Here is a 250,904-nt window from a genome sequence, read left to right on the forward strand (position 1 = left end):
AATCTGACCATGGCTTAGATGGATGTCTTTGGATCAAGGTGTCACACAGCTGCAGGCAAGTTGATGATCAGAACTTAAGTCATTCCAAGGTTTGACTAGGTAAGTAGCTATTTCTGAAAATTTATGTTGCCCTAGGCAGGTCCCAGACCCTCACTGACCGTTGGCCAGGGTTCCTTGCCCATGTGTGTCTCTCCACTGGGTAGCTCCACAACACAGCAGTGGTTTCTTTAGAGAGTGATTGTGTGTGTGACTGTGCGTGCGTGCATGCGTGTGCATGTGTGCATGTGCACGTGCGCACGTGCGTGTGTGTGTACGCGTGTGGGTGCATTCACACGTGCCCAGTTATGTCTGACTCTTTGCGACCCCATGGACTGTACCCTGCCAGGCTTCTCTGCCCATGGAATACTCCAGGCAAGAATCCTGGAATGGGTTTGCCATTTCCTATTTGAGGGCATCTTCCCAACTCAAGGATCAAACCTGAATCTCTTGCATCTCCTGCCCTGGCAGGCAGATTCTTTACCAGTAGTGCCTGGGAAGCCCAAAGAGTGATTAAGAGACAAATTTAAGCTACAAGCTACAATCTTTCATCTCCCAATTTCAGATGACATGCCATTGCTTCTGCTATATTCTGTTTGTTAGAGGCATGGCAGCAAGTCTAGTCCAGAAGGGAGAGGATGACATAATGTTAGAATACCAGGAGGTGAGGATCTTTGGGGGACATGAAGGAGGCTGTCTACTACACAGTCTTTAGGCCCTGATGATTCCCATTCAAAATACACACTCTCCCTTCCTAGGTTCTTGTAAATCAATTATACGCCAATATAAAACTTTAAAAAATTAAAAAGGCACACTAGAGAGGTTCCTTGGTGGCTCAGTGGTAAAGAATCCACCTGCCATTCCTTTACAGCATCAGCTCAAAGTCCAGATTTTTATCATCTAAATTAGGTCCAGGCATGGATGACATTTCTCAGGTATAGTTTCTTAAATATAGCTTTTTGTGCACAGTTTTCCTCAGCATGCAGATCTGTGAAACTAAAGATCCAGGTCATCTGCTCCTCACACACTCAATATATAATGGTGAAATCAATAGGCCTATAAGATAGCCATTATAAACATTCCTAATCAGAAAAAGCAGAAAAAGGGAGCCACAAAGGAGAATCTGGTGAATAGGAATTCTGAAATCTAACTGGGAAAATGTTGGAAATTCCTTGATTAGTTCCAGCAATCATTCTTCATGGCTTTTAACGATGCCCCCTGGCCTTAAATTGGTTGGCTTGGTCTGCATAGCAATACCACAGGCTAGAGTGGCTTAAACACCTGAAATTTATTTTCTCACAGTTCTGGAGGCCAGAAGTCCTGTGTCAATGGGCCAGCAGTGTTGATGTCTGGTGAAGCCTCTCCAGACAGCAGATAGCCACCTTTTTGCCATGTCCTCACATGGCCTTTCCCCTGTGCAGGCGCAATGAGAGAGAGAGAGATCTGAGGTCTCTTCCCTCAAAAAGATGTTGGTCCTATCCAGTTAGGGCTCTACTCTCATGACCTCCTTTAAGCCTCCAGGGCTCCTTGAAGGCCCTATATCCAAGTATAGTCTCATTGAGGGTTAGGGTTTCAACATACAAATTTTGAGAGATTCAATTTAGTTCGTAACAGGTTCTTAATTCAGCCTCCTGACTCATCCTTCCTATTTCATGAAAGATATCACATTTGCCCATGAGTACTTTTCCCAGCCTACTTTCTGATATCTTGCGGGATCTATTTGCCTCTTTGTACTTTTATGCTGTCTCTGTCCTTTTCAACCCAAGGTGGCATGGTACATCTTTAATCTCAAAGAGCCTTTTTTTATGACTGAATAATTCTCTGAGGCCCTACCTTTCATCTTGCTGAGGTCTTAACAAAAGATTTTGCTGTCATAGCCTCAGCTTTATCTCTAGACCAACAGCATAATATTATGTCCCTGGTATTTTTGCCAAAAATGCACAACTGAATTTAATCATGAGGAAACATCAGACAAACCCAAATTAAGAGGCATTCTACAAAATAACTAACCAATATTCTTCAAAAGAGTCAAGGTCATGAAAGATGAAGAAAGCCTAAGGAAACATCTCAGATTAAAGGAGACAAAAGGTATGTGATTAAAAGAGATGAAAGGGTGTGAGAGCTAAATACAGCATGGGGTTCTAGATTGGATTCCAGTACAGAAAGTGGACATTAGGGGAAACTTGGCAAAATCTGAACAAAATATGTAGATTGCTCAATAGTAATTTAAGGAAGCTAGATGAAAGTGTACAGCCATAGTACAATATTATTTTAGAAACATTTTTTTGTAACTGTGATATTCAAAATAATAAGCTCTGTTAAAGCTTTAAATAATTTACCAAGGAGCAGTTATATAGCAAAGATGTGAATTTTAAGAGCATACACTAGGAAGTAGTTGCAGAGGAATTGTCAGAAAAATGAGCCAACAGGCAAAACACATTACTTCGGCATTTCCAACTATTTCAAGTTTGAGGCCTCCATATTAAACTGATTATGGTCAGGAAAATTTGATCTGTGTTGAACATTGAACATCTATGTTGATTTTGCTCATTTTATTTATGTTTTATAGATAGAGATGTAAAGATACAAAATAGAAATCTTTTCCATTCCATCATTTAATATCAATTCAATAAATTACACATTTGTGGATCATTTATCTTCATAGCTATTAAATAACAAACCAATAAGTATATAATAGTACATACTCAAATAAGCAGTGATGGTATAGCAGAAAAAGTCTTATCCCTATAGGTTTGCATGCTGGAATGCTGTTACGTTAGTGGAATGTTAGTATCACAGTCTTACAAGAAATAAGACAAAGTAAAACAAAGAATGTCCATTATCTGGAGCCAGGGCCACAAATCTAACTTAGGACTGGTTCTTCCAGGGCCACTGGAAATGAAAACTTGTGTACCATGTGGGTGGAGACACTGAGGCCTAGTTTAAGTTTGCCTCAAGAATGACACTGAAGCATAGTTTCAGTTTGTGCTGACATTCAGGGATATATTCATCTCCAAACTGGCAAGTTTGCAAAACCAAAGGCCTCACTAGACAGTCCTGATTCAAAACTGAAGTCATATCAAATGGGTTAGAGCAATATAGACTTGTATCCAGCTTAGCCAAGCAAGAAAGAAATGCTATATGATTAAGATAATTCCAAGAGAATAATAGTCAATGAAAAAGGGTAGACATGGATAGCGGAGTATAGAGTAGTCATTAGCACAGTTTTTTATCATCACAGTTTCTGTTGCTGCCCTTTCCCAGTGACATGAGGTTTGGAATGATAATCAGTTCTGATCTTTGGTTTCAGCATCGCACGCCCTACCTCACAGGGGTTACTGTGCACATTAATTAAAGAAATGCACAGATCAAGAACATAATACAGTAAGCATTGATCAATGGCAGCCTTCATTTCTGTCCTGGTGATGTTAAGCCACGTCTAAGCAGACTGATATTCTGGGGAGAAGTGTCCCACAAAGACACTGGATAACAAACCAGATACAATGGAAAAAACTGAAAGAACTTTCATGACCATTTGCTCATATTCCATGAGTTAAGGCCAAAGTGATAGCCTTAAGTGGAAGTTTCAGGGTTCCACTTAGATACTACAGATCTGTGACTTAATCCAGAAAGACTATTTCTGGCCTCTCTGCCCATAGGTGGAAGTGGAACTAATGTGTTCATTTTATTGCTCAGGAAATGAAGATAATTCCGCTATAGCAGCATGTCTTAAAGAAGCACTAATAATATCTTGGATAAGATAATTCTGAACCTGGTCCCCTGAAGAGTGGGTAGGTGGAGAGAATTCAGTAACTGGAAATTAAGGGATCCTGAAAATGAATTTATCAGGCTTGTATTTCATATGCGTGAACTGAAGTTCAAAAATATAATGCTATTTTCTACAATTAAAATATATCTTCTGATGTTGAGCCTTCATTTGGGTTCATGCACACAAGCATAATTTATTTTAGGTAAACTCAACGAAAATATGGTAGTTCCTCAGGCAATCTTAGTTGATAACGCAGAAACATTCTGGATAGAGCTTCCATTTTGGCTTTTATCCCTGGATTTGAATCTAAGAATGAGTGGGTTGATAAAGAAATTTTGCTCCAAATCCATGCAATATTGTTGAGAAAGAAGCCATTTGTTTCTTAGTCCTGTTGTGTTCTGACCCTACACAGATGTCCTTTGAGCTATAACTTGCCTGCTTTAATTTTCAGGCACATCTCATGGCTTACCACCTGCTAAAATGCATAATTTTTAGTCAATGTTCTATTGTTAGACTCTACCCAGGGTTTATCTATTTAAAATTTGTGATGCTGTCACGGTCTCTGGTTCTGACACTGCATTTTCCCTGGCCCAACTTCCAGTATTCTCCTGGTTTCCCTTTCCATGGCCAAATTATTCTCCCCATCTTGAGATTCAGGGCTCAGGGATGCTCAGAGGCTCTCACTCCATCCCTAACACCGTTTCTGACTCATCTCTGCTCTGTTATCTGCACACTCTGTTCTCATTAAGGACACTGGCTTGGTGTCTGTTCCTGAAGTTCAGACTGCACTGGCGAAGTATTCTTTTCTATTGTAATGGTACCAGGAACTCCACCAGGCAGTGAGACTCACTCAGAAAGCAAGAGATGTGTCCTTTTTGTTATCAGAAAACAAAATTTAAGGGACAATTCCATTGTTTTTCCCCTCCATCTTCAGGTGTCAAGTGAGAGATGGGGAGCGGCAGGAGCAGGACACAGAAATGGACAAAATTCTTTAGTCTTGCTTTTTTTGTTTGTTTGTTTGGTTGGTTGGTTCTTGCTTCTCTTCCAAATCTTTTTTCTAGCACAGCTCTAATGGATTCTGGACTTGGGGCAGGGGTAGAAGCTTGGGTGAGCTTTACCAAATTGCTTTTACTTTCAAGACTTTTTGGTCATACATTCAGTTCAGTCGCTCAGTCGTGTCCGACTCTTTGCGACCCCATGAATCCCAGCACGCCAGGCCTCCCTGTCCATCATCAACTCCCAGAGTTCACCCAAACCCATGTGCATTGAGTCGGAGATGCCATCCAGCCATCTCATCCTCTGTCGTCCCCTTCTCCTCCTGCCCCCAATCTCTCTCAGCATCAGGGTCTTTTCCAATGAGTCAACTCTTCACATGAGGTGGCCAAAGTATTGAAATTTCAGCTTCAGCGTCAGTCCTTCCAATGAACACCCAGGACTAATCTCCTTTAGAATGGACTGGTTGGATTTCCTTGCAGTCCAAGGGACTCTCAAGAGTCTTCTCCAACACCACAGTTCAAAAGCATCAATTCTTCAGTGCTCAGCTTTCTTCACAGTCCAACTCTCACATCCACACATGACCACTGGAAAAACCATAGCCTTGACTAGATGGACCTTTATTGGCAAAGTAATGTCTCTGCTTTTCAATATGCTATCTAGGTTGGTCATAACTTTCCTTCCAATGAATAAGTGTCTTTTAATTTCATGGCTGCAATCACCATCTGCAGTGATTTTGGAGCCCCCCAAAATAAAGTCTGACACTGTTTCCACTGTTTCCCCATCTATTTCCCATGAAGTGATAGGACCAGATGCCATGATCTTTGTTTTCTGAATGTTGAGCTTTAAGCCAACTTTTTGACTCTCCTCTTTCACTGGCAACCCACTCCAGTACTCTTGCCTGGAAAATCCCATGGACAGAGGAGCCTGGTAGGCTGCAGCCCATGGGGTCGCTAGGAGTCGGACACGACTGAGCGACTTCACTTTCACACATTGGAGAAGGAAATGGCAACCCATTTCAGTGTTCTTGCCTGGAGAATCCCAGGGATGGCGGAGCCTGATGGGCTGCCGTCTATGGGGTCGCAGAGTCGGACACGACTGAGGCGACAGCAGCAGCAGCTTTCACTTTCATCAAGAGGCTTTTTAGCTCCTCTTCACTTTCTGCCATAAGGGTGGTGTCATCTGCATATCTGAGGTTATTGATGTTTCTCCCAGCAATCTTGATTCCAGCTTGTGCTTCTTCCAGCCCAGCATTTCTCATAATGTACTCTGCATATAAGTTAAATAAGCAGGGTGACAATATACAGCCTTGACGTACTCCTTTTCCTATTTGAAACCAGTCTGTTGTTCCATGTCCAGTTCTAACTGTTGCTTCCTGACCTGCATATAGGTTTCTCAAGAGGCAGGTCAGGTGGTCTGGTATTCCCATCTCTCTCAGAATTTTCCACAGTTTATTGTGATCCACACAGTCAAAGGCTTTGGCATAGTCAATAAAGCAGAAATAGATGTTTTTCTGGAACTCTCATGCTTTTTCGATGATCCAGCTGATGTTGGCACTTTGATCTCTGGTTCCTCTGCCTTTTCTACATCCACATTAATGCTTTTGAAACTAGGAGCCAAGAATCTAGAGTTTTTGCTCCCCAGCCCTATCAGAGAAGAGATTCCAGGTAAATGGCAGCCCCATATCTCAAGACCTATCATGGAATGAGCACAGGAGGAAAAGATGAATTGGTATCAAATGATTACCCTGACAAATAAATATTGTTCAGGTCTAATGTGGCTTCTCATAGAATTCCTTCTATTCATGCCTCTGCTAATAGTAGCTTGTAGAGCACCCTAAAAAAAGCATTCTAGCATCTCATATACTCTTCTGATAGAGCACCACCAATTCTCCATGGAGGGGTATTCTGATCTCATTCATTCCGCAGGCATTCCCCTCTCTGTTATCAGGCTCCCTGTGGTCTCACAGGCTAGTCCAACCTTCCCTTCATTTTCCTGGTTCTTCTCCCTCAGACATAAGGTCAATTTCAACTGTATTAAGACATCTTTCCTAAGCATATATCTTCTTCGATGAGCTAAAACTTAATTCCTTCTGTTTTCATTTGTTTAGGATTTGTTTCATGATTGTTACATTTTCTCCTTCTACAAGAATATGTCACTTGAATGTAATGATCATGCCACATACTCTATTTACACGCTATGAATTGTTTATCATGTTATTAGTACATGGTAGTGCTAAATACTGATTCATTGTTCTACACTGGTTTAAAAAGAAACATGAAATTTTAAGCAATGTTATAAATTGTTTTCTAAGTTTCAGCAACAGTTTGGTTTGTGTTTCCTGGACACATAAAAGGTTTCCGAAAAAGCAAAACTGAATAAACCTAAGTTCCTAAATTTTTACCAAATGATTTATAATTAAATATTGATCATAGATATGAAAGGTTTTTAAATTTTCTGAGGAAACAGTCTGGTTTGCTTCTGTGTATTTGTGATTACTTCTTTTCACCATGTTATGCTGTTTTCTGAGGCAGCTGTCCTTGCCATCTTAAAGGTCTCTTTACAAGGCATGGATAGAAAAATAGGTTAATAAAGCAAAGAAAGACCAGTACACCATGAATATAAATATTAGAGGAATGATTAGATATATTAGTACTATCAACCATAATAATAATTTCTCAGAATGTCTTGTAGATAAAAACAAACTAACTAAAAATTCCAATGAATAGATCAGAACTATGTTCATTTATAAAGTTAACTAAATAATTGTATATTATTCTATTATTTTTGTCTAATAAGATTTGATTTTGTCAGTATTCCATCCATCTATTCATTCATTCAACAAATGATTATTAAGCACTACTTGCTAGGTATTGAGGTTACAGTAGTCTTTACTATCAAATAACTTAAAACTGTAGTTCCTAATTCTATTTACCAATTTAATTTCCTATGTTAGAAAGAATTAGAATTGAAATTAGATTTTTTTCAAGGGGATTTATCTGGTGGTCTAGTGGCTAAAACACTATGTTCCCAGTGCTGGGGCCCAGTTTACTTCCTGGTCAGGGATCTAGATCCCACATGCCACCAACAAAGAGTTTGCATCCCTCAACTAAAGGTCCTTTGCACAGCCAAATATATAAATAATAATTTTTTTAAAAAAAAGAAGGTTTCCCTGGTGAAGGTTTCAATGGTAAAGGATCTGCCTACCAGTGCAGGAGACACATGTTCAATCCCTCGTCTAGGAAGATCTTACATGCAGTAAAGCAATTAAGCCCATGAGCCACAACTACTGAGCCTGTGCGCTAGAGCCCAGAGCGGCAGCTACGGAAGCCCGAATGCTCTAGAGCCTGTGATTTGCAACAAGGGAAGCCTGTGCACCACAGGGAGAATAGCCCCAGCTCGCTGCAACTAGAGAAAAGCCCGCACAGCAACAAAGACCCAGCACGGCCAAAGACGGAGAGCAAACAAATAAAAAGAACTTTTCTCAAGCATCTTCAGTTCCGTTCAGTCGCTCAGTCGTGTCCGACTCTTTGCGACCCCATGAATCACAGCACGCCAGGCCTCCCTGTCCATCACAAAATCCAGGAGTTCACTCAGACTCACGTCCATCGAGTCAGTGATGCCATCCAGCCATCTCATCCTCTGTCGTCCCCTTCTCCTCCTGCCCCCAATCCCTCCCAGCATCAGAGTCTTTTCCAATGAGTCAACTCTTCACATGAGGTGGCCAAAGTACTGGAGTTTCAACTTTAGCATCATTCCCTCCAAAGAAATCCCAGGGCTGGTCTCCTTCAGAATGGACTGGTAGCATCTTATAAACTCCCTAACCAGTATTATTTTTATAAACACTTTTAGAAATTTTTAAAATAATTCATGAATATGTTTAAAAGTTAAAAGAGCAATAAAATTTTCTAAATACATGACTATTCTAAATTTTGATTTAAAATATGTATTTGCTTTTTAACTTCTGGTCAAGAAAATGCTTGTGATTTGTATTGAAAGAGGCAGCACAATGACATACTTTTCAAAGGTAACTGCCTTTATGGGAGACTTTATGAGAGAAGAGCTTTCTTTGTGGCTCAGATGGTAAAGAATCTGCCCACAATACAGGAGACCCAGGTTCAATCTCTGGACCAGGAAGATCCCCTGGAGAAGGGAATGGTAACCCACTCCAGTATTCTTGCCTGGAGAATTCCATGGATAGAGGAACCTGACAGGCTACAATCCATAGGGTTGCAAAGGATCGGACACAACTAAGCAACTAACACTTTCTTCAACAGAAGAAAAGATGCTCAGAAAGTCAGGCTCACTATTGTCTGAATCAAGAGGTTTGTTTTATATTAGCACTTAGAAGATAAACACTAGCAGTGACCAAAGATGGTGGTGTTCACTGGATATTATCTGACTTTTTGTGGGTGGACAGAAAGAAACAAAACTGCTGAGAAGCAGAGCCAAGTAAACATTTGTGCCAGAAATAAACACTCTTACCATCATAACATCACCCCTACTTATCTGTTTTGGAAGATAAATAGCCATTCTATTTATTCTCCCCAGGAATATGACATTTGTAGGATATTATTTTCCTTTAGATAGCTTTCAGTAGGATGTGAAAGAGGGTACAGACAAACATACCAGGTATCGAATAACTCTGGATAATTTAATATAGCCCTACCCAACATTCTTCACGGCCAGAGGCTGTCGCTTGACAAAACTACAATATCATCAGCATCTCTGTTCTTGTCACTATGCTGTCTTCTGCTCATGTCTGTGGTGCTTTGCTGGCCCAGGAGAGTGTGCTGAATATTAGGAATGACTCAATGCTCCATATTCATTTTGACAAATGAAATACAGTCCTGGAGGGAAGAACGGACCATTTTCTGTTCCATCTTCTGGGCCAGCATTGAAAGCATGGTGCACAGAATCCCAATTACATTTCTTTTTCCTTTGCTAGAAATGGCACATAAATTGCCAATCTCCCTTCTAAAATTCAAAAGTAATCCAACAATTAAAATGTATCTCTGTTTAGAAAATATTAGAGCCTAGTTGCTCAGCTTTTTTTACTTCAAAGCTGAACAATGTGTTTTGAAACAGCGTTCTCTTTAGAGGAGATTTTTGTAAGCTTGCTTTGATTCTTTGCCTTTGATTCTTTGAATGCTCAGTTGGTTCCTGGTAGGGTTACTTTAGTTTGTTTAGTAAAGCCCACATTAGGATTTTTTCAGTGTAGGTAAAAAGTTCTAGTTAATTAAATCACATCAATCAATTGCATCCATCTCAATTACTCTTTGAGATGTGATATACTAATAACTGTTCCTTTTAAAAACTACATTAAATGGGCCATGAGTGAAGGCTAAACCACTTGAAACATGACCAAGTGAGGAAATTTTACCACTGGAAGGGGTCTAAAGGATAGAGGGATTTTTCTTCATAAATACCGGTTAGGTTCTCAGGTGGAGAGTATTAAAATATCAAGTTACAGAAGCCTAATTCACATGGGGTGGGGGTGTTCTGAATTTCTCATCTGATCTGAATGGAAACACAGGTAATTTTTATCACCCAGGTCTTCACTTTTGCCAACAGCAAAAGAAAAACCACTTTCTCACATGGGAGAAAACCACAGTGTAAGTCAGAAAAAAGAAAAAAAGTAGCTGAATAATCATTTTCCATTGTGTAAGTTCTTCTGAGATTCTCTGTTTTTATAATAGACACCACATAACATAAAATGAATGGAAGAGAATTTGCCAAGGAGCTCAGAAAATGTAAAATTAAAAAAAAGCCACTTGAAAACTTGCCTAATGTATCTCTCAGGACTGAAAGAACTATAACTATTTTAGGTCTGCCCTTCTGATCCCACTTTCCTTCTAGTGAGTCAACAGAATTCAATAATCAAATGCTTCGAAGGATGGCAAAAGGTCTGACATAATTCACAAGAAAATGATTGGAATTACTGCTAAGGGAAGGCAGAAACTTTACATGCATCTTTGTTGAGTCTAGATTTGATTCAAAACCAGAGGAAAGTCATAAAAGCAACAAGCAAAGAAGACAATTGAATGTTTGTCCTTCCTATAGAGACAGTTCAGTTCAGTTACTCAGTTGAGTCCGACTCTCTGTGACCCCATGGACTGCAGTCCACCAGGCTTCCCTGTCCATCACCAACTCCAAAAGCTTGCTCAATCTCATGTCCATTGAGTCGGTGATGCTATCCAACCATCTCATCCTCTGTCATCCCCTTCTCCTCCCGCCTTCAATCTTTGCCAGCATCAGGATCTTCTCAAATAAGCAGTTCTTCACATCAGGTGGCCAAAGTATCGGAGTTTCAGCTTCAGCATCACTCCTTCCAATGAATATTCAGGACTGATTTCCTTTGGGATGGACTGTTTGGATCTCCTTGCAGTCCAAGGGACTCTCAAGAGTCTTCTCCAACACCACAGTTCAAAAGCATCAATTCTTCGGCACTCAACTTTCTTTATAGTCCAGTTCTCACATCCATACATGACTATTGGAAAAACCACAGCTTTGACTAGACAGACCTTTGTTGGCAGAGTAATGTCTCTGCTTTTTAATATACTGTATAGGTTTGTCATAACTTTTCTTCCAAGGAGCAAGCGTCTTTTAATTTCATGGCTGCAATCACCATCTGCAGTGACTTTGGAGACCAAAAAAATTAAGTTAGCCACTGTTTCCCCATGTATTTGCCATGAAGTGATGGGACCAGATGCCATGATCTTAGTTTTCTGAATGTTGAGTTTAAGCTAACTTTTTCCCTCTCCTCTTTCACTGTCATTAAGAGGCTCTTTAGTTCTTCTTCACTTTCTGCCATAAGGGTGGTATCATCTGTGTATCTGAGGTTATTGATATTTCTCCTGGCAATCTTGATTTCACCTCCTGTTTTATCCAGCCCAGCATTTTGTATGATGCACTCTAAAGTTAAAAAAGCAGGGTGACAGTATACAGCCTTGACGTACTCCTTTCCTGATTTGGAACCAGTCTATTGTTCCATGTCCAGTTCTAACTATTGCTTCCTGACCTGCATACAGATTTCTCAGGAGGCAGGAAAGGGCCTAGTATTTCCATCTCTTTCAGAATTTTCCACAGTTTGTTGTGATCCACACAGTCAAAGGCTTTGGCATAGTCAATAAAGCAGAAATAGATGCTTTTCTAGAACATTCTTGCTTTTTCCATGATCCAACGGATGTTGGCAATTTGATCTTTGGTTCCTCTGCCTTTTCTTAATCTAGCTTGAACATCTGGAAGTTCAGAGTTCATGTACTATTGAAGCCTGGCTTAGAGAATTTTGAGCATTACTTTGCTAGTATGTGAGATGAGTGCAATTGTGTGGTAGTTTGAACATTCTTTGGCATTGCCTTTGTGATTGGAATGAAAACTGACCTTTTTCAGTCCTGTGGCCAATGCTGAGTTTTTCAAATTTGCTGGCGTATTGAGTGCAGCACTTTCACAGCATCATCTTTTAGGATTTGAAATAGCTCAAGTGGAATTCTATCACCTCCACTAGCTTTGTCCACAGCGGTGTTTCCTAATGCCCACTTGACTTCACATTCCAGGATGTCTGGCTCAAGGTGAGTGATCACACCACCGTGGTCTTATGGGTCATGAAGATCTTTTTTGAGTAATTCTTCTGTGCCACATCTTCTTAATATCGTCTGCTTCTGTTAGTTCCATACCATTTCTGTCTTTTTTTGTGCCCATCTTTGCATGAAATGTTGGTATCTCTAATTTTCTTGAAGAGATCTCTAGTCTTTTCCATTTTGTTATTTTCCTCTATTTCTTTGCATTGATCACTGAGGAAGGCTTTCTTATCTCTCCTTGCTATTCTTTGGAATTCTGCATTCAAAAGGGTATATCTTTCCTTTTCTCCTTTGCCTTTAGTTTCTCTTCTTTTCTCAGCTATTTGTAAGGCCTCCTCAGACAACCATTTTTCCTATAGTGACAATGGTAGTTCTATTAGGCTTCCACAAGGTCTCAAATCAAGTTTCTGGATTTTATTTACCATAAATTGCCTTCCTGAGACTCCTAGAGAAACCCACATTCAAGGACAAGGTGCTATGTAAAAAGATTTAATTAGGGACCCAGGAGGTGGCAAAGATTTAGCATTATGCAATCAAATTAAATATTCTTCTGAAGCTTTCTGTTTTCTCAACAACTTAGCAAAGTTACTCAGAATATAATAAATCCAATGGAGAATAAAACCAAGTGATTAATCAATAGTGGCAAATTCTATGACCTTTTCAGAGGGTACTTGGTTTTCCATTTTTGCTTGAATCCATTCCAAGAAGAACTAACTTCAGAAATAACGTGGAAAATCATTTGATCCAGTGTCAAAAATTCAGGATTTGGTTAGAAAGGTTAAAATTGTGCCTTTATGTCTGAGGATTTAGAGAGTACTATTTCAGTGAGTTCTTTACTTTTAAAAGTTTTAAGTGTCCACTGTGGACTAGCTTCCCAGGTGGCTCAGTGCTAGGGAATCTGCCTGCCAAGCAGGAGACATGGGTTCAATCCCTGGTTTGGGAAGATCCCCTGGACTAGGAAATGGCAACCCACTCCAGTATTCTTGCTTGGGAAACCCCATGGACAGAGTAGCCTGATGGGCTACAGTCCCCAGGGTTGCAAAAGAGTCAGCTACGACTTAGTAACTAAATATCAGACATAGTGGACTAACTGGGAAAGTACTGAGATTTCTGGTTCTAGTTTTTTTCATTAATTTGTTTATTCATTTACTCACTTCCATCACTCATTCTTTCCACAAATACATGTTAGAAATTACTATGTACTAGGCATTATGCTAGGCACTGGTGATACTCTCAATCAAACTCAGCCTTTGTCCTTCAAAGCAAGAAGAAAACATGTTACCAAATGATGACTAATAAACTTCTTTAAAGGAACTTGCTATTATGATGGGAGACCTCACCTATTCTGGGCACCAATGAAAGGCCTCCTTGAGGAAGCAAGGTTTAAGCTGAGCTCTGAAGGATGAGTAAGAAGATTTCACTATGTGAAGAAGAGGGAAGAGCATTCCAGGTAGAGGGACTAACATACAAAAGCCTTGGGCAGGAAAGAACATGATGCTCTGGGAAAGTTAAAGAAAGCCTAATGTGATTGGAAGCAGCAGCAACACTAAGGGTTTGATTCTTGGTTTCTAAAGACTCTGTTACAGTAACCGAAACCAGGACTCCCTGGAAAAATGGTCAGTTTCAGGACTGGAGAGGGAAAGAACAAGATGAGCCTCAAATACCTTGCTGTCAGAAAGTAACAAATTGCTCAAAGAATAGAGAGGACTTGTCAAAATAACACTAAAGCAAAGCCAGCTTTAAGAAGCTTAAGTATTGTAATAAATAATGATAGTAGTATATTATAAAACAGTGAATTAAAATAGAAAATTATGAACCCATATTGATATATTTACTATACAGAAATAACTTTAAAGTTTGGTAAGAAATGAGATATTTACATAGTCTCAAATTGCCTCCCTACAAAGTATTTGTTAATTTCAAAGGGAAAAAGAATACTTCACAATGGAGGATCTTGGCAGACACCATGATCAAAATTAACTGAAGGCAGGGAAAGGGGGCGACAGAGGACAGGATGGTTGGAAGGCATCACTGACCCAATAGACATGAATTTGAGCAAGCTCCAGGACATGGTAAAGGACAGGGAAGCCTAACGTGCTGCAGTCCATGGGGTCACAAAGAGTCAGACATGACTCAGCGACTGAACAACAACAACAGTAATCATAGAAATAGAAAAGTGAAAGTGAAAGTCACTCAGCTGTGTCCAACTCTTTGTGATCCCACGGACTATACAGTCCATGGAAATCTCTAGGCCATAATACTGGATTGGGCAGCCTTTCCGTTCTCCAGGGGATCTTCCCAACCAGGGATTGAGCCCAGGTCTCCCGCATTGCAGGCAGATTCTTTACCAGCTGAGCCACAAGGGAAGGCCATAAAAATAGAAATTGTATGTTATTTTATAGTAATCAATGAGAAGGGAAAAAGTATCATTTCTCTGATATGCACAACCATCATGAAGAAAAACCAGAGCAATCCAAATTCAGTGATATTTTCCAAAATAATTGGCCTGTTATTTTCAACTTTCAAGAATATAAAGGCAAGGAAAGGATGAAAAAATGTTCCAGGTTTAAGGAGACTAAAGAGAAGTGGCAGCTAAACACAATATGTAACTCTAAATTGGATATTTGACCTGAAGGATATTATTTGGATACTTCATAAAAATTAAATAGGATTTGAGAGATGAATTTCATGTGAAGATTTTGATGGTTGTATTGTTAAGTATGTAGGTGAATGCTCTGCTTTGAAAGAGTTCATGTGATTAGGTTAGACCACCCAGATAACCTCTATCTTAAGATCAACCAATTAGTAACATTAACAGTATCTTCAAAATGCCTAACACAATCATGGGGCGTAACATCAGGAGCCAAACACTGTGGGGGTCATTTTAGAGTTCTGCCTGTCCCAAGGTGGAAGAGAGAAACGTACAATAATTGAGTCTTCTGCCAAACAATATAGGCAAAGAACTGAAGGAGGTGAAAATCTGCTTCTGATTCATGAGTTGGGGGTTGGGAAATTCAGGATTATGATCTTTGAGACATCAGCAGTGAAATTCTTTGATTTGTCTTTATTAGGCAATAAGAGCAGCCACAGTATGTTTCTGATTTACTTAGCTTAAGGTCTGGCATATAGTAGATGCTCAGTAATGTTGGATATGAAGAATAAATGCTGGGTGAAGGATCAGCTATGGCAACCAAAGATTTTATTTCCTCATCTGAGTAATCAAAATCTTCAGTGCCAGTCTCTCAGTGAGTTATTCTTCCAGAGTAATCAGGTTAAGGAGAAATCTAAGAGTTAATTTCGGTTCCCTTTTGACTGATGATATTTGTGTGTATATAGAATTCCAGAGGTGGTTTTCTTTCGAAAATACAATTTGCCAAGAAGGCTTAGAACATATTCATTTAGCAATAGAAGTAGTAATATATTCAGACTGAAAGGATCTTAAGATGCTATGTTGTTACAGTTAACATGTATTATGATGAAAGTTTAAAACATTATTATATAGGGATATAGGAGGAAATTATATTCAAGAATATTTCGGAAATAATTTTACTACTTTTTGTCATTATACCGTGTAAATATACTCAAAGCAAAAAAAAAAGAAAAATACAGAAGAGTATGAAAAATAAAATAAAGATTACCTGTAATCCCACAATTCAAAGATAACCACTACTAATATTTTGATGGTATCTTTTCAGATTTTTTTCCTCTGCAACTATAGGTAAAACATACCAGCATTTATTTTATATATATATACACACACACACACACACAGTTCTATATAGATAATTCTATATGGAGTTATTTTTAATAGCTGCAATATGTTTTATCATGTGGTCCCAGTAACATATTTTATTTATCCAATCCTTTTTGATGGCTCTTTAACCATCTATAATTTTTCTAGACATGTACATACCACCAAAATAAATATCCTGGTGTATAAATCCTTATACTTTGGCTTAATTATTTCTGTGTAGTAAATACCTAGAACTACTATTGATAATTTGATATGCAAATCTTGATATTACCAGACTGCCACCAGAAATGTTTAACCCCATAAACAGATTGTAAAGTACCTGCTTATCCTTACCCAAAATGGTATTATTAAATATTTAATATTTTCAAAGTTGGCACATGAAAAGCAATATATTGTTTTAATTTGCTTTTTTTGTATAGCTGTTTTACATTTTATTTTTTCTTCTGAGTTTTAAAAAGTATTTTAAGATGAGGTTGTTTGAATGGCTCTTAGGTGTTATTTCCTCTTACTTTTGTGTCCAAAAGTGTATTTCTTACCCCTTGTAAATATAGAAATCCTTATTTAAATAATTTCTAGAAGGCTGTGTTAGTATGACAGGCAGCCTCTAGGCTAGGATGGCCCCCAATGGTCCCAGCCACATGGTATTCATAATGCCCTGAAATCCCCTCCCCCATTGAGTGTGCACCGTCCTTGTGAGTCCCCTTTTTGTATTTCCAAGAGAATATAGTAAAGGAGATGGGATGTCATTTCCAAGATCAGGTTATAAAATTCTGTGACTTCTACTTGTGAGCAGATTCTCCTATTGCTGTCTCAACTGCATACTTTGAAGAAATAAAATAAGCTGCCATGCTGGAGAGCCCATCTGACAAGGAACCTTGACAAGGCTCTGGCCAAGATCCAGCAAGGAACTGATCCTCAGTCCATAAGCCCATGAGGAGGTGGATGCTACCAACAGCCATGCAGGCTTGAGTGCGTCTTTCCCCAACTGCATCTTCAGATGAGACCCTAGGCCTGCCTGACACCCTGATCACAGCCTTGCTTGTAGCCATTTTAGTGCACTATACTGTCTTGCAATGAAATGCCCTCTATGGCATATTCTATCTCCAAAGTTTACAACAGAGCCTTTCGAATATACAGAATTGTGTCTTTAACGTACTATATTTTATAGTACAGAGATCCAATGTTTATTTTGAGATTCCAGGATAAATGGGTTATCATATACTATATGGCAGTAAGTAGATTTTAGAACAGCCGAAAGGAAATTTGACCTCAGGATTATTCACTGTTGACACACAAAGTTGACAACAGCTCTAGTATTTGTGCTTGTTATTCTTGTTCAAGATCTTATTGGCTACTTACTCAACTTTTTACTCTTCAATTAGTAGTGGCATTCTTAAGGATACTCCTCTGCTTTGACTTCCCAGTAAAGACTGGAAATTCGATGCCAATTTACTTACATGTACTTGTACTTATATAGATTTGAGCACCTGCTTATGTATGTCCAGGCTTGTCTAGATTCTGTGAAAGATAAATAAAATAAATAACTTCCAGTTGACACTGGGATGCATTTTTCCTTAGAAAATGTTTAGTGTGGAGAGCTCGGTATTGTACAAAGGCACATTCATTCTGCTATGGAGATCAGAGGACACCTCTGTTGCCTCTTCTACAATAATGTTTGCTACTTAGCATTTCTGTGTTAATGTGAGTGAAAGTGTTCAAAAACTTAAGAGCATTTTGCTAATGTAAGTCATTGTCTAAGAATGTCTCATTTGGCTCCCTGCTTACGAGGCATGGCCAGAGATCCACAAATTGTCATTTAGGGGAATATGGAAGGCCTCTCTTCCCTTTCTACCTTGCCTCTGCCTCCTTGACTTTGCCTTTATCACTTTAAATCCCACCTCAGGAGAGTCCTCTGATAGAGATGAGGGTAACATGACTTACTTCTACTCATTTAAATGTTTATTATTATGATAATTAGAGGAAAATTTAATAATTCCTTATAGAGATTCTATTTACACATTCACTAAGGAGAGATTTTCACAGAATGAGTAATTCAGCAGTGCACAAAATACGTCTATGTTCTTATCTATCAAGTCTTTCTTTCTCATACAAAGGAAGGTGACGACATCAGAGTTAGATGCAGACTAAATAGGCTGGAGAGAAAGGCCAGAATAGAGGAGTGAAGAAGGGAAGCCTACCACCTCACTTGTAATTTTACCCTGGCCGAGTTATCTTTGAGTGACCACTACACATTCTGTTTTAAACAAAACTGAGTAGTTGCTTCCCCTTCTGCCCAAAGTCAGAGTTTGTTTTCTTATTATCAGCTTTTACTGTCTGAATTTGATCAGTTAAGAGAAGTCAAGAAATCTATGTTAAAAGTTCAGAGAGTTCCCGACCTTGGCAATTCACAAGAAACAAAATTCATGATGCCTCCCATAAAAGAGTTGAGAGGCTGTTTTACTTCCAGACTTCAGTTTACAAGTACAAAGGGAAAGACTGTTGTCAATGGAAAGTTCATATACATCTTAGTAGGAAGATGAGAACTGATCCACTAGGAACAGCTCTAGTACTATTCACAGAGCACTTAAACAATAAGGCAGTAATTCAACATAGGACTTCCCAGGTGGCTCAGTGGTAAAGAATCTGCCTGCCAAGCAGGAGAGGCAGGTTCAATCCCTGGGTTGGGAAGATCCCCTGGAGAAGGAAATGGCAACCGACTCCAGTATCCTTGCCTGGGAAATCCCACGGACAGAGAAGCCTGGCATGCTATAGTCCATGGGGTTGCAAAAGAGTCAGACACCACTTAGCAACTAAAATGAAATTCAACCTAAGAGTAACACCTTACATCATTTTGTCCAAGGAGTGATTAGTATCTCTGGGTGACACTTCCTCAGGGTTCCACCTCTACCTTCTGCTTTTGGTGACTTTCAGAATGACCAGATAAGCCATACAGTGTGACAGAGAGACAAGACAGGATTTGGAATCAGAACATCTGGAGTCCACTCAGTACTTCCAGTTATGTGAGCAAGTCATCACAGTCTTTAAACCTCAGTTTCCTCATCAGCAACAATCTCATCGAGTTGTTCAGAAGTTCATTGAAATAAAAAGTGTGGGCTGTGTTGTTCTACACATTACACTCATGATTTTTATTGCTATAGGTGTGTATAAATTCCAGAACATTCCAAGAGAAGCAGCATGACTTATTTAAACACAGATGTTATGACAGTAACATAATTGCCGCTCCTAAGCAGCATGAAAGATTCAGGTCTTCATTCTGTTCTGTTAGGATCCATCCAACGATATGCCTGGAACAAAGGATCCCTGGGAAGTTCTCTTAGTAGACATAAAAAGATATCTTTGAGGTTCATTTTGTATATTTTTAAAATGAAAATAATTCAACTAAAATAATTTCTTCTAAAAGTATATATATTTTAAATTCTACCACACACACACAAAGTCAGTCTAGCCAGCCATTTATATAAATAACAACCCTTTCTGATGACAAGAGTTTTAAAAGAAACCAGTCCTTAAATTAAGTTGCCATGCCTTTTTGCATTTAATAGAAAGTGGATGCAAAAAAAGTGAAGTTGGAGATTATGCTAACTAATTTTTGTTCTTGAAAAGATGTGAGACACTGAGACGGCAGGGAGGGAAAACTTTTTCAGTTTCCAGAAGTACCTGTAGTTGCTAGGCCTTTGATTAAATATTCAGTGGATGAATCTGAGTACTCTACTTCATGACTTATAAATATCCATGGTAACATTTTTGACCTACCTAGACAGCATATTAAGAAGCAGAGATATTACTTGGCCAACAAAGGTCTGTCAAGTCAAAGCTATGGTTTTTCCACTAGTCACGTATGGATGTGAGAGTTGGACTATAAAGAAAGCTGAGTGCCAAAGAATTGATGCTTTTGAACCGTGGTGTTGGAGAAGACTCTTGAGAGTCCCTTGGACTGCAAAGAAATCCAAACAGTCCAACCTAAAGGAAACCAGTCCTAAATGTTCATTGGAAGGACTGATGCTAAAACTGAAACTCCAATACTTTGGCCACCTCATGCGAAGAACTGAGTCATTTGAAAAGACCCTGATGCTGGGAAAGATTGGAGACAGGCGTAGAAAGGGATGACAGAGGATGAGATGGTTGGATGACATCTCCTACTCAATGGACATGAGTTTGAACAAGCTCCAGGAGTTGGTAACGGACAGGGAGACCTGGCGTGCTGCAGTCCATGGGGTTGCAAAGAGTCAGACATGACTGAGCAACTGAACTGAACTAAAGTGAACATTTTGTGTGGTGGTGGGCTGCAGAAAATACATATAGCGCAGTGATGAAAAGTATGGATCTTAGTTACAAAAAGACATGTATATGAATTTCAGGCTCTCTAATTCATAGCCATGAGATCTTGGGTAAATTATTTAACTTTTCCAAGTCTTACTTTCTTTATATGGGAAACAGCAATAACAACGATCACCACCACAGTGTTAAAATGAATAATGTAAATAGGATATATGTTTTAAGATAAGTTTTAAAAGATATAAAAAGTCTTGAGGCCATACACTGTAACTACTAGTTAGCCTTTAAAATTTCATTTCTGAGTTGTCAATTAAATGGAGAAACGTTAGTTTAAGGAGAGATTGTTAGCCTAAGATAACCTGTAGTATCATCTCATTTGTGCTTTTGATCTCCTTTGCATCTCCAACTTCAACGAAGGGAGTCTGATTGTATATTTTTATTTCATAAGCAAAATTCATGAAACCTCAATGTGAGACTTACGTTTGCTTTTTTAAAAAAATTGCCATTAGGTAAATCAAGAGCCAAAGGAAAGCAGTTCCCGTAGTTGTAACTGAGCAACCACCTCAGCTGGCAGGAGTTTTGTTTGGTTGTTGCTCTGCTGAATCTGCCATGTGTGAAATGACAGGAGGGTCATTCATGAAATTCAATCTACCCACAGAAAGCAGCCAAACATGACAGCTTATTTTGGGAACCATTCTATCATGAGGATACATTTGTTCTTGTCGCAGCCTCAGAAAGCCTGCCTTTTATTAAACTGTGTCTTGATTAAAGGAACAGCTGACGTCTACTACCTAGAGAATGGTGTTCTCTTGACAAAGTTGCCTTATCATCAACACATATTTTATTGTAAATATTTGTTTATTGCCTGATTCCAGCAGCACAGATTGAAAGATGGCTCCTGGAAGGCTGAGCACAGTCATCTCATTAATTACAAATAGAAAATTCTTATAATAGTGCATATGACATTTTAATCTTATAAAATGTATAAAACAATATACTTCTGAAGAAGCAGACATGGGAAAGGAACTGCTAGTTCTCTATTCTTTTTATTTTTAAGTTTCAGACTTGTGGTATAGTTCACCAAAATTTAGTAATTAAAATTTAGAAACCAGTTTGGAAGTTACTATGTTTTTACTAGAGTCTTTAGGTGAAAGCAAATAATTGTTTATTAATTGTAGCTAAAATTAAGAGTGACATTTGTTAAGGCACTTAATTGTGCTTTTTATTCTCTTGAATTATTTTCTTAATCTATATTCTCTACCTGTAATATAATAAATTAACTATAATTTCTATCCAACCTTGGGATTTACAGTTCATGTAACTTCTTTTACTAATGCAACTCCAAATGGCCAAAATAATCCTTTGAATGATGAATAATAAATGCAATACCTTGAAAGTGGGAAGGTAGCTCCATTTTACCAGTTTCTAGGACTTCACACTCTTGTTTAATTTATTTCACATTCAGTAAGCATCTCACAAACTTTTTCATAAAATAATAATAAAGGCTTATCGGGACAAATAATAATTCACTGGTTGAGGAGTATCTGGTAGATTGTGAGTATTTTTTCTCCCTGTGTGGTATAGGTTGAGTGTTCTTAAAATTTAGAACTCTGACAAAATTGCTTGCCTTTTTTAGGTTACCCTATTTAAACTTTTTCCCTTATTTTTGACCTGCCACACATAAACCACTCCAAGATCAAATTTCTTTTCTTTTCCTCAGATTGCAGTTAATAATTAATTTCTTCCCTAAAATTAAAACAATAACTAAAACATTCTCAATGCTTTTTAGTTGTTCAGAGTAACTGATTTTTGAATAATTTCTGTATATTTTCCGTGAAACACAAATACTGTCCTGTGCTGAAAAGGGCAGATTCTAAGAGGAATTGTTTCTCTACCACACTGATAGCTTATGATGATGAATGCTTCTAGAATGGCAAAACATCTCCTGCTTTGAATGAGTACAGATGGTGCCAATTGTCTTTCCTATTTGTCATTTACTTTCAACTCACATTCACATCAAGTTCCAAAGTGTTGTCTTCTTGGGGAAGGATAATGATGAAGATGTGACTTCCAGGTTAAAGAGGTGACTTGTCGGTCATATTCAGATTCTCATAGTTGGAGCTGAGACCTCTTTCCTGCTACTCAGTGGCCCGATGTTAGTCTTTTTGTAACGGAAATGTGTGCACTTCTCTCATATTGCTGTTCTCTCCTGTCTTTATCCCAACTCTGAATCTTCTGATCTCTCCTTCAGGGTTCTAGGCACTTCAGGGAGAGTCTGCTGCTGCTGCTAAGTTGCTTCAGTCGTGTCTGACTCTGTGCGACCCCATGGATGGCAGCCCACCAGGGTCCCCCATCCTTGGGATTCTCTAGGCAAGAACACTGGAGTGGGTTGCCAGTTCCTTCTCCAGTGCATGAAAGTGAGAAGTGAAAGTGAAGTTGCTCAGTCATGTCCGACTCTTCGTGACCCCATGGACTGCAGCCTACCAGGCTCCTCCGTCCGTGGGATTTTCCAGGCAAGAGTACTGGAGTGGGGTGCCATTGCCTTCTCTGACATTGGATGGTTAAAGCTTCCCAAATATATTTCATCCTTCCTCACTATGTAGTAGCCATGGGATTTGAATGGCATTGATACCTCACGCTTAGTCCTAAAGGGTGGGTTCTCCCAGATCCTTTCCCATTGCCACAATAGTTGGTTTTACAGTGGACATATATTTCAGTTTTAAGTTAATCACATTTTCCAAGTCAATGGAATTCAGCTACTTAGGATCATTCAATTAGAACAAAACATATGACTTTTGTCTAATATTAGGGAAAGCAACCCTCTTTCTCTATCTCTAGCTGTGAACAAAGTCACCTGGAATCACATTTACCACTGGCAGCCATTCTGTGCCCATGAGAAAAGTAAGTCATCAAAAGAAGCCAATGCTGGTAATAGAAGAATGGCAAGATGGAAAGATACTGTGTTCTGATACCATCTCTGGTTGACCTTGAAGTACTTTTAATCTCTGAATCTTCTACTCGCATGAGCCAGCAAACTCCCTTATGAGTTAACTGCTATGAGTTGCCTTTCCTGTAACTTGTAACTGAAAGTATCCTTCACAATACAATGTCCATCAAAACATGTTCATTTATTTGGCCGTGAGCTATGAAAAAAATTCTAGGAGAGATGATTTTCCTGAGAAATAACTTCTTAAGATTCTCTACTGTCACTTAGTTTGGTTTTACTTATTTGAGACTAGATTCTTTATTAGAAGTAAAAAAAAATAATTAGAGATGAAAATATAATATTTAAATAAATTATATTTAATTTTACAGCTAACCTACAAGAAATTTTAATAGAGATACAATTAGAGACTCTAAATAGATTCAATAGAACCTAGTGTAGCAAAGTATTTGGAAAAACAGGAAAAATATTTTAAAATATATTAACCCAAAAGAGAAATTTCTTGGAACCATTACTGTTTTTACCTATGTCTAACTCCTATATTCTTACCTATATCTTACACTGTTCTTACCTATATCTTACACTGTGATAGGAACATACATGATAACAAATGTTTTTAAATGAATGAGTGATTTACTCTCAAGAAATAAATAACTATAAAAGAACAGTTTGTCAATCATAGAAGGAACACAAATATGTCCTCAACAAGACAGTGAAACAGTTAAAAGAAAGCAATGAATGTAAGCAAAATCATGAATGAGGACTGGGCTGTAGGTTGAAAAACTGGGTTTTCTGAATAAAAATCAACAGGAATATGAAAAATTGAAGTCCATGAATTAGAGTTGGGTTCGAAGCAACAGAAACCAATCTGGGCTAAGAAAAGAAAAATGGAACTAACTGGCAGTCTATTGGGGCTCATGAAATCAGCAGAGTTTGCGGTTAGAGTTGCTTTAGGAATGGACAGCAACCAAGGCCATTCCAGAGACTAAGAAGCAGGGCTCATAATAGGGAAACTTTAGGTCAGGATGCAGCTATGTAAGGGAGATGACAAAGTGAAGGTTGTTTGTGGCCTGAATGAAAGCCATTCCAGTGGATACTATGAATAGTTGGAGAAGACTGAAGAGAGATGGAAAAATAAGCAACTTTTTGGATGAATTTTTCTGTGAAGGGGAGCACAGAAAGACACAAGGCCAGACAGGTTTTAAAGCGCTACTTAGCGTGTTTCTATGACAATGGGATAGGACTGAACAGCTGCCGGAACACTCTTCCTTGCAGAGGTCCTTAGGCTGCTTCGTTCCCATCCTTTGTGTTTCAGTTCTATGCTGTCTCCTGTTCCTAGTTGTACATTCTTGTTTTATTCTTTCTATAGCACTTGTTTCTATCTGAAATTATCTTCTGTAATTTTTTTATTGATTCCACCAACTAAAGAATGAAATTTATGAGGGTAGCAACTTTGTCTTGCTTTTTATCACTATATCACCAGCATCTAGAAAAATCCCTGTCATGCAGCAGAGCCTCAGTAAGTGTTTGTGGGAAAAAATAAATGAGCATATGGATAACTAGAACTTCAATTGCTTATTTTATTCTTATATCACTTGTTTGAGATTCTAAGTCCCAGGATCCAGTTGCTGAATAGCCAAGTTCAGAGGCTATGCAGTCCGTTGTCTGTATAGTATTTGTCCCTCCTTGGGTTATACAGTGAGTGCCGAGTACATGAATTTTTTGCCTCTCTAAAACTGAACACAAAGGACAGAGACAATTCTTATAGGGGCATTAAGAGACTATTTGGGATTCCTAGTATGACAAATGTTCGTGTAATATAGAATTGTGAGGAAGGAAAAAGAATACTGACTTTCTTCCATTAAAAAAAGCCAGGGATGAAAAGTTGACATTCCTGCTCATCAGCTAACAGCTTTTAATTTTATTCCTGTTTTCTGAGGAAAGACTTTAGGACCAAGGGGTAGGCAAGCCTCTCTGCTCACCCAGATAAACAACCCTCTTCATTAAAGCATGCTGGAAGCCTGGAGATAATTAGACCCACTGTGTCAAGCAATCAGCAACACAGGAAAGAGGTCACAAAAAACAATGACAAGAGAGCTGGCTAGTTCTTGAGAGCAACACAAGGAAAGCTGTTGCAATCAACTGAGAGATGTTTGGGTTGTCAGCAGCTCCTGGACTGAACAGTCCAAGTACTTGTTTGTGAAACGTTACTGTGGTTTCTGTCCCCTTTACCCCTCTTCTTGTCCTCCCCCAGGTCAGACACACCCTGACTCCCAGCCATGGGCACTGTTACCTTATGTCTATTACAATGAATACATGGTTAACCTCCCTAGGTCAACTCTGTGAAAAGCGGTCATCAGTCTCCACAGAGCTGTGCCTCCCCAGGAGGAATATCTATGAGATACTTCTGCTTGTTTTTATTCATTTATTCTTTCTTTTGGTGCTTGGGATCTGTGAAGCCAGGACACCCTTTGGAACATCCAACACTTTCTTCATTTACTCTTTCTCTAATAGAACACTCATGGCCATTAGAATGACCACCTGAGAAAATGATCGGTTCCGAGGGAATGGGGACCAGTATTGATTTTATTTATGCCTCACACCATGCTTAGTGCACAATGGGTCTTCAACATTTGGTGAGCTAGTGAATTGAAAGTGAGTGGACAGATAAAAGCCAAAGGGCTCTTTCCCTAGCAGAAACTCTCGAAACCTCCACTGCAGCTTTGTCTTTGCTCCTCAGCCATTCTAATTCATTGTGATCTACTGTCTGTTCCGTCTTGCTCTCTGCTCATTGTAGGTTTCCTCCTCTACCTTCTTTTCTGGTCTTATTTTTTATCTCATTTCTTCTCTGACCTAAGTTTAACAAGAAATCTTGATAAGTATTAGGATGAGAGCATATAAATTATGTATACTCCTTAGGATTCTTCTTTGTTATATATACATAGATGATTTCGGATTCTAAAATAAGATGTACTCCTGACAGACAAGTAAGTTTTCAGATTATGCAGAGTGGTCTTTAAGAGCCCCTGATGAGCTTATGATTTTTTTTTTTAATGCTGTTAATGGAGAAAGTGCCAATGATGTATATTTATTCCTAGAAAATTTAAAAATCCCCCCTTTTCCTTTAGTCTAGAGGTTTCCCTCTAGAGGTTTATCCTCAAGATTTAGTCCATCTTTAAAAACTTAGTTCATTTCAATGACTTTCATTAATAAGTTTCCTTCAACTTAACCGCAAAAGGATAGAATCATTTATTTCATTATTTTGCCTGTTCAGTCAAAAATTCTGTAGACTAATATGTCTTCAATAAACCTGCTAGTTTCTTCACCACTACCTTCTGAAATCCTTCCCTGTAGCATTCATATAAGGGGGAGTAATAGTGGAAAGGTCACATTGTTTTTCAAGGACTTTTTGAAAGTCTGTTTTTGTACCAGCCATATCTCCTCACCTCTTTTTGATCATGAGATGTAAGATAAGATTAATAAGCATTATAAATAATTAGTGCTTACACTGCCTTTCACCAGCCATTACTGAGATGACCTTCCTTTCAAAAACTGGTAGGAACCAACCACGCAGTGAATATCTGCACATTCCTCTGAAAGGCAGTAAAGTGTAATCTACTCTGTGGGTTTTTTAATAAGATGGGCTAGGGAAACAGAACAGAATGTTAAAGCTGGAAGGGTGACAGAAACAACTCAAGTTGAGTCTTTTATATTAAAAAAAGTTATAAAGAGGTAAGATGATTTTCTGAATTTCATACAGACTGCTAACTAGAGGCAAGGCCAATACCCCAGTTTTTATCTTTCCACATTCACCTAATTAGCATTGATTTTTCTTCCTAGAACACCAACTGCCCATTGGTTCATAACTTTAGTTGTAGCGTTTACTGGTTTTTACCAGGAATCTGGGTGACAAAGTTCTGTTGGAGAAGTAAATGCTTATCATACTCTTTAGTTGATAAGCTACCACTGATTTCACGTTACTTTGCCAACAAAGGTCCATCTCAAAGCTATGGTTTTTCCAGGAGTCATGTATGGATGTGAGAGTTGGACTATAAAGAAAGATGAGCACCAAAGAATTGATGCTTTTGAACTGTGGTGTTGGAGAAGACTCTTGAGAGTTCCTTGGAGAGCAAGGAGATCCAAACAGTCCATCCTAAAGGAAATCAGTTCTGAATATTCACTGGAAGGACTGATGCTGAAGCTGAAACTCTAATACTTTGGCCACCTGATGTGAAGAATTGACTCATTTAAGAAGACCCTGATGCTGGGAAAGATTGAAGGCAGGAGGAGAAGGGGATGACAGAGGATAAGATGGCTGGATGGCATCTCCGACCTGATGGACATGAATTTGAGCAAGCTCTGGGAGTTGGTGAAAGACAGGGATGCTTGGTATGCTGCAGTCCATGGGGTCGCAAAGAGTCAGACATGACTGAGTGATTGAACTGAACTGAACTGATTTCACTACTCTTGTAGTTATCTGGTCTACATGCTCCATCCCTAGAAATAAACTCTGTGATTAGAACAATTTCTCTACAATCTAATTTATTTTGGATGCACTGTGTGATTAGGTTTGTGTGAGCCCAGAACATAAGAGTTCAAAGCCCAGGAGTGATTCTGTCTCTCGACTGAAAAGGTCCTATATGTACTTCCTGCCAGAGCAGGAAGTGGAGTGAATACAAGTTGTCCTGGATCCACAAATGCATCCAGGGAGAGATGTGGCAAATGGCTGGAGAAAGTGGCCATGTTTTTTTGGACAAACAACAAGGAAGGAGGAGCAGTGGCTACAGATGATTTGTGACAGTGAGCAGATCACCAGCTCATCAGCATAATTTATCACTTCTGCAATCCTAAATCAGGATAGAAGCCTTACTTAGGATGTGGCCAGGCACAGTTTTCTGCCTGGGGCCTATGGGTCCCAGGAAAGGCATATTATCACAGGGGGAGGCGGTCTGTGATAAAAACTATTGGCAGCCTGTAAACCAATCCATTTCTGTGACTACATACACTCAGACAAACAGTGTGACTGTTTCCTTAGCATTGGCTCTGAATGTAAACATGTCATGGTTTGAGCACAAAAACCATTGCTTGTGGCCCACTTTGAATGCATTTTCCAGAAATGATGAATACATAGTGATTCTCATCTACCCTCCTGCCTGGATCTGATTTGTGAGATGTTTTTAGAGGTTACTGTGGCTTTCTAATTGAAACTTTTTCTCTGGGAAGCTAACGGTCCTTTCCTCAGCCATTGTGGTTGCCTAGTAACAGGGACAGCAGAGCAGTAACAGGGATTCTAAGTGTCTAAGAAATGGGGATAGTCGATGTCTGACTCACGGACAGGGTACCTCAGGGAGCCCGATTTGAGATGGGAGAATGTTACAGCAGGACGTCTGGGGCCTCAGGGTGTGAAACCCCAGGGAGAAGCAGGTGAGTTCCTAACTACTCCCATTCCAAAAGAATTCATGGGAATTTATAGATAAAGTAGCCTTCACTTGGCGTTTCAAAGAAAACCTTTCCTTCATGTCTGGGGAAAAACATCAGACAGACTTTTTCTCCTTTCCTGGAGAATGATCCCTTTCTTTGAACATGAATGCCTTCTCCGATCACAGGGCAGGGTCTGATATGCAGAAGGTGTTTGGTAAATATTTGTTGAATGAATAAAATGTTCCTCACTCATTCTTCTCAAAATCACATACTCACTCCAAACATTATACTGGTGTGAGAAGGGGAAGCTGAGGTAGCCCTTTTTTAGAATCACGGGAATGAAATGTCATCTTTGCTGCTCCGTTGCCAAGAGATGTACACAAAAGAAGTTAGGTCATTCCAACCATACTCAAACAGAAATCCAAACCAACTCTGGCTATAAATATGGAAGTATGGTTCCCTGCTACAATCAATCTATAGTTAATCATTAGGAAATCTGCATGTTGACACAATGCTCCTTTCCCTTAAAATGTAGATATAGCTTCCACTTAGAAGTTTCTTTTAAACCTTGTATGAGAGATGACCAGAACTTTTCTATAGAAAGAGCTATATCCTAGAAAATGATGTCCTTGTGATACGCACACATGTAACTCTAGTCCTGATTTATTAAGATTTAAAATGTATTTTCATTACATGAAATGTGTGCTTACTTGCTCAGTTGTATCCGAGTCTTTGCAATCCCTTGGACTACAGCCCTCCTGTGGGAATTTTCAGGCAAGAATACTGGAGTGGGTTGCCCTTTCCTTCTTCAACATGAAATGTGTGAGCCTTGCTTTTATTTCCTTTTAACCTATGTTTATGGTCCATAAATGAAATGAGAAATTCACAAATTCTCCTGTTTGTGAGAAACATTTCTATGTGCAGAGGAGTCTGTGACTCTCAAAAGATTAACAATCTTTTGGGGGAAGGAAGTTTTTTTGAAGGTAGCTTCTGTTAAAGAAAATAAAAATCTAGCAAACACTTGTTTTCATTTCTCTGAACACAGCAATTTAGAGATGACATGTCAACGTGCTGACAATTGGAGAGGTCAATGCAATGTTACCAAATGGAGGGAAAAGTGGCCTGTGATAAAAACAACAGCTTTGAAAGGAACAGCCCAGGGTACCATAAGCAGGGAAGGCAAGTGGAAAGCAGGGCTTTGCTCTCACTGTAAATCATCAGTGGTATGTCTGTTCTCTTGATATATGGAACAGAGTCTTCTGTGCAAGCATGGTGCAGGGCTCTGATGAAGGAGACAGTGGACGACCATGAAACTCCACTTCACCTTTCAGTTCAGTTCAGTCGCTCAGTCGTGTCTGACTCTTTGTGATCCCATGAATTGCAGCACACCAGGCCTCCCTGTCCATCACCAACTCCCAGAGTTCACTCAAACTCATGTCCATTGACTTGGTGATGCCATCCAGCCATCTCATCCTTGATCGTCCCCTTCTCCTCCTGCCCCCAATCCCTCCCAGCATCAGAGTCTTTTCCAATGAGTCAACTCTTTGCATGAGGTGACCAAAGTATTGGAATTTCAGCTTCAGCATCAGTCCTTCCAAAGAACACACAGGACTGATCTCCTTTAGGATGGACTGGTTGGATCTCCTTGCAGTCCAAGGGACTCTCAAGAGTCTTCTCCAACACCACAGTTCAAAAGCATCAATTGTTCGGTGCTCAGCTTTCTTCACAGTCCAACTCTCACATCCATACATGACTACTGGAAAATCCATAGCCTTGACTAGATGGATCTTGGTTGGCAAAGTAATGTCTCTGCTTTTCAATATGCTATCTAGGTTGGTCATAATTTTCCTTTCAAAGAGTAAGTGTCTTTTAATTTCATGGCTGCAATCACCATCTGCAGTGATTTTGGAGCCCAAGAAAATAAAGTCTGTCACTGTTTCCACTGTTTCCCCATTTATTTGCCATGAAGTGATGGGACCAGAGGCCATGATCTTAGTTTTCTGAATGTTGAGCTTTAAGCCAACTTTTTGACTGTCCTCTTTCACTTTCATCAAGAGGCTTTTTGGTTCTTCTTCACTTTCTGCCATAAGGGTGGTGTCATCTGTATATCTGAGGTTATTGATATTTCTTCACCTTTAGAACAGTGCAATTCAGCTCTTTCACTTCTAAGCAGGAACAAACTGGCCCCATATATCTGCTTGCCTTAATTTCTCTCCCCTCCTCTTCCCAGGCCCTTGAGACAGACCTACTCCACAGTGTATATAGTTTAAACCAAATGGGAACTTGCACCTATGTTGTCTAAGCCAGGGAGGGTTAGGCGCTGGATGCAATTAACCTCGGGAATGAAACAAAGCTCTTTATCCTCTCCTAGAAGAGATGAGGTGGTCAATAGGTGTATTTCCGAATGAATTTAATTAAAATATTTATCCACTTGGACCAATTGGTGAAAAAAAGGAGGTAAAAAGTTGGGAGAACAGATATAAAGATCTTTTTCACTGAAAGGAATGAAATATTTATGTCCTTATAGGTACTGGAAAAGGCAACTATAAGGTCTATATGTCATATTATTACTTCCTGCCAAAAGAAACTTGAAGATATTTTTTCAGCTCTTCTATGAACCCTGAAGTAAGAAAACACTGCAATAAAAACAAGCTTCATAAATATATTTGTTAATTCTAATTTGTTTTCTCTCCAGGCTAATAGGCTTTCTAAAGCTTTTGTTCCCTTAATTATGGTACAATATGACGTGTCCTGTGTATGCTGAGTTACTATGGTTACCCTGAGGCCGTGACTCATGACCTTTAAATATTATTGTCAGGCAGCCAAAGTTGCCTTTTAAACCAGTAGTTTTGTTTCAGGCATTACTAAAAGAAGTGATCTTCAAACAGTACTTTTTCTTGTATATCTGTGTCACATCTGAATATGCACATGTATTGGACTCAATTTTTTTTTTGGGCGGGGGGGGTTGGCTTCATTCAGTGACCAAATGTTAATTTCTTGATTAAGCACAGTCCTTGTCTTCTGGGAAGTGTCATTGAGAAATGCAAAAATACAGGTAGACAAATAGCTGGACAACATCATGAAATGAAATCAAAATTATAAAAGACAGACATCCAAAATCTCCTTGTGGACACAGAGGCAAGAAATGGTTCTGACCAGTAGAACTGAAGAGGCTTGGCGGGGGGTGGAGGTGGGCAGGGAGCAGCATTTGAGTTGTATAAGGAATGAGAATGGCAACCTACTCCAATATTCTTGCCTAGTGAATCCTATGGACAGAGAAGCCTGGAGGGCTACCATCTCTGGGGTCGCAAAGAGTCAGACACGACTGAGCAACTAGCACTTTTACTTTTCACTGTCATGAAGAATAGGTACGATTTTAACAAACAGAGATGAGAGCATGAGGAGACAATCTAAGAAAAAGACAAACACGTGCCCTGGAACTACAGAGTACTAAAAATCAAGTTTGGCGAAAATACCAGTTTTTGTGAGATAGATTGATAGAAAGTAAAATTAGTTAAAAGGCAAGAGGGGCCAGCTTATTAAGGTCCTTCAAATGGTTTGCTGTTTTGCCCAGCAACTGTGATGATCAAAAGTGTGTTTTCCATTTCATGATAAAGAGGTACTGTCAAGTAGAAAGCTGATTTAGGTATGATGCAAGAAAAACAATTATATCTCTCAGAACCCCGGTGTGTCCTTCACTAAGTGGGAATTTAATTAATTTTGTTCAATAGTCACTGATTACTCTGTGAACATTTTAAATGGTTTGACTTTTTAAAGTAAGAGATATGCACAGAAATATGGGAATAAAATAACACACTCATTAGGGAGATAGTAGGATAGAAAATAATAAAAGTGCCCCAGTATTGTAAAATAAGGCTTGCTGGCTGGTAACAACAGAATGACTTATTAAGATTGGAGGTTTATTAACTCAACTATTCATTCATTTATTTGTTCAACAAGTATTTACTGACCGTCCTATGTTAGGGATAGAATAACAAAATAACAGCACAAAAAATTCCCTATCTTTAAGGAATTCATATGTTCAGCTGGGAGGAAACACAATGGATATAATAAACATGCAAGTAGGTAAAGAGTTAGAAGGTGGTAAACACTGCAGAGAAAAATCAATCACAGTAATTCGGATGGACAGAGGAGTGAGGAGCTTAATTCTAAGTGAAGTAGATGTGGTAGGCTTGCCTGAGAAAGGGATATTTGAGCCAAGGAAAGAAGGAATTAGTAAAAAGCCCGGTGGATAAGTATAGATGAAAACTTCCTGGCGTAAGTGATGGACGAACAATAAGAAAGCCAGTGTAACTCAAAAGGGAGGAGTTGAGAAGAGGAATATGTGATGAATTCAGACAGGTAAAGGGGGGGTGTGTTCGGGAGGAGAAGAAGGGAATGGATTGGAATCCTACAGTAGGTGGAAAGGTTGAATGGCAGAGACATTTTTAGGAGCTTGTAGGTCATTACATGGCCTTTGGCTTTTATTCTAAGTGAAACAGAATCATTTATTGGAGATTTTTGTTTGTTTTTATCAGAGGAGTGAAATAATATTTTTACAGTTGATGTGTATTGAAAACTGAAGGTAGGGGGCAAAAGTGAAACCAGAGAGAGCCGTTTAGGAGGTTAATGCAACAGCCCAGGTAAGATCTCATGTAGCTTGAGGTTTAAACCAGGTTGTTAGCAATTAAGATGGTAAAAACTGGCCAGGTACCGGATATATTATGGTGGTGGATCCCAAAATTTCCTGTTGGGTTGGACTGGTTTCCATGACAAAAAGAAAAGTCAAAGTTTGGGCCTGAGCAACTGGAAAGATAATGTCATCATCAACTGAGATGGAGAAGCCTGCAAGTAGAGCAGATTTGGGAGTAGGAATTAGGAGTTAGGTTTTAGAAATGTTGAAAGTGAGATGTCTATTAGACATCCTGGTGGAGATGTCAAGAAGGCAATCGAATGAATGAATCTGGATTGCAAGGGAGAAGTCTGCACTGGAAATATGTATTGGGGAGTGGTCAGCAAGTTGTGTTAGTTGCTCAGTCATGTCCAACTTTTTGCGACCCCATGGGCTGTAGTCTGCCAGGCTCCTCTGTCCATGGAATTCTCCAGGCAAGAATACTGGAGAGGGTTGCCATTCCCTTCTCCAGGGGATCTTCCTGACCCAGGGGCTGAATCCAGGTCTCCTTCATTGCAAGCAGATTCTTTTACTGTCTGAGCCACCAGGGAAGCCCCAGCATATTAATAATATTTAAATCCCTGAAGCTGGAGCAGCTCACCAAGGGAGTGCATGTGAGTAGAGAAGAGAACAGGCCAATGTTGAGAGTTGAGAGAAAGAAGAAACAACCATCAAAGGAGCCTGAAAAGCAGCAGTAGATGGAATGGGAAGAAAGTCTAGGATCTTAGGATGTCCTGGGAGCCAAGTGAAGAATGCATTTCAAGAAGGGAGTCTTGAATCATGTCAAAAGTTGTTAAGATGAACTGTGATACAAGACCACTGGTTACAGTAATGTGGACTCATTAGTGAATTCAGTACATGCAATTTCTGTGGAATGATGGTTCCGAGAGTCTGAATGGAGTGGCTTTAATAGGAAGAAAGGAATTAGAGACAGTGACAATATAGTTTTGCTCTAATGGGGATCAGAGTAATCAAGCAGAAACTAAAGGGTTAACAGGGCTCAGGATGCAATGAATAACAGCATGTTTGTAAACTATTGGAAATAATCCAGCAGACAAAGAGAAATTGATTGAGAAGCAGTGTAGGAGACAAAGAATTCTCCAAGTCTGCTGTTTCATAGGATATGGTTTTCCTCTTGTTTTTTTTTTTAGTTGAAATAAGATATTTTGCAGGTTTTCAGAACAGATTGTACTGTTCAGACTGCTTATTCTCAAGAGGACCTTTAAAGGCTATTTTATCTTCTTCAAGTAAAGTTTACATTCCCTAGTTTTGACTTCCTTTAAAAATGTTCAGAAAATGACATTGGGAGGAAATATTTTAAAAGATACATCTTCAATGTTACAGCATAAAGATCTATTAGATGTGGGGTGTGTATGTGTGTGTATGAGTATGTGCATGTCTGAGAGAAAATTTTGCAATTCTGAACTCTTACTTTATTTCAGCACCATGTCTGGAAATTCAGCGTCAAATACACAACAAAGAAACACAAAACCGGTAAGAAAAGAGGTTTTCATGAGTTTCTCTTTTTAAAGCATTGCAGTTCATGAAACTGTAACTTCTTTAATTAATGTCGAGATTTTTCTAACATAGTTTCCCTTTGATATTGTACTAGTAAACACTTAAAAAAATAAAACATGTACTTTTTCAAGTAGAATGTGTTAAAGTGGACAGGGTACCTATGAAAGGATGCTGCTGGGCAGGAGGGAAGTTGGTATGCAGTGGCTGTGAGCACACTTTTCCTTGTGATCTCACACTGCTTTCTGGGGTCCTGCACAAGCATAGACATCCTGGGTTACTTCAAAGTATTTGCTTGTATATGAGGAAACTCTGGAATTTAGACATGAAACAGATTGGGTAACTCATCTTACTTGGTTTGTTTGGGTTTGGGTTTAAATCACAGTCTCTTCCCGATATTCTCAGTTCATTCCCTTTCAAGTCATTCTGGGGCAGCTGGGTCCTTTCTCCCTAGTCCCCCTAGAGGCCTCAGGTGACAATTGGGTAGGTTGGTGTTATAGCTGTGATAAGTTCATGGAGCCTCATTATACTAGCTTTCTATTTTTATGCAAGTTTGAGGATTTCCCTTAAAAAAGAAAAAGAATGAGCTATCTGTTCACCTTGGTATAGCTGTTAGGAATAGATTCATTTCAAACAGACTACTCTGTGCACCATGGGACCTTGCCCTTTGGTTTCTCTATTTCTTTCTGGATTCAGCATTCTTCTTTTCTACTCATGACCCACCCCGGCATCATCAGCTAAGAACATTTGATCTAGTGAGGTACATATTCAGAACCTTACTTCCACACAATTATTTTTGTTCAGTGTTAACATCTCTTTTCTAAGAATTCATTGATTCTGGCCCCAGACAGACTGGACATATGTCTCAAACCCACAGAAATTTTCAGGAGGTGGGTTTTTGTTGAAGAACTAGAAGTCAAAGGGAAACTAACTTAGATTAGTAGAATATGATTTTAATGCAGAATTTTTCTACCTCTAGTTATCATTGAATATTCTATTATGACTTTTCAGTGAGTTTTTAACTTCTGTAGTAGAGCTATTTACGGTTTTGTTGTCCAAAGGAAGAGTGTCCCTCACTGGCACTATATGAAAACATTTTTTCTCTGGTTAGTTGTAACCCTTGAGCTAGTAGTTTAATTGGAGTTTTGGAAATGGGAGACTTCAGCCTACCAATCTCTGTTGACTGCCTTTTCTCTAACAATGCTAATCGGTTAACACCCTAGAGGTAACCCTCTCACTGGCTGCCTAAGACGCTGAAAAGGACAAGGTGCCAATTACTACATTTAGGATTTCTGCCTAGGGCTCCCAATTATCTTCCCGGAGTTCAGAATCTATCTTCTTTCAATTTACATTTCACATAGTTGAGAGCCCTGGGGGCTTGAAGTAACTGCTTCTGCTTTAGTTACTGAATTTTTCCATTCCTAAAAGAATACATTTAGCTTGAGGTAGAGGTTAGGATTAGAGACTTGAAAGCCATTGGATGGCCACGATCAGTGCCGCCTCCTCAATGCACAGCCCCCTTCAAATCTTGGAACTCAAAGGATGATTATTTAGCAGACCAGATTCTGCTCTGTACCACAAGGAACCAAACTGTAGGTGGATCTCAGATGCCTCTTTTGAATAGTTGTGATTAGCTGTGGTAGAGAACACATGGATGAAGGATAAAAATGTCTTTAATTCTGTAAAGGTATCTTAAGCACCAAAGCAGAATGAAACACACTCTACCTTTGTGGCACCTGGCCTCTGAACAGTACTTTAACATCTTGACTTTCCTGGAAAACTGTGCATTCTTAGAGTCTTTATTCATCTCTGCAACTAAGTGGCTTCAGTCATATCTGACTCTGTGCGACCCTATGGACCGTAGCCCACCAGGCTCCTCTGTGCGAGGATTCTCCAGGCAAGAATCCTGGAGTGGGTTGCCATGCCCTCCTTCAGGGGATCTTCCCAAGCTAGGGATCAAACCCTTGTCTCTTATGTTTCCTGCGGTTTCTTTACCACTAGCACCACCTGGGAAGACCCATGCATCTCTGTGTCCCTGAAAGAAAGTTTGTGATACCAAACGGCATTCACTCAATACCATCTGAAACAGAATGACTGGACTGAGTTCCAGGCAAAGCACTAGGTCACTGACAGATGGCTGTCTCTCTGAATTGTTACGGCAGCAGATGGGGGTGGTTTTTTTTAGAATCATCACTATTGTACTTTTCTTCTCCTCCTCTTCCATGAATATTGTTATTATCCCCTTAGAAATTAAGAAATTTAGAGTCAAGGAGATTGAGGGAGAGTCCAGCTGTTGAGTGACTGATGAGTCATATGTTAACTGCAGAGCAAGAACATTATGGTATAATCCAGTGAGAATTTATGTAGATCCACTTTTCAGGTGCCAGGTTACCCCTGTTTATCTGGACCATATTAGAATGTTATTTGGAATTGTTGCCTTTGCTCCATTTTAACATCCTCTGACAAAGAACAGCTAGTGCTTATAAATCATCTCATTTGAAATTGTTTAGGAAATAAAAGTTCTACTGCAAGGAGGCGTGACCTGAACCAGATACCTGACTCAGGGTTTCTCCCCGTGAACTATTCCTGAAAACTGTGACACATAGAAACGAACAATGTAAAAACATCACGTGACCTTTGGTTATATAGAGTGGTACATCCAAAAATGAGAGTGTGGCTATGAATTCATTAATGCTAGAATATGTATGAACTATTTCACTCACTTTACAAAACTAGGCTTATTATAAAACCTCATAAGCCATTTAGGGTTCAAATTGTAATTCAGTGATGACTTCATTAAAGAATTATTAAGAGCCAAAAATATTAAAGCACTTAAATTTTTTTAATTCATAAGGTCAAGTTCATAGCACACTATATAGGAAGTCAATTTTATAAAACAAGCTTAAATTAGCTTTTAAAATACTACATTTGACAAACCAGGAAAGACAAGAATGCCTTAAATTGTGTCAAATTGCGTAACTTCTATTCTTCTAGTATTAGGTCTAACATAGCATTATTTTTGCAGGAAGCATATATTTGGTCACATTTCTGATATTTCTACATTTTAGCATTCTGAAATTGCTTTCAAAAGATTCTTCCCTTTGATAAGCAAACTTTCAAATCACTAATGAATTACAGTTGTTAAATATTGCTTGTATTTTAAATGAACATTTCAAATGATTTAAAGGAGACATTCTTACTTATCTTGAAATGAGATCAATATAGAATTGCATTTCTATGTATATTTAAATATAAAGATTTGTGGTATTATAAGAAATAGGTTATTTTACCACTCCAATATGTAAGAAATGATATCTCAGAACTGTTGTAGATTTTTTTCCTTTCTTTTCCTTTTATTTTTTCCTTTCTTCTTTCTTCCTCTTTTTTCCTTAAGCAAACTTGACAAATATAATGTGTACAACTTGATGAGTTTTAACATATGTATATACACATGAAACCATCACAGTCAAGATAATGATCTTTCCATCACTCCCAGAACTTTCTCATGCTCCTTTGTAATCCCTCTTACTCATTCCTTCCCACCTTATTTCCAAGAAAGTGCATTTCATGTCATTATGTATTGTTTTGCATTTCCTTGAGCTTTATATAAATAAAGTCATACAATATGCAACTTTTTACTGACTTCTTTCACTCAGCAAAATTGTCTTGAACTTCATCCACATTTTAGTGTGCATTAATAATTAATTTTTATTGCTAAATAGTATTCCACTGCACTGAATGCACCTGTTTGCTCATGCCTTCACCCACTGACTGGCATTTAGATTATTTCCAGCTTTTGACTTTTTACAAATAAAGCTGCTATAAATGTTCATGTACAAATCTTTGTATGGACATATGCTTTCTTTCTTCTTGGGTAAATCCCTAAGAGTGAAATGGTTGAATCACATGGTAAGCTGTATTTTTAACTTCCTTAACAACTCTCAAAACTATTTTTCAAATTTGTAGTATCATGTAACATTCCCACTAGCAGTATATGAAAGTTTTAGTTTATTCATATTCTCTCTGATTCTAGTAAGGTTATTAAGTTTAGCCATTCTAACAGGTGAGGTGGTATCTCATTGTGGTTTTAATATTCATTTCCTTAGTAACTAATGGTGTATGAACACCTTTTCATCTATTTGCCATCCTTCTATCTCATTTGGTGACATAACTATTGAAATGTTTTGTCCAACACAAATTTTTAAGTTGTGTTGTTTGTTTATCATTGGGTTTTGAAAGTTCTTTATACATTCTGCTGCTGCTGCTGCTGCTAAGTTGCTTCAGTCGTGTCTGACTCTGTGCGACCCCGTAGACGGCAGCCCACCAGGCTCCCCTGTCCCTGGGAGTCTAGATACATGTAATTTTTCTGATGTGTGTTTTGCAGGTATTTTCTTCAGTCTATGGTTGGTCTTTTCTTTCCCTTAGCAATGTCCTTAGAAGAGCAGAAGTTATTAATTTTGATGAAGTCTAATCTATCAATTTGTACTGTCATGGATCATGCTTTTGCTATCTGATTTAAGAAATCTTTGCCCAAGGTCACAAATATTTTCTTTTTTCTACCAGAAGGTTTATAGTTTTAGGTTTCACATTTGGAACTGTAATTTACTTTGAGTTAATTTTGCCTGAGATGACCAGCAGCTGAGTCTATCACCAGGAATTTTACTTGGATGAAGGCACTCCAGTGCTCTAAAGTCATCCCCATTCATGGGTCAACCTGCGTCCAGTGACTGGTTGATGCAGGGCTGCAAGACCTGGGTCCCTTTTTTTGAGGGCAATCCTGAAGGGCTGGGCCAACTCGCTAATGGAATCAGCTCAGGCCATTGTTGCATTTCTGCTTCTTTTCTTCCGTTATACGTTTTGCTTATAAGAGCCATCTCCAATAAGCCCTCTGTAGCCAAATCTCTGAGAGTCTGTAACCCTGGAACTCTAACCCCATAGAATAACACAACCAGAATAAGTCTAACTGAATGAATGAGGTTTTGTGAATGGAAATTCACAAGAAATGCAAAGCAGCTTTTGTGCTGTAACTGAGGGCAAGACAAAAGATATGAATAGAAACTCTCTAACTTTCATAGTCCTTCAGACAAATCTTTCTTGACATGAGAGATTTAATGAAAATCTGCAAACTTTAAGGAAGTAAAACATTTCATTTAATAAAGCATGGTAGAGCTTCTCTGGTGGCTTAGTGGTAAAGGATCCACCTGTCAATACAGGACACATGGGTTTGATCCCTAATCAGGGAAGATCTCACATGCCTCGGAGCAACTAAAGCTGGTGTGCCACAACTACTGAGCCCGTGCTCTAGAACCCAGGAGCCACAGCTACTGAGCCCACGTGCCCTAGAGTCTGTACTCCACAAGAGAAGCCACTGCAATGAGAAGCCCGTGCACTGCAACTAGAGAGTAGCCCCCCATTGCCGCAACAAAGACAGCAACGAAGACCCAACCACAGCCAAAAGTAAATAAACTTTTAAAAGCATGGTAATTTCCATGGCTTCAAACTAACAATTGGCTTTTTCCCTCCATAATGTACAGTATAGAAATCAAAACTTTACTTCTAGGGACATCTGCCAGTTTATCTAGATAGTATCTAATATTACCAACATTACTATATCTGGACGGGTAATGTTAGCTCCTCAGATGCTGGAACACAAGGTGTTGGTCTGAGTTTCTACTGTTCAGCCTCTCATGCCTCACTTTTATATTGATATCATGCAAGAAATGAGGCACTGATCCAGGTCAGGCTTTCCTGCTCCTATCCCACTGCTGTCCCTATATAATCATCTCAAAGTTCAGCTAGTTTAATAACCTAAATTCTACAGGCAACAACTTCAACAGAGAGTTTAGGTCGAACAGTACATAGAGAGGTGGTAGTGATGGCATCATTGGTGAGAAATATATTTCTTTTTCCTTTGACTACTATCGAGAAATATCAAAACCTCATTAAAGTTTTGGAAGGATATTAGCTGCAATTGGCTAATGGCTTATCTTCATATTATATTTATCTGAATGATTCATTTCTTCTTCACAATAGCCATCCACACTGGGAGGCAGAGGGACACTGTTGATTGTTGTTACTGAGGGGCCTCTGGATGGGAGCCTTGCCTGGGAGCGCCCTTCTGCGATCCAGGCAGGCGGCGTTGGGAGGAGAGTGTGCAGCGAGTGCTCAGCCTGAAGTGCAGACACACCATGTCTCCTCCTACTTCATTAGCCAGAGAAGTTACATGGCCAAAAACAACTCCAAGGACTGGGCAAGTGAAATCATGTCGTGTGCTAGAAGAATTTTCAGAAATATTTTGGTGGACAAAAATTAGAGCAATACTGGGGACTTCTCTGGTGGTCCAGCAGTTAAGAATCCACCTTCCAATGCAAGAGACATGAGTTCAGTCCCAGGTAGGGGAACTAAGGTCTCACATTCTGAGGGGCAACTAAGCCCAGGAGCCAAACTACTGAACCCTCATGCCTAGAGAAGCCCATGCACCAAAAAGAAGAGCCCGTGTGCCATAACTAAGAACTGATGCAGCCCAAAACACATAAACAAAATCACAGCAATATAAAGCTAGACATAAATAATTAAACCTAAGAAAGGAAATGCTATAGTTAGATACAAAATAAAACATTACCTCCAGAACTTTTCATTTTAATAATAAGTTCTATCCAACTTAAGAGTTAGTAGAGAGAGTTAAAAAAGAGTAGTTTAAAATAAGATTGGCCAAAGAACTAGGAAGTGTCCTTTACAAAACGCTCTTTCATAAGCAGTTAGGCTAGATGACCTGTTTTGTTTTTAATTTTTCTAACAGAGTAAATGTATAAGAAACAAAAGGTCCTGTTTTTGCATGGAAATGTGTTCCTTTTAAAAAATGTCAACAGGCAAAGAAATTTAGCAAACACGTGGCACTGAAACAGATTGTTTACAGATAGACTGTTTTCCAGAATGTCCCCAAGAAGCATCAGTGGCGCAAAGAACCTCTGTAAACTAAAGTATTTGAGTGTCTGCAAATTTGTTTCATCAGATGCCCATGACATTTTTTTCTCTATTTGGCTTCTTCAAATGGCAAAAAGTTCCAAACAACAGGCATTATTTTGGGAGAAAACATGGTAATTTGTGCTGATTTTTTTTTTTTTCTGTGAGAGTGGAAATGTTAAGAAGTATGTGTATACACACAACAGGAAGTTTTGAAATGTAGAAAGGGGACAGAAGTTAAATATATATATATATATGACTATATAAAGGTTAAATATATTAGTTGAATTTAAGGGTTACTCTGAATAAATATTCTGGATAAACTCAAGTTTCACGTATGTGTCCTCAGTCATGTTTGACTCTTTGTGACCCCATGGACTGTAGCCCGCCAGGCTCCTCAGTCAATGGAATTTTCCAGGCAAGAATACTGGAGTGGGTTGGAATTTCTTCCTCTAGGGTATCTTCCTCACCCAGGGATAGAACCCATGTCTCTTGTGTATCCTGCAGGCAGATTGTTTACCACTGTGCCACCTAGAAAGCCCAAGTTTCATGTAAAATTTGCTCATTTTCTGAAAGCTGAATGTTCAGATCAGAGGAAGACAGGGCAAGGGGAAATTGTGCTTTGGGGACCGTGGAATCAGTCAGTCTGACTATGAGAGCACACTTCAACTGCTGTCATCTGAATAAAAATACTTCCCCAAATTTCTAGATTTCCTTGAGAGAGACTATCCCCTGAAGGGTTCAAGTCAGTTATTCAATCTAGGAATCAGTCTCCCTTTGGGAGGCTGACTTTGGATGCTTGGAGAGAAGTTGGCAGGGAGTGGGGTGACCTGGGGATGAGAAGCACAAGGATGCAGGCTCTCAGCGATAAAGTCTGGCCTCTGGCTGCCCTCAGTCTCATCAGGAAAGTTGGATAACATCAGCTTAATTTGTTTTGATGGTTTTGTAAACTGAAATTTGCTGCTGGGAATAATAGCTCCAGGTCATCATGTCAATAGCTGAGCTGTTTAAGTAAGGTATCAGAGTGAATCAGTTTTTTCAAAATATGTCTAATAATTTGAATCAAAGTGATATATTATCTGTACTTAATGAAGTTCAGAGAAATGGAATGTTTCTCAAAGTTTTGATTAGATTTTGCTTCTGCAAAAACTTCACTCTCCTCTCAAAGTTATGCATTAATGCACAAAGATGAAAAGATAATTGAGTCTCCAGAAATTCTATATCTCATAAGAAAGTATACCACTATTCTAACCCACATAAGAAGTATTTATAAATATTCAAAATAAGTATTAGTACATATTTGTAGCATCTATTACAATATAATATCCTTCATATATTAAGGTCTCATATAAATCAATGAGGAAAAGATTAGCCCTTAAATTGAAAATCGACAAAGGACAAAATTTCTAATTTATAAAGAAGACATACAAATACCCAATAAGATATCCAAATGGAGACAAAGAAGTAAAAACATCTGAATTTAGATATCATCTTTACCTGTAAGTTTGACAGACATAGAAAGTATTGAAAATATCATATTGTCAAGGGTGTAAGAAAAGGCTGATTCTCATGTCACGGGTGGGAGGATGAAATTGGAGGATGTAATCTTAAATATGTGTCAAGTATATAATCTTTAAAATCCAGTAACCACTTTTTCTCTTTATACTATTAGAAAAACAAGGTCACAAAGATACACATATATGCTTATTACAGGTTTGACGAATAGTGGGAAAACTGCCCGTGCACATAGTAAAATTTATTGTGAATGTTCAAAGTTATGATAGCTTTTAAAGTTAAAATTTGAGGGAAATGACATTATTATTCAAATATAGATACCTATGAAATTCTATTAACTTAAAATGATAGGAATTTAACCACATGTAACCATGTATAGTATGAATGTTTTATGTGTTATTCGTCTTCGGGTACACACACACAAGCCTAGAATATTATACACCAAACACGGTGTCTAAGGAGAAGGCAATGGCACCCCACTCCAGGACTCTTGCCTGGAAAATCCCATGGATGGAGGAGCCTGGTAGGCTGCAGTCCATAGGGTCGCTAAGAGTCCGACATGACTGAGCAACTTCACTTTCACTTTCATGCATTGGAGAAGGAAATGGCAACCTACTCCAGTGTTCTTGCCTGGAGAATCCCAGGGACAGGGGAGCCTGGTGGGCTGCCGTCTATGGGGTCGCACAGAGTCGGACACGACTGAAGCGACAGCAGCAGTAGCAGTGTCTAAGTCTGCTTAGGCTGCCATAACAAAACACCACAGACTGGGTGGCTTCAAACACCGACACTGATTTCTCACAATCCTAGAGGCTGGAAAGTCAGAGATGAAGGTACTAGTCTGGTTGGGTTCAGTTCAGGCCTTCTTCAGCGATCAATGCAAAGAAATAGAGGAAAACAACAGAATGGGAAAGACTAGAGATCTCTTCAAGAAAATCAGAGATACCAAGGGAACATTTCATGCAAAGATGGGCTCGATAAAGGACAGAAATGGTATGGACCTAACAGAAGCAGAAGATATTAAGAAGAAGTGGCAAGAACACACAGAAGAACTGTACAAAAAAGATCTTTATGACCCAGATAATCATGATGGTGTGATCACTCATCTAGAGCTAGATATTCTGGAATGTGAAGTCAAGTGGGCCTTAGAAAGCATCACTACGAACAAAGCTAGTGGAGGTGATGGAATTCCAGTTGAGCTATTTCAAATCCTGAAAGATGATGCTGTGAAAGTGCTGCACTCAATATGCCAGCAAGTTTGGAAAACTCAGCAGTGGCCACAGGACTGGAAAAGGTCAGTTTTCATTCCAATCCCAAAGAAAGGCAATGCCAAAGAATGCTCAAACTACAGCACAATTGTACTCATCTCACATGCTAGTAAAGTAATGCTCAAAATTCTCCAAGCCAGGCTTCAGCAATACATGAACCGTGAACTTCCTGATGTTCAGGCTGGTTTTAGAAAAGGCAGAGGACCCAGAGATCAAATTGCCAACATCCTCAGGATCATGGAAAAAGCAAGAGAGTTCCAGAAAAACATCTATTTCTGCTTTATTGACTGTGCCAAAGCCTTTGACTGTGTGGATCACAATAAACTGTGGAAAATTCTGAAAGAGATGGGCATACCAGACCACCTGACCTGCCTCTTGAGAAATCTGTATGCAGGTCAGGAAGCAACAGTTAGAACTGGACATGGAACAACAGACTGGTTCCAAACAGGAAAAGGAGTACGTCAAGGCTGTATATTGTCACGCTGCTTATTTAACTTCTATGCAGAGTACATCATGAGAAACGCTGGACTGGAAGAAACACAAGCTGGAATCAAGATTGCTGGGAGAAATATCAATAACCTCAGATATGCAGATGACACCACCCTTATGGCAGAAAGTGAAGAGGAACTAAAAAGCCTCTTGATGAAAGTTAAAGAGGAGAGTGAAAAAGTTGGCTTAAAGCTCAACATTCAGAAAACGAAGATCATGGCATCTAGTCCCATCACTTCATGGGAAATAGATGGGGAAAGAGTGGAAACAGTGTCAGACTTTATTTTGGGGGGCTCCAGATGGTAATTGCAGATGGGGCTTGCAGCCATGAAATTAAAAGACGCTTACTCCTTGGAAGAAAAGTTATGACCAACCTAGATAGCATATTCAAAAGCATGGTTGGGTACTAGCTTGCAAATAGTTTCCTTGTTGCTATATCCTCACATGGGTGAAAGAGGGAAGGAAGGGAGAGAAGGTAACAGAAAGAAGGAGTTCTCTGATTTCATCTTACAAGGGCACTAATCCCATCATAAGGACACCACTCTTATGACTTCATTGAAATCTAATGACCTCCCAGAGGCCCCATGTCCTAATACTGTTACACTGGGTGTTCGAGCTTCAACATACGAATTTGAGGGAGCCTGGAACACACACCTTCAGCTCATAAAAAAATGTGGCAACCTCTGGGTGGTAAAATTCTGGATGATTTTCACTTTCATTTTTATATCTTTTATATTATCTAAATTTGGGGGATATAGTATATTGAAAATTCATGGCCCAGTGATGTCACTCAATACCTGTCTTTTTCCTTTCTCCTCTCTCATCTCTGTAATATTGGAGTCCACTTATCTGAGTATCTGTCCTCCCTTTCTTAACTTTTTTCACATTATGAGCTCCTGGAAGGTAGAAAATTTGATGAATTCAGCTTTATCTCTAGGCTTTTGCTCTGGACCTTACCTATCAATGGCAGTCAATCAAACATGAATGATTCTCATGTGTTTGTTATTGAATAGCTGGTCACATTTTTCAGTTAGGGAAGAAAATGTTCTTGAATCATATATTTAATGCAAAGGAAAATTAAATTGTAAGATATTTTAAAATTAGATGTAGTTCAGAAACATTCTTTGGAAAAAAGTAAGCCCTGTTTTGCCTGCCTCAAATGCCTAAGGAAAATGCTATAAATTCTAGAACAGTCTGCTTTCCCTAGGGTCTATTTCTACTTGGAATCTTTCTTAAAATAGAAATATCTATGTCCGTGGTGGTAACTATATTCTGAATCTTATTAATTTTTCTAATTCTGAGTAAAGCCACATTTGGCCTTTTGCCTTCAAATGTGTTCTTACATTCTTTTCTGACAATTATGTTCTGAAAATCTTTAAAAAGTCTACCATAATAACTTTCTTTGTGACCGCTTAACATGTAATGCTGAGATCTGAATGGTCCAATTTCAGAACTGCTTTGTGGTAAAAACAAGCAAACAGTCTAGTACCCATAAGATAACTTTCAAATTACTCAAGTTCTTAACCCTCAGTATACTAGGAAAATAATCATCATTACTGACCATCTGGATTATATAAACTCATCTAAATTTTTTTTCATTTTTAAAATTATTTTCAAATAATTGACAGAAGAATAAAGGCATAGGTTTAAAAAAATGAACCTCATTAGAAATTTTAATCAGAATTTAAACATAGCAAATCTACCTATTACCAAGTAAAACTTTTGGCACATCACTGTTATAAAATATGGCAGAATACTGTCACACATTTCCTTAACAAAGTAGGAAAGTCCAAGTTCTGTAGCAAAATTCTGTGTGATATAGCCTGTCCTGTATGAGACTCTCCTTTTTTGTCTTTAGAGGTGTGTGTTTCATTTACTGATTGATGACTGAGGACATTCACCTACATCTGTCGGAAATCATGATCTAAAGATGCTTAGTCTGTTTCACATACATGATTGATTCCACCACTTAGAGATTCATTGTCTTACAGAAATATATAATTTAAAAGTCAAATATCTAATTTAAAATTTTCTAGTAGCCACATTAAAGTTTTTAAATAAAAAGGTAAATTAAACTGTAATACGATATCTTCTCTAGGGCTTCCCCAGAGGCTTAGTGGTAAAGAATCTGCCTACAATGCAAGAGATGTGGGAGATGAAGTTTCAATCTCTGGGTCGGGAAGATCCCTGGAGAAGGAAATGGCAATGGAATGGCTTGAAGTGGGTTGAAATAAAATGGAAATGGCAACCCACAACCCAGGTCTCCTGCATTGCAGGCAGTCTCCTGTGTTGTAGGTAGATTCTTCACTGGCTGAGCCACCAGGGAAGAGGCAGGTACATGGTGCCAGTTCAGTTCAGTCGCTCAGTCGTGTCCGACTCTTTGCGACCCCTTGAATCGCAGCATGCCAGGCCTCCCTGCCCATCACCAACTCCCGCAGTTCACTCAGACTCACGTCCATCGAGTCCATGATGCCATCCAGCCACATCATCCTCTGTCGTCCCCCTTTTCTCTTGCCCCCAATCCCTCCCAGCATCAGAGTCTTTTCCAATGAGTCAACTCTTCGCATGAGGTGGCCAAAGTACTGGAGTTTCAGCTTTAGCATCATTCCTTCCAAAGAAATCCCAGGGTTGATCTCCTTCAGAATGGACTGGTTGGATCTCCTTGCAGTCCAAGGCACTCTCAAGAGTCTTCTCCAACACCACAGTTCAAAAGCATCAGTTCTTCAGTGCTCACAAATACTAAGAATTTCTGATCCTTGTGGTCAAGAGCTCAGGCTCTTTCCTTAGATGTAAGTTCCCAGGAGCTACACCACAGAAACATAAAATCTAGAGCTTAAAAAGATGATTTAAAAAATAAATAAATAAACAAAGCAACTTCCCTCTATGGGTCAAGCATTATGCTAAGCATTTTTCCACATGACCACATTTAATCACCACGGCAGCCCTCAGTGAATTAGCATTTCCTCCATTTTTTACAGAGGAGGAAGTGGAGGCTCAGGATAATTAAATTACTTACTTAAAGTCAAACAAACAAGTAATCAGTCAGATTCACACTTGAAACCAACAGAACCCATTCCAGTTAGTATTCAGGAGAAAATGGATTTCAGAGGATGCCTAGAAGAGTGGAGACCCAGCCAGTCCATTCTGAAGGAGATCAGCCCTGGGATTTCTTTGGAAGGAATGATGCTAAAGCTGAAACTCCAGTACTTTGGCCACCTCATGCGAAGAGTTGACTCATTGGAAAAGACTCTGATGCTGGGAGGGATTGGGGGCAGGAGGAGAAGGGGACGACAGAGGATGAGATGGCTGGATGGCATCACTGACTCGATGGACGTGAGTCTGAGTGAACTGCGGGAGTTGGTGATGGGCAGGGAGGCCTGGCATGCTGTGATTCGTGGGGTCGCAAAGAGTCGGACACGACTGAGCGACTGAACTGAAATGAACAGAGGAGAGTCAGAGAATTGGTCTCGGAGACTGCACCCAAATTCCCTGTCAGATTCTGGTAGAGAATCTATTACTGCTGCCACCGGGCAAAGGCCCCACAGCCCCTCCTACTTCCTTTAAGATGTTACTTCTTTTTTTTTTTTTAAGTTTTTTTTGATGTGCACCACTTTTAAATGTCTTTATTGAATTTGTTACAATATTGTTTCTGTTTTGTTTTGGCTTTTTGGCTGTGAGGCATGTGGGATGTTAGCTCCCCTACCTGGAATCAAATCTGCACTTCCTGAATTGGAAAGTGAAGTTCTTAACCACTAGACTGCTAGGGAAGTCCCTGAGATGTTGCTCCTAAGTCTCCTGTCACTGCAGCCTCCAAAAACAGAATGACCCTGCTCACCCAGCCAGATTCCATTCTGTTTGGTACCTTTCACATCACTCTCGTTTATGCTGAATCCTCAAGCTGCTGTGTCAGATTTGGGGAGCCTAAGTCACATGCCTACAAATGGGGCATGGAGGGGCAAAGGAGGCTGGAGAGGGAGCTCTTGGCTTATTCTTTGGGGAGATGGGGTTCATGACGTGGGAAATACTCCAAACAGGGAAAGACATGGCATGTCAAATGGCCACTGCAGAGTGCAAGGTGAATTAGATGTAATGATCTCGTCATTTCACAAGCAGCTGAGTCCCACTGAGCAAGCTCTGCCATCTTCTCTGATATCTGGCCATGCCTCTTAGTAGTATTTTGACTGGGAGACCTTAAAAGAAGTGGAAATTTACAGCAAAAGAGAGCTCTCTCATCTGTCCTCTTCTTACCTTATCACAATGGAATGTACTATGGAAATTGTGGCTACACTTTTATCTGATCCAAAAGGATGCATAACACATTTCTCCTTCAGATCTTGGTAAAGAGGGGAGTCTGAGCAAATGCCAGGCTGGGTTGAAGGAGGGGGAGACTGGTCATGGAAAAGGTTTCTCATGGAACATCAAGTTCAACTAAGGATTTCTTTGCTAGGTTTTGGAAACAGCATCATTAGAGTCTTCAAGTTTTTAATCACTGAAAGTTAACTTTTAAAAATTTTTTCTAAAAGTTTACTTATTTGGAGTCTAAAATTCACTGGTAGACAAAAGATTACATTCACTTTGAACAATGTCAATCATAAATCATTTGTGGTTGACTATATACAGAATAGCAAAAATTTATTCACAAAACTAAATTTGAAAAACTTCAATTTGGGCAATAAAATTCTATCACCTTCCATATAAGCTGAGCTGAAAATCCTTCTTACAGGCATATACATTTACTGAAACACTGGGAGGATGAAAACATTGTTGGTCAACATACCTAAATATTCAAAATCCAGTTGGAAATGATGTCTGAGAAAATAAATAATCCTGTCACTAAAAACTAAGTTGTACAAAGCATTATCCTTACAAACAAGGGAAGTATTTGCATTATTAAATGTCCCACTAAATCAAAATTTAAGACAAATAATATTTGGTAAATGTTTTAAACTAAAGGAATCAAATCTTTTCCTTCATGAGAGCATTTTACTATGCTTTTTCCTTTTCTTAAATTTCACAGTTTTTATTATGTGCAATCTTTTTTGCAGTTCTTTTTCACAACAATATTAATCACAATTAGTACTAATTCCTTCATGCCATAACTTATCTGCTCTATATATTTGTTTTATGTTATTTAAAATTTTATCTGTGATAAATACATATATAGCATAAAATTGGCCATTTTAAGCATCATTAATTTACAGTTAAGTACTGTAAGGCATGCTCATGTTTTTGTGCAACTGATATGCAGAACTTTTAATTTTGCAAATCCAAAACTCTATACCTATCTATTAAATAGCAATTCCTCATTTCATCCTCTCCTTTATTTTTTAAAAAATTAAAAATATTTTTTGGAACCTAATCAAACTTAAAAACTTTTTCACAGCAAAGGAAAACACAAACAAAATGAAAACACAGCCCACAGAGTGGGAGAAAATATTTATAAATGAAGCAATCAATAAGGGATTAATCTCCAAAATGTACAAACAGCTTATGCAGCTTAATATCAAAGAAACAAACAATTCAATCAAAAAAATGGGCAGACGATCTAAATAGACATGTCTCCAAAGAAGACATACAGGTAGCCCAAAAGCACATGAAAAGATGCTCAGCATCACTAATTACTAGAGAAATGCAAATCAAAACTACAATGAAGTATCACCTCACACCAGTCAGAATGGCCCTTATCAAAAACACAAGTTACAAATGCTGGATATAGTGTGGAGAAAAGGGAAATCTCCCTTGGTGGGAATGTAAATTGGTACAGCCACTACAGAGAACAATATGGAGGTTCCTTAAAAAAGATAAAAGAAGAGCTACCATATGATCCAGCCATCCCACTCCTGGGCATATATCCAGAGAAAACCGTAATTAGAAAAGGTAACATATACCCCGATGTTCATTGCAACACTACGTACAATAACCAGGACATGGAACCAACCTTCAAGTTCATCAACATAGGAATGGATAGAGAAGATGTGCTACATATATACAATGGAATACTCCTCAGCCATAAAAAAGAAAAAAAAATACCCATTTGCAGCAACATGATAGACTTCAAGACTGTCATATTGAGTAAAGAGAGCCAGAGAAAGAAAACTATCATATGATATCAGTTCTACGTGGAATCTGAAAAAGGGTATAAGTGAACTTATCTGCAAAGCAGAAACAGACTCACAGACATAGAAGACAAATTTATGGTTACCAAGAAGGGAAGTTAGGGGTGGGATGAATTGGGAGACTGGTACTGACGTGTATACACTACTATATATAAAACAGACAACTAAGAAGGAGCTACTCTATAGCACAGGGAACTCTTCTCAATACTCTGTAATGACCTACATGGGAAAAGAACTTAAAAAAGAGTGGATGTATGTAAAACCGATTCATTTTACTGTACACCCAAAACTTACACAATACTGTGAATAAACTATACTCTGCTGCTGCTGCTAAGTCGTTTCAGTTGTTTCCGACCCTGTGTGACCCCAGAGATGGCAGCCCACCAGGCTCCGCCATCCCTGGGATTCTCTAGGCAAGAACACTAGCGTGGGTTGCCATTTCCTTCTCCAGTGCAGGAAAGTGAAAAGTGAAAGAAGTCGCTCAGCCGTGTCTGACTCTTTGCAACTCCATGGACTGCAGCCTACCAGGCTCTTCCGTCCATGGGTTTTTTCCAGGCAAGAGTACTGGAGTGGGGTGCCATTGCCTTCTCCAAAACTATACTCTAGTAAAAATTAATTAGTAAAAAAAGATATCATCAAATGTTATAAACATTGAAGCAATTTGAAAAATGGGTCAGGGTATCCATAGACAGAGGGGGAAATTATGTTTTAAAGTCTCTGAAAACATTCTACTAATATTTTGGTAGAATTCCAGTTGAGCTGTTTCAAATCCTGAAAGAGGATGCTGTGAAAGTGCTGCACTCAATATGCCAGCAAATTTGGAAAACTCAACCACCAGTAGCCACAGGACTGGAAAAGGTCAGTTTTCATTCCAATCCCAAAGAAAGGCAATGCCAAAGAATGCTCAAACTACAGCACAATTGCACTCATCTCACATGCTAGTAAAGTAATGCTCAAAATTCTCCAAGCCAGGCTTCAGCAATATGTGAACTGTGAACTCCCTGATGTTCAAGCTGGTTTTAGAAAATACAGAGGAACCAGAGATCAAATTGCCAACACCTGCTGGATCATCGAAAAAGCAAGAGAGTTCCAGAAAAACATCTATTTCTGCTTTATTGACTGTGCCAAAGCCTTTGACTGTGTGGATTACAATAAACTGTGGAAAATTCTTCAAGAGATGGGAATACCAGACCATCTATCTTTCCTCTTGAGAAATCTGTATTCAGGTCAGGAAGCAACAGTTAGAACTGGACATGATGTGAGAGTTGGGCTGTGAAGAAGGCTGAGCACCGAAGAATTGATGCTTTTGAAATGTGGTGTTGGAGAAGACTCTTGAGAGTCCCTTGGACTGCAAGGAGATCCAACCAGTCCATTCTGAAGGAGATCAACCCTGGGATTTCTTTGGAAGGAATGATGCTGAAGCTGAAACTCCAGTACTTTGGCCACCTCATGCGAAGAGTTGACTCATTGGAAAAGACTCTGATGCTGGGAGGGATTGGGGGCAGGAGGAGAAGGGGACGACCAAGGATGAGATGGCTGGATGGCATCATGGACTCGATGGACGTGGGTCTGAGTGAATTCCGGGAGTTGGTGATGGACAGGGAGGCCTGGAATGTGGCGATTCATGGGGTCGCAAAGAGTTGGACACGACTGAGTGACTGAACTGAACTGAATGTTTTGGTAGATGCCTATAGCATGGATAAAACTCAAGACAAATTGTTCATAAAACTACACAATACATAATGTTTTAATACCTACAAACATCAGAAATACATTCAATCCTTCTCATTAGCAAGTGCTAATGAATGAGGAATAATCAAAGGTAACAGTTCTCAAGATATTTCCTATGTACCTTGATTATTAACCAAGATTCACAGAAAATACCCAGTGCTCCTTGTTTTGCTTTCAGCAACATCTTACACTAATTCAGAATTACTCTCCCTGCTCCCAGTGATTTCAGAACAAACCCAGTCTAAATTGATTTATTGGGGAAGATCAATCAGCAGATGTTTGGCAAGCAGAAGGTACAATGTGCACTGGCCCACCTTGCTCGTGCAAAAAAGACAAAATAAGACAATGTACACAAAGCTGTTGACTTTAGTCCTAGGGTTTCAAAGATATTATCTCATCTGAAGACATGAACTCATTACTAATGCTTAACAGCTGGTTTCATCTCTGATGTTGAAAAAATGCTTTTTCCCTCTGACAGTAAAATAACTGGAAAGAAAAGGCATTATAAATATAAGATAAATCACATGAAAGCTCTATGAAAACTTACTTATTCCCAGAGTAAAGAAATTCACATCAATGGCAAAAAAACTGAAAAAGTTTATCAGTTATGTTTGCTGTTCGTGGCAGACCCTATTAGCTGCCTACCCAACCTCTCTTATCACCTCTTCCTTGCTGATAAAATATTTATTTGGTTGTTTATAATGAACTTGAATCCAAGAAATAATCATGATTTATACAGAAAAAAAAAATCACTTAACAGCAAATCACCTTGCTACATCCTTTCTCTTTTTCTATTATGAAAGAAATATATTCTCATTATTAAAATCTTTACTGCACAGTCAGCATGACTGGTATACTAGTGTGGCTCAGTTACAAGAACCAGGCTTCCCTGGGAGTGTATGTTACTTGCTCTACTGTCCAAAGAGAAGAGCCATTCCGATTTTTTTGAGTCTGGGGTATGTCTCTAGAACAGCAGATTATTCACTTGTTCATCTGCCTGATTTACAATAGAGGCAACAATAACATATTCATACCCTCGTTCATTAACATTTGGTATTTTATTTTAGAATATAAAGTAAAGGTGCTGGAATACACTATTCCCTCTAAACAAAGAATTTATAATTTGGGTTACACAAGTAGCATTGAGAAAAACATTTAAGCAACTTGAAAGTAAATGCGAAATTGTGTGCTTATCATGTGTGTGTATGTGTGTGTGTGTACAAGCATGTACAAAGGCTTTTTTTTTTTTTTTCTGGTAAGGAAATTGATAGGTATCATTTGTTAGTCGAAGAGGTCTGTGATACCCAAAGTTTTAAGAAATCCACCCATGAAAATCAAAATGCCAGAGGGCTATTTTAGGTCACAGAACACATTCTGTAATATAACCCGAACCCAAATTCAGGTCCCCTGTAACCCAGAACCTGTTTTACTGCTAACTTTAATTTAAATGACAAAAGATACAGACTATTTACTAGCTCCCTTTTGTCCTCTAATACTATCTGTTCACAGTCTGTGAGAACTTATCAAGCAGTGTTGTCTGAGATAGACCTGGAGTATTTGAAGATAGGTTAGAACTTCTGTTACCTCCTTCTAACATCTACTAGAATCCTCATCAAGGAGAAAAGAACAGGCCCCAAAGCACAGAGTAATGTACTGTGAGTGAGCATAAAAATGTTCAATTAACCACAATTTTGACATTCATTTTCACATAAAACTAAATCCAGGACTTTTGTATTGGAGAGAAATTCTGAACTGAGTATCTGGTGAGGGTGTTAATCCTGAATGTCTAGTTACAACCTATTTTTCCCCACTGCTTAGCAAGTGCCTGGCAAATGGTGAGCCCTCAGTAAATATTTTTTGAACTTAAATGAATTGAATCACTTTCAGTTGAACTAAAATTAGCTGGCCTATTAAGAGTTTTAGGTAAGCCATTATTTAAAGTTATATTTATGAAGCTATCATATGTTATACAGCCATTTCTCTTTAACTTTTGTGCCAACAATCTTTTTACAAATTAAAACCTGAATCAACGATTCCTTTCAAATACCTTTTTCTTCTGCTCTATCTGTGATGCTATGGAAATGGAAAAGGAGTTAACCTTTCACAGGTTGTAAAGGTCGATCTTGTAAAAGGTCGACCTTTACAAGTGTGGGGTTTTGTCCAGAATAACAGTATCTTGGAACTGTGCTAAAGTGACTTGATATTGAATTCAAGTCCATCTTGGACTTAGTCCAGGGGAATTCAGGGAACATAGTTCTGGAATAGCCACCTGACAAAACATTCAATGTATAATTTATCAGAGGTCACTTAGATAGAAGGTCTCTATGCTTTTAGATTTTATAAACCAGTAAGAATTTCCATCAAAAAATAATTGGTTAGTTCTTGTAGGACTGCCAATTTTTCAGTTTTTTTCAAGACAAAAAAAAAACCAGTAAAACACAGTAATTCCCATGTACTATCATTGCCATTTGTTAAAGATACATCTTCTTAACACAAACATATATGAACGATCATAATCTCAGAATAAAGGACAGTCCTCTAAATAGAATAAACCTGGCTTCATGAAAAATTCACAATGTCCTTTTCAAAAGTTTGCTTTCATCCTTTTCTTGCTGACTGGTAAAAATGTTGTCACAAATCAACACTGATGTATGGGCTGGCATTGGGGAACCACTAACAGAATTAGACCCTTTCGGCCTGAGAGTTCTTTGTTGCTCGCTCCATATCCACTCTCCACCCTTCCCCCACTTGCTCTTTCCAGGGAGTTGGTCTCTCTGGCCTTGCTGTTGAGGTTTTCTTGCCCTCTGGTTTCTCATTGGGTTCAGCCCAAGGAACATCTAGACAGAAGTACAGCAAGTGAGAGGAGAGGAGGGTCAGGCTCTTTCCTCCACTGGTCCACCCACCACCACTGCCTGGACACAGGTTGGCAGCAGCTGTATTTCTCTGCCCAAGACCTCAGTGTATAGGATGGCCCTCCCTGCAAGCTCTCTTTCTGATCCTGTGACAACACTCCTACATTACCTCTTCCCCTATTCTTCAGGTAAGATAAAGAGTCTCTTCGCATCTGGGTAAGGGCGGTGGGGGGGGGGGGGGGGGTGGAGGGGCTGTCTTTCCATCCTTGGTTGACACCCTTACCTGTGCTCTCATCATTCCTTTCATCAAACTGCCCTCGATCTCTTTAACTATGTTTCCTTCTGAAACCCGACCAATGCACTTAAAGATAAAAAAACTAAAGCCTCAAGAATGGGCTTCTCTGGTGGAGACCCTGAGTTGGGAAGATGCCCTGGAGAAGGAAATGGCAACCCATGCCAGTATTCTTGCCTGGAAATCCCATGGAGAGAGGAACCTGGTGGTCTACAGTCCATGGCATCGCAAAAAGTTGGACATGACTTAGCAACTACGGAAGTGAAGCCCCAGAGTCATATAGCCTGGGTCACACAGTGAATCAGGTTAGGTCTGCAACTCCAGTGTGACCTTCCAGATTCCAAGCAGAGTTCCCCTTAGTCAGTGCTCATCCATCATCCTCCTTTGACCATCTCCTCTTAGGTCATGGAGATGAGCACTTTCTAGAAACTCTTTCCACCAGGCTTGGACAATAGATGTAGCTGGTTCATGTTTCAAATATAAATATTTTATTTAGTGATTATGACACAACCTCAACCACAGAGAAATACTGTTTTCACTTTATAGTTGGAATCAGGAAAACTGAACTGTTAAATGGTTGCCTAAATAGAAACTGGCAATTTAGCCTAAGAAGCTATCGCAAAAGCTAAGCACAGAAGGGCATGAGAGGGACCAGCTTTCCACTGTAAAATGAATTCTGATGACTTGAGATTGAGGGAGGAGTGGGAAAAATCTGCCTGGAGGTAAAAGGCTGAGTTGGGGGGCTGAGGGAAGACTTTAATATACATGAGAAATATAAGCAGGTCCTAGAAGGGTAAGGCAGTTTAGGGAGCTTGTTGCTTGTCAAGCTGGGGAAAGAGGAGTAGGGCCACAGTAATAAATACACAAGACATCAAGCAGGAAGCTTGACTGTTGCAGAATGTGTTGATAGCATGTTTTATCTGGCAGGAAGTTACTGACCACTAGGCAGGGGCTGCTGCTGGAGCCCTGGACGTTGGTTGCTCCAGATTGCTAGAAACATTTAATTGTCTTAAACTGACTCACTGCAAACTGCTCTTCTGTAAAGGCAGAAACCCATAACCACATCTTTATTTAGCAACCCTGCTTTTAAAGAAATGCACCCACATATTTAATATATTAACTTTGTTCTAATTGCATACTTGACTGAATTTCCCACTGCTGTGGTTTAATCATTTGCAGTTACAGAAGTGTCTTAATGGGAACTTTCTTTTACTAGGGTTTAAAAATTAGTTAGAAAGTTTTTAACATCAAATGATTCTCTCTAGAGGAATTAGGAGAATACAATAAGAATATTAATTGAGTACTTCATCTGTCCAAGCAGTTACCTGATTTATGTCATTTAATCCTCACATCGACCCTGCCATCATCACCCAACCCACACCCACTGCCTCACCCTCTGCTGCGCCGTCTGGCCCCGACCTTGGCAGGAAGACTTGATCTGGGGCTCTCATCCTAGTCAGTGTTCTAAGCTGGATACTTGGAAAGTATTGCTCAAAGGAGTCACCGTTACAGCCTCTCAGCATGAAGGACTGCTCCATCTGGTGTGGTCACCTCTGACTGCTGAGCCTTCAGTCAATCAACAACTCTTTATTGAGCTCCTAGTAAATGCTCAGGGCAGTGCTATCTGGCTGCTGCAGGTGGGTGTCTTTCTAAGTGCTGCGCATGGATTCAGAGGCAGGTGAAAGATTTCAGTGAATCAGAGGTTTTGAACCAGTGCTGAAGGGTGAAAGGGGTCTCTATGGCTGAGGAAGAGCAAGGTCATTGTAAGACAGAAACATAATGACTCAAATAGGGAAGGGAACAATGAAAAGGTACTGAGTTGGGTTAGAAAAATCAAGAAAAATTAAATTAAAACAAAGAATAGATTTTCCTCCAAATTCTTAAATGAGGAACATTTGTAGCTAAAAAGGAAATCTACTCTTAGAGTGTTGCAGAAGGTTCGTCATCCAGTACACTGTCCACTTTAACACAAGAGTGTAATAATCAAGTGTCTTGACTATAACCAAAAGCTCACGGAATTTTTAGTATTCTGTAATATTTGGGCTCCAAAATCGCTGCAGATGGTGATTGCAGCCATGAAATTAAAAGACGCTTACTCCTTGGAAGGAAAGTTATGACCAACCTAGACAGCATATTGAAAAGCAGAGATATTACTTTGCCAACAAAGGTCCATCTAGTCAAGGCTATGGTTTTTCCAGTGGTTATGTATGGATGTGAGAGTTGGACTGTGAAGAAAGCTGAGCACCGAAGAACTGATGCTTTTGAAGTGTGGTGTTGGAGAAGACTCTTAAGAGTCCCTTGGACTGCAAGGAGATCCAACCAGTCCATCCTAAAGGAGATCAGCCCTGGGATTTCTTTGGAAGGAATGATGCCGAAGCTGAAACTCCAGTACTTTGGCCACTTCATGCGAAGAGTTGACTCATTGGAAAAGACTCTGATGCTGGGAGGGATTGGGGGCAGGAGGAGAAGGGGACGACCAAGGATGAGATGGCTGGATGGCATCACTGACTTGATGAACTCGAGTCTGAGTGAACTCCAGGAGATGGTGATGGACAGGGAGGCCTGGCGTGCTGCGGTTCATGGGGTCGTAAAGAGTCGGACATGACTGAGCGACTGACCTGAACTGAATATTCTTTTACTTTGACCATCCTGATTATTTTAGGTACATGCACTTATATTACTGTTCGATATTTAGGTAGAAATTTTTAGGACAAAGAGTAGAAACCCATTGAAATGCTGGCGTTTACCATTTGAAAGTCTACAGACATAGACTCAATCCCCAATCACCTACATATATCATACATTTTTACTTTTGATTAAAGTAGTTGATGAGGAAATCATATTAATCACCAAGACAGTTTTGTGTTCATAAGAAACATAAATTGCTTTATATACAGTGTCCACATGTACCTGAGGAGAATAAATTTAATGATGTAAATCCCACCTTTCTGCTCTTATATCACTGCATCCTGCAAAATAGGGACAATGACCAACTATACCTGTTTACACTCCCTGAAAATAGACCCCAACCTCCAAAACTTCCAACCCCAGGTATTTACTTATTTCTGAGATACCCTGTGTGCATGCTCAGTCCTGTCCGACTCTTTGCAATTTCATGGACTATAGCTTGCCAGGCTCTTCTGTCCATGGGATTCTCCAGGCAAGAATATTGGAGTGGGTTGCCGTGTCCTCTTCCATGGGATCTTCCTGACCCAGGGATCAAACCATGTCTCCTGCTTTGGCAGGTGGATTCTTTACCACTGAGCCACCTGGAAAGCCCTATTTCTGAGATTGTTCTTGATTTAATCTGTAGTCTTTTGTTTGGTTAATGGAGGTTGTTTCCTATTAAAATGTGCTTGACTTTGTGTAAGACATTTTTACTCCAAAGTAGATACATTCATGGCTCTTTCCCTTAAAGGAGAGGGGGCAGGAAGGCAAGTCAGGGAATGGGGAGTGACGACTGGGATAAAGGTACAGAAGACACACTTTGCACTCCTCACAGTTCGCTCAGGACGCTCCCTGTTCTATAACATACGATGCTCTCTTAAATATACCTGTACAAAAAGCCCTGTGATATTTAATAACAGTCCCCAGTCAAGCCTGTTTCATTTGGCTTTGACTTGTAATTCTTTTGTTTTACTGGAAATGGTTGTCCTTTCTGGCAGGGAAAATTAGGGATGTTTGGAGAAAAAGACCTAGAAAAGCAGATTAGATGATCTTGCTGGGTTTACTCACAAGGATTTTTAAAACTTCCTCTTGAGGTCAAATACTAGACAAGAAGATTCTCCTTAGAAATAGTGACCTAGATCAGGGACCCTTAGTTGTTGTATTTTTTTTTTTAATAGTCTGGACTCCCAACAATTTCCCCATTAGACATAAAATGTTTTGCTAGATAACCTACCTAAAAATATAAATACACAACAATTTTGTTTTGCAGCTCATGTTTTGAGATGTTTTAGACTGACTCTTGAAATTATTAGAATCATGTATGGGAGGCTGAAAGTTATTGGTTCATCCCTGAATAGATAATATCACTGTTCATCTATTAGAATATCACTGTTCTCACCCAAAATGTTCACCCACCAAAGGCTGACCTGGAGGAAAAGTATACAGTCTTGTGCGACTTAGGAGCCATGCTCTTTTTGAGACAGAACATTTTTTTGCCTGTCATCCCATGTAGGTTCAGTTTTATCAGAGGTCCATGGCAAGGCTTTAAGGTTTGGAGAATGGTATGAACAATTATAGGAACTGAATGAATGCCTTATTTTTATGGCTGGTTCCATTTACCACCAGATGGCTCTATTGTATCGTCAGGAAATGCACATATGTGTAAAACTGGTGGGCTCCTAGACCAAAGGGAAAATAAATCAGCATTTTTTTTTTTAATGTAGGAACACAATTCTTTCTTTCCTCTGGAGTTAATTGGAAGCAGCTGCAGCAGCCTGCACATTCACAAGAAAACAGGACATACCCAAGGATATAGGAACATCAGAATCCTAACACCAATGGGGTTTTCCTTTGACATTTCCGCATTGCTATGTATTTATTAATTAATTGTCTCAATGGCCAAAGAGTAGTCAGGAAGTGCCCTAGCCTTAGTAGTGCTGCTGCTGCTGCTAAGTTGCTTCACTCGTGTCCGACTCTGTGCAATCCTATAGACGACAGTCCACCAGGCTCCCCCGTCCCTGGGATTCTCCAGGCAAGAACACTGGAGTGGGTTGCCATTTCCTTCTCCAATGTGTGAAAATGAAAAGTGAAAGTGCTAGTAAGTGATAATTCCATACCAATTTTGCATACTCTTTGCTTGTACATGAAAAACAGCAACTTCAGAACAATTTTGAAAGGCAAAGTCTACACATCTGGTGATTTGAGTCATATTAGCAATGTTCTGGGGACGTATAATCTGATTCTAAACCATGTGATATCTTTGCTTTAATGGAACTTGTGATAAGGTGACAATCAAAGGAAACAAAAGTTTCCCTGAGTTGAAATGACTAAGATAGTTGAATGTTTAAAAAAAAATGTAGGCATAGTAGGTGACATCTCTTACTGGGAATGTGAAATTTGGTTCTAACCTCTTGAAAAATATTTATATCAGAAATAAAAGTTGCACATTAACCAAATTTCAACATGGATATTTTATTCTACCTTTGTAAAGTTGTTCATTGTTCATTAATATGCACTTTTAAACTCTGCCTTTAGACTCTAAACTGTTAAATAAAACTATTGTCTTTGTAACATTTCACTATTTTATTGCTATGTTGAAGAAGAAAAGGAGATGATATATGTGAGTTTATTAAGCCTGTCCTTAGTCCACAGAGTTGTTTGAGATGCATGCAGGAAACTACCCATGTCAAAAAGTAATGCTTGGTTATTGTTTTAAAGAAAGAGTCCCTGGAAACCGAACAGATGGCGTTTACTTTGGCACGACTCGAGACCTTGGAGATTTGCCTGAAGGAAGCAGAAGAAAAGGCTAAAGTCTTATCTGAACAGGTAATACTTGTCACTGGGACTGGAAATATATGTTCCTCAGTGTGCAATAGAGCGAGGAAAATCTAAATATGTGTTTCAATCTCTGTACCTACTGATACACACACATACACACAGCATTTCATTCAGTTCAGTTATTACAATAATCACTTCAATCTGTATGGACCTTTTGAGCCTTTAAAACTTCTCCCACATTTGTGTATTTTGTTTTCATTCACCACAGCCCATGAGCTAGGAAAGCCATCTTTAAGCAAGTAGACTTCTGAACTAAGTGAAACATATTTGTATTATAAACAGATAAAACCTATAGGAAACCCACAGGAGCAACTTTTTCCAATTATGTGAAGAAAGAGGTTTTCAAATATTGGCATCTCTCTTGGGTTTTGAAACTCACAGAGGCAAAACAGATAACAGGTGAAGCATAGCTTCGTCTGGGCAGTCAGGTAGGTCATCAGCACATACACCAGGTCTATTTCAGAGACACTGAGCATGACTGTCAGTAAAGCTCAGCCCATTTCCTGACACCGTTACGCTTTGCAAACAGTATAGTGTATATGGCACAAATCCTACTGTTACTGTAGCCCTTCCCCTGGGGAGAGGGCACTTGGCCAAGAGTCTGGGTCCTCCTACAGGCTCTGGTGTTCACTGTTGGTGGCAGTCAGTAGAATAAAAAGGACAGAGACCTTGAAATGTTACATTGATTTATCATGGATTGAGCCATTTTGCTAGTAAATTTTTAGAAACTTTCAAAAAAATAATAAAGTAAAAATAAAAATTAAAAAAAATTTTGAGTTTTTAATAACAAGGTCTATACAGCAAAAGTTGAGTACAATAGAATTTTACAAGAATTTTTGCAGAGACTAGGGGAGAAAGGTGCTAAATACAATTAACATGTAATGTAGAAAGTGAAGTGGAATGCTAGTGGCTAAGTCATGTCCAACTCTTTTGTGACCCCATAAACTGCAGCCTGTCAGGCTTCTGTCCACAGGATTTTCCAGGCAAGAATACTGGAGTGTGTAGTCATTCTCTTCTGCAGGGGATATTCCACCCAGGGATCGAACCTGGGTCTCTCGCATTGCAGACAGATTCTTTACCTTCTGAGCTGCCAGGGAACATAGGTAATATAGGGATACGTGCATAAATAGCCTCCATTTTTTTCTACATACCCAAAATGTACTCTCTTACTTTGGAATGTTTTTACTGCTGGCTGCATAAATGTGATATATGCAACGGGTCACAGGAGCCATCCATCAGTTAATGAAACAGTGGTATCCCTAGGCCCAAGTCCCACTGGGGAGATTCCATCTCACTCACATGCCTTAACCTGGCTTGCCAACTGGTCTTCTTTTTTAAACCACCCATAAAAATCAATGGAGAATGAAACAGCAACCCACTTCAGTATTCTTGCCTGGAGAATCTCTTGGACAGAGGGGCCTGGCGGGCTACAGTCCATGGGGTCAGAAGAGTCGGACACAACTTAGCTACTAAACCATAAAAAGCAAGCTTCAAATTGTGGCAAAATCTGAATTACAAAGATTTTTTTATAGTGCTAAACATGAGGTACGATTGCAAAGCTTAAAAACCAAGGATTTCAGAGCATGCAAACCTGGAAGAAACTGGTAATGGCGAACTGAGGGCACCCTTGCTGGTATTAGGTTTCACTAAGAAGATGTATTTTTACTTTGTAATTGAATGTCTTTTAATGCTTTCAATAATTTAAATCAGTAAAATCCAACTCACCCATGAAAGTCCTCATCCCTTTTGTTCTTTATAAAATATCTTTATCCAATACAACTAGTCCTTAATATTTAAGATTCTTAACTAGATGATCTCTTTATGTAACATATAACACTCAGATACTTCTGTTCAGTGTTTAGCAGATTAATTGTATAAAATGGAAACTGGATTTCACCATTTCTTTGTAACTACCATGAGTAAGATACCAGTTAGCTGTTTGAGGAAAGAAAGAGATGCAAAGCTTTTCTACCCAAGTAGGTCACAACCAAAAGAATCACAGTAAGGGCTGGAGAGTGAAAATAGGTGTCTGTCTGGCTCCCACATAGACTGCAAAACAGCATTAATATGCAAGATCTGTATGTGTTATTTTCCTGAAGTATTGCCCCTGGAGTTGCCAAATTTGTATACAACCAAGGGAATTTAATTGGAAGTTGGCAGTGGTGTGAGGCAAAGGAGAACATTACATGTGAAAAAAAGCCCATTACAGGCATTTTTAATATTACATTTTTAATTAAGTTGAGTATTTTATTAGATCTGGCTGTCCCCACTGTTACTGTTGAAACAGGTTAATCAAGTGCAGACACTAGTCTCAGAGGATTTACTCCTGAAAGTTTTGCTTTCTTCAGTGTTTCAGTTTACTCTTATTCTTGATGAGTTAAAACTGTAACAACATTTGCTCCCCCCCATTTTTAAATTCAGTAGATGTTTTAAAAATGGGATGACAGAAGGACAGGGAAAGGTAAGAGCACCTTAAAGCTGAGAGAGATTTCTGAATGGGACACCTGTCTCAAACAATCAAACGTTTGTCCACTGGGTGCCACTGTCTTCCTTACCAGGCTAGGCCATTTTGTGGTTGCAAAAAGAAACTGTCTTTAGTGGTCCAGACAGTGGTGTGTGTGTGTGTGTGTGTGTGTGTGTGTGTGTGTGGAGTATATTTTTCCTGTTTGCATGTATACATGTTACGTCTTCTTTTAAATACCATTACTTTAGGATATGGAACAACAGACTGGTTCCAAATAGGAAAAGGAGTATGTCAAGGCTGTATATTGTCACCCTGCTTATTTAACTTATATGCATCATGAGAAACTCTGGGCTGGAAGAAGCACAAGCTGGAATCAAGATTGCTGGAAGAAATATCAATAACCTCAGATATGCAGATGACACCACCCTTATGGCAGAAAGTGAAGAGGAACTAAAGAGCCTCTTGATGAAAGTGAAAGAGGAGAGTGAAAAAGTGGCTTAAAGCTCAACATTCAGAAAACGAAGATCATGGCATCTGGTCCCATCACTTCATGGCAAATAGATGGGGAAACAGTGTCAGACTGTATTTTTTTGGGCTCCAAAATTACTGCAGATGGTGACTGAAGCCATGAAATTAAAAGACACTTACTCCTTGGAAGGAAAGTTATGACCAATCTAGATAGCATACTGAAAAGCAGAGACATTACTTTTTCAACAAAGATCCATCTAGTCAAGGCTATGGTTTTTCCAGTGGTCATGTATGGGTGTGAGTGTTGGACTGTGAAGAAAGCTGAGTGCTGAAGAACTGATGCTTTTGAAGTGTGGTGTTGGAGAAGACTCTTGAGAGTCCCTTGGACTGCAAGGAGATCCAACCAGTCCATTTTAAAGGAGATCAGTCCTGGGTGTTCTTTGGAAAGAATGATGCTAAAGCTGAAACTCCAGTACTTTGGCCACCTCATGCAAAGAGTTGACTCACTGGAAAAGACTCTGATGCTGGGAGGGATTGGGGGCAGGAGGAGAAGGGGACGACAGAGGATGAGATGGCTAGATGGCATCACTGACTCAATGGACATGAGTCTGAGTGAACTCCAGGAGATGGTGATGGACAGGGAGGCCTGGCATGCTGTGATTCATGGGGTCACAAAGAGAAGGACATGACTGAGCGACTGAACTGAACTGAATTTATGATTTGTCACAAGGAAGGTGGGAATGCTAGCTAGCTTTCATTGGTAATCCAGATCATTTTGTCAGCCCTGTGGTTGGACACTGGCCAGATGGGCTGGCCTGATGGGCTAGAAACAAGTGGGGAGAGGAGAGGAAATGTTGAGAACAAAGATTTGTGCTGAAACTAAGGAGTAGAAGCTTGTGGTACTGTCAACCACTGGGTCCTGCCTCTGAGAAAAGGGTAAATGTTGATGTTATTATAGTTTAATGCTCTTAGTGATGCACATAGAACCAACCCAGACAGATGCCTTGAAATTCATCTACACTAAGCATTTGTAGGTCCTGGGTCTCAGGTTACTTAAACTTAACCTTCCTGGGGTCTCTTCCGGTAAGACCTCTGCTGGTTCACTATACATAAGGAGAAACTTCGAAATAGTAAGGAAGAAAGGAGTTTGTGGCACTTCTTCTGTGAGGTCACACAGTAAACAGACTTCTTTGTTGGTTTCCCTTAGCTAACAATTATTCTTTATTTCTCTGTAGTCATGTCACTAGTGTCAAAAGAAATATGAGATCAGGATAATTTACAATTAGACTTTTAATCTGGGCTGTTCACAGCTCTCAGAAATAAGTTTGCAGCAAGTCAGCAGGCCAGAGGTAGAAAGGGACATAAGATTCCATCTCTTGTCCTGGGTAATAATGGTAAGTAATTCAAAACATTACTAAGTTTTGCTAAAGAAAACACTTAAATTTCCTGTACGTTATGATCAGCGAGAGGAAAGTTCTGGAAATTAGGTAGTAGATAAAAGACTAGAAGGAGGAATGGGAATGAAGGAAAAGAGTTAAGGTGGAGAAAAGAAGAGTATAAAGTTTTCAGGGAAAACTCATAAAAGAGCAGGTTTTGCCTGTGTCCTGATTTCTATCAGCAATGTGCAAGGGAGGAGGGACAAAGGAAAGGGCTCATGGGCTGCAATTTACAACCACACAGGAGGAAAGAAAGCCCACAGCTTCTAGGCTAAGTAATGGTCAGGAGAAGCCACAGTTTCACAATGGAGCACAGATCCAGAGATCCCAGGGATGCCACCGGTCAGTTCCTGAGCTGCTTCCTCTGGAGACAGCGCTGGTCCTGAGTCTCTCATCCATCCTCAGTCTCTGGTTCCCGGCTCCCAGCAGCAGACCCAGGAGAGTTCGGGGTTTGCTTCTGCTCCACTACGTGCTAGCTTTATAACCTTGGGCAGTTCACTTAGTCTCTCTGAGTCCAAGCTATCTTCTATAGAAGAGGGTAAGCACACTGGTTTCATAGGGCTGTTGTGAGCTTCGAGTAGGTTCTCAGTAAGTGTGAATTATCTCTACTCCTCATAGTGGTCATAACCGAACTGTGTGAACCTCTGAGTCATGGGTCATGGGCTAATGCGTGTGTGTGGGTAAGTTTGCTTTTTTACTGGTGTCTCTCAAAATGTTTGAAAGATACACAAATCACAACACATTGGTTGCTTAAGAATGTCAGAGTCTTTCAACCAGGAAAGACCCCATCCCCACCCCAGCTCCTTTGTCCTAGTTGGCTTTTTTCACTGCCTCGCTTTCTTTTCCCCTCTTCCTCAGCTCCTTATTTGGTAAAGGGACTTCTTTATTACTTTAACCTTTTCTTCTGCTTCATTCTGTCCATTCTCTATATGATTTATGATTTCTTCTATTAATATATGATTTTGTCCAGATGGGGAGCTGAATGGCCAGTGCTGGTACCTGGACTTTCTAGGGTTTCAGGGACAGAAAACTCAGGAGTGCAGAAAATTTGTGATCATTTTCTTACCAAGGAGGTGAATCCAGTAATAATTATGTAGTCAGAATTAGCTTTAGGCATCTTTTGGATACCATACTTAGCAAAATATTAGTTACATGTGGTGTGTGGCATAAAAACCAACTGGGAAAGAAATGTCATGCTTTGAAGCAAGAGCTTGGAGGTGGGAGGCTTGATGGAGAATGGACCTTTTTTCCTATTGTTTTTTCCAGGTAGGAAAAGGATATACACAAGACACAGGAAGTGGCCCTTAATGATCTTTTGGAGCATAAAAATAATTTTGCCCCTTTTGTTTTCATAAAGAGAGATTTATTGGTAATACTCAAAATGCAGAGGAATTTCAAAGGAGAAGAATATGGTAGTTTCATTTCTCAACTTTTGAAATAAAGCACATGGGATCCTTTTTCGTACTTAGTCATAGCTAACATGCCAGTTAATTTTTCCCTTACCCAATGAGAGAGACATTTATGAAAGCTCAAAATGAAATTAATAATAGCAACTTGCTGTGTTCTCACTCTTTACTGTACTTGGCCAATCATGTTATGTTCAAAGGCAGTTTCTTCACTTTTTTCACCTGGGATCTCGCTGCCTGAGGTTATCCTCAATCTTAAAGAACATCAGAAGCAACAATGGAGGCAACGCTTGAAAGAGGGTGCAGTTAGGGGGTGGTGTCTGGTTCTTATCCTACAGGGGTGCAGGCTTGGTCCCAGACCTCTGCCAAGTATTACCAATGGTAGGCAGAGAGTGGAGGAACTAACATTTACTAAGCACCTATAGTGTTTCAAGTACTGTGCTTAGACTGATAGACATTTCATCTGCCCCACATAAGAACCTTAGGAGGGGCACTATTATAATCCCTGTGAAGAAAATTGAGACTCAAAAGCATGTCATTTTCTCAACACTATGCAGTTAATAAGCAGTGAGGCTGATATTAGAACATGAATATTTTTAAAATCCAAAGACTCTGTTCTTAAGAACATGTGATCATAGATCAAAGCCATTTAAAGAAGTTTCTTACTCAAGCAGCACTGAACGGAAAGAACTCACCTTGGTTCCCAAACTAGAACCTAGAAAGCTTGTTAGACAGATTGTGGGGTCCCAACCCCAGAGTATCTGATACGTTCACCTGGTATGGGGGTCAAGAATGTGCATTTCTAACAAGTTCCCACTCTACACTGAAGCTTCAGCCCTAAACCCAAACCAAAGGCTGAAGGGAAGCTGTCACTCCTGTTCTGTGTCCCCCAGCTGCACAGTAACTAAGTGAATCAGTTAGGATTAGTCTGGGATGCATGAAACAAACAACCCAAATAAGAGTGGCCGAAACAAGTAACAGAGTAAGTCTGGACACACACAGCCCAGAACAGGCTCAGTAGCTCCGCAGCCCTCAGAGGCCTGAGCTTGGTCTCCATGCATTCAAACATGGCTTCCATCCTCAGGGTCCAAGAGGCACCTGCAGACATTCATAGAGTCAAGCAGCATGAAGATGGAAAGACCAAGTGCAAACCAGAGATGGACAACTGAGCAGCCTCTTTGAAGAGCTTTTCTCTAATACTTCCCTAATGAATTCTTACTTATGCTTGACCACAGTTATTACCATGGGGGCTAGGAAATATGGATTTTTAGGTGGGTACATTGTCACCCCAAGAGTATGAAGACAGTTTTACTAAGAAGGGGAGAATGGATATTAGGCTGCCAAATATGTCCTTTGCTTATCCAACCCCTTGACAATTCTGTTGCTTTGTCCTGATAACTTCAATGTTCTCTTCCATGTGAAGATCTGGTTTCCCCATTTGTTGAAGAGACAATGTTTCCCCACTGAATGGTCTTGACAGCCTTGTCAAAAATCAACCATTCATAAATGCAGGACTCTGTGGACTCTCAATTCAATTCAAATGCTCGGTAACAGTGTGACTTTCAGCAGGTACTTCTGGTTGTAAATCCCAGGTAAATTTTTGAGCTGGAGTTAGATTCAGTCTTCTCGGTCCTTTACGAATACTCTCTTTTAGTGTAAGGACTATTGTAAACCCCTCTGACTTATGCACTAGTTTCTGGGGATTGAGTGAGACATCTAACTGATCTTTTTACCTTTAACACTGAGCAAAGTAAGCAAACCAATAGAAAGACAAAGACTCTAATAACTAAAATTTATTCATCACTGTATATCTCAGGCTGTAAGGTAAACTCCATTGTTTGCTTCTTAGTATTCAATCTGTTTACTTTACATTTAGCAATAGAAAGAACATAGATCTCCAGCAAATTTTTAGATGCCGATTATGTGTATGACTAGCTAAAAGTGATTTGATGCATACTGAGATTGTCTCAAAAATGTTCTGGTTCTTTTTTCATTGTTTAAATGCAACAGTGGATCCCTTGATGTCAAGTTTATTTGAAATAAGTAATGTGCCCTTGGTAGGAGTATTCATTTCTGCAAATGCTCAGAAATTATGCTTGATATGCCAAGCCGAAATCATGAGTTTTTGTGAATGAGTTTTTGTTTTCCAGTCTGTTTGGAAGTCTACTTTAATGCCACAAAATCACAAACAGCTTGTTTAACTTGGAAAGTCTTTCCTAATCACCATGAAACCTAGTAATTGAGAATTTTGTTAAACAATTTGGTTCTAGTTTATTTTATTACAGAAGATTTCCCCCTTAACAGACACCTACACACACACACACCCTTGTATCTAAGCAATCGTTAATTTTAACCCCCTTACTGAATTGTTGCGCATTGACTGGGAACCTCAGAGAATGTAAGAAAAGACTACAAGCTGGTGAAGAGATGTGCCTTTTTTGAGTAGAATCAAGCGTAATGACAAATGGGCTTCTGTTGTCATTGTTATAGGAGGGACGCATGGATTTCTGGCCTATTACACAACTAAAGACTTCCTTTTGCTTGTAAATGTCAAGATCAAACTGAGGTCAGTTTTAAATAGCTGACCGAGTACTAATAAATGTGACTTTCTTGTCTAAAAAAAAAACCACAAAATCCTCTCTCCCTTATAAGTCTTGGCTCTGCTGATAAGTGCAGGTATCTTTTTTGCATGGACATAATCTTCATTTTCTTAAGACTGTCTCAGTGATGGCAAGCTAACTTTCACTTTGTTAATCTCTACAAGTAAATTAGGTGTATAATTTTGTTTAATTATTCGTTTACTCATTCAATAAAATATTTGTTGAACTCTTAACTGTGAGCTAAGCACTCTGCAAGGTACTCCTATATATGTTGCTGCTGCTGCTAAGTCGCTTCAGTCGTGTCCGACTTTGTGCGACCCCATAGATAGCAGCCCACCAGGCTCCCTCGTCCCTGGGATTCTCCAGGCAAGAATACTGGAGTGGATTGCCATTTCCTTCTCCAATGCATGAGAGTGAAAAGTGAAAGTGAAGTCGCTCAGTCATGTCCGACTCCTAGCGACCCCATGGACTGCAGCCTACCAGGATCTTCCATCCACGGGATTTTCCAGGCAAAAGTACTGGAGTGGGTTACCATTGCCTTCTCCCCTATATATGTGAGCCTCCTGTATTTCTCTCACTGGCCCTGGAAATGTGTATTCCCATTTTGCAAATGGTGAGAACCCTTTTGTGGGATTGCAGTCTGCTTGTATGCTTTTTCTAGACATTCTCCCTTGATGACTTGCCTTCAGAGCACACAACCTATCAAAAAGAACCAAGTCTTCCTCCTGATCCCATGTCTGAACTTCTAACTGCCTACTGATAGGTCCACCAAAGCTCTAAGAGGCAACTCAAGCTCTACCTGTCTGTTAACTTCCTGTCCCAAATCTGTTCCTGCTCTCACATCCCTTAAACCAAGGATAGCTGCCAACAGTTCTCTTGTGGCTATATCAGAAATTTGTGCTGCTTTGATTCTCTCCTCTCCTCATCCCACACATCCCAATGCTAAGTACTACAAATGATGCCTCTCAAAGAGTTCTTCGGTTCATCTTCTTTTCTCTATCTCTATCACCACTGCCCTTGTCCAAGCCACCAACTCCAGAAACTTCTCCCTACTTTACTTTCATTGTGGTGCGTATTGATAGCTCCACACTACAGCCAGAGGGAAGATTCTGCAACACAGACCTCATATTTTTCCTTACTTAGATCCTAAATTAGCCCCAATTTACTCTCAGGATCAAACATATACTTCTTAACAAATTTTACAATCATTTGTGGTCTAATCCCCTGTCTGTTTCTTCAGTTTTATGTTACACCACTCCCAGAATATTACTATTATAGCACTTTCAATTTCTTAAAAAGTAGTGTATTCTCTATTACCTGTCTCATCTATTAAAAAAAAAAAAGGCTTTGTTCCTTGTGCACATTCGTGTTTTCCTCCTTTGTGACCCTATGAACTGTAGTTCACCAGCTCCCCTATCTATGGGATTCTCCAGGCACCAATACTGGAGTGGGTAACCAGTTCCTACTTCAGGGGATTTTCCCAACCTAGAGATTGAACTAGTGTCCCCTGGGAAGCCCCTTGTTCCTTACAGTCAAGTTTTAATTAATTTACCCCTTTCCTTTTGCTTCTGCAGAGAATTGCTCTGCTCTGTTCCCATCACATCCTTTCATTCCTTTTTCTGTTATCCAACAAAATTCAACAAATTTCTCCTTTTGGGTCTTCAATTAGATGGTCACTTACTCCAAAATATTTTTCTTCCTCTTTCAAGTTTGAGTTAGATGTCCTTCCTAGGTGCTCTCATAATCCTTCTCCCATTTTACCACGCCCACCTCTGTCAGTTGTAACTATTTGTCTGTATCTTCCACCACACCACATGAAATAGAAGTACAGACAGTGAGTGACTTCCCTAAGGTCTCAAATCAAGTTAGAATCTATCCATTTGTCTCTCTGATGTCAAAGCTCATGCTCTTTCCATCAAAACATTCAGAGTTGACCTATAGGCAAAAGGGAGACATTAAAGGGTTTGAAGTGTATTCAGATTTGCCCTCAGAGAGAAAACTCAGAGTCTACTGAGAAGAACAGATTTATTAGAAGACCAGAGTCAGATATTTCAGTGTATGCTGCTGCTACTGCTAAGTCGCTTCAGTCGTGTCCGACTCTGTGCGATCCCATAGACGGCAGCCCACCAGGCTCCCCCATCCCTGGGATTCTCCAGGCAAGAACACTGGAGTGGGTTGCCATTTCCTTCTCCAATGCAAGAAAGTGAAAAGTGAAAGTGAAGTCGCTCAGTCGTGTCTGACTCTTCGCGACCCCATGGACTGCAGCCTACCAGGCTCCCCTGTCCATGAGATTTTCCAGGCAAGAGTACTGGAGTGGGGTGCCATTGCCTTCTCCATATCAGTGTATAGGCTCTTGCAAAAATCCACTTAAGAGATAATAAGTACCTATTAGTAGTGAAGAGAAGAAATAGACAAGAAATATTTATCAGATGGTTTGGTGATTAACTAAATGGAAAAGTAGTATTAAAGACTGATCCCAACCATTACATCAAAAAAAAAAAAAAAACCTAAGGAGCTAATAGACCTGTACTCTGAAAACTATGACACTGATTGAAAAAAAAAAAAAAACAGATGGAAAGATTTAACATATTGGATTAGAAGAATCAATATTATTAAAATGATACTATCAAAGATAATCTACAGATTCAGTGTTCAGTCAGGTCAGTCACTCAGTTGTGTCTGACTCTGAGACCCCATGGACTGCAGCATGCCAGGCCTCCCTGTCCACCATCAACTCCTGGAGTTTACTCAAACTCATGTCCGTTGAGTTGGTGATGCCATCCAACCATCTTATCCTCTGTCATCCCCTTCTCCTCCCACCTTCAATCTTTCCCAGCATTGGGGTCTTTTCAAATGAGTCAGTTATTCGCATCAGGTGGCCAAAGTATTGGAGTTTCTGCTTCAGCATCAGTGCTTCCAATGAATATTCAGGACTGATCTCCTTTAGGATGGACTGGATCTCCTTGCAGTCCAAGGGACTCTCAAAAGTCTTCTCCAACACCACAGTTCAAAAGCATCAATTCTTTGGTGCTCAGCTTTCTTTATAGTCCAACTCTCACATCCATACATTTCTGGAAAAACCATAGCTTTGACTAGACTGATTCAATGCAATCCCTATCAAATTACCCATGGCATTTATCACAGAACTAGAAAAAAATTTTAATTTGTATGGAAACACAAAAGGTCCCCAATAGGCAAAAGAATCTTAAGAAAGAAAAACGGAGCTAAAGGATTCATGCTTCCCTCACTTCAGACTATACTTAAAAGCTACAGTAATCAAAACACAAAAACAGACATACAGATCAGTGGAACAGGATAGAAAGCTTAGAAATAAACCCGTGCACTTATGGTCAAATAATCTATAACAAAGGAAGCAAGAATATACAATGGAAAAAGATAGTCTCTTCAAGTAGTGGTGCTGGGAAAACTGGACAGCTACATGTAAAAGATTAAAATTAAAGCATTCTCTAATACCATATATGAAATTAAATGCAAAATAGATTAAAGATCTAAATGTAAGACGAGATTAATTTCCAAAATATACAAAAGGTCACAGAGCTCAATATCAAAAAACCAAATAATCCAATTTAGAAAAAAAAATGAATGAAAGACCTAAGAAGATATTTCTCCAAGGAAGATATACAGCTGGGCAACAGGTACATGAAAAGATGGTCAACAGTGTTAATGATTAGAGAAATACAAGTCAAAAATACAATGAGGTATCACACCAGTCAGAATGGGCATTATCAAAAAGTCTGCAAATAATAAATGCTGGCGAGGAGAGGATGTAGAGAAAAGAGAACGCTCTCAAACTGTTGGTGGGAATGCAAATTGGTACAACCACTATGGAGAACAGAATGAAGGTTCCTTAAAAAACTAAAAACAAAGTTGCCATATGATCCAATAATCTTATTCCTGGGCATGTATCTGGGAAAAACAAAACCTTTAGTTTGACGATGTACATGCACTTCCATGTTCATAGCAGCAATATTTCCAATAGCCAATACATGGAAGCAACCTAAATGCCCACTGACAGATGAATGGATAAAGAAGATGTGATAAACACACATACACACACACACATGCACAGGAACATTACTCAGCCATAGAGCAGAATGAAATAATGCCATCTGCAGCAACATGAATGGACCTAGAGATTGTCCTGCTAAGTTAAATAAGTTGGGCAGAGAAAAAAATAGCATGTGATATCACTTATACTTAGAATATTTTAAAAAAATGATGCAAATAAACTTATTTTAAAAACAGAGATAAACTCATAGACCTTGAAAAGTTATATATTTATATGACCCAGAGGACATATTTGGAGATTACATGGATCTTAGGAATCTCTGCCTGGATCCCTAACTTTATATTTTAACTATCAATTGACTTTTTGGTGAATATTTGTATTTTCATTCAGAGTTTAAATAAATGTTTCTTCACTCCTCAGAGTTCCCTGCTTTGCCCTACCCCAACTTGGTGGTATTACGGTTAAATTTGGTCCCTTCCAATTTCAAATGTTGAAGGTCTAACTCCTAGTATCTCAGAACACAAATTTATTTGGCAATATGGTTTTTGCAGATGTAGGTAGTTAAAATGAGGACATGTTGGAGCAGGATAGGCTCCTAATCCAATAAGGCTGCATCCTTATAAAAGTGGAAATTTGGACACAAACATACAGGGAGAAGTCATGCAAAGATGAAGCTGTAGACACCAAAGTCATGCTTCTAGAAGCCAAGGAATACCAAAGATTGCCAGAAGCCAGAAGAGAGTCATTGAGGAGATGCCTTATCAGAGCCCTTAGAAAGAACTAACCCTACTGACACTTGATTTTGAACTTTCGGCCTCCAAGGCAGTGGGATAATAAATGTATATTTAAGCCACTCAGTCTGTGGTTCTCTAACAGCAGCCCAGCAAACTAAAACAGGGGGTAACCATGCTTCTAAATTATAGACTTGGGAAGTCTATTTTAAGATGTACATAAACCTAGGAATGGCTAGAAATAACTTGTTAAAAGCAAAAATGTTAATAAATATAAAAGTCTGTTTTTTCTAAGATGGGGGTAGGATGAGGAATTTGTTGTTTTTAGCTGTAAAACTGAAAAGAGACCAAACCAGTTCTGTGACCTGAAAGTATCTTCAGACACAGGGGTTCTTGCCCATTCCACAGGTAGGATAGGTAATTTTTACGGTGCTTGCCTCAGTTATTTATTGCCAAGGAATTTAGTAGCTTGTAGTACTAGTCCAACTCAGCTTGCAAAACTTTTAGCACAAGGGAAGCCTGTGTTTTTAAACAGTCACTCCTTTCTGTAGCGTGAGTTCTGCAAGGGTTGCCAAGACTCAATTTGTTTTTGAGTGGTTTTTGAGTGACACTGGAAACCTCTTCTACAATATTAATTGCTGTGTATGTGGGTGTGGATTGTGGAGGAGATGATCTAAGAGAACCAACAAGAGGAGATAAACATAACAATTCACATTACTATGAGGTGGTTTTAATAATTGTCCTCTATGAAGGATTGGGTAGATGGTGAAAGAAAGAGTTTTAAATGTACTTGTGGCTTAAACATATGGATGACTGGTTCCATTTATTAATAAGAGGGAAGTCCTGGGAAGCTATAGAATATGAGGAGTTAATTTTGAATATATTCATCCTTTCTTAAAATTTATTTTCTTGAAGTATAGTTGATTTACAATGTTGTGTTAATTTCTGCTATACAATATGATTCAGATATATATGTATATTCTTTCCATATTCCTTTCCATTATAGTATTCCAGGATATTGAACATAGTCCCCTATGCAATACAGAAGGACCTTATTGTTTGTCCATTCTATATATAACACTTTGCATCTGCTAACCCCAAACTCCCAACCCATCCTTCCTTCAGCCCTTCTCCCCTTTGGCAGCCACCGGTCTGTCTCTATGTCTGTGAGTCTGTTTCTGTCATAGTTTAGATTCCACATATAAGTGATGTTACATGGTATCTGTCTTTCTGACTTGGTATAATAATCTCTAGATGCATCCATGTTGCTGCAAATGGCATTATTTCATTCTTTTTTGATGAAGGCATTAATTGTTGGTTGCCTAGTAAGTATTCAAGTGACAATATTAAGTAGGTTGTTGGATATATAAGCTAAGTGGTATATGTAGAAAAATTGGGAGCTGTAAACAGGTGTATGACTAGTGTTTCAACCATGGCACCTAATGAGATCTGCTAGGACTGTCAGATTTTGATATTTAGAGGAGTGGAAGAAGATGAAAATCTAGCCAAGGGAGCTAAGAATCAGGAAGAAATCCAGAGACTCGTATTCTAGAAGCAGTAAGAAGAGTGTTTCATGAGGCATGGCATCCTCAAATGTGTAATAATTTACCGGGCAATTGAAAAAGATGGCCCAAAATGTGTCCATTGCATTTGGAAAAATGAGACTCATAGGCAACCTAGGCACAATCAGTTTTAGTAGAGTAGTGGGGGCAAGGGGCAGAGGCGAAGAACAGAGACTAGGAGAGGGAAATAATTCAGGGTAGCTCTCTTCACAGCCACGGGGAATTTTTTCCCTGTAGCATAAAAGGGAGAGAGGTTCCCTGTAGCATAAAAGGGAGAGAGGTTAGGAGAGAGAGAGGGAGGGAGGAAGGGAATTCTGAGAATCTAATTTAAGACTCGGAATTTAAGGGTGCCTCTACTTTTCAGTTAAATGAACCAATTAATTATCTTTTTAATGGAAACCAATTTGCATTAGTTTTCTGTAATGTAACTGAAATGGTCTTGACAAGTAGAGGAGTTAGTGATACACCCAAAACTAAAACATAGTACACCCCCTACCAAAGGCATGCCTTCTAGCCTTTTTCTTGATGGTGACCATGGAATAAAAGGACAAAGAAGGCTCCCAGAGGTTAGAAACAGAATCAAACAGACCAGAAACCTCCACCTCCACTGAGTGCATTACCAGGATAGGCCTTATTACTGCTGACTGAGAGAACGTGATGCTTGCAATGGCCTATGACAACTGTAAATTGTTTCCCTTCCCCCCTCCTTTAAAGGAGAATAATACTGTGATTATCCTGTTTTCCCTGTATTTTAGACATATTAGGGAGGGTACATTAAAAATTGTCTCATGTCTGTATCATGATGAGGCTTATCTGGATTTGATTCAGAGAGATATACACAAAATGTGAAGCCAGATGTAGGAACTTGACATTTCTGTAGGTTGTCTCCTTTCAAGAGGGAAAGTGCATTTTGGATTAATGTCGAATAGACACATGGTATTAGGCAGGAACACTTGGGGGAAAGCACATCCTTATGAGCACGAGGATGTAATTGTGCTGAACACAGAGGGTGAACTTTAATTGGCTTCTGTTTTATGTTTACCTTTTCTGGAGAATAGTTCCTTCGGGCTCCAATCTTTTAATAATCCTGGGACCATCAACCACAATATTCCTTACTAGAAGGAATGGGATTGAAGCTCATGACCTAGGTCCAATCCATTATGATATCCCATTTTCCTAACCATAAAGATCAACCCAGGAGTGGCCCTATGAACACAGGTGGGGCAAATACAGTTCTTTTCCAACTTGTTATTGGAGGACACACTGTTTTACTATTGAGGATCTGAACCTGGAAGGTGACAGGTAGCATCTTCCCCAGTGCGTGAAGAAGGCTTGTCTGCACTGGGAAATCATGAAGCCAACACATAGGAATAGTATCAAGGTGCAGAGGTAAAAGGAGAATACTATGATTTCTTTGGAGTCTGTGGAATCTAGTTGTGAGTGAAACAGAAACCTACTTCTGATTCCCCAGTTATATAAGCCAATATTTTTTTTTCCTTCAGAAAATAAAAAAAGAGTGAGAAGACTGTAAGAAAGTGACAATGGTGTGGGTAGACAATCATTTTAAGAAGTTTGAGTGGGAAAAGCAGCATAGAAATGGGATGATGATTAGAGGAGGGGGTGGGGGAGAGTTCAACAGACAGCTTTTGTTTATCACAATTACTATGACATGTTTATATGCTGAGCAGAATCATCCAGAAAGGGTAAGAGAGAGAAAGAGAATGCAGAAATGGAAGGGGACTGGGGGGCTGTGGAAATTACAGGAGCAAAGGCTTTTGACAGATTAGAGAAGATAACATTCAAAGTCGAGTGAAAAGGCTGGCCTTTGATAGAAGCAAGCTTCTCCATTTGTTAAGTAAGGGTGCTTTTTCCTTCAACAGAAACCCAATTAAAGTAATATGTTAAGGCCAGCTATCATCACACATAAGAGTAAGTCCAGAGATGGAGCAGTTCCGGCATTTGCTAATTCAACAGCTCAAGAATGTCAACAAAAACACAGGTGTTACCCATCCTTTGCTCTCCCATCCTCAGTGTTGACTGTCTTACACAGTAACTGCAACAATTTCAAGCATTATATGCAGTCAGAACATCCTGCAAAAAAAGAGATGTTCTTCCTCCTGTATATCTTTTAAAAAAAAATCTGGTAAAGAGCCTTCTCCTCAAGGCTCCAGGGGCCTCTACTGGATTGCAGGCTCATGCCTAAAATAATCTTTTATACCTGGGAATGGAGCCCAACAGGGCTGGCTGAGCAACAGTGATTCATTTGCTGGAAATGGACAAGACCAAGCTTCCCTAAACACATGGCTGCTGGCTGATCCAAATTGGGTGTCTGGTAGAAAGGGATAAATGGGGAAACGGTCATTGGGAAAGAGATTAGTAGAGTCTGCTGCAGGAAGGTTTATATATTGGCTGATGAGAAAGTGAAGGAATAGCCATCTGGCAGCCTCTATTTTTTTCAGTAAATTACTGATGAGGTGATCATTTGGGATAAAGGTGGAATTTTGATGAGAAAGAAAGTATGGAATGATATTTGAGGAAAGAGCAGAGAATAATAAATAGTTTTCTCAGAGAGGAAGAATGCATATTTCCCAATAGGAAAATATAGTATTTTGATGTCAGAGGAGTATTGAGTACCTACGTGAACTTTGAGTTCATTTATCTAAAATTAAACCAATCCAATTTTGTTGGGTTTTTTTTCCTAATAACATTCAGTGAAATGGAAATAATGATGACAATTTTCTTAACCATTGAGAGCTAATTAGAAAGTCATTTTCTTTTAAAGGAGGTGAAATTCACATAAATACAATTAACCATTTTTAAATGGATACAGCGGCATTTAGTGTGTTCACAATGTTGTATAATCACAAACTGTCTTGAGTTTCAACATTTTTCTCCATCCCAGAAGAAGAATTACTTCCTACCCATTAAGTAATGATTCCCCATAATCCCTTCTACCCATCCCCTGACAACCAACCACTAATCTGCTTCGGTCTCTATGGGTTTATCTATTCTGGGTATTTCCGACAAAAGGAATCATACAACATGTGATCTTTTGTGTCTGGTTTCCTCCTGTTAGCAAAATCTTTTCAATATTCATTCAAGTTGTAGCAAGTATCAATAATGCATTCCTTTTTATGACTGAATAATATTTTTCATTGTAGGTACACAACACAATTTGTTTATTCATTTGTTAACAGATATTTGGTTTCTACCTTTTAGCTTGGAGAAGGAAATGGCGACCCACTCCAGTATTCTTGCCTAGAAAATCCCATGGATGGAGGAGCCTGGTGGGCTACAGTCCATGGGGTCACAATACCTTTCAGCTATTAAAAATAATGCTGCTATGAACATCTATATACAAGTTTCTGTGTGGATATATGCTTTCATTTCTCTTTGGTACATACATACCCTAGGAGTGAAATTGTTGGACCATACAATCTGTATAGTAGTAATTCTATTTTTAGCTCTTTGTTGAATCACAAAACTGTTTCCCACAACATCTACACCATCATACAAGGATTCTTATTTCTCTACATCTTTACCAGTACTTTCTATTTTTTAAATCACAGACCTATATGCATGCTATATTTGAAACAGATAAGCAACAAGGAACTTCCATACAGAGAACTCTGCCCAATATCCTATAATAACCTAAATGGGAAAAGAACTTGAAAAAGAATAGATACATGTATATGTATAACTGAATCACTTTGCTGTACACCTGAAACTAACACAACATTGTTGATCAAATACTCCAATATAAATTTTAAAAAAATAGCCATAATAGTGGCTGTGAAGTGAAATCTCATTGTGGTTTTTATCTGTAATTAATGATTGATTATGTTGAGTTTTTTTAAATTAGGAAGTGCCCTATTTTATTCACACAATCATTAATCACAACTGCAAAAGCAGATTTATAGTGCTACGTATCAATAATAAAATGGGAAGGAAATGAAATATTAGAGACATCTTGTAAAACTGCAAAGAAATACACACTAAGCTAAACATCTTTAGTTAAACCATGGTTTCACAACAGGTTGTTTCATTTTTTCATTTTCACAATAAGTTATTCCTTATAGTTATTTTTTTCTCTTTTTGAACTAATTCAGATATGGTTTTGTGTACAAGAATTTTTTTCTTGGTCTTTGGTTTAACTCTGTTGAAAACTACCTTGCTCTGGTGAATACCCATAAACAGTAGTGTCATTTGCCTTCTCACGCTGCATCTGATCAATGTAGAACCTACTTTTTTTTTCCTGAACCCCTGGACTACTTTGGTGATTTGCTGACCTTTGTAGTGTCCTCAGACCAACTGGACATTGTTGTCCTCGTGGATGGGCTAGAGCAGATGCACTCTGCTACAGTTCCTTGGAGAGATGCTATGATTTTCCTGTGCACATGGTACTAGGTATACTTTTAAACATCTTTTCTTGTGTCTATTGGCCATTTGTGTATCATCATTGGAGAAATGTCTGTTGAAGTCCTTTGCCCCTTTTTAATTGGGTCATTTGTATTTGTTTTTGTTGGGTTGTAAGAGTTCTTTATATTGTACATTCTTCATATTAAATCTGTATCAGACATATGATTTGTAAATTTTTTTTTCTCATGCTTTAGGTTATTTTTTCACTTTCTTAATAATGTTCTTTCCTGCACAAAAATGTTTAAGTCTGATGAAGTCCAATTTAACTATTTTGTATTTTGTCGCTCCTGCTTTATCAAATAATCCATTTTCAAATCCAAGATCTTGAAGATTTTCTCCTGATTTCTTCTGAAAGTTTTATAGTTTTCTTCTTATATTTAGATCCATGTTTAGTCAATTTTTGTTTATGGAGTGAGGAAGGGGTGGAGTTTCATCTTTTTTGCATGTGTCTATACAGTTGTCCCAGCACTATTTGTGAAGAAACTCTTCTTTACCTATGATATGGTCTTTCCACTCCTGTTGAAAACCAACCGGCTGTAGATATTTGGGTTTATTTCTGAATTCTCAGTTCTATTCCATTGTTCTATTTATGTATCTTTATACCAACATTGGCACTGTTTTTAATTACTACAGCTTTGTAGTACATTTTGAAATTGGGAAGTGTGAGTCCTCCAATTTGTTTTTTATTATTAATTGATTGTTTTGGCTATTCTGGGTCCTTGAGATTACATATGAATTTGAGAACTGGCTTTTCCATTTTTGCAAAGAAAGCTAATAAGTTTTAGTAGTGATTGCATTGAATCTGTAGTTAGTTTTGGGGAGTTTTATCATCTTAACAATATTAGATTTTGCAACATGCAAACATAAGATATTTTCATTTAGGTTTTCTTTAATTTCTTTCAGCAATGTTGTGTAATTTTCAGTGTATCACTCTTTCACCTCCTTAATAAAAAATTTATTTCTTGGTAGCTTATTCCTCTGGATACCACTGTGAATGGAACTGTTGTATTTCTTTTTTGGATTGCTCATTACTGGTTGTATTAATCATGCCTTTAAAAAAAATTCAGATGATTTGATATCCAGGGCCTTGCTGACCCTGGAGGGACTGCCCCTACCCTCACAATGCTTGCTAATCAATTCCTAGAAATAGTGAAGGACTTCTCTGTAAATGTGCCTTTCATATACAACTGATCAATCCAAACACAAAGCCACTGTTCCTCTGCTCTAAGCACCCCAGGTACAGGTACCATACAAGTAGGGGCCACCTCGATGTTCCGGAGCCCACTGAAATTATCCGAACTAGCTAATCCTAACCCTGATTATCTTTACTCACGTGTTCCTTCCTATGGAAGCTACAATAAATGTTCCTGCCCACATTTTCCCCTTGCTTCCTCTACTCCTGACTGACCCTTTAGTTCATATATGTCCCCTCCATATCGTTACCCTCCTCATGGTGTGTCATGCCCCTCCTCTTGGGGACTGTAACAGACTGTCTTTCCAATGATGATCAACTCCAGATCTGTTAACCTCACTACACCTGAATAATAACTAGTCTACATTTTAAAACATAGGTGTGTAACAACCCAAATTAATGTTTATGTGTTTATCTTATACCCTGAAACTCTACTAGATTCATTTATTAGCTCCTTGGAAGAAAAGTTATGACCAACCTAGATAGCATATTCAAAAGCAGAGACATTACTTTGCCGACTAAGGTCCGTCTAGTCAAGGCTATGGTTTTTCCTGTGGTCATGTATGGATGTGTGAGTTGGACTGTGAAGAAGGCTGAGCGCTGAAGAATTGATGCTTTTGAACTGTGGTGTTGGAGAAGACTCTTGAGAGTCCCTTGGACTGCAAGGAGATCCAACCAGTCCATTCTGAAGGAGATCAGCCCTGGGTGTTCTTTGGAAGGAATGATGCTGAAGCTGAAACTCCAGTACTTTGGCCACCTCATGTGAAGAGTTGACTCATTGGAAAAGACTGTGATGCTGGGAGGGATTGGGGACAGGAGGGAAGAGGACAACAGAGGATGAGATGGCTGGATGGCATCATGGACTCGATGGACGTGAGTCTGAGTGAACTCCAGGAGTTGGTGATGGACAGGGAGGCCTGGTGTGCTGTGATTCATGGGGTTGCAAAGAGTTGGACACGACTGAGCAACTGAACTGAACTGAACTGAATTGAGTAGTTTTTCTTGAGGATTGTTTGAAATTTTCTATATATAGAATCATGTCATCTTCATATGGAAATAGTTTTATTTCTCATTTCCAGTTTAGATATTTTTTTCTTTTTCTAGCTTATTTGGTCTGAGTAGAACTCTCAATACAAAGTTGAATAAGCAGTGGAGAAAGCAGACATTCTTCTCTTGTTCTTGATCTTAAGGGGAAAGCTTTCCATTTTTCAACACTGAATATGATGTTAGTTGTGGGGTTTTTCATAAACACTCTTTATCATATTGAGAAGGCTTTCTTTTATTCCTAGTTTGCTGAGTGCTTCTACCATATAATGAATTCTGTCAAATAATTTTCTGCATCTATTGAGATGAACATATTGTATTTTTCCTTTATTCTATTAATGTATTATGTTGTAGTAATTGTGGGTTTTTTAATGTTGGTCTGCCCTAGCATCCTTGTGATAAATTCCACTTATTCTTGATGCATACTCTTTGTAATGAATGTCCTTTTGGATCCAGTTTGCTATTATTTTGCTGAGGAGTTTTGCATCTATTTTCTTAGGTAATATGGGTTTATACTTTTTTTTAACAGTATCTTTGTGTGACTTTGATATTAGGGTAATGTATTAGGAAGTAGTCTCCTTTTCTGTTTTTAAATGAGTTTGTGTGAAATTAGTGTTTACTGTCCTTAAAATGTTTGATGAATCCACAGTGAAGCCATCTGATCTTGGACTTGGTTGAAAGATGTTGATTAAAGATTCAATCTCTTTACTTGCTACAGGTCTATTGAGATTTTCAAATTTTCTTGAATCAGTTTTGGCAATTTATGTCTTCCTAGGAATTTGTCCATTTCATCTAGATAATATAGTTGGTTTGCATCCAATTATTCACAGTATTCATTCATAATCTTTCAAATTTCTTTAAGGCTGGTAGTAATTTCCCTAGTTTTCCTTATTTTTAGTTATTTTTTTCTTTTCTTTATTTTTTGTTAATATAATTAAAGATTTGTCAACTTTGTTGATCCCTTCCAAGAACCAACTTTTTGGTTTCATTGATACTTTTGTATTCTGTTTTATCTCTGACTTAATATTTATTATTTCCTCCTATTGACTCTGGGTTTAGTGTTCTCTCTTTCTTCAAGTTCTAACTGCAAGGTATGATGTTAGGTTGCTGATTTGACATAGTTCTCCTTTTTTAATGTACATGTTCCATCTATAGGTTTCCCTCTGGCCCTGTCTTCACTGCATCCTCTGTCTCAGTATGTTGTTCTGTTTTTCTTTTTATCTCCAGTTACTTAATTTCCCTTGTGATTTTTTTTTTCCTTTGACCCATTGATTCTGTAAGAATGTGCTATTTCCATTTATTTTCAAATTTCTCAGTTTTCCTTTTGTCTTTAATTTCTAGATTTACTCCATTGTGATTGGAGAAGGTACTTTGTATAATTTCAATCCTTTTAAACTTATTTAGAATTATTTTGTGGCCTAATATATATGGTCTATCCTGGAGAATGTGCCCTGAGCACTTGGGAAGACTGTGTATTCTATTGTTGGATGGATTATCCTGAATATGTCTGTTAGATCTACCTCGTTTGTAGTGTTGATGAATTCTATTTGCTCTTGATCTTTTGCGTACATTTTCTATCCATTATTAAAAGTAGGATATTGAAGTCTCTATGACTATTTATTACTATTTATTTCTCCCTTAAATTCTGTTAATGGTTTCATATATGGGGGAGGGTCTGTTGTTTGATATATATTTATAATTTTGATAAACTAACCCTTTTATCAATATATTATATTCCTGTATTCTGTAAAAATTTGACTTGGCATCTATTTGATGTTCTCTGATATTAGTATAGCCATGCCAGCTCTCTTTTGGCTACTATGTGCATGGAATATCTTTTTTTCCTTTCACTATTTGTTTCTTAGAGGTGGAAGTTACTCTATTATAAGTGGTGTCTACTTGGATCACATTTCTTAATTCATTTTTCTAGTCACTGTCTTTTATTTGCTGGGTCTAATCCAGTTACTTTTAAAATACTACTGATAATAAAGGACATAATTCTGCCATTTTGCTATTTGTTTTCTCTGTATTTTACATCTATTTGTTACTCTCTTCCTCCGTGCTGCTTTCTTGTGTGCTTGATTTTTGTGTACCATTTTAATTCCCTTTTCCTTTTCTGCATCTTCTTTAGTTATTTGCTCCTATAATGTGTATGTCGGTATACTTGGTAGCTTTCCATAGTGTCCATAAATCTCTTAGGCTCTGATCACTTCTCTGTATACCTTTTTCTTCCTCCTCCTTACATCAGGTAATTTCAGTTGTCCTGTCTTCAAGTTTTTTTGATTCTGTCATCTTCTAGCTTATATCTGCTATTGAACCATTTCAGTAATTTTTTCAACTATTTTGTTTCCTAACTTCAGAATTTCTACTTAGTTTCTTTTTATAATTTTTATCCATTTATATATTTTCTATCTGTATATGTATCATTCTTATTTCCTTTACTTCTTTGTCCATGGTTTCTTTCAGCTCTTTGAGGATATTTTAAAGTATTCATTTATTAAGTCCAAAAGTTCAATGCCTATGCTTCTTCATGGATAGTTTTTATCAATTAATTTTTTTCCAATAAATGAGTTATACTTTGCTTTGTGATCTTTGTACTTGTTTGTTGAGAACTAGACATTTTGAATATTATAATACAGTAACTCTGGAAATCAGATTCTTTCTACCTCCCCAAGACCATATACAATTCTTCCCTCCTCTACAGTTTGTATTTTTGGTTACTTTTCCAAACTAATTTTGCAGAGACCATAATTTTTGTCTTGTGTGGTTACTAAAGTCTCCTATTCCATTGCCTCTGTAGTTAGCCAATGACCTTACAGAGATTTCCTTGAATGCCAGCATCTTTGTTCATCATGTACTTTCCTGGATACTGAAAGTATTCCACTAGAATCCAGAGGTAATAAATGGTTGGTTCTGACAGTTCTTGCCAGCTCAAAAATTATTTAAGTGGGAGAACCAATTCCTAGAGCTTCTTAATCTGCCATCATTTTGAAGTGCAAGTCATTTTTTTTTACTTTCATCTTGAATATTAATATGAAATGTATCAATATACTTTCTTGACTGCATCAACAAGCTGTGCAATGAATACAGTTTATCTTCCTTTGACTTTTAATGATATTGCATTACATTTATGATGATCTTCTATTGAATACCGAGGTATATTTAAAGTTGAATATTTTAGTGGATTTATATAGCCTCAAATGTATAAAATGAAAGTTGTTCCTTTGTTTTACATAATTCTTATGACAAATGTTGTTCATGCTTTTAAAATCATCTCCTCCCCCTAAATTTGTTAGAATGGCAGAGGGGAAGGGGCCAACTCTTCAAAAATCAAAGGGAGAATATTAGCCTCCCAACATCATGTGAACCATATGTTCCAGCACAGATAGCTGGTTAGGAAATATAGAAACGGATTACTTAAAGAATAATGCATTTCTACTCTCTCTTTATAAGGAGATGTCTGATACTAAGTTGGACTGAACTTTTATCTTTATTCTCTTTCAAACGAGTAACTGTAAAACTAAGCAGTTCCTATGAAAAACAACAACAAAAAAGCAATAAAAAGGAAGTGGTGCCCAAGGCCCCTAGAGCTTTTAAATTCAACTGGTATATCTTGCAGCTACTAACTTAGGTTTCCTCTTACTTTCTTTGATACCTTGTTTTCTATCCTATAATTTGAATTTGAATTTAAGCAGCATTCCTAAGAGCTTCCTGAATTGAAAATTAAATTTTGAAAAGTTCTAAAACTCCAGTCAAAACAATGGAGTGAATTCAAAATGGTAGCTATTATCTTGCAACTCAGCAATACAGTATATTCTTTTATTCAGTACTTTAAAAATACTTAGATATATAATTATGTTATTTCATTTTATTTTCTTTCATTTTTTCTGTTCTTTCCTTTTGGATTATCAGTCTTATCTGATAGGTCATTTTCAAAAGGGCTGGGGCAATATCAGTAGTCTTATGCTAATAAACAGTTTCATCATTATATAATGCAATCCAACATTAGTTCTTGCTTCAATGTATCCACATGAGGCAGAGATAATAAAATCCCTTTATCCTGCTTTTGTGAGATTTTGAAACATATGACGATGAAAATATCATTTAAAAAGTGAATAAATGAAATGTTTTTAGCAAATATTATTTCTGGCCAATCTGACTGAATTTTGTTAAAAGTTTTGACAGAATTCTCCCTATCCATCCTTCTGGGCAATTTACAACCTAGTTAGAATACACATGACTGGAGAGCTGCCCTGTAAAAACATAGCAAAGCGACAGAGTAAGATTTTATTATGGGCTCATAGGTCATAACATCAGAGGGTTGTGGGGTCAGGCCTAAAATACAGATATTGTGATTCCATGTCAAGATTTCTTAGAGATAAGCTGAATCTGAGCTAAATATATTTGAGCCAAAGGGATATTCAGACAGAAATTTATTATAAGAGGAGAGCAAAGAGATGGGGTTGGTGTGTATATAAAAAGGGACTGAGATGGCAGGACAGACTTTTCTCAAGTCTCAGAAAAAAGGAAAATAAATTTTCTTCAAGTAAATAAGTCAACACACAGAGAAAAAGTGCCGAAAGCCACATGATCAGGGGAAATCATAGATCTTATTTTTGTAGGCAGTCTCAGAGTTAGGCTTTGGATATACTATAGAACCCAAAATGAGAAACAGACCAATGTAGATCCTAATCTAATCTGTCCTTATTAGCTCTGGGAAAGCCCCTAAAAGCCCCTAACTTCTAATCTTTAAAAGGGTCACAACAACAACAAAATAAAATGTGTGGTATGCTGTAGCTACCAAACAAATGTTAGTTGCTATTTTTCCATAGATCTTACTCACTCATGGTCATGATTATGCAATTTTGGAATCAGACAATTTATCAGCAGAATGCTTACAGCAGCAAATAAGAGAAAACTCAATGTCTAATCAATAAGGAAACTTATAAACTCACTAAAGGTAAGTCCCAAGGTAGGAGATGCTTCAAAATTACTTGGAAAAACATTTCAGTAGTGTCAACAAGACCCAGGTTTGTTCTGTTGTCCACACTTCCATCCAGAGTGGCTTTGTCATAGAACGGGTTTCCTGGATGTTTGTAGGATGGCTATGGTAGCATTCATGTCTGTGGATAAGAGAAAGTGCTTCTCCAAATCATCAGAGTTCCTCCTGGCCAGCATGGGTGGTGCAAACTAGGTCATATTTCCTACACATTAACTGTTGCCAGAGAAGATCCAGGATCTGATTGGTTTAGGCCTTTATTCCTAAACCAATGGGAGGAAAATGGATGGAAGGAAAGAGAATGGGATTGTCATGATTATCAGGGCCCCATTTCTGGGGTCAGACTTGGGCTTTGGGAGTCACACCTAATGCCCACTACTGAAAACTTGGGTTCCAGTATTTCCTATCTATGTCTTTAGACAAGTTACGCAACCTTATTGAATTTCCTTATCTGTAAAATGAATATGAAGCTAAACTGAAATAAATATGAAAACAAAAGGTTCTCAGAATATCTGATATGTACTAAGTACCCGGTAAGCATTAAGCAGCACTAATATTATTATTCATCTATACACTTTCACATTATGGAATAGTTTTTAAATCGTCTACTTTTCTGAGTAAATTGTGAAAATACAAACAATATTACCTTTATTTTTTACCTCCAAAGCTTACATATAATAAAGGTCCAACATATTTCTTTAGCAATGAGTGAATACATGAATATCTGCTGAGTAAATGAATAAAGGCCTAAAAACAATAGGAGATAGATTTAAAAGAAAGATAACCAAATGGTGACTGGATCAATCATTCAGGATATGGGAACAAAATGGGACAGACTGAGAAATAATATATTTGAGACTAAAAAAATACATCAGACTTAGAGAGGACTTTTCCCTGAAGACTAGAGTGGTTACAGGAAGTGAGCAAACCAAATATAAATTGAGTTTAGGGTAACCAGCTTGTAGAGGCTGTGACATCTTCAGACACTTTATTTTATAATTTGATAAATAATGAATATTTGGATAAAACCTATGTGAATGCTTACTGCAGTCGAGAGGATGTAGATGAAATAATAATAGGAACTACTGAGTGTTTCATGTATTCCAGGCATTGTTCTAAGTGTTTCTCTTGTGTAGACTCATGTATAAACCTCAAAACAAATGCATGAGATAAGTACCATTCTTTTTATCCTCATTCCTATTTACAGGTGGGAAAGTCAAGCCCAGAGAGTCTCAGCAATTTGTCCAAATCACAAAGATAGCAAGTAGCAAACTGAGACTTTTACCCAAAGTCTCAGAGTCTGTGTCTTCAGCCATTACACTCTACTATGATGAAATGGAAGGGTGCTCGGAGAAATCAGATTACATTTCCAAACCATCATGCACCCAAGAGTTAGATGTATTAGTATTCATGCAGAGTACCTCAGGCTTCCCAGGTCACTGAGAGCTGAAAGGCAAAGACAACAGTTCATGGCACATGTGCTCCCTCTGACCCTCCCTTGTGGGCTTCCCTTGTGACTCAGCTGGTAGAGAATCTGCCTGAAATGTGGGAGACCTGGGTTCAATCCCTGGGTTGGGAAGATCCCCTGGAGAAGGGAAAGGCTACCCACTCCATTATTCTGGCCTGGAGAATTCCATGGACTGTATAGTCCATGGGGTCGCAAAGAGTTGGACACGACTGAGTGACTTTCGCTTTCACTTTCTGACCCTCCTGTTGTGCTTTCATCATTCCCTGCATACAACACAATGGCTGCATAGAGAGCCAACTAGACAAATACTTGTTGAGTACATGGATGTGTGCATGGGTGGATGGATGGATACCAGCAGACGTGATGTACCCAACTCATTTCCATGGCAGACTAACCTCTCAATGCCTCTCGATTTGGTAAATGTCTCTAAATATTTGTTGCCCTTTTCAAGATGAGATGGTATGCTTTGCAATAATTCTTGGAATAATATGAAAAAGATACTTAGAGATAAGTCATGCCTCAGAGCCTGAGATCTGGAATGGATACAAGGTTGTATGTCCCTTTCCAGAGACTCTTTCAGAATTGTTGCTGAGCTAGAAAGAAAAATCACAAGGGACACTCTAAGAAGGCTAAGGGACTAGGGATTATCCAAGTACCACTCCCCTCAGGAGAAATCTACAAACAGGAAAACACTCATCTTGAGACATTTTATGGTTATGGTTAGCACAGATCTCTCCTGGAGAAGGAAATGCAACTCACTCCAAGATTCTTGCCTGGGAAATCCTATGGATAAGGAAGCCTAGTGGGCTACAGTCCATAGGGTCACAAAGCTTGGGACAGGATTTAGTGACTAAATGACAATAACCAAAGCCCTTGATCATCTGATTTTAACTAGAAATTCCTGCATTTCCCTTCAGCTCCTTCTATCCTGCTGCTGCTGCTAAGTGGCTTCATTTGTGTCCGACTGTTTGTGATCCCATGGACTATAGCTTACCAGGCTCCTCTGTCCCTGGGATTCTCCAGGCAAGAATACTGCTGAGGGTTGCCAGGCCCTCCTCCAGGAGATGTTCCCAACCCAGGTATCGAACCTGCATCTCCTACTGCTTGTGCACTGCAGGCAGATTCTTTACAGCTGCACTAAAAATTCAAGGGAGGGAGTCAGAATTCCTCCTCTTTCTAGAGAGCTGTGGCCTCCTGTGGGGTCACAAAGGGTCGGTCATGACTGAGTGAGTGAGCATGCGTGCATAACTAGCTAGTATTTTGGGGGTTTCCCAGGCTCAGAGGTAAAGAGTCCACCTGCCAGTGCAGGAGATGTGGGTTCTATCCCTGGATCAGGACGATCCCCTGGAGTAGGAAATGGAAACCCACTTCATATTCTTACCTGGAAAATCCCATGGACAGAGGAGCCTGGTGGGAAGGCTACAGTCCATGGGGTCACAAAGGGTTGGACATGACTGAGTGACTGAGCAGGTAGCCTCCAAAGAGGTAAGTTTCAAGAACCCTATCTAAACCACAACACAGATTTCAGATTCAGCTGTACAAATAAAATACAGTGTTGAAACATAATAAAAACGAGTGTTGAGACTGTTGTACTAGACATCTCTCTGCCTGCTGTAACTATGTGGTCTCATCTCTTGCCCAGAAAGATCTTTATTATTAAAAATAAATAAAATAAAAATTATTTCCTTATCTCTCTTTACTAATCATTTGTCATCTATGAGAATGTTTCAAAAGCCATTTTCATATTTAAGAGATATTGATGGAAGGCAATTCATTCGTAAATTGGACTTTAATAAAATAAGCTTTAAAAAAGTCATTGTACTTCCATACCCTTACAAGCACATTTCTTCAGCTTGCAGTCTCAGAAGGAACAAAATCGAAGCTGCTTGAGCAAGTTTCCTGGCTGGAGAAAAAGCTAGAAACTCTGGACTGTAGGGAAGACAGTGGAGAACCATACAAAAAAATGGTTCTTGCAAAAGACCAGGTATGTCATAGAAGAAGAATAATCTTTATTTTAAAAGTTACCTAAACATATGAGCTGAAAATCCTGTAGTTATTTCTGGCTGGGCTGGAAGTTCATATTTAAGTTCAAGATGGTGAATCACAGTTTTTGTATTTGCTCAATGTAACTGTATTTCCTGATAGAATATTCACATAAAAAACAAACTTTCTTGGTGATATTTTTAAGTTTGATATGTATTCTTTTGAATCATATTAAGTGAATATTCTATTTATTTTATAAGTGATATTGACTATACAAATATTTCTTAGTTTTCAATTGAACTTAATCAAGCAATAGCTTCTTTCTGGGTAGTGAAAGAAGTTGATCAAAACATTTTTCATAGACTTTTAATAAATTACTTTATAAGAAGTCACCAATCTCTGAATCTTAGGACATTTATATATGTGTCATTATGTAAATTTATCTCTTGTTCAACCCACGTTGTTTTGTATCTGCTTTTGTGATAGAGGAATGGATAGACAGATAATCTGTATCTATATATAGGTGTATATATATCTTCATTAAAACATATTCATATATTCCAAAGGCAGATACCAATTCATTTGGTCCCACATGTATGTATAAATGATGTGATATAAGATAGGTTAACTTTATCTGCAGTACATCAAGCAAACATTATTTTTTCTCAATCATGGCCTAGTTTTTACTATATTGATATACTTTGTTGATGGGTTCTTCCATGGAGTGGAAGAAAGAAAGAGATGGGAGCGATGATTGATTTAATGATGATATTCAAAACATCTAGCTGAGATAATGCTGCCATTTGTAAAATATGAAAACCAGTACATATTTACATATGGAACACTTTGAATATGTAAAAGGAAGAGTTAAACACACTTTGTTTCTAAACTCTACCCCTTTTCAGTGCATTGAGAAATTACAAGCTGAAGTAAAATCTTCCCAGGAGCAACTTGCAGCCCATGTAAGTGTCTTCTGCCTTTTTTCACCCTTTATTTTATATCATTGTTATTCTGTGAATGAACAGAAACATTTCAAAAGTTGCAACTATAGTCTCTCCATTGCAAACCAATCACAGGGCTAAGAACCAGTATTTTTACTGCCTCTATAGAGTTGTTTTCCATAAATAGAATTCTGATTTACACTGATGATAAAAATTGCAAGACTGAGTTCTTGTATATAACCAGATGACCTAATCAGATATGATCAGGATAAGAGAACTGGAAACTAAGGGTAGAAAAACAAGCAAGCTGGGCTAGTTGTGAGTGAACAGAAGTGGAAACTTTAGACACCTCTCCTATAGGCCTAGGACAGTTCTTCTTAAACTTTTGTATACGGAGAAGTATCTGGAAAACGTTTCGGAACAGTTTTCTGTACGCCTAGGATAGGACCTGAGAATATGTGCTTCTAGGGAATGCTGGATTCAGATGCTGCTGCTGCCCATCTTTAGACCATATTTTGAGCAGCATTATTTTATATATATTTATTTTGCCCCAGTCTTCTGGTTTTTAGGCTAATGACCATATGAACAAATCAGATAATGAACTGCCCATTTTCTGCTACAAGTCTTCCCCGAGAGAGAGAAAGAGAGACCCTCTGAAGTTCCAGGGGAAATTTCGTTTATACTTTACCCTGTCTTCACTTAGAGAACAGCTTAATGAGCGTCTCCTGCCACAACAGCCTTGTGGATCCATGTGCATAGACCAGTGGCTGTGGTCCTGCCACTGCCCCTTCTCAAGGATCTGAGAATGCCGGGAGTGTTTCCTCAAAGAGTCACTCGCCATCCTCTCAGTTATCTCCTCCAACCACATCCCATGTACTAGGGAATGGCTTATTGATTAACAAGAGTGGCCAGTCACCTTACACGGCCAGTCTGAACAACAAGAAACTCAGACTAATCTGAGAGACTGCAGCCCAGAAGTCCTAAAGAAAAGACCACAGAAGAATATATTCTGGTCACCAACCCTTTGAGGTTTGCAGTGATCTGATCTGGATAAAAACCACAATAGTTGCCCCATTTTTTGTCCTGGGGTAGAGAGAAGCTAAGATTAGCTTCAGTGGCAGTTAGTAGAGTTTTAGACTAAATCTAGATTCTTTTCTGGCCTTGTGTGCTCAACTGACCGAGACTGAACATGACTCAGGCCTGCACTGCTGACACTGTGACTGACTCAGACAGAAACTCTCTCGTAGCCGAGCGTTCTCTCCCCGATGCCTCTCCTCTGGCCTGCCTTTCAGGGTACTGGGTAAGGACTATTATCAGAGGATGTCACCTCATGCCAGCTGGATCCCTACAGCCATTCACCCAGGGAGTTTGTAGGTCAGAATGGTTTAAGGAGAGAGATTTGCTAAGGTTCAGTTATTAGCTTCCAGCATCTCTTCATGAAAAACTGATGAAAAATCATGGTAATGGGAGCCTTTGGGAAATTCCTGCAGTGTCTTCTTTCACTGTTTAGCTTCTGCAGTCAATTCCTGTTCCATGCTGTTCCTGTCCCAGGTGTGTCTGAACTGGGAGTGCTCCCTTGTATTAGGGTATTGATACCAACCAACGAGCTTTCTCCTGTGTAATTGTCAATGTTCAGCTTATAATATAGCAGGTTAATCATTAAAGTTTTGCTTACTCATCAAGAATATTTAAATGAAAATAATGTGAATAATAATGTTTACTCAAGTGGACTATGTGTTTCCTAGGTGATAGGTGCTTTATGTATTACCTATTTTACTTCTCAGTACAACTCAAAAAGATGAGCATTATTTTTCAGATATGAAAACTAAGTTTTAGTAATTAGATCATTTGTCACACACATGTTGATTGTGAAATCCATGCTTTTGCTCTCGCAACATGCTACCTCTCTCAATTGTATTTCCCACACACCACTGGAAGTGTCAGACATGTTGATAAAGCTTCTATCTCTAGTCTCTTTTCTCTGTCTACTCTGAGTGATTAATCAGTTCATAATTCTTCAACTCTTCCTTCCATGCAAGTAAGCATACCCTCCTCCTCTACCAAGTTCTATCTTAATAATCTGATCACAGCTCCTGTAATGAGCATTTCTTAAAACACTGTTCCTGGGAAAAAATTTTAAATTATGTTAATAGGTATTCTGAAAAAAAATATGAGCGGGGCATTGGAAATAAAGTTAAATTAAATATGTTCATTTACTGCAGGATTTATCAGTGTATAATCAATCTCCAAAAAAAGGGCCAGAGTATGTAATTTCCCAGCGGTGTTTGTCCTCGAATGACATTTTAAGCATGCAGCCTTGAAGATTGCTGGTATACTGCATTGCATTAAAACTCTAGGTTTGCTAAATATGACCTGAATATCTCGTGGCTGTCCTAGGTTCAGCACATATGAAGTCAAATTTATCATTTTTTATTCTTATCTCTTCAATGTGTTCGTTTGTGTTCCCCAGGCATGGTGAATAATATCACAATGTTATTACATACTGTAGATCCAAACTTAAAACAGTATTAAAATCCCACCTGTTTCTGCTTGTATCTCATATTTTGCTAATTGTTGTCTCTGAGTATACTTTTACTAGTTATCTCATGTCCATGTCTTTGATTCCATTGCCCTGCCAATCCCTAGCTCTTTTTGACCAACATAGATCTCAATTATTGCTACTAGCCCCAAATTATCAACATATTCAAGTTCGGAGCCCCCACTACCCCTGCCTACCGCCTCACCCAATCACAGTGTAGCCCACTTGCTCTCACACCATCAAGCCTTGTTTGCAGAAGAGAGAAAGGATGGAAAACTGTGTGTAAGATTTGCTGTGGGGTCAGAAAACCAAACAGAGCTGGAGGTTAACACTCATGGGAGAATGAAATGTCCTGGAGGATCAGAGGAGAGAAGGGGGATGAATGGACCAAGGTGTGGGAATGGAGCCCTGAGGATGCGGTGAGGAGACAGGACATCAGAAGGCTCCTGGGAGTGCTGGAACATTCAAGGTTAGGAAGCAACTGAGAGTATTAGTGAGTTTTTCGAGCAGTTTGGACTTACACCACCTACAGTATGTGAGAGTCATGTGTAGAGTCTAGAATTTCTGTCTGGCTGTGCCTCCCCAGTGTAACCCTGCTGCAGGATGTGACCTCCGCCAGGCTCTCCCGGCTTCCCTGCCACTCTGGAAAGTTTTCCACAGGACTGTCCCATCCCTGGCCTTCATTTCCCTGTTCTCACTCACCCCTCTCTCTGCCTCAGTCCAGTAGGCTAGTAAAATAGAGCTGTCATCTTTCTCTACACAGCCAGAGTCTGTCGGTGCCCTGGGACTTTGCTCTCTGCGCTCTCATGGTCCAGGCTATCCTTCTCTCTCCTCCTTTTTCCAAATAAATGTCACTCTGTCTGCAAGACTTGTATCAAGGACTAACCTTTCCCTTAGCCCCCAGAGTACCTTCTCTGGGCTCCCTAACCTCCTGTACATCATCTATTTTAGCTTGAAACACTGCATTTTATCTATTTATTTTTATTGGGGTATAGTTGCTCTATGGCTTCCTTCATAGCTCAGTTGGTAAAGAATCCACCTGCAATGCAGGAGACAGGGGTTCAATTTCTGGGTCGGGAAGATCCACTGGAGAAGGGATAGGCTACCCACTCCAGTATTCTTGGACTTCCCTTGTGGCTCAGCTGGTAATGAATCCGCCCACAAAGTGGGAGACCTGGGTTCAATCCCTGGGTTGGGAAGGTCTCCTGGAGAAGAGAAAGGCTACCCACTTCAGTATTCTGGCCTGGAGAATTCCACGGACTATAGTCCAAGGGGTCGCAAAGGGTCGAAGACGATTGAGTGACTTTCACTTTCACAGTTGCTCTATAGTTTTGTTACTTTCTGCTCACATTTGACTGATGCTCTCTGTTTACACCTCTGTCCAGCACTGGACATGAAGAACATTGAGGGTGGCACCAAGACTGTGTGGGCTCACTGCAAACCCCTCAATATATGTTGCTTAACTGAATTTTACCCTGATCATGTCATTTCCCCTGTTCAATGCCGAGAGCTATCACAGTTGCCCATTTTCCCAGAATAAAGTCCAACCTCCTGACTATGGCTTTTATCACCCTGAAAATGAGGGGCCAATCCCTTCTCCTGTCTCTTCTCCATCACACATCTGTGATCCCTGAGTATGGCCATGAATTCCTGCCCTGGGACCTTCGCTCATTTGCAACTGGAATATGTCCCCATCATTGTGTTCACCAGGTTTTCCCCATGCTTTATCAAGATTGTTCCTTCCAGACAGTTTTGTCTGACCATCAAACTGGAAGTGATCTCTCCTTCCTTGGTACTTTCACAGCCCTCCTCTGCACCTCTCTTCTGTCCTTTGTCACACTATTACCCACGAGAGAATTATTTGATGGGCCAGCTCTTCCCCAAGACTGTGAGCACTTCAAGGATAGAGAGCAACTTTGTTTTTCTTTATGCCTCTCATAGTGTCTGGTTCAATGCTTTGTACATATTTCATTGAAATGAATTGCTAAAATGGATAAATTTAATATCAGGTTATTTTGGAATTTATAATAGCCTACTTTAAATCTCTGGGAAAGTTATTTTATGAAATGTTATTCCTTAGAAATGCCAGTTACATAAGGCATTACTTTAATCTGAAATTGATACTTTCAAGGTATAACATGGAAGGCACAAAAAGGTAATGATTCCTTAGAGTGAAAATAAAAGGAAAAAATAGCTGAGAAAGAAAAAGTTGTAAGAAACTTCAATTTCAGAAGAAGTAAGAAGAGCAGCTGAAGGACACTATAGTCTTAAGATGAAAATTAACAATCCAAGGTCTTAGTTTCTTTTTACTCAGGATTCACTCTCCTAGAAACCAATAGTCAAATTATATTATTATATAATTAAATTGATAGCTATAAAATGTGGAAAAGGTACAGGCCTCAACATTTCAGAGTAAAACTGTCACTGCTAATATTTTGAAGATTAAAATCTCATCCCATGAACTTTAGGAAGTCTTGTCACAGCTTACACTTTTAAAAGATTGCCAAGAACTGCCCCTCTCAGCACACACGTGGACACCCACTTGAGCCACCCACAGGACTAACTTGCCCTGGGCATTTTCATTACGCCAGTCTGCATGAGTTTATCTCCTTAAGAGACCTATATGGGATTAAACCAATGTTTCAACTGAGTGCTTATAGCAACTTAAATATTATTGCCTATATTAGGGCAATTTAAATCAGGACTATGAGTCTTAAAGGAGGAGGGAAAAAAAAACCTTTTAAAATGAATGCCTTCCAAATTGTTGAGTTCATTGCTTGCCTACTTGTAGTATTTGGGAAATATAATTACTCATCCTTGTTCATTCACTCTGCATCGACAATGTGATTCTCTGCAGTAGTCCAGAGGTTTGCCTCCCCTCACCCCTCACCCCCATCCCAATGGCTAGTTCATCTCTTGGTTGAGCTACCACCAAGATTGACCAGAGCCCAAAGGTCTATAATATTCCATAGAATTATTCCAAAAGAGAAGTCTAAGCAACTGGATGATAGATGCTTGAGTGTAACGCTGTTCTTTATTCTGTCTTATATGCTTGAAATAATTCATAATAAACAGTTACAAATATCCAGAAGAAGAAACCCTTGAAATGAATTATACAGGGTGCTTCAAGCTGTAGTTTAGATACGTGTGTCTTTGAAATCAGAAGCTCCTGACCTTTCTAAAGTTTCTAAAGACCTGGAAGCAACAGTCCTGATACTCAGAGTCAGGAGCAGAGGGCATGGAAGGACCACCATGAGTACCATGACAGAATTTTCCCAAAGAATTGGTTTAATTGCTTCCCTTCCTTCTCTAAAGAAGCTACCAATTCCCATTTTACTTTCCAAAGTAAGGATCTGCAAGGGTCACCAATTTAGATCAGTGCAGACTCCTCTCCCCTGGAATTCCAGGCCCTCTACTAATTAGTCTTTTCCTACTATGATAGAGAACATGGGCGATTTTTGCTGTTGCTGTGTTTTGGCTGCCTAAGCATTCATTAACACTCCCTCCTCAGCAGTACCTCGATATCCCTTCCAAATATGTCTCTCTCATTGTGCAGTCTTGGAAGGCCTATAACTCAAAGTACCCTGGCAGCTACTAGCTGGGAATGGGCATGTGCCCAACTGGACTCTGAATATTAAATCAGGGGAAGCAAGAGAGCAAAAACACATGGACCTGATATACCCTACCAGTGACACCCAGGCATCACGGCACCGGAGCGTGAGCCGCTCTATCTCCTGTCCGTTTCTGAATCTGACTCCTGTCCATTTTAGGAACCACCAAATAACCCTCACTAGCTTGAAGAAAATTCCCTTTTTCTGTATACTCATCAGAATCAGATTTGATGGTTTGGTTACAGCTGAGATGCTGTAATTCTTATACCATCCAGATTGTTCTCAAAGTGTGGCCCTGGGACTTGAAAGGCAAGTTTTGAGGTCTCATCGCACACCTTCTGAATCAGAAGCTCTGGGAGTGGGGTCCAGCAATACGCTTTCCAAGTCCTCCAGTGATTCTCATGATGGCTTGTGTCTGAGACGCACTGCGCCGTCCAGCACAATCCTCATCTCTTTCAGCCTAGACTCTCCGCTCTCCCCAGTACCACTGTCCCTGACCAGCATCTCGCTGTCACCCTCATAACTCCTGCCTCTGGGAAGCATCTCCAGGCCTTGCTCTTAGTACAGCAAGCCGGGACCATGGCACATGGGACACGTTTGTCCAACTGACAAACCAAAGAAGAAGGTCTTCCCGCTCCTTGCCCTCTAAAGCTCACACTTCTATGTACTCTAGAAATATTACCTTGTTCCTGCAGCTTGTCATGACTAATTTTAGGATAATGTGACAGTAATTAATACCTTAGAGTCATACAACAACCTACACTTTTCTAAATGCTCCCATCCACATTATGTCATCTGTTTTTCACAACAGTCCTGTGAGGCAGGGATTACTCCACCTTTATCAGATGAGGAAAGTGAATCAAAGAAGCCTGCTTACAGAAAACAGCTTACATGGAACAAAGACCTGAGTGTAGATATTCGGACTCCAGGGCCCCTGTTTCATAAGCATGATTTCACTTTCATTTGAAAATTTTTGCTAAATATATATGCCAACACACATGCTGGTTGTATCAGTAAATTAATTTTTAGATCTTTTAACTTTAATATCATCTGCAGACCTCATGTCAGAGTGAATCAGCCTGGGAGACCTTGTTAACAGGATCTGATAGAGTCCTACCTGGGGCCAATGAGGAATGGGGAAATTCCTCCCCTGTGGGTCTTTCTTTTTGAGCCAGACATGTTAATCCAAATGGAAAATTCCTCAGTGATTGTTTATGAACAGAACCCATTGGTACTAAATGGCTGCATGTGGGATAAATCTCAGAAATATTTTTATTGTATTAGTTGATTATAGTTAACCCTCTCTACATCCTACCTTCGTAGTTAGGTTATCTGGGCTTAATACTATTCTGAACCTTCATTTTAACCCTTTATGTGGTTATCCCATGGCGCATCTCCTATGTGCTTGCACTGGAGAGGTGACAAATCGCTGAAGGATGGCAGAGGCTTTCCAATCCCATTGGTGAGTGTTGCTGCCAAACCTCTCAGGGAGCTTGGAAGAAGAGAGTCTGAGCTCTCACTTCACATCAGCAGGTTGCTCATAATCTCTGAAGGCAGTACCTTCTGAATTATGAGCCATTACATGGCAATGGATGAGGCAATATTCAGTATAAAACTTTGGAGTGCCACCAGGACCTTATCTACTTAAAATTACCGTTTCTCTCTCTTTTTTTTTTTTTTTTGGCCTCGGAAAGCTAAGGCACAATATGTTGCAGTGAGAGCCACTAATATAAGCTGTAGGATCCTCTACGAGTGAAGGCAGATTGAGAATGCAGGGGCCTGAGGCCTGAGCTGGGTCACTCAGAACAAGCAAGCCTGGATTCTGGCTGATAGCCAGGAGGCTCATTTCCCCTTCTCTAACTGGATATGGGGCCTGTTTGCTCACTCTCCGTAGATGAGGAATAAGTTCGAGAGGAACAAGCCCCCAAGGATAATCCTTGTCCGTCCAGCGACTTTAGAATCATGGCCTGTGTCTGATCTTTGTTAGCCACCTGCTTGGACACATAATCGAATCCACTTATTCTGTGAATACCTATTAGCTGACTATGCATTTCTTCAAATATATATTTCATTTACTTGATAAGCTTGGACTTACACCGACATCCTCTCAAAAGAATATACAGAGTTTAGAGGCCCAAGCATTTCAATCTATTCATAGATTTTTGGTATACTCTCTAATTGCTTGTCTAAAAAACCAGGTGGGGACAACACAAGATTGTTCCCAGCACTTTCCTCTTTGCTCCTGAGCTACATTAATCTGTATAAACTACCAGCCATTAATGCTCACACAGAACTCACTCTATACTATTATTAGCAGCAGCTACTAGAAATCATGTTTTATTTGTTCTCTTAATAATTGAAATCACTTTAAGATGAGTGAGAGTCAAACCTTTCCGTTATGAAGAATAGAGAGATAAGCTATAGATAGGAATCATGAGGGTTTTGTAAAGGCCACTGGCCCTGGTATTGGGGCTTCCCTAGTGGCTCAGTTGGTATAGAGTCTCCCCACAGTGCAGGAGACCCAGGTTCAATCACTGGGCTGGGAAGCTCCCTGGGGAAGGAAATGGCAACCCACTCCAATATTCTTGCCTGGGAAAACCTAATTCCTGCCTTTATAAGAGCAGTAATGGAGAGTTAGTTGCTGGGTTAGTGACTTAGCCCTGCTACCCCAGCTGCATGACTGACAAGGGTTACTCAAGTTCTTCTCTTTCCATTTGGGTAAAGAAGCTAATAGCATTCTTTAGCCTCATGGGGTACCATGGAAGATACATAAACTGGCGAAGCGAGGTAATGCCTGTGAAGTAGTTGGCAGAGTGTCTGACCCCTACCAAGGTTCAAAAAAGTTATTAACACTTATTCCAAAATGGACTGTTTCAGTAACAGTTCCACAATTTTATGCGGTTGTCATAAAAAGAATCTGTTGGAATGAAGTACTTCATTTTAGCTGCCAGTTTGTTTATAGAGAGTGCTAGGAAGCTGATTAATCAAAGACTCAAAATTAATTTCTGAGGAGAATCCTGCATCCTTTAGTACTTCTTTAGCTCATTTCTCCCCTTGGAGAATGTCTTCTGAAGCCTTTTGTAGAACTATCTCCTTTTGATTTAATTGTGTGTCTGTCTTTATCTCTGATTAGACTGTAAGTTTCTGATTCATGGTGTCTGCCCAGTAGTAGGTTCTCAACAAATATTTGTTAAAAAAAAAAAAAAATGAATGAATCAGTTAATCAGCGAGTGACTGAGTGAAGGAAGGTGAGCAGCCTTTTAATTTAAAAGAGTTATTTCAGGCTCTACAATTTCTAAAACCAGATGTTAGTTCTAGCCCCAACCCAGCTGACCATTTCTACCAGAGAGTTCTGTGCTTAACTGCACTCCAAGAGTGATATTTGAGCTCAATATTTAGCTTTAAAAAGCTGGGATGAAAGGAAGCATATCACAGAGGAGTGCCTGAAATAAGGTCCACTTTTCCCTTTCAGATAGATACCTTAAAATCCTTCCTGAATTAAGTGAGATTAGCAAAAAGTCACACTTTTAGACTGCGTCAAGTTGTCCTAGAACTGCTTTTATTGAATGAGAGGGAGGTAGTATGGCATGATGCTAATGACTTAGTTTGGGAAGATTTTATTAAAAAAAAACAAATTGCCCTATGGAGTTTTCCAGTATATTCACTGTCAGATTACTGTTAAAGACATTTATTATTTTACTCAAGAATATGTCTTTCTGTAATTTCTGTATGAGGAATATTGGCACTTCCACTGAGCATTGGACTTGCTTTTACTCCATGGATTCTGTGCTTCTGTTAATAGTTATTTTGACTATCAGCAAGGCTGGAGCCAAGTCCTCTATACCTTGGCTCTAGAAAGTGATAATGTAGGATGTCAGGGCACGAGCTGTGTGAACCGACCTTCACACCTGCTTCCCTACCCTTAACTCCTTCTTAATGTACCTTTCAAGTTCTTATTTTAGTGACTTCTAGTTCAATTTATTTACCTTTTGAACCTACCCTAAATTCTTTCTGAAATGCATCAATACCAAATTAAACAACAAATCATCAGAAAAATATTAATAATAAAACTGATTCTATAAAAGTGCCGTGGGCAGCTCTCCCAGAATTGGTTCCACTGACTATGGAATCAATATAGAGAAGAATCAATTTTGTCAAAATTACTATACTACCCAAAGCAATTTATAGGTGGAATGCAATGCCCATCAAATTACCAATGGCATTTTTCATAGAATTAGAACTAACAATTTAACAATTTGTATGGAAACACAAAAGCCCCCAAATAGCCAAAGCAGTATTAAAAATGCAGCTAGAGGAATCAGGCTTCCAGCTATCCTACAAAGCTACAGTAATCAAAACAGTTTGGTACTGGCACACTAACAAATACAGATCAGTGTAACAGGACATAAAGTCCAGAGATAAACCTATGCAACTAAGGCCCTGGGTGTTCACTGGAGGGACTGATGTTGAAGCTGAAACTCCAATACTTTGGCCACCTGATGCAGAGACCTGACTCATTTAAAAAGACCCTGATGCTGGGAAAGATTGAGGGCAGGAGGAGAAGGGGATGACAGAGGATGAGATGGTTGGATGGCATCACTGGTTGGGTAGTCACAATGGACGTGGGTTTGGGTGGACTCTGGGAGTTGGTGATGGACAAGGAGGTTTGGCGTACTGTGGTTCATGGGGTCACAAAGAGTCAGACACGACTGAGTGACTGAACTGAACTGACCTGTGATCAACTGATATATGACAAAGGAGGCAAGAATATACAGTGGAGAAAAGACAGTCTCTTCAGTAAGTGGTGCTAGGAAAACTGGACAGCTACATGTAAATAAATGAAATTAGAGCATTTTCCAACACTATACACAAAAATAAACTCAGTATGAATTAAAGTCTTAAATATAAGGCTGAATACTATAAAATGATGCTTAGAGGAAAATATAGGCAGAATACTCTCTGACATAAATCACAGGAATATCTTTTATCAATCCACTTCTTACAGTAATGAAAACAGAAACAAAAACAAATGGGACCTAATTAAACTTAAAAGCTTTTGCACAGCAAAGAAAACCATAAACAAAGCAAAAGACAACCCATGGAAGAGGAGAAAATATTTGCAAAGAAAGTGACTGACAAGAGATTGTTCTCCAAAATCTACAAACAGCTCGTGCAGTTCTACATCCAAAAAACAAACAAACAAAAATCAAATCCAAAAGTGGGCAGAAGATCTAAATAGACATGACATTTCTCCACAGAAGACATACAAATGGCCAAAAAGCACATGAAAAAATGCTCAACATCACTAACTATGAGAGAAATGCAAATCAAAACCACAATGACTTACCACCCCACACTGGTCAGAATGGTCATCATAAAAAAATCAACAAACAATGGATGCTGAAGAGGATGTGGAGAAAAGGGAACCCTCCTACACTGTTGGTGAGAAAGTAGATTGGTGCAGCCACTCTGGAAAACAGTAGGGAGGTTCCTTAAAAAAGTTAATATAGAACACCATTTCAACCAGCAATCCCATTCCTGGGCATAAATCTCAACATGCAATCTCAAAGTTCACTGCAGCACTATTTACAACACCTGCGACATAGAAGTAACCTAAATGCCCATCAAATGGGCAGAATGGATAAAGAAGACATGGTACATATATACGATGGAATATTTCTCAGCCATTAAAAGGAACACATTTGAATCATTCCTAACAAGGTGGATGAACCTAGAGCCTGTTGTTATACAGAGTGAAGTAAGTCAGAAAGGAAAAAACAAATACACACTAATGCATATATATGGAATCTAGAAAGATGGTACTGATGAAATTATTTGCAGGGCAGCAATGGAAATACAGACATAGAGAACAGACTTATGGACATGTGAGTATGGGGAAGGAGAGGATGGGATGTGTGGAAAGAGTAACATGAAAACTTATGTTCCATATGTAAAATAGATAGCCAATGGGAATTTGCTGTATGCGGTTTGAGCCTTTGCTCAAACCAAGGCCCTGTAACAACATAGAGGGGTGGGATGGGGAGGGAAGAGGGAGGGCGGTTCAAGAGAGAGGGGACATATGTATACCTATGGTTGATTCACGTTGAAGTTTGGCAGAAACCAACACAGGCACGAAGATAAACTTTCTAAAATGTGAAAGAATAAAAAAAGAAGATGTGGTACATATACACAATAGAATATTACTCCGCCATAAAAGAACAAAATAATGCTATTTGCAACAACAAGGATGGAGATAGAGTGAAGTCAGTGAGACAGACAAATATCACATGATATAGCTTATATGTAGAATCTGAAAAAAATACAGTATAAATAAACTTATTTACAAAACAAATATAGTCACAGATGTAGAAAACAAACTCTTGGTTACCAAGGGGGAAAGCAGGGAGGGTTAAATTGGGAGACTGAGAATGACATATACACACTACTGTATATATAAATTATCTATTTATTAGTTATCTACTAATAAGAACCTATGGTACACCACAGGGAACTCTACTCCCTACACTGTAATGACCAATATGGGAAAAGAATCTTAAAAAAAAGTGGTTATATGTATATGTATAACTGATTCACGTTGCTGTACAGCAGAAATTAACACAATATTGTAAATCAACTATACTCCAATAAAATTTTAAAAAGAAGCCTTAAGAGAATTAATAAGATTGATTCCATAAAAGCATCCTGGGCAGTTTTTTCAGAACTGGTTGCATGGACTACAGAATCCGTTACATGAGTTTTACTTAAAACTCTCACAGGCTGCTCATTGACTACAACAGAGTAAGTAACTATCATGGCAAGTAAGGACCTCAGCAGGTCCCTACAATTTTCCCTTTGCCAACTTCATCTCCTGACCTATTCCTCCATCCCCTCCTGCCAGTTGACACTCAAAGACAGTGCTGATTTGAGGGTTTGGAATTCACTGAGTTTATCTACAGGTTCAGGCCTCCATCTCTTCACAAATTAGGCCCTTGCCCCTACTTCAACCTCTACTGGTCTTTCAACAAGTTTTACACATGACCCCGGGTGAGAACCTCTCCTGACTCCTCAGGCAGAAACTCACCTTCCCTCTAGTCTACATTCTACGGATATCTCTTTTAACCTTTATTCTACTCCGTTAGTTGAGTCCTCAAGTTCTAGAGCTTGACTTTATTCACACATAGTTCTTGACACAAATAGCTGTTCAACAGATGCCTTGTGGAGTGATTAGACAAGTAAATGAGAGAAATATCTGTCTGTAGATGATGGCTGCTTTTTAATGTTAATTTTTAAAAATGAAACAACAACAAATCATGTCCCTCTAGTTTACAGCAAACCATCTAGAAATACCAAGAAATTCTTTATATCTTTATCCTATTTTCAAAAGGGAAAAATAATAATCAAATAAAAATTTATATTTTAAATGAATATAGCCTTGCATTTTATGAATATTCAACTTTATCTCTTCTCTTGATATAATTTATACTGTTATTAAACATTAACTATAATGTTTAATTTAACCATACTTATTTATTTATACTCTAATTTCACAAAGAATTTGAGTTGGCCTATAAAAATGCAAGGATGAAATAGTTGAATTTTTAAAAGCATATAAATAACCATAATTGAGAAAATATATATTGAAAAAAATAGCAATAAAAGAAGAAAAAATAGAGTATTCATGTTTAAGTCATGAATTTCCTTACAGTGTAGTTGAAACAGATATACAGCTTTGGTCTTCTGAATGGCCAAAGGCAAAACACAGAAAATAATCAAATAGTTCTTATCACATTAGGGGGAGGAGAGGTTATTACTTATTTTCTAATGAGTTAATTCTGAAATGAGTTTTTGTTGGATTTCATATAGGGGATATGGAGAGATATAGTGAAAGGGAAAAACCCATCAAAAATATCAGATCAGCAAGTACAGTAATAGATTTTATATGACTGTTTCTATAATTTCCATTAAAAGCAGCCAAGGGCATAACATGCAAATAGTTAATCTTTACTCATTGTAACTATAGCTGGTTGGATTGCATATTTGTTTAATCCCCAGCTATTTATAATAACACAAAAAGCAAATTCAACTGCATTCAAAGGCCAAGTAAGTAATGCAAGAGAGGGAAGATGGCCAGGACAAGTCATATGAATCTGGAAAGTGCATTACTTACATAAAAGTGAGAATAAAGCCCAAGTTGGCCAAATTATCCAATTTTTCAGAAGATGAAAATCCAAATTTTTAGTGAAAAATTTTTCATAAATTTAGGCAATTATTTCAAATAAACTAGAACATTCTGCATGGCAAACAAAGCACATTTATAGGGATCCTAAATAAGAACTTGATAGTGAATTTTAAATTTAGACAGCTATTTCATTACATCTATCCTATAATTTTGAAGTGTTTATTACAGAGGACATGACTGTGTGATTACACATGAGGGGAGTTAGCTTGTTTTTACGGTTGCTGTTTCAGTTACTTTGATTTTATTACTTAGGATACAACTAATATTGTAAAAGAGACCCCAGAATTTTGGTGACTTAACACAACAGAAGTTTATTCCCTGCTCATTCTAGTGATAGTCTATTTTGAAAGTTCTTGTTGGTGGGCAGGTTCTGTTCATTCATCATCAGTTCAGCTTAGTTGAGTCGCTCACTCATGTCCAACTCTTTGCAACCCCACGAATTGCAGCATGCCAGGCCTCCCTGTCCATCACCAAATCCCAGAGTTCACTCAAATTCATGTCCGTCGAGTCGGTGATGCCACCCTCTGTCGTCCCCTTTTCCTCCTGCCCCCAATCCCTCCCAGCAGCAGAGTCTTTTCCAATGAGTCAACTCTTCGCATGAAGTGGCCAAAGTACTGGAGTTTCAGCTTTAGCATCATTTCTTCCAAAGAACACCCGGGGCTGATCTTTAGAATGGACTGGTTGGATCTCTCAAGAGTCTTCTCCAACACCACAGTTCAAAAGCATCAACTCTTCCACACTCAGCTTTCTTCACAGTCCAACTCTCAGATCCATACATGACCACAGGAAAAACCATAACTTTGACTAGACGGACCTTTGTTGGCAAAGTAATATCTCTGCTTTTGAATATGCTTTCTAGGTTGATCATAACTTTTCTTCCAAGGAGTAAGCATCTTTAAATTTCATGGCTGCAATCACCATCTGCAGTGATTTTGGAGCCCAAAAGAATAAAGTCTGACACTGTTTCCCTATCTATTTCCCATGATCATTCATTATAACTCAGTGTCATTCAAGACTGAAGGTACCTCTGTCATTTTTGACATGTAGATTTCCAGTTACTTTGGGATCCTCTCTATTTCCATTGACAGAGAATAGATTGTTGATGTATTTGCTTGGAAGGTTTATAACAGGCCATATCTGGAAGTGGAGAACCTAACCTCTACTTGTATTCCGTTGCCTAGAACTGAGTCATGAGGCCACACTAACTGCAGGGAATTCTGGGAAGGTAGTTTAACTGTGCATGCAAGAAGAGGGGAGAGTGGATTTTGATGAAGGGATATTAGATTCTGCTGCACTAGTAATTTAAATCATTCATCTCATCTTATATCTATAGGTATCCAGAACATGATCCCATAGTCAGTGACATTAGAAATTGGTTTATAAAAATCATGATGATGATTATTATCAAACCAAGTAAAACTTGAGATTAAAATTTATGCAATAAATTCCAGAAAATCAAAAGGTAGGAAAGAGAACATAATTATCCCTCCACATATAGTTCCATGACATTCAATGGACAAAAAAAAGATCAAATTGCTTAAAATTAAAATATATATATATCTGCCAAGGCCTCCTTTTGTCATTGTTAGCAGGAAACTTGGTCTCAGGCATTTGGCAGGAAGACTGGTCTTTCCTGCTCAGAGTCTGCATAGGACCCGCAGGGGTTTTACCATCCCAAGACTGGGGACACAATTTTCTACTTAAGTGTGGCTGCTGTTCCCTCTCCTCCACACCCATGACTATTGGCCCTTCAAGGACCAGTGGCCCTTTTCGTTCAGTGCTAAGCCTTACCATAAGATTTGTGGGAGCTTCTGGTCTATATAAAGCAATCAGAATTTAGCCTCTTTTACCATACATTCCTATTTGAGGTCTTACTAACCAAAGAACTTGGGTAGAAATGGAGTATGGTCCCTGCCATCTGAAGAACCCCCAGTACCCCATCCTCTTTATTTTGAATGAGCCAGCTTCCTCCCCTTGAGTTTGTTTACATTCTTTTCCTTCCCAAGACAATGCACGCACCACCCCACTACTTATTTTTAGGTTCTTATGTTAGTGAGGCCAGGACTGTCAACCACAGACAGGCTTTCCAGATGCTCAACACTCCATCAGCAAATGTTAATTTCCTCTCCTTGCATGACAGCGCAAGTGGGTGGTGTCAGTGTTGAAGTAGAGGCAACTGCCCTTCATGATGGTGAAGTTTCCAGTTTGGATTTGTTTGAAATTTAAGGGATTATCTAACAAGTTAGGTAGAAATGTGTGCTTTGATAGTTGAGGAAAAATAGGATATATTTTGAAGTTTATTTTGTTGTTAAATGTGAAGTACTAAAATTATTAAGTAAAATAAAACCTAAGCTGTTAACTTTAGCTGAATTAGCATTGAAATTGATTTTGACCAGTCATATGTTAGATAGCTTCTAATCCCCAATGATCAGTCTATCATCACTACCAGTTTAGTAGGCAGTGACATTCATAAGAGGAAATGTGAGCTCTCACACCAGTGGTCATACGGTATAAGAGTCATTGTCAAGGTCTCAGAGAAGAAACGAGATGGGGGAAAAGACCTCTCTCCCTGCCTCAATCTCTCCTTCACAATACCCACACACCCACACATCCACCCCTGCCCCAGCAAACTGGGCAAGTTGACTAAATGTTTAAGAAATGCTTGAACATCAACTGCTTGTATATGACATTTTTCCCTCTGAACATTCTAGACAGACAGTGGGATGAGAGGCCTGCTCTCCTGGCTCATGAGCTGGGTGACCTTGAGCAGACGGATTTTCTGAGGCTCAAGTTCTACAACTTCAGAATGATGATAATGTGTATCTAGCTCACATGGGTGTCATGAGGATTAAATGAGTTAACACTTACCAAGTTCTTAGATCAGTACATGCACACAGTACATTTATCATCTAACAGAACAAAACAACAACAACAAACCCAGCAAACATCCCTACAGCTTTGTTCACTGCTAACTTTAATAGCGTCCTTGGTAAGAGAATGCTCTGAGAATTCTGCATCATGGTTATCTGTGAAATAGGATAATCCTAGAACCTACCTCAGTAGGGCTATTGTGAGGACCAGTAGGGATGACACAGGTAAAGAAAACAGTGCTTGGGACAAAGCCAACCCTCATTAATCCTGACATTGATTTCACTGTTGCTACCTTATCTTGACCATCATTTGTAATAAATGCTTGGATGTTTTTCTAACAGTGTGAAAGCATCTAGTTTTCAGTATTAGACTGCCTTTTACTGAGTTTGACTCTTAATTACTCTGTCTTCACAATAAATATATGTCCCTGTTGAACCTAAAAAAGTGCTTATTGTTATAAGTACTTATTCTTTTTGCACACGGGGAGAGCATGAAGAACACTGTCTACATCTGCCAAAGGAGACACAGAGGAATAACATGGGTATTTTTGCTCCGAGTCACCTGAGTAAGAATACATGATTGCATTAGGCAGCTGTCAATGCTGCGGGAAATGGAAAACTAGGAGTTTTGTAACTGGAAAAGATCATCTTTGATGCTAAGAGGCAGTTCTGACCACATTCCTGTCCCTCAAAGTTTGCCTTCCTAACCTTTATCTCCTTGACCCCCTTGGAGAAAGTTATCCTACCTGATTCTGATTCTTGCTTCACCCTGTAAACAAACATCCCAACTGGGAGGTCTGATGACGCATATTCCCCCTGCGTAGTGCTAAATGAAATGCAGCTGACTTAGCCAAAGTTTCTTTGAAATTCTTTTTTGGATGCACATTTCTGGAAACATCAGTGTGCCTGTGGTTAGGGAGCCACTGCAGGGTCAGCTGCATACACCTTTCCACGTCCCTATTTTGTTCTTCTGGCGTCCTGCTTCAGCCTCTGCATTCTCAACTACCATTCCCTCTAGAATAGATGCTGCTGCTGCTGCTGCTGCTAAGTCGCTTCAGTCATGTCCGACTCTGTGCGACCCCATAGATGGCCCTCAACTGAATCCACCAGGGAACTTCAGAATGGTCAAGAATTTACTTTTTAAGCAAATATATTCTCATATCTTTTCCTAGAAATCATTGAAGATGTCAATCTCTTTTGCAAAATGGAAAAGGGAAGTTGTTTCTAATTTTAAATGTTAATTTCAGTAACTGCTTAAGTGCAGATATTTATCATTTGTAGTGTTTCAAATATAAATCATCTTACTTTTTTTTACCTAATCTCTTCCTCTTAAGTCCTATTTATTGAGAACTGACATAAAATTTACTGGAAGATTTTAGGGAGACAGAAGGGTTGGGGGAGTTCTCTTAAGCCTTAATAAATGAAAAGGCACTGTCATAGCCTCAGAACCTACAATAATAATCAGCAACCATACAAAGTAAATGGTTTAAACAGACTTGTTTAGACGGGTGTGATTTCTCAAAGGAGGGTAACCAGTCAGAGAATCGACAGATGCTTTAGATATGAGTCACCTTAAAAATGAAGAAAGCCTAAAATAATAACTCCACACCTTTTAAACTTTTTTCATTAAAAATGTATGGCAATATTGTGTGGCTGGGACTAAGGAGAACTTGAGCTTCTCACAGAAAGGATAGAAATCATTCACAAGATTCCAGGAAGAGGCTAAGGAATACAAAACCAAAAGACATCTTTATTAATTGTTCATTCTTCAACTATTTGTGCTGATCCTAACAAGCCAGGCTCTCATCCTCCAGGCTTATTGGGTGCGGGGAGATTTGATTGTGAATTGTTATTGTCTGTCTTCATGGAAGAACTAGCTAGGAGGAAGTGTCAAGAGGAGGAGCAGAAGGAGGAAGCCTGGTGATCAAACAGAGAGGCTGCTGCTGGAGGAGGGGAGACTGCCTGGTGCACCAGGCGGGGGGTGGGCGCAAAAACAATGCAAACAGTCAGACTGCAAGTTCAGAAGAGGGACTAGGCGGAAATGAGAATAAGAGGCATTATGCTGCTTTATGGAATTGCTAATGAGTATACTGCCAGATATTTAAAGTAAGCCTTAAAAACAAGTATGTCCAGCTTGAGCCCATGGGAATGTTTCCCCCTGAACACTCTTCCACTCCTGAAACATACCCATCCCCAGAGACAGAGCTCATGAGGGAGCAAAAGTAATTAAGGAGCTATATCACAGTAACCCTTAAAAGGCTGCAATGTTTAGCTAGTCATTGCTGTAATGGAAAGTTACACTGGTTAGAAACCTAGGATTGAGGTGGAATTCAGCCTAACCACGAGCATGTTAAATGCTCATAAATGTGCAAATTTTTAGTATATTGGAATAGTTCAAGTTTAGTCAGAGAAAGACTCAGTTAAGGATAGTTCCATGACTTCTCCAAAAGTGTGTTGCCTGGGGGTGTTTACTTTGCCTTTCAGCCAACGATCTCAGGATATGAATTTACATTTCAAGATGATTTCCTAGCAAATGGATCTTTTGCTGGTCAGTTTCAAGTGTGATTCCTCTGGGAATTCACACCAATAAAATTATATGCCTCGAGGCTCTCACTGCTCCCCCATTCAGGTCTTATATATCTGCATTGTCTTAAACATTGTTGAGAATATAAATGATTGTGTTCAATAATCTTCTTTAAATATACCAAATTCATTTTCTTAGTATACTCTGTGATTAGTTTTCATGGATGGGTTTTTATTTTTATTTTCAAGATCATATGTTCTGGGAAATTTTTCTATCCTAAAATATAATTCTATATAGCCCTCGTGGACAGACTTTATGTGAGCAAGGTCCCTCTTTTTGTAATGACTATGTGTTGCCTGAAAAATGCACAGTAGTAAGACTCCAGGCTGGTGTTTCTCAATCTGAAATTGTAGGTTCACAGATATATTCATAGGCCTCTACGGTGTATGCATACACTGTGTGCCTTGGGAGCTATTGTAGACATCAACTTCAATATATTTTAGAAAGTATCAACTAATATTTGTGACATTTTCTGTGGATGCCCACATCCTAGAGCAAACCAAACATAGAGTAGATAAAATGTCAAAACATCAACTGAAGCACTGCTTCTAGATTTCATTTCAGAGTGATTTAAGAAACTTAAAACTCGGTCTCTTCATTATGTGCAGTAACTTGTTGAGGATGAAGGGTGTTAGGGAAAGAATCAGATTTAACATAGATGATACATTTAAGAATATTCACAGTTATTGCTTAGAATTTATCTTCAACATCACAGAAACCATCCTCTCATAGGTCTCTCAGATGGCCCACTAGCATCTAAGGAGTCTCTTTATATCAAAAAGTATAAGAAGGAATTTGTTGAAAGCAATGGTTGACTATGTTATTGATTAGATATTAAGTGTACAACATGTACATACAAAGTTCAAAAATCACAAATTCATATTTTTCCTTAAAACTTTCCATTCATCCTTGATGATTAGATAAAGCTATTAGACATTGAACTTTAAAGCTGTTGTTGTATATTAATATGTGTCAAAGAAAGTAGTAGGGCAGGGAGGTTGATTAATAAGACCACCTAAACCATTAGACTGATGGACTTGGCAAAGAGATAATGATTCCAAGGTAGTGTTCTACAGAGAGTACCTTAGAAATCAACATAGTAGTGTCAAATATCACAAAGGGTTCATATTGTATCAGTGAAACTTCTTACACTCTGAGTGGTAGAAAGGATTTGCCCAATTGAACCTAAAAAGGAGGGCTGTTCTGAAAAAGAGATTTGCCAGGGCTCTAAAGCTCACAAGTGAATTTGGGGCAAGCCTCTACTGACATTTCAGTATCAGTGGGGCCTTTAAGGTAGAGTTCTGTGTTAGCAATTGTATTCTTGTTTAACAGAAATACATCCCAACAAATTTAAGCAGAACAGGAATTACATGAAGATTCATGAGTGACTTCCAAACTCTCTAGGAGGGTCAGAGGGCCACACTTGGAAACTTAAGCTGTGAATGATGCTCAAATTACTCAGAACTGTCCCAGAAGAACCATCTGCCACCACCAACACTATTTGTCCCAACTAGTACCTCTGATTCTAGTCCTGAAGATTCCTCTAGAACATCTGCCTGTGTGTAAGGTGTTCCTGCTTTAAGTGGAGTTCACCCCAAAAATGTTTTGATCTGAATTCTGGCATAGATGATTTTGACTGGTGGAGAGCAGGGCTCAAGCATGTGCTTGAGGATGCAAGGGAGGTAGAAGTGAATTTTAGGTGCCTACCTTGAGAAACTAATGACTTGTAGGTAGGGAAATCTCCAAGTTTAGGAAAAGTGCTCAAAATGCTTGGAAGGCAGAAAGAATGGCATATTTCCACCACACTCATCAGACTCAGAATCTGGTTCACAGGGTGAACCTCATCAGGTAACCTCCTTGTTTTCAGAAAAAAATAAATCAAGGCAAATTTAACTGTAGCCTAGGAGAGTACTAAAGTTCATAATGATTGACTTACTCCTAGCCATTTGTTTCTTTACATTTTGTTCTTTACTATATCTAGATTTGATTTGTCGAATGAAGGCAATAATGTGATATTGTTGTTCAGTTGTTCAGTCATGTCAGACTCTTTGTGACCCCAGGGACTGCAGTACTCCAGGCTTCCCGGTCCTTGCCATCTCCCGGATATTGTTATTTATACTAATTTAGTAGTTATCTTTTTATTTATAAATGATCATATATTGTGTGATTCCATTGATATGAAATGTTCAGAGTAGGCAAAATCACAGAGACAGAGAGTAGATTCAGTTCAGTCACTCAGTCGTGTCTGACTTTGTGACCACATGGACTGCAGCGCACCAGGCCTCCCTGTCCATCACCAGCTCCCAGAGCTTGCTCAAACTCATGTCCATTGAGTTGGTGATGCCATCCAACCATCTCATCCTCTGTCATCCCGTTCTCCTCCTGCCTTCAGTCTTTCCCAGCATCAGGGTCTTTTCCAATGAGTCAGTTCTTCACATCAGGTGGCCAAAGTATTGGAGCTTTAGCACCAGTCCTTCCAATGAACATTCAGTACTGATTTCCTTTAGGATTTACTGGTTGGATCTCCTTGCAGTCCCAGGGACTCTCAAAAGTCTTCTCCAACACTACAGTTTGAAAACATCAATTCTTCAGTGCTCAGTTTTCCTTATAGTCCAACTCTCACATCCATACATGACTACTGGAAAAACCATAGCTTCGACTAGATGGACCTTTGTTGGCAAAGTAATGTCTCTATTTTTTAAGATGCTGTCTAGGTTGGTCATAGCATTTCTTCCAAGAAGCAAGTGTCTTTTAATTTCATGACTGCAGTCACCATCTGCAGTGATTTTGGAGCCCAAGAAAGTAGATTACTAGTCGCTGTTGGCCTGAGAGAGTGGTAGGTGGTGGATGGAGAATGGGTACTAATGCGAAGAGGCTTCTTTTTGTGTTGGTGAACATTTTCTGTAATTAGATAGCGATGAGAGTTGTACAATTTTGTGAATATACTAAAAACCACTAATTGAACATTTTAAAAGCATTAATATTACAGTATAGCAACTACATTTCAATGAAGAGAGGAAAGATGCAAGGATATTTCTCAATTTTTTGCCAGATAATATAAATGTAGGTCTGGAATGGAGTCTGGAGATATATTTTTAATTTGGAGGCAGCTGGCCTATGACCCATACTTCAAGAAACTTTATACCTGAGCATATGTTACATGCATAACTCCTAAACGATAACACTGCAGAAGTACTCATAGAATTCACAATTCTTCCAATTATACTCCCCATGGACAACACCATCATGGCCCCTTCCTTTCTTGCATTTGAGGAAAGGCAGCAGTTTCCTAGTACCCTGCATCAGGGACTCACAGTAGAATTCAGCTGTGCCGGGCTTTTCTGGCACAGTTATTAGCTACTCAAGTGGATCTTTGAGTTGTTAGTTTTGTAAAGGGTTTATACATGTTTATTCACATCAACTGCAGAGTGATTTTTTCCCCGGAGTGTTAAAGCCCGTGTCCCAGATAAAGATCTTCTGTCATCCCTCAATTAAGTAGTCACTGAACATCAGGGAGGACACACACTAGACAACTGCTAGGAAAAAAACTAAAAAGGAATTTTCTTATGGAGCAAGAGGTGCCTATTTCTCTCTTATCCCTAATAGAACTCTGGGCGTTGGATGGTTACCACCTACTTATGTCAACAGACCCTGCTTTGGGCTCCTAGCCCTGTACTCTTATTATCTTTAAAGTCTGATTACCAGACAAATACAGGTGGCTCTCTGGTAAACAATCTGTGTGTTATTTCCAGAGGAATATTTGAGGCTGTAGGGTGATGGTCTTTATCTGATGTGGTGGAGTCAGTGATATGATAGTGTATGTTATCGTCTATGGAGTCTGAATGATCATGTCTATAAAGATCTGAAATGAGCTTCCATCTCAGCAAATGTTTAATACCCCAGTGCATGTTAGCACAGGGGCCAGGCCTTCTGATGGTTTTTCTTTTTACATATCTCTACTGCCAAGTTGTACACTGCAGCGTAGCTTCTGAGATCCTCTCACAAAGAAGTTTACTTTCTCCTTGGGAGATTTATAGGGAGATTTAAGAACTGGTTCGAGGTTAGAGTCATTGTGTCTTACTTGGAACAGGTGGAAAGACGCTTAGGCTCCACTTCCTCGGCACAAATGAATAGTCCATTGTCTGCACGGTGTCTGTATTTGTCCAAACAGTCTTGCTCTCCATTTTTCGGGGTGGCTTTATCCTTTTTTGTTTTCACAAACTATTTTAAAGCGCACACAAGCATATACACACCCTCTGTAGTATCTTTCTTTTAACCTCAACATTTCATATACAATCATACACTAACTGATTTGTATTATTTTAATTTTTTCCTATTTTGAGTATCTAATGCTGCAAATGTCGTGTGTGGAACTGAATGAAGATTATTTACCTCAAAAATTTTCACGTATATTTATGACATTTCATTCATGTTACATTTTTAAATAAGCCATTCTTTCAAAATCATTCTGCTTGGTCCTTGCTCTATAACTCCAAAATGTAATTAACAAATACTTGGCCAAAGGTCAATAATACAAAAGTATATGAATTTTAAAATTTCTTTCTTTTTTTCCCTACCTTTTCACTACTTATGTCAATAGCACTTAATTGCTATAGCCCGTAACATAGAAAAACACATGTACACTTGTACACTGTTTAGAGTTGGGATGATTTTGTTTTTACAAAAATATGATCTTTAATATGTATCATTTTCCAATTATATGTACACCTTTCTCCCCTTATCAATAAATCATAGGCATCTTTATATATTTTTTTAATGATACACTCTTAAACTAGTGAATTTTTCAACAAGAAATATTTTATTCTAAATATATTTAACATTAAAATGTCTCATTAGCTTTCATATCATACTTCTTATGCCCTCTGGTCACCATATGGCCAACATTTTTTCAAACATCCTTTTATCCTCTCATCCCTATAATACACGTACGTTACATATGTCTATACACACACAAAGTCCAAGCAGGCAAAGTGCTCACAGTAACATTAAGTGATGACTAAAGGCTAGTGGTGTACTGGTGAATGTTTACCTAACAGCTCTTGGGAGATGGGGAGAACCCCAATTTATAGTGTTTGCCTATTTCAGTGTTTTAAATAAGTACTCCCACCCACCTTGGCCCTTTTATGCTGAAATTTAACAACGTGCTCTCTCAAGCCTGTATGAGCTGGCTCCAGAATGCCACTGTCAAGGCCTCAGTGCTAACAGTAGACGGTGCTGGAACTTCTGTAGGGCAACCTGAGGCTAGTAGAGACACTCCTCTAAGGACCAGCCTCTTAAGAAATCCAAAAATCTTCTTAGCCCCTTTTCTTGATCCAGTTCTATAGGAGGTTAGGGAACTCTTCTTTCTAAGGTTTCCACACACCTCTTCTAAACTCCATAAGGATATTTAATGTGGGATTGGGCAACCAGGTTTTCACGGACTTTATGGGTTTAGTTCCATTTTACCAATGTTGGAGCTAAAATTTTATCCATGTATCCTGTAGGAAGTCATAAAGCCTACTTCAGAACCTACTGTACCTGGCATCTGTAATTCAGAGTGATAGACAAGAAGGGAACTAGAAAGATTAGGTACCTCTTACATAGTCCTTAAGCCCTCTGGTGTTTAAAGAAGCTTTCCTAATGGCTATTTCCTCCATGGCAGCATGAGTATAACTGCCATAAGAGATTTCACATGCAAGATGGTACCCAGAAACCACGGAGCAGGTGGGCTAGCACAAAATTCAGTCAATTATGAATCATACTATAAAACTTAATTTTGAAACAACTATACATATTTCCCAAGCTCTACTGGCTACCTTGGTTTCAAAAATGTAAATCAAGGGGATGGTTAAGGGAAGACTTAAATAAATTGAAATCTAGAGACAAGTCAATCCCTATTGGACTCTGGCATTTTCTAAACCACATTTGGATCACTTGTCCTGATGCTTTTCCCCTAAGGATAAGAAAATTGCCAGTACCACTCCAAGGACAACATTGAAAGCATGGTAGGGCCTCTCACTTATCACCTAATATCACCTAATTAAGAAACACTGCAAACTGCTTATTTCCTCCTCAGAGTGAAAAGTCTTTCACTTTGTTCCTTGGGTACACTGTTTAACTTTTATACCCTGGCCTCATTCAGGTTACATCACCTGCAAAGAAAAAAAAAAAAAGCTTTTCCCATCTGTCATTCCCTTGATGCCCAAATTGCCTATGAGTCTGAGGAAACAGAGAAATCAAGAGTTAAAAGTTCTGCTTAAGACCTCACTCATTTATTTGCCAAGTATTCAGAAGGATGCTTATGGTAAGAAATAGCCGTCAACAAAACAGACTAAATCCCTTCATGGAACTAATATTGTAGTGGAGTGATAAAGGCAAAAAAAAAAAACACACCAGTAAATGTTTAAAATGTCATATGGTGCAAAATGGCTTATGACAAAAGGGGAGTAAGGGGATCAGGTGGATCCTAGGAGAGGGGGTTATTTTATACAGAGTGATAGGGAAAGGTCTCACTGTAAGATAATATCAAAGCAGAAATGAGAGGGAGCGAGGGAATGACCTCTGGCAATGTCTGGGGAAGGACATTCCACCAGAGCTCTGGGAAAAGCAAAGCCCACATACCTGGTTTCAGAGCATAGATTTCTGCAGATAAAGAGCTCTGAAGCAGCAAGACGGCCCTCAAGCACAAGGGGCTGCTACAGGGTTAGACACTATACCAAGTGCCTAGGGCCCTGAGGCACAGTGAGTGACACCTGACTTCAGGGTTAGACTATGTCTGTGTTGCAGCCTATATGCCATCCTTGGTGCCAGGCCTCAAGGCAAGATGTCCAGGGAGAAAAGGAACCGGTATCACTCAGTGCTTTTCACAAAGTGCCCCAAACCAGAGAAATATCTTGCCTATCAGCTCTGCAAAATTCCAAGCAAAACTGCCCCTCCCCTAACGGTGCCTATGAGGGCATTTGGTGGTTTTTGTACTTGTGCTCTGATTGTTACCACAGCGCTGGTGCAGATGGTAATCCCACTACACAGGTGTTTCTCCCACACTTTGTATGAGGAAAGTTCGCCTTTTCACATCTGCGGGTACAGTTGATATTGACAAAGCCTGGGGCTGTTTGCAACCACACCTCTTTCCCCTACCATCTGCCAGGTCTACCTCTGTCAGAAAGAGGCCCTCGCTTTTTATCACTCAGCGCAAGTTTGACCCATATGCCCTTGGAAGAGTCCAGAAGCTTCCATATGCCTCCTTGTTAGAATTCACATTAGAAGGAAATGACAACCCAGTTCAGTACTCTTGCCTGGAGAATCCCATGGAGGGAGGAGCCTGGTAGGCTACAGTCCATGGGGTCGCAGAGAGTCAGACACGACTGAGCGACAAACTACTAACTACTACTAAACGTTAAATATGTTCTGCTTCTCTCTCTACTTATTTTCCCAGTTCAGTTCCCCACCCTGAAGATTATTTTACTAGTGACCACCCTCCCTCCATCATATGGGTTAAAGGCCACAAAGCTACACTGGGCCAACTTTTCCCCATGTTGGCCAATAAATTCTATTCTCAAGTCTTGTTGAGGTCTCTGCCTTACTTCTAAAGCAGCCAGTGAGAACAAAATGCTCTCTTTGGAAAGATCCGTCCCCAAAGTGCCATTTGTCTCTGACCTCTAGGGTCACCCTTAGAGTCCTTCTTATATGTTCCAAAGAGGTCATAGGATTTTCCCCAATACTCATTTACAATCATGTTTCAGAGTTTTTATTAAAACTGGTGAAAGGCTTTCTGTTCCATCTATGCCCACACAAAAGAATCATTATTGATCTGCTCTAATTGCCAACTAGTCAATTTTTTCTATGCTGATGGAAATCATGGACATTTCCAAAATGCTCAGTCCTCATGCCACCTGGCACACCGACCAATGAGATGGTCACATCAGCATGCGCTTCCAGCCAACAGCAACGTTCCTAATCATGAACATATTCAGGAGAGGAATGAGAGCAAGCCAATGGAAGAAGTGAGATGTCCATTACCACCTCTTGCTCTCTGAGAAACTATAACACCTAAAAGAGCCTATCTTCAGGGACATGACCAAGGTGGAAAGCTGTGCTTCACTTAAGAAAAAAACAGCTGCTGTAGGTTTCTTTGAAACATTAACAATAATATCAACAACTTCTTTCCTAGCCACTCAAAAGGGAAGGACAGAACAAATAATATAACCTTTAGTTTTGATTGAGAAAAGGACTGGAATTGCTCAATGTCCCATGAAATTTATTTCAATGGATCCTGTTTAAGTGTGCCAGCTGGAGAAAGTATTATTTATGAAAGCAAACAAGCAACTTTCAGAAAGGAAGGAGGACCTGTGAAATAATGTGGAAAATTTTGCTTTCGAAACCCCTGTTCTTAATGTTTTCCTCACTGGGGGTTCATAGAAATTCAACAGGTTTTGTTTGAGCATTTCCAAAACTCTCCACATCTTTCACTGAATAAAGTTCTTTCTGAACACTTTTCTCATGGAATTTCACAGATGCAAGGACAAAGATACAGTTGCCTAGATTTTAGAGAGCATTAATTTCAACACTGTCTAAGATCGATCAAGATGAAATCTTTCTGTGTTAAAAAATCAATTGTGATTCACGGAGATGGGAGCCCTGAGCGTTCTATAGAAAGCAGGGTCGCCGCGTAACTCACCCACCTTCTCTCCTCCTGCCCCGTGGGAGATGTTGTCCTCCAATCAGGGTCACCCTCTCTTGGAAAGAGAATGTTCAGGAAGTCACACAGCTTCTTACAAAGTAGCTATTTTTTCACCACCTATGTTAAAATAAACAAGGCTGCATTGGTGCCAAATCTTTGAACTCAAACATACTTGTTTCAAGACAAACAATGTAAGTTTTCATTAAAAGGCTTTAAATGGGAGAGGACAAACTGGGTAGTTTTCAAGTCCATGAGCTGACCTTTAAGAGAATCTGGATATCCAGACAGGAATATCACAATAGAAAGGTCCTGCTCTTTGACCAAATTTTAATACTCTTATAAAACTAAAGATTCATTAAGTGTTTGCCTGAAGAGCCATGTGAAGGACTAAGAATGCATGGTCACTTAGAAAGGGATGGCTAATAGTACTGCTTCTGTTTTATCTGTGAAGACTCATTCCCAACTTACAATGAGTGTAAAAACAAGTTATCCACAATAGCATCCGAGGAACAGTTCTGAGACATAGCCCAGAAGCCAGCAGGTCTTATGTGTGGTATCTCTCCAGAACATGAAGAGTACTGTCTTTGAAATAAACTGCATAGCAAATAAAGCTCTGAGCAGAAACATGTGGTCATCTCATCTACCATAAATAGTGACACCCAATGTCAGCAGGACCCTTGGAGGCCATCTGGTTCAAAGCCCATAAGCAGCTGAAATGTCTCAGCAGCATCCCAGTCCTTGAAGGATGGCCAGATATACCCCATCAGGCACATTTCTGGCTCTCAGCGGTTCACCAGCCTTTCAAGTTACAGCTCAGGAGGCCACAGCTCTTCTAGGTTTGTTATACCTAGGTTTCCAAAGGAATAGCCCACAGTCCCTGGTTCTTTTGAAGGCCTCCTGAAGGCCTTCAACCAATCCAAAAATACAAGCCCTTTCTTCTATTTATTGCCAAAGATATACAATTCCACACGCACTTTCACTTTTATGAAAAACTAAAGATTTTTCTAATAGTTAAATAGAAGATAAGTTAGTACGCATGACCGATATTTGGGGTTCATGAACTAAACTCGGCACATGTTAGAATTTCAGGAAGAAGGTATTTTATAAGTAGTCAGTCTGTGACAAAGTCTGCAATGCCGGAGAGCTAGTGGAATGCATGTCAACAACCAGTGTGCTGTGCTCTCAGGGCTTCATCAGCCTCGCAACTGACCTTTGCTTTGTAATTACAAATTAACATCGGTTTATCTTCATACTTTTCAATTTAATTTATTGAGGATTTTCTGGTTCCTGAGGATCATTTGGTTAAAGCTTACTTGGTTACTGTTAGTGAATATTTGCATTATTACCTTATATCTTTCAAAGAACTACTTATTAGAATATGCACATATTGAAGTTTAAATAGGAATCACCCAAGTCACTAATGCTGGAGAAAATACATACGATCCACATGTCACCATCTCAATCCACCTCCATGAAATGGCTAATTACATGCACCCTGTTGGTAGGTGTGCTAATTGAATTTGTGCAGACTGAGTTACAACACACTATCAAGATAAGTGTGATAAAAATACATGTATTATTTTTTGGTTTAGAGGGCACTGTTTAGAGCACATGTGTATAAGCTCAGACTACAAATTGTTTCTTTTTTCCTTCTTTGTTATCACTGAGTTCTTTTTAATTGAAAAGGTGAAATAAATAAGTAGATGGACTAGAGATTTTGGCTTTCTCCATCCCCCTTTCACTGAAATGGTTTATGATTAAAAAAAAATGTAAGAACCAGTGCTGTAAATCACAACATACTCTGAAATGCACTACAGTCAGAGTGGTATAAACATGAGCCTTTTATTTTTTACTGGGGACACAGCTGACTCGCCAAAGAAACAATTTTAGCATAGATGAAACTAAACAAGTGACAAATTCTTATCTCCTTCTGGCTGTCCCATGTCCAATCTGTGTGTTTCTGAACCACAGATAAAATAGACTGTCTGTTTATCTTTCAAGAGTGCTTTAAGACTTTAGCCAAAATTTGGCTTCAAGAAAACCTGGAATTTGTGTCTTCAAAAGACAACTGTCTCTGATTCTTCTGTGGTTTAAACCTAGTCATTCTTCTCCTTGCTGAATTTTGACCCATCACGATCTTGAAACAAATTTTGTCATGCACTTAGAACTAAGTATGTTTTACTAGAAAACAAGAATAAAGGCCACCTCTCAGGTTTTTCTACCTCCAAGTGTCCTGATGACATTGTGCTGATAATTTAATAATTTTTAAAAAGAATCATGTTTATCAGTATACCTTTCTACAGATAATTTGAAGTCAACTACTGAAACATTTATACTTATTTTTAAAATATCAAGAGAAAACAGAAATGCTGAATAGCAGCACATCAGTGAAGTGGATGGATTACGCCACTTAGGTTGGCTCCCCAAGGCCTGTGTTCCAAGGCGTTGGCAGTGGAAGAAGCAACATATGAGAAGGACTGGGCAGGCTTTACAAATTAAGCCATGAACATTCCCAGAATGCAGAGCCCTTTCTAGAACACTTGAATTGTGTCTTCATTCCTTCTAGGAAGAGTAAAAGGAGTACAGGTTTTTCCGCAAGCACCAAATACCCATTTGGTCTGTCAAGACTCTGAATCTTGGTAGTAAACTTCAAAGGCAGTTTTGAGCACTTTCTTGTAACACCTACTTTTTTGGGGGGGTGGGGTGAGATATAACACTCACTGTGTCCTTTGGGAATAAATCCTAAAAGAAGAAGAATGTTGCCCTGAAGTCTCCCCCACTTTAGATATGCTTGATGGTAGCATAGAAAAACTCAGTTTCAGTTTAGAAAGTTTTTATCATTCTCATGGTGAATGATTAGCCCGAAGTCTTAGAGCTGTCTGACATTTTAAAGCTTTGATTTACACTGGCATGGTTTATTGTCTTTAAATACGGAACCTTTTGGTTCTTAAATATTTAATCAGTGTAAAAGTATTAGGCACGGTCAGCAGAAGAACTCTTTGTGCTGCTGTCATTAACACTGGCAAGCCTCTCCTGCGCCGGACACAGCTGTGCAATGTACAAGGACTTTATTGAAATACTGGACCAACATATAAATGTCAAAACAATAAAGGAACTCTTTCCTCCAACTTGATCTAATCTGTCAGCTAGTAACTTCCCTCTCCTTTGGAGTAGTCCTAATAGTTCCTGGAAAAGAAAAACAAGAGGCATACATATACCTGGACTCTCCCTGTGTAAAATCTTTGACCAAGCTCAAGGATTTCCCACCCATTATTTGCTAACACTTTGCAGGTCTGATTCATTATTTTAAAAATCTCTACCCAATGTTTTAAAGAAATTTATTCTTCACTTTTGATGCATGTATTCTGGGGAAAAAAGCTAGACTTCTCTTGACTAATTAGAAACCATTGGGAAGAATACATTACACTTGAGAAGAGCAGTGCGTCATAGAGCTTACTTGTTTGTTCTATTATTAAGTAACAGGAATGGACAAAAGAGGCAATGTTGTGATCCGTTTGGAATCAGAACCATTTAACTTTCTTCCCTGTCATCACACTGTCCTTGAGACTTGTATGAGGAATAAGGAATAATAAGGAATAAGACTCCTTATGGGAATACCTTAATCCTCATAAGGTAATTTGCTTCCCTGATGGCTCAAATGATAAAGAATCTGCCTACAATGTGGGAGACCAGGGTTCAATCCCTAGGCTGGGAAGATCCCCTGAAAAAGGGAATGGCAATCCACTCCAGTATTCTTGCCTGGAGAATTCTTTGGACAGAAGAGCTTGGCAGGCCCCAGTCCATGGGGTCACAAACAGTTGGACAGAACTGAGTGATTAACACTTTCACTTCGCATAAGGTAACCTCTGGATTTTTCAAGCACATTTGAGTAATCTGTTAAACTTCTAACAAACAAAAAGACAAAACAAGGGGTCCATCAGAAATAGTGTGAATTTTGTTTTCTAATTACTTTTTATCTGTTCATTTAATAAATACCTATTCATATTCAGTTATGTGCCAGGCTCTGTGTTCACAGAAGAGTGAACAGCATAAAGATTGCCTCTGTCATCTGGCACTCTCAGACTGGTGGATGACTGAATCAAGTTAAAAGGCATTTGCAGAGCAGTATGAAGAGTGCGAAGGTAGGGGTAAATACACCTCTTCATGGCAACACCTGACAAGAGTCCTTAACTGAGGCTGGGAGAAGGTGAGGGGTTTTCCTAGAAGAAATGACATATAAATTGAGACCCAAAATACACATAAGAGTACAGGTGAGTGAGACTATCAAGCAAAGGGAAATAACGTTCATTTCTTCAAAAATGAACATAGGCATATTTTGGAATAGAAAGATGTCCAGAAATAAGTCTAATAAGGTAAGTATGGCTAAGAGCAGATGGTAGCCACTGAATGGTTGTAGATATGATCAGGTTGGTATTTTAGAAATGTCAAACTGAGGGCAATGTAGAAAATGAACTGGAGAGGATAGACCCAGGGTACGTACTGCAGGAACCTGGGTCAAAGGTGATGGCTTTCTATGGATGGAGACAACAGGGAAGGAAAAAAGAAGGTCAACTGTGAGAACTGGTGACATGCAGAGGGAATGGGGAGAACCCCATCAGATGCAAAAGCTTGAGGTTGGAGTGGAAGGTGAGTGACATTCCCAGAGGGAGGAAGCTATTGAAGAACAGGTGGGGGAAAGAGAATCAATTTCATTTTGAACACACTGCCTTTGATTTGCCTATGGGGCATGATAAGTACACTTGGTTATAAGTTGAAACTGCAGATCTGAAGTGAAAAGTGAGAGAAGGGTGGGTTGGAAAAGTCTCAAGTGCAAATCAAGCGAATAAAATGGGAAATTTAGATTTTCCTGTGCATGTTTTTTTTTTTTTTTCAGAATTGTTTTATGGTAGCTAACTTCATAAACATTTTCAGGAGTCTGCAAAGAAGAAAACACAAACTACCTCCCACCTCTGTCCTTCAAATATGTGTGACAGCACTACAATTTCTAAAGTGTTTGTTTATTTTTAACATCATTACTGGAAACCAAAAAGAAGAGATAGGAAGGAACAAAATAAATTGCTGGAGGAGGAGCTAGGTGAAGAATAGCGAACACCATGAAATGTATTTTTGAAATTATCAAAGTAAAAATTGTCCAATTTCTTAAAATATCTGCAATAAAAATAAGATTAATGAAGAAATACAATGTTTTACTGGGTTTTTATTTTTAGGTTTTTTTTTTTTTTAAGGTTATTTTACTTCCCAGATAAATAATTTCCAGAATCAGGGCTTTGTGTCTTTGTTGATGTCTATGTTGTTGTTGCTGTTGTCGTTGTTCAATTGCTAAGTCGTGTCTGAGTCTTTGAGACCCCATGGACTGAGGCCTGCCAGGCTCCACTGATTTCTATAGACACATTAAATACTCTTGAATATAGTTGCAGTATGGTTTCCCCAGCGGTAACCTCCACAACTGTGTAAGTTCAGTTCAATTCAGTTGCTCAGTCATGTCCAACTCTTTGCGACCCCATGAATCTCAGCACGCCAGGCCTCCCTGTCGATCACCAACTCCCAGAGTTCACCCAGACTCACGTCCATCGAGTCAGTGATGCCATCCAGCCATCTCATCCTCTGTCGTCCCCTTCTCCTCCTGCCCCCAATCCCTCCCAGCATCAGAGTCTTTTCCAACGAGTCAACTCTTCACATGAGGTGGCCAAAGTACTGGAGTTTCAGCTTTAGCATCAGTCTTTCCAATGAAATCCCAGGGCTGATCTCCTTCAGAACGGACTGGTTGGATCTCCTTGCAGTCCAAGGGACTCTCAAGAGTCTTCTCCAACACCACAGTTCAAAAGCATCAATTCTTCGGCACTCAGCTTTCTCCACAGTCCAACTCCTCATCCATACATGACCACTGGAAAAACCATAGCCTTGACTAGACGGACCTTAGTTGGCAAAGTAACATCTCTGCGTTTGAATATGCTATCTAGGTTGATCATGACTTTTCTTCCAAGGAGTGTCTTTTAATTTCATGGCTGCAGTCATCATCTGCAGTGATTTTGGAGCCCAGAAAAATAAAGTCTGACACTGTTTCTACTGTTTCCCCATCTCTTTCCCATGAAGTGATGGGACCAGATGCCATGATCTTCGTTTTCTGAATGTTGAGCTTTAAGCCAACTTTTTTACTCTCCTCTTTCACTTTCATCAAGAGGCTTTGTAGTTCCTCTTCACTTTCTGCCATAAGGGTGGTGTCATCTGCATAGCTGAGGTTATTGATATTTCTCCTGGCAATCTTGATTCCAGCTTGTGTTTCTTCCAGTCCAGCATTTCTCATGATGTATTCTGCATAGAAGTTAAATAAGCAGGGTGACAATATATAGCCTTGACATACTCCTTTTCCTATTTGGAACCAGTCTGTTGTTCTATGTCCAGTTCTAACTGTTGCTTCCTGGCCTGCATACAAATTTCTCAAAAGGCAGGTCAGGTGGTCTGGTATGCCCATCTCTTTCAGAATTTTCCACAGTTTATTGTGATCCACACAGTCAAAGGCTTTGGCACAGTCAATAAAGCAGAAATAGATGTTTTTCTGGAACTCTCTTGCTTTTTCCATGATCCAGCGGATGTTGGTTCCTCTGCCTTTTCTAAAACCAGCTTGAACATCAGGAATTTCACAGTTCACGTATTGCTGAAGCCTGGCTTGGAGAATTTTCAGCATTACTTTACTAGCGTGTGAGATGAGTGCAAATTGTGTGGTAGTTTGAGCGTTCTTTGGCATTGCCTTTCTTTGGGATTGGAATGAAAACTGACCTTTTCCAGTCTTGTGGCCACTGCTGAGTTTTCCAAATTTGCTGGCATAGTGAGTGCAGCACTTTCACAGCATCATCTTTCTTGCCACCTCTTCTTAATATCTTCTGCTTCTGTTAGGTCCATACCATTTCTGTCCTTTATCGAGCCCATCTTTGCATGAAATGTTCCCTTGGTATCTCTAATTTTCTTGAAGAGATCTCTAGTCTTTCGCATTCTGTTCTTTTCCTCTATTTCTTTGCATTGATCACTGAAGAAGGCTTTCTTATCTCTTCTTGCTCTTCTTTGGAACTCTGCATTCAGATGCTTATATCTTTCCTTTTCTCCTTGGCTTTTCACTTCTCTTCTTTTCACAGCTATATTTGTAAGGCTTTCCCAGACAGCCATATTGCTTTTTTGCATTTCTTTTCCATGGGGACAACTGCATACTGATGGCAAAATAGACATAGACAAGGATCTCTGACAAGTGAGAACACATACTGGTGGTTTACCAGGCAGAAAGGGAAAAAAGTGTACATTTTTGCAACAAATCATCCATTTCCCTGGAAGAAAAATCTGAAGTGGAACAACAAAAAAATGTGAATTCCTATTTCTTACCTACCTTTTATTCATTCCAAATTTATCTCTCAGACTTTTTTTTTTTTACATTCTATATAGCAAAAAAAAAAAAAAAAAGCAAAACGCTCACATCCAAGAGATATTCAGTTGCCTTTTCAGCCTCTAGAAAACAAAGGTTTCCTCTAGTGTGCTGGTGTGTTTTGTCTTGTTAATTTTTTGTCAGTGGATACATTCTTGTCCTTCCCAGGCCTCAAAGACTAGGAATGAAACTGAACTCCGGCCGATATTTCCAGTAATTAATTAATTCACAGTAATTAAGCTGTGGAGACTGAGAAAAGGAATTATTACTCTGGTATTAGTTTGCTAAGGTTGCCATAACAAAATACTTTGGACTGGGTGGCTTAGATAACAGAAATGTATTTTCTCATACTTCTGGAGGCTAAAAGTCCAAAATCAAGGTGTTGGCAGGGTTGCTTTCTCTTGAGATCTTCCTGGCTCAAAGACTGCTACCTTCTTGCTGTCTTCGAGGCTCTTCTTTATGAGCACATGTTGTTATAAGGACATCAGTCAGAGTTAGTGGCCACACCAAAAATCTCATTTTACCTTCATTACCTCTTTAAAGACCTTATCTCCAAATATAAAAGGTTCCATACTGAGGGTTAAGACATCAACATAGGAACTTCTTGGGAGGAAAGACAATTCAGCCCGTATCAATGCTCAAATTCATAGGGTCAGAGGGTTTGGTAGGCAAAGGAAACGGACACTGTTTCCTCCTACTCCTATGACTTTATAATCCACAAATGAACTTAAAAAAATTATTCTTTCTGGAAAAGTAAAAATTTTAAGTTATCTAAATATAGAATGCTAAATGATAGTTTAAAAACGTAGCTTGGCAACCCACAGAAATCATAATTGAGTATCTGTTAATCCACTGTTTTCAGTAAACTCACCTAGCAAGCCTGACTCAGAGGCAAAACCTCCAGGGCTGCTGAGTTGTTTACAATTAATTCTGAGGGATGCCACGTCTAAATTTGTACAAGCTGACATGTGTGCCTTTTTTTTTTCTTTTTTGCAAAAGGGCTAGAGGTTTTCTAAGTCTAATTTGACAGTTTGGAAAATAAATCTTAATAGCAAAATAAATGGTTTTCCCCAAAAAACCTCAATTATTTCTTCTATCTCAAAGTTTTTATATTTATGCTGTCAAAAATTAATACTGTATTTTTTAAAGTTCATAAGCATTTAGCACTAACTGTAGTAAAAAAAAAAAAGAAATGAATTTAAAATCAAATCTGTAATTATAAAAATGAATCATGCTTTAGAATATTGTATGTGTATGTATTCACACATATATGCCTATGTATACATATTAATACAACTCCAATTATAGAATTAGCAAACATTGCATGTGACATATTTTTATAGGATCTGAGTTTTCTCACATAACTTTACTACCATCAAAATCAACACTCATATTGTATGCATGGGTTTTTTCAGATAGTTGTTATTAGGAAATCAGATAATGCCAAAAAGGAAGTGATTTCTTGAGGTCTTAATCACTGAATGTAACATACTGATTTTTAGGAGTCTTAGAAATAAAATAGTAACTATATAAAAGTAATTCCTAATGGTAGAATTTCAAATATTATGACATAGTGGTAGAAACTATATCCTTGATATTCTTTCTCAGACAGTGACACTGTCAAACTTCACGTTTCCTTTTTTTATGAAGATTTATCTTCATTAAAAAAAAAAAGATTGAAGTAGTAAAAATGGGCATTATCAAATAAGAAGAAACTTATTCCACCTTGGAATTAACTCCCTTAGCAGACTTTTGGGTAAAGAAGTTAACTGGAAGTGAAAACAAAGGACAATGACCCAGGACTCTGCACCTTTAAAGAAGACATATCAGATGCAGGAAATCTCCCAAGCTGCTGTGACAATGTTGAAATGTTGAGTTACAACAATCGCCCCCTCCCATTGTAAAAAACCTTGAATATATAGTCCAAACTGGAACTGAAAAAAAAAAAAAGAGGAAATTTTCAGACTTCAGGTGTGCAGTATAACTCAAAGTGAAAATGCTGAGCTGAAGTTGATCCCAATAAGCTCGATAGAAATTAGGAACAAGTTATCAATAAATGGCTGAGGACTTGGATTACTTGCAGAAGATAAACTAGACCATAGGACTCTGGGAACAAAGAGCTAGAATTGAACCTTTATGTGTGAAACTAGGGGCCAGGAAATTCTGTTTCACAAATGAAACGGAAACAAGGAATTTCTGGAATAACTAGGAGGAAGTTTCTATCCACCATTGTATGTTGAAATATAATCAGCCATAAGAAATTGAAAACCTAAGCTTGCTCTGTTCATGGATAGAGGTCTGACTATGTGTGATACACAAAGCCCTATATCCCCAAGCTGGGAAATTAACATTAAAAATCCATCAAAGACTAGCACAAATGTACTACCACAGAGATAAACTGCAAGAAAGAGATTATAATATAACATGATGACTACGCTGAATAAAGTAACCACCATAAGAGTGAGTTGGCAAGCAAATGGAGGATTTGCATAGCATACTGGGAATGGAGATAATGAAGTAATTTTAAAAGGACTTCAAATTATTTACAATGTTTAAAAAGGAAAGGAAGGAAAACGTAAAACAAAGGCAAAGTGGTATGAAAAAGAATAAGATCTGAAAAATTACCTAACAGAAATTCTAGAAAGAAAAAAATATAGTAATTAAAATTTTTAAAAGCTTAAAAGAAAAAATTTAACATTAGACTAACAGAGAATAAGTGAATTGGAAGAGAGAAGATTCTCTTGGATCACACAGAATCCAGCACAGAGGGATAAATAAAAAATATGAAAGAGAATTTAAGACATATGGAAAAAAAGAATGAGAAGGTCTCAGAATACCAACAGAGAATAGAGAAGAAATGTTCAAATAATAAATGTGAATATTCTTTATATAATATACATAGCTCCAAATTGAAGAATTTCATCAAGTTTCCAGTAGAAAAAATGTAAGTAAATTCACATATAGGTACATTGTAGTAAAATGTCAAACTAATAATGTAACAACAAAATTCTGTAAAGCAATTATCCTTCAATTAAAAAATAAATAAATTTTTTTTAAAAAGTAATAATGTGACCTTATGACAATCAATGCCAAAAAAAGAGAAAATCTTAAAAATCTACCAGAGAGAAAAGATATATGCCTGTAAAGAAACAAACTGATAGCACGCTTCTCATCAACAATGAGTATTGGCAAGAGACAATGGGAAAGAATCTTCCTAGGGCTGAGACAGTAATATTCATCCCCAAATTCCATACACAACTAAACTATCACTCAGATCAAAGTGGAATAAAATAATTAGATAAATGGAGCCAGAAAGATTATACTGTCTCCTCATAGAAAGAATTTCTAGTATTCGTCATCAAGCAGGAAATTGAACCAGTATACCATAGTAGCTGGATGCAAAAATAAGTGGCAAGCAAAAAAATAAGTAATGATTTCAGCAAATATAATTTAGTGTTGACTATTTTGAAATGTTTTTAAATAGTTTCATTCAGAGAGCTTTAAAAGTGAGATAAGATTCCACTATACCCTCCCCAGAATGCCTAAAATGGAAGCAATTAATAATATTAGGTATTGGCAAGGGTAAGGAGCAACTAGAACACTTAACCACTTGTGTGGGCAGGTAAATTAACACAATAACTCTGAAAACTGAATTTGGGCATATTTTGTCACCTAGCTATTCTATTCTGTTGGAACATTTCCAACATAAATGAAAATTTAACCAGAAGAAATATACTAGAGTGTTCACACAATCTCTATTTATAATATCTTCAATGTAAACTACCCCCAAATCCATAAGAGAATGTATAAAAATCATTTATATATTCATACAACAAAATATTAACAGCAAGAATAATAAATTAAGCCACCATACAATGATACACATGAGCCTCACAAAGATAATCTTGAGTTAAATAAGCCAGTCATGAAAAGGTACATCCTGTGTGATTAGGTTTAGCTACAGTATAAAATAAGATAAAAATCAATTTATGATGTCAGAAATTCAAATAGTAGTTACCTACGAAGAGCCAGAAAGAAGGTATGAGGTGAGTTTCTAGAGTGCTGATGATATTATATATCTCAAGCTAGAGGCTGATTATTTACATGGATGTATTCAGTTTGCGAAACTTCACTGAGCAACACACTAATGATATGTCTGCTTTTCTGCCCATAGTATGCTGCAAAAACCAGGAAAAAAAAACAAAACTAAGCTAAAGGACAGGTGCCCCTACAGATTACTTATTAATTAGAAATGGGAAAATGAGATTTACAATGGTGCTATCTGGAAAACACCACCCTGGTCAAGTGATCCAGCCTAGCATTATTAGGACATTAACAGGACAACATGTTATTATATGCCCCCTGATAAGAGGTATAAAACATAATCTATATAGTCTTCTGGTCTAAAAGGTTTAACCTAATTATGTGGAAAAAAAAAAAAAAAGGTTGAATGAATCCAGGCTGTCAGACATTTTACAAGACAACTTATGCTGAACTCTTCAAAAATATGATTATGAAAGAAAATAAAAGGCAGCGACTTATCCAGATTAAAATAAAGAAACATGATAACAAAAGGCTGTGGGCATATAATCCTTGGAATGATGTGAACTTAAAAAGAAAAATATACAAGGGCTATTTTCAGAGCCATTGAAGAAATTGAAATGTAGACTGGCTATTAGGTAATATTCTTATATGAATATGAATTCTGGGGGTGTACAAAAGGCATTGTGGTCATAGAGAAGAATCATGTTTTCTTAGAAGATGCTTGCCAAAGTACAGGTATACCTCACACATATTGTGAATCTGGTTCCAGACCATAGCAATAAATCAAATATCAAAATTAAGTGAGTCACATGTACTTTTTGATTTCTTGGTGCAGACAAAAGTTATATACTGTAGTCTATTAAAAGACAATGTACACACCTTAATTTAAAAAATACTTTATTGCTAAAAAAATACTAACCATCATCTGAGCATAATGAGCAAGTCAGTCTTTTTTACTGGTAGAAGTTCTTGCCTCCATTTTGATGGCTGCTGCTTGATCAGAGTGGTCATTACTGAAGGATGGGGTGAATGGGGCAAATTCTTAAGACAACAATGAAGCTTGCCACATCAATTGGCTCTTCCTTTTACAAACAAGTTCTCCATAGTACCCAATGCTGTTTGATAGCATTTTACCCACTGTAGAACTTTTCTCAAAATTGGAATCAGCCTTCTCAAACCATGCTGCTGCTTTATCAACTAAGTTTAGGCAATATTTCTAAATCCTTTGTTGTCATTTCAACAACAACATTCACAGTATCTTCACCAGCAGTAGATTCCATCTCAAGATACCAGTTTCTTTGCTCATCCATAAGAAGCAACTCTTCATCTGTTACAAGTTTATCATGAGATTGCAGCAATTCAGTCACATATTCAGGCTCCACTTCGAGTTCTCTTGCTATTTTCACTACACTTGCAGTTACTTCCTCCCCTGAAGTCTTAAACCCCTCAAAGTCATTGATGAGGGTTGGAATTAACTTCTTCCAAATTCCTGCTAATGTTGATATTTGGACCTCTTTCCATGAATCATGAATGTTCTTGTTGTTCAGTTACTAAGTTATGTCCAACTCCTTACAATCCCATGGACTGCAATGTACCAGCTTCCCTGTACTTTACTCTCTACCAGTGTGCTCAAACTCATGTCCATTGAGTCAGTGATGTTATCCAACCACGTTATCCTCTGTTGCCCTCTTTTCCTCCTGCCCTCAATCTTTTCCAGCATCAGCATCTTTTCCATTTAGTTGGCTCTTCACCTCAGGTGGTCAAAGTATTGGAGCTTCAGCTTCAACCTCAGTCCTTCCAATGAATATTCAGGGTTGACTTCTTTTAGGCTTGACTAGTTTGATCTCCTTGCAGTCCAAGGGACTCTCAAGAGTCTTCTCCAGCACCACAATTCAAAAGCATCAATTCTTTGGCGCTAAGCCTTTTTCATGGTCCAACTCTCATATCTGTACATGACTACTGGAAAAACCATAACTTTGACTGTATGGACCTTTGTCAGCAAAGTGATATCTCTGATTTTTAATATGCTGTCTAGGTTTGTCATATCTTTCCTTCTAAGGAGCATGCATCTTTTAATTTCATGGCTGCAATCACCATCCACAGTGATTTTGGAACCCCCCCAAAATCTGTCACTGTTTCCACTTTTTCCTCATCTATTTGCCATGAAGTGATGGGACCAAATGCCACGATTTTATTTTCCTGAATGCTGAGTTTTAAGGAAGCTTTTTCACCCTCCTCTCTTACCCTCATCAAGAGGCTCTTTAGTTCCTCTTCACTTTCTGCCATTAGAGTGGTATCATCTGCTTATCTAAATGTTCTTAGTGACATCTAGAATGGTGAATCCTTTCTGGAAGGTTTTCAATTGACTTTGTCTGGATTCATAAGAGGAATCACTATATATATGGCATGTATAAATTTATGTAACTTCTTAAATAATAAGACTTGAAAGTCAAAATGACCCCTTGATCCATGGACTACAGAATGTATATTGTGTTTACAGGCATGAAAACAAGATGAAATTCATGTTTATCTCCATCAGAGCTCTTAGGTGACCAGGTACATGGTCAAGGAGTAGTAATATTTTGAAAGGAATCTTTTTTTTTGAGCAGTAGGTCCCAACAGTAGGCTCAAAATATTCAGTAAACAATGATGTAAACAGATGTTTAGTCATCAGGCTTTGTTGTTCCATTTCTAAAGTACAGTAGGATAGAGTTAGCATAATTCTTAAGGACCCTAGGATTTTCAGAATGGTAAATGAGCACTGCCTTCAATTTCAAGTTGCCATCTGCACTAGCCTTTAATATGAGTATCAGCCTGTCCTTTGAAGCCAGGCAGTGACTTTTCCTCTCTAGCTCTGAAAGTCCTAGACGACATCTTCCGACAGAAAGCTGTTTTGTTTACGCCCAAAATAAGCTGTGTAATGTCACCACCTTCATTCATTAACTTAGCTAGATCTTCTGGATAACTTGCTGCAGCTTCAACATCAGCACTTGCTGCTTTATCGTGCACTTTGATGTTATGGAGACAACTTCTTTCCTTTTCCTTAAATCTCATGAACCAGGCTCTACTAGCCTCATAGTTTTCTTCTGCATCTTCCTCACCTCTCTGAGCCTTTATAAAATTGAAGAGAGTTAGGATCTTGCTCTGGTTAGGCTTTAACTTAAAGGAATATTATGGCTGGTTTGTTTTTTTATGCGGATCACTAAAACTTTCACTACGATTCGTAATAAGGCTGTTTCATTTTCTTACCATTAGTGTGTTCACTGGAGTAGTACTTTTAATTTCCTTCAAGAATGTTTCCTTTGCATTCACAACTTGGCTAAGAGTTTGGCACAAGAGACCTACCTTTTTGTCTATCTCAATTTTCCATGTGGTTTCCTCACTAAATCACTGACAGCTTCTGATTTAAAATGAGAGATATGTGACTCTTCCTTTCACTTGAAGGCCTTTCACTTAGAGGATATTGTAGAGTTATTCATCGGCCTAATTTTAATAGAATAGAATAGGGAGACCCAAGAAGAGTGAGAGAGATTGGAGAATGGCCAGAGGGGCATTCAGAACACATACAACATATATCAAGTTTACTGTCTTATATGGGTATATGGGCACAGTTAGTGGCATCTCAAAACAATGACAAGAATAACATCAAGATCACTGATCATAGATCACTATAACAAATATAGTAATAAAAAAGTTTGAAATAGTTTGAGAATTACCAAAATGTGACGCAGAGAGGTGAAATGAGTAAATGCTGTTGGAAAAATGGCACTGATAGATTTGCGTGACACAAGATTGTCAAAATCTCAGTTTATAAATAAAAATGCATAAAACATTATGAATCAACTATACTCCAATAAAAATTAATCTAAAAATATGCACATCTGTGATGTGCAATAAAGCAAAGCACAATAAGAGAGGCCTGTATGTAGGAGTTCTATGCCATATTAGCAACATAATTGAGAGAGAGATAAAGCAAAAGTAGCAAAAAGCTAACAATTTCTGAATCTAAATGAAGGGTATATGGTCCTTATTGTACTCATCTTTCAACTTTTTATAGGGTTGATGTTTTTCAAAATAAAAATATTGATGATGGCGTAAACTTAGATGCAATTATCATTTTATACAACCTGAACATGAAAGGCTGTAGACACTGGAGGGAGAGCTGAGTTAAAAAAAATTTTTTAATGTTCAATCTTTGACAAAAGAGGCAAGAATGGGAAAAAGTCTCTTCACCAAGTGGTGTGGAGAAAGTTGGACAGTCACATGTAAATCAATGAAGTTAGAACAGCCCCTCTCACTGTACACAAACACAAACTCAAAATGGCTTAAAGACAAACATAAGACATGACACCATAAAACTCCTAGAAGAGAATATAGTCAAAACATTCTCTGACATCAATCGTATCAATGTTTTCTTGGGTCATTCTCCCAAGGCAATAGAAACAAAAACAAAAATAAACAAACGGTACTTACAAAACTTACAAGCTTTTGCACAGCAAAGAAGCCATAAACAAAATGAGAAGACGTCCTACAAACTGGGAAAAAATATTTGCAAGCAATGTGACTGACAAGGGCTTAATTTTCAAAATATACAAACAGCTATACTACTCAACAACAAAAAAACAAACAACCCAATCGGAAAATGGACAGAAAACCTAAATAGACATTTCTCCAGAAGAAATTCAGACGGCCAGTAGGCACATGAAAAGATGCTATCAGCAATTATTAGAGAAATGCCAGTCGAAACAAGGTACCACCTCACAGCAGTCAGAATGGACATCATTAAAAAGTCGACAACTAACAAATGTTGTTTTATATATTTTTTTATGAAAGGAAAAACAGCATGGTTGATCCTCAGAAAGCTAAAAGTAGAATTAACATATGATCCAGAAATCCCACTCCTGGGCATATATCTGGACAAAACTATAATTTTAATACAACTTAATATAATTTAATACAAATTAAAGTGATACTCAGAAGGAAAATCATAACCTTAACTGTATTTATTTCTCAAAAGTTGAAAACAAATTTAACTGCTAATTTTAAAATGCTAAATAAAGAATCAAAGATTAAATTCAAATAAATAGTAGTGAAATAAATGGAAAAATATGAACTTTTATATATCGTTTTTTAAAACAAAAAGACAAAATCAGCAAGATATGAAAAATAAAAGCATGAAAAAGTAGAACTCACTAGTGAAACAAATGTCCAATAAATATATGAAAATATCTTTAATCTTACTACTAATCAGAAAAATAGAAATTAATACAAGGATACAATGTTATTTGATTGGGAAAAAATCAAAGAAGCATCAAATATTGGAGACTATATGAGAAATGGAAGGTCTTACAAAATGCTGGCATGAGTTGTTTATTAGCATATTAACTCTAGAGCCATCAGGAAACACCTAATACAGCTGAAAATGCAGTGTCCTATATCCCTATAATCCATGTTTCAGTATTTTCCCTGAAGAAACTACTGTACCAGGATAATCACTGAAGACTATTACAGATATAGACATAGATATGCTATTGTATATATTATCGATATGCTATTATATAAATATAATATATCTCTATGGAAGGAAAGCCATGACAAACCTAGACAGCATATAAAAAGCAGAGATGTCATTTTGCTAACAAAGGTCCATACAGTCAAAGCTATAGTTTTTCCAGTATTCATGTATGGATGTGAAAATTGGACCCTAAAGAAGGCTGAGCCCCAAAGAATTGATGCTTTTGAATCATGGTACTGGAGAAGACTCTTGAGAGTACTTTGGACAGCAAGGAGATCCAAGCCAGCCAAGCCTAAAGGAAATCCACTCTGAATATTCATTGGAAGGACTGAGGCTGAAGCTGAAGCTCCAACACTTCGACCACCCAGTGCAAAGAACTGACTCATTGGAAAAGACCCTGATGCTGGAAAAGACTGAGGGCAGGAGAAGAAGGGGGAATCAGAGGATGAGGTGGTTGGATGGCATCACTGAATCAATGGACATGAGTTTGAGCACACTGCGAGATACTGAAGGACAGAGAAGCCTGGTGTACTGCGGTTCATGCGGTTGCAAAGAGTCAGACATGACTTAGTGACTGAACAACAAAATGCTACTATAGGTGGTATGACAGCATTAATGTAAAATTTTTAAAAAATGTAGGAAACAATGGAGGCATAAAGACATGTCTATAGTAAAAATACAGGTAAGAGAATCTATAGAACAAAATAGACTAATACAAAATTTTTAACCTGAAAGAATCACTCAAAAATTCAAAATAGCAGTTGCTTGTAGGGAGAAAAGAAATTTGGGAAAGAGAATTGGGGGTTGGAACAAAGTGGATTTCAAATTTCTTAGTAATTTGAAATTGGATTACTAATTCAACAGGATAGTAATTTATACTGCCTCTGAACCAAGTAATCCAAAATCAAACTACATATTTATATCCTGTTGTTTTCTAGATAAAACCAAATGAAACGAGAGTACCTCAGAGCCTGGGAATCTGTGAATTATCTTGGCACACACATGTGGCATCTTAATTGTGCCAGCAGCTCCTGTTCAAGCCTCAAGCTACTGTGGACTCTCGTGGGGCTTGAACCTCCTGATAATTGAAATGGTAGCCAAAAGAGCCAATCTTTTTAAGTAATTATTCTCACCTTAGCCAAAGAAAGGGGTGATTCTGCAAGCTGATAGAAATTGAGGGAAATTCTTAATTATGGCCACATTAGAAAGGCTTGGCCCTCTTTTTAAGAGCAAATCTTATTCTTTGGTTGTCCCCTATATAGTTCTTACTCAGAAAATACTCTTGGAGTAAAATCCAAGTGTTAACATTCTCAGGTGGCCCGTCCTTTTCTCTCATTTCACAGTCTTGCCTTGTTCACGTTCAATGATGGGTTGATAATCAGTTAATTAATTCTCTGATAGCACACAATTTATATCTCTATTCTAGCAGTTTCATTATCTGAATTGTTATATTAAAATTGTATTGTGTTAAAATTATTTTAAGTGAGTGTCACTTTCAAAATTATTTAAGCTTCTAGTTCACTGTTCTAGTTTCCAATTCAGGCACATTCAGTGCTCAATAAATATATAATGATTTGAATTTTGATTTATTTCTTCCAGTCTCTGTTTATACTACATCATAAAGATAGAATAGTAAACTTCTTGAAAGCAGGAGTATTATCTTCTCTGTACTCTGCTTATACATTTTACTATTCCTTACTTATTTATCCATAGGAATTGCTTTGTATTGCTCAAATGATTAAGAAGAAGAATATTTAAAATATATTTTTCCTTACCAAAGCAAAACTCTCTATGAACCTTCAGAGACTTCCAGTGCTTGAAACTAGTATTCTTTTTTCAGATAACCTATTGCTTGTGTCCCTAGAATAAACCTTTGTAATAAAAAAGCAAATATTCTAGCTAAGCAAGATCGTATTACTGTAGTTAGGCATAGTAGTGTTCGAATAAGCTGTATAAAAACAACTACATTGAGTTCTTTGTCTCTCAGGAACTTTCTTCATATTTCCAACCAAGACAGAGACCTTGAAACTTTCTCTTTGATCACACACCAAAAAACTTACACATATTTTACTATCCATCCAAAAGAAGTAATTTGAGATCAAGTGAAGAGAAGGAAAATCACAAGAACAAAAATTGAAATGTTACTATGGTTTTACTATAGTGCTTAAATGAACTTTATAAATCATGTGAATTTGTTTTATATTGTAACATGTAATCATAGCATCTTTTCAGGCAAATATTTCCAATTAAAAAGCAATCTAAAATCATCACGAGGAGAATTTTTTTAAAGGGAGCAACTGTTTTGTTCAAACAGCTAGCTCTCCTGGGTAGAGTCAAGCAATCCTGTCCCTCAGGGCTGCCTACTAATTGCTTAAGCCTGCAGTGAAGGTAATACAGCTGCGAGTGTCTTGGACCAATAAAAACATCATCATCTAATGAGTGAAGAAAATGTGATTGCACAATAACAAAATGAGGGTTAATGTGTTGTTCAGTGCTCCAGGAGCCTACAAGGGCCAATGTATATTTTCCTTTCACAAAACAGAGAAAAACAGTTTAAATTATTAGAAAATTGGTATAAAAATAAAAAACTACATAGTTCCAAAAAATTTGCTTTCTTGTCAGCCAAATTCTGCTGTCTCAGAAAGTACATGCAACCTGAGAGGAAAGATTAAAAGTAATGGTCATGTCTTTAAATTAAGCTAAGAGGTATGATTTTAAAGACTAGCTTACTGCTGCTACTGCTAAGTCACTTTAGTCGTGTCCGACTCTGTGTGACCCCATAGATGGCAGCCCATCTGGCTCTGCCATCCCTGGGATTCTCCAGGCAAGAACACTGGAGTGGGTTGCCATTTTTTTCTCCAATGCATGAAAGTGAAACATGAAAGTCAAGTCACTCAGTTGTGTCCGACTCTTAGCGACCCCATAGACTGCAGCCTACCAGGCTCCTCCATCCATGGGATTTTCCAGGCAAGAGTACTGGAGTGGAGTGCCATTGCCTTCTCCGAAGACAAGCTTAGTTCTTTCTATTTGTTCTATGGTATGTACTGGATACACATACATCTGTGTTTGTGGGCTAAGTCACTTTAGTCATGTCTGACTCTTTGTGAAGTCATGAACTGTAGAATGCCAGGCTCCTCTGTCCATGGGATTCTCCAGGCAAGAATACTGGAGTGGATTGCCATGCCCTGGGATATATGTATACCCAGCACACATACATGTCTACTGGGTACACATACATCCCATCTCATTTAATAAGAAATTCAGAGGGATTCTCAACTAGGTGGCATATTTACTTAAACTGAAAAATGATGAGAAAATTAATCTCATATACCAGGAAGTAGCTCATGTTTTACAGCTGTCAACCTAGAATCTGCAAAGTTTCCCAAATTCACTCTAATAGTTTCCCTTTGGAGCCTCTTCTCATAAAATTCCTTTTGCCCAATTTCTATGGCTAAATTCCTAATCAACTTTAGTCAAGTCCCCAGTTGAAAGCTCAGTTTTCCCTTCCTTTGAATGCTGGATCTTCTTATGACCCTCCTCAGTTAATGCCCCAGGTTATGGTGATTCTAGAGACATATTTTTCTCCCTTATTTGAAGGCAAATGCTCTGTGCACAGGGATTATGCTTTAGCTCTGTTTTAAGAGTCACCCTGAAAAATGGCACCCATTACTATCAAAACAAATACTCATTATTTAATACTGAATAATAAGAATTAGCCCAGAATTCATACTGAATTTCTTTTTTTTTTTTTACTTTACAATTCTGTATTGGTTTTGCCATACATTGACATGAATCCACCACGGGTGTACATGCGTTCCCAAACATGAACGCCCCTCCCACCCCCCTCCCCACAACATCTCTCTGGGTCATCCCCGCGTACCAGCCCCAAGCGTGTCATATCCTGCATTGGACATAGACTGGCAATTCGATTCTTACATGATATTATACATGTTTCAATACCATTCTCCCAAATCATCTCACCCTCTCCCTCTCCCACTGAGTCCAAAAGTCCGCTATACACATCTGTGTCTTTTTTGCTGTCCTGCATACAAGGTCATCATTGCCATCTTTCTAAATTCCATATATATGTGATAGTATACTGTATTGGTGCTTTTCTTTCTGGCTTACTTCACTCTGTATAATCGGCTCCAGTTTCATCCATCTCAGCAGAACTGATTCAAATGTATTCTTTTTAACGGCTGAGTAATACTCCATTGTGTATATGTACCACAGCTTTCTTATCCATTCATCTGCTGATGGACATGTAGGTTGTTTCCATGTCCTGGCTATTATAAACAGTGCTGCGATGAACATTGGGGTACATGTGTCTCTTTCAATTCTGGTTTCCTCCGTGTGTATGCCCAGCAGTGGGATTGCTGGGTCATAAGGCAGTTCTATTTGCAATTTTTTAAGGAATCTCCACACTGTTCTCCATAGTGGCTGTACTAGTTTGTATTCCCACCAACAGTGCAGGAGGGTTCCCTTCTCTCCACACCCTCTCCAGCATTTATTGCTTGCAGATTTTTGGATCGCAGACATTCTGACTGGTGTGAAGTGGTACCTCATTGTGGTTTTGATTTGCATTTCTCTAATAATGAGCGATGTTGAGCATCTTTTCATGTGTTTGTTAGCCATCCATATGTCTTCTTTGGAGAAATGTCTATTTAGTTCTTTGGCCCATTTTTTGATTGGGTCGTTTATTTTTCTGGAATTGAGCTGCAGGAGTTGCTTGTATATTTTTGAGATTAGTTGTTTGTCAGTTGCTTCATTTGCTATTATTTTCTCCCATTCGGAAGGCTGTCAACTCTAGAAAAGCGTTATACAAATCTGTTATCTACTTGAGTCACCTCCACTTTTGCTCTTCTGTTTCATTTTCCTGACACCTAATAGACTGTCACACTTTGCCTCCGTTGGTAGCATAGAGAAAGCAGTGTTTGCACTTGGTTGTCCCTAGAACACTTTACAGATTGTCACACACATAGCTGACAGGTAGCAGGTACTGACAAGCACAGAACAGCCAGGCAGTAGGGTGCTTTACTTTCGCTTAGAAAAATTATGATTAGAGAGTTCTGTGTGCTTGGCCACTCAGTCGTGTGTGACTCTTTGTGACCCAGTGGACGGGAGCCCACCAGGCTCCTCTGTCCACGGAGTTTTTCAGGCAAGAATCTGGAACGGGTTGCCGTTCCCTTCTCCAGGGGATCTTCCCAACCCTGGGATCAGGTGCGTCTCCTATTGTCTCCAGAATTGCAGGCAGATTCTTTACCTGCTGAGCCACTGAAATGATTACTTAAAGGGTTCTAGACTGTTCAATTGAAAATCAAAAGATGTTACTGAAGACTTCAGGGATACTGAGAAAATATCCCTCAGTCATCAAAAAACATTAATTTTCAAGAAACATTCTAATCACAATAGTAAACATAAACATATCCAGGAAATAAAATCCAGTTGACAGTAGTTCTTTTTTGAAAGTGGGAATACATACAAAATTGCTTTCTGGGGATTAGTGGATGAGCTGTCAGAAATCTGTCAGAGAGCCTCCCAAGGGCTCTCTTAAAACTTTCTTTCTATGGTCCTCTGTGACCTTCTTTAAAGACTAAACTCTGCTGTGTTGATTACTTGCTGATTTTCCCTTTCTCTTGTCAGTAGTGAGAAGAGGTAAAAAGAAAATGAGACTAAGAAAAGGAGCCCTAAAAGTGTTAAGACTAGATTTCCTAGTTTCCAATTCCCATAATTGGAGAAGGCAATGGCACCCCACTCCAGTACTCTTGCCTGGAAAATCCCATGGATGGAGGAGCCTGGTCTGCTGCAGTCTATGGGGTCACACAGAGTCGGACACGACAGAGCGACTTCCCTTTCACTTTTCACTTTCATGCATTGGAGAAGGAAATGGCAACCCACTCCAGTGTTCTTGCCTGGAGAATCCCAGGGACGGGGGCGCCTGGTGGGCTGCCGTCTATGGGGTCACACAGAGTCGGACACGACTGAAGTGACTTAGCAGTAGCAATTCCCATAAACACTGTTTCTTTGTGCCCCAAACCCAACACTGTGAAAGCAATGTTCATTTTGTAGCCTCCACCTCAATGATGTGACCAGAATATGTGTAGCACAAATATCCTATTGCTATGGTAACTCAACTTCAAACACTCTGACCCTCTGGGCCTTTTCTACTGCTGCTGCTATGTTGGTTCAGTCACATCTGACTCTTCGCAATCCTATTGACTATAGCTTGCCAGGCTCCTCTGTCCATGGGATTTTCCAGGCAAGAATATTGGAGTGGGTTGCCTTGCCCTCTCCTCCAGGGGATCTTCCTGACCCAGGGATCAAACCCATGTGTCCTGAGGCTCCTGAATTGCAGGCAGATTCTTTACTGCTAAGCCTCCAGGGAAGCCCCCTGGGGCTTTTCTAGCAAGGATAAAATCCTCTCCCAAAGAGGTTGAATATGCCAAATAGCAGCTCCAGAGGAAGCCACTAGTGTTCTCTTTAGGGAAGTGCCGGAGAAGGCAATGGCACCCCACTCCAGTACTCTTGCCTGGAAAATCCCATGGATGGAGGAGCCTGGTGGGCTGCAGTCCATGGGGTAAGGGTCGGGCACAACTGAGCGACTTCACTTTCACTTTTCACTTTCAATTATAGTTCAACACTACAACAAAAGTTAGATGACTGTTGAAAGTCTTGTGCTTATAAAACATATAAAACCATGGGGAAGAGGGCTTCCCAGGTGGTGCTAGTGGTTAAGAACCCATCTACTAATGCAGGAGACACAGGAGACTCAGGTTTGATCCATGGCTTGGGAAGATGTCCTGGAGGAGGGCATGGCAACCCATTCTAGTAGTCTTGCCTAGAGAACCCCATGTACAGAGGAACCTGGCAGGCTACAGTCCATAGGATCACAAAGAGCTGGACGCAACTTAGCATGAATGTGTGTACCGTGGGTATGTACCATGGGGAGATGCTCACTGCATAGTGCTAAAACAGAGGGATGCAAAACCACCTCACTGGTATGTGACCAATGCTATACATATGTAGGTGATCCTTAAACAGCGTGGGTTTGAACTGTGCTGGGCCACTTCTACACAGGTATTTTTCAATAATAGGTACAATAGCAATAGTAGTGATTGGTTGAACCCTAATGAAGAACCAGAGCTACAAAGGAACTGGGGATACTGAGGACCAACTATAAATTATATGCAGATTTTTGACTGCACAGAAAGTCAGCACCACTAGCCTCCAGGTTGATTAAGGGTCAAACTGTATGTGAATGTGCATTCAGTTCAGTTCAGTCGCTCAGTCATGTCCGACTCTTTACGACCCCACGAATCGCAGCACGCCAGGCCTCCCTGTCCATCACCAACTCCCGGAGTGCACTCAGACTCATGCCCATCAAGTCAGTGATGCCATCCAGCCATCTCATCCTCTGTCGTCCCCTTCTTCTCCTGCCCCCAATCCCTCCCAGCATCAAAGTCTTTTCCAGTGAGTCTACTCTTTGCATGAGGTGGCCAAAGTATTGGAGTTTCAGCTTTACATCATTCCTTCCAAAGAAATCCCAGGGTTGATCTTCAGAATGGACTGGTTGGATAAGGCGCCAAAAACCAGGAAGAAATATACCAGCATGTTGGCAATATGACTATCTTTTAATATTCACAGCAATGTCTATTTTGTCCTTAAACTTTATGCTCTTTAAAGTTTTACAATGAATATGTGTTCACTTTTAAATCACAAAATGAAAATAACCATTGGTTTTTTAAAAAATATACATTTAAATCTGACTATTAAAAGGAAATGACGAAGAAAAGAAAATATCAAGGATCACTGCCCTGAATTGCAGAGTAGTAGTTAAAAGATTGGGCTTTGGAATAATACTATATGGATTCATGGTCTTAAATTAACTTCTCTAAGCTTGTGTTTTCATGTAGTTGGATACGGATACTATATTTCATCAAATCTAAGATTCCACAGATTGTAAAATATATGCACCTTCATTTTGTGTGCCAATAAGATTCTTCAAGTGCTGCCAATACTTGATTTTAAGACACATTCTATTTCAGAAAGTGAAATAAACAAGTCAGAAAATTGATGAATTATGGTAATAATGGTACCTACCTTCATTAGCTTTTGTAAAGACTGAAGAAAATAGTCCATGTTAAGTTCTTGGAAAAGTCCATAACCCTTAATAAATGATTCACAAATGTAAGCCATTATGGCAGATTCACTTGAGATGGCTAAGACAAACCCTGAGTGTGAAGGTGGAGATTTCAATTTGAGAGGCCTGAGGAGGGTATGTCAATGGACATTTAGAACAAGAGTGAAGGTGGGGAAGAGCAACTCTAGTCATGGAGACCTGAGGCCATCCTGTTGTTTCTCAACTAAATATGAGAGCCTTGGGTAGAAAAAGCCTACAAAAAGCAAACATTTCTGAAAATATAGACAAAATATAGACCATACACTGCTGGTAGGATGTAAATTGCTGCAGCCACTATGGGTAACAGTATGGAGTTTCCTTAAAAAATTGATCTGTTAACTTAAGACCATATGATCCAGCCATTTCACTTCTAGGGGGAAAAAAAAAAAAACAGAAAAAATGAAAACACTAATTTGGAAAGACATATGCACACCAATCTTCACAGCAGCACTATTTCTATCAATGAACAATTGAATTAAGGAAATGTGAGACACACATACACACAAACACACACAACGGAATATTACTCAGCCATAAAAAAGAATGAAATATTGCCATTTGCAGGAATGTAGACGAACCTAGAGAATATTATGTTTAGTGTAATAAGTCAGACAAAGACAAATACTATATAACATAAGGAATCTAAAAAACAATACAAATAAATGTATATGTGAAACAGACTTACAGATATAGAAAACAAGCTTGTAGTTACCAAAGGGAAGATGGAAGAAGGGGAGGGACAAACTAGGGGTTTGGGATTAACACTTGCTATATATAAAATAGCTAAGCAACAAGGATATATACTGCATAGCACAGGGAACTATACCCACTATCTTGTAATAACCTATAATGGAGCAGAATCTTAAGAAAAAAAAATAATTCAATCACTATGCTATATTCCAGAAACTAACACAATATTGTAAACCAACTATACTTCAGCAAGTAAATAAATCAATAAAAAAGAAAATAGAGCCATTGTTTTAGAAATCAATATTACCTAGGGTTCTAAAATGTGAAATCCTCAAGTAACTGAGTAAGAAGTTAAATGTTGAGGGCTGAGGAGAGAAAAAGAGGAAGAGGAAGAAAGTTTGAGGTTGAGTGGCTTCAGTATTACAGTTATCAAATGATTTCATTTATCTCTAATGTCTACTGAGTAACCACAGGACACAAAGAATGCCAGAGTTACATGGGGGTAGTGGAGATGGAGTCACAAGGAAAAGCCACATTTGCAGTCTCTTTTAAAGACTTTTCGAACAAGTGAACGAAATAAAGACACACATGCAGCAGTATTTGCAATTTGCATGCCTATAACAGTATATATAAATTATAGTAGAGCTGAATAAAGATAAATGCAAAAGTTGGGCATGCTAATACAAAGTATCATTAAATTACTTCACATTTCCTGAGCTGCAACGAGGCTGGAGGAAATTAATGTTTTTCTTCAAGTGCTTTTTATAAAAGACCTATTGTGACTGAACATCAAGCATGCATATTTATCTCTAAGAGCAACAATGATGAAAGAGAGTTATTAAAAGCATTAAAAAGCAATATATTTTATCATATTGGTCACTTAAAGAATAAATCTAGTATGTTTTTATTTATTCATGTATAGAGTACTCACCAAATATTTACTACGTGGGTGCTTAAGTTAGATGAATCCAAAAGTACTGGCAAAGGCTACAGCTAGGAAATGAAGTAAAGAACGGAGACCAAGTGGGGAGATCTAGTGGAACGAGTCAACCAGAACCCTGACCAGTGAACCTTTTCAGGTTTAGTATAGAACAAATCTTGAGTAGAAACAGACTTGGCTTGGAAATGATCCTGAAAAATGAAATACTCTATGGTGCCCAGAAATGCATGGAGGTCAAACAAAGGGAAAAGGAACTGTTGACAGATTTTCCTTTAGATTTTATGCAGTCTCAGCAGGCAAATCAGTTTTAGAGTACAGAACAGTGCTGTTGCAGGGTCTGTAATAAACTTCAAGCTTATAAATTCTGAAACTCAAGAGAACAAAAGCACATCCTTATGGAATACATTATTATTCAGGAAGAGCAAAGCCTGTTAGATTTATCCTCCAAACAGCATGATTTATTCTTTTCAGAAGAAAGATTCGTCAAAGTACATCAGGTGGGGTCAAACGGAGTGACTGATAGCTAACACTATGCATAGGCATTAATTTTAAAAGAGTGACTTTTTTAAAGTAGCATTTGTGGTTGTCATTTTTTGTTTTAGCTTTTAGAACAAAATCTTTTTGGTTTTCAAAAAATTAAAGACTTCATGACTCCTAGAGTGGAAGGGGCTTCATCCATCTTCCTGTCTTGCTCTGGCCCTTGTAATCCTTCTGAAAGAGGTGAGGCAGGTTGAGGTCATGCCAAGCTACTTCTTGACATGTGCTCACCATCCTCACTTAACTGTACTTAGAACAAAAGAGGTTGTCCAACCTGTGTGTGGGTGACTTCTGCTTTCAATGAGCATTAAGAAGAGCCTTGCAGTGGGTCAGTGTCCCCAGAGGGGAACAGTAAGCATGTCTTTCTATGGGCAGTTATATCCTTTGGACCAGAGGGCACAAACTTGTACTTTAATGGGGGCCAATCAAGTGGTATATATGGTTCCGTGAAGTCAAGGTGAAAGAAAACACACCAACTGAGCAAGTGCAGTGATGAATGTTGACTGACGCTTGACTTCATTGTAAGAGCTAAAGGAAACGAAGGAGGCTGTGATGACTGAGCAGGCCGGCTCCAGTTTAGAGGGGTAGCCGGCATTTGGCTGCCCCGATTGCTATCTGAGGAACACAGGCGTGGGGGGCCGGCGCCTCCGGATTTTCATGGGCTACTAGCTTCTTGGGCAGGTTAGTTGTGGAGGCACATCAGGTCTGTACTTAGACGGGCCCACACTTGCTCTCATGCCCCGTTGACACTGTCATAAAATTCTTAATCGTTTTTGAACAAGGGTGGCTGCACTTTCCTTTTGTATTAGACTCCCCAAATGATATAGCCAGTCTTGTTTTCAAAAGATACTGTGCATCTACACTTTTCTGTGATACATTCCCATTTTTAAATATTGTCAATGAGTTCAAATTTTAAAATGTAGTGAATGGTACACACTTGCAAGCTAAGTGGCCTAAGAACAGGCAACACATTTCAACCCTGTGGATCATCTCAGTGAATATCCTGGAAGCTTAAAACTTGGAGCTGTGAGCTCTTTGCTGCAACTTGGCCAATCCCCTTATTCTCTGAATGAGGGAAGAGTCACAAGAAATAAAAACAGAAACACTGGCTTTCATATATAGCACCTGCTACACTGGGCCTGTGAGGAGCAGCTGTTCCTGCACATACTCCCCAAACAAGGAATCTGAGTTTTATGGCATCTGTGACAGTGTGTGCTTTCTGCCTCATCATTTTAATTTTGTGGATGATGGATCTGCCAAGAAAGTTTCTTTCATCTTTTGGTGACTTATATTTATTTTCCCCAGCGATTGTAAACCACTGTTGATTTTATTACGATTTACACAGTAATTATCTGAGTACTATCTCTTGAATGAGATGGTTGGATGGCATCACTGACTCAAAGGACTTGAGTCTGAGCAAACTGGGGGAGACAGTGAAGGACAGGGAAGGCTGGTGACTGAAGTCCATGGGGTTGTAAAGAGTGGGACATGACTCACGTGTTACTCACAGCTTAGCAACTGAACAACAAAAAACAACTATCCGTTGACCTAGTTGAGGATCTGTACATTGCTCTGGCCTAGCCAACTGCAGGAACTCCATTATCAGATCCCACCCAAGTCTTTTATGTGAACCATTTCTTTCTTTCCTCCTTTTTCCCAAGATGCCCCCTTTAGTGATATAAGAAGGGAAAAAACAGTGTGTACAAATGTGTAACCATATTCTAGCACGAGGGTTTTAGTCTCCTTAATCTTTAGCATATTAGAGAAGAATGCATTCTTGGGTTATAAGACATTGTAAGGACTGGCTATTTTTAAGATACTTACTTTTAAGGTATTTACTTTTGTGTTGCGGTTCTCCGGTGGCTCAGACAGTAAAGAGACCTGGGTTCGATCCCTGGGTTGGGAAGATCCCCTGGAGAAGGAAACGGCAACCCGCTTCAGTATTCTTGCCTGAAAAATCCCAGGGACAGAGGAGCCTGGTGTGCTGCAGTCCATGGGGTTGCAAAGAGTTGGACACGACTGAGCGACTAAGTGCACAATTTTGTGTTGTACATACATCCATTTTTTAAAGAACGTGACATAAAAAATACAGTCTCTTCAAGAGTCCCAGTTCATGTTTGTTTGCCTTTCTGCCCGCATTTCTGTTCTCTGCCCTGTTCTTTGGCAACCTGTGGCTTCAGAGAACTCTGGTGGTCATCAATAACTGAAAATGTGCTTCACAGATCCTAGAGCCAGCCACGATATTACATTTCCAATAGTGAAATTTTATAACTGAAGCTCTTATATAATCATTTCATTCCTCTGCTCCTCAAAGTCTCATTTTCAAAGTCAATTAAACGTTTTAATGGAGTAGTAGGATTTAGAGACAACTTAATTGAAAGATATTGTGATGATAAGACAGGTGTTAATAGGAGTGGATTTGACAGACAACAGAAGAAAATGTCAAAAGCAAATAACCTGTGCCTTGGAAATAATGGAGCCTTAGTCCCATCTAGTTAAGGGTTTGTTTTAATTTAAGCAGGGTGTTTTTTTTTTTGGATTGGACACCCTCCCTTGCGAGGCTGTCTGTCCTTCTCTAGGTCGCTCCAAGTGGTTAGTTGATCTTTCACACCCAGGGTGAGCCTGGACTGGATTTCACTCTTGTGGAGACAAAGGCTAGAGAGGGAAGGACGCGTGGCAGACAAGTGTGATGTTTTGGGGATGCAGTTGGATGTGGATGGCGTACCTGCTTGCCATGCCTTCATGATGACAGCCTGCCGGGCTGCTGGGCCAACAGGGCCCTGGGTTTGCTCCTTTGTTGTTTCATACCCTTTGGTGCCAGCAATGCTCTGGCAGCTGATACCATCAACAGGTGCCCCTAAAATACCCAGTAGCCCTGGAAAGACAGGAGGAGGTAAGGTTTGCAGCCACAGAGGGCCTCGTACCACCAGTTCACAGGGCATCGGGTTTTGTTACTTGTTTATTATTTTTAAACCAACGGGTGCCGCCCTTTCCCTGTGGTTCTTTGAAGACAGCCAGATGCCATTGCTTTTCTCTGCTCTTAAGAAGGATCATATGTGAAAGATAAATAACCCCAAGATAATAGGAGGGAGCTGGACTGACTTGAAACAGCCACAGTTGTACTAAAACCAGGGAATGCCACAGTCCAAGTGAAGCAGGGAAGATGGGGTTTTCATCTGAAGAAAGAGCGGCTATCATCCAAAGAAACTATGTGACGCGTGTAGGATATGTTGGTGTATCCAGGGTGTTATTCTTCAATGATGCATGGTGTTCACAGACATTCAGCGAGAAAGACTGCATTCAGGATCTGGCTCCAGTAAGCAGACCTAAGTCACTGTGTACATGACCAGCCAACTCTTCCTATTTTCCTACATGTCTCAGTCTTGTTCTGTTAGAGGAAAATGCTGTAGCTCCAAATAAGAGTACGCTGCAGGCACATCTGTGACAGGCAGGGACTTCTCAGGAGATGATAGCTCGAAGATAGAACAGTTTCAATCATCCACAGTCCAACTCCATCTCCAAATTAACTTTAAAATATTGGGTCTGTGGAAGAGTCATTTTTTTGGTCAGAACTCGGTCTATCAAAGAATGACATTTCCTTTTTCCCTCTTGACTTCACTGAAATGATCAGTTCTGAGAGAAGAAATGCTTTAGATCAAAAGAATATCAAGTGTTCAGAATGACTTACCCAATGTAAATCATTCCCCCCAAAGCATGATGTTTTATATACTTCACATTGAAAACCTTCTTAATGTACATTCTTACCAATCTGAGGGTGCCCTGGGATATTTAATTTCATTCCATCCATCAGTCTAATGTATTTTTATTTACTAAACACCTTTGGATCAGACATACCGACTGGAGCCATTCTGGAGAGAGCTGAGGAGTGAGGGGGAGATGACACTGGAGAATAGTGATAGTGGGCAACTCCTTCAAGAAGTCTGATTGTGATACAAACAGCTCATGCATCTCAATATTCCAAAAATAGCACAATCAAAAAAATAAGCAGTTCAGTTCAATTGCTCAGTCATGTCCGACTCTTTTTGACCCCATGGACTGCAGCACGCAAGGCTTCCCTGTCCATCGCTAACTCCCGGAGTTTACTCAAACTCATGTTCATTGAGTCAGTGATGCCATCCAGCCATCTCATTCTCTGTCATCTCCTTCTCTTCCTGCCTTAATCTTTCCCAGCATCAGGGTCTTTTCAAATGAGTCAGTTCTTCGTATCAGGTGGCCAAAGTACTGGAGTTTCAGCTTCAGCATCAGTCCTGTAATAGACATTTCTCCAAAGAAGACATACAGATGGCCAACAGGCACACGAAAAGATGCTTATCATTGGTAATTATTAGAGAAATGCAAACCAAAACTACAATGAAGTATATCACCACACACAGGTCAGAATGGCCATCATTAAAAAGTCTATAAGTAATTGCTACAGAGGGTGTAGAGAAAAGGAAGCCCTTCCATACTGTTGGTAGGAATGTAAGCTGGTGCAGCCATGGCAGACAACAGTCTGGAGGTTATTTAAAAAACTAAAAATGGAGCTATCACGTGATCCAGTGATCTCACTCCTGTGCATATACCCAGAAAAGATGAAAACTCTAATCCAAAAAGATGCATGCATCCCTGTGTTCACAGCAGCACTATTTACAATAGCTAAGACATAGAAGCAACCTAAACACTCACTGAGAGATGAATGGATAAAGAAGATGTGGGGTGTATATATATACACACAGACATATATACAATGGAATATTACACAGAGGTAAAAAAGAATGAAATCATGCCATTTGCAGCAACATGGATGAACCTAGAGATGATCATACTAAGTGAAATAAATCAAATAGAGAAAGACAAATACAACATGATATCACTTATATGTGGAATCTAAAAAATATGATTAAAAGAACTTATTTACAAAACAGAGAGAGATTCACAGACTCGGAGAGCAGATTTGTGGTTGCCTGGGGAGGGGAGAGGAAAGGATAGATTGGGAGTTTGGAATTGACAGATACACCCTACTAATGTAAAATGGATGGACAATAGAGACCTATCGTATAATGTATAGAGTAGGGAACCGTACCATCTTATAACAATCTATAATGGACAGAAGCTGAAAAAGAATCTATCAATCTATCTCTGAGTCATTTTGCTGTATACCTGGAACTGGCACAACATTGTGGATCAACTATACTCAAAAAAAAAAAAAAAAAAGATCTGATTGTGAATGTAAGTTGAGGGTGATAGCTGGAGGGGGATGGGGGATGAATAAGGTAGTTTCTTTGTCAATTTGTTTATAGGAAAGGCTTATGCATATCTGTAGCTGTTAAAAATGAGCCTCAAGAGGACAGTATGAAGATGTGGAAGATCAGATGATATGATCAGCAGGGAAAAGTCCCTGGAAAGGTAGGAGAAAACAAAACCCAGATCATAGAAGGGCAAAAGGGAAGGGTGAGCTGTGTGCAGAAGGAAGGCACTTCTTCCACTATGACAGCAAGGGATGGAGAGCAGGCCAGAGAACAAAGCAAGTGACTCTGTGCCCTTCAGGCTCGGACTCTGAGGAGCTCCTGTCTCAGCTGTGTACCTGAGTGAGTTCTGTTATTTGGGTCTGACAGGCCACTGCCAGGAAGGAGAGGAAATGGCAAAAGAAGCGGAGAAGAACTGCTAGGCCCTTCGAAAACTCAGTTTAGACCTCGATACAAGACAATACAGCGCCATTAAAAGCACAATTGTGAGAATTTTCTCGCATAGAATTCAGTCCCATCAGTGTTGGGTCCAGAGGGACAAGGACCAAGGGAAGCCTGGTGCAGAAGGTAGCAAGGGTGATGAAGGACACTGCAGGACACTGAGAAGACAGGCGAAGCGACAGGACCAAACAGTCACAGTGGACAGACTTGAGTGGCCTCGTGGAGCTGGCATCATTCACACAGCCTCGCACAGTTAACAAGTAACGAAACTGAGGCTCAGGGGAGGTCACGCTTAACGCTGGTTTTTCTGAAGACTATGTCAACAAACAAATCGTCGCAATGTATTTCCTAGTTACTCATTATGAACTTTGTAATAAATGAGGATTTCATTGTAGGGCAAAACCTTGGCTTCAAATGGATAAACAGACACAACAGTATGTAATAAGAGAAAATAAAGCTATAAATCTTTATATTTTAATAGACCAAAATTATGCTGTGTCAATGGGAACATATATGTGTTATGCATATTAATTTTACAAAAGGCTTTCATATAACTCAGTGTACCCAAGGAATAAAATTTAATTCTTATGCATCATAAATTTGTTCTGACATTAATGTTCTAGCTACTTTCCCTAGAATAAAACCTCTGTAAGAATCAGAATTTTGTCTTTCTTACAATGGTATCCCCACAACCAGAACAGTACCTGGATGAGTAGGTATTCAAGGATATTTGTTGAAAAAAAAATGAATACATTAAATGGGGCTGACTCTTCCCCTTGACCTCTTTACAACACTTTTAAGTCAAAATTGGATTCATTTTGTGCCCATTCTCACCCCACATGCTCCCATCTCCACAAAAGAATCAGATCTTCCTTTGCATTGCCTCCTTCAGTTAAAGATGTTTCCATCAACCTAAACAATAGAGTGAAAAACCAGGGAATCAGCTATGATCCCTCCCTCATCTCCAGTTCTGAGACTAGTTGGCCCCATATCCTGTCACTGTTGTCTTGGAAAAAGTTTGATCAGTGTTTTCCCCTCTCATCATTCCTGCAGTCTTGCCCTGTGCAACTCTTTGTCATTTCTCAACTAAGTTATTGTGTTGGTTCTCTATTTAGGTTCCCTGACCCAAATTTCCCTCCCAGCGGTCCAGTGTTATTTCTAAATGTCCATCCACTGGCTAAAAATATGACCCATTATTTTCTTCTGAATAAATTTCCTTTGCATGGCCTTTAAGAGTTTCACAATCTGATCCCTTGCTAGGCTTGGGGTTCTGTCTCTTTCCACTTTGCACATTTGCCACTCAGGATGGGTCCAATACTTTTTTTTCCCTCACATAGATGTCCCAAAATTCTCCTACCACAGAGCTTATGGGCTACTCTAAATTTTCTCTTTTAAATCCAGGTAGAGTAGACCCTTCTGCCTCTCCCTGAACTAAAATTTAGGTTCAACTCTCCAACCCATACTTTTAATTTTATGCTTTTTCTCATGCTTCTGCTTAGAAACTCTTACTTCCTAGCCCATCTCATAAAATCATAATTATCCTTCTCATTTTCTTCTATTAGTAACACATCTTCCAATGAGTTTCTTCACTTGAAATTAAAATGGTGACTAAGCAACATCTTTGCTAATAGTATTTCTCAAAAAAACCCTCCAATCTTAAAAAGATATAGAACAACATTAGTGATATGAGTTTCCTAGAAACTAGTGTTCTTGCCTGGAGAATCTCAGGAACGGGGAGCCTGGTGGGCTGCCATCTATGGGGTCGCACAGAGTCGGACACGACTGAAACGACTTAGCAGTAGCAGCAGTAGCAAAATTAAATTAATATTTAAACATTATATAATAATAGACATAAAATATAAAAACAAAAATCTTTTACTTCCCTTGTAATTAAAGTAAGTCAAAAAAACTGAGATTTTTATGTACCCTTGTAATTAGATTAAAATAAGTCTATATAACTATGAGATTTTTATGTACCTTTCTGGTTGGCAAAATATAAAAGCTTGATTTTAAAAAACAGGATAGGCTGGGCGATAAGCACTCAAATACCTTCTGAGACTGTGAGTTGGTACACCTTTTGTGATAACATCTTTCAACATCGCTGATTATTAGAGAAATACAAATCAAAACTACAATGAGATATCACCTCACTCTGGTCAGAATGGCCCTCATCAAAAAATCTACAAATAATACATGCTGGAGAGGGTGTGGAGAAAAGGAACCCTCTTGCACTGTTGGTGAGAATATAAATTGACAGCCCCACTATGGAAGATTGTATGGAGATTCCTTTAAAAACTAGGAATAAAGGTATCATATGACCCAGCAATTCCACTACTAGGCATATACCCTGAGGAAACCAAAATCGAAAACAATGCATGTATCCTAATGTTCACTGCAGCACTATTTACAATAGCTAGGACATGGAAGCAAGCTAGATGTCCATCAACAGGTGAATGGATAAAGAAACTGTACTACTTGTGTACAGTGGAATATTACTCAGCCATAAAAAGGAATGCATTTGAGTCAGTTCTAATGAGGTGAATGAACTTGGAGCCTATTATGTAGAGTGAATAAGTTAGAAAGAGAAAAACAAATATAGAATAGTAATGCGCATATATGAAAGATGGTATTGATGAATCTGTCTGCAGGGCAGCAATGAAGATGCCACATAGAGAGATTTACGGACACGGGGTGTGGGAGGAAGGAGAAGGTGGGACAAATGGAGAGAGTAACTGGGAAACATATACACTATCATCTGTCAAATAGATAGCTAATGGGAATTTGCTGTATGACTCAGGGAACTCAAACAGGGGCTCTTGCACCTTTGTAAAGACAGGTGCCAGTTGGCATTGACAAGACTGTTTCTTTTGTGGGTCTCTCTGTTTCTAACTCTTCAATTGTCCCCATTTTCATTTTCCCATTAGAAATTCAAACAGGAGTAGGATCCTAATAGAAATGGATATATACTTAAATACATAAATCCTGTTCATTTTGGTTTTGTGCCATGAATGGGTTTCTTCTGGACAATGTGTTTTGTGTTTCTGGAAAAAAATGAAAGAAAAAAAAAAAACCTTATTAAGAGTTCAAGTGAACAAGCTGTCTACAGCCAGAGGATTTGGAAAGGCTGGTCAGGAAATGTGAAACAGTATTTGTCTTTGGGCAACATGCATTTATACGTATGTTCTGAACTTACTAGAGAAGATTTGAAGAAAGTGGTTGGGAGGCTAGAAACATTTCTTCTGTAGTCCGCTTATCAGTGACAGCAGCAAAGGGAAGCTTAGAGAGCAAAGTTCCCTCACCCAGCCAAGCCACCCAGATGAAAATATGAGCTAACTTAACACAGTGTGCTTTCCATGCAAACACAGGTCTAAACCAGTGCCCTGGCCCCACCCTGCCAACTGGCTTACTTGCCCCAAAGCCTCTTATCTAGAAATTCTAGAGCCGCTACTGAGGCTAATTAAGACCTGAGTTTTATATCTAACATCACAGGACGATCAAATCATAGGAAGTAGAGTCCCTTGGACTACAAGGAGATCCAACCAGTCCATTCTAAAGGAGATCAGTCCTGGGTGTTCACTGGAAGAACTGATGTTGAAGCTGAAACTCCAATACTTTGGCCACCTCATGAGAAGAGTTGACTCATTGGAAAAGACCCTGATATTGGGAGGGGTTGGAGGCAGGAGGAGAAGGGGACAACAGGGGATGAGATGGCTGGATGGCATCGCTGACTCTATGGACTTGAGTTTGAGTAGACTCAAGGAATTGGTGATGGACAGGAAGGTCTGGTGTGCTGCGATTCATGGGGTCGCAAAGAGTCAGACACGACTGAGGGACTGAACTGAATAAGAAGTGAGTGAGGGAGATCTGGCCTTTTGAGTTGTGTTTTATTTTTAACTTGAAGAGGACAACATACACCTGTAATTGGTTTTTAATAACCACACTAAACCAACAAATTTATTCTTTTTCATTTTAAATTGATTTTCCTTTTCCATATATTGGATGGTCAAACTGTTGAGTGAATATTGGAAATAAAAGCAAAAATAAACAAATGGGACCTAATTAAAATTGAAAGCTTCTGCACAACAAAGGAAACTATATGCAAGGTGAAAAGACAGCCTTCAGAATGGGAGAAAATACTAGCAAACGAACCAACAGACAAAGAATTAATCTCAAAAATATACAAGCAGCTCCTGCAGCTCAATTCCAGAAAAATAAAAGACCCAATCAAAAAGTAGGCCAAAGAACTGAACAGACATTTCTCCAAAGAAGACATACAGATGGCTAACAAACCCATGAAAAATGCTCAACATCACTCACTATCAGAGAAATGCAAATCAAGACCACAATGAGATCATGCCAGTCAGAATGGCTGCGATCCAAAAGTCTACAAGCAATAAGTGCTGGAGAGGGTGTGGAGAAAAGGGAACCCTCTTACACCATTGGTGGGAATGCAAACTAGTACAGCACCTATGGAGAACAGTGTGGAGATTCCTTAAAAAACTGGAAATAGACTGCCTTATGACCCAGCAATCCCACTGCTGGGCATACACACTGAGGAAACCAGAATTGAAAGAGACATGTGTACCCCAGTGTTCATCGCAGCACTGTTTATAATAGCCAGGACATGGAAGCAACCTAGATGTCCATCAGCAGACGAATGGATAAGAAAGCTGTGGTACATATACACAATGGAATAGTACTCAGCCATTAAAAAGAATCCATTTGAATCAGTTCTAATGAGGTGGATGAAACTGAAGCCTATTTTACAGAGTGAAGTAAGCCAGAAAGAAAAACACCAATACAGTATACTAACGCATATATATGGAATTTAGAAAGATGGTAACGATAACCCTGTATGCGAGACAGCAAGAGAGACACAGATGTAGTGAACAGTCTTTTGGACTCTGTGGGAGAGGATTGATGTGGAATGATTTGGGAGAATGGCATTGAAACATGTATAATATAAGAAACGAATCGCCAGTCCAGGTTTGATGCAGGATACAGGATGCTCGTGGCTGGTGCACTGGGACAACCCAGAGGGATGGGATGGGGAGGGAAGAAGGAGGGGGGTTCAGGATGGGGAACACATGTACACCCATGGCAGATTCATGTCAATGTATGGCAAAACCAATACAATGTTGTAAAGTAAAATAAATGAATTAAAAAAAAACAAAACTGTAGAGTGACAGCTGTATTCTTGCTCCTAAGCAAGACATTGGCTTTTTCTCATGGTTACAGTCTAGCAAGCATTTCTGCATCCTCCTTGAATTGGTCTGTAGTAAACCCTCAACATAGTCATATGCTCTCAGCTCTTTCTTCCTAGTGTCATGAAAGAACTTCATAACAGATGGAATACAGAGGAGTTCAGCCTTTGTCCAACTTGGGAGTGAAATCTGAATTCCCTGGTTTTCTGAGTCTGTTTCCATATCCATATTTTTCCTTTCCCAATCTACGTTCACCTCCTCCTTTGGCTATTCATATCTGACCCTGCCTCTGTGGCCTTCATCCTTTTTCCCTGGATGGTCTGGGTCACTTTCCTTTCTGAAGCCATGGTGGCATAGAAGCTAAGAAAGAGCCCAAACCTGGAGCCAGCCTCTGGGATTCAAAATCTATCTCTACCACTTAGTAGGTATGTCCTCTTCCCTAAACTCTGTCATTCACCTTGGCCAATCTTTTGCTTCCTCAACTGCAAAATAAGGATGTTAATAAGAGTCTCTACCATGTAGAATTCTTACAAGATTCTCAGAAGTTAATATGTGTAAAGTGCTTAGAATAGTGCCTCACATGGAGAAAACACCAAATAAGAGTCAACTCTCGTCATGACTTCAGAGACTGTTCATTCTGGGAAGAAAGGCAGTGTCCATTGTGGAAACTAGGAAAACTTTAGTTACATAAATTTCACATGGAAGCTGGAACATACAGTAGAGCAACTCATAGCCTCCTCTGAGATAAGAGCTTCTATGTAAACACTAAAAATACTTATTTATCTCTTACCTTGAATTTATTTGGAAGTAGTAAGTACAGATTGCCTTAATGTGCCTAGCGTTTGAGCCAGAATTTCTACCTACTATTTCACCTTCAGGGCACTCCCGGCCCGGCCACAGTCCACAGTCCAACCACAGGGGCTGGACACTGACTGCATTTGGCTTATTACTAGGGACCACTCTGACCTAGGCAGTCACAGCCCTGGCTCCCCTCTGTTCTGGAGACTTTATGAAAGACAGTCAGCCTCAGGAATATGACAATACAGAAAGAAATGGTTTTCCTGGGAAGTTGTGATTTCACTAGCCCTGAGAGAACCTTTCTCTTCTGCTGAGCAGTACCTAATTTCCATCATTAAAGATTCATCCTCTTGGCCTTAAGTTTCTTCAGTTTGTAAAAATCAAAATGTCACCAAATGATTGATTTATGACTTGGGTTAGAGACACACAAGACCCCGGAGAGGTGGAAGAGAGGCAAGGTGGAGGGAGAGGAAACGTATCTTCATCTCCTCAGTAATTCATTTTCCTAAAGTCAGTCCTATTCCCTACCCTGAACCAAGGCTGACAGCTAAGGATTTTCTCAGCTAAGAAAATTTTCTTGTGAAGAATATCTCAAGATAGGATTCCAAAAACCCAAATAAGACCCTTCAAATCTTGAGTCAAAATAAGATCACCTGAACTTTTTACAGTTGGCCAGACATCTGCACTTACTCAGAAAACAGCAACAACTGGAGAGGAAAAAGGATTTTTATCCACCTTTCTGATAACATTTGCCAACTGACTGTGAAGCGACAGTTTATGGCTTTAAAGCTGGTTGTAAAATAAAAGCCTTTGGATTATACAGTGTAGTATCAATATTACTGCCCAAGTCTGCCTCTTCTGTGATGTAGTTTCATGAGCGCATTTAATCCCCTTATCTCCGGCAGGTGTAGAGCCATCAGGAACATTTTGTGTAGTGGGGCAGGTTATTCTGTGAACAAGGACTTCCAGCCGAGGGGAAGTGTGGACTAGTATCCAGATACATCCTGCTCACCTAGCTGAGCACCTCGACTCAGGAAAGGATACTTTAAAAATTATCTCAAAAGAATACTCTCATGGCTAACGTAAAGATGCCACTATCTCCGTGGGGTGCCTTTTACTAATTCCCACAAAGGTGCTCCTTGGGGTGCAGCAGCAATCTCGGTGGGCATTTTTGAGCTGCCCAGAGCTCCAATGCCTTTACCGAAGCTGAGGGAATTCTCCATTATGCAGGAAGGTCTTCAGGAAAAGCAGGGGACTTCCCTGGTGGTGCAGTGATTAAGAATCTGCCTTACAATGCAGGGTTGACTCCTGTCAGGGAATTAAGATCCCACTTGCCATGGAGCAACTAAGCCAATGCATTCCAACTAACAGCCCATACGCCCTGGAGCCTGTTCACAGCAATGAATGACCCCGCTTGACCCAGTGAAGATCCCCAGGGCGGCAACTAAGGCCTGACAGCCAAATGAATGAATGAATAAGTAAAATTAAAAACAAAAAAAGAAACGAAAGAAAAGAAAAGTAGAGCCATTGGGCCAAGCAGGCCAGATAACTTTCCAGGCTCACATGCAGCCAGAGGGAAGGAATATGACCAACCAGATGCATTCTCTGCACCGTCAACTGGGAGTTGGAGATGCACAGAAAAGATCAGGGATGGTTCCTAGAGGCAGGAGCAAATTCTGATTTCCACAGCAGCATAGGCAGAGGAGCAGAAGCTGTAAGGAGCATCCGTCATTCAGTGCCACAGTGAAGGGCTGCCCACGACCCTGAACTACTTCTGTCAAGTATTTGGTTGCGGTTCTGGCTGCTGCAAAGTCTCCCTTGTGTCCAGTCTGTTTCCCAATTTAATTCTCCAAGTTTCTTGGCAGTAAATTCTTTTTGTATTTAAATTGGTCTTAGTGGTTTGCAAATAAGACCTATATATAGGGATTAGCACTCGGGAGTGCTTTGATTCTTGTATTTCCCATCTTTTAGAGTTAAAAATTATTCTAGAAAGGTTATCAGACTCCTCACCTTCCCACCACCACACATATAGGTGTACCTACTTCTGGGTTAAACACTCGTCTGGTTTTGGATTCAGTTCTCTCCCAGCATCTCAGAATCTCAACTACTCACTTTCCTTGTATATTTAAACTTGCCCTCTCACTAAATCCTTCCTGTCAACATTTCAATATGATCACATAGCTCCCAGTTACATAAAATGGTTTGCCCTGAGCCCACACGCCTGGGTAGCTATTGCTACATCACACAGTTTACCAACCAGGAGGCCAGAGAACTCTGCAGCTCAAGAACAGGTTCTAGGTTTGTCAGGAGATTCTGAAGGTTGTAAATATTTATAGTATCAACAATAAGCATTTGGTGAATTAGAATCTCTAGGAATAGGACCCAAGATGCCCATTTTAAACTTTTCATACCAGAACTCAAAGTAATTAAGTCTAAAAATTGCATCTTAATTTCTGGAAATTTTTCCACCATTTTTACCTCGGGTACTGCTTCTCCTTCATTCTTTCTTCTTTCTTTCTGGAGAACATGTTAGACTTACATTCGAGAAGAAATGATGACACACAAGGGTTTCCAGAAGAGGCAAACTTGGAAACGACTGTCTGGAGCTCTTGTGGAAGCTATTCTCATTGAAGATAAGCTCATAGACCAAAATCACAAAGCACAAATCACTATGCTTCTTAAGCTTTCTTCTATATTTCCCATCCCTTCATTTCTGTAAGTTTTCAAGAATCCCAAGATTGTCTATCAATGTACTAAGTCTCTTATCTGCTATATCTGTTCTATAGTTATAACATACACATTTTTCAATGATCATAGTTTTTATTTTCAAATTTTTGCTTGGTTCTCTGGTATACTTTTTTCTTTTTCTCTATAAGGGCTTATTCTTGTCATAAGATTTTCAAACTTATTTTTGAACATTCAGTCAGTTCACTCGCTCAGTCGTGTCCGACTCTGCGACTCCATGAATTGCAGCACGCCAGGCCTCCCTGTTTGATTCCTCTATTATCAATAATTCCTGGGTATGAGTTCTTCTATTTGTTATGTACACGGACATCCTCTCTCTCATTGCAGTAAGTCAACTTTTGTGCTTTGTGATTTCACCTGTGAGCATCCCAGCTTCAGTGGGAATGACTTCCATGGGAGCTACAAACACTCAGTTTCGAGTTTGCCTCTTGGAACTCATTATTTCTGAACCATTTACAAAATATTTTTGGCTAACAGCTTCTGTTTGAGAAGATAAGTGTGAATCACAATCACTTAGCCTACATGGATGCTGGATTTGAGGCTCATATTTCTCCAGACTATCTCTTTGCCACCCATTTCCTACATTACTGCATTATCCCTGAGCTGGTCGGTGTGTAGCTCTAGCCATTTTTTCCCAACTGAAAAGCCCCTTCTAGCTTAACAAAGAAGAGCCGCATTCCAGCTCCTTACTGTGCACAAGAGTTACAAGGTTTGACTGTTTCTAACTGACAGTAACAACTCTCACCCCTAAAGTTTATGTCTGTTTCATCTCCACTCCTGTTCAAGATTAGTTGCTTTGACTTCCCATTGCATTTTTCAGACCCAGATATTTCACTTTTCTGATTTGGAACTTTCTATATATGTTTTTATATCTGTAATGTATTTTTTCTGTGTTACCATATGACTTGAGTGGCAAGAACATGTCCCCAATGCAATCTGTCATCTTGATCCAGTCTGGATTGCTATTTTAACAGTCTCACTAGGTAATTCTTACCAACACTAAAGTTTGGGAATCAGACATCACATCTGAGTCACTGCATTATGGAATTTGATACTTCCATTTCCACCAATGCCCCCACCCTAAACCACCCCATAAACACAGAGCCAATCACTTGAAGTATTGCTTCCTAAATATTTTTGTCTTCCTATTACTCCTTAGTTCATCTGGGCCACTGAAATGCTTTCCTACTGAAATCCCCGTATCTACACATTCTCCCTTAAAATTCTACTCACCTCAGGTCATGAGGGTGATCTATAGCTTGCATTTGTCCAAGACTAAAATTCTTCCATTCTTTGGAAGATAAAACCCGAATTTCCCAGAACTACATAACAGATTATCCATAATCCAGTCTATCCTTCATGCTTTTAACTTGATATCTTGAGCTTGACTTCATGAGGATTTCTACAGAGACAATGTTTATGAACCTCAGTCTTGTAAATAATGGAATGACCTTGTCTATGTACCCCTTTCTTCCTAACTTATCTCATTCCTATTCATGTTTTAAAGATTCAGTTAAGGCAATATATCCTCTAGGCAACTTTCTGTGACCCTCCAGGCAGGCTTAAGGGTCCCTCCTCTGTGCTCCCAAAGGATCCTATACATACTCTCACAAACATATTGAAATTTTGTTGTATATGTTTCTCTCATAGGACAAGAGCTTCTGAAGAGAGGAGATGATGTTTCATCTTTGCACCTAGAGAGTCTGGTTTAGACCAGTACTTGGTAGATAATATTCATTGAACTAAATTATTATTGATGATCTCAGAAATCCAGCTGTTTCTAATGAGCTTCATGCTTTCTTAAACTTTTATCTACTTTGGAACATTTAACCTGGTCAGAAAAATATGTTCTCAAAAGTCTTAGACCAAAAAGTTTTCCAGTAGCTTATGCACTTGGAAAATTGGGATTAGTCCAGGAGAAACATTCAACCCTTGTTGATAGGCTCTTTGGCTCTCCCAGGTTGATAGAAATGCCACCTCTTGTATAATTTCTTATCTAATTTACAGTTTTTTCCCTCATTTACTCTATCACAGAAGATAGTAATTACAATCACATTGGAAAATAGAGAGATTGAGAAAAGAACAGAGAAGCAACTAGTTATCTTTTTTTCTCTCCTTAAAATTATGCACAGTGTGACTCCAGTTTCAGACAGAAAAAAATAAACAGAAGCAATACAAATGATCAAAGACTAGTAACTATACCGCACTTTAAGCCTTTTTTAGATAGTTTAAATTTCCTCCTTTTCATATACTGGAATTCACAGAATTACTTTGAGATCACATATGGTATTCCACCACCACCCCCCCACCATAATGCACAAAAATTATGCTAGCCAGCAAAGATTTTTGACGCTTTTTGTGCCACAAAAATGACGTTTCTTTTTCTTTTCTGCCGTTTTGGTGCATGCGTGTGTGTGCGTGTGTGCGTGTGTGTGTTAAGTGCACACTGGGATTATCAAGGGATTTAAGAAGCACGGTTTCCTTTAAAAAAAAATCTTGAATGACTTTTTAAAAAAGAAAAATAAATTATAACTATTAAACTGAAAAAAGGAGATTTTCATAAAGTGTCCTTTTCATAGCATCTGTTCCCCACCTCACTGCGAACATTTGAGGCTCAAAGCACTTAATCAGGATGAGTTAATTCATCCACATGTAAACCCTGAGGTGATTTTAAAAATTCCATTTGTCATTAGAGTATGAGTGTCAAGGCACTCGCCTCAGATTAGTGTGTTGTTAACAGACTTAGGAACAGAACTTAGAATTTTCCCGTAAGATTTCTTGGAAGCTTATGAAAGTTGATGAAATAACTTTGAACAATGCAATGAGTGTGAAAGCAGGTACAGGAATTTTCCTTAGCTTTTATAACTTGCGAAGAGTTTCAAGGGAGCTCAGAAACCCGAAGAACTGGGGCGTTTTTTTCCAAGTCTGGCAGGAGGGAGTACTGGAGCGCTGAATGGCTTGGCGTCTTTGGTACTTTCCTGTCTCTTCACATTCACCCCAAGGAAGGAAGCCAATGCACTTCATAAATTCCCTAAGTGAAGTGCCATAGGGTAGTATGATTTCCAAAACCAGACACTCCTTTGTTCCAATTGGTTGGGACTAGTCCCTTTCTTTCTACAGCTGAAACTAGTCAACTAAAAAAACAAAAAAATAGCAGATGTTTTGTGGACTGAACCCCATGGAAACCTTCCCATCTTCAGCTTACAGTAGTTGGGGCTGTCCCAATTCCCCAACTCACATTACTGCCTGGCCTCAGGAATATAAGCACAAAAATGTCCACAGGACACTCATACTGTCTTTGTGGCCAGCACCTGGCTCCTGTCTTAGATTCTCCTTTGGTCAATCCAAAACCATCTTAAAGATGTTACCATCAGAAGCAACCAGAAAGCTTAAAAACCAGATTACCAACCTCACACCCACACTCTCTCCCATTCTGATTGAGTGGAAGTAGAGAGAGGTTTGAGCTGATGTACTTTTTTGAAAGCGCCTCAGCTAGATATGACATGTAGATGTCAACCTATAGAGCAAAAGGAGAAGCCCTAACAGCCCCTTTTCAAAAGGGCAGATGAAACAGAGAGGCTCATCACTAAATTAGCTTGTCTGATAAGCATCTGTTCCTCTGAACTTCTTTTCTAACAATTACTATCAAAATGTACCTGTTTCTTAGGTTACTGCATTCTTGAGTTATATCTGCTTGGTGATCCTAGGCCTCCTTGTCTGTCAGTGGGGTTTTGCATTTTCTAACAGTTGTAAGTCATGCTGGCAGTACTAGCGATCTTTCCTTTGTATAAAAAAAAAAAAGGATGAAGGTCCTATGTCTGACATAAAAGAAATGCCTAATTTAGACTTCTGTGATAGAAATTGTCTTACCATTTAAAAGTATATACAATATTATGAAGTAATTAGCCTCCAATTAAAATAAATTTTAAAAAAAGAATATATGACATAGCTTCTAAATGAATTGTTACTTTGGGACCAATGTTCTTGGTTGACAACAAACAGTAAGCATTTTTGATAAATGAAAATGCAATTTATAATTAAAAGTTTCAGCTTATCTAGGAAAGACAAGTAGTATAATTACTGTACTACTATGATTGCTATTTCAAGAAATGTCTTCCACATAAGAGTCAAGAGATGCCAGCAACATGTGTTTTTCAGTGGATGAATGGACAAAATCGAATACAGATGTACTGCTGCTGCTGCTGCTGCTAAGGCGCTTCAGTCGTGTCCGACTCTGTGCGACCCCAGAGACGGCAGCCCACCAGGCTCCCCCGTCCCTGGGATTTTCCAGGCAGGAGTGCTGGAGTGGGGTGCCATTGCCTTCTCCGACAGATGTACTATGGAATATTACTCAGTCTTTAAGAGGATGGGAATTCTGACACATGCTACAACATGGGTGAACCGTGAGGAGTATGCTAAGTGAAATAAGTCAGTAAGAAAAAGACGAATATTGTATAATCCCACTTATATGAGGTATGAGAGTAGTCAAATTCATAGAAACAGCAAGTAGGAGGGGAAAATGGTTGTAAGAGTCTCAGTTTTGCTAAATAAAAAGGTTCTGGAGATTGGTTGCACAGCAATATACATATATTTAGCACTACTGAGCTGCACATCTAGAATGGTTATAATAATAAATTTTATGCCACGTGTGTTTTCCACAATTAAAAGGAAAAAAATACCTTCAGTTGAAAAGCCAGGTGAATCTATGACTCAATAATGGATATTGTTAGTTTAGAAAAGGCATATAGAGTTGAAATTAGAGAAAGCAGATGTCAGTTTTCACTTCTACACATGATATTTGAGCAAAATTAGAGCATATTATTCAATCTACTCATTCTTTTTCTGTTTAGGCCACACCACTCAGCTTGTGGGATCTTAGTTCCCAGACCAGGGATTGAACCCTGATCCTTAGCCTTGAAAGCACCAAGTGCTAACCACTGGACCACCAGGGAAGGCCTTATTCATTCTTTTAGATTGTCAAGAAGTATTTACTTGTATCTCCTGAACTTCAGCTTCACAGAACCTTGACTGGTATTCATTATTAACTGGGAGCTGGGGTGTGGGGGGTGATCAGATTCAGTCCAGGGTGTACCAAGAGTGCACTTCTGGGGCCATGACATTTCCAGATCTGGTGATCTTCCGTGAAGCCAGTGTCGTCCCCATTATTACTAAGGATGACCCGGAAGTTCAAGTCTAATATGGCTCCTGTGGGTTTCTCTGGGTCAGGACTGGAATAGGCAACTCACCATTTGTCTAACTTGAGAAATCTTAACCTGTTGCTGATGAACATCTCATCTGATTATTCCTAAATCTTACAATCAATCTCAGACTCTGGAAAGTGTGACACCACAAGTTTCTACAAAGAGATGAGGCAAGTAGCTTTAAGCCCAGTTCACCCATTCCCCTCCCTATTCATTATCCTTACCTATCTCACAGACAAGGGTGTGTTAATGGGAACAGGCTTAGAGGTCTACCAGATAGGACTCCAGGACTAAGACTACTTAAAGACTCCTGCTTGGAAGTTTAGATTCATGTGCTATCTTTTCACTGCTAGCTTTCTTAATGGAATTAGAGAAAGTACCTTGCTAGAGAGTGAAATGAGACAGACAAACTCTTGAGTCCAACAAAACCAAGGAACAGTCCGTACCTGATGACTTGTCTTATAGCAGAGACATTTGTCTAAACTTGTTACAGTATGCAGTCTGAAACTTGCAAATATCTACATAGCAAAAGTTCCCATCACTGCCACACCTTCCCCCTGAACCCCCGCCTTGAGTCTTTGCATAATTATTCACAATGCCTCTTTCAGTGGGTTATGCCTTTGCAACATCATGTTGCATGCATAAAAGTCAATTCATATACATCAGATTTTGAAATTAAACTTTTGTTTTAAGGACTATTGAAAGTAACTATACACGAATTAAATAGCCTATCTCACCATCTGTGACATGTGGTTTCATGACATGAACGAGATAGCTTGTCTAAATAATAGAGGACAAGACCAAAAAAGTTTAACTAAGATTACAGCTAGAATATAAGGAGTGAAACTAAATTTAGGTTACAAATATTGTCTAATGTTTTTCCAAATGCTCAGTCACCTTCACAGAGCAGGACTGACACCTTTTAGTATGGAAGTTTTCTGGTGTGGCAAACCACTGCTATTTCTTGGGGGTCCTCTTTAAAGGTTTATGAGAGAGGGTGCCCTGGTGGTCAAGAACAGAAACTGCACAAAAACCCTAAGGGAGAAACTAAGCTGACGATCTCAGATTGAAAAGTTTTAGCTAAAGAAAGCAAAGAAAACTTCTATTGCAGTATTGGAAGCATGGGTTTTCTTGTCATCAAATACTCAGACTACAATGTCACCAATACTAGATAAAAGGTCATCTATCACACATGCACCATCAGCACACATTCACAAGATGTCAAGAATATGAACAGAATTGAGGAGGGGACTATAAAATGTCTTTGCAAAGATACCCTCAACGTGGCCTTGCATTGCATCTCTTGGACAAATGAACTCTAAATCACTTCAGTTTTGGTCATTGGGTTATATCTACAGTTATCAAAATTTGATATTATATTGAAATTTATTTGAATATCAACTGTTTAGGGACTTCCCTGGTGGTCCAGTGGGTAAGACTCCATACTTCCAGTGTGGGGGACACAGGTTCAATCCCTAGTCAGGTAACTAAGATTCCACATGCCACAAAGTGTGGCCAAAAAAAAAAAAAAAATCTTATCCCAACATTGCTATATTAAGCTGGCTCAAAATATCCAACTCCTCAAATGGTCTCCAAACCAGTCTTTACCATATTATTGCTCTTCCTCATGGCTCAGTAGGTAAAGAATCTGCCTGCAATGCAGGAGACACAGGAGACATGGGTTCCATCCCTGAGTCAAGAAGATCTCTTGGAGAAGGAAATGGCAACCCAGTTCAGTATTCTTGCCTGGGGAGACCCATAGACAGAGGAGCCTTGCGGGCTACAGTCCAAAGGGTCACAAAGAGTCAGACACGACGGAGCAACTGAATATGTACATCAACTGTACATACCTATAGCCTCGTGAGAACTCGACTTTTCTAACTGAAGGCTAGGACACAATTTTTGTGGCTCCTGGTATCCTCTTTGAGTCTGTCTTACATGTGACTTCTTCTTTCTTATCGTGGATAGCTAAGAAGGAACTGAGAAGAGGAAAATCCAGAAAAGAGAATGCTCAGGGAGCAATAATTACTGAACTATTAGACACTGCCTGAGGTTTTGCTGCTGCTGCTAAGTCGCTTCAGTCGTGTCCGACTCTGTGCGACCCCATAGACGGCAGCCAGCCAGGCTCCCCCGTCCCTGGGATTCTCCAGGCAAGAACACTGGAGTGGGTTGCCATTTCCTTCTCCAAAGGTTTTAGAGGAGACCTTTTAGGGTCTCAGCAAATGCGAACGAAGATCACTGATTCTGTTGTCACATCCTAACAACTGCCTCATTAATTTATTCTCTCCACTTGAATTTGTATTGTCTGACCAATTTAACATTCAAGAGAATCTTCCATTTCAAGTGACAGAGTTAAAAAAGACAAACCACACCTTGTGCTAGGAGTCAAGCTCTATTGATGCTTTAATTCCTGGTGATTTCTCCATATGCATTTACATGCCCCTAGTCAAATTAACTGTCAAACGTTGCTTGCAATAAACCTCACTGGAAATTTTAGATTTTCTTTGGGAAAAATTAGATTTCAGATTCTTACTGTTTATGAAATTATTTTTGTTTCCAGACATATGCCAGATTAAAGCAATTTAAAAATTAAAGACTAGACAAATTGCTTATTTAATTGCACCCATAGAATATTCAACCAATAGATATCACTGTAAAACCCTTTGCTTGATAATTCATTGACAAGGATCACCATCTCAGAGGTTCTACTTATAAAGAATGAAGATCCTAAAATAATCATAGTACTGTCAATACAATGCCACTAGGCAGTTTACAAACATTCACCCATACACTTTCTTTTAACATTATAAATATTAATACATTTTTATATGGGGTCAGATCTTCTTCACCTTAAATTTCTGCCATAAAGCTGTTTCAATTTTGAATTAAGAAAGCAACAGTTTTTTAAAACATTGTATTTCATGGGGAGAAAATACACATCACAAAGAACTTCCTACTGTGGTGTGTTCTCTAATTTCTCTTAAACATCGTACAAAGTTATTTCATGTTATATGAGAACCATTTCTCCCCTGATGATAATTTCATCTTCTCTACTTAGATTTCCTCATGATGTGTTAAGTCATCCTCACGGAGCCTATATTCCCTGTAATTTCACTGCTCTTAGAGAAGAGTGGGGTTTCTGAAAGAAACAGATGTTTCTTGGGAAGGTTAACTTAATTAGGTTCTTTACCACACAGAAAAACCCTTCAAGATGATATAAGCAATTTGGTGCTTCAGGAACTTAATTTTCTAGTCCATAAACACAGGCCTTTGCATTATGATTCAAGATAAGTCACAGATGGCCAATAGCTACCAATTTTTTCCCAGAAGGCAGCCTTAGTCAATTCAAAAGGAGTGCTGAGCACAAGAAAACAAAACAAGTATCTGCCCAGTTACAAAGTCACTGCAGAGAAAAAGCTCTTCATTATTTTTATAATCATGTTGGAGGAGATTAGCAGCACTGTCATAAAGCAGATATAGGAATTTTTTCACCACCTGTATTTTCGGTCCTCTGGCTTCTGTGCTCTTCCATTATGCCTCTTTGCCAATGTTACCAACACTTGTAGAGGTGGGGCTGACAAGCTGAAATTGCTTCATATACAGCTTTGGCCCCTTGGGCTTTCTCTGTCGCCAGAGAGGGTTGGACTGAAAAACAGCTTCCTAGCAGGCTCTGTTAGGTGTGACAATGCACTTTTCCCTCTGTTCTCAGGGTGTGATTTGGGATGGTAAGCCCCAAAAGTAGATTTGGCTTGAGCAAGCACTGGCTACTTTTTCTTTTCATGATATCTACTGAACACTCAATTTTGTTCTGTGCTGTGCTCAGCTAATGAAAAATTATTTATTGCACCGTAGATTCTTCCTCAAAAATCTCAGTTGTCAGCCTGATTAATGTTTACTGGGTAAGAATGTCGAGCCAGGGTTAGACTCACATAAAGAAAGAACGTACAAGCAGTACTCATTAATCTCAGAAATGGATTTGTTTGAGTACACATAGCCTGATGCTATATGAAAGCAAGCTGATTGGTCTAGCTTCTTTCTTTGAAGTTAGCAGGATCTCAAGTACCTAAAAATTCTTGCTATCAAAGGTAACTCTCATATCATCTACAATGACCCTCATATATCATGTAAAATGGCATGATTCCAGTACTTTGTGTTTCTGTATAAAGAGGCTTTTAAGGGAAGATTACCTATATGATGACTGCTATTTTTGACAGTGGGACCTGAGGACTTGGGGTTCTTGGTTATTGTTCCAGGTTCCAATCATACACCCATTCCCTGGCCCCTCAGCTCTTACAGCCAAAAAAAAAAAAAACATGATAGAGTAGGAGAAAAACAGTGAGATGGAAAGTGTGAAAACCTGGCCTGGAGTCTTGATTTTTTCTATTTTATTAGCTGTGACTTTGGGCAAATTATGTCCTTTTACTCTGCTTCTACTTATGTAATTCTAAAATGCTAGAAGTGGGTCGTTTGTTTTCAACTATTGCACCCAAATCTGAGTCATCTAAGTTTCAGTGATTCTACCTGATTTCCTTAATTGTACTGAGGGTGAGCCAATGGCTCAAATCTTCAAGATCAGAAGTTAGACACTTCTCGCTTTAAGAAATTCTAAGTGGTTAGAATGGGTGGGCATCCTTGTCTTGTTCCTGATTTTAGAGGAAAGGCTTTCAGCTTTTCACCATTGAGTATGATGTCATCTGTGAGTTTGTCATAAATGGCCTTTACTATGTTGAGATATGTTTCATCTGTACCCACTTGGATGAAAGCTTTTATCATGAATGAATGTTGCTGCTGCTAAGTCACTTCAGTCGTGTCTGACTCTGTGCAACCCCATAGATGGCAGCCCACCAGGCTCCTCTGTCCCTGGGATTCTCCAGGCAAGAATACTGGAGTGGGTTGCCATTTCCTTCTCCAGTGCATGAAAGTGAAATGTGGAAGTGAAGTCGCTCAGTCGTGTCTGACTCTTTGCGTTCTCATGGACTGCAGCCCACCAGGCTCCTCCATCCATGGGATTTTCCAGGCAAGAGTACTGGAGTGGGGTGCCATTGTTTTGCCAAATACTTTTTCTGTGTCTGTTGAGATGATCTTGTGGTTTTTATCCTTCCTTTTGGTAATGTGGTGTATTACATTGATTGACTTGCAAATTTGGAACCACCCTTGCATCTCTGGAATAAATCCCACTTGATCATGGTGTCATATTATAGGTGATCAGTAAGTGTTAGCTTTTCTCTGGCTCATTCTCAACAATGACCCTTAAACCACATGAAGGATAGCTTACTATCTTTTAGGGAAACAAATCCCAACTTTTGGATAATTTTATTGTTAAAAATTTCTACCTTATCATTGGAATTTATGCCAAGACAAAGTTTTTCTCTATGTGGTATTTATGTTTACCTTCTCTTACATAAACACTTATTCCAGCATTTCTGGAAACTAGGACATCTACTGGCAAATTCCATCTTTGTCTCTAATAATTTTTTAGAGGGAAAGAAATGAGACTTGGCTAAAACTGTAGGTAAACTCTTCCCCAGTAGTGAGTCAAGATTTTTGTCTAATTACTGGGGTTTTGTTTTCTTTTTATTAGAAATTCCAAACCCTCTGGGTATGGGAAACAAAATTAAAATGTATTCCTAAGCATGTTATAACATAAAATAAGCTACTTAGAAAGGAGAGATACTGCAAAGAACTGAAAAGTATCAGCTATGATTTCTGAAGTCTGACTCTCTTGACTTTTTATAAAGGTGGTCACATGGGGCCTGGCTCTTGGTCAAGTTTGTAATGAGGCCTAAGGATTTGTACATAAGCTAGTTCCCCTGCAAATGAAATGAGACTAAATTACATTTTGCAGTTGTGATTTATCTTTCATTAAAAGTATTTTGTAAGAAAGATTCATCTGATTCACTCTTTGTCACTTCAGATAAATCAACAGAACATAATGATCACAATCTTCAGGGTCAATTTAGGATACACTGAGGAGAATCACTAGGAGGGCTAAGAACAACATCTGGCACAGATAGTCCTTAGTAGGGTTCATCAAATCTTTCCTTCATTTCACAAGGTTCTCAAAAGGTACCATGACAACCCATGCCATAAAGGCCTTGCCATCACACTTCAGTGCTACTCTTTCATTACCAAGTCTGTTATACTGCCTTTCTTCTTCTACTCACTGTGACTATCTAAGGTCCCCTTTACAAACCTAACTAACTAATGGTGCTCTTGATTAGTGAAGCTTCATATTAGCATTGAAAAGGAAAATCAGCATCTGGAATCAAAAGACCTTGGTTCTAGTCAATTTAGCTACTTCCTAAGAGGGCATGATTAGCTCTACTCAAGCTCTCTGGGACCTCAACTTTCTCACCTACAAAGCAGAGACTCTAATACAGCTGACAATGAGGTTTCATTAATGAGCAGTGCTGCTGGAAGTGCAGGTTAAGGATTCAGAAGCCATATATGCAAGCCAGTGTGAAAGAATCCCCAAGTCAGAGGCTTGCCATAGAGTAGGAAGAAACATGCATAGCACATAGTTATCACTCCTGAACTTTTAAAATACTCACCTGAGGAAGGATAAAGACAAAACAAAACAAGACATGTGACAATGATTTTTAAACTGAGTTATATCCAAATGCTACTATCACTTTTAATAGTTGCATTATTAATGATGGCTTATTAGAAGAGAAATGAAAAGAGAAACCTATCTATACTTCTGCACTCAGATCATTCTCTTATATGTTCTTGGTAGCAAGCATTTTATTAGTGGCCTACCTGAAGATAAAACCCATCTGTTACATCTGCTGTCTAAGTGAATGAAGGTGGGTTGGATGGGGTAGATTTCAAAGTGGGAAGAAGCTATGCTCTGGCAGGCCCAAGACAGAGATTCCATGGGAAGCAAGAGGTCAGGCTTTAGAGTACCCTCATATCATTCCAGGAAGGCAGCCACCTACTCTGCCTAGGCATCAGGCCAGCTCTGGCAGGAGATTGGATCAAAGCTATTTGCATGTCTGTTTCAGGGCATTAAGTTTTGTCTACCCATACAGGTGAGGAAGAGATCAATGCAATCATGCAGAAAACTTAGAGGAAGAAAAAGGAAGAGAAGAAAGAAAAGACACAAGTCTTGCTTTCACTGAAGTATATTTTTTGTAAAGTGTGACAGTCCTCTTTAGAGAAGATCCCTAGCATTTTAGTGGCCAGTTTAGACTATCCTTCGTATGTTTCAAGGAATAATGACAAAAACCAGACAGACATTCCACTTCATTACAAGCATAGCATTGGGTACTGTCATCTATGTGTTATGTCATTTAATCCCCACCAACTCTGTGAAATGGCATCTAAGGTCTGGCGATGTCATGTCTGGCCTAATTTCTCATGGCCAAGAATTGACAAGGTCCAGCTTTAGAATTCGAGGCCATGATTCGAAGTGTGTGGAAAGACTAAGAAATTTTAAACCATGCTGGCAACTCTGTGTTGTAACTCTTCTATAAATAGTTCCCTGATTATTCCTAAATCCCATTGACTTGGTATAATGTAAGCTATTCAGCAATGTGATATGGATAAATATTTCCTTTTCAAAACACTGCACAAATACATGATTTCCTCCCTCTGTCCACCCTGTAGGAGAAGTAGGAAAAGAGCAAGGTAATAGGAATTTACCTCTAAGCTATAAAGCCTTCCTATCCTTTCAGTAATCACTGAGGGGAGCGCCTAGTTACTAGGGAGACCATAACAGAGTGCAGTAGATTCAAGTACAACACTTGGGTTGCCTGGCTAAAGAATGCCAAAAAAGCAAAGGAAAATATTATTGTTACTGAAATCATTTGATGTCTATGACTAATAAAAACATGTTGGCAAACTGAATTTTCAGAAATGCCCAAAGGGCTTAGTTGAAGCTATGAATTAATAGCATACAGTAGTTCTGTCTGGATAAAAGAAAAAAAGACAACAACCCTAAACCATTTAAAAATTTATCTGAATAACCAAAAGATTCCAATAGAAATCTTAAGCAACCAATCTGGGTCCTTTATTCAACTTTTAATTGCAATCCCCTCTTCCCTTTCTTTTTCAGCTAAATAATGTTACATGTTTTGAGTCACATGATTCTTGAATTCTGGGGGACCCACCAGCCTTCTTGGCCTTCTTAACCAACATCTCACAAATACCAGAATTTTCTCTAAAGTGTCCCTGACAGCTGTATTCACCTTAGAGACTTACGAAGGCCGAGGAGTCCATTCATGCAAGTGCTGTGCCCCAGGAGGACTGGTGGCAGCTAGGGGTAGATGGAGCTGGGGCTGAGTCAGACCTCCAATTACCTCTTGACCCAGGCCCCAGAGGTTACCATGGGCCTGCCTGAAGATGTTCATCCTGATTCTGCTTGATCGTGCCCAGAGCAGGAGGCCTTTGCTAGAACATATCCTATCTTGCTATGGATATAAGCTCTAACTGTTGGAGGGTGCTTTCTCATGCTGTGCCAAAATCTGCCTGCTCATGTTTTCTATCCATTGTTCCGCACACTGTCTCTGGAACAATACTGTTTGACTCAACTTCCTCTCGTCTTGAATAGCCCCTTAGATAACTGAAGTCAACCATCATAATTCCCTGATATACGGTCTTCTCCAAACTAAATATCCTCAGTTTCTTTCTCAGATCATAAGGAAAATATACAGACATTGGCTTCCCTGGTGGCTCAGAGGTTAAAGCATATGCCTGGAATGCTGGAGACCTGGGTTCGATCCCTGGGTCGGGAAGATCCCCTGGAGAAGGCAATGGCAACCCACTCCAGTACTCTTGCCTGGAGAATCCCATGGAGGGAAGAGCCTGGTAGGCTACAGTCCATGGGGTCGCAAAGAGTCGGACACGACTGAGCGACTTCACACACTCTAACAATAATAAGAGGCGGAAAATATATAATTATCATAAGAGAATGACAAAAAGGTGGTCTGGAAATGAATTTTTTTTAAAGAGTTGTCTTTCTAACTGGAAAACTGAAAATTTTAAGTGATTTTGAGAACTGTCTCTTTTCCCTGAGTTCCTGCATGCTCTCCATCAAGCCTTCTCGTCAGAATGGAAATGTAGCTTGCCAAGGCTTTTTCTTGGTGACACCATACCAGCTCCTAGTGACCAGCCATCAGTTCTCACTAATTTGCATTTATTTTTGCTTTGTTTATTTAATGTCAATGCCCACTTTGAGAAAAGGTTCTGGAAGGATACTTATTTGCCTATGAATAGTTGTGGCATAATTTCAGAATTTGAATGCCATCTATTAAGAATTAAGTGAGGGACAATGTAAGGAAACTGAATCCTTAGTTATTTCTCCTCCCCAAGTTTTATTATGTAAAGTTCCAAGCATACAGAACAGTTGATGTAATTTTATAGTAAACACCCATATTCTTCATAGCTAGACACTACAATTGACACTTTGTCTTCTATTTATTACTTACTATCAGTTTCTTGACCCATCCATCAACCCATCTTACTTTCTTACACATTTAAGTGTAAACAGTGTTCATCAGTACACTGAATTCCTGACACTTGAGCATGTATATGATTCAGTTCTTTTTTGATACTTTTCATTAGCACTCTTTTCTGAATTCCTCTTACCATTCTTTCCCTCATTCTCTCCACTTTCTTTTCTTGCAGAAAAGAAAACTTCCTTTCTACACACTTCCTCCCACTTGCCATCCCCCAAAGTTTTAAACGGTAAAAGGAAATGTGAAAAGTCTGAGCATGGAACTGGTCTTGAAGCAGCATCAGGAAAGGTCCCTCCATGGGTGTGAGCACCATAGACTTGGGAGAGACAAGTTTCTCTGAACAAGCTGATGCAAACCAACTTACAAGAGAGGGAGGTATAGCGTAACAAGGCAACTGAATTTACTGTGAAAAACACAGCTATCAAATACTTAGGCACCTACATTGCTTCATCAGCTTGATTTCTCCCTGAACTAAGCTGCATAATACACAAATTATGAAGGGTTTGGGTGAACAGAGTCACAGAAAGACAGTAAGGTCTTAGTGACATGGAGCAGAGATCTTATCAGCACTTTTTAACAGCTGGCCAGCACCATGTCCTACACCAAAAGGATGCTTCATAATTAGTGCATTATGAAATGAGCACATGAATGCTAACTACCCCTCTAGTAGAATGGCTGTGGCTCAGGGCACTTCTCCCCTGGACAGGCTGAGTGAACTTTTGCCCACGTCCACTCTTCAGTGAAGTTTCAAGACCACCATTCTCCTTTGAATGATGCATTTTCTTTTATCAGTTTATATGCCATTCATTAAGCTCTCAGGAAGTCCTAATCTTGAGGTCTATGACTATCTAATCCTGTCTTTGATAAACTGATTTTATTGGCTTTACTCTCAAAACAAAGAGTGATCTCCTGCTGCTTGAGTCTACTTTTTTTTAAAGATCCGGGAACACTGTCTTCCCTGATGAGCAAAAACCATTCCTCTCACTATCTCAAGATTTATGTCCGATAAGAAATGTTAGCCGTTTATTTTCTGGGCTTCCTAATTACCAGCCCACAAAGACTTGGCAAGGTGAGCTTTTCACTGGAAAGGCAACACCACAGAAATGCCAACATAGCACTTTTCACAACAGATTCTCTGTAGTTGCAGAGAAATGCAATTTTGACAGATCAAATCCATTTTGAGACCCTAAGTGGAGTTTCCTAGTCATACAGTCTCAACGGGAATCCTTTGGTTATAGTTCCTTCAAAGGTTTCAATGTCACAAATCAGATTATTTTATAGTAAGGAATTCCTGTCCTTGCTATTTCAATTTCTTGAAAAATATTCTTACCCCTGACCACTTTCTCTATATAGATACCATAATAAATATCTATAAACATCAACATTTCATGGAAATGCTTTAGAGTTTATTTGGATGCAAACTCTAAGGTGAAAATGACAAGAGAAACAAGGCTATGACTATTTCCTGTGAAGCTACTTATAGACCGGGGCGGGGAATCAGATGCTTTTGATGTTGGCACTTCAATGGTAAAATGACTGGGAAAAAAAAAAATCAGATGCTTTTTGGTGTTGGCACTTCAATGGTAAAATACAGACTGCCAACTAGAGTTCTTTTCTAACTGCCTCTCTATATAAGCAGCCAACACAGAAGGTTCAGATCCAGATAAAAACCCTTCAGTAGGGTGAAAGATACTACGATGCAGAGAGCAGACTTTTACTGTCAGTGGTTTCAATGCTCTGACGGGAAAGCATGGACCTCAGACAGGACTTGGTCTAGGTGAATACGGAGCTCTTTCTTTTAGCTGGCCTTTAAAGGCTACGTTTGTTCAGACATCATCAGTTCTTTTTCTTCCTTTGATGCATCTGTCTCTAGTGATGGAAACTTTTTTTTTTTTTTTCAAGAAACTAAAGCACAAAAGGAAACTGAAAAAGCTACAAACTGATTTGGCAACAACTAAGCAAGAGGCTGCTATCACAGTCCTGGAACTCAATGAGAAGATCAAGACTCTATGTGAAGGAAAGCTAGCCCCTAGAGGTCAGTATTACCACGTGACATTTACACACTGGCCCTGGGTCCTGGGTGATGCATATAGCTTCACTGGCAACAAAGCAGAGAGCAATGCCCAGTGCCAGGCAGCGTACCCGGCCAGCTGCATGCTGGCTCGGCCTGATCTCCATTCTGCTTGATTAGAGACATACACAAACTGCGAGCTCCAGGCGAGGAGCGCTTCCGCTGTGAGAAAAGCAGGGAATGAATAAGCAGTTCCTTCAAGGAAAGTCTCTGGGGGCTGAAGAATAGAGTGAAACATCTGATCAGTGTCTTGCTGGGTGGCAGTTAGGAAAATACAGAGCCCAGGGAGGAAGACCCAAGGCTCCCAGGGGTGGGTCTCTGAAGTGGGGCAAGGAGAAGGGCTTGTCTGAAAGTGTAGACAGGCTGATAGACCAAGACGGGCATGGGAAGGAAAAGAAATCTGTTTTAACAACAGGCTAACCAGCCAGAAATAAGCAGGGAAGACAGGCTGAGGGTGAAATCTGGGTGGTTCTGAAAAAGTTAATAGTCACTCTGATATGGATGTTTTAAAAAGTCTTCTCCCAGAGATGATAAACACACTTGGAGGGGGCAGGGACCCTCAGATTGTCATCATCAGCAATAATATGAATTAACATTTGATACGACACACCAAGCATTTTGTTAAGCATTTCATGTGTATTTAATTCTCAGAATAACCTCTGAAGCAGGTATTCGTATATTTACGGATTCTACAAGAATAAACGCAAGCTACCTGGCCCCAGGTTAGATGTGTGTGGCCACGCCTGGGCAGTCACCCCAGGGTGCTTATGCAGCTTTGGTGCAGTGAGGCAATTTCTCTGCAGCAAAAGCAGATCTCACTCTGCCTGGTGGATCTCCTGCAAAACTGTGGTTCCCTGGGACGAATGTCTTCCTTTGATGTGCGGCACTCTTGCAAAGCCAGGAACGTGCAATTGTTCTTACTCTCACTTCCTCTATTACTCATAATTATGGAAAAAGAGGAGGAACGTGGAAATAGAGGAGGAGGAGGAAGTAGATGATGTGGTGGCTGTAGAAAGTGAGACACTCCCAGCATCCTGACAGTACGGGAAAGTGTTTCATATGAGTTTGGTTTTAATTTTCAGTTTTGAATAGCACTTTCTCTAGATGGAAATAGCATGTGACACCCTCACCTTGAAACACATGGTTTTCTCTTTCCATGGAACAATATAGCTTAATTTGCTTTTACCACCATGAAACCTAAATGAGTAAAACCCATTAGAGAATATTATCCATTTAAAAGTCTTTATTCTAAGGCATCATAGCCAGATTTCAAATCAGTTGCATGATAGGAAGCTGACAATGATTGCACAGGATGCTGGAGAAAATTTTCCTGCTCATCTGAGAAAAGGTCTCAATTTCTCAACTGTACTTTGAATCTAGTGGAAAAAGGATTTTATTGCAAGCTATCTGATTCTTGTTACTCTCATTTTGACAAAAATAATGTCCTTTGCTATCTAAGGATGACTTTGTCCCTTTGATATTTTGATAGGTCAAAATTAGGATACTACTTGGTTACCAGGACTATAATAATTGTGGGGTATGTTAGAAAACATTAAAGTCCACCTTTGCTTCTTTGTCCACTTTTGTCTATTTCTGTCTAAAGCAGGGAAAAATTACCTGTGCAGGAAAAAAAAAAAAACAAAAAAACCTGAATTATTATGAACAGATATAAATTTAAATAAAGTCAAGTATTCCAAGGTTAATTATGGATGAAAGCACTGACTCCCCTATAGAACCTATGTACTGCTTTTATTTGTTGGAGAAACTGGGTCAGTAGATAGACATACAGCCTGAAGCTCTTAAATGGTATATTTGCACAGTCTTACTCTCCTATGGGTTCCAAACAGCCTAACCCTGTGTTCAACAGCCCAGGAAATTATTATCAAGGCTCTTGTGGCCCCAGAGTAACATGAGCTCTTATTCTCAGAGACTTTGGTCACTTTGCCCTACCTCTCAATTGATTTGAAAGTAAAGTCTGAAAAGACGTAGGTAACTTTAACACACAATGGCTCCCATTTAACCACGAACAATTAAGGTTGACCCACCTCCCACACACATTCCTTAACCAGAACACCACTCCTTCCCTGCTTAGTCTTGTGTCCTTTAATAAAATGTTTGTTTTTGGTTTTCAGACCTCTGTTTGCAAATGACAGATACCCTCAATCATAATAGCTTATGATTGGGTGATTATAAGAAAGGGTGATTTATTGGCACAAACACAAATAAACTTAGAAAGGGCATGCTCAGCCTTAGAGTCTCATAGATTCAGGGACTCAAATCCCATCAGGGAACCCTGTGTCTCTCTGCTTCTCTCTGCAGTGAGACTTTTATTTCCTCAAGAGGGATGTCAGGAGACACTGAAAACATAGCAACAAGCAACCAAGGATTACCCTACTTATTTCTTCTCCAGAGAAGAAGAAGAAAAAAAAAAGTGTTTTCCCACCAGCTTTAGTTAGGAAAAGTATGAGAAGGTACCTTGTCTTGGCTTGGGTGCTTATTTGAGCCCGTGAGTCTGGAGGTGGGGAAGTATGGTTGGACAAGCTTGGTTATGCACCAACCATTGGATGAAGGGGCAGAAGGAACTAAGGGTGGGATAGGAGGATGTTGTGACTGGTGGATCCCAGAAGTACAGGGTTGGACTGGGAGAAGACACTGGGTCACTGTCTTACAGGAAGGGCTAGCCTGTTGCAGGAAAGAAACATGTCCAACCTACTCTCAGCTAGTGATCAAGCTAAAATATCATAAAATGCTTTAAAAAAATCACCCATCCATGAGTATTTGCACTTTTTAAGTGGATTCTTCTTGATGAACAAAAGACCTTCATGATCCAAGAAATTAATGTCCAATAGTAAAACTTCAGACTCCATAAGAGAGTGAACCACTTTGGGAAAGGAGACTCCTTGCAGCCTCCATCATGTGACAGACATCGTAGTTGCCAACTCTGAAGTTCAGTTTTATGGTAACAAGTGAAATTGCAAGAGGGGAAAAAGGGCTGACTCAATTACATGTTATCTGGATTAACACAAAGCTACTTCTCTTCTATAGTTATAAGCCAGTGCCTGCAGTTATAATGAGCAGATTAATGAGATGGATTCAAATAAATTAGAACCTCTTTCTATGCAAATGTGCACAATTTTTCAATTTGGTTCATTTTCTAAGTAAGACTATATAAAATGTTGCCATTCAACTCTTCTGATCAGAGGAATGCCATAGAATACTAAGGATACTTTTAAGCATGTTCAAATTGATGGAGCAGTGAGCTACCAAACTTTTTTTTAAAACATGTAAACACATAAAAATGATTTCACTGGTTTCATACTTAAATAACCTCCAAAGAAATAAATGATTTAAGTCAATGGAAAGTTCAACTGAAAAGAAAAACACCTTTATTATAAAACTGGCACAGCAGGAAACTTACTTAGTCTGAGTGTTGTTTGTTGATTTTCACTTTGTGCAAATAATCACAGTCCAGGGCTGATTCCTTGCCTCTTTCCCATAGCTGGCACCTGAAGTGCTTACAGTTTAATTTACTCACAGAATTCAGTGAAATGCCTATTGTACCCATTGAAAGCTTGAGTTCATCTTTTGGTAAACATTAGTATGCAGGAATCTAAGGCTAGATTTCAAAACAATCTGCTTCCCTTGGTTTTGGAGCAGAAAATTACTTTGTAAAGGACCTGAGTGAGCTGAGTCCTGGCACATCAGCATCAAGTCACCTGCTATGATGAAAGCTTGAATCCTTGACCAGAACATTCAGGACCTGGTTTGTAGATTTTAAGCTAGCACACTAAAGGGAATGTACTCCTCTGGATTTTTTTTTCCCTTTTAATTCTTTTCTCTTAATATGCACCGCTGGCATATCAAATAATGTATGTCTGTATCCCACAGGCCAGTTCCCAATGTCCCACTGAAAGCCGTGTCAACGTTAAGTCATTTCTTGGTTTTACTCTCATTAAGAAGACACTCCCCCAAACCAAACATCATATATTAATGCATATATATGGAATCTAATGATCTTATTTGCAAAACAGAAACAGAGACACAGACGTGGAGAACAAATCTATGGACACCAAGCAGGAAGTGTGAGGGTGGTAGGATGAACTGGGATATTTGGATTGACATATATACACTATGTATAAAACTATGTATAAAACTGAGAGCCTGCTGTATAGCTCAGGGAACTCTACTCAGTGCTCTGTGGTGTCCTAATGGGAAATAAAGGCAAAAAGAGAGGGGGTACATGTATACGTATAGCTGATTCACTTCACTGTATTATAGAAACACAACATTGTAAGACAACTATACTGCAATGAAAATTAATTAATAAAAAAAGAACAAGTCAAACAAGAAGACGATGACACCCCCGAGTAGTACAAGTACATCCCAGGGCAAGCTTATCGAGGGTTAGGGTTAGGGTTAGGGTTAGGTTCTGAACAGAGCCAGACAGTTTTGAGGGAGGCTTGTCCCAGGATTGACTTTTCAGTGATATAAAATTACTTTTAAACACTATCTCATTAATTTTAAGAATAGGACTTGCTGTCCTATACCATCATGAAAGCCAGGAGATACATCTCTTTGACAAAACCCCAGAGCCAACTTTAACCAGCATTCTAAAGAGTATCTTTTATCACGATGTCCATCCCCAAGGACACAACCCAAACCCCCTCTCCTTTTTATTACTCCTTTTCCAAACCTTCTTGGGAGAAAAACTCCTATTGCAACTAGATGTTAAGAAAAATGGGATTTGAGCGTGATAAAAATGTTCTGGAATAAGGTAGTGACAATGCTTGCACAACACTGTCAGAATAGGAGGACCACCGAATTGTACACTTGAAAATGGTTAGCATGGTGAACTTCATGTTATGAGACTTTCATCTCAGTTAGGAAAAAACATAGTGATTAAAACAATCCTTGCAAGGATGTAACACCCTGTCAAGTGTAAGTATGTTTTAATGAGAATGCTTTGGGCCTAAATAAAATCTTGCCTTGGTAGAATTCCAAGCTTTTAGAGAGCCAGTCATGTTACTATTTATTGGAGGAAGACTAGTCTTGAATAGCTGTCCATTTGTGTCTAGCTTTTTAAACAATGCCGTCCTTCCCCTCTTCTACTGTCTCTCAGCTCTCTGAAAGGCTGGTGTTCCTCAGACTAGGAATCAATTACTTGACCAACAGTTCTGCACACACTTCTTTCACCACTGAGCACAGATTTTTAATTACCAGTCTACCTAGAATTTCTTAAGATGGTAACAAGGAGGACTCTGGGTTCTTACAGTTTGAACCACTGGGACTTTGTTATAAGGTCTGCTCACCACCCATGGCATCAGTCTGCATGAAGCTTGGTTTGATATTTGGTCAAACACAAAGAGGCAGCCTGCACTTCCCTACTGTTGCCAAGGGTGTTACTGCCTTCCTGGAAAGGGACAAGAACTCGGGGAAACAGAAGGTGGAGATTTCCCCATCCACATAATTATCCCTATATTTGCAGAAAGAAACTTTTAAGCACTCCTACCGAATCCTTAAAGAAGCTATTCCATGGTGGGGAATTTTACATCTAGACCAATAACCACCAGAAATTTACAGTAGGGACCATGAGAGAAGAGGAATAATAACTTCAAGGTGTGCTTTCTAAGTGTAACAAGTTCCTCGGGATTTTTTGTCTTTACCTCATGGAAATAGCTTATATTTATCTTTATAATCCCCTGTCTCATGCAGAGATTACCTTTCAGGTTGCCTTTTCCTTTGTCCACTGAGTTCTTCCTGAAATGGAGCCACTTCCTGGAATAGAACCCCAAAGCCAGCGCCTTCTTATTGATTTCAGAAGTTCCCTCAAGGATAAACAACTTCCTAGGAGTTCCTGAAAAGCTTAGAGATCTTATTGCACAAAGATCCCTAAAAATTGTTCTTATTCCATATGTACAAATCTGGAGTGGTTCTAATTTTCAAAAGGACGTTGTAGAGACCCGTAGGCCTAGAAATAACTCATGTGAAAACTAGGCATCACTCAGGACTTTGTTGGTTGCAAGTGACAGAAACTAAAATGAAACTAGTTTAAGCACAAAAGAAATTTACGAGCTGCTAAGGCTGGCAGTGAGGCTGAGCACAGAGTTTCTGGACTCTTCTTTGACCCCATCTGACCTCTTATAGGCACGGATCAGGAAAGATCCTCTGGCTGCCTTGACTTGTCAGTCTTTAGTGAACATCAGTTTCTGCCTGCTCAGAACAACATCCCTTTCTTTTAGTAACAGAAGCATGGTTTTCCTTTGGGGAACTATGCCTCTCCTGTTCTCTGGTCTGTTGGGACTGTCAGTCACACTGTCCCTTTCCTACTTGATCCAGGAAAAGGCCTGTGACAAACTGAGGCGATCACAGTCGCTTTTTTTTCAGGAACATGAATCTTGAGCTGAGTTGAATGAAGAAGGGCAGAAAAAAACTAGAGCTAATTCATCCTGTAGGTCTGGCCCTGCCCCCTGAAGAAATTGTCTCTAAACTTCTGATATCTGACAAACTTCACAAGGTTGGGTTGTTAAGCATTCCTTCAATATTTGAGAGCTTTCTCATATCCTTCCTATAAGCTTCTTTTTTGCTTAAAGCAGTCTGCTTAGGCTTATAATACTTGCAACCAAAGAACCTTAATTTGTACTGAACTAAAGGCAACAGAGGTGTTCCTCACTCAGTGGTAAAGAACTCGCGTGCCAACACAGGAGACCTGAGCTCAATCCCTGGGTCAGGAAGATCCCCTGGAGGAGGGAATGGCAACCCACTCCAGTAATCTTGCCTGGGAAACCCCAAGGACAGAGGAGCCTGGTGGGCAACAGTCCACGGGGTAGCAGAGTCAAACATGACTAAGCAGCTAACTGATGACAAAGGGAATTCAACTTATTTCTCACAGATTCGATACAGAAATCTCAAGGCAGACACGTGATTGACTATGGTCGTACCACATTCTTATCCATGCATCACCTGCTTTGCCTAAGACAACAGGATTTTATCAGAGGCCACATCTGGGTCATGTGCCAAAGGTCAAGGGCTAGAGATTACCACCAGAGAGAAGATGCAAAAAGTTTCTGGACAGAAGACCAAAACAAAACAACAAACCTCTCACTGTCCCCTTTAATCTATTTTAGGTAAAGTTCATAAACTTGGCGAAAATAGCCATGAACTGAAGATCAGTCTTGTGAGGAAAGTACAAAATTTCTCTTCTTTCTCTCCCTATCATTTTCAAACTGCATATTCAAGCCCTTCCTTACAAAAAGTCTGGAAATCTATTTATTTTATAATTAACAAAGGGTAAGAAGATCCATTCTGAAATTTTTGGGTGACAGCCAGTATTTGCTAGCTATACCAGCTGTGGGAATTCAATGATGTCAAGGCCCCCTCCCTCCTTTGTTTCTGAGACTAATTTTGGAATTATACTATTATCAGGAAATGGTGCTCCCTTCCTTCTGTCCATCCCTTAGGAATAGCTTTATTATTATCATTTTTTTAAGTCTCCTGGCTCCTGTATCCAGAGTTTGGATGAAAGGGCAAGCACCAGCTAAATGTCAGACAAGGCACATGGGAATTAAAGCTTGATCAATTTCAAAGGTTTCCTAGTTAACCTTGGAAACTGTTATGATCACCAGAAGAGAATGTGCTGTTTTGGAAATACTGGTTAAAAAAAAAAAGAAAGAAAACGCAGACCAGAGCGGAGAAGGAAGATACATCCTTCCAAGAAATGAGAAATGTACAGAGAAATTTTGAGCACTCCTTTGTCAAACAAAGCAGATGGAGATTTGTCAACACAAGATGAATTGGAGAGCTTGAGGTTGCAAACAATTGTCAGTCAGCTATAGATACTGGTGCAGCTGTTCCTGTTGCAAAAAATTCTTGGTGCCAAAGTAGAAAAAGTGAAAAATGTTCTCTCCTGTATTCCCCAGAAACCACAATGCTATTTTATTTAATGACTCAATGTTTCCTGATAGGAGGGTGAAGTTTTAGGCCGGGTACATCAGTCACATGTTTAAATTTGGAGGAATGAGGGGTGTAGGGGAGCTTGACCTCATCAAATCAAATTTAGAAAGGATGCATAGGACCAGACTATACCAGACAGGTGGGAAACTTCTGTTTGAAGACATGGGATTTCTTTCTGATCAGTGGGACTGTGTTAGGTTTATGCTCTTATGCATACATTAGATACCTACATGCAATGTAGTAGTCTGGAAGAATATTTGTTTTTAAAGATATACTGCCTTGGAACAGATTATTACCCTATTACACCTTTAATTTTTTCCAATCAAATTAAGCCACAATTTGATACTGGACAAAGAACATAGAACTAAGAGAAAACAAAGAGGTAAAGAAAGAGGAACAACATTATTCCTGATTTGTTTAATATGGATTGGACCCAGGAGAAGAGTGTTCATCATGCTGGCATACTAATCAGTGCCTACAAGATCTGAAAACATCACTGCTCTTCTGAAGATGCTTTCCTTAATCCCAGAAATGATCAGAGAATGTCACTGTGATTTTCCAGTAAGACCTGAAGTCCTGCCGTGACAAGCTGTCATTTCAACCTGGACACACTGTTAGAACATCTGCCCCACAAAGATGACAGCCTCAACATTATACAAGGTCCCTTTTTTTTTCTGAACAATTTCTAGTGGATAAAAGAGGAGCCCTCTTCCTGTTTCAGGGACTTCTGAATAGAACTTGTCAAACAGAAAAGAGAAATGCTCTCAGCCACAAACAGAATTTGTATCTTCAGGTAGTGATCGATTATAACTCTGAGGCGAATCTCTGAGGTCAAGAAAATAAAAGGACGCAGGAGAGATGGTGGAGAGATACATGTATGTTTCATGTATGGATGAAAACAAGAATTCTTAGGAGTCCTCAAAGGCAGAACAAGCATTACAAGACTTGGGTCAATAGGATAAAATTTATTTCATTCTATAGAAACCTAGTATGATCTTAAAAGATCCTAAATTTATAAGGTTGTTGATCAGTCACCCAGTCATGTCCAACTCTTTGAGACCCCCTGGACTGCAGCGTCCAGGCCTTCCTGTCCCTTACCATCTCCCAAAGTTCGCCAAAGTTCATGTCCATTGCATCAGTGAGGCTATCCAGCCATCTCATCCTCTGATGCCCTCTTTTCCTTCTGCCCTCAATCTTTCCCAGCATCAGGGACTTTTCCAATGACTTGGCTATTCGCATTAGATGACCAAAATACTAGAGTCAGCTTTAGCATCAGTCTTCAGGGTTGATTTCCCTTAAGACTGACTGGTTTGATCTCCTTCCAATCCAAGGGACTTTCAGGAATCTTCTCCAGCAACACCATTTGAAGGCATCAGTTCTTTTTTACTCTGCCTTCTTTATGGTCCAGCTCTCACCATACCATCTGACCACTGGGAAGACCATAGCCTTGACTATATGGACCTTTGTCGGCAGAGAGATGTCTCTGCTTTTCAACACGTTGTCTAGGTTTGTCATAGCTTCCCGCCAAGAAGTAGTCGTTTTCTGATTTCATGGCTGCAGTCACCATCTGTAGTGATTTTAGAGCCCAAGAAGAGGAAATCTGTCATTGCTTCCTCTTTTCCCCCCTCTACTTGCCATGAAGTGATGGAGCCAGATGCCATGATCTTATTTATTTTTAATATTTATTAGGTTATTGGATAGCAACATTTTTATCACACTGAACTGTCTATGACAGGATTCTGACTTCAGCTATTTAACATAGTCCCTTTTAAGCCAGACTAACACTTTTGATAGCTCTTTAGGGTGAGTAGGTTTTTCTAACCCAAGATGAGTGTTAAGGCCCCTCATCTTATGCTATGTAGCTAACTAAATTTCTGACAAAAGATAGTTAATTTCAATATGCTTTTACTTTTTGTAATGTATGTTACAACCAGACACTATTCATTTTTATTTGTAGTTATACATAATGCTAATTAATTCATATATAACCTTTTAAAAAAATCACCTGGAGTTTTAAAAGCAGAATGCTTCACATTTCAAAGTTTTAATGTCTTATATTTATAGCGATTGTATTATCAGAACTAAAAATCAAAACATTTATTAAAATAAAAATTTACATTCATATCCCAAAATGTTTGAAACCAGGACTGTACTACAGAATCCTAAATGTATTTTCAGAATACTTATAGTTCAAATAGGATTGCATGAGATAGTGAAAAATGGCATATTTACCTAATGTTATTTGTGGATCTTAGCAGATAAGAGTCTTGGAATCTTAGAAATGAAGGTTAGTGGAATATAATTAATACCACAAATCCAAGAGAAATGTTGGGAGACCATGAGGGAAATACAGAGCTGACTACTCTGAAAGTAAGAATCAGTGCTTATCTTTAAAAAATGTATCATTAGAAGAGAAAATATTAGAAGCAGACCTTGGCATAATCCATCTGAATGCTATAAACATTCTCAGATGCAAGTGGCTAATCTTTTCTTTTTTACAACCATAACTTTTCCGTGTAAGTCCCAAGAGTCAGTAATTGAATTTGAGAAAAGCTATCCTTTTGAGGTTGCTTCTGATCTAAAGCCAAAGGGAAGTAATTTATTTAGCAGATACTGTGGGTTCTAAACAAAAATGTATATATGGGAATATTGGCAAACCAAATTAAGTACCTTAATTTCTTTGTCAATAAAGCAGCATCAAGAAGCTAAAAATTCACTTCAGAATAAATTCTTAAGGAACTTTCTAAGGAAATGGAAACTGCTTGAAGTTTTCTTTTTTCCTTCATCATCAGCATATGCTGATGATCATTCTAATTAATATTACACAAAAAGTCTTTGGTCCTGCTTTAAAAACACTCCCAAAGAAAAATGAAAGACTTACTAGTCTTTTATTGCATCACTTACATCAATGTTCTTCTTAATTTAAGGCAATAAATTAATATTCTTATCCTTTTTAAATGACTGATTTCACACATATATTTCTATTTTAGTGAAATTTTATGTATTATTTCTGAATTTATTACGTGCATCCATTATATTAAACGCATTGCTTATGAACATTAAGCAAGAGTAAAAACAAAATACCGACTGAATTTCAAATCAAGGGAGGGTTACAAACATAATATATAATGATTATACTAGAGAAAAAAAGTCCGCATGAAATAAATGAGGTCCAGACCCAACTGAAATGTTATAGCCATGTGCAACTACTAGAAATTTCCCCCAAAGTGTCCCCTTCTTGTCTTTTGATCCTTCTTCAGAAAGTGTTTTGGGACCACTTCCGTCACCACTACCATCTCCCTACCCACTCACTAGCCTTTCCATGAATTATGCACCCATAAACTCTGTGCACACCATATCATAACATCTATTATATAAGTTTCTCTTTATCTTTCTTTACAAATAGACCCAGGGGCTCCCTGAAGAGAAACAGAAATGCATTTTGTTTTTTTCTTTGTATCTACAGCCTACACAGTGTCTGATACTTGATGGTCATAAAATGTTGGATGGATGGACACTGAATAAAACTTAATGGAGTTCTGTCCTTGTGCTCTGTTGCTTAATATGGTTATAAACTGCTAGGCATTGGAAAAAGTTTGCTTATAAAATTAAAAATTTAAAACCAACCCGAGTGGCAGATTTACCAGGAAACAGATTGTACTTTCAGATTGCCAGTAATATCTGTAGGACCACTAGCACAGCTCCTGGTTCCCTGGTAGAAGGAGATTATCACATCCCAAGACTGATTTCAAGTATTATCAGGGGACTTCCCTGGTGGTCCAGTGGTTCAGACTCCACACTTCTGCTGCAGGGAGCATGAATTCAATCCATGTTTACGGAACTAAGATCCCACGTGCCATAAATGAAAAAATATTTTTTAATAAAAAGAATTCCAATTATACAGAGTGAAGTGAGCCAGAAAGAAAAACACCAATACAGTATACTAACACATATATATGGAATTTAGGAAGATGGCAATGATGACCCTGTATGCAGGACAGCAAAAAAGACACAGATGTGTATAGCGGACTTTTGGACTCAGAGGGAGAGGGAGAGGGTGTGATGATTTGAGAGAATGGCATTGAAACATGTATAATAACATGTAAGAATCAAAATGCCAGTCTATGTCTGATGCAGGATATGACACGCTTGGGGCTGACGCGCGGGGATAACCCAGAGAGATGTTGTGGGGAGGGGGGTGGGAGGGGGGTTCATGTTTGGGAACGCATGTACACCTGTGGTGGATTCATGTCAATCTATGCCAAAACCAATACAGAATTGTAAAGTAAAAATTAAAAATAAATAAATAAATTAAAAAAAAAAAAGAATTGTTTTAAAAAATATTCTGATTCCTCTATACCATATTTTAACAAGCTGATATTGATTTATCTCCAACTATGTTATTTTATGACTTTTCACCTTTTAAACACACACTGATGGTAAACACATATATTTAGATGGCATAAAATCTAGCACTCAGGGTTCATATTCAAACATTATCATTAAAATGGCCCATCCTATAAAACTGAACTGAACATTAGTTCCAAAGTTCTTTCTGATCTACGCTATAAACTGGCTGGCCTCCCTGTCATACTTAGCACTTTAGGCTACCACCCAGCATCCTTGTGTTGGCCCGTCTATGCCTTGAGGTACTCTAACACCACCCATCATGCACACTACTTCTTGAACACTTCCTAACCTCCTCTGGCCCTATCAATGACCAAAAACTTTATGATTATTTATTTGGTTCCAATATGCAAGGTGACTCTTGGGTTCTCACTCATTCTGTGCTTGATCAATATGTCCCTTGATGTACAGGTGTTGCCAAGTACTTTAAGTAATATCCAGCCTCATCCCAGTTGAGCTTGTAGGATTCCCTCCCCTGTAGCCTGATATTCCCATCCAGTTGGTTTGGTTCCCAAAGACACCAAGATCTCTTAAGAATTTAACCTTCAGTGGTCTGGTTCACGTCAACTGTTGCTTACTTTCATTTAGACCTTGATTATCTAATCCTGATCCTTCACGAGTGGTCATATTGGGTTGTTTTTTGTTGCTGTTGTTAACCATGTCAGTGCTTTACATTAAAGGAAGGTTAGTTATACAGGAGTATAATTTAGTAATGTCACTTTCATAGTGAGAAGTAGTTCAATGGCTTCTCATTGTCTGTAAAATAAAGGTCTTATTTCTTAACCCAACATTCAGTCCTCCATGAACTGGCCTCAGGATGTCTTCCTAGATTTATTTCTTAAACCTCTTTTTATCTATTCATCTTCATTCTCTTCAGCAGCTGACAGTATATCTGGTAGAAGTCCTCTATCTCTGTTCTTCACATCTGCTGACAAAATAACAAAGCCTGCCTGACTGTGGTTTCATTTTGTATGGTTACCGACCTCAGATGAGCATTTAACTTTTCCCAGCAGAACAGCTATGATCTTTTCTCAGTAGGTAGCTTTCTCCCTCTCCAAGACAAGTGCTCCATCCCTTCCTGTCTCTTCTCAGACTTTCTTCCCTCCTCCACACTTACAGCCAGCTGGTGACCTCACCTGTAACTCCCTGAGTATACACAGGTCATCAAATGGTGATGCTCACCTTTCCACTACCAACCAAATCTGAATTCTTGCTTCATACTGTCAGCCGTGTTCTTCTGGTTGCCTTCTGTCAGCAGTGGAGAAAGTGTCGCTCCTCTCATTCAAGATGCTATCCTGCTACTGGTGCTCCAGACCCCGCAGTCCTCACCTTTCTAGGTACATCACTCATTTACCTTATCTCACACTTGCATCGTACACTCCTCTTTACCAGCTCGTTCCTATCTGCATAGGAACATGTTGGTATCTCCCATCTCTGCTTCCTTTGATTCCTCATCACTTGGTGCCATTTTCCCACTCTTATTCCAAAGTAAACAACTGCAGTGTCTTCGCTTCCTCACCTCCCTCCCACTCTTGGCTTATGTCAAATCACAGAGTCCTGGTTTTTCTTCTTCCATATTGGTTACTTCTCTAATATGTTGAATTCTACTCTATGGAACCTTTGAAGACCTTCTAAACCTGCTCCAGAGGCCCTTCTTCCTATGAATCTTTAGTTTTCCCCTAGATTATCTCATTTACTCTCATGGCCTTAAATATCACCTATAGTATAGTAATTTCTAAATGTGCATCTCCAAGTCTCTCCCTTTAACTCCAGATTCATTTGTCTGCAGGTTAATTTTATATTTTCTCTTTCAACCTAACTGTGCTGCAAAGATGGCCTTGCCCTATATTCTCCCATCTTAGGCAGTGCACCACCATCTTCCCTGTTACTCAAGCTAAATAAATAAAAAGTTACAAATTAGGATAAGTGCGGTGAAGAATTTAAATGGAACTGTATGACATAAAATAAATTTTGGAATAGAGAAAATTCTGATGAGGTAGATCAGCAAAATCCTTCTAAGAAGGAGATGATATTTCAACTGAAATGTGAACTATGAGTAGCAGTCAAGCATATAGAAAGGAAGAGGATGAGCACATTCAAAAAAAAAATAGCATGTATAGGGATGTTTTAGGGAAACAGTTTGATGTATTTTCATAATAGTAACAAATCTAATATCCCTGAAGTGGAGTAAGTAAATGAAGAGGAAATTGGCAGGGGGTGAGTATTAAAGATACACAGGGACTAGATCAAAAGTAATATTTCAATAGTCCAGGTGAGAGGAATCGGTAGTGTGGCCCACAAAAATAGAACTGGAGAAAATGGATTTAATTTACAATAGCTCTTGTAGGGACTTCCTTGGTAGTCCAGTGGTTAAGACTCTGCACTCCCAATGCAGGGGGCAGGGATTCGATCCCTGGTTGGGGAACTAAGATCCTGCACATTGCAGCCGAAAAAAAATTAAAATTTTTGTAGTATAATACACATAATGGGCTATTTATCATGCTAACCATTTGTAGGTATACAGTTCAGTGGCATTTAACACATTTACAGTGTTGTATAACTATCAGCGCTATAGATATCTAAAACTTTTTCACCATCTTCAACAAAAATTTTGTTCCCATTAAATAATAACTCCCCTTTTCTTTCAGGCCCTGGTAATCTATATACTACTTTCTGTTTTTGTGAATCTGTCCATTATAGGTCCTTCTTATAAGTTTTATCCTTCTGTTTCTGGCTTATCTCACTAAATATAACTTTTTAAGCTCCACACATGTTGCAACACACATTAAAATTTCATTCCTTTTTATAGTTGAACAGTCTTCCATTGTCAGCTCTATTTTCGTGGTCCACACTACCAACTCCTCTCACCTGGACTATTGAAATATTACTTTTGATCTAGTCCCTGTGTATCTTTACACACTCACCCCCTGCCACTTTCCTCTTCATTTACTTACTCCACTTCAGGGATATTAGATTTGTTACTATGATGTCATATGTATATTCATATATCTTTTCTGATTCTAAAATAGATTTAACCATTATTTTGAAAGTAGAATTAGACATGGAGATGAACTGGATTTGGGGGTGAAGGAAGGAGATGAAGGTAACATAGATGAGTCCTAAGATTCTAACTTGTGAAAATAAGTGGCACGAGATTAATTTAATAAAATGAGGAAGACTTGAGGAGGACTTGAGAGGACTTTATCTCAATCGAACTGAATTAGAATCCTTAACCTACTGGGTAAAGGAGGAATCTTGATGGATGAGGCCCCTGTTCAGTCTTAAATGATAAATGTGAGTTAACCATGGTGAGAATTATGCGTGAGAGGGGGTAGATGCAGAAGTAAATTTAAAAAGAATGGACCAAATGACAAAAGTCATGAAGATCTTGGTTTTGTTTCTTTTCTCTGGAACACCCTCCCCTAATTCCTGATGTCCCTTTCAAAATGTTTCCTGATCTTCAAATCCAAGGTGAAAGACCCAGCTCTTCAGATTCCCCTTAAGCCCTTATTTATGCTCTTTTAATGGTATTTATCATCTTTCAGCTTGTCTAACAATTTTGGTTCATTTCTTCCCTACTATACCATAAGCCCTTTGAACGCATATATTACATCTTTAGCATATTTGTGTCTTCCCACAATATCTAGTGCTGTTGTCATGCATAAAGAAAACTCAACAAAGGTTGGTTTTCAACAGACCATCATCATCAGGAATGAGAATAAAGGATGTTGTGTAAATTACTAAGGCTGAAACAAACCATAACGAATGTTGGTTACAATAATTATTATTTGAAGATTTTTCATTTCTTTTTTTCAAAATTAAGTTGTACGATTATCTGATGTCATTACATGTTCAGAGAAAATAGAGGAAGCCTCTAAGTTACAGAATAAATCTTAGAACCTTACTATCTCAAAAGAAAAGCTAGACAGTCCTGAGATAATCAAGGAGCTATTTTTTGTTGTCATTGTTCTGTTTTGTTACTATGTAAACCTAATCATTAGATAGATTAATCCCAGGGGAGAAGTAGCAAGGACAGTTCTATCTATACATTTCTAGCTTTTATACAAATTGGCTTAGTATCTAAGATGCAGACATTAGTTGAGATGCAGCTTAGACTTCCAAATACTTTAATCTATGTGAGCTCAAAAAGTATCCCTATAAAATCAGAAGTGTTGTTACTTGCAAGTGTGTATATCTATTTCAGATTCATAGGTAATACGGAGAGAATTTAAATTTTATCTTCCCTAACTCTACTAGTTCACTTGGCAACTAGCAATGTGATCCTCTGACATCACCTTATCATTTTTGTCCAGTTTTAGAAATATGTGCCATCGTTTTACATGATGTTTTAAAGAAAACCTAGATTATTGTGGATTTTAAAAAAGGCTTAGAAATCTGTATTATAGTTGTACAATTGAGCAAATAAAGTTTTTTTTTTTTAAGTCAAAGGTCTGGTTAAATATAAAACCATGGCTCAGGACTAGTAAGAGAAACAGTATAGAGCAGGCTTATGCAAAAACAGAAGAACAGAGAAAATAATGCTCTCCATTGTTTTGAGTGACAAAGAATTGGCAGGAATCCAAATACCACAGGAGACAAGATTAATATTAAGTATATCTGTCAACATCCTGTTTGAAAATCTCAGCCAGGATCTGAGGTATCTGAAAACATCCAAAGGGGGTTTCGCCTAAGAATGAGTCATACTCTCTGTAACAGAAAGCCCTGAAATATCAGCATAGGATGTTAAAAGTGAAGCAGACCTCAGTAATTATATTGTTCAACTCTCGTATTTTACAGATGAGAAAACTGGGGCCCAGGAAACCCTTTCTCCACTCTGCAATACTGGGAGCCACCAGAAAGTAATGCACAGGATATGAACATCGGAACCATACAGAATTAGGTTCAGATCCCAGTTTGATCACTCAGACAAGTCCTTACCATCTCTGAGCCTCAGTCTCCTCACTTGTAATACAGGAATAGCTATAATGCAGGATGGTTGTAAGGTTATGATTAATGTTCAAAAAGCATCTGGCACAGAGAGAATCAACAAATGCCAGGTCTTATTACCCAAATCCTAGGGTTCATGGCAGAACAAAGATGCCCATCTCAACCCAAGTATGTCTTCAATGTACCTTGAAAGTTTCCCCTAGTCAGTAAAGTTCTTCTCAAAAAAAGAAAGTGAGTAAATGAGCAGAGAGGGTGGTAACCCTTCTATAAATATTCAGACCTTTAATAATCTGGAAATATCAAATGAGTCAGTTAGTATTAAGTACAATGCCAAATGGAACTTCTAAAATTTTCCAGGACTTCAGTATAGCAAAAGGATAGTTCAACACAAGGGGTAAAATTTAATAACTTTGGGAAAGCACCACTAAATACAACTGAAGGAATTTTTCTGAACTTTATACTTAAATATGTGTGGGAATGGGATGTCAATATTGCAGATATGTATGCTAAAGTAGGTTTTGGAAATTATACAATAGACTTTTTAAAATTTAACTATCACTGATTTACAATGTTGTGTTAGTGTCAGATGTCCAGCTTCATATTCTTTTCCCTTATAGATTATCACAAGATATTGAATATAGTTTTCTGTGCTATACAATAAATCCTTGCTGTTCATCTATTTTATATGATAGTGGTATATATCTGTTAATCCCATACTCCTAATTTATCCGTCCCTTCCTCTTTGATAATTGTGTTTGTTTTCTATGTCTGTGACTCTGTTTGTTTTGTAAGTTTATTAATATTACTTTTTTAGTTTCCACATATAAGTGATATCATATGATATTTGCCTGACTTACTTCAGTTAGTATGATAATGTCTACATCTGTCCATGTTGCTGCAAATGACATTATTTCATTCTTTTTATGGCTAAGCATATATGTATATATGTACCATTGTGTATATATACGATGTACCACGTCTTCCTCATCCGTTCATCTGTTGATGGACATATAGGTGACTTCCACGTCTAGGTTATTGCAAACAGTGCTATAATAAACACTGGGATGCATGTATATTTTTGAATTATGGTTTTCTCTGGATATGTGCCCAGGAGTGGGATTGATGGATCATACAGCAGTTCTGTTTTTAGTTTTTTAAGGAAACTCCATACTATTCTCCTTAGTGGTTGTACCAATTTACATTCTCACCAACAGCGTAACAGCATTTCCTTTTTTCTGCACCACCTCCAGCGTTTGTTATTTGTAGACTTTTTGATGATGGCAATTTTGACTGGTATGAGGTGGTACCTCATTGTAGTTTTTATTTAATGGTCTAGTTTTTTAAATTCAACAGAATGCGTTAGACTTACCTAACATTTAAGGTGAAAAAACCCCAAATCTTCAAAGGCTGAATGAATTATACAGAGAGGTAAATCGAAATTCCTGAAGACTTTGATTTGTAAAAGCGATAGCAGAAACGTTTCTTTATCCTAAGTAGCTATCTTCACTGTATATGTACATGACATGGAAACATAGGCTCTACCACTTACGTGATAGGCTTGAAAACTACAAGCAATCTGATTGCTCAGCCTCTTTAGTCCTATCTAATCTTAACTCAATTACATACACATAGTCGTTAGCCATGACATGTTAAATGAGGATGGACAATTTAAGTTTCTACAATCAGGCATCTGCTTTGCTAAATACCCTGTGAGCATCAATCCCTTTGAAACTAATATAAATGTCCTACACTGAAGCAGAATTTAGTCTATAAATAAACACACTGCAACTAGCTTCTCTTAGTTACTACTTAGGTTATCTCCAGGTGCCTAGATTTGGCAATATGAAAAGCTGTGAAACAAAAGATATACAGGATTTGGGAACTAGAAAGGATCTTAACAAGGGCATGAATTAGCCTACAGGTTAAATCTAGCCAACCAAAGTGTTTGCATTGTTCTTTAAAGTATTGGCCTGTGCTATGTTAGATATCTTACATTAGTAGCAACCATTTAACAATCAGATTTCATCTTACAAGCAGGATTTCCAACATCTCTCGAAAAGCTGGACACGCAGGCAATGCTGAGTTTGAATTCTTTCTTGGCAGCCTGTGGTTAGAGCTGCAGAGTGCCAGCCCCTTTCCAGTAGCCACACCTCCTGTCACTCCTCAAGCATTAGTCAGGCCAGTTGCACCCACTGTCCTTAACTTCACAGCTCCTAATTTAGTCTAAACTGATATTTGACAGAAGATAAAAACCAAAGCCCAGAGCAGTCAAAATACTGAAGCTAGATTCAGAACCCAGATGTTCTAGTCAACTATGCCTCTCCATTTGAGAAAGTCTTTAATGAGTATTAGTTCATTAAGTACTTCCTAAAAGATGAATAAACACAAAAACATAATATTTAGCAAGATTCATGAGAAATGAAATACTTAGGTAAAAAGCAGTGCCAACTCAGACAAACTATTACTGATTATCAGTTGCTACTTAGCTTGATCTTAAGTTACAAGCATATTCTTAGAATAAGGCCTAATCATTCAGGTATTGTATGTGTTTTTGAATAAGAATCTCTAAACTGGCTTCATTTGGATTTCGAATATTAGCATACAAAAAATTTCCTGGAGAATTAGTGGAATTTAAATTCCTAGATCCTTTTTAAAGACATTCTGATTTAGTATGTCTGTCCTGAGATGCAGAAATTTACATCTTTTTATGACAGCACAGGTGATTTACCACAGTGACTCCTCAGACTTTCACTTCTTCCCTTAAGCTTTAGACCTTAATCATGGTATTCTGTTCCCCTTCCATCAGAAACCAGAAGTTTCCTGTGGTCGCTGATTCCTATCTCTCTTTTTCTGTGTTCTCTGCTTTGTGATTTATGGGAGATAAAAAGAAAAACAAATCAAGACCGTCAGACAAACAAATCTGAAGAAGACATCATGACGGATGGCAGTACAGGGGCTTTAAATATAATTACCTAAACGCAACCGCTCAATCTGAATGTTTTTAACACGGTGACTAGGTTACTAATATATAATATCTGCTACCCACTCTACTGCTCTTCTTTCCAAAGAATGGTTTCTTTGAATTGGAAAAAATAAAAAGATCCAATTCAAATTGAAATTTTTTTTCCTTTTTGAACCAAGTCTAGCAGAAGATTTAATAACTTTACTTTCGAACTTTAAGTCAACTTCTTTTTTTTTTCCCTAAAACCTGTGTTCTTTCAAGGTTTTATACTTTACCTTCTATACATTTTAGGCACATGTTTAATATAATCAAACAAGATAAACACTGTTTCACAGTAGTTCCATTACATGTGACCGTTATTTGTTTCCACTTAATGGAACTGGAACTCATGTGCTGTATTATATCAGAATCCATTTATCAGATTTAAAGAAATTTTAAAGAGAAAAATTCTACATTCAGTTCAAAAAATTAAAAAAAAAATTAGTTTCTTAGAGGGAAGAGATCGCCAAAAACGAATATAACGTCTGTTCACAATTAATCTATATGGAAACTCTACAGAAGTAACACCACATTAAAGACAGTAAAGGAAGACTTCATCAAAGCACTGAGCTGAATTCCCAGTAGGATAGCTTTGAATGTGTTAAGGCTCTCAGGTGATGAGGGCTTACAATAGAGCAATTCTTGATATAAAAGCAGGTACATCTCATCAGGCCACTCTTGTGAGAAGAGATAAAACCTTGGAGGATTTTTAATCCTCTGTTAACCTTCCCAGGTGACACTGTGGTAAAGAACTCTCTTGCCAATGCAGGAGACACAAGAGACAAGGGTTCAATCCCTGGGTTGGGAAGATCCCCTGGAAGAGGGCATGGCAACCCACTCCAGTATTCTTGCCTGGAGAATCCCACGGACAGAGTAGCCTGGCAGAGTATAATCCGTAGAGTCACAAAGAATTACAACTGAAGTAACTTAGCACACACGCGTGGAAACTAAACTCCTATATACATGGAATAATACAGTTTTAGAAAAAGGGCATATGCAGTGTTTTCTTTGTTCAGTTTTTTTTCCTGAGATTAGCTTTTGGAAAATTTTCTCATTCCTTTATTATCTTTCAAACTTTTACATTAGAAGGGGTGTCCTACTTTATGACAGTACTTTTTAAAAAACCATTTGAGGATATAAAAATATTTAATGTATTTTATCTCAAAAGTATTCTTTTTTACAGTAGAACACAAGTTAGTGGGCTTCAGAAGGAATTAATTGTTTTTAGTCTATCTAGTAATTAAGACCTTCCTATTCACATAATAAAAACAGACTCTTGAAGACTTCAAAAACAAACTTATCATTACCAAAGGGGAAACAAAGTAGAGAGGGCTAAGTCAGGAGCTTGGGATTAACATACACAAATGCTGGGCTGAAGGAAGCACAGGCTGGAATCAAGATTGCTGGGAGAAATATAAAAAACCTCAGATATGCAGATGACACCACCCTTACGGCACAAAGTGAAGAAGAACTAAAGAGCCTCTTGATGAAAGTGAAAAAGGAAAGTGAAAAAGTTGGCTTAAAGCTCAACATTCAGAAAACGAAGATCATGGTATCCGGTCCCATCACTTCATGGCAAATAGATGGGGAAACAGTGGAAACAGTGGCTGACTTTATTTTTCTGGGCTTCAAAATCACTGCAGATGTGATTGTAGCCATGAAATTAAAAGACGCTTACTCTTTGGAAGGAAAGTTATGACCAACCTAGACAGCATATTGAAAAGCAGAGACATTACTTTGTCAGCAAAGGTCTGTCTAGTCAAGGCTATGGTTTTTCCAGTGGTCATGTATGGATGTGAGAATTGGACTATAAAGAAAGCTGAGCGCCGAAGAATTGATGCTTTTGAACTGTGGTGTTGGAGAAGACTCTTGAGAGTCCCTTGGACTACAAGGAGATCCAACCAGTCCATCCTAAAGGAGATCAGTCCTGGGTGTTCATCAGAAGGACTGGTGCTGAAGCAGAAACTCCAATACTTTGGCCACCTCATGTGAAGAGCTGACTCACTGGAAAAGACCCTGATGCTGGGAAAGATTGAGGGCAGGAGGAGAAGGGGACGACAAAGAATGAGATGGTTGGATGGACATGTATTTGGGTGAACTCCAGGAGTTGGTGATGCACAGGGAGGCCTGGCGTGCTGCGGTTCATGGGGTCACAAAGAATTGGACTCAACTGAGCCACTGAACTGAATTACTGTATATAAGACAGATAACCAAGCAAAGACCTATGTATACACAGGGAACAATAGTCAATATCCTGTAACAAACTACAATAGAAGAACTGGACATGGAACAACAGACTGGTTCCAAATAGGAAAAGGAGTACATCAAGTCTATATATCGTCACCCTGCTTATTTAACTTATATGCAGAGTACATCATGAGAAACGCTGGACTGGAAGAACAAGAAGCTGGAATCAAGGTTGCCGGGAGAAATATCAATAATCTCACATATGCAGATGAAACCACCCTTATGGCAGAAAGTGAAGAGGAACTAAAAAGCCTCTTGATGAAAGTGAAAGAGGAGAGTGAAAAAGTTGGCTTAAAGCTCAACATTCAGAAAACGAAGATCATGGCATCTGGTCCCATCACTTCATGGCAAATAGATGGGGAAACAGTGTCAGACTTTATTTTTGGGGGCTCCAAAATCACTGCAGATGGTGACTGCAGCCATGAAATTAAAAGACGCTTACTCCTTGGAAGAAAAGTTATGACCAACCTAGACAGCATATTCAAAAGCAGAGATATCACTTTGCCAACTAAGGTCTGTCTAGTCAAGGCTATGGTTTTTCCAGTAGTCATATATGGATGTGAGAGTTGGACTGTGAAGAAGGCTGAGTGCCGAAGAATTGACGCTTTTGAACTGTGGTGCTGGAGAAGGCTCTTGAGAGTCCCGTGGACTGCAAGGAGATCCAACCAGTCCATACTGAAGGAGATCAGCCCTGGGATTTCTTTGGAGGGAATGATGCTAAAGCTGAAACTCCAGTACTTTGGCCACCTCATGCGAAGAGTTGACTCATTGGAAAAGACTCTGATGCTGGGAGGGATTGGGGGCAGGAGGAGAAGGGGACGACAGAGGATGAGATGGCTGGATGGCATCACTGACTCAATGGACATGAATCTGAGAACTCTGGGAATTGGTGATGGACAGGGAGGCCTGGTGTGCTGTAATTCATGGGGTCGTAAAGAGTCGGACAAGACTGAGTGACTGAACTGAACTATGAAAATATATACGAGAGAAAAAAAAAATATATATATATATATGAATCACTTTGCTGTACACCTGAAACGAACACAACATTGTAAGTCAACTATACTCCAATAAAATAAAACTTTTTAAAAAGACCCTCCTTGATATCAATGAGGATCTTAACATTCAGGGTAGTATAACAATATAACAGTAATGGCTTACAAGAGTTAATGTCAACTTCGTCATTAACACAGGAATTTAGGAATTGGATAGCTTTAAAATATGTTAAAGAATGTTTTAATGGCCTGCAAGAGTTTCTAACATGGTCCAAATATCAATTAATAGGGGAGAGATGAGTTCGTTACTTGATTCAGAGTTCCCTTTATAATAGTTTGCTTATACATGCAGTAATTTGAGGGGCAAAAAACTCTGAAATCATGCCCTACTTTAGGCAGCAGTAAGTAGCCTGCTTTGCAGGAATGAGGGAGGTGGAAGAACAGGAGCAATATGGCAGAGAGAGAGGAAATGGGCTTGAACACAGCCGAGCAAGCGAGACTGAGTTATGAAACGCCCAGGCTGTGGAAGTACTGGCCTTGTTCAGGACCCATTCCCAGCTCTGTGCAGAACACTCCATCCTGCTGACAAGGCCAGGGAGGGAAAGTAGGAAGATGGAAGCCACCCTGACCGAAATGGAGCCAGCGTCCTCTGTAGCCCTTCAGTACGTAGGACAGAATTATGGTTTTCTAATCCCCACTGTGACTCTAGGGCATGTGGATCATACATAACGAGGGCAAATCTGCACTGTGAGCAGCAGGTCCCCGACTCAGTTTGGCTTTATCTGCGGTGCCTTCTGGATTCCAGGGCAGTGATAAAATTCAGGGAGTAAGCTCCTCAGAGTCAACAAGCTTTTTAGGAAGAAAATACAAAGTTTGTGAATGAGGAATGAGTCATAGACATGTTTTGAAATTTGCTTCCAAGAGTAATAGAATGCTGGTGGTTTCAAACTCCAGAGTAAAAGTTAGGAATTATGTTTTTGTCTCTTCTGTATTTGCAGGGCATAGAGAGACTTCTTCCCAATGAAACAAAAGAAATGTTTCATACACAGGTGAATGCTTGTGTGTGTGCTAAGTCGTTTCAGTTGTGTCCAACTCTGTGCGACCCTGTGGACTACACTGCCCACCAGGCTCCTCTGTCCATGGGATTCTCTAGGCAAGAATACTGGTATGGGTTGCTATGCCCTCCTCCAGGGGATCTTCCCCACCTAAGGACTGAACCCTTGTCTCTTGCATCTCCGGCATTGGCAGGAGGGTTCTTTACCACTCGCACCACCTGGGAAGCCACATAGATGAATAGAGGACCGCAGAGCAACCTTTCAAAGAGACATTTGCCCGAGGAGAGGAAGGTACAAGGAAACTGGTGGAAGGTTTAAGGTGTCTTCAGAAGCAGCAAAACAGACCCTGCTCGGAGGCTGCTGACCAGGCCCCTTCAGGAAACACGATGTTCACAGGAGAGGAACCTTTCAGAGAGAGTTTCTGGGATGACAATGGTGCCGGTCAGCAAGCTGCAGTGTCAAAGAGATAAGGGCCTGTTCCTAATCTGAAAGAATATAAACAAGGGTCAATAGAAAAATGGAGCCTTAAACTACTATCCCTTCAAACCCACCCAGCAAGCAGCTGCTCACCTCTCACTTGTGAGCTTGGGAGGGAGGTTGGGCTCAGGTTAAAGACTCAGGCCTGACCTTGACCTTGCAGGACCAGACTTCCTATTCATAGTGTTTTTAAAAATATAGAAAATTCTCAAGACAGTCTGCATGTTTATCCTTGAATATTTACTGAAACTCCCTAGTTGTGTGGATGTCCCATAGAATGAGACCAGGCATAAAAGGGGCATGAGCTCTGAACTGTGTGGGTAGGTCTCCTTGGTGGTTATCCTCAAGGTCATGTTTCCACGGACACTTAAGTAATGGCTTCTGATCCCCAGTGAAAACTCCCCAGCAGTTCCAAACAGCACCTGCATCCACAGATGTTTAGTGTAACATGTTGGTGTATCCATTATTTGTCAGAGACATTTTAACATCTGCCTTGAAGATCCAGTTCTCAGCAGAAAGAGCAGAGATTGGAGAGAAGTAGAAAAACTGGCATCCGATTCCCAGCTCTGCTAATCCTAGTATTTGGCTGTGCCTTGGTTTCTTCATTGCTCTAATACTGGAATAGTTTTGTAGGATTTTGTTGGAAAAAGCATCTGAAAGCTCCTGCATCATCAGCGTTCCTTTCCTTCTTTTTCTTGAAGGTGTCTGTTCCTTTTAGAAGGGCAACACCCTAAACTCAGATGCACAAGCACAATGGAATTATGTTTATTCTATTACAAAAATCATGATGGCATGAATAATCATCAGTGATGTGTGGTTATTTTGGATAAATCTAGGTCAAAGAAGGAATGCTTAGGTGGTTATTCCCACGACTGTCTCTCATTTGTATTTGTACTAATGATGAGCAAGAGTTTTTGCTGATGATAAAAATATGTGTGTGAGGTCTCCTGGGCATATACCCAGAGAAAAACATGGTCAGAAAGGATATGTTCACCCCAATGTTCACTGAAGCACTGTTTACAACAGCCAAGACATGGAAGTGACCTCAATGTCCATTGACAGAGGAATGGATAAAGAAGATGTGGTACATATATACAGTGGAATATTACAGGGCCATTGAAAAAATGAAACAATGCCATTTGCAGCACCATGGAAGAACCTAGAGATTGTCATGCTGAGTGAAGTAAGCTGAAAAGAGAACCAAAAACATTCTGTAACATCCTCTTACATGTGAAATCTAAAAAGAAATTAGACAAATGAACTTATTTACAAAACAGAAACAGACTCACAGACTTAAAGAATGAACTTATGGTTATCAGGGAGGAAGGTCAACAACAGAGAGTCAAAGGAGAAATGAGTGTGCTATTTTAAATATAGCACACACTGCTATATTTAAAATATTAAAAGCCCATATATTTAAAATGGATAACAAACAAGGACCTACTGTAGAGCACATAGAACTCTGCTCAATGTTATGTGGCAGCCTGGATGGAGGGGAGTTTTGGGGGAGAGTGGATACACATATGTATTTGGCTGAGTCCCTTCACCATCCACCTGAGATTATCACACATTGTTAATTGGCTATACCCAATCTAGTCAAGGCTATGGTTTTTCCAGTAGTCATGTATGGATGTGAGAGTTGGACTGTGAAGAAAGCTGAGCACCGAAGAATTGATGCTTTTGAACTGTGGTGTTGGAGAAGACTCTTGAGAGTCCCTTGGACTGCAAGGAGATCCAACCAGTCCATTCTGAAGGAGATCAGCCCTGGGATTTCTTTGGAAGGAATGATGCTAAAGCTGAAACTCCTCATGCGAAGAGTTGACTCATTGGAAAAGACTCTGATGCTGGGAGGGATTGGGGGCAGGAGGAGAAGGGGACGACAGAGGATGAGATGGCTGGATGGCATCACTGACTCGATGGAAATGAGTCTGAGTGAACTCCGGGAGTTGGTGATGGACAGGGAGGCCTGGCATGCTGCGATTCATGTGGTCGCAAAGAGTCGGACATGACTGAGTGACTGAACTGAACACAAATTTAAAAATTATGTGTGTATATATATATGGAGAAGGCAATGGCACCCTACTCCAGTACTCTTGCCTGGAAAATCCCATGGACGGAGGAGCCTGGTAGGCTGTGGTCCATGGGGTCACGAAGAGTCGGACACGACTGAACGACTTCACTTTCTTTCATGCATTGGAGAAGGAAATGGCAACCCACTCCAGTGTTCTTGCCTGGAGAATCCCGGGGATGGGGGAGCCTGGTGGGCTGCCCTCTATGGGGTCGCACAGAGTCGGACATGACTGAAGTGACTTAGCAGCAGCATGTATGTGTGTGTGTGTGTGTGTGTATATATATATATATATGAGGTAATGGGAATCTTTTAAACTATATTCCCTATGAATTTGACTGATTAGAAAAGTGAATATGAAAAGCCTGAAAATTAATAAAGAAAATTGAAGAGTCATTTAGTTTAGATACAAAAAGTAAACACAAGCAAAAGTAAAACAAAAATATTTGACAGACTGACAGAAGAAGGTTGTTTTTGCTCCAGCTTCAGAGAAAACTCAGGAGAAGAGCATGATCTCTGAGAATCTTCCTCAGTGCTCCACATCAGTCAGGGCTTTGCTACCTTTATCTGTCCGCATTCCACGCATTGCTGTTGGTTCATCCCATCCCCCACCGCCCTGTAGGTATTGCAACATCCCTGTGCTTCCTTCCCATGAGGGCCCTTGATTATGTTTATTTTTTACAGTTTCCTTATTGTCATATTTGTAAGCTTTGTCAAACCAACTAATGAGTCCACCTTCAGGACCAGTTGGTCAACAACAGAGAGTCAAAGGAGAAATGAGTGACTCTGTTTTCTTAACACGAAAAAATGGCAAGTGAAACGAGGTACCAATGAGAGTATCAGGGTGAGCAAGATAAAATCGGTGAAATTCCTTCAAGGTATTCTTTTTATAAAGGTCATTGGAGCACGTTCTTGCAGTAAGGCCAAAGTCTCAAGCAATGCTAACTAGGCACATCCCTAAACTTAGTCCACAAACCCTTAGTTTTCTCTTACCTCTCTCCTCATGCTCCTTGACCAGGGGTGTTTGAGGCCGGTACTACAGCACAGGTAGACAATAGTCTTACATGGTTTAGGCAAGGTAGCGAGGGAACTGGCAGGTAATCTACTCCTCAACTAGGTGAAGATTAGTGTAGGGAAAGAAAAGCTTTGCTCTATACTCTTATGTTTAGTTAATGGAGTCTGTAAATGAAATCAACAAAAGACAAATTAAGGAGCTTTACAGGAAAGATTTCATTTCAGTCCCAAAGAAGGGCAATGCCAAAGAACGTTCAAACTACCACACAGTTACACTCATTTCACATGCTAGCAAAGTAATGCTCAAAATTCTCTAAGCTAGGCTTCAACAGTAAACCGAGAATTCCTAGATGTTCAAGATGGATTTAGAAAAGGCAGAGGAACCAGAGATCAAATTTCCAATGTCTGCTGGATTATAGAAAAAGCAAGAGCATTCCAGAAAAACATCTACTTCTGCTTCATTAACTATGCTAAAGCCTTTGACTGTGTGGGCCACAACAAACTGTGGAAAATTCTTAAAGAGATGGGACCACCAGATGGAACCACCTTACCTGCCTCCTGTGAAACCTGTCTGCAAGTCAAGAAGCAACATTCAAAACCAGACATGGAACAATGGACTGGTTCCAAATTGGGAAAGGAGTATCTCAAGGCTATATATGCTCATCCTGCTTAATTAACTTCTATGAAGAGTACATAATGCATAATGCCAGATTGGATGAAGCACAAGCTGGAATCCACAGATTGCCAGAAGAATATCAATAACCTCAGACACGCAGATGACACCACCCTTGTGGCAGAGACTGAAGAGGAACCAGAGAGTCTCTTGATGAAGGTGAAAGAGGAGAGTGGAAAAGCTAGATTAAAACTTAACATTCACAAAACTAAGATCATGGCATCCGGTCCCATTACTTCATGGCAAATAGAAGGGGAAACAATGGAAATAGTGACAGATTTTATGTTCATGGGCTCCAAAATCACTGCAGATGGTGACTGCAGCCATGAAATTAAAAGACATTTGTTCCTTGGAAGAAAAGCTATTACAAACCTAGACAGTGTATTAAAAAGTAGAGACATTATTTGCTGACAAAAGTCTGTTTAGTTAAAGCTATGATTTTTCTAGCAGTCGTGTATGGATGTGAGAGTTGTATCATAAAGAAGGCTGAGTGCAAAGAACTGATGCTTTTGAACTGTAGTGTTGGAGAAGACTTTTTAGAGTCCCTTGGACTGCAAGAAGATCAAATCAGTCGATCTTAAAGGAGATCAACCCTAAATATTCATAGGAAGGATTGATGCTGAAGCTCCAATACTTTGGCTACCTGATCCAAAGAGCCAACTCATTAGAAAAGACCCTGATCCTGGAAAAGACTGAAGGCAGGAGGAGAAGGAGACTACAGAGGGTGAGACGTCTGGATGGCATCACCGACTCAATGGGCATGAGTTTGAACAAGTTCCGGGAGATGGTGAAGGACAGAGAAGCTTGGCGTGCTGCAGTCCGTGGGGTTGCAAAGAGTTGGACACGACTGAGTGACTGAACAACATATGAAAGAAGCAAAACCTCAAAGAACTGGCTAGGCCTGAGAGTTTATACACCATTTGAACAAAGGAGTTGGGTTTTTGGAGGTGATAAACTGTGGGAAGGTAAATATATGGGTGAAATTAATGGAAGATAAGGGTCACCTGGTAAAATCTGTTGGCACAGATTCATCTCAGCATCAGCTCCCTGTCTCCAGTGATAAGAGTGGTGTGGGGAGGACGTCTATCTCATAGGAAATGTATGCTTTGCTTTTAGACAGAAAGGGGAAGGGTAGAGAGCCCTTCCAGCATCTGTTATTTCTCGGTTCCCTTCAGCTCAGAATAGTCAATATGCCAAAGCAGTATATTTTGGGGTGACATTTTCTGATCCATTTCACTAGCTGCCATTTTCTGTTCAGTCATTCACTCACTGTCTTTTAAGAGCATTTTTCAAGAATGATGCTGGGATCTTCTGTATCAAAATTACTTTGGATGAGAGACACAAATTCAGAATACTGAGCCTACCCCCCAATCAGATGAAGCGGAGCATCTAGGGTGGTCCCGGAGTTCACAGGTTTCACAAGTTTCCAAGCAGTTTTCAGATTTTTGGTTTCCTTGTGCACAGGGCTCCTTCCATGCACAGTGAGAAATGGTTACAGCTGTGTGGCTGCTTCCTATCCATGGGCTGTGAGTGCCAGAGTTCACGACAATCCTCACTAACCCCCTTCACTCACTCATGTTTACCTGAATGGCCTATGTAGGAATTTATGTTTTTAACCCCTGGTTGAAAGCCTTCTGGGTTTTGTGATGAGGGAGGAGCAGCTGCCTCTGAAAAATCAGACTTGCTAAGAAATGTTTCTGGAAATCTCTTCTGCTTAGTCTACTTCAGTTCAGAAAAAAATTCAAGTTAGAAATGTAACAGCTCTAATAGGGCAGATGGCTGCTTTCAGTCTCTTGGAACTTGGGGAAAGCATATGGCCCTTCTAAGTACACCAAAGTGCCATCAGTGAGTGGTCCAAGAACTGATTCCCAGAGCCTGGTCCTTGTTTGGTGGCTGAACAAAGGCATCAATACAAAATATCTTTATGTCACCTCTTCTAGAGCTGCTGATGAGTCATGGGGGAATTTAAGAGCCAAAACTAGGACAGTTTCCCAAGACTATTAATTCTGACCCTTAGGAAACAGAAGTCAGGGGTGAAAATGTCACAGGAGTAAGGCAGCATTTGCTTAAAAATTAACAATAGTCTACTTTAAGTTGATGACCCACAAAAAAACTGCTACGTATGCCACATAGAGAATAGTTTAACAAACATTCTTACATATAAACTATTATCCCTACGAAAAGCATAGTGCCTAACCTTTTATTAATAATATTAACCAAAATTTTAAGCAAGAAAAAAATTAGCCATAATCTTATTGCCTCAACATAATTTTTTTCATATTACTTCTCTTTCTACATAAATGAATTTATCCAGATACATATTTTATGATCAAATTACTTTATTTTTGTGTCCTGCTATTTTAATAAGATTTTTTCCAATTTCATTAGTATGGGGATCCAAAATGATGAATAAATTGTATATATAAGAACCATTTTCCCAGTGGTGCACCACTACCAAAAAAAAAGAGAGAAAGAGAGAATAATTGTTGAGGAATATAAATCTTTAACAATAATAAACAAATAACCTAGAAAGAACATAACAGCAGGAAGCTATAAAACAGTTTTTTCCATTCTTGGATCTGGGTCCTGACATTCACAACACGGTTGTTAAAAAACTTCCTGTCTTCATTCAAACCGTTTATTAAATACTCTGCAATTTACTTTCACAAACATTCCTTACTAGCTCATCACCCCCAGTTTTCACATACCTCCTATCCATATGTATTCATGAAACATATATCATACTTGGCAGAGAAAAGTCAAGTGACGTCTGCATTGTTGGACTGGTCTTCAGCTGAGCATTCAACACTTTGCAAGGATTGCTGCCTGCCATAGCTATAGACAATTCTCCGGGTTTATGTGACATCACAGATGGAATAATCTGCTAGGCCATCAGCAGTCGTATTTTTATAAATGATGACATGTTATTCTGGGCAGGCCAAGACAGTGAAGTACCATAGTGCTTCAGTGATGTAATGTGAGAGTATATGTCAGAATTCTTCCTCACTTGAAGTTGTTCTAAAGCTTGTGGGTTTATTACCTGTATTTAAGTCTATGGCCTCTTTGGTTAAGACTTACATGGTAGCAAATGTCAGGAGCACAAATTATACTTGCTTAGACAAAAAAGGGAACGTATAGACTTTTGTAATAAACATCTGAGGTATGACTAGTTATAAATTCTTGGATAATGTCGATGGGAACCAGGATTCTCTGTCTCTTGTCTTCTAACCCTTGGGTTCGTGCTCAGGCATGTTCTTTCCCTTGCTGGATTGAGATGGACACTAGCAGTTCCAAACTTACACTGTAAGCAACCCCAGTGGGACAAGGACTCTTAGAGAAATCTCATCTAAGTTCTGCAGTTTACTCTCTTGGAATTTTGTGAATGAATCATTGTGACTGGGTGATGTCAAGTTGCGGATGGAAATGCTTGATTCATATGGGCACCAGTGGAGCCTTGAGTAGGGTCAGCTGCACCCAAGTCATATAGCCTGAGAGCAAAAATGGGAGATTACCCAAAGATAATTGGGATGATATTACTAAGAATAGGACTACATGGTAGAAACAGACAAAAATAGCTGTCCACTACAAATAAAAATGCTGAAAACTCTCTCTATATTTTAAGGAACTTCTTTGGTAATCTAGCAGTTAAGACTCCACACTCTCAAGGCAAGGGGCATGGGTTTCATCTCTGGTCATAGAACTAAGATTCTACATGCTACACAGTGTGGCCTGAGAAAAAAATGCTAAAAACTTGGTCTCAAGTTTGGTCTTATGTGACTACATTATAAACCAATAGCTTTTAAAAGAACTAAAATCCAAAAACATAGAAACTTCTATTGACAACTGTTTTGCACAGGGGTGTAACATACAGTATAGGGATACGGTCAATAATATTGTAATAACTTTGTGTGGGGGCAGATGGTTACTAGACTTATCATACAGATCATTTCATAATACACACAAGTGTCAAATCACTATGTAGTACATCTGAAACTAACATAATATTGTATGTCTATTATATTTCAATTGAAAAATAGAGTAGCAAAATTCTTGCAAGAAAAGGAGCAAAAAATAAAACCACCACCAACAAAAAAGAAACCTGTTTTGTTCTAAGAAGGCAGTTAGTCATTAATATTAAATGTAAATGAGTGAATTTCATCATGATAAAAAGTGGCTAAGATAGGTAGAATAGTAACCCCACTATAAGTTCTTATCCTAAACCCTAGAACCTGTGAATATTATCTTACATAGAAAAAGAGACTGTGTAGATGCATCTAATGTTAAGAACCCTGAAATGGGGAGAGTATCTTGAATTACGCAGGTTGACCTAACATGATCACAGGAGTCCTTAACAGTGGAAAAGCTTGGGACTTTTCCTGGTAGCCCAGTGGTCCTTCCAATTCAGAGGGCCCAGGTTCCATCCATCCCTGGTCAGGGAACTAGACCCTACGTGCTGCAACAAGTCACATGCCATGACTAAGACCTGAGACAGCCAAATACATTTAAAAGAAAAACAGACCCCAAAACTGGAGAACCTTGTCTGCAGATGATGCAATCATGAGAAAGGGACAGAGAAATGCAACCTTACTACTTTGAAGATGAAGATAGAGGAAGGACACCAGGAGCCAAGGAATGTGGGCAGCCTCTGCAAAATGGAAAAGGCAAGAAAAGGGTTCTTTCCTAAAGCATCCAGAAGGAATGCAGACCCGCTATCACCTTGCCTTTAGCCCAGGGAGACCTGTGTTGGACTTTTGACTACAGAACTGTCAGAGAGTAAATGCATGCCCTTTAAGTTGCTGCTGTGGCGATTCATTAGAGCAAGCAATAGAAAACTACGGCAGCAGCTGTTTTGGCACTTTCTCACATCCTAGGACCCAATTTGCAAGCCATGATCAGTTCAGACCACTTGGAACACCTCAGACAAGAATCTCATTTTGGCAGCGACACTTAATGCTCACTGAACACAGATGTGCCACCCATCATCCTAGCCTGTGTGCAGTTAGGGAAGATCAACATAATTTTCTCTAGTCAATGGATTATTAGCTTAAATAACATGTAAAATCCCAGGGCGATATCACAAGATGCCCCTGCATGCCTTCCCCTCAACTCTTGTGCCTGTGGAAACTGGAAGGCTCATGTTGAGATGGTGATGCCACAGGATGCAAATATCCTGGATCCCTGAGACTCTGCTGGGGAGGAGCTCCCTGCAGAACCACTGGACTTGTAACAGATTTTGTGTGAGTGAAAAATAAATGTTTATGTTTTACACTACTGAAGTTTCCAGGTTCATTCCTATAGCCCAACCAAGTCTATCCTGCCAAGTACACCTGCTTAGAATAAGGCAATCCCAAGAAGCAAAGAGGGTGTACCAGGTGGCTCAGTGGCAAAGAATCCACCTGCCAGTGTAGGAGATGTGAGTTTGATCCCTGGGTTGGGAAGATCCCTGGAGCAGGAAATGGCAACCCACTCCAGTATTATACCTGGAAAATCCCATGGACAGAGAAGCCTAGTGGACTACAGTCCATGGGGTCGCAAAGAGTCAGATGAGATTGAACAACACATCAAGAGGCAAGAATCCAACCTATCAAGTTTAACATAGAAAGTACTTTCTAACTCTCTCTTATTAACCTATTAAATTATATCTTGTATGCCTCAATTTCCCTGTACATAATTGAGAGATAGGCAATTGTATATAGCACCTGAGGAAAGGTTGAATATTATATAAATGACTGTGCTATGCTTAGTCGCTCAGTCGTGTCCAACTCTTTGTGACCCCCTGGCCTGTAGCCTGCCAAGCTTCTCTGTCCATGGAATTCTCCAGGCAAGAATACTGGAGTGAGTTGCCATGCCCTCCTCCAGCAGATCTTCCCAACCCAAGGACTGAACCGAGAACCCTGAAATGTTAAGAACCCCTGGAGAAGGAAATGGCAACCAACACCCTTATCTAATGTTAAGAACCCTGAAATGGGGAGAATATCTTGGATTACCCAAGTTGACCTAACATGATCACAGGAGTCCTTAACAGTGGAAAAGCTTGGGACTTTTCCTGGTAGTCCAATGGTCCTTCCAATTCAGAGGGCCCAGGTTCCATCCCTGGTCAGGGAACTAGACCCCACGTGCCGCAACAAAGATCTCACATGCCGTGACTAAGACCTGACATAGTCAAATACATTTAAAAGAAAAACAGACCCCAAAACTGGAGAACCTTGTCTGACTATGGTCAGATGATGCAATCATGAGAAAGGGACAGAGAAATGCAATGTTACTGCTTTGAAGATGAAGATAGAGGAAGGACACCAGGAGCCAAGGAATGTGGGCAGCCTCTGCAAAATGAAAAAAGAAATGGGTTCTTTCCTAAAGCATCCAGGTCTCTTGCATTGCAGGCGGATTCTTTACCATCTGAGCCGCCAGGGAAGCCACATAAGTGACTACTTCTTTTATTTCTGCTGTTTATATAATACAATAGTGAACTTTAATTTAGAAAATAAAAATGCTTCATATTTTATTAAGAAATAGTATTTTTTTATTTTCTGCCATTAACTCGTAACGATCATGCAAATATTATGCCTTCATGTCAAGTTTATATGATGGAAACTTGTAGTTATATGATGAAAATTGCTTTTTCTATCAATATTTTACATTTAAGACACTTGCCAAGATACGACCTTAGTAAAACAGCATTCTTATAGCCATCAAAATGTACAAGAGACAAAGAAAAGTAAACTCACAGCCTGTAAAGCTTCCCTAAGAGAACTGGAATGCAAAAAAAGTAAACCAAAAGCATAATCTGTTTTAAAGAGAGTAAGAGAATATTTTCCATCTAATCATCCAAGGTGATAATAGCAACTCGAGAAGAGCCAGAGATTACCCAATTTCTCTCCTTCATTTGATAGAAGAGCAAATTGAGGATTATAAAAATTAAGTAATTTATGTCGCTAGCCAATGGGAGAGGGATAATAGGCCATGATTTCACTGTCCTGTAGCACAGTCACACGTTGAATACCTCAGCTTATATACACATTGACTGTACACATCTCACAGCTTATTCAGCTCTCAGACACATGGCTCTTACGGCTCTTTCCCAGGACGGATGATTATTTTGAGGAGGGAAATACTCAAGACATATTAACAGTCTAAGCCCACTCATTTCCCCTGGTCATGTAACTTAACAGCTCTTTAACTTGGGCCAAACCAGTTTCTCTGTTAAAAACTTAGAGGTCTACAGGGTATTTTTGTTTTTGTTTTGTTTATTTTACCAAGAACTAAATGAAATAAAGTTTTTATGAAAGGCTTAAAAAATCTTAATATTTACAGAAGTATAAAGGAACATTATTCTTAAAACTATAGTGCCAGTCATCCTAGTCTCATCTTTCACTTTTCCAAAACACTTCAACTACATCAGCTCAGAAATAAATTTTAACATCATTTCTTTCTGATACAATGTGGCACATCAATACACTTACATCCCTTTCTTAAGGTGAACTTAGAACTATAACATCAGGTTCTGATCTCAATTTATGTAGTAGTAGAAAAATAATGTTTTGAAACACCCTCTGATATAAATTCTAGTCTCAGTAATTTAACTTTATTTTTGTTTCTCCCTTGGCTTTCTTTTTGCCATTAAGAGTAAACCCTGAGACTGAGGGTTACTCCTCAGGATAGGGCAAAGTAGCAAGTGTACAGTACAAAGAACAACCGTTTAAGTGTACTGAGATTTTTTTTTTTTTTTTTTTACTGAGACTTTTAAGTTTCACAGGGAGATAGTAGTTTTGAAAATCAAGTTTTCATAAGAAAGGAGAATTTTGTCAGACTTTCAAAATCATATTTTTGTATATTGAATCACATGAAATTCTTAGTATTTAACCAGTTTGACCTACAAAAATGGAAATTTATGATCATTCCACCTACAAAGTGAATCTAAAACTCAAGCCTGAGACTTCCCTGATGGTCTAGTGGTTAAGAATCCTCCTGCCAGCACTATTTACAATAGCCAGCACATGGAAGCAACCTGGATGTCCACTGACAGATGAATAGATAGAAAAGATGTGTTACATATATATAATGGAATATTATTCAGCCACAAAAAGGAATGGATTTGAGTCAGTTATAGTGAGGTGGATGAACCTAGAGCCTGTTACATAGAGTGAAGCCAGAGCCAGAGGAGTCTGCCCTTTGAGAGAGCCCGTCCTTACTGGCCAGAAGTAAGAGCACTTGCCAGGCATCACTCATACATGCCATCAAGGAAATACACAAGTTACTCTATGTCCTGACCTGGAGTAAGGGGTGAGGTGCAAAAGAGCTGAGACCAGAAGAGGTCTAGGGTTGGTATAAGGAGATGGCATTAAGATCTCGAGAAGATGGGCTATGTCAGAGACTAAGGGCCTCCAGTGCCCAGTTACAAAGCAACATCTAAAAAGGAGGTGAAACCAGACATAGTTCAACAGACACCCATCAGCAAAAACACGGGCACACCACAGCAGGCCTACACAAGTATGAGGCATCTTTCTGTCAATCCCTGGTAGTATAGTGCTTGAACTTCTTAGAGACAACCATGGAAAATTATACGAGAAGGTGGGTAAAAAGACCCCAGAGCTGAGTAACTGAAATCCTGTTGGAATAGAAAGAGACTGTCTTAAACTGCAAGGACATAGTCACCTTGAGTGAGCAAGTTCAAGTTCACCTTTTCCCCCTGCGACAAAGGAAAATAAGAAACCAGTAGAAAGAAGAAATCAATTAAATTTTGAGGTATGCCACACTAATTGAGATAAGCATTTTTTTTTGAAGTGGTTTGCATTTAGGAAACAATTTTTTTTTTCTATTTTTAACCTTTGCAACTTTAAATTTGCTACCTAATTTGCAGTCTTTGTGCCCTTAGTGTATAATGGTCCCAATTTCAACAGCTATAAAAGCTATAAAGTTAAACAATTTGCCTATTGTCACTGGTTAGTTAAGGAAAGAACTAGAAGCAACAGTTGTATTTTCTGACACCCGGTCTCTTTTTAACAAAGAAAAGCTTTTTGTTTTCGTGGCAAAATGCTAAGACAAGAACGTACTGAAATTTACTGAACTAATTGGTAAATGGCTTTTTAAGAAGTTTTCTGGTCAAGACAGAGAAAAAGAAAAGTTCAGAGCCTGATAGAATAGTTAATATATACTTGTTCACTTCTTAGAGAAGATCAGAATCTCAATTCAACTGTTCTTTTTTTTTTTTTGCCTCTCCTACAAAAAAGCATCACTACCATTATCAAAATTTCAGTGTTTTCAAAACGTGTTCATTTTAATTTGGCACAGTTTCCTCATTTCCTCTGTGTCTGCCAAGTCAAGAGCCTGTGTGAAAGAGACATATGTCAAATTTACAAGTCAGAGGGAGTGCCCATAAGATGAAAATAATCAGAATGTGTTACAAGGAAAAGTCGATCTTCCTAAGTCTCCAAAGCTTCAAAGTCATCTCGGATCTGCATCTTCTGCCTGAGGTTAGGGGCTGGAGAGATCCTCCCTGCCTTGTTTGTACATCTGCAAAATGATATATGCCTTTATGGCTTTCCATGTGATGTATGATGCAATCCTTTATCTGCCTTCAAACTGGATTACTGCATACCCACTCCCTCAAAGCCTTTGGCGTGCTCACTAAGAGAAAATGCAGAGGCTCAGTAGTCAAGAACGGGTGGCACCACTTTGTATAGGCTTCCTAAATAATAACAAAACATTCATGCTTGAATGGAACCAATGCTCTGTCTTTCTCAGATCTCTTGGTTAATGTATCCATCTTTATTAGAGAGCTATTGATGTCGAATGAGGCAATAGAAAAGGAAACTTCCAGCTGCGTTTCTGAATGGTTGGGTGTGTGATTGGGAAATCCAGACAATAATAAACTCCCAGGGTTGAACTAGTAATTGTTTGGAACCGAATAACTATATAGTTTCAATAGTTGTACGTAGCACAACTCTTTCAACCATTCCCATTGTTTTCCTATTGCATTACCCATGGGGAGTTCTTTTCCCAGGCAGGACATACAAGAAAGGGGGTATCTAGTAGTAAACAGTGGACCACTGACTGTCCTGATCACAGTATTTCACATGACCCCATACACAGGCTAATAGCAGTGTTCTGCCAAAGTTTAACCCATAGGGAATAGACCTTTGAGATTGTTTAAAAGTGGCTGGCTGTGAGAGAGAAGCCTATTTCCTTTCCTGGAGCTTAATTTAGCTGGAAAATGAAGATAGGCGGAATGTGAGCTTCCTGCAGCTTCATGCGTTGTATAATTTTATTAGACAGAAACAAACTTGCCATCAATGACTTATGTTAGTCAACTGAAATATTTATTTTTATGTAACATGTGACTTTCAAGCCGTATATGGCACATCATCCAATAAGAACACAGAATAGCTCCCGACAATTTCCCTTCAGAGTCAGTTCTGTCACCAGATTGAGGAGCAGAGACCACGTTCTTAAAGTTCACAAGGCATACCCTGAGTCATACGTCACTGCTAGGAGTCCCAACATTTGCAGGGCACTGCTGCAGGCCATGTAACAGTGCAAGCTCTGTCTCAGTCCCCAAGGAGTTCACACGCCAGAGGGAGGGATCAGAGATTTAGAAGGACAAACACGGACAGTAACCGACATGTGCTGGTGGCTGCTGAAAACCTTGCTACTTACTGTATAAATTTGGGAAGTGCTCACAATTCTGGACCTGTTATCACTTGTTTATAATCCAAATGGACCCTAAATCTATGCCATCTTCTATAAACTGACCAAGGGGAACTAAAGTAGAACATAATGTATTCCTCTCAGCACTGTAAATTGATGTGCTCCATAATTTATATGTATTTATTAATAGAGATATATAGAGACTTTTCTTCTTCTAGATGCACAGAGGGGATGATAACATACAGTAAAATTGAGAAAGACAGGAAATTAATACCAGTTACCTATTTTTGCCTTATTTTAAGCCCTTTTTTGGGACTTCCCTGGTGACTCAGAGGGTAAAGAATCCACCTGCAATGCAAGAGACCTGGGTTCCATCCTTGGGTTGGGAAGATCCTCTGGAGGAAGGCATGGCAACCCACTCTAGTATTCTTGCCTGGAGAATCCCTGTGGACAGCGAAGCCTGGCCAAGCTACAGTCCATGGGGTTGCAAAGAGTTGGACACAACTGAGGAACTAAGTACAGCACAGCTATTTATTTTAAGACCTATACCCACTTAGTTACCCCCCACCTCAACCTCTCAACAAAATGTTTTTGTGAGGAAACAGCATCCAGCAGGAAATGTCACTGACCTGAGACAGTCTTCGGGCTGTTCTTCCAGGAGCCTCCTTTTGAAGTGTAAATCGTGCATCCTCCTTACCAGCATATAACAATGGTTTATAAAGCTGTTTTCCTGTCATCTCCAGTGCAGATAAGCTCCTGGGTTTAGGGGGAAAAAATAAGTGGTATTTTACTTTTTCTTTTTATTGAAGTACAGTTGATTTATAATGTTAATTTTTGCTATACAGCAAAGTGATTCAGTTATACATATGTATACATTCTTCTTAAAATTCTTTCCATTATGGTTTATTATAGGACATTTAATATAGTTCCCTGAGGTATACAGTAGGACCTTGTTTCCTTTTCTCTTCTAAGTGTGGTTTAAAGGTGATACCAATAAGATTTTGAAACATAAGCATCTCAGGAAGCCGAGGGCTTCTTCATTTATATACGTCACTGGAGAAAACTAGCTCTTAGGTCATGAAAGGCTTCTTGAAAGGCTTGTGGGCAGTCAGTCTCTTATCTTAAAGGTTTCTTCTCTTGTCTTCAGCTCTCAGTGAGCTCCAGATGCCTTCCTGGGACTTCTTAAGGTTTGCTACATAGTTCCATGTAACCAGATCTACCTCCAACCACAGAAGAACCACAGCCAGCTCCAGGTTGCCCTTCCTGACACTCTGTTACTTAGGCCAAGGTAGTGTTTTAACTTTAACACTGCAGCCATGCTCTGCTTGTAGCCCTGATCAATACCAGGTTCCATCCTCACAAGTTAAGCAGCCCAAATGTTCTCTCATGTGATAACAACAGCTCTCCATGGTTGTTTAGCAGCAGATGGGGTGTTGTGTTTTGTTCATGAACTTTCTAGAGGCCACATGATGCAAGGATAAGATCAGTGTTTTTAGCATCAAAACGGGTATAAATTTGAATCCCAGTTTAGTACATTTTCTTCCAAGACCTGGGGTAATTCTGCAAAAGCAGATGTAATGATGCTGATGGTACTGATCAAGAAAATGAAGCCCAAAGAAGCTAAAGTAGGACACACAGTGAGTAAATAGCCCAGAGAGAATTCAAATGCAGATGCCACTTGACTGTATTTCCTTCAAAACTGGCTCTTTACCTCACTGGGGCAGGAACGCTCCACTTGTTTGGATTAACATCTGTTATAAACCTGCATTTACCTCTTTACTGTTGGCCTCCTTAGTGACTAAGTAGTTATACACCTTGAGGCCTCTTTGACCACAAAAGGGAAAGAAAACTTCGTAAGGGTGCTGGAAAAGAGATTTTCTGGTTCACTTCTACCTAGACTGCTGCTTTCTGTTAGTGATGTGAGTGACAGCAGATTTCTTTAAACCCAGCTGTAGTTACTGTGGTTAAATCTGATGTAGAGATTAAGCCTTTTTTGGAGAATTTTAAAGCACATGACTTTAGACTCCCTGGAGAAACAGAGGAAGGGCTTTTAGAAGAATTTTCTCCTAGACAACTCTGTAGATCTTAGGAGCTGTTAACAAGGATAGTAGGCCTTTTAGATTGAGATCTACTGTCAACTTCCTGAGACAAAACCAGGCGAATTGCCTAAAGACTTGACAGAATTATAGGAGACTTACGTGGTTCACCATAATAGCACATGTTCTGGAGGGAAAAATGAAGTTTAGAGGCTTGGTAAGACATCATTCCTGATTGCTTGACTTACCCCAGGTGGAAGAAAATGGAAAAGCCATTAAGAATGGGTTGAGAGGACACATGCAAAAATCTGAGTTTATTTTGACCTCTATTTGATGGTGTGTTTGTATGAATGTGGATACAGGGATAAGAGTTTAAAATAATTAGAGGACAGGTAGAATTATTATATCTTGATAAATGTTCCCAAACCAAAATAACTGCTTCTTGGAAATTGTAGCAGATATAATGAGTAACAGGGAAGATTGATCTGGTGATAATGAATGTCAGGGAGGAAACAAGTTTCACATGTTTTGGATCTGGAGTGCTGATTGGCTCAGGATGTTTATAATTGGAGAAACTCACATCTCACTTAATAAATCTTGCCTTAGAGAGCCAGAGATAGAAATTTCCTCTACACTCTCTCTCTTGACTAGTGTTGTGCTTACTTGCTCAGTCGTGTCTGACTCTTTGTGACCCCATGGACAGTAGTCTGCCAGGCTCCTCTGTCCACGGGGATTTTCCAGGCAAGAATAGTGGAGTGGGTTGCCATGCTCTCCTCCGGGGGATCTTACCAACCTAGGGAGCGAACACTAGTCTCCTGCATTACAGGCAGATTCTATACCATCTGAGCCACCAGGGAAGCCCAGCTTTATAATTTATGTAAAATTTGAGGGCCAAATGTATTTCAGAAAGGAGAATTTTTCAAATTTGAAAGATAATTCAAACAGGGTTGGGATAATAACCCATACTCAAAAATATTATTTACATTGAATAGGATGTATAAGTACTAAAAATAGCTTCCTATCAGTTCAGATCAGATTTTGCTGCCAAATAAATTCAGATCAGGTCAGATCAGATTTTGCCACCATATAAACTATGAAAACTTTCATTTTCAGAGATTTTAGGATTTTGGAAATAGAGCTATAGGATTATGAAACTATACAAATGAAAACTTCTACTTGATCCTGCTGCTAAACAGAAACATCAAGTGATTTACAGGAAGATGGTGAACGTTGATTTGAGGAATATGCTTAGAAACTGTAGGGAGACAATAATAATGATATAGTTAACATTTCTTGCACAGTTATTATGTGCCAGGCATTATTATAAGACTTTAGCATGAATTAAGTCATGTAAGCCTCTTATAATTTGATGAGCTACTATGTTGATATATTGATAGACCTAGTCACAGATGACGAAAAGTTTTGCCCTGCAGAGCTCACGGTGCAATTGATCAGAGGGACCCTAATCTTAACACAGAACACTCCCTTCTGTCAATGTTTATACTTCAATTTTATTCTACACAAAGACAGTTCTTATATGTCATATTCATATTCCTCTTACCAATAGGAAACAAAGGGGTGTATTTTTTATTTAAATGTACTATAATATTTCTCAAGATGCTTGCCTTCATCATGAAATGTCTTTTACATTCTGGCATTTGTAATTCTTTATCTTGAAACTGAGCCAATTAACAGATTATTGACACAAACAAGTTTAGTGTAAATAATGAAAAAGAATTAAGCATTTACATGTTTCCTTGAGAGAGGAGACTGATCTCTGGCCACTGTTTTATCCGCAAGGCCGCACTTAGAGGTTTCTGTATAATAGCTACTTTGCTCAATGAATAAATGAGTTCAAATCTCCAAAATCTCCCAAAACAAGTGAGTCCCAGTCAAATACTAATTTGTATTATTCCATTTATTTGCATTTTTCTCTTTGTTGATGTTAATTTATTAGAATTTGAGATAAAAATTTTATGTTGATTGGTTTTTGTATCCTGGTAGGAAATGGATGGGAGGTTAACCACTTTGCATTTGGCCAAATGTATTATTTTAGCTGGGCTCCCCTGATTCCTGGCCACGCTGATATGGTATATTTACAGTGTAAATACGTGGAATGTGTGACACATCCTGATAGCATCAGGCTCACCAGCAGCCCTTGGGAAATGATGTTGCCTAACCAGTTTCACCACTCCAAACACTGGATTGCTACAGGCAGGTGCTTCCACCTGATTCCCAGGCCTCTCTGACAGTATCTGAAGAGCTCTTTGACTCAGAAGTTTGTCAAGATGAAAGGATTGGGAATGCCAGAAACCATCTTAGAAGCCATACTATCTACAGTTCTCTAAATTTACCTTGAGCAGACTACAGTTTCTCATATTAACTTCCTATCCTATTCATTAAGGAATTTGTGGATGAAAAAAACCCTCCCTCGTCCTGTGCATATTTTGCACCATTTCCATTCTGCTTTGCACAGTCCTACTTTCAGACTTAAACACTAGAATCACTCCCTTTTTTTCAGGGCTTCTACACTCACATAGAGAATTCTCTAACTGCAGGCGTTCAAAGTTCTCTCTCAAAGCAAAAAGTATTTTCATTGAGATTGACAACAGATTCTACTTGGCTAATTTATACAACAGTTCTGGCTCTTTAGAGAGTTCCATTATTCCAAATCATCCTCTGCAAAATTGCCCGGTAACTGCTCATTCGTATAGCTTTGCCCTCTGCTATACTGCCATGCTGTCTCCCTCTCCCCCCTCCTCTTTGTTCCTCTGTACTCCTATCAGTTCTGTTCTGCAGGGGTTGGATGGGCTATTTTGACAGAATGCAGCTTTCAAGGGGGGTAAGTCCAGACGAAGGACTCCCCACTGAAAAGCAGTCATTTACCCTATTTTTTCCTATGTCACATTATCTACTTCTTCTCTGGACATTCTTGGACCACAAAGATATATGTATACACATGCAGAGATACACACTGGCACTCCTAGATCACCTCTGCTGAGAGATGATAATTCAAGGATTTAAGTTGTCCTATTGGCTTTACAAGCAGGTATTAAACCAGCCATTAACACAGCATCAATTTTAAGAATTTATTTTTCAATTTTTAAAATTGAAATTCCTGCTTTTCTTACTTTCTCCATATGGGAGACTCATATCCATATACAAGTATTTAATTTTGTGGTTTATCATCAACAGAATTCATAAATTCTAGGAAGCTTGAAAAAGCTAAAGATGTGTTAACCATGCTATTTCTGCTCATCTTTTGGCTGTTTTTCTATTAACAAGGGATTGACAAGTAGTTTGGGGGGATATTAATTAATTGAGGAGATACTAACTGCCTCCAGTTTGATACAACAAGATCTGGCACTTACTACACACACGCTACTGAGACATACAGTAGAATGGGCTATTATAGCAGGTATAAGAATCTTGTATGTGCTCACGAAGGCTGAGCACCAAAGAATTGGTGTTTTAAAATTGTGGTGCTGGAGGAGACTCTTTAGAGTCCCTTGGGCAGCAAGGAGATCAAACCAATCCATCCTAAAGAAAATTAACCCTGAATATTCATTGGAAGGACTGAAGCTGAAGCTCCAATACTTTGGTCACTTGATGTGAAGAGCCAACTCATTGGAAAAGACCTTGATGCTGGGAAAGATTTAAGACAGGAGGAGAAGGGGATAACAAAGGACAAGATGGCTGGATGGCATCACTGACTCAATGGTCATGAGTTTGAGCAAACTCTGGGAGAGGGTGAAGGACAGGGAAGCCTGGCGTGTTGCAGTGCCTGGGATTTCAAACAGTCAGACACGACTTAGTGACTGAACAACAAGAAGAAGCTTAAATGCTGGCTTGTAAACTAACAACACATTAAGTCTGAAAATAGTTTAGAATATATGCCCAGAATTCCAAAGTCCCTAATATAATCATAGAGTTCTAAAGTCAGGACAATTTTTCATTGATTATATACATTGACATTTTCGTCTTATAAATGAAGAGGCTGAAAAACAGAGATGCTGATTTGTTCAAGATTTTAGGAAATTACTTCAGTGGCCCCCCATGTAGTGTAGGCCCTGAAACCCTTCCCCCTCTCTTTGCATCTTTTGGTAGCTGCCCTCTTTTTCTGTACCGAATCATGTAATTTACTTGTTGGCTCTTATTCATTATTAATGTATCCAAGAGCATATTTTAGAGTGTACAAATTTGCTTTTTACCTCACGATGTATGTTAATAGTAGACATTTTAGAAATGTTGACATTCCTAATATTAAAAATCACTCTGTATTTAAAAGTACATACCACTAAAAATATTTCTTCTTACTTACTTAGATTTTAAAGTCTCTTCAAATGATAAATATCAAAGCCAAATTTGAACCTAAGCTAATTCTGCCTGAGTTCTTTAGCCAAAAAATATTTAATTTCCCTAATAACAAAAAGTCACTGTGAATAACTTCTTTATATTTTTCAAAACCAATACACTGCATCCAAAACAACCAGTTTCTTATTCTGCTAAAATTTTAACACTGGTGTGGATATTACTAGTTGTTTCCTATAAATTTTTATGGTTTGCTTTATCTTAAGCTGTGGTTCATATGGTAAAGAATCTGCCTGCAATGCAGGAGACTTGGATTTGATCCCTGAGTAGGAAGAGCCCCTGGAGAAGGAAAGAGCTACCCACTCCAGTATTCTTGCCTGGAGAATTCCATGGACAGAGGAGCCTGCTGGGCTATAGTCCATGGGGTTGCAAAGAAATGGACACAACTGAGCGACCAACACTTTTCACTAAGCCGTCTTCCAGACAGTCATTATTTAATCCATTGACACTCTTACTAGGGAAATAACTGCAATATGAAACTCATAATAATTGGGAAAGGTCTTTATTTCCTCATTATTCATTCATTCATTTGCTTGTCTGCCTAACTTCCTTTCTCTTCTGTCAGAAAATCACTGTCATAATTGTGTTGCTTTAAATGCATTACAATGTTAGAAGCTTAAACATCAGTTGAATAGCCCATCCACTGGTTCAGAGATGAGCTTGCAATCTAATATGAGCCACTGAGGCATATATGCTGAGGCTTATGGGAAAGAAAAGCTTCCTATTTTTCTGTGCTATTACAGGTAGACACTCTCTTTGCCATTAGATGGAAAGAAGGAGGGCTATCCCCGGAAGACAGTATCAATCATCTGGCTACCAGGCTTGGGAAGAAACTGACATAAAGAAAGGGCAGAGAGGCCAAAGTGCCTCCAGTTGCATTTTGGGGACAGTTCAAATTTTGCTTGAAACCAGTCCTATCGCAATATATGCTTTTTATTCACTTAAGCCAGTTAGAATTGGGCTTTCAGGGTTTTTTTTTTTTTTTGGCAACAAAAGCAAGCAGTACTGAAGGTCATACTACTATTGGCATTTCTGTGACCATTTTATTCACTATGGCAGACATTATTGGTCTCCTACACAAAAGTCACTATTTTTCCTTAACAGATTCCCAATTTATTAGTAGTTTAGGCAGATAATGTGTTTCAAGGGTCTTCCCCATCCATCCTAGAATTTCAGTGTTTATTCGTCTTAACCAGTCATGGGGATTCTATATCCTTGTCAAGGACTGCTTTAGGAATGTGACATGGTCAGATCTAGTTATGCGCATCATGGGAGATTTCCTAATGCTTAAAAAGATAAGACTTTCTTTGTCTTCCAACTTTTAGACAATGCCCTGTAAGGAACAACCACCTTGCATATAGGGTGAAATCAGAGAATTCAAGAGAAGCCGACCTGGCTTCCTTGAGCCACAGAATGAGCTAACCTTGGAATTCCCCAGATTTAACCTTACATGCAGTAATAAACTCCCCATTGTTTAAGTTGCTGAGAGTCACAGGTCTGTTGTTTGGAGCTGAAATCACTCTGGCTGATATATTCACAGACAATATTGATTTTTTGAGGCTAATCTCAAGTAAAAATCACCGTACATGATTGATTAAATCCAACCTGACTCTTTAAAAAATGGATATTTTACAATTTTAGGCATACTTCCTCATTTGCAGGTTCAACTTAAAGTAGTTTAAAGACTTGAAGTGATCAATTCATACATAACACAAATTAGATCATTTCTATATCTCAAACCAGAGACAAAATGAGAATTTGGCCTGCTGAACACTAATGTATCACTAAGTTTTTGTTTATCCAGGTGGTTAGAACCCAGAGACACTGGGAGGGTCATCTTGGAAGGTTGCCAGAACAAATGCCCATAAGTCTTAATGGCAATCCTATTGCCAGTTCCTAGGATTCCTACCATCTTAACATTTTTCAGATCAGAAATTAAGAACAGATGAAAACAAAAAAAGAGACACCTGGCTTGTTGTTTTATTCTTGTAAAGCCAGAAATATCACGTAAGCAATTGAGAAGTACTCAGAAAATGCCCCCACGGAGATGCTGCGATCCCAGATAAGGAGGGTGTGCTAAAGCAACAAGGCTTGTGTGGACTTACATGAATGTCTGACAGCAGAGGTGGGGAGGGGTGATGAAGCTGGAAAGTGGCCCACATATTTCTGGTCCTGTATAAGGATTCTAGGGTTTCTCCAGTGGCTCAGATGGTAAAGCATCTGCCTGCAACACAGTAGACCAGGGTTCAATCCCTGGGTCGGGAAGATCCCCTGGGAGGAGTAGGAAATGGAAACCCACTCCAGTATTCTTGCTTGGAGAATTTCATAGACAGAGAAGCCTGGCGGGCTACAGCCACAAACGGTTGGACATGACCAAGTGACTAACATACATATAAGGCCTCTAGTGGCATCAGTCATAATTATAGAAACTAAACATAAACATTTCCTCTGCTCTGTTGTGACTGCTAAACAAATGCTTAGTAAAATGACCTAAAGTAAGAGCTCTGTAAATGTTCATTTATTCCCCACTTCCTTTTTCACTCCCCTCTTTTCTTCCTTTTCCAAGTATGGAGGAGGGGGCTATGGAAAAAAAAAAGCAAGTCATAATTATGGAAGTTCTTTGACATCTCTAAAAATTATAAATATTATTTTTTTCCAAATTTATGCACAATATATCCAAAATATATATAAAACTTTCCAGGATCAGAATGGAAGCATTTTGCTAAGTGTTTCACTAGTCTCTTAGAAAATTTTTTGTGTTTCTCTAAAGTGCCTTGGGTTTAAGCCCAACCTGAAAATAACTCCTTTACCATTAGCTTTGATAATGTTTCTAAGGCATATAATTTACATGACAGCATAGGTAACTAATGGGAAAACATCTATGAATTCGCATCAAATATCAGAAGATTTCTTAAATAAAGAATAGTTTGTTTGAGTTCCCTCTTGGGGAATTTTTCCATCACTGTTGAATTATCTTTGGTAATTTCAAGATGAAATTACATCTTGAAATTAAAAAAATAAAATAAAATAAAGCTGATAAAATTGCAGTGACATTCCACTGGGAAAAGGAATTGAAAGAATCATGCTCCCTGGGCTGTCCTCAGGAACAGGGCATTTTTATGCTGCCAATTTAGTTCAGCAGAGACACCCCTGGTCCCCACCCACCCGAGTCAGTTAATGTTAACTGTTAACAACTCACGATTGTCCTACTACTGTGAAATTTAAACTAACACCAGTTGCATAAAATAAAAGTGAAAGAAAGAGTTGATGAAAGTAAAGGTAGATATGATTACCTGTATAAGAGGTAAGACTAATAAGCAGTATTTGCTTCTGTGAGCTATTCCTCCTAACTGTACGAGGGCCTCCCTCCTTTGACATTTTCTTATCCATTTCAACTCTGCTATTGCTTCTCATGCACTCAAACCACTTTCAGCTTTCCTTTCCAAAAATATACTCTTTACTTGGTCATAATTGAATCCCGTAGATTCCAGCTCAGATGTGCCACTATAAAGCCCATTTGTATCATCTGATAAGCGGTCCCCACCCAGCTTCTTAGGCCCTTTGGCCATAAAGGACTAAAACTGAGGAACAAGTCGTACAGCTTGGAAAAGTCCCTGATAAAATAGTATCCCATAGAGATTTTAAAAATAATTTTTGATGAAGAATAGTAAGGCCATGGGGGTGAAGGATGTTGCAGGAGTGCGTTGCCTGACCTCATGGAGACAATTAGACAATTAAACATCATTTAGAGGTTTGAATCAACAGGACTTCGTGACAAGGTGGATGGAAGAGCATGGGAGTCAAGGAGAAATTAAGGTAACTCTCAGATTTCTGACTTTAGCAGGCAGATGCATGATGATGCCATTTTACTCAGCTAGAAAATACCAGAAAGAAATTAATTTTGGATGTTAGTGAGTTCAAGTTGGGATATATTTTACCTGAGATGTTTATGAGATGTCTCAAGGGAGGAGTCTAGGTGCCAGAGCTCAGGTTTGACCTGTTGTTGTAAATTTGGGCATCATTCCCACAAATAGTTTACAGTCATGGCCACAAGGAGTAAATGAAATCATCTACAGACGGAAGAAAGTTTAAGGCCAGGGATGTAAAGACCTCCCTGCAATAATTGTGCTGAGGAGGAACCCATAGAATGAGACTAAAGGACTATTCAGAAAGTTTGGAGGGAAACAGAGCATCATGTTATAGAAGTGAAGGGTGTTTGAAGAGGGGCTGTCGACAGGGGCAAACGTTCAGAGCTCGTTCAAGATAAACACTGAATCATGTGCACTGAATCCGGTGACATTAGTAACCTCGGTGAAGCCAAGTTGAGGACTGTCACTAAATGCAAAAAGTTAGAATGCAGTGGGTTAACAGGAGGAAGGTGTGTGGAAAGGGGAGAGAGTAGAGACAACCCTTCAGAGAGACACACCTGTGAAGGGTCATACAATGGACGCATAACACTGAAGAGGCTTCAGGTAGTGAAGAGATTTTATTTCCTTTTCAAGTTAATAGCAACTGAGTATATTTAAATGCTGCTTGCTTGGAGCCAGTCAAAAGATTAACATGTACAAGGAGGAGGCACCAACAATGGAATAAGATTCCAAAGGATGCAGGAGAGTCTGGAATCCAGACCTCTATTCCTTGGGAAACCCCGAGTTTCCCTCAGTTGAGACCAAGTTGATTGGCTAAGCAGCTTCTGGGCCCCTATCATGGATAGATTTTTCCTCATTACTCACCAGATATCACCCTGGGGTGGAGGAGGAGGATATTTGATCAGAAATTGAGACTGATCAGATACCAAGGATGGGAGATTCTTGCTAAAGTAACTTAGCAGGATTCTTGTTGCATCCAGCCTCTTGAGGACAAGGGTCAAGGATCAGGCTAGTCAAGAACATGACTCAGAGAAGTCTGACTAAAATTTGGTCAAGGAGAGAGTCTTGGTCACTATAGTATACATTTTTTTCTTGCAATTTCTGACATCTTATGCACAGATTCCTTAACTCCAGCCAAGAAGCACTGTGTCAGATCTAGCACTGTAATCTAGGGGGCCGGGAAAATTCAGTGGTGTTCTCACAGTCATCCCAGGGCTAATCAGTCAAAAGGAAGAAAACGAGGGGCCAGGTGAGAGGGAACAAAGGCGGCTGTGTGTTGTGAAACAGATGCTCAAGTCAGTCAAAATTTTGCATTGGAAAATGATGGGACCCAAGGGTCCTGTTGTCACAGACATTTAAAGACAGTGTCAAGTCAGCAAAACTAAAATGATTTCTACCCCCTCTCCACAAATCCCATTCCCCTACAAAGTTTAAACAAAGTCGTGGTCAACAAAAATGACAACTCCTTTATCCCATCTTTCTCCAGAGCTCCTTCTCATGATCAAAAAATAATCCTGCCAACACTATTATTACTAGAGTGTCATTCTATTTCTCAATACCACCCAACACTAGAAACTGTATTATCTTTTGAAAATTAACACAAAGTTAATTGGTACTCCTCATTTCATAAAAACTTTGGCTCAAGTCACCTCTGAGTTACCCAGGAAGAGAAGTAGAAATTCTCACTGCTGGTCACCCTAGTGCAAGACATGTTCCAAATGATGGAATATCTTCTTTACTTGTATTCCTCTGTATAGTCCATGGGGTCGCAAAGAGTCAGACACGACTGAGCAACTTTCACTTTCTTTCTTTATTCCTCTGAGTGACTTTGCATCCATACAGATTCCACTTCAGATAAGCATAGAAACTATCCTTCATCTATTGTTTCTTGTTCTTCCTTTCTCCCAATCTCCTGGCTCTCCCTCTCCCTAGAATTTTCTGTTCATTCACCAGGGTCCATTTCTATCTTTCAGCCTCTGGCCAGGCTGTCAGTCATTGCATTCAACCATTATTCTCTTCCAAGGAGCCAGATCCATGGGAGGGGACTTCCAGTCTGCTTATAGGAAGAGGTAAGAGAGGTTCCCCAAAACCTTTCTTCTGCTTAAATTGATTTCCTCTTGGCACAACTCAGGTGCAGTTACACAGACAGTGCTCCCGTCCCTTGTCAAAGCACCTCTCTGCAGAATAATCTGCTATAATCTGAGACCCTTAAATGGGTGGAAAGGAACCTTGCCCTGAAAAAGAGTGACAGGGTAAATTAACATATGCTGTCCTTCCCTCACCCAAGTAAAACCTCTACCCTACTGGTGTGGGTAGGAGATGGCACACAACACTATAGTCTGCCCACCGAGTTTCCTCCTCCACCATGTCCCAGCTATGTGCATCTTTGTGGCACCATCTTCGAGACATCTTCACTTGCTTTCCTATACAGACAGCCCTCTTCCCAAGCTACTGTCACATGTCTTTCTCTGACAATGTTCTTTTCAGTCTTCTTGGACCTGTCACCTGATTCCAGCAAGCCCCAAGAAGAAAACCCTGGATTCAGATCTGCAGAGGGGATTCCCTTGTCCCCCATCTGGCCATGATGGCTGTTAAATTCCTATGGAAGCTGGGGAGTGACCAAGCTTCCATCCCAAGGCGTGATCTCTCCCTTCCCTTCCTCTGGCTCATTTCCTCTCCCACTCAGTCCTCACGGGAAGGAAGAGAGAGACTCCTCCCCAGGTCAGCCTGTGAGGAAATGGATTCATCTTTGCCCCTGGGAAATAGAAGCAAAAACAAACTCCCAAACACTCAGCATTTTCTCTGGTATTCTGGAGATAATTTAGCCATGTTAGAACCGGCAAGAGGAGATTTAAGACAGAGCAGAAGCAAGGCTGTAAGGACCATGGATTCGGGCAGCTGGTCACATTTACAGGCAGAGCCCTTCTGGGTAACCAGGGAGAGGCACAAAAAGTGCTTTGTCAAAGCACCTGAAGTGTGTGGGAAGGAACTTTGCCCTGAAAAGGAGTGACGGGGTACGTTAACACATGCTGTCCTCCACTCACCCAAGTAAAACCTCTGCCCTACTGGCATGTGTAGATGGTACACAGCACTATAGTGTGCCCAGACTGTAACAGACTATAACTGTAACAGACATCATCTCTCCTCCAGCTGCGTGCTCTGCAGCCTTGTCGAGAAGAGGCTTGCCTAGGGCATTTCTGACCTGCCCCTTAGGGTTTTGCCAAAAACTTGGATCACCACGTTTACTGTCGGTCAGCAGAAATTCAAGTGCAAATACCTGGCTGATCATCAGAATCACCCCCAAGAACTTCACAGAAAAATAAATTCCCAGATGTCCTCCTCGATTCGCTTGAGCAGAATGTCAGCAGTGAGGACCTAGATTCTCCACATTGGTGTGGTTTGTCAGGTACCAACTTGGCAAACCATTTTCACAGCTTCGGGAATCTAAGTCAATGAATCTGGAAACAATCTAACTTTCCCACTTTTCCATTAAAAAAAAAAATGCAGAGATGTTAAGTGCAATGTTGTACAATCACAACAGTTTATTATCTGTTTAAAATGCAGTAGAGAAAAGCTTTGCTTGAAAAAAATATGAAAAAATTGGGGGATCAGCTTAATGATATACCAATTGAAACCTCTTGCCTAGTCATGACCATGGCAGTTTTGTATCATTTACGCACTTAACTTTCATTCACTTATTCACTTAACAATGAGTACCTACTACATGTCAAGACTGTTTTAGGAACAGAAGATATGGTAGTGAAGCTATTCTGCCCTCTTAGAGCTTTTATTCTAGCGGAGGAGAGAGACTAGTGACAGAATAAAATATAAAGTAGTCAGATGTAGCAAGTTAGGAAAACCAAAGTAAGGAACAGGGATTTGGTGTGTTCAGCAATGGGGGTTGCATTGAAATTTCAGGCAGGGTGGCCAAGGAAGGCTTCGTTGTGCGAATGTGACCTTGGACAGGAAAAGACCTGAAGGAAGTAAGGCAACTAGCCATGCATAAATCAGAGTTATAATTATCAGGCAGAGGAAAGAGAATGCAAAGGCCCTGGGGTGGGAAAACACTGGGTCTGGTTGGAACGGCGAAGAGGTTGGCAGGAATTTAGCAGGGTGAATGAGGAACGAGGGAATAGGGAGTGTGTCAGTAACCCACAACGGGGAGCAAGTCAAAGGTCACTGTAAGCACTTGGGTGTTTAGTCTCCATGAAATTTAAAAAATTACTGAAGGGTTTTGGACAAGAGAGAGTCAATACCCAACCTATGTTTTAATGTCACCTCTCTGGGCAGAATTGAAACCAGATTGAAAGGACAGTAGCGGTAGTGTAGCCAGATATGAAGTTATAGCAATACTTCAACTACATGTGCTATGCATTTAGCATTTCCATAAAGGCTAAGCATGGGTATATCACGGTGCATTTATGCTTTGGAGTATACATAGGACGGAGGCCGGGAGTCTGCAGTTCCCTCAGTCTGCTTGGCTCCCATGACTCACGGTGAGAACATCGTACCAACACAGGAGTGATGCTGGTGCTTTTCATCCTACCTGGTACCCAAACACTAAACAAGTCCTCAAAGCATCCACATCAGCCAGAGCCCGCACGCTGGCTCTGGGACTGGCACAACCGCAACATCTGCTGCGGCCCAGTGAACTTGAAGTAACAAGTGCCTCCTATAGAGTCTCCAGCACTCCTTGCTTTTCCTGAGTGTTTTCCTTTTCAACGAATGTTCTATAGGCTTTCTGAAGCACTTTTCTGTGTCATCAGAGCCACAGCCTTTCCATCAAGGTTTCAACTAAATATATTGTCCTTCCAAAGCACTTATTAAAACACTTTTAAGCTCTTGGGTATGGAACTGTTGGGATGTTGCTGGGTGAAAATGCATATTTGCTTGTCTGCAATCACACCTCAAGTTTTTCCTCTGAAACACACAATCTTTTTATAGGACAGGTTATCGTTATGATATGGGGAGTTTTATGATCCATATCAAAATCTCCTAGCAAATAACAGACTATATTTTACATATTTTAGCTGGCCAATACTATTTGCCAGCTAAAATCTGTTCTTATGATGCTGCTTGGTTTTTTTTTTTTTTTTTTTTTTTCAAATTGACAAATACCAACTTCAAATGTATTCTGTGCTCAAATAAAAACACTGGGGCAGGAGGATACATGAGTCTGCAGGAAATAAGATAAACCTGATTTTCAAGAGGTAAAACGTTTGTGTTACAAAAATGCAAAATACAAGTGAATCATTTCATTGCCAAGAACTCTCATCCTCAAACATTCATTGTAAAAGTATAGAGAAGGATAGAAAATTAGGAAGGTTTTTGTTGTCATTTTGGATCTTATCCAAGTAGCAAAAGGGATATATTTACAAGGATGTGCCAAATTTCAAACTTAACTATGGCAACATATGAAACTGGACTCCCTTGTGGTTACTGGGAAATATATACAGCTTTCAAGACCAGCATGAAGGTGAGTCAGACTGACAGGCATTTGTACAGAGGAGGAAGCTGACATAGTCTTTTAGGCCAAACAGTAATCCTGGGCAGCTCTGAGAGAGTGAGGTATGTAATCACCTCACTGGTGGGAGTCTTTCTAATTGAGAAAATACTTGGCAGCCTCGGTCATCAGCTTGAAAGTCAGAGAGAAAATAAATGTCCACGAATGAGTACCCAGCGGAGGTGCTTGTTTAAGCTAAGTCTTTATGTCCTAACTCAGTGTTGCCTCTCCTACCCAACTGTGGAACTATGAATAAACCTGATTTATTCTCTATGTGCAGGGTCCCAGTTGTTGAACTAATTTCTGAATGAATAAATAAGAGGGCCATGAAAGATGCTTAAGACCTAATGGGGAACAGGGTGCTTCCCCATTACTAGGAACAGGGTGTTTCCCCATTGCTAGAGGTATTAGACTCAGATGCTCGATCAGTGGTTCTCAGCATTTCTCTGTTCAATGAACACTTTTGGGTGGTGGCGTCAGTAAAGGGATCAAAATGCGAACACTCCTTTTGAGGAAAAAAATGTTTATTAGATTTTAAAAAATGTCCTTCCAGCCATTCACTGGCCACCCTTCACACATTTCTTTCCTCTGATTAGTTATAAATTGTACCCTGCCCTCCTCCAGCCTTCCACCTGACAGACAGTTCTAGAACAATAGGCAGTTGCACTCATGGTAAAATGAAAATTTCATTCGTTCATTACAGTTGGCAGCTGACCCAGAAAGAGGGATACCAATGTATGCAATTTACTCAGAAAATCATCATTTAGGGATGCTGCAGAAATACTTCCTGTACAGGTGAGGTCTGGGCACCCCCAAAATGTACATTCCAACTGTCAAGTCTCTAAGCTACTCAAACTGCAAATACCTCTGTTGTCTGTTTTGTCATTTTTGACATAACTCTCATGTGACACTTTGCTAAGAGCATGAAGTTTTCGAGGATATTGAGGATGGGAAGCTGGCTGGTGGCTCACTGGTAAAGAATCTGCCTGCCAATGCAGGAGACACAAGTTCCATGCCTGATTGGGGAAGATCCCGCATGCCACAGAGCAACTAAACCCCTGCACCACAACTACTGAGACTGGTCTCTAGAGCCCAGGAGCCGCAACTGCTGAGCCCACATGCCCTAGAGCCTGTGCTCCAGAAGGGAAGCCAACACAATGAGAGTAGCCCCTCTATACCGCAACAAGAGCAAAGCTGTGCAGCAGTGAAGACCCAGCATAGCCAGAAGTAAATAAACAAGTAAATTTTAAAAAGAACGGGGAGCTGGAAATGGCCAAAAGTATTTTGTCTTTCAAAGGTGACTTAGAAACTTGAACATAGCCTGGCCCAGCTGGAAGCAGAAGGCTCCTGTTGTCTGCCCTCTAAATCTGTACAATTTTCACCACCCTTTCTCCTCCCTCCTTTTTGCCATGATCCTAAACCCACAGCCTCACTTCTCCTTCCCACCTTTTTAAGGCAGAAATGTGGTAAATTCTGAAAAATGATGTATGCTTGTAAAAACCTCTACAATAGTAGCAACTGTGATGACGTCATATCTTGACAGTTGCTAATCAGGTTTACTCCTGGGTATGAGGTTAAACAGAGATTATCTAGTCAGTAAGCAGAATCCCCCACGCCTCAGGCAGCCATGGCCTTGGCAAGACTGCCTGAGCTTGAAGCAAAGGCCACAGAAGGCCACAGGTGTTTGAGATTTGGGGGCAGATTGAGCTGTTAAGACTTTATAGGAACACACGTCTCTTCCTATTACAGATGAGGGAGCCTAGAGTGGAGAAGAGCAGTGTAGACCAGATCATGGGAAGACTAGTGGCAGTCTGAAAAACTCACTGGGGTGAGGTGAAGTGAAGTGAAAGTCGCTCAGTTGTGTCTATCTCTTTTCGACTCCATGGACTGTAGCTCACCAGGCTCCTCTGTCTGGGATTTCCCAGGCAAGAATACTGGAGTGGGTTGCCGTTTCCTTCTGTTAGGGGATCTTCCTGACTCAGGGGTTGAATCTGGGCTCCTGCATGGCAGGCAGACTCCTTACCATCTGAACCACCAGGGAAGTGGTAGAGTCTGAAAACTTCACTGGGGTGGCCTTGGGCTATTTCCAATACAAATAGGATGTGAGTCCTGGAGTTCCTCACTTTGCTGAAAAGTTAAAAGCACTTTTGTTACTCATCGTGTGTTTAGAAACGGAACAAAAATATTTTTGTTATATGTGTAAAGAAGTCATTTAATGGTAAAAATATACTTGCATGAGAAATCTCTTCTTTGTCTCCCTATCAGCATTCTCGTTTAATACATGGAAACATTATGGTAGGAATCAAAGACCTCCTGCCATCTCTCCTTTTTTTTTCCGCTTCATGTTCCTTCTCTGCTCCTTTTCCAACTGTCTTCTCCCTGAGTTATGGATGGAATTGTGTCCCCCACCAAATCCATATGCAGAAGCCATAATCCCCAACATAATAGTATTTAGAGATGGTGCCTTTGGGAGGTAATCATTAATAGACAATGTCATGAGGGCAGGACCCTCTGAATGACGTTAGTTCCCTTGTAAGAAGAAATATCAGAGAACTTGTGATCTCTTTCTCTATCATGTACAGACACAGCAAGAAAGCAGCTGTCCACAAAGCAGGCAGAGTGCCCTCAACAGAACCTAATCTCACTGGCACCCTAATCCTGGACTTCTAAACTCTAGATCTGTGACAAAATTCATTTAACAAATATTCCTTAAGACATGCAGCCTGTGGTATTGTGCTGCAGCAGCCTGAGCTACCGAGACACCCTGGCTCTTTTTCTCTGTCTATCTTCTCCTCTACTACACTCTACCAGGAGGGCAGAGAGTGAGGAAATGACCGAGTAACTGATAGCCTATAAGAGGCCACACTGCTGCATTTTTGCCCCTTTCTCGTTAGAATTCAGTGAACAAAGCGTCCTACCTATATGGCAATATGTTACAAAAACATTAAAAAAAATAGTTTTGACCAACTAGTCTGCCTTTGGGAATGGCACTAAACTCCTTTCTTTATTGTGCAATTGGTAGAAAATAACTTCTCCTGAAAAGAGAGGAAAACCTTGGAATAGACTGAAGGAGAGGTCAAAGAGAAAGAAGATGACAGGCACGGACAAGGAGAGATGCTTCTGATGCCTCCGCACCGTCCCTGAGCCTCATGATGCCCAGGCCTCTCCAACTTGCCTGCCATTCCTTCCGTCACAGCTTCCCACAGCTTCTTGCTGCCACTTCCCATCTATTCTTTCATTTCCTGTTGAAACTCATTTCAATCCCTAAAAACCCATTCTCCCAAGCCAAGATTTCCATGCCTCCATCTTCTGGAGTGGCTTCCCTGGCCCTGGTGGCTCAGACGGTAAAGAATCTGCCTGCAGTGCAGAAGACCCAGGTTCAATCTCTGGATCAGAAGATTCCCCAGAGAAGACAATGGCTAATTACTCCAGTGTTCTTGCCTGGAGAATTCCATGGACAGAGGAGCTTGGCAGGCTCATGGGATCACAAAGAGTTGGACACAACTGAGCAACTAACACTTTCACCTTCTAGAGTAACAGAAAAATGATTCATGTGTTAATGGTTGAAGACCAGCAAGACTCCCTCCTAAAATAGCAATTGTACATATTAACTAGAGCCAACTGTAGGAAACACAACCACGTGCGTTTCAAAGAGCACTCAGCCAAAAGCAAACTCCAGTTCAGCGCTATACAGGAGAAACATAATGAGAGCCACAAATGCAAGCTGATATGATACTTCCAATTCTCTAGTAGCCACATTTTTAAAAAGCAAAAACAAAGGAGTAAAATTGATTTTAAAAATATATTTTAGTGAAACAAACACAAAGTCATTTTAATACTGTTTTTAAAATTTAAATGAGACATTTTACATTCTTTTCAAACTATCTTCCAAATCAAGTATGTATTTTATACCCATAGCATGTCTCCTGGAGAAGGCAATGGCACCCCACTCCAGTACTCTTGCCTGGAAAATCCCATGGACGGAGGAGCCTTGTGGGCTGCAGTCCATGGGGTCGATAAGAGTCGGACAAGACTGAGCGACTTAACTTTTCACTTTCAGGCATTGGAGAAGAAAATGGCAACCCACTCCAGTGTTCTTGCCTGGAGAATCCCAGGGATGGGGGAGCCTGGTGGGCTGCCGTCTATGGGGTCACACAGAGTCAGACACGACTGAAGTGATTTAGCAGCAGCAGCAGCAGGTCTCCATTCACACCGGCCACATCCAGTTGCCTGATAACAACATGGGGCAAGAGGCTACTGTATTGGGGTAGCACAGCTGCAGTGAGAGAAAAGGTGAGGCCTGGCAAATCAGCAAATGAGAAAGCCCCCTCCCCATCCCCACTCCATGATCACCCTCTTCTGGGCCTGAAAGCACAGACTTATTGAAGCTGCTGCTAAGTCACTTCAGTCGTGTCTGACTCTGTGTGACCCCATAGATGGCAGCCCATCAGGCTCCCCGATCCCTGGGATTCTCCAGGCAAGAACACTGGAGTGGGTTGCCATTTCCTTCTCCAATGCATGAAAGTGAAAAGTGAAAGTGAAGTCACTCAGTCGTGTTTGACTCTTCTCAACCCCATGTATGGCAGCCTACCAGGCTCCTCCGTCCATGGGATTTTCCAGGCAAGAGTACTGGAGTGGGGTGCCATTGCCTTCTCCAGACCTATTGAAGAGGGAACGCATTAAATGCTCCTTTGAGGTGGACTTTTTTCATCGCTTTTTAAGAAAGGTGCTCAAACTACCATCTCCTTAAACATTACTGTTAGAATTTCAAGTGTACAGGAAACAAATTTTTCCGTGGATTCTTGAAGCATAGTACAGTGCTGGTAATAATTTCTATGAGGGGAGAACAGCCTGATCTCTAACTTTTGTAAAGCCAGAGCATCATGTCCTCTGTGCAAAGTGGTGTTCAAAGCTTTCACTCTGTGATCTTGAGAAAATGATGACTGCAAATTAGTTTTGTTTGCTGAGAGATGGATGGTTCCCTGCCTGCATGGACTATTGCAATAAAGCTGCCCCATTTTAGAAGGTGTGGAGGGACACAACAGTAGCAGGCTTTTGTATCCTGGATTTCACCTTCTGTTTCTTTCAGGTGCAGCTGTGCGGTGTGTTTTCACTGGGGTTTGAGTAATGTCTGGACCTTCAATTATAGCAATTAACCATCAACACCATGTGCCGGGTTCATTCATATGCTATTGGTTCAATTAATCCAACAAAGACATCCAAGCCCTTGACATGCCTTGCTTCTTATAGCTGAAGTCTGCCTTTTATACAACTTAGAGGTTATTTTAATGATAGAAATTTCTGTATAAGAGCGGTTGGAGTGGGGGAGAATACTGCTAAAATCTAGTGGAATGAGATTTCCTTTTAATAGCTAAAACTTCTGATGGCCTCATGATATTTACTTTCAAGGATTTCCTGCTGCCAGCCACTAATCTTTTATCTCTTTGTTGGAATCTCTCTCTCTCCTTCCTTACTCAGGCCTTTAACCTTATCGAAGGGGTTAGATGATAGAAAATAAGATAAGTTTTACATTCAGGAGGTATATGATTTTATTAGGACATACTGAAAAGTCTTCAGACCTAAATAAATTGATCTGTATACCATGCTATAGTTTCCCTGATCACCTCAGATTACACCCTTGCCAACTCTAAAGTTGGGTTAAGAAACTTGTATTTTCTCATTATTATTCTCTCCAAAAGGGGCAATGGCAACTTTTTGTTCAGTCCAATTATAATTTACATTGAAGTATATTTCTACCAGATTGTGAAAAATTCTTAAGGAAAAGGCTAATTGCTGTTTATTGCTTTTTAAAGGACAGCTCATTCCCATGGTTAATTGAAAGTTAAATGCATATAAAAAAAGAGTTGGCAAAACCTGATTCTCCTCCCTCTCCAGAGGCTTCTAAGATTTTTTTCACAATCACCGAGAGTCTTTCCCCACACTCGATTCAGATTCCTTTCTCAGTATATCTGACCAGATGATGCAACGTCTGTGTTCTCCTTTAAGAACATGAGAAATGAAGCTTTTTCATCTTCCCTTTCTTTGAGTTCTGGGAAATCTAATTAAAACTGCTCAGGTTTTCCTTTTCTTGTTTGCCTTAGAAGACAGCTCACTGGAAGAGTCCTGTGGCGGTCTCCCGCCTGTGGAAGAAGGTGACCGAAAAATCAGCCTGATTATGGAGTTGTCGACTCAGGTTTCCCTTCAGAATGAGAAGATCACTCAGCTGGAAGAAGTTTTAGAGGAAAAGGAAAGGAAGATTCAGCAGCTGGAAGCTGAGCAGGAGGCCCATTGTTTCCCAGAGGTCAAGGACTCTCCAGAATGTTTACAAGAAACCCCAATTTTCTCTAATAATAATGCCTCTCCTGTGGTCTATGATGAGGATTTGTAAAGATACCCAGTAAAAAAAACAATAAAAGTTTATTAAGTGTCATCAAGGTAAAGACCAGAGCCCAAGCAATCTCCTCATTGGTAAACTCATACTCAAGTTCATGGGTCTGACTATCCTATAAGGTTCATATTGGAAGGAAAGAAAACAAAGGGAGGTCTTCAGATGCAAACACTGAACCCTTTAGACGTTTGTCATATAATCCACACAGCTGTAGAATACTACGTTTTTAGACATTCCTGATAACAGAGGAAGAGGGAAAAGCATAAAACTAAACAGATGGGCAAAGAACTTAGCATCGTCCTCTTACCAGAGGTTTGTCACACTGCAAGGGAGGGGTGGGACAAATCCCATTTTGGTATGCAGCTCGACTGTGAACAGAAAGCTATCGTGGAGGGCGAGTTCCAAGCCGGGGAATGTTGGGGTACTGAAAGCATAATCATTGTCAGCAGAGTAAACAGCCATGACCTCTGTCCTTTTGTAACCTCTAGAATACATTTCTCTATCGCATGTATTTCATTAGCATTTAGCAAGGGTAGAAATGAAGTAAAACCAAAGCAATCAAAAGAATGGATGAATCAGAGCTGCAGTCCTTTGGGAAAAGTGTCCTGGGACAACATCTCCCTGGGAAAATGGGTTACACTCGCTTTTCCCTTACAAGCAACACTAAGACCAAAGCAAAATATCAATGAGCTGTGGACAGCATAAAAATAATTTAAAAATAGAGTATAAGCAAATGAAAGCTACCCTGTAATTAATGGAATAGAAGATGTCATATATATTCCTCTTCCACACATTCCCTTCAGATGAACCATTTCCCATCCAAAGAGAGCAGCTGCGTACTAACTTTAAGACCTTGGTGCTTAATTCTTACTCTTTTGGTACAGCATGACTCAGGCACACAGCTATAGCTCTTCCATGAGTCTGACTGTTGCTACTTCTCAATTTAACTCAATCAGTTCAACAAATATTCATCAAAACTCTTCAGGTACAATAATTAGATACTAGCAATATTGTAGCAAACATGAAAATCACAACTTTATAAATCATTCAGGAGTTCACACAGTTAAGAGTCTCCTTAAAGTTTTAAACTTTGTTTAAACTTAAAACAAAGTTTTTAAACTTTTAAAAACCTGACTTTTAAAGGAAGTATTGGGTTTGGGACTCATAACTTTGCAACGTTGACTCTAGAGGTTCACTACAAAATAAAACCACTGGTTCTGCCAGTGGGTTCTATGATCATATATAGCAAGAATCTTCCCATATTTGTTTTATAACCTCAGATTTTCAGCTGAAATGTCAGCAATACACACAGTTGTAGCCCATTATCAGAAATGAAACCAACTTAAAGTTTCATGATTATAAATACACAACTATCCCAGAGGGTGACTCGAAAAGCACTTTCCCACAGCTCCGAGAGAAGCTTTTCCATGAAGTTTACTTAAGTCCTTCATTTCAGAAATCGCTTCTCTCTGGTACCTCCTTCTTACTTCTTCAAACTTTTTGATCCCCATTGTCTGTTCTGCTTCTCCAGTACCAAAGAGGGCTCCCTGTTCCAGTCCTGAATTTCTGCCAGTTGCGTCTGACACCATAGTAAGACTGAACTTTGCCATGTCTTTCCTGTGTGTTACTGTGAGAAAGCTTTAAATGTTTCAATTAGTTGAGTGGACTATCTCCAAGAGAAACTATTGTCTCTGCAACTTTGATGTGTTATTTTGATAATCAAGTCTCCATTTCTTTATTTTACTAGATTGTCTTAATCTCATGGGATCCTGAGGCTAGGATGACAAATATGGAGAGGGAAAAAAAAAGAAAAACCATCACATCCCAAAAAGGAGCGTGTTCGCTTCTAGATCAATTTCCCCTTGTCGATGTCATGGCTGGCCCTCAGCATGAAAGTAGCCTGACAGGGGAGATAAAGTAACAGGCACAGCTGGAGCTGCTGTTAATAATTAATGGAGCCCGTCACCTCTACATATCTAAGGACCAGTCACTGAAGAAGAAATCAAGAGTCTTATTACCTTGCCAACCCGTCTTTACAAGAAACTGATCTTGACTCAGGTCTAGGTTATCCCCAGCTCAGAAGTGGAGAAGAGATTTGGTACAAAGGTAAAGAGACTAATCTTTGTTAATGACACCTTGGTAATAAGAATTCTTTAAATATCCAAGTTTTATGAGGAGGGGGTAAGATGAGAAGAGGTGTTACTGGTCTCTGGCCTCTGACACACTTATAAGTACAAAATTTTACAATCCCTACTGAACATTTATGCCATTGTATACTCCTCAAAGTTCATTTCCATTTTCTGCCATTCCTCCAGATAATTGGGTCGTAAGCTTCAGGTTGTGCCAAATAGCTGGTTCAGACAAACCAAAAATCAGATTATAGTGCACCCTGTAAGCCAAAGTCTCATTTTCTTAGAAGCCAGTTGGATTGTTGAAATAGTCTACTGACTTTTAAAATATCTGGTGTAAATATCTCAAGGCAGTTAGTATGCTCATGACCTTGTTCTTAAAGAAAATTTAGGAAACCATTTAGGTATCTGGTTCAAACTAATTGGAAATCTTAAAAAGTAAACTAATTAACAAGTAACTACAGCCATTCTTTAACAGTCTAAAAACATTTGTAGAAATATAGGTGGGGTTTTAATTCTACTTTTTCACCAGTCATTAACTATACTCAGAGAGGAAGTTAAATTGAACGTGTGGTATGACTCATCAACTTAAACAAATGCTGTATTTTTTTTAACAATTTAATTTCATTATTATGTGCATGGCAAGATGAAATCATAGTAACAGACTTATTAAAGACTAACAGGAAAGCAAGTTATCAGAGAAACAAACCCAGAAATGTGAAGGAGATGCCCTAGGATTTAATGAAGTTCATGAAAAAGCAAAGACACTATAGTATTTTTGACAAAAACATTTCTGGGAAAGAATGAATTCAGTCAAGTTTCAGTTATCTCTTATGCTCTCTGCTTACCCCCAAACCCTATCATTTCCTTCTACATTACTCTCAAGTAAAGAATTTTTGCTTTAATAAGTAGAGAAGTGCTGATGAATGTTGCAGGCCTAAGTCAAAATAATATTTATCTGGCAATTATCAAGTATAGGGACTGCAGAGACAAAACTATTTCCAACAGACATAAGAAAACAAACATATTTAAAGGACTTGGAAAATAAAATGCTTGAGATTCAAAAGTTTGACTCTCATAGTTTGAAAAACTAGACAAAAAAAGAAAAAGTAAATTGTAAAGAATAAATGATTACTATAATTTCTCCCCTGCTACTACAACAAAATCTTGTTAGGATTTCCCATACACAAGAAAATGTTTTCACTCACAGAGGAAAGTCAAGTTCAAGTAGGAAATAATCTTTTTAAAATAAAAGTACTAGTACACTGGGACAAAGTTCATGGCAAAAGATAGGGTCAGCCGTGAGATTTCCCATACCTAATGAAATTAGGACTTTTACAGTAAAACAAAACTAAAAACAGCTTTAATTTCCAGGTTCCCAGAGAAATTAAGCATCTAAGTTAGATACTCAGTACATTCCCAATAACATGAACCTGTGGCAAGATGACGTTTAATTCATGTCTAACCATTTCCATCCCAAATGTTTAAATTTGCTCTTTATTTAACAAAGAACAACCCTTAGTGCTCAAATCCAGTAATACCCAATCCCTTGTTTTTGGATGGGAAATATCACAGAATGTATTGTCTAATAATCCTTTAATTCATTTTCTTAAAAACCACAAATAAGCTTAAATAAGAGTTTATTGTCTGATGTCACCTTTTCAAAGAATGATATAATCACAGGCAAAGGATGACAGCTAAATGAGAGAGAAAGAGCTAGACTTCCACCAGCTCTTTGTCATATGGGGCTCAAACAGTGAGTTCTAGTGAAAAGAGAAAAGCTGATAATATAATCCTTGGCCCTGTAATAAAAAGGTGTGCCTTATTGCCCAGCTCCTATTTGAATGAAGTTGGTATGGTGATGGTGAAAGAAACAATAAATAGCTAGAGTGGATGCCATATTATCTTGCTAGGGACTCGCATTTACTAGCCAACAGTTATGTATATAGGAGCATAACTAATATTTACATATCAATTTATGATTAGTCAAACATTTTCAAAAAGATTATTTTATTTTCATGAGGTAGGTTTTAGTTAAGTAATTAATCCCAAGTTTATAAGTAGGAAATGCCAGAACCAGGCCTCCAGGCCAGTACAACTTTCTCAACACTCAGCACCTCTATGCAGTTATGTAACAAAGATATTCATTGTCTCCACCTCTTTCTCAGGTCAGCCCTCATTTCCATTCATAGGAAAAACAATTTTCCATGGGTACCTTTTTTCTCCAACTTATTCCATAAGAGGAGTCCAAAAACTGTCCAGATTCAACTGATCAATTTATTGGTTTGGTCAGAACTCTGTTTTAGCTTTTGTTTGCCCAGTGTGTTTTGTTTTAAAGTAAATACTTTTAAGAAGATTGAAGATGCACTGTACCATTTGCCCTGGGCCCCACTATTTCCTTCTGTCTTAAAGCAGGCTGCTTAAGACACTGATCTCAACTGCCCTGTGAATAAATGGTCTGGAATCCCTGCCTGAAATACAATGTGTACACCAGGTCCTATTTTGTATATTGTCACCATAAATTTCAATGTTTGGGTTTTTGATTTATAGTCTAATATATACTCAAAATGAGAAATTTTTAAACAAAATGAGTATATTACATCTTACCTTCAGTTAGTTAAAACATTTTCAGATAGATTTGTATTTAACTTTCATTTTACATTCAGAGGTAATGCATATTTCCACATGCAGGACAGAGACAGCACAAAAAAAGACCCAAAGGAAGTAACCAGGAGTTCACTGCAGCTTCCTCATCAGCTCAGAACAGTTTCTGAATTTTTCTTTTTTGTATGTGTGTGCTGTGCAGAGTGAAATTCTGATAGAATAAAGTCATTTGACCCACACAACAAATCTCAGGTAAGTAGGTAAATGATGACTACCAGAACTGGTATTTTCTAAAGGAAGAAAGCCCATCTATAGATGTTCTACTTATTTCATTTACACAACTCCCCTTTGCAACCAGTGGCATCAGTTCTCAGTTTCACACAGAGAAGCAAAAATGAACAATTAAGGGACATCTATATTTAGCATTTACAGACAGGAAAACTAAGCTGTAAATATTACAGTTAGATTCAATTCAGAACAGGGGTCAGCAAACTAAGGCTACAAAGCCAAATCCTACTGGCTACCTATTTTTGCATGACTGGTGAACTTAGGATGGTTGAACAAAAAATTTTTTACATTTTTAAATGGTTGAACAAAAAAAATCATATTCATAACACAAAAATTATTTGAAATTCAATTTTCACTGTCTATAACGTAAATTTTATTGGAACACATCCATACTTAGCCATAAAGGTGTCCCTGGGCTGGTTTCTTGCCTATGGTGGTGGAGTTGAGTAGCTGTGACACAGACCAACAGCCAACAAGTCTAAGTATCTGGGCCTTCGCAGAAAAAAAAATTTGCTGACTCCTTGTTTAGAGCACATCAAATGAATTGCTTGAAGTCATACAACTAGTAAGTTTTAGAATTAGGCTTGACTGATGTTCTTACTCTCAATTCGACTTCTCCTAGTGATCAGAGTACAGACATTTTTACACAGATTTGTTCACAACTCAGCATCCTAAGGAAACTGTGTTACTCAGGGGGTCCCCCAATCTCAACAGGCTATGGCTAAAAAATAAATGCACATGCCTTTTATTATCCTCTAACAGAATGATTTTACAGTGTATTAATGCATTTTGCTCCCTGTATTTATTTCATTCTTTCCCCACATTAAAAATATAGCTTGCTGTGTGCTCCTTTGTCTAGAACCAGTAGTTCTGTGTAAGAGCAGAGAAGCAGACCATGAGAATCTTTCTAGGCTTTCTCATTTCCAAAGCTGAAGTCCTTTGCAGAAAGAAGGTTTGAGAAGATGCCTTTGAGGGGAAGTCGAGGAGACAGGGAGGGATTCCCTCCTCCCCTGAGGCATGTGTATCCAATCAGCAGCAGGAACCCGTTCCTGCTCCCTTCTCCAGAGATGTGGTGGGCAGGATCAGCCGCAGGGACCACAAGGTGGCTTAGATTCTGAGGACCAGGACTTCAGGCCCTGCCAAGAGTTTCACATACATGTGTGTCTTCAGTGTGAACAAGCTGCAGACTTGAGGGGACCAAGCTGACTGGGAAGACAGGGTCTTGGCATCATCAAATGACAGAAAGGTGTCTCCGGACCAAGAATCCTGGCCTGAAGTCAGGCTAAGGTAAGACTCAGAATGACTGGGGCCAAGCTTCCTGACTCCTTGGTGGGATAGGGGTTCAGAGTCAATATTCAGAGAATTTATAGAAAAGAAAGAAAGAAATTTGTGCAGACTTGCATTTGTAGCCTGAGATTCACTGGAGCTGAACTGTTAAATCCATTAAAAATGAGAATGACAAAGATTCCACCCCTCCACCCAGAACATCTTGCTGGGGCCAACCTTCCACGGAGTTCTGCTCACCAGGAAACTTATGAAAATCCCCCCACGCTGGTGACTCCACGTGTGGAGTGCATCTGTGGCTCTCCCTTGAACTACTGCAGCTTCAGAGAGGGGCTGTCACATCTAGCCACACTGCGACTGCCTACCTCTCCCCGCCACGCACACCTCCGCTCTGATACCCTGATGGGCTCAGTCACAGTCAGAAGCATCTCCCTTAATCTCCTGAAGCATAGCCAAAGCACACAGTGGTATTTAACAAAACTTCATAAAATGCTTGGGAATAATCAAGATACGCTGCAAAAAATCACATATAGGGCTAAACTTAAGATCACAAGTTCTTGTTTGTTCTCGGTAGACTTCCATGTGGCAGACACAATACCCTTGGCATTTCACTATAAACATGTCATTTTCTTCCCCCAGAGAAAGGAGCAGGCCTTAACCTTCCCTCATCCAAAGCTGTTCATTTTGAACCCCAGGATGATTAATGATGACAATACTCTTCTTCTGAAGAAAATTCTACCCCACCCACAGGGTGTGGTCTCACTTCATGGACTGCAACTACATATCCCTAAAACCGGGAATATATAAGCTTAAATAACACCCTTTGTGGCATTCCAAGAGTCCTATAGATATCTATACTTAGGAGAAAATGGTCTCGATATATACTTCTGTACAGAAGGCGAAGTATCAACCTGTACTTCTACATTCATATATATGGTAACTTCATTATCAAGAAGTAGGCATTTGCTTCACATTCTTGTAATTAAATGACCATTTTTGTGATTCTTCTAAAATAAGGGAAGGCTTCTCCAAAGAGGAATGAAAATCATAACTCTACCAATCCAGCTGCTGATAACATATATGGAATTTCTTGCACAAAATCAAAGTATCTTTGCCATAGCACCCTCTACCATTCCAAGGACTACACAGGGCGGCAGCACTATAAATCAAAGGAGAAATCTCACCACAATGCCATTTTTGGTCAAGTTACCATTTTTTAAATAGGTTAATAGCCAAATATATGCTCCTTTGTTCACTCAACAAATATTTACTGAGCACTTACTATGAGTTTGCACTTATTTTATGCTCTATCAATCATATCAGATGTCTAGATTTGGCCCAAATGTATAAATGGAATAATAGAGAGTTTATCATTGCCTTAGATATGTTCACTATACCTTTTAAGTTTGTTAAATAGTAAGTTCAAGAAATAACTGGTAGTGGGGGAGGTTTTCAACATCACAATTTCTTTTCATAAATAAATTTGAAGTTGGTTAGAGGGATTTTTTTTTTTAACCCTTCATGAATTTTCTTGAGTAGATGAATGCTACTTTGTAGGGATGGACAACTTTCAGAGAGCCAGGTCATATACAGTCTGCTGCAGACTGGAGGAAGATCTAGGGATGGAGAAAAGTTGTGGCTCCATTTAAGATGCCAGGAATTTAAATTAATCTAAATATCCTCTGGGAGTTACTCACTCCTACTATTTTACCATAGAAATTTTGACCCATTCCAAAATGTTGTTCTTAAAATTGCATCTTGCTACAAAGTTTAACGAATTGAGATACTGAAGAAAGAAAAATGTTTTTACATCTTGGTGTTTACTCCACAATTTTGAAATAGACTATTTAACTCCCAAAACATGAAACTGTTTCTGATTTAGGAATTCAAGCTGTGGAAAGGTTATCTGTAATGGTGAGAGTTTTTTCAAGCCCTCAGACCATACTGAGGAATTCCTAAGACCTACTTAAATGCTGAAACTGAAAAGTGTAATCTGAGGAAATATATTCCCTTCTGCTATTTTTTTTCAGTAAGAACTGAAGAACTGAATGCATACTGAAAAAACAGAATTAGATTTATGGAGATCAGTGGAGAAATAACTCCAGAAAAAAAAAAAAAACAGAATTAGATTTAAAGAGAGTCACTGTCTATATTGAAATTTCTTTTCTACAGCAATTAAAATGAGAAAATAAATACTTACAATATGAACCAAAGACATGGAAAATCTCTCCTGGGTGATGAATCCCAAGAAAATCTGCTCTCTTAATACTAGGGTTAACCCTTATTGAGTCAGAATATCTGTGATATCCTTCCCCAAGAAAACTATCATGAATCCCTAAGAGTTCTAAATTATCAACACATAAATGTCCTATTGATTTAATGAACTCTCTCTGGAAGGAATAAATCCTTAGAGAAAATGAAAAATGCTAAAAATTACTAAGTGGAAAATAAAGAAAGAATTTATCATTTATTTTTGGTACTGCTATAGTTGGTATCTTATGTTTTTATTAAATTATGGTTGTTACAGATGTCTTGGGTAGGTATAATTAACTACAACAGTTAAATACTAAAACAAGGAGCTTCTAATCTGAACTTCTCATCATTTTCCTAGATTAGGGAAAAGAGAGAGTTAAATGTTTTGTGTATTGTCAGTCAGCGTTAGTGACAGTGAGGTTTGTTTAAAACGAGTTTGTGAAATTTTCCCCAAAATGAAGTTGATTAGAATCTGCCCTTAAGTGAGATAACTTGGTAAATCACAAATAGGAAAAGGAGTAGGTCAAGGCTGTATATTGTCACCCTGCTTATTTAACTTATGTGCAGAGTACATCATGAGAAACGCTGGGCTGGAAGAAGCACAAGCTGGAATCAAGATTGCCAGGAGAAATATCAATAACCTCAGATATGCAGATGACACCACCTTTATGGCAGAAAGTGAAGAGGAACTAAAAAACCTCTTGATGAAAGTGAAAGAGGAGAGTGAAAACATTGGCTTAAAGTTCAACATTCAGAAAACTAAGATCGTGGCATCTGGTCCCATCACTTCATGGGAAATAGATGCGGAAACAGTGGAAACAGTGGCTGACTTTATTTGGGGGGGGCTCCAAAATCACTGCAGATGGTGACTGCAGCCATGGAATTAAAAGACACTTGCTCCTTAGAAGGAAAGTTATGACCAACCTAGACAGCATATTCAAAAGCAGAGACATTACTTTGCCAACTAAGGCCCATCTAGTCAAGGCTATGGTTTTTCCTGTGGTCATGTATGGATGTGAGAGTTGGACTGTGAAGAAGGCTGAGCACTGAAGAATTGATGCTTTTGAACTGTGGTGTTGGAGAAGACTCTTGAGAGTCCCTTGGACTGCAAGGAGATCCAACCAGTCCATTCTGAAGGAGATCAGCCCTGGGTGTTCTTTGGAAGGAATGATGCTGAAGCTGAAACTCCAGTACTTTGGCCACCTCATGTGAAGAGTTGACTC

At 39.2% G+C, this 250,904-nt stretch overlaps 1 protein-coding gene across 3 annotated transcripts; it reads left to right on the forward strand.

Moving 5' to 3' along the window:
- Positions 1-34,448: 34,448 nt before the first annotated feature.
- On the forward strand, positions 34,449-241,165 carry CCDC192 (coiled-coil domain containing 192). Of its 3 annotated transcripts, none has more exons than XM_040241758.1 (6): positions 34,449-34,959; positions 61,589-61,696; positions 91,380-91,511; positions 92,416-92,472; positions 179,307-179,439; positions 240,837-241,165. In XM_040241758.1, exons 1-6 carry the CDS (start codon positions 34,762-34,764, stop codon positions 241,121-241,123), a joined length of 915 nt encoding a protein of 304 aa, XP_040097692.1. In that variant the 5' UTR covers positions 34,449-34,761; the 3' UTR covers positions 241,124-241,165. The 3 variants fall into 3 exon arrangements, with proteins under 3 accessions (XP_040097692.1, XP_040097693.1, XP_040097694.1); XM_040241759.1 differs by having other exon boundaries at positions 240,840-241,165; XM_040241760.1 differs by lacking the exon at positions 240,837-241,165 and adding an exon at positions 196,630-197,372.
- Positions 241,166-250,904: the final 9,739 nt, after the last annotated feature.

This window comes from Oryx dammah, unplaced genomic scaffold (genome assembly GCF_014754425.2).
Source record: "Oryx dammah isolate SB20612 unplaced genomic scaffold, SCBI_Odam_1.1 HiC_scaffold_5, whole genome shotgun sequence".
NCBI classification, from domain to species: domain Eukaryota; kingdom Metazoa; phylum Chordata; class Mammalia; order Artiodactyla; family Bovidae; genus Oryx; species Oryx dammah.

Bases quoted from the DNA above. Each gene is read 5' to 3' on its own strand.
- CCDC192 (XM_040241758.1), top strand. From the start codon at position 34,762: ATGACATTGGGAGGAAATATTTTAAAAGATACATCTTCAATGTTACAG. The intron at 34,960-61,588 runs GTAAGAAAAGAG...ATTGTTTTAAAG, and splicing joins AACAAAGAAACACAAAACCG to AAAGAGTCCCTGGAAACCGA. The intron at 179,440-240,836 runs GTCAGTATTACC...TGTTTGCCTTAG, and splicing joins AGGAAAGCTAGCCCCTAGAG to AAGACAGCTCACTGGAAGAG.